The sequence below is a fragment of the Lepus europaeus genome, chromosome 13 (genome assembly GCF_033115175.1).
Source record: "Lepus europaeus isolate LE1 chromosome 13, mLepTim1.pri, whole genome shotgun sequence".
Classification (NCBI taxonomy): Eukaryota; Metazoa; Chordata; class Mammalia; order Lagomorpha; family Leporidae; genus Lepus; species Lepus europaeus.
The window spans coordinates 88,065,003-88,308,024 of record NC_084839.1 but is presented as its reverse complement, the minus strand read 5'-3'; the positions used below and the strand labels follow the sequence as shown (position 1 = coordinate 88,308,024).

The 243,022-nt window shown below is 41.9% G+C and overlaps 6 protein-coding genes, 1 non-coding gene and 1 pseudogene across 19 annotated transcripts; 3 read left to right on the top strand and 5 right to left on the bottom strand.

Moving 5' to 3' along the window:
• Positions 1–11,478: 11,478 nt before the first annotated feature.
• LOC133772426 (large ribosomal subunit protein uL18-like) lies at positions 11,479–12,991 on the bottom strand (annotated as a pseudogene).
• A 44-nt stretch (positions 12,992–13,035) lies between these two features.
• Positions 13,036–18,972, top strand: LYG2 (lysozyme g2). The gene is made up of 5 exons (XM_062208885.1): positions 13,036–13,222; positions 14,842–14,982; positions 15,673–15,869; positions 17,486–17,624; positions 18,854–18,972. The coding sequence occupies exons 1-5, from the start codon at positions 13,036–13,038 to the stop codon at positions 18,970–18,972; spliced, it is 783 nt and encodes a 260-aa protein (XP_062064869.1).
• Positions 18,973–29,796: 10,824 nt separating this feature from the next.
• On the bottom strand, positions 29,797–40,853 carry MRPL30 (mitochondrial ribosomal protein L30). 2 transcript variants are annotated; one of them, XM_062209945.1, is made up of 6 exons: positions 40,715–40,853; positions 38,464–38,540; positions 36,866–36,946; positions 30,454–30,600; positions 30,110–30,183; positions 29,797–30,029 (listed from the first exon to the last, which is right to left on the bottom strand). In XM_062209945.1, exons 1-6 carry the CDS (start codon positions 40,719–40,721, stop codon positions 29,897–29,899), a joined length of 519 nt encoding a protein of 172 aa, XP_062065929.1. In that variant the 5' UTR covers positions 40,722–40,853; the 3' UTR covers positions 29,797–29,896. The 2 variants fall into 2 exon arrangements, with proteins under 2 accessions (XP_062065929.1, XP_062065930.1); XM_062209946.1 differs by having other exon boundaries at positions 40,603–40,848.
• Positions 40,854–40,929: 76 nt separating this feature from the next.
• On the top strand, positions 40,930–51,490 carry MITD1 (microtubule interacting and trafficking domain containing 1). Its single transcript, XM_062209943.1, has 7 exons — positions 40,930–41,137; positions 46,148–46,249; positions 47,593–47,729; positions 48,085–48,171; positions 49,524–49,639; positions 50,816–50,876; positions 50,962–51,490. Exons 1-7 carry the CDS (start codon positions 40,984–40,986, stop codon positions 51,055–51,057), a joined length of 753 nt encoding a protein of 250 aa, XP_062065927.1. The 5' UTR covers positions 40,930–40,983; the 3' UTR covers positions 51,058–51,490.
• A 3,728-nt stretch (positions 51,491–55,218) lies between these two features.
• Positions 55,219–61,459, bottom strand: LIPT1 (lipoyltransferase 1). 7 transcript variants are annotated; one of them, XM_062209936.1, is made up of 3 exons: positions 61,351–61,459; positions 57,178–57,247; positions 55,219–57,088 (listed from the first exon to the last, which is right to left on the bottom strand). In XM_062209936.1, exon 3 carries the CDS (start codon positions 57,083–57,085, stop codon positions 55,964–55,966), a length of 1,122 nt encoding a protein of 373 aa, XP_062065920.1. In that variant the 5' UTR covers positions 57,086–57,088; positions 57,178–57,247; positions 61,351–61,459; the 3' UTR covers positions 55,219–55,963. The 7 variants fall into 7 exon arrangements, with proteins under 7 accessions (XP_062065920.1, XP_062065924.1, XP_062065922.1 ...); XM_062209940.1 differs by lacking the exon at positions 61,351–61,459 and adding an exon at positions 61,285–61,325; XM_062209938.1 differs by lacking the exon at positions 61,351–61,459 and adding an exon at positions 61,158–61,176.
• Positions 61,460–64,703: 3,244 nt separating this feature from the next.
• Positions 64,704–75,240, bottom strand: C13H2orf15 (chromosome 13 C2orf15 homolog). Of its 3 annotated transcripts, none has more exons than XM_062208776.1 (3): positions 75,110–75,240; positions 74,313–74,416; positions 64,704–65,750 (listed from the first exon to the last, which is right to left on the bottom strand). In XM_062208776.1, exons 2-3 carry the CDS (start codon positions 74,358–74,360, stop codon positions 65,436–65,438), a joined length of 363 nt encoding a protein of 120 aa, XP_062064760.1. In that variant the 5' UTR covers positions 74,361–74,416; positions 75,110–75,240; the 3' UTR covers positions 64,704–65,435. The 3 variants fall into 3 exon arrangements, with proteins under 3 accessions (XP_062064760.1, XP_062064759.1, XP_062064761.1); XM_062208775.1 differs by lacking the exon at positions 75,110–75,240 and adding an exon at positions 74,920–75,095; XM_062208777.1 differs by lacking the exon at positions 75,110–75,240 and having other exon boundaries at positions 64,704–65,787; positions 74,313–74,400.
• Positions 75,241–75,301: 61 nt separating this feature from the next.
• Positions 75,302–207,614, top strand: TSGA10 (testis specific 10). 4 transcript variants are annotated; one of them, XM_062208772.1, is made up of 20 exons: positions 75,302–75,370; positions 85,826–85,954; positions 103,516–103,731; positions 109,814–109,879; positions 112,246–112,413; positions 112,795–112,953; positions 114,176–114,346; positions 114,436–114,513; positions 115,726–115,877; positions 145,415–145,530; positions 149,195–149,349; positions 153,632–153,687; positions 155,448–155,616; positions 155,973–156,083; positions 162,509–162,694; positions 185,033–185,242; positions 198,727–198,929; positions 200,682–200,786; positions 200,963–201,112; positions 207,111–207,614. In XM_062208772.1, the coding sequence occupies exons 5-20, from the start codon at positions 112,363–112,365 to the stop codon at positions 207,133–207,135; spliced, it is 2,097 nt and encodes a 698-aa protein (XP_062064756.1). In that variant the 5' UTR covers positions 75,302–75,370; positions 85,826–85,954; positions 103,516–103,731; positions 109,814–109,879; positions 112,246–112,362; the 3' UTR covers positions 207,136–207,614. The 4 variants fall into 4 exon arrangements, with proteins under 4 accessions (XP_062064756.1, XP_062064755.1, XP_062064754.1 ...); XM_062208771.1 differs by lacking the exon at positions 75,302–75,370 and adding an exon at positions 75,396–75,454; XM_062208770.1 differs by lacking the exon at positions 75,302–75,370 and adding an exon at positions 75,664–75,719.
• LOC133773086 (small nucleolar RNA SNORA70) lies at positions 142,273–142,411 on the bottom strand. The gene has a single exon (XR_009867872.1). It is a non-coding gene; the product is annotated as a small nucleolar RNA SNORA70 (small nucleolar RNA).
• Positions 207,615–243,022: the final 35,408 nt, after the last annotated feature.

The window sequence follows — 243,022 nt, the reverse complement described above, 5'->3', positions numbered from 1 at the left end:
GTGAACCAGTGGATGGAAGACCTCTCTCTCTCTCTCTCTCTGCCTCTCCTTATCTCTCTGTGTAATTCTGACTTTCAAATAAATAAATCAACCTTAAAAAAAAAAAAAGAAATCCATGCATATGAGTAGGCCGATGTTCTAGCCAAGCTGTTAGCTCGGCCCAAGTCAGCACCTTCCTTCACGCACCCTTCTCAGAGGCAGACAGTGCAATGCTGCTCTGTGTTGTTAGCAGAGTGCCATGACCCACAGGACCATTTCCCACGGAATACTGCAGGCAGTCCTCTGATCCCAGGGAGATGCTGGGGAACAGGCCTGAGGCACTCCTACCCTGTGCCAGCCTCAAGACAACCCGCTGAGGTTGGACGGTATCTGGATCGGCCAGCTCTTCCTTTCTACAGTGAAATCCTGCGACAAGCTACTTGAGAAGGAAAGCAGTTGATTTTGGCTTACGGTTTTGTGGGTTCAAGTCCAAGACCTGGTGGGTCCCATGGGTTCAGCAAACGGTGATGATGTTATGGCCGGCAGAGTCCAGAGACAGGGCAGGGCATTGCATGGCACAAGGGAGCACGTATGACTGTGTCTAATCTCTCCTTATAACATCAGTGATTTGATCAAGGGCCCCACAACAACCTGATCCAATCTAATCACTTCCCAAAGGTCCTACCTCTGAGCAAGATAATTGGATTCAGTCCTCATCCTCTTAATACCATTAACGGAAGACTGGTGACAAAGCCTTTAAGCCATGAGCCTATGGGAGACAACCAAACTAATACGCAAACCATAGCACTGACGGCCATGATTCCCGAGACAGCCTCTCTCCATTGCTTGCTGCCTGGCTGGGCCCTTGAGGGGCCAGTGCTTCCTTGGCTCCTTCTGTCACTGTCCACATCTGGAACTGTAACCCCGAGTCTAGCCCTTCGACCCTGGAGCTGAGCCAGAAGCGTGAACAACCCTAAACGGCCCCTGACTGCCCCACGGTCCCAGCCATCTGGAAGGCGCCCTTGCTGTCCTCATAAAATCCCAGGGGCCCAGGGAAGCCCTACACAACAGCTACCATGAGATCAGACTTGGCTGCACTTTAGAGAGCCCTGAAGAGTTTCAAAACAGCGTTCCTTTCTGACAACTGAATTGATAGGAGTTCCCTGCAGAGCACTTGACAATTATTGAGAGTTACTGTGATTACACCCCCATGGGTAATTTAATCTTTTGTGTCATGCAACTCCTTTTTTTCTTTTTTCTCTTTCTTCTTTGCATGTGATTAGACCAGGATCCAGATTGGGTTAGTATGTTAGGATTCCTATTTTTTAAAAAAAGTTAGAGAAAGACAAACGTTCCAGTGAAAAGTGATCAAAAGATAAAAGCAAGCAGTTCAGAATGGCAAGAAAAGGTGCCCAACCTCAGTCAGAAAACTGACACTTTTTCCATCCACTTTAAGTCTGGTAACAGCGACTTTGATGGAGATGAGGAACGCGCTCCCACCTTGTGCCAGAGGTGAATGAGCACAGAACTCTGAAGAACACTTTTTTAAAAATTTTTTATTTTTTTGACAGGCAGAGTTAGTGAGAGAGAGAGAGACAGAGAGAAAGGTCTTCCTTCCATTGGTTCACCCCCTAAATGGCTGCCACGGCCTGCGCGCTGTGCTGATCTGAAGCCCGGAGCCAGGTGGCTGGCCTGGAAGAGGGACAACCGGGACAGAATCCGGCACCCCGACCGGGACTAGAATCCGGTGTGCCGGCGCCGCAAGGTGGAGGATTAGCCTATTGAGCCGCGGCGCCGGCCTGATTTCTTTTTTTTTAAAAAAAGATTTATTTATTTATTTGAAAGCCAGAGTTACAGAGGGGTCTTCCATCCGCTGGTCCACTCCCCAATTGGCTGCAACGACCAGAGCTGCGCCAATCCGAAGCCAGGAGCTTCTTCTGGGTCTCTCATGTGGGTGCAGGGGCCCAAGGACTTGCGCCATCTTCTACTGATTTCCCAGGCCAGAGCAGAGAGCTGATCGGAAGTGGAGCAGCTGGGACTCGAACCGGCACCCATATAGAATGCCGGCACTGCAGGCGCCAACTTTACCCGCTACACCACAGCGCTGGCCCCATGATTTACATTTTAAAAAGGGGATTTGAGAATTATGAAAGCATGATAGAACACTTCATAGGCCACTTTACACAATCATGTAGGCAATAATTTTTTAAGGATAAACACTCAGTCATGATATTAACACTCATGTATTTCCCTAATTTCTAATGAAGTTTAGCAATATTTTTGTGAGCTTTGTTGTCCATTTTTTAATCTTTTCTGAAATTTTGGTCAAATATATGACCCTGGGAGACCAGTGATGTAACCACATCAAATGTTTTTTTTTTAACCTATCAAGTGGTGTTTTACCTATCATATAGTAGATTAAACCCAAGACAAGAAAAGCACTCATCCTTCAAGTCTGGCATTGAAGTGTTTGGGGATTGAGGACAGTAGGTTAAGTTGCTGCCTGAAATACCAGCATCCCACATGGGCACAGCTGCTCCACACTGGATCCAGCCCCCTTCTAATATGCCTGGGGAAGCTGGCCCAAATGTTTGGGTCCCTGCCATCCATGTGGGAGACACGGATGGAGTTCCAGACTCCTGGCTTCAGCCTGGCCCAGCCTCAGCTGTTGCAGCTCGTTGGGCAGTGAATTAGTGGAGGCAATCTCTCTCTCTCTCTCTCTTTCCCTGTAACTCTGCCTTTCAAATACGTACATTTTTTAGAAGTACTCGGGGATTGCATTGCACTTCTAGTGTAACCTGTGGCAGGGCCTCCTGCTGCCTGTGCTGTCATTCCCAGGCATTCCCTTCCTCCTTCTTCTTCTTCTTTTTTTTTTTTTGACAGGCAGAGTGGACAGTGAGAGAGAGAGACAGAGAGAAAGGTCTTCCTTTTGCCGTTGGTTCACCCTCCAATGGCCGCCGGCGCACCGCGCTGATCTGATGGCAGGAGCCAGGTGCTTCTCCTGGTCTCCCATGGGGTGCAGGGCCCAAGCACTTGGGCCATCCTCCACTGCACTCCCTGGCCACAGCAGAGAGCTGGCCTGGAAGAGGGGTAACCGGGACAGGATCGGTGCCCCGACCGGGACTAGAACCCGGTGTGCCAGCGCCGCAAGGCGGAGGATTAGCCTGTTGAGCCACGGCGCCGGCCATTCCCTTCCTTCTACAGGCTTCTAAGCTGTGCAGCAAGTGCTTGGGCTGTAGCGTCTTGCAAGGCTATTTCTGATGTTGTCTTCCCTTCAGTCCCACGGGCAGGCTGCTGAGTCCCAGCAGGAGTCCTTACTTGTCCTACCACTTCTGTTGAGGCTCCGTGCCTGCCTCCTGCCCTATATATAAAGCAACACTTACATTATTTTTTCTGAGCCCATGGATAAACAAACAAAGACGCGAGACCAAACAAGGACGCGAGTACAGCCACATCGTGATAATCACTTGGATCTATCTTAAGCATTGCGGCGTATGACCAGTCTGCACATAATAAGTGTAATTTATTTTTATCTTTGAAACAATGTGGGGCATTATTATTATCTCCATTTTACAGGTAAGGAAAATAAAGGCTCAGGGGTTGGATGAGCTGCCTATGGTCACCCTCCCTCAGCTGCTCTTCCTGAGCAAGGGGAGCTGTGGCTCAGATTCACAAGCGACAACATGGTGGAGACCACCCGGTCTCTATCGTCACAGACTGGTGGATGGGGATGAAGGAGAGGAGGCCAAGGAAGCTTGAGAAGCTTTGCTCCTCTGACTCCCGAGGGTGCTGGCCAAAGCTAGCTCAGAGGACGGGGGCAGTTTGTTCTGTGCTATAATTTGAGGAGGCCCTCAGAGAACTCCCACCAAAATCTTACTTCTTGGGCATGCACAGTGCCTCCGCCTGCACTGTCACTCATTGCCTCCTAATTAGGGAAGTGCTCCTAGAACCTTTCAGTCGCAGCTCTCCGAAGGCAGAGGCACACAAAGGCCTCTCCAGGGGATCAGAAGTGGAGCCTGCAAGAGGGAACTAGGAGAGATTTTTTAAAAAGATGTCTTTATTCAGGGACTGGTGTTGTGGTGCCGTGGGTTAAGCCATGCCTGCAAGGTCAGCATCCCATATGAACACCAATTCATGTCCCGGTTGCTCCCTGCTAATGCACGTGGGAAGGCAGTGGAAGATGGCCTGAGTGCTTGGGCCCCTGCACCCATGTGGGAGACCCGGATGAAGCTCCCGGCTTCTGGCTTTGGCCTGGCTCAGCCCCAGCACTTGAAGCTATTTGGTGAGTGAGCCAGTGGATGCAAAAGAATCTCTTTTTCTCTGTCTCCCTCTCTGTAACTCTGCCTTTCAAATAAATAAAAATAAATCTTATAACAAAAGCAAGCCTGGCTCCTCCCCACCATGTGATCTTGCTTCTCTCACCATGTGATCTCATGATGTGATACCATTCACCATATATTATATATATACTTTTATATAAAAACATAAGATTGATTTGTTTGTTTGAAAGGCAGAGTTACAGAGAGAGAGGGAGGGAGAGAGAGGTCTTCCATTCTCAGGCTCACTCCTCAAATTCCCATAACAGCCATGGCTGGGCCAGGCTGAAGTCAGGAGCCTGGAATACATCCGGGTCTCCCACAAGAGTGTTAGGGGTCTAAGCAATGGACCATCTTCCGCTGCTTTCTCAGGAGCATTAGCAAGGAGCTGGATTGGAAGCAGAGTAGCTGGGACCTGCACAGGCCCGCATGCAGGATCCCAGCAGGGCAGAGGCTCACCCTGCTGCACAACAATCCCAGCCCCAACCCCTCACCATGTTTTGAGGCAACCAGAAAGCCCTTCCCAAAGGCCACCAAGATGGGTCCAGCCTTGACCTTCCAGCCTCCAAAACTGTGAGTTCAATGAATTTCTTTACTTTATAAAGTATCCAGCTTCGGATAGTCTGTCATAGCAACAACAAAATGAACTAAGACATCCATATTGCTGGTATCTCTGATATAATGGGAGGGCATAGATTTTGGGATCTTAGGTACCTGGGTTCAAATCCCGTCTCTGCTAAGTGTGCCATCTTTGTTAAGAAGCGTATGTTCTCTCAGGCTCATTGTCGTATCTCCACTTCTCAGGGCTGTTGGGAAATGGAGTAACAGAATGTCCACAGGGACCTGACATACGGCGGGGGTCAAATAAATGCTCATCTGTTTTCTCACAGTTTGGGTAAGGCAGAATGGCCAGCATGTGTGGAAACAATTAGGATCCTCATACCAGGAGGGACATGTGGCCCCACCAGCTGAGAGCAGGGAGAGAAATATCCTTGCCATTCAATGATCTTACCAGTTTTCCTCCCCAGGAGCATCTAGTCATAGCGTCAGCCTCTACCCACTAGGTTTTACGTAATCTTTACTTCTTCCCCTCTCACCTTTTGCAAACTTTCTCATCGTACTTAGCCTGGAAGCCTCATGTAAATCATTCAATTCAGCCTGGGCTTGGCCACGAGCTCAGCCTCAATGCGATGCTGCCGGCGATGGCCTGTTTCTAAGGCAACCTCAGGGCACCCTGGGAAACCCCTCATTAAAAAGTGGCCCTGACTGTAGTGTCGATGGTAGCAGAGGAGCAGGCCCTGCATGAGTCATCTTCGTGAGCGTCGAAGCAGGACTCACCCTCACGCACTGGCTCAGGATGCCCTTGCCTGTCTTCTGTTCTACAGCAGGAAGGCAACAGGACAGAAGTGAGTGCCATGACGTGGTGCAGAGATGCGCTTTGATGGGGCCCTGTTCTCCTGGCTGTGCTTTCTTTAGTTGTTGCTCGACTCGGGGCTTTGGTCTGCTGTTTTCTACTCAGCTCTTCACTCCGTGGGTGTGTGGGAGGCCTGCGTGCAATCCAAGAAACTTCTCACGCATGAGGGAGGATCCAGGCCACACTTCTTCCCTCTCTGGGAGATGAGCCTATTTCTAGCATGTTCCAGGGGCCGGCGCCACGGCTCACTAGGCTAATCCTCTTGCTGCAGTGCTGGCACCCCGGGTTCTAGTCCTTGTTGCTCCTCTTCCAGGCCAGCTCTCTGCTGTGGCCTGGGAAGGCAGTGGAGGATGGCCCAAGTGCTTGGGCCCTGCACCCGCATGGGAGACCAGGAGGAAACAACTGGCTCCTGGCTTCAGATTAGCGCAGTGCACTGGCCGTAGCGCGCTGCTGGAGCGGCCACTGGGGGGTGAACCAACAGCAAAGGAAGACCTTTCTCTCTGTCTCTCTCTCTCACTGTCCACTCTGCTTGTCAAAAAAAAAAAAAAAAAAAAAATGTTCCAGGGCACTGGTTCACATCTCAGCTGCTGCACTTTCAACCCAGCTCCTTGCTTATGGCCTGGGAAAGCAGCAGAGGATGGTCCAAGTGTTTGGGCCCCTGCTACCATATGGGAGACCCGGAAGAAGTTCCTGGCTCCTGTCTCAGTCTAGCCCAGAAATGGCCATTGTGTCCATCTGGGGAGTGAATCAGAAGATGGAAGATCTCTCTCTGCCTATCCCTCTCTTTGTGTAACTCTTTCAAAACAAGTAAATAAATCTTTAAAAAAAGAGTCCCTTCCATTTTCCATTTCTGAGACTGACAATAGGCACAAGCATAAAGAAGCATACTGTATCCTTGAAGACATTTTTATCCCTGGCCAGATCTGTTTTACCCAAATCCTGAGAAAATGTCAGCCCTAAGCAGCCATGTTGTGACTCCCTGGCTTTGTTCTGATCTCCCAGAGCAGGCAGCCTCTCTTGCACTTGTTTGTCTGAAGTGGCATTGGAGCAAGGATCCAAGTTCACCTATCATGGTCATGTGACATAGTGGAATGAGATCATATGATATATGGCATGGGGATCACGGATTGTGTGACATTGGAATGGGGAACTCAGCCTTGCAGGTAAACAACTAATCCAGGAATGAGAGCTGTTTGTACTTCCTGCTTATTTATCTTTTTATCTCTTCCTATTCTCAAATTTAGAAGCTATTTACCTCGCACAATTTTAGATATCCAGAAGCAATCCATAAAATAGATGCCTCCAGTATAATCTGGGGGATTCATTAGCTTTATTAATTAATAGTGGATAGGAAACACTTTGAAGTCCTTTTATTAAAGAGGCTACCCACACACAAAGTACTATTATAATTGGGCCTAATGAGGTCAGTGGTTTAAAATGTGGGGTTTAAAACCATCTATAAAGCTCCTCTACCAATCGTTGGTACAGGGTGAAGGAAAAAAGAGGCAGGGGAGTCTCCATGCTGGCTTTTAAAAGCTTCCTCCACGGCAGCAGAGCCACACTGAGGTCTGCTCAGGTGAGAGCAGAGGTGCGGGGGTCCTCTGACCATTGGATTCTCCAATTGTTGAACCTATGCTATAGGACAAAGAGCACGGCTTTGTAAAAGCTTCACCCACAGCTTGCTGCTAAGTACAGAAGACCTCAGAGAGGGGGAGATTTTCTCTGTGAGGTTGCAAAACCAGGTTAGTGCTGAGCATCTTGTATCTTACGAAACTTACGAGCTGTGTTTTGAATGAAACCTAGGAAAGAGTTGATAGAGAAATAAATGGAGCACAGAAAAATCTTTTCCAAGTCATGTTCTCTGATGCCATAATTAATCTACTGTTTTGTTTCCCCTAGGGAGACTGTAGTACAAGAACAGAGCTTGTAGGGATGAAAGTGGGTGTGGGGTAACATAGACACAATGGGCATGGGACCCTTTTCAACGTGAAGTTGGGTTGGGATGAGTTGGGTCATTATGTTTAGGAAAAAATGATCCGATGAAGCATACTGAGACTATGAGAATACTATCTTGAACTGGAAAATGTGTATTGAATTGGAAATGAGTCTAAATTTTTTTTAAGCAAAGCAAATTTCCTTTAAGATATTCAAGTTTTAAAATTAACTCATTTCTATTTCAAATTAGAACAGGTCCATGCTGACCCCTGTCATCCTTTTGGGATTTATTGCCCTCATTGGTAAGTCATTGATTGACATCTACCATTGTTTGCAGGGTTTCCATGAAAACATCTAGTGCTGTCATGAATTAGAAAGAATAATGACTGCAAGTAATGGAAGAGTGGGCACTCCTTCTGATTAGCTTGACCACTAGCCAACTGCTTTTTTACATAATGTGTATTTGGTTTGCCAAGAAGTCGATATCAGTGGAAATTTTAAATAATCAAGTATCAATTGGTTTGCTTACTTCCTGTCTGACAATGCACCTACCAAGCTTGATATCTTACTGAGAGGTATACGAAGAGTGCTTTGGGAGGCTAGACACATAAAGAGAAAATTATCCATGCCAAGCAGTAGATAAAAGTTAAATGAGTGTAAATAGAATAAAACCACTGTGCTGGAAGGAGTTTGGAAGGAAGAGCTCATATCAAGCCTGGAGGCTCACATCTGAAAGGCTGCAGTTGTGGTAGACATAGTTGAAGTTCAGTGATTTAATAAGAGGAGGGAAGAGCCTGCTGGATGGGAAGAATGACTCCAGCCAAAGAAATGCAGGAAATACATTTTGGATCTAGCAGGCAAGTCCTTGTGGCAGAACAGACGAGCAGACTTCTAAGGGGAAGGCTAGAAAGGTAGGCTGGTGAGATGGTAAGGGACCTGGAATAAGAGATCGAAACTTAAGTCTAAGAAAAACAAGGAGCCATTGTAAGCAGTGTTCAAGTGTCTTTATTTGTAGGGTGATGATTGAAAAGAAACTGTTTCTCAAATGTTTAATTTTAAATTTGGAAAAGGGAGGTTACTCAAAGGCAACGATTTCCTGTTGCTTATGGTCAAAGATGAGGAAACATATTTTTACTTGTTTACTCCTTTTTAAATTGCTGCATAGAAGCAGGGTCAGAGAGCCAGTAGATTAATTACGAGTTACCATGTAGTTGTGTATAACTGACATGTGACTATAATAAAAAATGGACCTTGGTATTTAGTACAGGGACCAGGGTCATATTCCAGTTCCCTTAATGCAGTGCTTCTCAAGCTTTATGTAGAGAAGTCAACTGGGATAGTTGGTTAAACTGGACTGTCTGACCTGATACCTAGATTCTGGTATTAGGTGCCCAGTGATCTGTATTTTTAATAAGCAGCCCAGATCACTTTGATGACTGTGGTCTGCAGGTCACAGAGTGAACATGGCAAAGGCACCCCAGTAAAAGGACATTGAACCTGTCAATGGATTGACACAATCCAGATAGTTTAGATAACCCCCTCTTTTCCCTTCCTTCATCCATGAAGTTATTCACCGAACAAATGTCTATTGAGTGTCTCCTTTGTGTCAGGAATTGTTCCAGGTGCAGAGGAGGGTACAGCCAAGAAAAGCATGGAGTCCTTGCCCTATGGAGTAAGAGAGAGAGAGAAGTGGGTGGGAGTTAAGGGGGATGGAAGGAAGTTAGGAAGGAAGGAAGGAAGGAAGGAAGGAAGGAAGGAAGGAAGGAAGGAGGGACGGAAGGAGAGTAAAGTGGCGATAAGTGGTGTGAATACAATAACGTAAGACCATGGGGATAAGGAATGAGATATGAATGTTTGTCTTTTTAATATGGGTGTACAAGAAAGTCTCTCAGATAAAGTAACTTTAAAGATGCTTTCTATTATAGAAATTTTTCACATATGCAAAACACAGAGACATATATTCTCCCACATAAGGAAGATTCAAAAGGTTCATAGAAAAGGAATTAATGGCCAAGTTTATTTTGGTGCAAAAAAGTTTTTGAAATCCATACATAGTTTATAATACACATTTTCCATGAACTTTTTGAACTCTCATGTACCCACAACCAACTTCTACAATGTTCAACGTTTGCCATTGTTATTTTATCCAATCTTTATCCCTACTCTGTGTGTGTGTTTGTGTGTGTGTGTGTGTGTATAATATCAAACCATTTCACCTGGAATGGGTGTTTGGCCTAGTGGTTGAGACGCAGGTTGGGGGACTTGTATCCATATCAGAGTGCCAGGTTCAAGTCCTGGCTCCGATCCCTAATTGCAGCTTCCTGCTAATGTGCATTCTGGGAGGCAGCAGGTGATGGCTCAAGTAGTGGGTCCCTATCATCCATGAGAGGGGCCTTGATTTTATAGGCTCCTGGCTTCAGCCAGGCCCAGTCCTGGCCATTGTGGGTATTTGAGGAATGAGTAAGTGGATGGGAGCCCTGTCTATCCATCACTCTCTCTGTCTGTCTGCCACTATATAAATAATTCTGTAACCTTAAATAAAAAAAAATATTTTAAATATTCACCTATAAATTATTTTGTGTGTGCCTAACATATAAGCTGCAGCTCTGGTGCAAGAAGATGGTCCTGGCTCATCTTGAGCATTTCCTGGTTCAGACGAGGAACTGGCCATTTTCCTGAGGAGCACTGGCTCCTCTTAGCTGGTCATGGTATTTAGAGATCACAGTTTGGATACTAGGGGTGCTCCACTGCCCTGGGGTTGCAAATCCTTCTAGTTAAAGGAAAAATAATTATGCATTCATACAGATATCTCACATTCATATTTCAGAACACAAGGGCTTTATATTTGCATCTACTATTTTATAGTAAAGATCTTAATTCTAATTGGATTAACATTACTTATTTATATAAAATAGCATCAAAATAATTATGACAGTATTATTGACCAACAAGACAGTGAACATAGTTTATGATTTTCTTGTTTGTTTTATTTTTAACTTTTACTGGATGGACAGAGGGGAGAGAGAGAGCGAGCGAGTGCTCACTGTCTGGTTCACTCCCTAAATACCCACCAAGCCAGGGCTTGTCCAAGGTTGAAGTTGGGATCCTAAACTCAATCCACGTCTCCCAATGGGTGGCAGGAACCTCGTTACTTGAGCAGTCATTTGCTGCCTCTCAGCATGTGTATTAGCAGGAAGTTGGAATCTGGCACACAGCCAGGACTTGAACCCAGGCACTCCAATATGGGATGTGGGTGTCCCGACCAGCTTCTTAACCATTAGGTCAAATGCCACCTATCATTCCTTAGGTTTTTAGGATGTAGTCTACTAATTGTTGACATGTTTAGTCACATGCAATAATTCTCCTCTGTGTTAATTAACTTTGTTTTTCTTTTTTGTTGTTGTTGTTACTTTTTTTTTTTTTTTTTGGCTGGGTCAATATGTTTATTGTCTTTATCAGAGAAATCTTCACAGAAAATTGTCTGCTCCTGAGCTCTGAGGAAGCTTTCTTTCTTTTCTTTCTTTCTTTCTTTCTTTCTTTTTTTTTTTTTTTTTTTTTGACAGAGTGGACAGTGAGAGAGAAAAGTCTTCCTTTTGCCGTTGGTTCACCCTCCAATGGCTGCTGCGGCCGGCGCATCGTGCTGATCTGAAGCCAGGAGCCAGGTGCTTCTCCTGGTCTCCCATGGGGTGCAGGGCCCAAGCACTTGGGCCATCCTCCACTGCACTCCCGGGCCACAGCAGAGAGCTGGACTGGAAAAGGAGCAACCGGGACAGGATCCAGTGCCCCGACCGGGAATAGAACCCGGGGTGCCGGCGGCGCAGGCGGAGGATTAGCCTAGTGAGCCACAGCGTCAGCCCTGCTTGCTTTCTTTTGAGCTACCCGATCTTTCTTCTGGGCAAGGGACATTTTGGGATATTTTGTACCTTTTCTTTTTGACTTCTCTCTTACGCATCTTCTCATAGACTGGATTCTCTCGTGTAGTTGCATAGGCTTTCTTAGACATCTCCTCCATCCTGTCTGGAGCCACACTGTTTTCTATGTATTGAGAGAACTGTTTCTTGTAAGCATCTTCATCTTTGTCCACTAGGGTAATGCATATAATCTGCAGTGTTTTGACTCATGGTGTGCTTCCAGTGTTCTTCTGCATTAAACTTCTTGCTTTCAGAATCATAAATAGGAAATCGTTTGGCACTGTAAGGGATAGAGAAGTCTCTATCCACATCCAAAAACGTAACTGCCAGTAGTAGTCCTGGCACGACTTGCATCCAAATAGCGGGTGGGGGCACCAGGCTGACCGTCAATGCTTTCTACATTGTATTCATCTTCAGGCACCTCATTTGGCCTGCACAGATTTTGTCCATGCCAAACCTACTGAGAAGCCTGTGATCCAGCAGCAGGCCAGTACAATGTGCTGCAGCATCGTCCGTCAGACCCACTTTCACACTGTGTTTTGGTAGTTTGCGTGCATAAGCTGCCCACTATCATATCCCCTTCAATATGGGCACAAACAATCTCACAAATGATCTCTCTGTTACATGAACTATCATCCTGTATTTGGGTGTGTTGTGCTTATTTTTATCCTGGATTTCCAAGCGCTTCTGGGCATAGTAATCAGCATACTCTCTTATCACCTTCTAATTTTCACTTGGTATCTACTCAAGTAGGCTTGCTCTTGACATCTTTAACAACCCCCATGCTGTGGCCCAGAGACTCATGACCGTGGCTCAACACAGACCTGTTTTCATGATTCATTTCTTTCCTATTCAATTTTTGTATTTATGATAACAACCACATGGCTCCAAAATAAAAATCATATAAGGAATACTTAGAGACGTCTGGCCTCTAGCCCTGTACCCTCCTCAATCCTTTCCCTATAAAGAACCATTTTTATTAGTTTATGGCTCATTCTTGTATTGTTTTTTAAATAAGCAAATTACACACATACACACATTTTCTTCTTTCTTACACAAACAGAATACCTCTATAAATACTATTCTGTGCGTGGAGACAATTTTATAGAAGTATATGTAGATCTTCTTTCCTCTTTATAGCTCATAATACATGCTGTAGCTTGCATGATTCAATCAGTCCCCACACAGGTGGCATTTGCATTGTTTTCAGTCCTTTGCTGTTATGAAACTGCTATTTGCAAAACTTCCTTCCACAGCAATGTGGGAGATTGCCTATTTCTTCATAACCCCACTCACCCTCGTGAACTTGTGTGTTGAAGAGTTGAAAATGTTCTTAGTGATGCTTTAGGACGGCTTTCTCTTCTTTGAGTGTGACTGAGGACCTGCCCATATGTGTATGGATCATTGCCACTTTTTCTTGTCAACTGTCTATTCATATCTTCTGCTGATTTAGTGATATTTGAACAGAGATCTGAAGGCAATGGGGCAGAAAATCACATTGACACTTGGAGGGATAGAATTCCAGGCAACAGGAACTGCCGGTGTAAAGGCCCTGAGGCAAAAACCTGCCCAGCAAGTCCAAGACTGGAGCAGGGAGGTGGGTCAGGAGGCAGTCACAACGATTCAGATGAGCCGCGAGGCCAATGTGGCCCACGGTGGCAGCAAAGGTGGGACGGGTGGTTAGGTCTTGGGTGGTTAGGTCCTGAAGACACTCCCAACAGCAGGCCTCAATCTTACATGTGATCTCTGTGAGGGAACCTGCCGCTCATCCACTCACACACACACTGTAGGTGAGAGGTACTAACCGCGCACCTGGGAGAGTGCTGACCTCATGGCTCCTCCCCTCTGGATCGGACGGAAATCCACTCTTCTTACAGAGCTTCATGGTTTGCTGGTGTCTGCTGCTCTCATCCTCTAGGTTTTCTCGGTTCTCCAAGTTCATGTCACAGTATCACTGCCTAATTTTCTGGTCCATTCACAATTCCTTTTGTGCTTGTTTGTGGTGGGAGAGAGTGAGTTGTGACTGTATTTTTGTTGGTTTGGTGTGTTTTGCTTTTTAAAAGATTACATATTTAAATTAATCTTTAGAGTTGCCTGGTTTTCTTTGCAAAATAAATATGCACATATGCCTAATTCTAAGTAAATATCCAGTCTCTTTACACTGTTATGTTAATCAGAACTATACCTAGCGTGGGTATATCAAATCTGCCTTCCTATTAAAAAGCATTATTTACATAAGTGAGACAACATATCTTTTTACATCAAACATTTTAATGAAAGACAGTTCTTTTCCTTTTTAAAAATTAATTTATATGAAAGGCAGAGTTACAGAGAGAGAGGGAAGGAGGGAGGGAAAGAGGGAGGGAGGGAGGGAGAGACAGACCTTCTATCCACTGATTTACTCTCCAAATGGTGGCAACTGCCAGGGCTGGGCCAGGCCGAAGCCAGGAACCCGGAACTCAATCCAAGTCTCCTATGTGGGTAGCAGTGGCACAAGCACTTTGGCCATCTTCCACTGCTCTCCCAGGTGTATTAGAGGGGTGCTGGACCAGAAGTGGGACAGCCAGGACTCAAACCGGCGCTCATATGAGAGGCCAGGGTTGCAGCAGGGGCAGCTTAAGCTGCTGTGCCAGGACACTGGACCCCAAAGGTAGCCTCTTAGAACAGATATTTGTAGTCTTATTGTATAAGCCAACAATTCTTGGGACTATTAGAACAAACCTGTCTACGTTATAGAAAATAGACTTGTCTCTATAGTGGCAGAATAAAAAATAAGAATAGGTCTAACTTAAAATTTTATGGTAAATTGAAATTTTATTTCTTATTAGAGTTAGAAACTCAACTTCCCAGCAACATGATAAAAATAATATATTTCACATGTGGCAGTATCTTTATTTTTACCTTGCTAAATAAAGGTAAATTGCTAGTGTGGATGTTTACATCTCCAGAAGCATTTGTGTCCCAGCATTATAAAGTTTCTGTCAAAGTTCCTGATTAAAACTCCTGTGGTAATTTTAATTCTGATCAAGACTGCATCTGAGGCCTATGAAAACTGATTTTCACAATATTTTGCCTGATGCTTTAGAACTGAGTGCTGTATTAAAAAGGAAAAAAAAAAAAAAAAAGATTGGAGCAGAGTAGGAAAGGGGAGCCCCTGTTTTGTCTGATGAGCCAAGGATGGCAAACAAGACTTGGGGAAGACTCGGCCTGTGGCCTTGGTGGTTAGCTTAGTACTGTTCTTATAGCAAGTCACCGGCTTCATGTGAACTACTATTCTGCCCCCCAGGCACTTCCAGGGGCTCGTCTCCCTTCCTGCACTCAATAAACCCTCACCTGCATCCTCGCCTGTACCACGGCTGCTATGGGGACATCATGACCATGGAGACCTCCGGGGCGCTCTGTAACATAAAGAGTTTGCTTCACTGCGGTAAGTGGAGAGCAAAGCACATCCCGGCATGCCCCCTTTCCCTGTTTTCAGATTCTTTTTTAAGAATTAATCTTGAAAAGATGGAATCATTATTATAACATGGAATATCAAAATTACAATTTAGAAAAAATACCAGAATGCTGACCAACCTAACAAACCATTTTACTTCCCCCAGGCCTGGCCCCATTCGTTCCAAACCTTGGCCATATACATTTGCTTTTACCTATTGAAACTATTCCTTAAGTCAACTTTCTAGATCCTGCCTTTGTTGCTATGCTTACCCGCGTGACAGCATGAGCGTTTTAAGAAGGCCTCTTGTTCTTTGTGTGTGCTCTCCTTTGTCATCCTGGTGTCAGAGCTGTGACTGCAAGGTCACCTCTAACCCTACCCTGTTAATGTACAGAAGTGAGCCCCGAGCCTCAGTAGAAAAACTCTTCAAGGCTCAGAGCTAGGTGGTAGCCAGATTAGAACTCAGATTGGCTGACTCCTAGTCAGAATGAGAAGACATGAAGGAGAAGGACAAACAGAGCAGAAGTGGCCCTGTTAGGGGGTGTGGGACTGTCTGGTTTTCTATGGATCCAAGGGGTGGCTTAGAATGGGCAGTAGTCAGAGACATGGCCAACTTAGTAAACTTGGAAAAGGCTTCCCTTATGGAATGGAGGAAACGCAGTTTCTCTTCTGTTTACTTAGGAATACGTGGTTCAGAAATGTTTGCTGAGATGGATTTGAGGACCTTGAAGCCCTACCAGACTCTGATCAAAGAAGTGGGACAGAGGCATTGCGTAGACCCTGCTCTCGTCGCAGCCATCATCTCCAGAGAAAGCCATGGAGGAGCTGTTCTGCAAAACGGCTGGGACCATAGAGGCCTTAAATTCGGCTTGATGCAGGTATTCAACTAGAAACTTTCCATCAGCCCTACTTCTGTAAAAACTTTCTTTGCACAAACTAGAAATCTGTCTGCGATGCTTACAGGCCCCGAATCACTCGGGCATCTGGCCATACTTTGTTCTGAGATCTGTGTAACACATCTCTAGTAACAAGATTTATCATTTATTGGGTATCTTCAGAGAAATGTTTTATAAGTTTTATAACTATACTTTTTTAAAAGATTTATTTATTTATTTATTTGGAAAGTCAGAGTCACACAGAGCGAAGGAGAAGCAGAGAGAAAGAGAGAGGTCTTCCATCTGCTGGTTCACTCCCCAACTCGCTGCAATGGCCAAAGCTGCGCCAATCTGAAGCCAGGAGACAGGAACTTCTTCCGGGTCTCCCACGTGGGTGCAGGAGCCCAAGGACTTGGGCCATTCCCCACTCCCACTGCTTTCCCAGGCCATAGCAGAGACCTGGATCCGAAGTGGAGCAGCCAGGACTCCAACCGGAGGCCATATGGGATGCCGGCACTGCAGGCAGTGGCTTTAACCGCTACGCCACAGCACAGGCCCCTATAGTTTTATAATAAATAATACGCCCTCTGTTTTAACTGAGAACATACTCTAAAGAACACTATTATTGTAAGTATCCTCTTGGGGTTCATGAAGTAGCACAGTTCATCCATGGTGATAAAAACACTTTAAGCCCTTCTTGAACCAACTTGTTCCTTTGGGTAAATTGGAGAAAGGGATCCAAATTATTGGAATATTTGCTTCCAGGCTCCATTTTAAATAGTTTGTAGAGGGGCTGGCAATGCAGTATAGCAGGTAAAGCCACCGCCTGTGACATCGGCATCCCATATGAGTCCCAAGTGCTCCTCTTCCAATCTAGCTTCCTACAAATGGCCTGGGAAAGGCAGCAAAAGATGGCCCAAGTGCTTGGGCCTCTGCCACCCACATTGGAGACCCAGAAGCAGCTCTGAGCTCCTGACTTTGGCCTGGCCCAGCCCCAGCCATTGCAGCCATCTGGGGAGTGAACCAGCAGATGGAAGACCTCTCTTTCTCTGTAACTCTGACTTTCAAATAAATAAATAAATCTTTAAAAAAAATAAATTAAGAAACCTAGACTTCAGTTGGAAGGGTGGGTATGGTGGGAAGAATCAGTATATTCCTAAAGTTGTACTTATGAAATGTATGAAGTTTGTATCCCTTAAATAAAAGGTTTCTTTGGAAAAAAAAAAAAAGAGAGAGAGAGAGAGAGAGAGACACTTAGACTTCTAGCCTTTCTGGTTAGAAACAAATTTTTATCTTAATTAGCTGGATAATAATTTATTACTATAAGTGTCCAGACTTTGTGTGCTAACTGTATGCTTTAAAACAACATTCTTTTTGTTATTATACTTTTGGTTATTTTACAATGCTTAGCTAAAAGTATGCCACATCCACTTGCCCCAAACCTTTCTTTGTTTCACTGACACTATATTAAAGAAAGGACAACAGAATTGATTCCTTGGGATAAAGGAAACATGTCAAGACCAGTGTCTTTGAACTTGAACATAAAGAAGAGAAATTAGGAACCACAAAAAAATGTGTCGCCTCATTCAGATGCTGATATTATGACTTTAATTTTCTAGCTTGATAAACAGATTTGCCACCCTATTGGTGCCTGGGACAGCAAAGAACACCTCTTACAGGGTGTTGAGATACTAGCAGACAGAATTAAGGCAATCCAGAAAAAATTCCCCACATGGAATACGGCTCAACATCTCAAAGGTAGGCCCTATAAACAGTGCTGTGTGAATGAGCAGGGAATGAGACCTGAGGGTCAGATGCACCCTTGGCCTCCCTTGTTGGGTCAGCAGTGCGTCTGGGAGCTGTGAAGGCTGAGCTAGCATTTTGTGAATTGTTGAGTTACTTCTTCCACAGACTCCTTTCCCCTCTCTAAGATGCTGGGCTTCTTACGGCATCTCTCATCTGGACCGAACCACTGAGTAATGCCCTAAGAGTCAACGTGATGGCTTCAAAGAATGTTTGCCTTCTTCTCATAGCATCTCTTGTGATGCAAGATACTGTTAACCACTTTCCAGGTTGTTTGGATAAACTTTGACTCTGCAAGCATTCTCAGGGTTTCAGGTACCCTGAGAAGCCCAAGTAGAGATCTCCAATTGACAGACCACAGACCCCCTCAAATTCAGTACTGCCCAGACAGAATGAACACACTGGACTCCCACCATAAATCTACTCATCTTCTGCATTTCATGTGTCCTTGGATGGACCATCATATAGCCAGGAATCGCAGCCAGAAAGCCAGACTGTTTTTGTAAGCCCTCTGGTCCCTTCTCTTATCACATCCAACCACATCAATTCCTATAGATCCCCAGTATATGTATAGCCTCTCCTCTTCTACTCTTGATAGTCTTAATTCAGAAAAGTTTCTCTGTTTCAAGATTATTAAAGGCAAGGAGTCTTTTACTCTTGAGATCAAAGCAGAGTACAATTATGTTAAATCCACAAATAATTACTGAAGATAAAATGGTAGGGTAGAATAGCACATGCATGTAGGTGCGCACACACACACACACATCCTATGAAGAAATGAATGCCTTGGGTACCTTGAATTCAGTGTGGCACCTCTCCTGGCACACAGTAGGTATTCAGAAACATTTATTGAATAATGAGTTCAGTGAGTGACTAAATGAGTAAGTTGTCAAATAAAGCTTTCTCAGAATGAAGATTTGTGGGGATTTAGTTCTTCCAGGCCTAGACTACACAAAGATCAAGCATGATGCTTGCAGCAAGAAAAACAAGAGAGAAAACCAAATGGGGATTTTTCCTAGTGAGTCTTGGGTAGTGCAGCCTTTCAGGGAGGGGTGAAGGACATGGAGGGTTTGGGCCTACCTGCTTTATAAGATTTGCCCAGACGGCCAGCATCCTAGGAATGCTCATATTTTATTTTTGTTGACAGTTAATATGTGAATTTAAGCCTCTGTGTTTCATTTCAGGTGGACTCTCAGCCTTTAAGTCAGGAATCGAAGGCATTGACACGACTGCAGACATAGATGATGACTTCGTCAATGATGTTATTGCCAGAGCTAAATTCTATAGACGTCAAGGTTACTAGGCAAAGCTCTGCAATTGGGTCAGGTTGGCAGGGTACCAGGTGGCCTCTTTTTGAAACTTTGATATGAATGTGTTGCACTCAACACTGACAAAGAAATGGTACAAATTATAAAAGAAAATTCATTTGCCAATTTCCTTAATAAAAATAATAAGCAGTTAAAAAAACAAAAAACAAAAAACAAAAACAGCCCACCTAGGGGTATGTGTTGGCCACACCAGTTAAGACGCCTGCATTTGATGCCTGCTCCAGCTCCTGACTATGACTTCCTGCTAATGTGGACCCAGGGAGGCAGCAGTGATGGCTCCAGTACTTGAGTTCCTGTCACTCACACAGGAAACCTGGATTGAGTTCCTGGCTCCCTGGCCATTGTGTGTATTTGGGGAGTGAACCAGCAAAAGACAACTCTCTCTCTTTGTTGTTGTGACTCAAACAGACAGGAAAGAAAGAAAAGAAAATCCACTTTGTTCACAATATGATTCCCAAGAAATGTACAAAGAGTCTTCAAAAGGTTCATGGAAAATGTGTATTACAAGAAACTTTGTGTGAATTAAAAATGTTTTGTACCAAAAAACTTAAGTCTTTTAATTCCACTTCCAAAAAACTTTTTGAAGTACCCTTGTACATATAATGGCTTTGTAGTCACTGTGAATATCATGACAGGTGACATCTACATGCTCCTGTGAGGTCTCATATAACCCATGATTTTAATGTCCACCTACTCCTCGTCTACCAGAATTGCTAACGAGAAGTGAAGTGAGTCTGATATGAGCCTCTGCCTTTCCTCATTATCTTCCCAAACCACTGTGGCTTTGCTTATGAGACCACTCAGTCAGCTCATGGGACAAGGGAGAAGTTAGGGGTGGAGCTGTAGCTTAATAGGCAACAAAGAGCTGACCAAGACAGAGCTGATCCTCAAGTCATACACATCTTATACCTCAGTCATACCAACCTCCATGTCTTCTTGTTTTTTTTTTTAAAGATTTATTTATTTATTTGAATGTCAGAGAGAGAGAGAGAGAGAGAGAGAGAGAGAGAGAGAGAGTTAGTTGAGTCTTCCATCCGCTGGTTCACTCCCCAAATGGCTGCAACAGCCGGGCCTGAGCCCATTGGAAACCAGAAGCCAGAAGCTTCTTCTGGGTCTCCCACGTGGTGCAGGGGCCCAAGGACTTGGGCCATCTTCTACTGCTTTCCCAGGCCATCGCAGAGAGCTGGATCGGAAGCGGAGCAGCTGGGACTTGAACTGGCATCCATAATGGATGCCAACACTGCAGGTGGCGGCTTTACCTGCTACGCCACAACGGTGGCCCCTTCTTCTCTTGTTTTCAAAAGATCCAGGGACTGATTCCCCTTGGTTACTTTGTTCTTTGGTTTTGCTCAACCTATCCAAAATTTTCCTTCTTTTTGAAGGAAACCAGGTGCTATTTGTAGCCTTTACTTTCACAATCAAGAGAGGATACAAACAATTGTATGCTGGAGTGGAAAAGTCACAGCATCCTTGCTGACGTGGCTGGGCTTTTAAGTTCAATGAATGTTTCTACCCATCACTACTCTCAGAAGCAACCAAAATCATACTCACCTACCTCTGAGCCACTTTGGGGAATGCCAGGTAAACCCTTTCCTGCCCAATGACTTCTCAACCTACCCTGAAGATCTGAACCAGGCAGAATGAGAAATAACTGTTCCCCTAGGAAGAGCCAACAGTCAGTGTGGCAGCGATACAGTGTACAGTCCTACACCTCTTGTGATAGTTTGAGGTCCACATTGTCACAGCTGCTGAATATTCTGAACACCATCCTGGCAAGTGAGCAATCCAGATGTCTACTTCGATTAAGAATGACTGCTTCGGGGCCAGCGCTGTGGTGTAGCAGGTAAGGCCGCCGCCTGCAGTGCCAGCATCCCTTATGGCCGCTAGTTCAAGTCCTGGCTGCTCCACTTCAGATCCAGCTCTCTGCTATGGCCTGGGAAAGCAGTGGAAGATGGCCCAGGTCTTTAGGCCCCTGCCCCCACGTGGGAGACCACAAAGAAGCTGCTGGCTCCTGGATTCGGATGGGCTCAGCTCCAGCCGTTGCGGCTATCTGGGGAGTGACCCAGCAGATGGAAGACCTCTCTCCCTGCCTCTTCTCCCGCTGTGTAACTCTGACTTTCAAATAAATAAATAAATCTTTAAAAAAAATGCTTCTTGGCTTTTCCTCACAAGCATGCATTTCACTTCATTAATAGCACCCGCAAAATCACTATACAGTGATAATGCTGGGGAGTGGTGCTAATCCCCTGCTACTCCGAGCTGACAAGCAAGCACGCAGCACACGTCACTGCATTTCTAAGGAAAAGAGGCTGCAGGGATAGAAAGGCAGGCACTGCAGTTGGAAGTCAACTGGAATTCTGAAGGGTTCAGGAATATGGGAGGCACTGATGACATCTCCATCACAAGGGCGAGGTACACCTGGAGGTCTGGACTATCCCTCCAACATGGTTTGCCTTCATCTATTACTTAACAACTTGCTAAGAATAATCTGGGAGTAACACAAAAGCCTCATTATGCCTTATGATTTCCATGGCAAGCTTCTCCACAATCTGTTGACATAATAGAACTGCCTGCTTCATCCTCTTCCCCATCTCCAGCTTAACAGCTGGCCTCCATGATTTACCGAGAACAGTGTCAAAGCCGTGGGACTTCCATGGCACCACCAAATATTCCTGTGTCTTCAGAAACCCTCAACTTCTTTATATTGTTTGCTTGTGATCCTTTCATGGATTATGAATTATTTCTTTTTTTTTTTTTTTACTTTTTTTTTTTTCTTTTTTGACAGGCAGAGTGGACAGTGAGAGAGAGAGAGAGAGAGAAAGGTCTTCCTTTTGCTGTTGGTTCACCCTCCAATGGCCGCCGCAGCCAGTGCACTGCGGCCGGCGCACCGCGCTGATCTGAAGGCAGGATCCAGGTGCTTCCTCTTGGTCTCTCATGGGGTGCAGGGCCCAAGCACTTGGGCCATCCTCCACTGCACTCCCTGGCCACAGCAGAGAGCTGGCCTTGAAGAGGGGCAACTGGGACAGAATCCGGCGCCCCGACCGGGACTAGAACCCAGTGTGCCAGCACCGCTAGGCGGAGGATTAGCCTAGTGAGCTGCGGAGCTGGTCTGAATTATTTCATATCTGCATACTACTGCATAAAACATCCCTTCTTCCAGTGGTTCAAATACTAGGCTTACATTAGGAGATGAATAAAGATTGTCTTCTAGTTTTCAAAACAAAAATCTGAAAACATTTCCCTCGTGGATCTTTCATGATTACATTCTTACCCCCCCCCCCCCCTTTTTTTTTTTGGCCATCAATGCCTCACATCCTAAAACTGAGATGTAAGAGGAAATATGTATTTGGTCTCCAGCACTGTGCAGAGGAGGCAAGGGAATGAAGTTTCAGCTTCAGCATCTGTTATTTCTAATATGTGTAATGTTCTCAACATTGATATTTAAAGCCCAGGGATAAATAGAGAGATGATCAAAGCACACAAAGTCTTAATCAGGACAAATTAGGTTTTGTGTTTTTAATTAATTAAATTATTTGAAAGGCAAAGTTACAGAGAAAGAAGGACAGAGAGAGATCTCTGGTTCACTCTCCAAGTGAACCAATGGTCAGGGGTGGGCTAGGCCAAAGCCAGGAGCTTCTTCCAGGTCTCCCACATGGGTAGAGGGGCATAAGTACTTGGGCCATCCACTGCCTTCCCAGGCACATTAGCAGGGAGCAGGATTGGAAGTGGAGCAACTAGGACTTGAACCAATGCCCATATGTGATGGTGCTACTGCAGACAGCGGCTTAACCTGCTGCGCCACAGTACCAGCCCCCAAATAAGGTGGATTTTTTTTAGCTCTATTGCGTAGGATGTTGTCTATGGTTAATAACAGCTAACTGAACATTTCAAAATCACTGAGTATAAATTTCAAATGTTCTTACTCCCCAAAATAGTACTTAATATGTTAATTAGCTTTAGTTTACATTGCATTCATAAATAAGAATGTAAATTAGATTTCTGATGAATGAAAAGATTATAAATCTCAATAAAGAAATAGAAATGATAAAACAACTAAATGGTAATTCCAGGACAGAAAATAATGTCTGTAATAAGATATTTCCAAAACCATAAAAGCTTTCTTCACGCCTCTTTCTAGTCAATATATCCCTTCCCTAAGAGGTTCTGACTTATACTAAGGTAATTTGAACAAAAAGTTTATAACAATACAGACTTAAAATCAGTTTATTTTGGCACAAAAAATTTTGAAATCAATGCATATATGAGGCTTTTTAAAAGTTCATGGAAGGAGGCCGGCGCCGCGGCTCACTAGGCTAATCCTCCGCCTTGCGGCACCAGCACACCGGGTTCTAAGTCCCGGACGGGGCACCGATCCTGTCCCAGTTGCCCCTCTTCCAGGCCAGCTCCTTGCTGTGGCCACGGAGTGCAGTGGAGGATGGCCCAAGTGCTTGGGGCCTGCACCCCATGGGAGACCAGGAGAAGCACTTGGCTCCTGCCATGGGATCAGCGCGGTGCGCCGGCTGCAGCGCGCCTACCGCGGCGGCCATTGGAGGGTGAACCAACGGCAAAAGGAAGACCTTTCTCTCTGTCTCTCTCTCACTGTCCACTCTGCCTGTCAAAAAAAAAAAAAAAAAAAGTTCATGGAAGGGGTGTTGTGGTGCAGTGGGCTGAGCTGCTGCCTGCAATGCCAGCATCCCACGTAGGTGTCTGTTCAAATCAAGGCTGATCCACTACTTATCCAGTTCCTGTTACTGCACCTAGGAAAGCTGCACAAGATGGCCCATGCTTGAGCCCCTGCACCTATGTGGGAGACCTGGTTGGAGTTCCTGGCTCCTGGCTTTGGCCTGGCTGAACACCAGCCATTGAGGCCATTTGAGAAGTGAACTAGGGAGAAAAGATCTGTTTCTCTCTCTGTGTGGAAGTCTTTCAAATAAATAAATCTTTTTTAAAAAGTTAATAGAAAATGTAGATTATGAAAAATTATGTGGCTGGCGCGGTGGCTTAACAGGCTAATTCTCCGCCTTGCAGCGCCGGCACACCGGGTTCTAGTCCCGGTTGGGGTGCCGGATTCTATCCCGGTTGCCCCTCTTCCAGGCCAGCTCTCTGCTATGGCCCGGGAAGGCAGTGGAGGATGGCCCAGGTGCTTGGGCCCTGCACCCGAATGGGAGACCAGGATAAGCACCTGGCTCCTGGCTTCGGATCGGCGAGATGCGCCGGCCGCAGCAGCCATTGGAGGGTGAACCAACAGCAAAAAGGAAGACCTTTCTCTCTGTCTCTCTCACTATCCACTCTGCCTCTCAAAAAAAAAAAAAAAAAGAAAAATTATGTAAGGATTGCTAAATTTTTGTGTCAAAATAAATTCATCTTAAAATTCCATTTCCATGAACTTTTTTGAAGTACGCTCATAATACTATAGAGTAGCTTTGCCTGTTATATGAATAGAATCATACAGTTCGTACTGTTTTGTGCCTGACTTCTTTTGTTCAACATAATTTAGCCTTTGAGGGGCGACCATCTGGAATAGCAGTTAAGACCCTGACTGAAACCCTCCACACCCCGTATCAGAGTACCTGTATTACTGTCAGTCTTTATGCTTGTTATACTGATGGCTACAGAGTGATAATGTATGTTATTCTGATTTGCACTTATCTAGCGGCTAATGATGGAATCTTGCCACATGCTTATTGGCCATTTGACTATCCCCTCTTGCCTTGTGCTTTTTTTCCCTAAAGATTTCTTTATTTTACTTGAAAGTCACAGTTATACAGAGAGGAAAGGCAGACAGAGAGAGAGAGAGAAAGAGACATCTTCCATCTGTTGGTTCACTCCCCAGTTGGCTGCAAGGGCTGGAGCTGCACCAATCCAGAGCCAGGAGCCAGGAGCTTCTTCCAGGTCTCCCACGTGGGTGTAGGGGCCCAAGCACTTGGGCCATCTTCCACTGCTTTCCCAGGCCATAGCAGAGAGCTGGATCAGAAGTGGAGCAGCTGGGTCTCGAACCAGCGCCCATGTAGGATGCTGGCACTGTAGGCGGCAGTTTTACCCGCTACACCACAGCACTGGCCCTCCCTTGTGCTTTTAAAGTCTTTCATCAAGTGTTGGTGGGATTTTTGGTCTTTTTCTAACTGCTTTTTAAGGATTATTTTATAAATTCTAGATATGAAAAAAATATATATATATCTTGTAACTCTTTTTCTAGTTTGGGCTCTGCATTTTATCAGTCTTCATGGAATCTTTTGAAGAACAGAGTGGCTAATTTGAATGAAGTTTTATTTCAACACTTCCTTTTACTTTCTTATGTCCTATTTAAGAAATCTTTGCATATTCTAAAATTGGGCCGGCGCCGCGGCTCAATAGGCTAATCCTCCGCCTTGCGGCGCCGGCACACCGGGTTCTAGTCCCGGTTGGGGTGCCGGATTCTGTCCCGGTTGTCCCTCTTCCAGGCCAGCTCTCTGCTGTGGCCAGGGAGTGCAGTGGAGGATGGCCCAAGTGCTTGGGCCCTGCACCCCATGGGAGACCAGGAGAAGCACCTGGCTCCTGCCATCGGATCAGCGCGGTGTGCCAGCCGCAGCGCGCCAGCCGCGGCGGCCATTGGAGGGTGAACCAACGGCAAAGGAAGACCTTTCTCTCTGTCTCTCTCTCTCTCTCACTGTCTACTCTGCCTGTCAAAAAATAAATAAAGAGGCCGGCGCCGGGGCTCAATAGGCTAATTCTCCGCCTTGCGGCGCCGGCACACCGGGTTCTAGTCCCAGTTGGGGTGCCGGATTTTGTCCCGGTTGTCCCTCTTCCAGGCCAGCTCTCTGCTGTGGCCAGGGAGTGCAGAGGAGGATGGCCCAAGTCCTTCGGCCCTGCACCCCATGGGAGACCAGGATAAGCACCTGGCTCCTGCCATCGGATCAGCACGGTGTGCCAGCCACAGCGCGCCAGCCGCGGCGGCCACTGGAGGGTGAACCAACGGCAAAAGGAAGACCTTTCTCTCTGTCTCTCTCTCTCACTGTCCACTCTGCCTGTCAAAAAAAAAAAAATTAAAAAATAAAATAAAAAAAGAAAAAAAAGAAATCTTTGCATATTCTAAGACATGAAGATGACAACTTGATGTTTTTATTTTCTTAAAGTTTTGGTGGTTTATCTTTAACATTTAAGTCTCATAATTCATTTTGACTTAATTTGGCATCAGAGTCAAGGTTCTGGTTTTCTCATTCTCATATGACCATTAAGTTATGTAGCATCACTTATTACAAAAACTACTATAGCATAGCCTCTCCCTTCACCTGGCTGCAAAAGCTTATCTTTCTCTTAGGGCAGTTCCTGAATCTAAGAAACTTCTTGATGCTCCTACCCAACTAATTCTAGGCTCCTTGCTTGTTCTCACAGTTCCTCTTAGAGTTCAGACTTTGCTATTGAGAACCTGCAATACCTTCCAGCCAATTAACCTTGGGAGATTTTGTAGTAACAAAGTGTAAGTCTCCCACTTACACTGCTACTATTTACTGCAGCAAATGAATCCCGCCAGGCTCCTGCCCCTGGGGGATGACCGACAATGTCATCGTTATCTTACCTCACTTGGGGGACTTGCTGTACTGTCACTGAGCCCCTTTACTTAATCTGATCATACCTGACTTGGAGGACTATCAAGCCATGTCATCCCTAACTGAAACTCTCCTTTATAATACAAGTATACTTCAAAAAGTTCCTGGAAAAACAGAATTAAGGTAAGCTTATCTTGGTACAGTTTTTTTGGAATTCATGTATAGTGTTTTCATAGTATGCATATTCCACAAACTGACTGACAATCCTTCATATGGTCCTCTGAGGGACAGTCAACCCAGAGAACAGAACTTCTGGTACTTATTAGTTCACATCAACTAGACACAGACCGGAAAATAAGCATGTGTACAGACAGCAGGTATGCTTCTGGAGTAGCAATGCCCTGGAACCAAGGTGTTTCTTATCTCTGCTGGAATTCCCATAAAAAGTAGACAGGTTAGGGAATTGTTAAAGGTACTCTCCTTTCCTAGAACGGTGGCTATTATCTATGCTGAGACTGACAGAAAAAATGATGATATGAAAGCAAAAGGAAATACTCTATTAGATCATTATACCAAACAGACGAAAGCCTCAAAAGAGATATTGCTAGAGGAATCCAAAGAGGTCATTATAAAATACAAATGCTTAATTCTGAAGGGTCTTGTCAGTTTGGGCAATGGGCTCTAAGGAGGCCACCATTATCCCTGTCTCCTGGTAGTCATGCCTTTGGGTAGCTTTCTTCTTCCTTGAGCATGGGCAGGACCTGGCTTGCTTCTAACCAACGGAAGGCAACAAGAAGTGATGGGAAACACACAACTGTATTATGTAGGTGTACAGGGCCCATCTTGTTTGAGTCTGCCCAATGCTGGTTTTGAAGAAGCAACTTGCCATGAAATCTACAGCCATCAGGAAATCGGTTCTGCCAGCCTGAGAGCTTGGAAGCAGATCTCCCAGTCAAGGCTCTATCTAGAACCCAGCCTTAGAAAACACCTCTTTTGACCTGTGAGACTGGAAGGACACTACCTAGCTAAGCCATGCCCACTTTTTTTTTTAAATTATTATTAATTTATTTATGTGAAAGGCAGTTAGAGAGAGAAGAGACAGCATCTGTGCTTCATCCCCTAAATGGCCACAATAGCCAGAAATGAGCCAAGCAGAAGCCAGGAGCCAGAAGCTTCTGGGTCTCCCACAAGGGTACAGGGAACCAAGCACTTGGGTCATCTTCTGCAGCTTTCCCAGGCACATTAGCAGGTAGATGGATTGGAAGTGGAGCAGCACCCATATGGGATGTCGGCACTGTAGGCTGGGGCTTTAACCTACTGAGCCACAGCGCTGGCCCCAGGCCCACATTTTTGACCCACAGATACTGAGAGACAATGGTGTGTGTGTTATTTTACGGCAAATTTGTGGTAACTTGCTACCTGGCAACAGAAGACTAACAAACTGGCCTAATCTTACACGGTCTCCTCCTGGGTGGCAGGGGCTGAACCATATTGGCCACTTTCCACTTCCTTCCCAGGTGTACCAGCAGGAAATTGGATCAGAAGTAGAGGAGCCAGGCCTACCAGCACTCTGATATGGACAGGGCAGATATTAAGAAAAAAACAATAAGTTTTTTTGTGTTGTTGTTGCTTATGTGTTGTTGCTGCCTAAGCAGAATTTTACAAGGACCAAAGGAAAATAATGGCTAACTAGGATGCAGTGGTTCTTCACCATCGTCTTCAGTTAGCCACCACAGGCGTCCCCAGTGGGGGGCCTTCCCTAAAAGTCTGACTTCTGCTTGCCCCTCCAGGTCAAAAATAGAAAAAAGAGAAATAAAATAACCTCTCTCAAAAGATTTCTCCACCCTTTCTCTTATTTCAAATAGCAACCTTATCTGTTATCAGAGGTTCCTTAGGAATTTGAAAAAGATTAATTTTGAAGCTGAAAATAGTCTGTTTCTGAATAAATCCTAAAATGCTTTCATTTCATATCCTTGTTCCATGAGGAAAAAACTTACACAGGGCTGAATACACTTTGTCCAGAGTGAAATAATAAAGTTTAGGTCTAATTAGACAATTAGGAAACAAATAGTACTTTTGGTATGAAATTTCAGGATAAAATGAACCCATGCCCGTGGCTGTATTTACAGTCAAGCACGGGGCAGCCACTCCAGCTGCATGCAGAGTTGCAGGAATTGGGCTGTATCTCCGTTCTCAGCAGAACAGACTGGAAGCAAGCTCCTGTTTTGGTCAGCTTTGGATTCTTCCAACACAGAGCAGTGTTCACTCAAAGAGCCTACTATAGTTTACATATGATATGGTTTGTTCCCCTCCATTCTCCCCTACCCCCATCCAAGGTTCATGTGCTGGAGGCTTGATCCCCCATGCAATGGTGCTGAGAAGTGGTAGGACTTTGAACAAGCGGGGCTAGGGTAAGGTGATTAGGTCACAAAAATGCTACTTTTGGAAGGGACTGCTGCCGCTCTCCTGAGAGCAGTTATTACGAAGCGACTCTGACGTCTTAGCTAGCTGTCTTGCTACCTCTCTCACCATGGGATCTCTCGCACACAAGTTCCTATCATGATGCTATCTGCCACAACGGGACACGGCATGATCCCATGGCCAGATGTGGCTGCCGGAGGTTGGACTTCACAGCCGCCAAAACCGTGAACCCAAATAAACCTTTCTTCCTTACAAAGTGCCTAGTGTTTTGCTACACAAAATGGACTAAAGACAGCCATTCAGAATTTGCTGAATTCAATTAAATGAGAAAACAACTTTTACAAAAAGTTAATGACAGGGCCGGTGCTGTGTAGTAGTTGGCTAAGCTTCCACTTGTGGTGCCAGCATCCCATATGGGCGCTGGTTCTAGTCCTGGCTGCTCCACTTCGGAACCAGCTCTCTGCTATGGCCTGGGAAAGCAGTAGAAGATGGCCCCAGTCCTTGGGCCCCTGCACCAGCATGGGAAACCCGGGAGAAGCTCCTGGTTACTGGCTTCGGATCCACACAGATCCAGCTGTTGCAGCCAGTTGGGGAGTGAACCAGTGGATGAAAGACCTTTTTCTCTGTCTCTCCCTCTCTCTTGGTAACTCTACCTCTCAAAACAAAGAAACAATACAAAGTTAATGACAATTGCTAACTATGGTGGCAGTGGACCTGAAACTACTGTTTGAACAGTGCTATCCTTACTCATTTTGGAATCAAACTATCAGGGGAAAAGGGAGAGCATTAAACCAAATAATAGCAGAAGACCCTCCAAGTCTTTAGGATAAGGAAGAATCACAGGGAGGTCAGTCAGTGAAAATGACTGGGATTTAATACATTGTAGGGAACACACTTTCTCCCCACCATTAAGTAGAAGCGGTTTGCACTGTTAACCTGCGCTGCTCTGGTGTCAGGACTTCTCTGTGCCCTGCTCCACAGGTTTTAGGTGCCACTGCACGACCAGTTCCCCGGTGCTCTTGAGGCACGTGCTGGACATGTTCTCCTCTGTTGGAAGGCCTTGTGGCAACTTCAGGGGCTGGATTCTGGGACATAAGAAAACGTGTTTAGGATTGCACTAGGTGACACATCTTTTAAAAAACTGCTGAGATAGTAAACAACAAACCTTATCAAATGTTTAACCACTTTCAGTTTGGCATTCACCGAAGGGATATTCTTGTGAACCTGAGGGGTGTGTGCCTATGAATAAAAGAAAGAATGCTTGGGTCAGTTGAAAAAGCAGATGGCACCAAGTTTCAGTCAAATGTTAAATGGGGGGCTCACTCAAACTTACAAACCTAGAGATAAATGCAAATAAATTGCATTTACAAACAAGCATACTAGTAACACATTTAAACTAAGAAATAATAAATGTACACCTTAACAATAAATGTATGCATTAAGGTTTAAAAAGTATAAAATTTAGAGCAGATTTAAACAACATTAACAACAACTAAAACAGCTACATACTTTTCCTAATCCAAGCATCTTTATTATATTTTTTTCCCAATACGGACGTCGTTTTGTACTTTTTATCCTGGTAACAACATGCAGTTTGTGAGGGTGCTGTGGATCCCCACCGTATTTTTCATGATCCGCAGGTGAGGGCTGAAATACCTGCAACGGCAGAAGCACAAAAGGCACATTTTCAACTTACGCTTAGTTATTATGCATCTCCATTTCTTCTTAAGTGCGCACACAAACACACACAACTACACAACAGTCTCATTTCTAATCTTCAACCTCAAGGTAAACATTTCTACCATTCAGATTATTCAAACAGAGTCTAAGAATTTCATGTCTTAAGAAACATCACACAGGTGGCTGGCGCCGTGGCTCAATAGACTAATCCTCCGCCTGCGGTGCCGGCACACTGGGTTCTAGTCCCGGTCGGGGCGCCGGATTCTGTCCAGGTTGCCCCCCTTCAAGGCCAGCTCTCTGCTGTGGCCCGGGAGTGCAGTGCAGGATGGCCCAAGTGCTTGGGCCCTGCACCCCATGGGAGACCAGGAGAAGCACCTGGCTCCTGCCTTCGGATCAGCGCGATGCGCTGGCCACAGCGCGCCAGCCGTGGCGGCCATTGAAGGGTGAACCAACGGCAAAGAAAGACCTTTCTCTCTGCTTCTCTTTCTCACTGTCCACTCTGCCTGTAAAAAAAAACAAAAAAACAAACAAAAAAAAAAACACACCAAAAAACAAAAAACCACACATCACACAGGCAAGGATTTTTTTTTTTAAGATTTATTTATTTATCTGAAAGGCAGAGTTACAGAGAGGCAGAGGCACAGAGAGAGGTCTTCCATCCGCTGGTCCACTCCTCAGATGGCCACAACAGCCAGAGCTGAGCCTATCTGAAGCCAGGATCAGGAACTTCTTCCCAGTCTCCTGCGTGGGTGCAGGGCCCAAGGACTTGGGCCATCTTCTACTGTTCTCCCAGGCCATAGCAGAGAGCCAGATCGGAAGTGGAGCAGCCAGGACTCGAACCAGTGCCCATATGGTATGCAGGCACTGCAGGCGGTGGCTTTACCCACTACTCCACAGTGCTGGTCCCAGGTAAGACCTTTTTTTTTTTTTTTTTTTTATAGATTTATTTATTTATTTGAAAGAGTTACAGAGGGGCAGAGGCAGAGAGGGAGGGAGAGAGAGGTCTTCTACCTCTGGTTCACTCCCCACAATGGCCACAATGGCCGCAGCTGAGCTGATCTGAAGCCAGGAGCCAGGAGCTTCTTCTGGGTCTCCCATGCAGGTGCAGGGGCCCAAGGACTTGGGTCATCTTCTACTGCTTTTCCAGGCCATAAAAGAGAGCTGGACTGGAAGTGGAGTAGCCGGGACTAGAATCGGCACCCATATGGGATGCGGTACTGCAGCCAGCGGCTTTACCCACTATGCCACAGTGCAGGCCACTTTTTTTGTTTTGTAACCTGTGGAACAAAGCAGGAGCATGCAGATGACACTAAAGAATGCAAATGTCTAGAGGACACATTAGTACCACTGTGAGCTGGGCACTGGGCTGCACCCTCTCCCTGTTCTTCAGCTAGGTGTTGACTGTCAAATGGGAGAACGTGTAAATTAGAAATGAAAACAGGGGCTGGCGTGGTGGCACAGCAGGTGAAGCCTCTCTCTGAGACGCTGGCATCCCACATGGGCACTGGTTAGAGTCCCTGCTGCTCCACTTCTGATCCAAATCCCTGCTAGTGTGCTTGGCAAAACAGCAGAGGATAGACCCAGTGCTTGGGCCCCTGCACCCACATGGAGATCTGAAAGGCTCCTGGCTCCTGGCTTCAGCCTGGTCCAGCCTGATTGTTGTGGCCATTTAGGGAGAGCAACAGAGGATCGAAGATGAAGATCTCTCTCTCTCTCTCTCTCTCTCTCTCTAATTATGACTTTCAAACAAAATAAATAAAACTTAAAAAATAATAAAAGAAAGGGGCTGGCACTGTGGCATAGCAAGTAAAACTGCCTGCCTGTAGTGCCAGCATCCCATATGGGCACCAGTTTGAGTCCTGGCCACCCCACTTCTGATCTAGCTCCCTGCTAATGTGACTAGGAAAGCAGCTGATGATGCCCAGGTGCTTGGGGCCCTGCACCCACATGGGAGACCTGGAAGAAGCTCCTGGCTCCTGGCTTTGGACCTGTCTAGCTCTGGCTGTTGCAGCCATTTGGGGGAGTGAACCAGTGGACAGAAGGTCTCTTTTTCTGTCTGTCTCTCCCCACCCCAACACCTCTCTGTAACTCTGCCTTTCAAATAAATAAATCAATCTTAAAAAAAAAAAAAAAAAGAGAGAGAAAGGAAACACAAGTTACAAAGAGTATGTACAAAGTACCACTCATGAGAGTATAGCAAGTGACTGATAAGGCTGCTGGTGCAGGCTGAGAAACAAGCTCTACAGAGCTGACATCTCAACTGTTTCTCTGAGTCGAAGGTCCCAGGAAGCTACTACATAGAAACCCTCCATTGAATACACTACTCTACTGAACAGAGATGTATAACACCATTTGTACTCCCACTGCAACATCTGAAGGCAACACAGATTGTTCCTCAATAGAATACAGTTCAGCTATTCCAAATAAAACTGAATATGACACAAATCATAAACTCTGATGCATTCTACAGGATACAATGCTGTCATAAGCATGACTAAGGTCTACTATCTTTGCAAGTACAGACACTGAAGGATGGCCAGAACACAAGTATTCCTGAGTCTAGCCATAAAACAAAACAGATTTCCACACCACTATACCTGGCAGACAATGGTATTTGTATCTTCTGTACCAAGTGCACGACTGCCTATGTTTTTAGGAATCATGTAAGATGTATAAAGGTCTCAAAGACAGATGATCAAGAGACATCTCTTGGAGAATATGGTCACAAAAGGCTTCCATAGCCTTGGCAGGCCCTGGCAAGAGCCTCGGGTGATCACTGATGTCATTAATAAGAGTGTCAATTGTTAAATCAACAACAGAAGTCACTGTGCACTTACTCCCTGTGTAGGACCTCCATCCTTAATGAGCTGTACTATGAGAATCTACTGCAAATCCTGTTCTCAAACTGTACTCTATATGTTGTGTGTGTGTGGGTACAAACTGTTGAAATCTATGCTTAACAGGGAGTTGGTCCTCTGTATACCAAATCAAACTAAAAATGAAATGGGAGAGGGAGATGGAGGTGGGATGGGAACTGGGGTGGGAGGGTGGGTATGGGGGAAAGAACCGCTATATTACTGAAGTGTATCTATGAAAAAATGTATTCATTAAATAGAAACTTTTAAAAAAAAAAAAAGGAGACATCTCTGTGAGTAGACCAACAAATTTTTCTTTTTTTACAAAAAACAGTATTGGGGCCGGTGCTGTGGTGCAGTGGGTTAAAGCCCTGGCTTGCAGCACCAGCATCCCATGTCGGCTCCAGTTCAATTCAGCTCCACTTCCAATTCAGCTCTCTGCTATGGCCTGGAAAAGCAGTGGAAGATGGCCCAAGTGTTTAGGCCCCTGCACTCACGTGGGAGACCCGGAAGAAGCTCCTGGCTTCAGATCAACTCAGCTCTGCCGTTGTGGTCACTTGGGGAGTGAACTAGGGGATGGAAGATTCTCTCTCTCTCTCTCTCTCTCTCTCTGCTTCTGCCTCTCTCTGTAACTCTTTCAAATAAATAAAATAAATCTTTAAAAAAAACAATATTATTCAATGATTACAAATAGTTTTATAGAAACTTATCCACTGAGAGGTTCACATTATGTTGCTAAGCAGAAATCAGCTAGGAAAACATATAGATGACTCACAGGTTTATAAACATACAGTCATAAAGGATACTGAAGGAGTTGACAGAACTGTCTCTGGATAGGTGAGATTAAGGGTATTTTCTGGCTCTTTTTGCTTATATTTTTCTCTGGACTTTGAAGAAATGTAGGGTGAGAAGAATGGTAGAAATCAGAAAATGGGGCAGATGCATGAAAGAAAAGGAGAAACTATAAAAAAAGTCTCAAAGGACATGAAACACTTGGGGAAAGCAAGCAGTTCATTGTGGCTAATGCAGAACAAAGCACGAAGAGGGTGAAGTTAAACTATGCTCAGCTGTGCTCAGCCTTTAGCAAGTGCCAGCAGGAATACAGAGCAACTGAAGACTTGAAGCAGTGTGACCTATTTCAAAAAAAGCTTCAAAAAGAAAACTCTTACAAGAGGATAAAACGAACTGAGGCTGAGACTGGAAGAAGGAAACGCAGTTAGGGAGTATGTATAGCCATGACTTAAAAGGCTGAGCTACAGTCATTCCAATAGAAAAGGGCTGAATCTGGGGACATACAGCAGTAAACGGATGGCTCTGTAGTGAGTGGGTAAAGGAGACGGAGCTTGAGCTCGACTCAGATGTCTCTAGTCTGGGAAGCCAGGGAGAGGACGGCAGCGTGAACTGACCTAAGTAGCATGGGGGAGCACTTTCCTTGTTCAGTTGTCTGGAGGGAAAGCAAGAGGAGTTTGATTTTGGATATGTTTAACTTGAAATACCCATGAATTATCTAAGCGGCAATGTCCAGAAACCCAGTGAAGAATACAAGAGTAAGTTCAGAAAATAGGCAGGGGCTGAAGGTATGCACCTCAGGGTCATTTCTATGAAGTTTTAAAGTCTTCATGCTTACCACAGTTCATGATTGAAATCACTGCCCTGCACAAATTTAAAATGAATGCTAACATTTGTATCTATCCTTAACTTCTAACAATGCGAAGTAAGAAACACGGAACAATGTAAGACAAAGGAATGGAAAGACCATGACTTGAAATACAAAGAGATTTGTGACAAAAGCATATCAAGTACATTAATGGTATCAAAGTAGTCAATAGTAGTACTATTTCACCTTTTTTTATTTTTTTTTTATTTTTGACAGGCAGAGTGGACAGTGAGAAAGAGACAGAGAGAAAGGTCTTCCTTTCGCCGTTGGTTCACCCTCCAATGGCCGCCGTGGTTGGCGCGCTGCGGCCAGCACACCGCGCTGATCCGATGGCAGGAGCCAGGTGCTTCTCCTGGTCTCCCATGGGGTGCAGGGCCCAAGGACTTGGGCCATCCTCCACTGCACTCCCTAGCCACAGCAGAGAGCTGGCCTGGAAGAGGGGCAACCGGGACAGGATCTGTGCCCCGACCGGGACTAGAACCCGGTGTGCCAGCGCCGCATGGCGGAGGATTAGCCTAGTGAGCCGCGGCGCCGGCCACTATTTTACCTTTTAAAAAGAGCAATGGAGAATGGTGGTGGAGAGGCTAGAGATGGAGGAAAGGCGACCTAGTGTTTCATGAGTGTAAAGTTTCAGCTCTGCAAGATGAAAGGCTTTCTGGAGATGGATTACAGTGATGGATGTACAACAACGTGAATGTATTTAATGCTACTGAACAGTTCACTAAAAAATGATTAAGACAGTATATTTTATATTATGTGATTTTTATTACAATAAAAAATTAGAAAACCAAACAAAACCCAGGCCTAACCAAGCTAAACGTAATCTTTACCATACAATCCAGGGATGGTCCTAGGCATTTACCCAATGAATGCAAAACTTAATCTACCTGGGGTCAGCACTGTGGCAGAGTCGGTAAAGCTACCACCTGCAGTGCCAGCATCCCATGTGGATGCCAGTTTGTCTCGGCTGCTCCACTTCCGATTCAGCTCTCTGCTATGGCCTGGGAGAGCAGTAGAAGATGGCCCAAGTCCTTGGGCCCCTGCACCTGCGTGGGAGACCCAGAAGAAGCTCCTGGCTCCTGGCTTTGGATCCACCCAGCTCCAGCCATTGTGGCCATTTGGGAAGTGAACTGGCAGATGGAAGATCTTTCTCTCTCTTTGCCTCTGCCTCCCTGTAACTCTGCCTTTCAAATAAATAAATAAATCTTAAAAAAAAAAATACATATCTACAAAAAAGCCTATACATGAATAAAAGCAGCTTTTTTATTATTGCCCCAAATTGGAAGCAACCAAGATGTCCTTCAATAGGCAAATTTACAAAGAAACAATATTCATCCACTCCACGGGATATTCAGTAATGAAAGAAATAAACTATTAGGCCACAACACATGCAGGAACCTTAAATGGATGCTGCTAAATGAAAAAAGCTAGTCTAAAAGGACTGGCCCCAGTCCAGCCCCGGCCATTGCAGGCGTCTGGGGAATGAACTCTCTGTCTCTCAAATAAATAAAAAAATAATAATTTTTTAAAAGGTGAGACCTATTGTAAACATATACCACTGGCATATGTAACAGAGCATTCTTTATTTTTAATAATCATTTTACAAATCCTACTGTTTTAGCCTCTCAACTACTACCTATATCCACATAAAATTTAACATATGTTTTCAATATTATAAAAATAGGTATCATTTAAATATAATATGTAAAATTTAAAAAATTATTCTTACTTTATCTGGGATTCTTGATTTGGTAAATTTGTGACGAATCCAATCTGTACAAATGAGAGACTCCACACCTTTTGTCACAGTCTAAAATATGATATAAAATATTCATTTTTTAGAACTCTGTATTGTGCAGAAATCCATACTCACCAATCTCTAGGTTATGAAAATCTGTTCTGAGCCAACATATAATTTTTAAAGGTTTATTTCAGCTCCCAAGATGAATACATCCTATCTCACCATGAACACATAATAAATCCGAAAGTACATAAATATAGACTTCCAGGGCAAGGGTTGGTGACATTTTTCTGGAAAGGACTAGATAAGTACTTCCAGCTCTGGAGCTATACAGGCTCCACTGTCAAGACTCAACTCTGCCATTACCAGGTGAAAGCCAGCATGGACAACAGGTAAATTAATGGGCATTGCTATGTTTCAATAAAACTTTATTTACAAAAATAGGTGGAGGCTGTATTAGTTTACCAACTCTTGGTCTAAACTAGAATATAAAATAATTCACCTTCAACAAACAACGTAGAAGAAACCCAAAATGAGTTTCGGTTTTCTTTCTAGTCCTAAAAACGCCATCATTCCTAGTTCCTATCTCTTGTTTGAGTTTTGCATTCGTCCAATCCCATTTTTCTCAGGCTGCTGAAGAAAAATATTCACCGGGAATGGCACTGTGGTGCAGCAGGTGAAGCTGCTGCTTATGATGCTGTCATCCCATATCAAAGGGCCAGTTCCAGTCCCAGCTCCTCTGTTGCCTATCCAGCCTCCTGCTAATGCACCTGGGAAAGCAGTGCAACACAGCCCAGGTGCTTGGGCCCCTGCCGCCCGTGTGAGAGACGAGGATGGAGTTCCTGGCTCCTGGTTTTAGCCTGTGTCAGACTTGGCTGAAGATGGCATAAACATGCAGAGAATGGGCAGGAAGGAGTGGACGTGGGAAAGGAAGAACAGGGGCTTTTACACAACAAGAACACTGGGCTCTAACTCTGTTCTGCTGCCTGCCAGCTCTGAGACACGCAATATCCTCTCAAAGTCAGCTTCCTCAGTTTTAGAAAGGACTTAATACTGCCCTCATAGGATTAACCTACGGGTAAGATAATGTATGTAAAACCCTGACATTATCATCATCTGCACCTAGTAGCAGGTGCATATCTAGACGGGCCCAAGCAGATTAGGCTGCACCATCACACTTTCTAAAACAAAGACCAGAGGAAATAGATAAAAACACCAACATTAATGGTTTCTGGAAGGCTGCTTCTCTTCTTTCTGTTTTCCTATATTTTTCTAATTTTCTATGATTGAAAATGTACTCCTTTCATAATTGAGGGGGGAAAAACCCTAAAACTTTAAGAAGATTAAGACAGACCAAGTGGGAATCAACAGTACATTTTTTTTACTGACAGGTTTTTCAGGAAAAGAACATCTGTGATTCCAAATCTTTAGGGATGAAACAGATGAAGCTGTAATAAATAAAATCAACCCCAACACTAAAAAATATAAAAGGAATGTGTAAACAAATCAAATATACTTGTATAAGAAAGAAAAAATTCCTAAGGATTAGGGAACAAAAAGATTATTTTTTGCGAAGAAACTCTTACCTGCAGTCTGCTCGGGTGCCTCTGAACTAGCAAGCACAAAATGCCTGCCATGGTGTGATGACTGTTCTCTCGAGAGGCTGTAAGGACCAGAACACAGATCCATCGGTCAGTTAAATCTTGGAAACAGACAGGCGCCACATTCTCTATATTAAAAAAGTAAGCAAAGGGTGGGCATTGTGGCAAAGAGGTTTAAGCTGCTTCTTAGGACACCCACAACCCCTATGGCAGTGCCTGGATGATGTCCTGGTGACGCTCCGCTTGAGGTTCTGGCTTCCTGCTAATGCGCCTGAGAGGCAGCGGATGATGGTCCTGATACTTGGGTTTCTGCCACCCTTGTCAGAGAGTCAGACAGAGTTCCTGACTCCTGGTTTCATCCAGGCCAAGCCCTGGCTGTTGTGAGCATTTGGGGAATGAACAAGTGGATGAAAAGTCTCTCTCTTGCTCCTTTCTGTCTGCTTTCAAATAAATAAATCAAGGGTCAGGGCTGTGGATTAGCAGGCAAAGCTACCACCTGTGGTGCCGACAGCCCATATGGGCACTGGTTCATGGTGCTCCAATTCCGATCCAGCTCCCTGCTGACACACCTGGGAAAGCAGCAGAAGGCCCAAATACTTGGACCCCTGCATCCATGTGGGAGACCTGGAGGAAGCTCCTGGCTCCTGGCTTCAGATGGGCCCAGCTCTGGCCATTGTGGCCATTTGGGGAGTAAACCAGTGGATAGAAGACCTCTCTATCTCTCTTTCTCTAACTTTGCCTTTCAAATAAATAAATAAATAAATCTCATTTTAAAAAGCAGCAAATTAATTATAAACTTAGTTGAAGTTTAACAGTAAAGTCTTGGTTATTTTAATATAGTAAGGGTATAAATTAATTTATAATAAATGTTTTATTCAGAGTTCTGCAAAACTCCAGGTAGTAACTACAGTATACAGTAACCCCATCTCATTTTCACCCAGTGAATTAGCACCAAGGGTGACTCCATAAAACCAGGAAATGGGAATTTACCATTATTTTAAAAGTCTTCTTCAACAATGAGGGCAGATTAAAAAGATACTTGGCACAGAATCACAGAAAATTAAAGAGCTAGAAGGGACTGAAAAAATCCCAACTCCTACAATTAGAAATCAACTACTCCTAATTTACTGGTGAGGAAAACGCATGCCAGAAAGTTTACCCACGCATCCAAGGCCAGCTATCAAGAGGGTATGCAGCATGGAACCCCCTTCTCCCAAGTCCTGGTCTAGAGTACTTTCACTAAATTGTAACACTTTACTGCTAAAAAAGGAAAAGGATTCTTGCTTAATTTTTAAACTATTTTCTAACATACAGGTAAAGCTTCTATAATCTAAAAAGGTCATGTTTATTTGGTAAGGCACAAAACAATTATAGCTTAATATACTGAAAACAGAAAGATTAGGTTTATGAACCATATGTGTACATATATACATATATATATACATATGTACACATTAGGTTTATGAACCATATATACACACACACACAAACCTTGGGCAGGTGGCCTTATGCTTTTCAATTTCCCCCCCCAAGAAAAGAAAGAAAATTCTTGTCTCGTAAATGAATTACTCTACCTGAAACAGTACCCGGTACACAAGAAGTCCTCAATAAATGGCAGTTCTTATTATAATGAAATTATTACATGATCACAAAGCTAATAATACTCTGAGACATAAACAGGCTAAGCGCTGTACTTCAGTGTCCACAGATTCTAGCTCAGTGAGGCTCTGCAGGATTTTCCTGTGATGTGGACAAAACAATGGAGTTGTGGGACTCAATGCAAGGTGTCTCCTGAAAAAGAGACCTCAGAGAAATCCCTCAGCAACTGCAACAATTTAGCGCTGAATTATTTCACCGTACCTCTTCCTTCCAAGCTAAGCATTTTTATATTGATGCAACTCATTTAGCTTCTCTGATCACTTTGATTTCAACAAAGCACCCTACCAATCAATATTTCTGAAAGGCAACAAATAATTCATTTTTAAAAGGTGTAGCAAAACTACTCTCGGTGTGCGCCATGCTTAATGACCTGCTCCCAGAGTACAGACGGAAAATTGGAAGAAGTAACTTTATGGTAGAGAAATCTGACAAACGACCGGGGATGGGACTGGGAAGCAGACCTACCTGGGCGGCCGCGAACCGCAACGCAGAATGAAATACGGAAGATCAAGCTGCTTTGGAAAGAGTTCCCAGATTCAGACTGCTGGCGGAAAATGCAGTATTTTCAGTCACTCACCCGCCATTCATCAACGCTGGACGACCACCCACTGTGAACCTTCCCACCAAGGGGAAGATGAGGGGAGGAAGGACGACCAGGTCCGACACTCAAACCTTCCGTCGCAGCGACAGCTGAACTGGGACACTTCAGTTCCGGCGCAGTTCCTTCCACTCAAGTCCCAAAGGAAAAGAGCGCAGGCGCATGGATGTCACGTGACCACTCCGGAAGTGCAGTTGGGCTTCCCAGAACTTCAGTCAGAGTTGAGCCCGGGAGCAGTGCTCGCGATTATGGCGAAGTCCGGGATGGGACGCCAAGCGGACAGCGCGGCTGCGGCAGTCACTGTGCTGACTCGGGCGGTGGAACTAGATTCGGAGTCCCAGTACCAGCCCGCTCTGGTGTGTTACCAAGAGGGGATTGACCTGCTCCTGCAGGTTCTGAGAGGTGAGCAGTGAGCGGCGGAGGGGAGGAGCCGGGCAAAGGAGCTGCTGGTGTCGGGGTTGCCATTCTTCCACACCGCCAGGAAGCCGAAACTGAAAGTGGCATATTCTGCTGGACGGCTGGGCTGGTTTCTTTCCTTTAGTAGTCTGTTGGTGAAATCCAAAGAGGGTGTAAAGATTTAAAAAGATGTAAGAGACCTAACGAGCCTTAAAAAGACACTTTTGGATCAATTTGGGCAGTCGCAATATGAATAGGGTGACAAAATTAACCTTGTTATTGCGATGTTTTTCGAAAACTACCCTTAATTTTTAGAGATGAAGGCGTGTTTGGGAAAGAAATGTCATGATGTCTGTAACTTTACATTAAAAAGTTGAAGCAATTATGGCAAAAATGCCAAGCATTTTAAAATCTGGATAATGGGTAATAAGGATGTTCATTACTTTGCCCTCTTCAGTTGAAACATTTTCATTAAAAGTAAGTAAAAATCATGGTGATAGAAAAGGTTGTTTTATTAAATGGATGTACTGAAATTCCTTGTGAGAAATCGCAAGATTGTAGATGGGGGATACAGGTTTTTCATATTACCTAGTTATTCAATGTTGAGCAGTACCGAAGTATCAAAACCCCTGGCTCATCGAAGACGCTTAGTAACTGTGTGTATAATTGATTATAACCGGGTCTGGCATTGTGGCCTCATGGGTTAAGCTGGCATCCCATATGGAATCCCTGCGGCTCCACTTCCGATCCAGCTCCCTGCTGATGTGCATGGGAGAGCAGTGGAAGACGGCCCAAGTGTTTGGGCTCCTGCACCCACCTGGGAGACCAGGAAGGGGCTCCTGGCTCCTGGCTTTGGCCTGGCACAGCCCTGTCTGTTGTGGCCATTTGGGGAGTGAACCAGCTGACGGAAGACCTCTCTGTCACTCTGCCTTTCAAAGAAATAAATCTTAAAAAAAGAAAAAGAAAATTATAAAAAAAAAAAAATTGATCCCTGCTCCTTCACCCCAGCAAGGCCTAGATCTGGCTCTCTCTGTGCTTTCTAGTTTGTTATAGTTTAAGTGTTACAGAGATTTTGAGAGAGCAGAAGGCATCCTCCAAGGTTTGGTGCTTTTCTCAGAACTGTAAACTCCACCGTGGGCAGGGCCCTTTTGGTGATGATGAAGATGAAGAAGATGATGATGAGGATGGTGATGATAGTGATGATGACCAAATCAACAACAAATGTAGCTACGTCATCTGAGTGCTGAGAGTCTGGCACTGTGCAGCACACATTAAAAGCACCATCTGGTTTCATCCTTACAATTGCCCTGTGACAGAGAAGTGTTCCTAGGTCTGCAACTAGGTGGTGGTGACAGAGCCGTGAGTGGAGCCCCAGGCCTCAATGACTGTTACACTGAATTCTAGAAAGAGACCGTGTACAGTGTTGTCAGGTGGAGCAGTGCTCAAGTCCTGGCTGCTCTCGAATGTGAAGTAGGACAGTCACAGGAATTCTCCTCTGGTGTGCTTCAATGATCACACGGGGGTTACAGAGACACTGACATGACAGAGACAGGTTAAGACCCAAAACGCGAGTGACTAATACCGGGAGTAAGTACCGGAGAGGGATGTGGACAAGTGCTGTGAGGATTTAACAGTCAGAGGTCATTTGGGGATGCAAAGGGAGAGGTCTGATTTGATAGGGGTTTTGGAGAAAAAGCTAGAATCTTAGAAGTCAGAAATTCAGCAAAGAATATTCAGATTCTGTGCTTTTTTTTTTTTGAAGATTTATTTATTTATTTGAAAGTCAGTGTTACAAAGGCAGAGAGACAGACAGAGAGAGGTCTTCCATCCACTGGTTCACTCCCTAAATGGCCACAATGGCCGGAGCTGGGCCAATCCGAAGCCAGGAGCCAGGAGCCTGGAGCTTCTTCTAGATCCCCCACACGGGTGCAGGGGCCCTCGGACTCAGGCCATTTGCTGCTTTCCCAGGCCATAGCAGAGAGCTGGACTGGAAGGGGAGCAGCCAGGTCTCAAACTAGCGCCCAGATGGGATACTGGCAGTGCAGGTGGAAGCTCTACCCACTGCGCCACAGTGCTGGCCCCTGTCTGTGCTGTTGTAATAAGTAAGAGGTTCAGTTTGTTCCAGCATATGTGTAAGGAAGAGTGACAAGTTATTATAGATTGGGACTTGGATCACACTGTGGTTTGCCTTGGCTGCCAAAAGATTTTAACCCTTCCTCAGATAAAGACGTACTACTTAAGGATCTTACAGAAGAGTGACATAGTTACAGGTGCACTTCAGGGTTTGCCTCTCTTAGGAGTATGCCCTCCTCTCCCTCCTTTTCTTTACACAAATACCACCCATTGGGAGCCTTCCCTCACCTCTAGTATAAAATTACAACCCTACCCGTAACACTCCCTCTTCTCTTTCCTTGCTTTATTCTCTTTTAATGGCACTCCACACAGTCTAATGTACATGTGTTGTCAGCTTATTTTTATGGTGGGGGTGGGTCTACAGTGTCATACACTGCCAACTATTGACCAAGGGTGGTGACTTAGAAAGGACTACTCTGGGACCAGCACTGTGGCACAGTGGGTTAACGCCCTGGCCTGGAGCACCGGCATCCCATATGGGCGCGTTTGAGACCTGGCTGCTCTACTTCTGATCCAGCTCTCTGCTATGGCCTGGGAAAGCAGTGGAAGATGGCCCAAGTCTTTGGGCTCCTGCACCCATGTGGGAGACCTGGAAGAAGCTCCTGGCTCCTGGCTTCGGATTGGTGCAGCTCTGCCCGTTGCGGCCAGCTGGGGAATGAACCATCAGATGGAAAACCTCTCTCTCAGCCTGTCCTCTCTCTGTGTAACTCTGACTTTCAAATAAATAAATAAACCTTTAAAAGAAAAAAGAAAGGACTATACCATCTATAGAGCAGAGGTCATTAATGACCTCAGCTTTTAGAAGCATTTTGTTTCTATAGACCAAATGGCAAGTTGTTAAATGGAGTGGGCAAATGCAGTCTACTTTTCTAAGGATTCAGTAAAAGATAACAGAAAGAAACTCAAACTTTTTCTTTTGAGATTTATTTATTTATTTGAAAGGCAGTTACAGAGAGAGAAAAGGAGAGACAGAGAAAGAGGTCTTCCATCCACTGGTTCACTTCCCAAATGGGAATGGCCCCTGCACCTACGTAGGAGACGCAGAAGAAGCTCCTGGCTCCTGGCTTCAGATCATCCCAGCTCCAGCTGTTGGGGCCATTTGGGGAGTGAACCAGCAAATGGAAGACTTTTCTCTCTCTCTCTCTCTCTCTGCCTCTACCTCTGTAACTCTGCCTTTCAAAAAATAACTAAATCTTTTTTTAAAAAAAGGAGCAAATAGAAAATTTGCATTTTACAAACATCACAGTCACAGTTGTTGCAGGGAAAGGCCATCAATGTGTGTTATAATCATTGGGAGAAAGAAGGATGAGAAACAGGATGTCTTCCCATAAGATTTGTACTAATTACCAAGGTGAAAATAACGATTAACTGAAGAAATCTGTGAGCAACACTTCAGCCAAGGAATCAAAGCTAATATCAGTAATGAGACACAAACCTCAAGTACCCAGAGGGAATGGCATGTCATTTCTGTGATTTCGATAGAAATGGATAAACTCATGTGTAGTCATGAGAAAACATCAGACAGCCCACGACAAGAGATACTCTACAAGATGACCAATACTCTTCCTCAACATCAAGGACATAAAAGGTGAAGGAAGAACTGGCTCTGGTTATTGTGCTTTGGTTTTGTAATATGTTAATACCAGAGGAGTCTGGGTGAAAAGAACTCTACCATCTTTGCAACTCTTCTATAAATATAAAATTAACTCAAAATAAAATATAAGTAATAGGAGACTAAAAATGAAATTATGGAAAATAAAAGTAGTAATGGAAGGAAGGATTCAGGGAGGAGAGGAAATGTAAGACCCCTTAAGCAGGCGTCCCACAAATTGACCGGACCCCAGAAACACAGACTCCACTCCAACCAATGCAATAGCAAGAGTAAGTTTATTTCATTTGCAAATGGGCCGTCTCAATAGCACCCTCTAGTGTAGTGCAGAGAGAGAGAGCGGCCCCGAACATCAGCTTTACAGAGTATTTAAAGCTAAAAACCACAGCATTAGCATACTTAATTGTGTTACAATCCTATTGGGCAAGCTACAGGTTACTAGCATTCTATTGGGTAAGTTAATGGTTGCTAGGTAAGGGGCTTGGGATGGGGGTCGAGGGCAGTTTCTTCTTATCAGCTAAAGCAAGCAGGGCAGGGGTGGTACGGGCTGTCCGTGCTTTGCGGTTTTTCTTCTTTCCTTATCAGCTTAAGCAAGCAAGGACGAGGATGGCGGTAAAACAGTAAAACCTTGGTATGTCACAACAGGATGAGGGTTGGGGAGTTTCCGTCCTTTCTTATTCTAAAGATATTGCATGCAAGCTTAGCCAACTCGTACAGAAGCAAGAAAAATGCGGTTAGCCTTAGTTCCTCCATTTTGTCCCTCAGTTAGCCCTTACAGGAGGAGCACTGATTTGGTAACTGATTTGCAGGGGAAGGGAGATTGGGATAAGATGCTATGGATAATACACATTCAAAAATAACTGTTTTTTTGGCTGGTTGGGAAAAGGAGAATTAACCATAATGGAGAAGTCTTGAGGAGAAGCATTTTTGTGGAGAACAGGTATTCTTTACTGTCTTTTGATTATGGTAAAATTTCAAACTTGCGGATAATTAGGGTGAGTGAGTGCTCAGATTTAACATGAAATAAGCCACCCTTCTCCTTCGCAGTTTCAGAGTCCTCCGTCCTGTACAAAGCTGCTTCGGATGCTCAGGGTTAACATGAGGGTCCTGGATAATTGAGCCCAAGCCCATCATCTTGAGAATTTTGGGACTGAGGTAGACTGTGCTAGAAGATAGGGAATCTGTGGAAAACCTTAGACACTGGAAGTAATACCTGAACTAAATAGAAAAAAACTGTTTTGAAACTTGAGAACCTATTTCTTTTAAATTTATAGGCACCAAAGATCCTGCTACGAGATGCAGTCTCAGAGAAAAAATTTCTCGCTATATGGACAGAGCAGAAAACATCAAGAAATACTTGGATCAAGTAAAAGAAGGTAAAGAGGCTGTCTTTGAAAGCTGCCCATAGCCCCTGTGGTCCAGCCCATTCACCAGGGATTTCTGGCTCTGCCCTTTGGAGCTGTGTGTGGCCTTGACTTCTAGTCCGTGAAGCTGACAGATTTATACAAGAATTATTCTTAACTTTTTTTTTTAAGTAAGCTGGGTAGGGTTGGGGTCAGACTCCTCTTTGAGCATCTGATGGGAGCTGCGTACACTGCAGGACTTTGTGTGCTGTTTTTAAGGAATTCACAGATCCCTATGAAGCTTATGTGTACACTGCATTATAAGAACTGTAGAGAAATACTGACTGCAAATCTTGCATTCTGTTTCTATTTCCCTTTATGAATTGACCAAAATCATTAAAGTAGCTAAAGAAACTCCTATGACTCCTCAGATTTTCTTGTGAATCAAACACTTCAGAGTTAAGCATTGCTAATGATTAGGGATGAGGCAGGTATTGTTCCCTGTTATTAGTTCACAGTGCCTAAGAATCTGGATGACAATAAAAAAAAAAAAAATCTGGTTGACAAAGATCAGTGTAATTGGCCCTTGCCACCCTTACATGAAATGCACAGTACTGCTGCTTTCTATGGCCAAAGATACTACACCTGAGAAGCCAGGGCATTCAGGCCTGCGCTGCCCTTCCTTTCTGTTAGTACAACCCTCTTCCCACCTCTTCCTACAGTTCTGTTATCAGCCCATACCCTGAGGACCCTCCTCCCCCACTGAGCTCTGTGGATTAGTAATAAAATTGTGTCTCCTTCTCCCCACGTTGAAATCTAGCCTGTGGATACTGTAACATCCCAGTCTTTAGCTTGTGTTATTAAGAAGCACTGTAAAATTTCTGCTTAAAATACTCAGTAACTGCTGAGAACAATGTCTGAACTCCCCATATGGCATTACAGTTATGTTTAAAATCACTTTAGCTGTTGACTTTCAAGACATAGAAGGTCAAGTCTGAAGAGGAGGACCAGATAGCCACTGAGTTATAACTTGTGGTTCTACTCATGGGGACAGGAAGTTGTCAAGTACACGAAGCCCTCCCTTGAATAAACTGCCAGTCTATAGGATCCAGCTCAGGAACCTCACAAGAAACCTCGGAAGTTTTCCCCTTGCCTAGCCGCTGTGAAGGCAGAAATCATTTATGGAGCAATTGGCCTTATTTACCTCTGTATATGTAGTTTTCTGCAAAGTGCATGGTATATGGTAGGCATTTGATAAATATTTGCTGAGTAAGTTCAGAAATGTATAGCTGATTCTGGTTAATCAGCCTACTTAAAATATAAAATGTACTTTTAAAATGGTCACTGGTTATATAATGAAAACTTGTGTCTTGTAGATGGAAAATACCACAAGCAAATTAAAATAGAAGAGAATGCAACAGGTTTCAGTTATGAGTCACTTTTTCAAGAATACCTTAATGAGACAGTTACAGAAGTTTGGATAGAAGATCCTTATATTAGACAGACACATCAGGTAAGTGAAATGTTCTGAAATATTATTATTTTTTAAATACTTATTTATTTATTTGAAAGGCAGAATTACATAGACAGAGGGAGATCTTCTAGGCCAAGCCAAAATCTAGGAGCCTGGAACTCCATCCAGGTCTACCATGTGGATGACAGGGGCCCAAGTACTTGGGTCATCCTTGCTACTTTTCACAGGTTATTAGCAGAGAACTGGACTGAAAGTGGAGCAGCCAGGACATGAACAAGTGCCCACGTGGGATGCCCACGTTTCAGAGGGCCTCAGAAGTCGCTGTGCCACAACGCTGGCCCCTGAAATATTTTAAATATACGAGTTACTGATAATCCATCTTAATATTTTTCAGCTATATAACTTCCTTCGATTTTGTGAGATGCTTATTAAAAGACCATGTAAAGTAAAAACTATTCATCTTCTCACCTCTCTGAATGAGGTAAGCATCTAAAAACACTTACACTGTCTTAACTTATTACCTTTGTTCAGTTACAAGATGCAATCTGGCCTAGGAAAACCTGGGTACAGTGTTCTAGCTTGATCTCATCTATTTCTTGGGAGTTTATTTTGGGACTTAATTTATTATTTTTTAAATATTGATTGATTTATTTGAAAGGCAGAGTTACAGGGAGGCAGAGGCAGAGAGAGAGGTCTTCCATCTGCTAGTTCAGTCCCAAACTGGCTACAAGGGCCAGAGCTGGGCTGATCTGAAGCTGGGAGCCAGGAGCTTCTTCTGGGTCTCCCATGTGGGTGCAGGGTCCCAAGCTTTTGGGCCATCTTCTACTGCTTTCCCAGGCCACAGCAGAGAGCTGGATTGCAAGTAGAGCAGCTGGGACTCACAGCGGCACCCATATGGGATGTCGGCACTGCAGGCAGTGGCTTTACCTGCTGCACCACAGCGCTGGCCCCTTATTTTATTATCTAACGATAGGCATAACACATTTTGAAAAAAAAAAAAGTACTGAATTTTAAGATGTTTATCTTATATATGGTCACTTTGCTAAACTCTCTTATTAGTTCAAATAGTTTACCAATTTACTCTGTTGGATTTTCTAGGAGGTGATCACTCTGCACTGACAATTTTGTCTCTCTTTTTTAAAAGATTTATTTGAAAGGCAGACTGACAGAGAGGGAGACAGAGAGAGATCTTCTTTCTACTGGTTCACTCTCCAAATAGCCACAACAACCGTGTCTGGGCTAGGCTGAAGCCAAGAGCCAAGAACATTCCCATCTTCCACATGGGTGGCAGGGACCCATGTACTTGGGCAGTCTTCTGTTGCCTTCCCTGGAGCATTAGCAGGGAGCTGAACTGGAAGTGGAGTAACAAGGACTCAAGATGGTGCTCAGATGTGGGATGCCGGCATCACAAGTGGGTTAACACGCTGCGCCACAATACTGGCCCCAGCAACTTTGTCTGTTTTCCAGTTTTATATATGGGTGATAGTAGCATAACAGGCATCTCGACTTTAACTTATATAGAACTGAATCTAAGTAATTATGGTTTCTAGGATTAATTCAAGATATAGGCAGCCCCACGTGGATGACTAGATATCAGCACTAAAATACATGTCAAGAGACAGGAGAGTTATGTTTACATTAGAAGAGAGCAATTATTTTCATTAAAACAGTTGTTCTTTAAGCTGCTTCACATTCCTTCATTGCTTTTTTGAGTTAATAGACATTAAAACTGGTATAGAAACTTTCCATTGTAAACTGCATATGATATACACAGTATAGCTTTAGAAATACAGTAATAATTCAGGCAGAAAATTTAACTCTCGCTTTTAACAGGGCATTGGGAACATGCAGCAAAGTAGTGGCCTAAAAGAAATAAAAGAGTCACTCAGGAACCATGGAGTATTGTTGGAAGTAGAATATTCTTCTTCAATACATGACCGAGAAATTAGGTTGGTGTGCAACATTTTAATTTTTATTTAGTTGAAATATACTATGTAAATTTCTGTTAATGTTTTATGATTGCATCTTACTGTTTTTAAATATTACAAATTTGAATAATGTAATTGGAGTAACTTCTTGAGGAGAAAATACTTGAATAACTGTTCTTTGTGTGCATTTAATATTTCCTAATAGAATAAAATTTACATGTCTTGTGTCATGTGAGAAAGATGAGTAGTTTCTTGTCTATTCAACTATCTATGTAATGTTATGATGTTGGAATAATTAATTTTCTAGTGAAATTAATATTTACTCAATGTGGTTTTACTTCTTCTTGGATATTAAATATCCTGGTAGTTTGTGGGTCTGTAAGAAAATAGCATATGCAGTCATTTTGCAGGGTTTTCATATGTTTATGGCAATATCATCCTTGGTTTTAATGAAAACTTGTTTAAAAATTATTCATTTTGGAGGCAGAGAGAGTCAGAGTAACTCTCATCCTCTGGTTCACTCCCCAGTGCCTGAAACAGGCAGAGGAGTTACTGAAGCAAGTAGCCAGGAACTCAAAGCGGGTCTCCCATGTGGGTGGCAGGGCTCAACGACTTGATCCATTACTGCCTTCTCCCAGGTTCACATTAGCAGGAAGCTGGACTCAGGAGCTAGAGGCTTGCATTAAACATAGGTACTCTAATGAGGGACACTGGCATCCTAACCTGCATCTTAACCACGAGGCCAAATGCCCACCCGTGAAAACTTAAGCAGACCCTAAGTATACAAAGCAGATGCAAGTGCAGCTGCTTGCTTAAGTGGAGGTCAAGGTCTAGGACTCTTCCTCACCTCCCCCAGATCCAAGTAGGAGAGCCTCTGAAGCACCACCAGTAGTCCCCCTAAACACACTTTGCACTTGTCAGCAGGACAGGGAAACTTTTATCAACAAGCTAAATTCAAGAGTCAGTTTTGATTTAATTGTTAAATTTTTTTACCAGTTAATCAGACCAAGTGATTGTTTCTACAGGATGGCCGTTTTGTTTCATTCTATGCAGAGGCCCTGATTAACTCCAGATTTGATGCAATTCCTGCCACTGGAGGAAACAGTGGGACATTTTGCTGAGAGTTAATACACTATAGCTTGAATAATTGTCTGATTTAAATGTCTTCAGTGTAATGCTATATACTAATTTCCATAGGTTCAACAATGGATGGATGATTAAGATTGGAAGGGGACTTGATTATTTTAAGAGACCACAGGTAGGATATAATCTTATGAGTATATATATATATAGTGTTGTTTTCGTATCATTTTTAACAGTATCTTTTTTTTTTCTCTTGTTAGGGTCGTTTTTCCCTTGGATATTGTGATTTTGATTTAAGACCATGTCATGAAACAACAGTGGATATTTTTCATACCAAGCACACAAAAAAAATATGATGGGTAGCAGCCTTATATGTTTCTACTCTAAGTGATGTCTTAGTCTGTTTTCTGTTGCTACAACTGAATACCACAGACTGGGTAATTTATAAAGAATCGAGGTTTATTTAGCTCATGATTCTGGAGGCTGCAAAGTCCAAGAGCATGGTGCCGGCATTTGATGGAGGCCTCCTTCCTGCATATTAACATGGCCGTGCATCTCTAGCCAGAGAGAGCTTGCTACAACACACCACACCAGCAACAGCCCATAACCCATTATCACAAAGGAGCCTCTACAACCCAATCATCTCCCAGCACTGCTGCAGTGGGGACCAGATTTCCAGTACCTGAACTTCTGGGTCGAAGCTTAGCCAGTGATTATTGGAATTTATTTTTTTATATGAACACCTGACTTTTATAATGTATAAATGTAACAATAAACTCTATTTCTAGTAATTTATGGATCCATTGTTCACCTGAAGGAACTCCTGAGTACTTTTATGAATATTATTCTCAATAGATTCATAGAGCAGTGTTTCTTTTCAAGTCACACAGCCAATTTAAACATCTCACCAGTTTTTCTCTTACTTGTTGGCAAATAATTCCACAAACAGTAAGTGGGTATCAAAAAGATATTAATCTTGACCCTGAAAAGGGAAAATTATCCTGGATTATCCTGCTCTTAAGAGACAGATGGGAGGCAGATGTTGTGGCTTAGTGGGTTAAACCATTGCTTGGACGTCCATATCCCACACCAGAGTGGCAGCCCGAGTCCTAGCTGCTCTGCTTCCCATCCATCCTGCTAATCATCCTGGGAGGCAGCAGGTGATAGCCCAAGTACTTAGGTTCCTGCCACCCATGTAGGAAACTCCTGTGGAGTTATAGGCTCCTGGCTTTGGCTTCGCCCAGCCATGGCGGTTGAAAGCATTTGGAGAGTTAAACCAGTAGGTGGAAGATCCCTCTCTATTTTTTCTCTCTCTCGTGCCTGTTCAAGTAGATAAAAAAATAAACATTTTTAAAAGATGGACATTGGGAGTCCAATAACCAGATCAAAACACCCCAATGTTAATTTTATGATTAAAATAACTCGTTGGCAGAATCACCAGCGTTCAGTTGTCCGATATGGACGACTCCATTCAATTTGAACCTGACTCTAGACAGGCACATGGACTCACTTAGTTATGCAGATGCATTTTGCCCCTCATTCCCTTTGGCAAACCCTTGAAGCTCAGAATCCACTGGATTAATCCATCCAGATGCTGGTAGAGCCATTGGGGACCAAGATTAGCATTCATGGAAGAGGCAAAGCCTCCTGGGGGTAGCTTAAAGAACAAAGTCAAAGTCCCTAAGGGAAAGCTGAAGTACTAGTTTTGCAGAGAGTATTCAACAGTGTGGTGGACCAAAGCCAGGTAAAGGCCACTGGAATGAGGTTAGACAGGGGTCCTGGGCAGCCTGGGACACTAGGTTTATGTTTAGCCTTTGTGTCCAACAGGTATTTGAGTGGGCATTCAAAGACAGGAAGGACTTCCAGGAAATTTCCTGATGTTTCTTTGTTATTTTGAAGTTCAGTTGCTGATAAGGCTGAATCTGAAAAACAGACCTAACTAGTTCTGCTAAGATTATCTGGAAATTAAGGGTGTCTGGAGAACTCTTGGATAAGTTTTTTATTTTGTTTTGTTTTGTTTTTTTGGTTGCTTTAAGATTTATTTATTTTATTTGAAAGAGTTAAAGTGAGAGAAGGGAAGACTGAGAGAGAAGAGAGATCTTCCATCTGCTGGTTCACTCCCCAGATGGCCGTAACAACCAGGGCTGGACCAGGCTGAAGCCAGGAGACCCACTGGGTCTCCCACGTGGGTGCAGGGGTCCAAGCAGAGGGCCATCCTCTGCTGCTTTCCCAGGTACATTAGCAGGGAGCTGTATCGCAGTGGAGCAGCTGGGACTCAGACTGACACCCATATGGGATGCTGGCTCTGCAGATGGCGGCTTAACCTGCTGCCCTATGGCTCCAGCCCCAGTTGGACAAGTGTTTAACTCCATCAAAAGTTCCCTTCTGCACAGTACCCCAGCCTATCTTGCCAGTACCCATTGCCAGGTGGAGTGGCTTTTCATTCAGGGGACAACATGTGGTAAACCTCTTTATCTTTTTCCTGTTAAAAATAACAATTCTGGGCTGGCGCCGTGGCTTAACAGGCTAATCCTCCACCTTGCGGCGCCGGCACACCTGGTTCTAGTCCCGGTTGGGGCGCCGGACTCTATCCCGGTTGCCCCTCTTCCAGGCCAGCTCTCTGCTGTGGCCAGGGAGTGCAGTGGAGGATGGCCCAAGTCCTTGGGCCCTGCACCCGCATGGGAGACCAGGAGAAGCACCTGGTTCCTGGCTTTGGATCAGCGAGATGCGCCGTCCGCAGCGGCCATTGGAGGGTGAACCAACGGCAAAAAGGAAGACCTTCCTCTCTGTCTCTATCCACTCTGCCTGTCAAAAAAAAAAAAAAAATCTGATTTATAAGCTATTTGAATCTGTCACTATAGAGAGTAATTCACAGCCCTGTGAAATTAACTTTTATCCAACTTCTTCAAAAATCCTAGCTAAGAGATAATGGCATTTAAGAAAGTGAGTCTGTGTACTATCCATTATTTTAGATATTTGGAATTCTATCTACAGATCAAATTAAAATACCAGAAGGCTACCAGGTACAAGTTTAAATATATCAAGAGATGTGCAAGAATTATGTGGCTATTTAAAAGCGTTATGAAAAGATGTGAAGGCAAACTAGAGCAACTGGAAAGACAAATTATATCCTGGAAAGGGAAAAGTTACTTTCAGTTCTCCCTAAATTAATTTACAAATCAGATGACAAAGGACACCTAACACTAGACTTACCTGACCCACTATAAAGAAAAAGCTATGATACACACACACACACTCATGAACATCTAGTGACTAGTGCAGTAATTGGCACATAGGAGCCACTCTGAAATAAACATAATGAATGAATGACCTGTAAGGACAGGAAATGGTCAAGAGTGATATTATTTTTTTATTTATTTGCAAGATAGAGAGCTGCTGCCTACTGGTTCAATACCCAAATGTCCACAACAGCTATCCACTGGGGCCAAAGCCAAATTGAGAACTCAATCCAGGTCTCCTACAAGGTGGCAGGGACCCAACTACCTGAGCCATCCCAGGATGCGCAGAGCGGGAAGGTGAAATTGGGAGCAGAGCTGGAACTTGAACCCAGATACTCTAGTAAAGGATGCGGGCGTCTTCATCACTAAGTTCTGAGACCAAGATGTATGTTCACTAACTATGGTTAATGATGCAGTAAAAAGGAACAGAGGGGAAAATGTGATACACAAAATACAAATTGATAGTGCCAAGTCCAAACACAAGCAGGAGAGAACAGAATCCAGCGTACAATTAGAGAGGACAGCAGTAAGGAAAGAAGGTACTTCCTTCTCTGAGACTGCATGAAATGTTGAAGTAGAAAGCATGGAGGCCACAGGGACTCTTACTGCATGCAACTCTCAAATTAGGAATGAAAGTTTAGGACAAGGTGAGATTCGTGGAATTCTGAGTGGGAGAATGGTGGAAACAATAATCCCTCTTAAGAAAGAGAGGGAGTGAACCAGAGACAAACCGAAGGACACTAACAGCAAGAAGATATGAAATTGGACTAACGTGTGATTACATAATCCCCACGACCCCCAGCATTGCTTGACATTTAGGTACAGGGGTTTGGATTCAGCAAATGTGGCTGTGAGTAGGAGGTGAAGGGAGAGAAGTAAAAGAATACAGGTAAGAAAGTACAGTATTCTTGCAGTAATTCTGGTTGGAATATGAAGGGAAGTGAAGCAAGAATTAGGGCTCTTCTTTAATCTTACAGAGCAGTAGGTTTCGTTTAGTGGGAGAACGAAGACAAGGAAACCTAGTTAGTCCCCCATATTTGCAGATTCAGGCAACCAAGGATCAAAAGTATTGGGGGGAGGGGAATTGCATCCCTACTGAACTTGTCTAGGCGTTTGTCCTTGTCATTATGCTCTAAACAATAGAGTATAACAGCTATCTACATAGCTTTTACATTGCATCAGGTATAAGAGATCTAGAGATGATTTACAATATATGGGAAGATACGCATAAAGGATATGTGCCATCACCATGCCATTTCTTTTTTTTTTTTAATTTTTATTTGACAGGTAAAGTTACAGACAGAGATAGACAGAAAGGTCTTCCTTCCGTTGGTTCACTCCCCAGATAACTGCTATGGCCAGTGCTGCGCCGGTCCAAAGCCAGAAGCCAGGTGCTTCTTCCTGGTCTCCCATGCGGGTGCAGGGGCCCAAGCACTTGGGCCATCCTCCACTGCCCTCCCGGGCCACAGTAGAGAGCTGGACTGGAAGAGGAGCAGCCAGGACTAGAACCTGGCGCCCATATGGGATGCTGGTGCCGCAGGCAGAGGATTAACCAAGTGAGCCATGGCGCCGGCCCCACCATGCCATTTCTTTAAGGAACTCAGTCATCCACAAATTTTGGTATTCTTAAGGTGTGCTGGAACCAATCCTTCATGGATACTGAGGGTCAACTGTGTAACTAAAAGGGAGAATTTTAGAGTTTAAGAAAAATAGAAGCCTGGGTTATAATCCTTAGAAGTAAAAAAGCAAAAAACAAATTCAGAGTTCAGAGTGTCTAACATGGTTCCCATCCCGAGGTCAATAAATGAGGAAGGAGCCGGAATATAAATATGTGCCAGGTATTAAATCAGTGAAGAAAGAAAGAGTATTCTAGAAGATGGTAGGAAACACGGACAAGGATTGGTGATCATTTCAAATGGGAGTTACTGGGAGAGTAAGCCCTCTCTCGTTTTTCAAAGCAGACACAAAACATGCATTAGAAATTTTTATTTTCTCATTGAAATGGTACTAAGAAATGTAGGAATCACATTATTCCTTTAATTTTTTCACAGAGCATATTCCATTTACTGTGCAGTTCATGGTCTTCTGGACATGTTCTAAGTAATATATTTGTTAGCATGGTAGCTTCAACTGGGCAAAACTTGCTGCCAATAAAACTTGAATTTAATTTGTCACATATTTCCAGTGGCAACCAATGATCAGGTGCTTCAATACTGCAGATTTCAATTCTGCCATTCTTTATGTCTATGAATACTTTAATTTCTAGGTATGAGTGTTTATACAACACATTAAAGGAAGTGTTTATACTAAACTTTGGAGTTTTGCCATATATCCATTCCCAAGTTTGTAGCTCTTCGGCTTTGCTACTTATTCCAGGAAACAGTGTCTCATCTGCTGGGTTTATCAGGGTAATGTGACTATCAAGTTGATGGTAAGCAGCATACTCTGTAGCAATGGCATTCATCACCACTTCACAGGTCAGAGTTGGATCTTTTTCAAAAAGATTCTTTACCACGGAAGGTATGCTAGTGGTGGCATTGGTCTTGATCCCTTGGTAAGGGCTCTTCAGCAAAGAAGATAAGGCGGTCCTATCAGTACAACATAATAAAGTGCAATGGTGATAGGCAGTCGCCCGGCCAATCTTAGAGGCTGTTCCTGAGATTTTAAACTGTCCATCGAGTAAAAGGTCAAACCTTTTGGTAGCCTGCACATCTAGCTGGGGTTGAACGGCATTCAGAGCTCTCACAACCAATTTCAGATTTTTCATTCTATCATATCTGTTTTTGGTTGTAAAGAAAGTCAAATTGATATTACCCATATCATGGTAGACTGCTCCTCCTCCACTTCTTCTCCGAGCCAGTTTTACACCTCCTTCTCTCATCAGATTCAGATTACATTCCTGCCAAGGATTCTGATGCCTACCAATTACAATAGAGGGAGAATTTCTCCAAAAGAAAAGAATTGGCTTGCCTTCTGGATTCACATGGTCATGGATCCAGTCTTCCACAGCCAGATTTTGATAAACGTCATTGGAAACTGACTGTAAAATGAGTCCACTTTTTACTGTGGTTTTAAAGCCAGCTACTGGGACCTTGTGGTTACAAAGTAACTGGAGACAATTCTTCATTGAATATGGAGTCCGCATGCTCTGAAAAATAGAATACAGACCAGTTAATGCAAGGAAAATTAAATTCTCTTTTCTCATTATCAATTATTGGTTATTTACTCCAAACATACCTAATTCTCTGAAGTATCCAGTTCAGTTGCTTCTCTTGCCTTTTAGCTTTATTCCTAGTCCTCTGCAACTCTATAACACAGTACTCAGAGTAAATAGACAAACTCCAAATAATTTCAGTTGACGTAGTTTCCAAGCAATAAGTCTACAGAATATACATTATACACTAAATCTCAGAGCTGAGAAAATTTATTATTATTACTTTTGAGAGGCACAGAGAGAGAGAGAAAGAGAGTGAGTTTCCATTCACTAGTTCATTTTCCAAATGCCTATGATGGCTGAAGCCAGAGCTGGGTACCATAACTCAATTCTTGAGCCAACATTTTTGCCTCTCAGGGTGCACATTAGCAGGAAGCGGGAGTCAGGAGTGGGAGCCAGGTGTCGAACCCAGATAGTCTGATGTGAGCCGTAGCATCTCGGCTGGCATCTTAACTACTAGGCCAAATGCCTGCTCCAAATCATTTTAAAGTATTTCTTTATGCGAGAGGTAGAGCAGGGGTTGGGGGACGGCTAGCTCCCATTTGCTGGTTCACTCTCCAAGTGCCTGCATAGGCTAAGGCTGGGCCGGGGCCAAAACTGAATGCAACCTAGGTCTCCTATGGGGGTGACAGCAACCTCATTACTTGAGGCATCACCACTGCCTCCCAGGAGGCAGGACTGCACTGGCAGGAAGCTGGAGCCAGGAGTCAAACCCAGATACTCTGATGTGGGATACAAGCATCGTGACCACTAGACTAAATGCCCACTCTATCAAACCTAAGCAAATTATTTTGAATTCACAAGTAATACAAGTTCATTGAGAAAAATGAGAAGATACTGATAAGTAAAATAAAGAAAATAAAAGAATCCATAATCCCACCACCTGGAGAGGATCAAAATTTAACATTTTAGTATACACCCACTTTATTTCAGGCCACATGTGTATATATATGCATGCACTCATGTACACACACACACACAGTTATTCCAGGCAAAGGCAAAGAGTCATCCAATAGTAAGGTATCTTCTAGGGGCTCCTCCCTAAGGGACAGAGTAATATTATCAGTTTTCTAACTCCACTGAAGCCCCTGCCTACACCATCCCAGGAAGTCCCTGCATCCAGATTGCATTTCTTTGGGAAGTCTCATTATTCTTGGTTCTATTTGAATTCCTCCAACAAATATTTATGGAATGCCTACTAGGCACGAAGCAGGAAGGGGACAGAGGGGAGGACAAGAAAAGTTTTTCTTCTTCTTTTTTTTTTTTTTTGACAGGCAGAGTTAGACTGTGAGAGAGAGAGAACAGAGAAAGGTCTTCCTTTTCCATTGGTTCACCCCCCAAATGGCCGCTATGGCCGGCGCGCTGCTCCGATCCGAAGCCAGGAGCCAGGTGCTTCCTCCTGGTCTCCCATGCAGGTGCTGGGCCCAAGCACTTGGGCCATCCTCCACTGCCTTCCCGGGCCACAGCAGAGAGCTGGACTGGAGGAGGAGCAACCAGGACAGAATCCGGGGTGCTGGTGCCACAGGCAGAGTATTAGCCAAGCAAGCCGCGGTGCCGGCCAAGAAAAGTTCTTCTAATCTACAACATATGGACTGAACAGTAGCTATGACCTTCACAAGTGTTTTAAGCAGGAAAGTGTTAAGTTGGCCATTAAATAAGACTGCTGCTGCAAACTGACAACATATTAGAGAAAGGATAGACTGGAGGTAGGGAAAGCAGCTAAAGATAACAAGGCTGAAGATAACAAGGATCTGAACCAGGATGAGGGAGGAGAGAGAGAGGGAGGGAAAGAAGGGAATGGTGTTTGGCACAATAGTCAAGTCCCCACTTGGGATGGGCACATCTCATTGGAGTGTCTAGTTGGAGTCCTGGCTACTCCACTTCTGATCCAGCATCTGCTGATATCCACCCTGGGAGACAGCAGGTGATGGTTCAAGACTTGGGTTTCTGCTACCCACAGGGGTGATCCAGAGTTCTGGGCTCCAATCTTCAGCTTGGCCACCCTGGCTGTCACTGGCATTTGGGAGTGGACCAGAAAATAGAAGAGTTCTATCTCTGTCTCTGCCTTTTAAATAAAATGAAAATAAATAAAAATTAAATATTACAAGAAAGAGGGATCAAAGTACCTTCAAAAACTTTTACTATCTCCTCTATCTAGTTGTAGACACTAGAAAGCAAGTGAGGTGATAATAAACATACAGTGTCATAAGTGCTGTGATAGCTCTAAGTACATTAGAGGACCATCTAACCCTCTAATCAGTGTAAGTGCCATTAAAAGTGCCCACTTCAGCAGCACATATACTCAAAATTGGGACATTACAGATGAAACGTAAAAGGGGTAAGGAAAAATATTTCAACCATGTGCAGCAGCTTTGTAGAAAAAGAGATAGAACTCATGCAAAGAATTTGATTCCAGTCGCTCTAGTATATATGAGTACAAGAATGGGGAGTTGCAAGGGATAAAGAGATAGGAGAAGAGGTCAGATTAAGATAAGCCTTAACATCCTTGTAGAAAAAATAATCCTTGAGAAATACTTGAACTTCACCCTCAGAAGCATGAGGGAGGCATATGGGACTGTGGAAGCTTCAAGGAAACAAGATGGGCAACAGTGCCAAATGCTGAAAACAGATCAAATACGATAAGGAGTGGAAAGATCTATTAGCAGGAACAGCTTCAAGGTTATTTGTGATCTTGGCCAAAACCAGATGTGCTGTGGCAAATGGGAAGCCCACAGTGGAGAGTGAGTATTCTAGCTGTGAGGTGGGAAATCTAGGGCAGTAGTCAGCAGTGGTATGTGCAGTTAGGAGGGGACTTACGACATAAGAGACCCGAGTATGTTTAGATCCCGGTAGGAGACACGGAAGATGAGAGGACAACCTTGGTGGAGGCAGGTCTCTGAAAAAATGATGGTGTTGGAATCCAAAGTGCAGGTAGGGAGGCAGCCTCTGCTGGCACTAAGGATTCTTTCACTGGGATCCAAGGGAGCAACAGTAACAAAGAGGGGTGGTGGATGCTACTAAGCTGGGTGGGGTTTGTAATGGAGATCCTCAAAGACCTTGTGTACATCCTTCCCTAAGGCCAAGGCTCTCACACTAGTCTGGAATGCAGGATAGCAAATTAGTGAAGAGCTTACAATTTCAATCCCGGCTCTGCCACTTAGCACTAAATATCCCTAGGCAAGTGATTAACTCCTACTTGCTTTAAATGCCTCAGACTTCACAGAATGCTTGAGAGAATTAAATGTGATAAAATGCAGAGTTGGCTGGAGCTGTGGCACAGCAGGTTAACGCCCTGGCCTGAAGCGCCAGCATCCCATATGGGCACCGGTTCGAGTCCCGGCTGCTCCACTTCCCATCCAGCTCTCTGCTATGGTCTGGGAAAGCAGTGGAAGATGGCCCACGTCCTTGGGCCCGTGCACCCGCGTGGGAGACCCTGATGCTGGCGCCGAACGGGGAATGGATCCCAGGTACCCCAGTTTACAGACGTGGGGGTCTTACAGGCCATGGCACGGCACCTTAATCGCTAGGCCAAACGCCCGACCCCCTAGGAAGGCATTCTGATTGCTGTGTTCTTGGGGACACTTCGCTACCGCTTCGCACTGCCAAACACGCTTCTCTATCACCAAACAGCAAAGCACAGTGCTATCTACGTTTCTAGGCAGGCCAAGCTGCTTCACAAAGACCCCATGATGTTGCTACGTCTCGGAGAATACACAACCTATCCGGCATCTCATCCCGGGAGTGTGCCTGTTTTGCTGGGCCTCTAGGCTCTCTGCGGGCGTGCACGCAGCTAGCAGCTAGCAGGTTTTACGCTGTAGACCCTTCCTAACTGGGTTTAGGATCAACCATTCCTAACAGGGAAAATCAGGTCGTTCCGAGCGCAGAGGGCAAACCGCAGACCCCTGAGCACCAGCTGCGGCGGGCCTCCGGCGGCCAGCACGCGGAACCCACCCTCAAGGTCCCCGGGTCCGCGCCTCCGGCGGGAGGAAACCCGCGCACGCACCCGGGGTCCAGGTCTCCCGCAGACCCCTGAGCACCAGCGGCGGCGGGCCTCCGGCGGCCAGCACGCGGGACCCACCCTCAAGGTCCCCGGGTCCGCGCCTCCGGCGGGAAGAAGCCCGCGCACGCACCCGGGGTCCAGGTCTCCCGCCAAAGCCCGCGGCGTGCCCGGGAGATCTGCTTCCGGTTTCACTCACCGGCTGCTTCCGGTCGCGTCCCGGGCTTCTTGCGTGTTCGCACGAGTTCGTGCGGGACGAGGACGCGTCTGACTGCGAACTCCCGGCGTCCCGGTCGGGCCCGGCCTGGGTCTCCTATAGGCTCCGCCCAGGGGCGGAGTCGGGTCTGGACCCGCCCCCCCCCCGAGGGCCCGCCCCCCGCTCGCGCGGCCTGACTGCCGGAAGTGCCGGGCGGAAGTGGGGCTGTCCCCGGAGCGCGCCCGGACTCCCTCTGGTTTTCCGGGGTCGCGGGGCCCGGGGCTCTCGTAGGGCTTCCAAGGGCACTGTGGGAGGGCCAAGCCCACCCAGGGACGCAGGATACATGGGAATAAAATACGGAAGTCACAAATCCCCAGTTCAGATGAGAGTTCCCTGCGTGACCGCTCGGAGTTAACCGCCAGCCGGGGGCGAAGGTGGGAGAAGCCGGTGTGGTGTGGTGGGGCGAGTTCAGGGGGAGCCGTCGGGCAGGGGTCTCACCCCATCCCGAGCACTGACCCTGAAGGTATCGCCCTGGTCTTTCCGTATCGCCTCCCCACTGTCCAGACGGCAGGTTAACTCCCCTTGACAGGCGAAGAAGCTCACTCATATCGGCTTGGAAAGAAATTGCATTTGGAGGAATACACGTAGGCATTCGCAATATAGAGATGGCAATAAGTAGGATGGAGTGGAGCGGAAAACGCACCCCGAGGCTAGTGATTTTTTGCTTAAGGTTTATTTTATTTATTTGACAGATGGAGTTAGAGGTAAACAGAATGAATCTTCCATCCGCTGGTTCACTTCTCAAATGGCCATAACGGCTGGAGCTGTGCTGATCCGAAGCCAGGAGCCAGGAGCTTCTTCCAAGTCTCCCACGCGGATGCAGGGGCCCAAGGACTTGAGCTGAGCAGGATGGGAAGTGCAGCAGCCGGGACTCGAACCCACGCCCACATGGGGCGCCAGCACTGCAGGGCGGCGGCTTTAACCCACTGCGCCACAGCGCCATCCCCTAGCGCTCTTTGTTTAGGGTGTCCCTCATAGCATTTGACAAGAAATCCCCCCAGCTACTAAGGTAGCAAGGTCATAGTTTCAACTCACTATTGCATGCCTTAACAAACTGCCACCAACATTAGTGGCTTACAAGGAATTATGATCTCTAGCAATCATGTGGCAGGTTGGGTGATTCCGCTGCTGGAATCAGCAGAGCTTCTCCCCTGGCTTCCCTCGGCCAGGGCTGGCTACGCTGGGCTGGTTAGGCAGAGCCTTAGCAGCAGCCCTGAACCAAAGCAACAACAAAGCCAGCCCAGAGGTAAGGGGTCCGGTGATGGGCCCCACCTCTCGACTAGAGGAGCCTATAGAGTTTAGTAAATCGTCTTTTTCAGTGACGGTGGAAGACAAGTCTTGCCTCTTGGAGTAAGAAGTGGTCAAGGTTCACCATTTGGTGGTGCCGATACTGCATCTGACCAGGGTGTCATGTAGAGTTACGGTGAAGACCCAGTGACCCCTCATTTATCATTACACCTGTGAACAGTCACCCAGAGTCGGTCTTGTATTATGCACATGGGATTAGTGTTCAGAATTTAATTCCCATAGGCATTTTCCTATTTGAAATAACCACGTAATATTGTTACTCTGCTTATATCCCTGCTAAATCCCATTTCTCTGGAAATCAAGATGGCTCTTCCCCCGCCCCGTACCCGGCCCCTGTTGTCTTCTGAGGTGGTGTTAAGGGTCCCCTGCCTTTCTCCCTGCTCTAAGGCTTCTGTCCCTTGGTTATTCTTACTCCCTCTCCTACTTCGCTTCTCTGTGGCACTCAGACACGCGTACCCTGTCTCATCTCAACAGTCCTCCTTCTTCCACCTTCATCCTTCCACTCCCTTCAAAGCAGAGCTGCTTCTACTTCGCCATTTCCAAATCTACTCTAAAATGGCTTTTGCCTCACTGTCCCAGCGGAAGTGCTTCTGACCCAGGTCACTGGTGACATGCGTGTTGGCAGATCCAGCAGACTTTCACTGTTTTTCATCTAACCTCTCGGCTCACTGCCTCTACCTGGCAAGACTCCCGGGGGTGAACTTGACGTTAACCTGCCCCTGTCTTTGTCCAGCCCCATAGCCAAATCCTCAGCGCCCAGCTGTTTCTGCTCTCATCAGCCACTAACTGTTGCGGTTTTTATCTCACACTGTATGTTCTTCTTAAACAATCTCCCTCATTCCTATGGCTTTATAAATACCACATCTGAATACAACTTCAAAAAAAATTTTTTTTTTATTTGACAGGCAGAGTTAGACAGTGAGAGAGACAGAAAGGTCCTCCTTCCGTTGGTTCACCCCCTAAATGGCTACCACGGCCGGTGCTGCGCCGATCCGAAGCCAGGAGCCAGGTGCTTCCTCCTGGCCTCCCATGTGGGTGCAGGGCCCAAGCACTTGGGCCATCCTTCACTGCCTTCCTGGGCCACAGCAGAGAGCTGGACTGGAAGAGGAGCAACTAGGACTAGAACCTGGTGCCCATATGGGATGCCAGCACTGCAGGTGGAGGATTAACCAAGTGAGCCACTGCGCAGGCCCCCCCCCCCAATTTTTTTTTTTAGTTCCATATACATAACTACTTTAGAAACCTGGGATTTCCGAAATCCGTGCTCCTGAATTCTCTCTTCCTCTCAGGGGATTTTCATGTGTTGCTCTTTCCTGCTAAAAACCGTTTCTTCTTCCTCACTTTCCACTTCCCAACCATCACCACATCCGCCAAGCTTCTCCTGAACTCTTGTCATCACCTACTTGGACAAGCATGTCAATGCAAAAACTATAAATGTCATGTCCTCAGAGACGCCTTCCTAGTTCTCACAATTAAAATCGAGTTAATGTGTTGTGCCTCTTATTCTCTCTCTCTAAATGCTTCAGTTTTTCTCCCAGGCACGTCAGTTTTTATTTTCTAGTTAGTCTATAATGTTTTTGTCTTCTCTGGTGGACAGTGCTGTGAAGGCGTGGCTGCTGTACTCACTGCTGTATCTCCAGCACAAAGCACAGTGCCAGGGCAGATGCACAAATGACAGACTTCTATGTTTTTCTATTTTTCTCTTCCAAAAAATGATGTTCTGTAAACGACACAAAGCATTGTCTTATTGGCTTGTGTTCCATTCAACATTTTTTTCCTCCTCTAGGCCCACAACTACCTACAAATATATTTCCTCAGTATTTTTCTGATTTATAAAATACTGATTCCCCCAAAAGAAGATGTCTTTTCCTCTTTGTTTGACTATTAAGGAGGTTACACAGTTCAGCATCATTAAAGTACAGGAAGATGTTCAAAACATATATAACACAATACAGGCCATAGTCAGAACAGTTAAAAATGGCTTTAATTTCATCTAACAATATTGCTGTTCCACACAAGACATTTTAATAACCAATATATACAGCAGGTTTTTTTTTAAACACTATGTTTTTTAAATTAAATATTGGTGGTATACAATGGTAACATCTGCAAGATAAACCATTACAATTGGAAAGAGTATTTTCTAACTGAAATTATTTCAATGTGAGGAAAATAATAGCTTTAAAAGGAAAGTGTTAAATGTGATACGCTTCTTTCTGAAGATACACAATTAGCCTGTCTTTTGCAGAGTTCATCTGCAGTGATCTAATAGAGAATAGAAATGGAAAATGTAGGAAGGTAAAGTTCCTCAATGCAAAATCCCATGGAAATGTCACATATAGAACTGGTCTATCAAACAGCATGTGAAATACTGAAGTCAAATTGCTTGCACACTTTAAAAAAATAACACTTGCTAAAGAAATACAGTGAATGTTGATGCCATTCAAATATTCTTACTGAAAAACTCTGGTTTTTTTAACAAGGATAGAATATACTACCAGAGAAACCTGTTTTAAATTTTGGAAGGTTTTTTCTCCTTAAAGCAACTACCTTTTGAATACATATCATCAAAAAATGCAGTCTAAGATGGCTCATAAATAGTGAAAAATAAATATTCTTCCTTCATTTTGTCAACTTTTCTGAATAAAGTTCAGTTCTCATTCAACACCTCCTCTTTCAAAAGCACTTTTTGGTTTCTGTGTTAGTATGCAGAAATTACTTCATTCCACATCTGTCATTTCTATTCCATCACTTTCTTTAACATATACCACTGAACTCAAGGCTTTCTCTGAAAGATATCCTGTGCCAGTCCCTTCGATCCTGGGAAAGTTGGCTTGGCTTGTGTCTTCAAACCTTATTTTCTTGGTGTTCTGAAATAACTGAGTCACAGGTTCCAACTTCGTTTTCTCAGTCCCCTGTATTAAGTGGTCATCCATTTTTGAATCAGTGTGCATAGCAGTTACCTGAGTGACAGATTTACTAAGTGAAAATCCCATTGGGACAGCCGGACAGATATCACAATGGTTCGCAGGTACCTTTTAAAGTTGTGGAAATGTTTCTTCAACTTTATTACTGAAAAAAAAAAAAAAAATACAGGAAACAAGTGAATACAACAGGAATTTCAATCAATTTTATGTTAATGTTTAGATAAAATGTCATGGATTACAAAAACATTCACAGAATAAAATTGCCTTCCACCCTTCAGTGTTTACATATTCTTTGAGGGAGTGTTTGCAGGTCCTATACATTCTCACTGAAAGTCTTTTTAAAAGGAGATTTGCCCAATTTTATGTTTGGTTGCCTTTCTAAAAATAGAACTTATAATTGTCCTTCAATCTTGTTAGTAAAAACGTGTAATTAATTATTACTAGGTTATAGAAATAGTTACCACAGGCCCTGGTAGGTATTCTGCAAAAAAAAAAAAAAAAAAAAAAAAAGTCCAATAAAGTTATGGCATTTGGTATTAAGAATGCCCTATTTATTAATAGCAGAGAGCAGGCAACATTGCGCAACACCTTGAAAAGGTTCCCAAAGGAGTGGGGGCCTAGGTCAGGGTTCAGTTTTGAAAGGCAGGCAGGAATTTTCTAGGAAGAGTTGACCAAGATGGCAGAAGGGGAAGGATTCCTGGCACAATAGACTTGAGAAAGCCCAATTCTTTTTCTTTCTTTAATAGGATTTATTTTTATTTATTTGAAAGGCAGGGTTACAGAGAGAGGGAGATCTTCCATCTTCTCGTTCACTCCCTAAAGGGCTGCAATAGCTAAGGCTGTGTCAAGCAGAATCCAGGACCCAGGAGCTTCACCTGGATCTCTGGCGTGGGTACAGGGGCCCAAGCACTTGGGCCATCCTCTGCTGCCTTCCCAGGCACGTTAGTAGGCAGTCAAGACTTGAATTGGCATCCAAATGGAATGCTGGCACTGCAGAAGGCGGCTTTACCAGATATGCCACAATGCTGGCCCCAAGAAAGCCCAGTTCTTATTGCAGAATACTAACCTACCAAAGGTGCTGAGATCTGGAGCACACTCCACAGCTATGAATGAAGGCATTCACCTACTTGCTAGAATATGTTCTTTAATAGTTAGCTACTATAATGTTTTAAAAATTTTTTTGAGATTTTTATTTATTTGAAAGGCAGCGTTACAGAGAGGCAGAGGCAGAGGCAGAGAGAGAGAGAGAGAGAGAGAAAGTCTTCCATCCGCTGGTTCACTCCCCAGATGGCCGCAATGGCCGCAGTTGCATCAATCAGAAACCAGGAGCCAGCAGTTTCTTCCAGGTCTCCCACATGGGTGCAGGGGCCCAAACACTTGGACCATCTTCTACTGCTTTCCCAGGCCATAGCAGAGAGCTGGATCAGAAGTGGAGCATCCAGGACTTGAACTGGTGCCCATATGGGATGCCGGCACTGCAGGAGGCAGCTTTACCTGCTGTGACGCAGTGCTGGCCCCTATAATGTTTTTTTTTTTTTTTAAAGATGTAAATTTTATTTCTCTCTATTTTTTAAACTTTTATTTAATAAATATAAATTTTGAAAGTTCAACTTTTAGATTATAGTGGCTTTTCCCCCCCATAACCTCCCTCCCACCCACAAGCATCCCATCTCCCACTCCTTCTCCCATCCCATTCTTCATCAAGATTCATTTTCAATTATCTTTATATACAGAAGATCAACTTGGTATATACTAAGTAAAGATTTCAACAGTTTGCACCCACACAGATACACAAAATATAAAGTACTATTACTGTTTGAGTAGTAGTTTTACCATTAATTCGCATAGTTTACAATTCCATACACTTCAAGCCCTAATTATCTTGAAATCCTGTTTATCCATACCTATAATGGAATATCAATGTTTAATCTAGCCTATTGTAGTATTCCAAATACTGTAGTTGTACAAATGTTAACAATTAGATAAATAGTAATGATTTGGCTTTGTGGGAATCAAATATAATTTCACTAATTTTGTAGATGTCTCTGATGAAATTCTAAAATGTAGGTACACTTGTTTCTTAGATTTGTAATGATCAGATGGATTTTTCTTCCTCACCAAAGAAATATCCAGTACTATCTTCAAATTAATAAAACTGGCTTTATTCTATTCTATGGTTTTTCTTCTTTAATTACAAAGAAAACGTCCTGTCAAAAATGCATAATCTGAATCTACTCATGAAGAAACAAAGAAACCCAAATTGACAGTCTATTAAACAAAATGCCTGTATCTTGTTTTATAGTATCAATGACATGAAAGTAAGAAAAGCAGAGGAACTGTTTCAGACTCAAGGATAATAAAAATGCAGGATTTCCAAATGCAATGGGCAATCCTGAATTGAGGGTGGTGGTGAAGAATGTTCTATAAAGTCATTGCTTGAATAATTTCAGAATTTAGATATGGAGGGTTTCTTAGATAATAATGTTGAGATGTGACCACTCTATTCACATTCCGGTGAATGTCCTTGGTCTTAGGAAATACATGCTGAAATAAGGGTGAAGGATCAGATCTGCACTTGTTTTCAAATGGTTTAGCAATAGACAGGTTGATAGGAAGATAAATACAGAGAGAAAGTAAAATATGCCAAATATTAACAATTGTTGAATCTAGGAAGTAAAGAGTAAAAAATTAAGCATATTATTCTTGTTACATTTCTGTAAGTTTAAAGCCTTTCAAAATGTCAAAATTGGAAAACAGTTTGAAAAAACACTAACAAATTCTATAGTCATACTGTGTTTGAAAGCAACAAATGTAAACTAATAACATATAATTATCAGTTGGTACATTAAACTTCAATCTAATAGTGTGATTGAAGAGGAACCAAATAGGTTAGATTTGGCTCTGTGAATTATCTCACGTTACCTCCCCCAGAATCCTGAGGACTTGCAGGAAGAAAAAGTCTATTGGGGCTTCTTTGGCCTGCTATTTGGGTTGCCATTCAAGAAGTCTTAAATGTACATGGAAGAATAAAAGTATATAGGACGCTAAATCAGGGTTGGCATTGTACTATAGTGGTTACTTCTGGTCCAGCTGCCTGCTAATGTGCCTGGGAAAGCAGTCAAGATGGCTCACGTAGTTGGGCGCCTGTACCCACATGGGAGACCTGGAAGAAGCTCCTGGATCCTGGCTTCTAGCTTCATATTGGCCCAACTCTGGCTGTTGTGGCCATTTGGGGAGTGAACCAGTAGATGGAAGATCTCTTTCTCTCTCTGTCTCCCCTCACTCTGCCCAGAACTCTGCCTTTCAGATAAATAATCTTCTTTTCTTTTTTTTAATAAAAAGGCTACATCAATTTGGACAAAAAGAACAAAGAAATTTGCCTTAACAGATATGTTACAAACCCAAAGTAACACAACCAGTCAGGTGCAGTTAAACCCATAAAACAGGACAGAACTGCAACTTGAACTTGGGTATGTTCAGGAACTTCACATATGACATAGGTGGCACTCTTAGGCAAAGGAGAGAGAACAGACTTAGTATGATAATGTTATGACCACTGGCTCACTATGTGGACAAAAGTAAAGCAAAGATCCCTGTCATATATACATATATATAAAAGTGGAGTCCAAGTGCATTAAATATCTAAATATGAAAGGCAGGATTATAAATGCAATAGAAGAAAATGTAGGACAATTTATTTGTCACCTTCAGGTGAGGGATTTCTTGAACAAGACCTAAATATAAAAAAGAACTCCTTAAAGTCAACAAGGAAAAAAGAAAAGCTAGTAGAAAACTGGGTGAAGAATATAAAGACATAATTCACTGGGTAGGGAACTCCAAGTAGATAATGAGCATATTAAAGAGATATTCCTGGCGGGGCCAGTTGTGCAATGGATAACGCGTCTGACTACGGATCAGAAGAGATCTTCCTATTTAGCAGAAATCACTCCAATGCAAATGTACTGCCACCAGAATGGTGGACTTTACAAGGGTAAACAGTATCAAGTATTCAGAAGACTACAGGAGGACAGGAAACACTGGACACTGCTGAAGGAGTCATTCCAATCCTGTCTTTGAGTTCCATGCCCAATTTGCCAATGAATCTTCTTTTCTCTTTCTTTTTTCCTCCCTCCCCCCACTTTTTTTTTTTTTTTTCCTTAAGATTTATTTATTTGTAAAGGCAGAGTAACAGGGAGCAACAAAAGCAGAGAAAAGAGATCTTCCATCTGGTGGCTAACTCCCCAAATGGCTGCAACAAGCCAGGGCTGGGCCAGGCTGAAGCCAGGGGCCTGGAATTCCGTCCAGGACTCCCACGTGGGTGGCAGGAACCCAAGTCCTTGGGCCATCTCGCACTGCTTTCCCAGACACATTATCTGGGAGCCGGGTCAGAAGTGGAGCAGCCAGGGCTCCTGCCAGCACTCGGATATGAAATGCTGGCACTGCACGCACTGGCTTATTCTGCTGTGCCACAATGCCAGCCCAATGGATCCTCTTTCTGTTTTCACCCCTGTCCATCCTCCCTGCTGTACATTCTTCAAAGACTTTCAAAACGTAAGACAAATCCCATCAATCCTCTGCTCAACAGTGCTAGTCGCTTCTCATCTCAGAGCAAAAGCCAGATGCCTTACATACCTAGACCCCAGCTGGGACAGGAACAGCAGTGGTCTCCAATGATGTGTATGTCTACTCTCCAAAACCTATGAATTCCTTGTGTTACACGGAAAGGGGGAATTGAGGCTGCTAGTCCGTTGACCCTGAAGTGGGAAGATTATCCTGGATTAATTTGGTGGTGCCTTTACAAGTGAAACAGGGTGGCCGGAATGTTGGTGGAAATGGGAGCAGCACTTGACTGGCCATTGTTGGCTGTGAGGGCAGACATGAGCCAAGGAATGTGGGTAGCCCGTGGAAGCTGGAAAGGCCAGGGAACAGATTTTCCCCTAGTTTCCAGCATGAATGCAGCCTTGCCAACATCTCAGTGTTAGCCTACTGAGACCTTTTTGGACTTCCAACCTCCAGAACTCCGTTCTAATAAATTTGTGTCACTTAAGGCCACCATATCTGTGGTAAATTGTTATGACATCAATAGTGTATATATATATATGTATATGTATGTATATATATGTATATATATATATTTGGCAGGCAGAGTGGATAGTGAGAGAGACAGAGAGAAAGGTCTTCCTTTTTGCCGTTGGTTCACCCTCCAATGGCTGCTGCGGCCGGTGCATCTCGCTGATCCGAAGCCAGGAGCCAGGTGCTTCTCCTGGTCTCCCATGGGGTGCAGGGCCCAAGCACTTGGGCCATCCTCCACTGCACTCCCGGGCCATAGCAGAGAGCTGGACTGGAAGAGGGGCAACCGGGACAGAATCCGGTGCCCCAACTGGGACTAGAACCCGGTGTGCCGGCGCCGCAAGGCGGAGGATTAGCCTGTTAAGCCACGGCGCTGGCCGACATCAATAGTATATTAAAGAGACATTCTTGTCTAACACACAACACTGTCATCTCTCTCTCCCTTAATCTGCCTCTGCCCTATGACCTCATTGCTGTTCCTCAACTGTGTGCTGTGCCAAACCCTCTCCTGCTTCAAGGTCTTTGTGCTTGGTTTCCTCAGCCGGAAACAATTTTTGCATTGCAAACACTTCTGCTGGGGATAACTAGTGACATGGGACCTGCGACTATAAATGGGGGAAGACGTCTGCGTCCATCCATAGTGGAGGGATGGGGACCAGATTTATCCTCACGCTTTAAACATCTTAAAAAGAGCAACAACAAACAGACAAAACACATGGAACAATGATCTTCCGATGTTGATGTAGGCAGCAGCTCAGTAAAAAGGCCAAATTCACCCCAGACATTATACTGGAGTTGATAAACCTTAAAAGCGAGACTCTAAATAGCACTATGCAATAGAGCTTTCTCTAGTGAGGGAAATATTCTGTATCTACAGCATTCCATATGGTAGCCAGCTGCCAAATGTGGCTTTGGAATTTGAAATATAGATAGTACATCTGAGGAAATGAATTTAAAAACTTTATTTCATTACTATATATTCAGACAACCACATGTAGCTAGTGGCTTCCATTTGGGGTAGTACAGATCTAAGTCTGCCAAATAAACTTACTGCATCTCAGAAGCAAGCCATTTTTTAAAAAAAATCATTTATTTGAAAGGCAGAGTTACAGAGAGGAAGAGGCAGAAGAGAGAGAGAGAGAGAGAGAGAGAGAGAGAGAGAGAGAGAGAGAGAGAGGTCTTTTATTTGCTGGTTCACTCCCCAGATGACTGTAATGGTTGGAGCTGGGCTGATTCAAAGCCAGGAGCCAGGAGCTTCTTCTGGGTCTCCCACACTGGTGCAGGGGTCCAAGGACTTGGGACATCTTCTACTGCTTTCCCAGGCCACAGCAGAGAGCTAGATCGGAGGTGGAGCAGCCAGGGTTCAAACCAGTGCCCATATGGGATGCCGGCACTGCAGGCTGGGCTTTAACCTGCTGCGTCACAGCACCGGCCCCAGAAAGCCAAATATTTATTTATTTTTTTTTTTTCCTTTTTAAAAAATATATATGTTTATTTGAAAGGCTACAGAGAGACAGAGGCAGAGAGAAAGAAAGGTGTTCTATCTGCTGGTTCACTCCCCAGATGGCCACAACAGCTGGAGCTAAGCAGATCCAAAGCCAGGAGCCAGGAGCTTCTTCTGGGCCTCCCACATGGGTGCAGGGGCCCAAGGACTTGGGCCATCTTCTGCTGAAAGCCAAATATTTTTAAAGGAAAAAACAAAAATAACCCTATAACATCCAAAAGTGCAAAATCTTCAGTCTTTCGAAATCAATCAAAACTTAGAAGGCATGAAAAGCAGCATGAAAGTACAACCTGCAGGGCTGGCGCTGTGGTGTAGCAGGTAAAGCTGCCGCCTGCAGTGCTGGCATCCCATATGGGCACCGGTTTGAGTCCCGGCTTCTGCACTTCCAATCCAGCTCCCTGCTAAAGTGCCTGGGAAAGCAGTGGAAGACAGCTGGAGTTCCAGGCTCCTGGCTTCGGCCTGGCCAAGCCCCAGGCATTGCAGCCATTTAGGGAGTGAACCAGCAGATAGAAGTTCTTTCTTTCTCTTTCTAACTCTGCCTTTCAAATAAGCAAATGAATCTATTAAAAAAACAAACAAACAAACAAAATTTTTAAAAATGAACAGAGCGGGGCCAGCGCTGTGGCGTAGTGGGTAAAGCCGCCGCATGCAGTGCTGACATCCCATATGGGTGCCAGTTTGAGTCCTGGCTGCTCTGCTTCCTATCCCACTCTCTGCTATGGTCTGGGAAAGCAGTAGAAGATGGCCCAAGTCCTTGGGCCCCTGCACCCACGTGGGAGACCCGGAGCTCCTGGCTCTTGGCTTTGGATTGGCACAGCTCCAGCCATTGAGGCCAACTGGGAAGTGAACCAGCAGATGGAAGACATCTCTCTCTCTCTTCCTCTCCTTCTCTCTGTGTAACTTTCAAAAAACAAAATAAATAAATCTTTAAAAAATGAACAGAGCATCAGTGGGCTGTGGAACAACTTAAGTAGTTTCACACATGTATAAATGGAATCCTAGTTTTCTTCTTCTTCTTTTGGAAGGGACCAGGAAAAAACAAAAAAGGCAAATAGCTGATTTTTAGTGAAGCTTATGAAATGATGCAGAAACTAAGGCACCAGAAAACCCAAAACTTAGAATGAGACAGAAGGTGTCTGAAGCAAGGGATAGCAAGGATACTAAATAAGGTTTAGTGTCCTGGGGGAGGGTGGAGCACTCACCACTCTTTGGGATTCTATAGAAGGAAGGGATTTCCCTCTCAGGTTAGGGAAGTGTAGAGCCCTCTACAGAAAAACAAAGGAAAATCCTAATGCTCTCTTTTGACATTAAAATGATCTTTTTCCTACATTCTTTCCAAAGAACTTTCAGAAACATATACGTGGCATACTTCATTGCCTAACCTTTTGTCACTCATTTCATAATGGAATTACTTTCCTACCTACTTTATTAATAATCCTCTCCTCTCCACATTTTTAATTCTATACAGTACATTTTTCTTATTAGTTTTCAATAAAGCTAGGTCATAAGATTCCTATATTCAAAATAATTTCAGTTATCTGAAGAGGCCATGAGATTATCCATTTATTCCCAGAACATAACTTTTCAGGATGATCTCTGAGAATGCATTGCTTGTCACTTATTTTATCAATTATGTATAACTAGATTTCAGGACAAATGTGTTCCTTGGGTCTTCTGAGATGTTTAATTGAAAATAAAAGGCAGCAGTTGGCAATTGTCTCATGGGTAGCTGGGATACTCATGTCTCATTTCAGACTGGGTTCCTGGCCACCAGCTTGTCCCCAGCGGCTGTGGGCATTAGGGGAATAAATGAGCAGACAGAAGCCCTCTATCTCCCTTATTTCCTCTCAAATGAAGATTTTAAAAAACAATAAGAGAGACACTCAGTTTAACTTTCTAGTGTCTAGTTATACTTAAAAATGGTATCTGAAAATAAAATACAACATATGAAACTATGGCACGAACACCCTATGAAAGCAACAAGAAGCTGGAAAAATAAGGCTTTTATGAAGATATCTGTTTGAACCTAAAAATTGCTTATCCTTTTTATGTTTTTTTTTTTTGTGTGTGTGTGTGATGGGGGGAAGAGTACTCACCAGGAACTGTCTCCTTAAACAGATCTTACTTTCAAAACGCACAGGCATATATTACATCTAGGGCACCAGAGGACGGCTGTAAAAACCGAGTATCTGTAATTCAACTGTAGAAAAACGCAAGGGGATGAAGTCAGCGCTGAGGTTCCCAAGTTCTTGGGTTGTTTAAGATGACATACTAAATAGTAAGAAATATTCCTATTCAGGCTGGGCCCTTAAAAAACTGGCAGAATCACGCCAGTCTCGTTCTTCACTAAAAATCTAATTTACCAACCTCAAGGTCACGTTCATCTTCACGCACTTGGATGGCCAAAAAGACGACAAAAGGTTAAGTTACTGAGCGTGCTCCGACCAGAGGCTCCCGGATAAAAAAGTTTAAATAGTATTAAACAGAAAGCGATCCAGTATTAAATATGAAGTGAGACTGTACATCTTTTCGTTTTCTGGAATCGGGGTCTGGCGAAGCACCAGCATGTGCAGAAGAAATACTGGGCAGGAACCAGGGTTTCCACTGCCTGTTCGGCCACTTCCCAAGTCAACCCAGCCTGGGCGGAGCAGCGCTGACCGAGGCCGGGTCGCCTCACTCCCCGAGGCCGAAGAAGAACCCCACCTGGTAGGCTCCCTGGACACGAACCCCGTCGGCTGCGGCAGCGGCTGCGCCAACAGCAGCTCTGAGGAGTAACGGGCTCGCCGAACTCAGGTCCCGCACGATTCCGGCTCCCGGGGCAAACCGGCACAAAGACACCGCCGCGAAGCAGCAGGTGTCCCAGAGCGAGCGGAGGCGCAGCGGCCAGACACACCTGCGCATGCGCGTTCCCGCCAGGTGCGACCGGCCCGGGCCGCGGGTAGGGAAAGAAGTCTCGCGGCTGGTTACTAGGAGACGGGACGCTCGGGCCGGGAGCTGGGCGCTGCGTGGGCGTGCGCCTGCGCGGCGCGGATGGGCCAGGAAGACGCCTCTCCTCGGCGCCCTGTACGGCGGACAGGTGGATGTACGCGACGCTACGTGCGTAGGTGCGCGCGCGCACGGCTTGTAGTCCTGTCGAGAGGGCGGGTCGAGCCAGGTACGCGTGCGCACGGGGACCGGAGGCGCGTGGGACGGAAGCGGAGCCAAGGCGCCGCTGAGGTGGAAGACGAGCCCGCCTCAGGTACAGAGCGTGAGGGCGGGGCCGAGGGCGGCTCCGGCCGGCGCTAACCGCCCCCGCCCGCTCGCCGCCGGGTCCCCTCCCTCCTCCGACTCCGCCGGGGCGGGGCCAGGTCGATTGGGGGCGTGGGAAGGGCGGAGAGAGGGGCGGAGGATGGAGGCGGGGAGGGCCCCGGCTCGCCGGCGGAGGCCGAAGCCCGGCAGTCGCCGGGATGCGCTCCGCGGAGGACGCGGGGCCGAGGAGCCCGAGGAGGGACGCGGAGCGCCAGGTAGAAGCACGGAGGATGCGCCGGGGCGGCGGGGTGGGCTCTCCTGGGCTCGAACCCTCGGCCGCAGGAGGGCGGGAGTGGTCGGCGTGGGGGCTGAGGGCGGCCTGAGGAGGGTCCTCGCTGCCCGAGCCGCGGTGAGGGGCGGCAGCGGCGGCGTCCTTGTCCGGCCAGGGGAGCTTAGTCCCTATGGTGACCGCCCCGCCTCCTGTCGCTGTCCGCCCGGTTGTTGGGGACGCGGTTTTGTTTAGGAACGCTGTAGGAGCTGAGGAGGGCGAGAGATTGGGGGGGGCTCAGCCTGGCTCTCCGTCTCTCTTCAGAGTCTCCATAGACTTAGGGAATCGAGGCCGTAGCAGGCATTTGCATGAAATCCCCGTATAATTTCAGGAGAAACCGTACGGCGAAGGCAGGGTAGCAGGGTTGTGTTTGGAAAAGATCCTTGATCCTGGTTGATCAGGGGCCTGACACCTGAAATGCACAGGAATACAGTTGTGTGGGGGCTTTTTGCCCCTCAGGTAAAGTCAAGGATTGCGGCGTTAGGAAGTTTTGCATATAGGACAGTGTTCCAGCTTTTTCCTAATTCCGTTCTAGCGCTTGTACACCACGACATCCGATGCTTTAAACTTCCTCTGCTGATCGCCAGCATTTTAAGTACACCGGTCTCCACGTAAGGAAACAGAGTAACAGACCGTAAATAGAACACATAGTTAAGTTACACATACAGAAGGAAGTTGTCAGGTTCAGTTCTGCCTCCAGGATAAAGCTGATTTTTGTTTGTATTTTAAGTAATCTGTAACCCAATCCGTGAGTCCTAATCAGTGGGAAATTTACTTTATTAGTTTATTATTAAATTTACATTAAACCCTTTGGCAATACTTAATGGTGGCTTTCAAAATATATCACAGCTGTTAACTTTCAGAAAAAAGAAAAAAGAAAGTCACTGCTTGTTGTTTGAGTATAAGCAGGTATGGAGACTGGTTGGGCTCTCCTTTCTTTTTCAGTTGTTTGAAGCAGTTTGCTTTAGGATGCTTGGTTTTTAAAGTCTCCGTATGCAAAGGTAATCGGAGCAGGTGTTACTGTTCATCCTCTTCAGATCATCCATCCTTTTCTCTCCCCACAGGTAGTGACTCTCTCAACTTCTAATAGATTTTTCCTTACAGTTTGAAACTATATATGTGAACATGGGAGTTTAGTTTGCCTTTTTTTTTTTTTTTACTTTATATAAATAGAAGTGTATTTAGGTATTCTTTTGAGCCTTCTTTACTAAACATGTTTTTCCAACTTGCTGTTGCTTGTGGTTGGTAGTGTTTTCTGTTCTGTTGTAAGGGTGTATTACAGTGTAAATACTGCACTGTCGGTGGACATTAAGGTTTTTACAGATTTTGGCAATGATGAACGACACTGCCATGGACTTTTCATACAGGTATTTCAGGATAACCTTTCAAAGTGAGCTCATTAGCAAAGTAATTATTTTTGTTAAGCATTTAACATCAGTCTTTTATGTTAATAGATTCTTGTAGCCCAGAAAAGCTTCTTGGAAAACAACTGCGTAATCCCTGATGGAGCAAGGACAAAAAGCCTTGGATCCATGTTGACGTCTCACCTACATAACAGCAAGCAAGCCCCGTCTCTGCCCTGCTAATACAGCCCCACCCTGCCTGGACTGCTGGACACACCACTGTCTGAAGAGTCCAGCTACAGGCTGAGCTCGCCCCACTCCTCCCAAGCTCTCTCCCTTCCCCTCAGTTCATCAGCCCAGCCTCAGCCCAGACCCCTCCCAGTTCACACCGTAATCTCTCAGGACCTTTAGAACTAGCTCAGGCTCTCCCTGTATCTCAGACCCCAAGCCCCTCTTTGCCACTTTGTACTATATAAACCACTAGTCTGTAAGGGAAGGGGCTCTCTCTGCTGTGTGGTCACCTGGGAGTGAGCCCCTCCCTGGCTTTATTCTTCTGAATAAGCCTGGGCTGGCTGTGGCTTCATACTCTTTCTCTTTCCTGGTAATTCCTTTTTGTATTTCCAAGAGGTCTTGATAAACATTATTTCTCCTGTGGCCATTTTTTATGCTTCTTTGAAAAGACAAGTTATTTACACTCTAGTGTGGATTGTGGAAAAGAGAGGAGCTTGGGTTTGGATGGAATGACCAGGGAGGTTCTTCTTCTTAAGGATTGAACAGTGGGGCTTTACTGTTTTGTCTGATGTGAATTCCCAAAACATTTATTCAATTATGTTTATTGTAAATAAAAGAAGTCAAAATTATACATAAAAATTCTGTGTGGTTTTCCACATCTTTCTGTTAGTAAGGCTATTTCTACTTCAAAGTGTGTATAAGTCTAAAAACTTCTGGAGATCATTTAAAAAAAAAAGATTTATTTATTTATTTAAAAGAATGATTTAGTGAGAGAGAGAGACCTTCCATCCAGTGGTTCACTCCCCAGATGGCCCCAACAGCCAGGGCTGAGCCAAGAGCTTCATCCTGGTCTCCCATGTAAATGCAGGGGTCCAAACACTTTGGCCATCTAACGCTGCTTACCCAGACCATTAGCAGGGAGCTGGATTATAAATGGAGCAGCTGGGACACAAACTGATGTCCATTTGGGATGCCAGTGTTGCAGCTGGCAGCTTTACCTGGTACTCCACAACGCCAACCTCTGGAAAGAATTTTTAAAAAAGAAAACAAATTCAATCCTAGTTGAGCTTTTGTGGAATACGATTGAAGAATCCCATGTGAAAGTACTCTGGTAGTCTCTGTTAGCTTGTCAGAATATTCAGTAGACATTGTTGGACCCATATGTGCCTCATGTTTTGCTCAACGTTGATGGTATTTTTTAGTACCTCTTATCTCACTGAAAAACTGAAATTCTGCCAGATAGGAACTTCGTCAGATTTCTGTCCCTTTTTTAAATTGTCACTTATACTTGCTTTTCTCTCTCTCTTTTTTAATCTCAAAGGACAGTACACACTCTTTACCTGGATCTCCTCAGCTGTCTTTCTTTGTCACTTAACACTACCCATGTTAATTAGGCTATTAACCAGCTGTCTTTCTGTCAGTTAACATTAACTGTGTCTTAGGAATCTTTTTTTTTTTAATACTCTAGGGCTGGGGCGGTGTTGTGGTATAATAGGTAAAGGCACCGTCTGTGATGCCAGCATCCCATATGGGTGCTGGTTCATGTTCCAGCTGCTCCACTTCTGATCCAGCTCCTAGCTAATGGCCTGGTAAAAGCAGTGAAAGATGGCCCAACTGTTTGGACAGCTGCCATTCATGTTAGACACCCAGATAAAGCTCCTGGCTTCAGTCTGTCTCAGCTCTGGCCATTATGGCAATTTGGGGAGTGAACCAGCAGATGGAATATCTCTCTGTTTCTCCCTCTCCCTCTCTGTAACTCTTTCAAGTAAATAAGTAAAATCTTCAGAAAAAAAAAAATACTGTAGGGTTTCATTACCTGAGGTCATCAGGTTATCAAGGACCTAAGGGAGTTCTAGAATTGTCCCCACCTTTTCCAAATTGTAAAGTTTTGTGTGCACAATATGCATTTTCCTGGGGACTGGACTCAGGGCTTTTATTTGATTCTGAAAGGGGTCCTTGATATAAAGAGAATTAAGAAATGAGTGTGTCTCCTCTTGAAAGGACCTGGCACAGCGTTCGTCTGTCTCCAATTTTTTCTCTACTTTTCTTGCTCCTACAGGCATGCTTCCTGAAAGAAGTATATGTTCCCTATGTCCCCTGTTTCCTTTTCTTTACAGTTCTTTTATTCATTAATCCTCTTCAAAGCTGCTTCTAACCCACACCTATCACTGAAACGGATTTGCTTGAATCAAAGTGTGTGGTCTTGAAAGTGTTTTATTAAGTCCCAAGTTCATACTGGGCAGTTTTCAGGCTTTAAGGATGTAACCAGAAAAGAGCCTTCATCTCCCAAGTTTATGTTCTGGTTGGGGGAGACAGACAATAAAGAAATGAGCTAGTAAATAATATCAGGTAGTGGTAAGTGCAGATAGCCTGATGAGCCAGTGACTGGGAGAAAGGCTACTTTAGGTAAGAAGTGCAGGAAGACCCTCTGACATTGCAGCTTAAGAGCTGAGGATGAGAAGGGGCCAGCCAGAAGGAGCTAGAGGAGAGAGTCCTCCTGGCCTAGGGAAAGCAAAGCAGAGGCCTTGAAGTGAATGAGATTGGCACTTGTCTCTGTTTGGGCTGCTTTATCAAATTGGGGTGGCTTATAAAGGGCAGTAATTTAATTCTCATTCTGGAGGCTGGGAAGTTGGGGTTATGGCATGAGCAGGTCTGGTGTATAGTGAGGGGCCCATTTCTTGGTTATGTATGGTGCCTTGGTTACATATGGTGCCTTAAGGCTGTGCCCTCAGTGTGTTGGAAAGTGTGAGGGAGCTTTCTTTGGCCCCTTTTAGAGGGCAACTAATTATGTTCCCAAAGGTTGCACCTCTTGATATGCGTTGGGATTTCAATATATGAATTTGTGGGGGATGCAAACATTTAGACTTTTGCAGCACATTAGAAGAACAAAAAGAAAATTTAAGAAGCATGTGAGTGAACAAAAGAATAGTACTAGATCTTTTTTTTTTTTTTTTCAAGATTTATTTATTTATTTGAGAAGCAGAGTTACAGACAGACCAGTCTGCTGGTTCATGCACCAAATGTCCGGAACGGCTGGAGCTGAGCTGATACGAAGCCAGGAGCCAGAAGCTTCCTCCGGGTCTCCCACGTGGGTACAGGGACCCAAGCACTTGGGCCATTTTCTGCTGCTTTCCCAGTAAACAGAGCTGGATTGGAAGAGGAGCAGCTGGGAAACGAACTGGCACCCATATGGGATGCCGGTGCCACAGGTGGAGGCTTAACCTAGCATGCCACAGCACCAGCCCCGCCCCATACTAGATCTTTTAAATAAAGATGGGGAATCAAATCATCTAGAGCCTTAAAAAGTTCAGATTTTTTTGGATAATAGCAGTCGGAGACTTGGAATGCTTTTGAATAGAATCTGATTATTTTAAAATGATTGATTTGATTTCAGTATGGAGAATGCATTGTAGGAAGCAACAGAAGCAGCAGAAAGACCAGTAGGAAATTGCTGCAGTAATCTAGGTGGGAGATGGTGGTTCTTGTGCCAGGGAAGTTGTGATAAAAATGTAGAGAGGAGGGTCCGGTGCTGAGGCGCAGTGGGTTAACGCCCTAGCCTGAAGCGCCAGTTCTCCTCTTCCTATCCAGCTCTCTGCTATGGCCTGGGAAAGCAGTAGAAGATGGCCCAAGTCCTTGGGCCCCTGCACCCGCGTGGGAGAAGCAGCAGCTCCTGGCTTCAGACTGGTGCAGTTCCGGCTGTTGCGACAATTGGGGAGTGAACCAGCAGATGGAAGACCTTTCTCTCTCTCTCTCTCTCTCTCTCTGTAACTCTGACTTTCAAATAAATAAATAAATCTTTAAAAAACAAAAAACGTAGAGAGGAGGATATATTTTGGAGGTAGAACCAATGTGGCTTGCTGATGGATTAGATGGAAATCAGGGAAAGAGAAAAAGATTCCTCAGTTTTCACCTTGGTCACCTGCACATGCGTTGGTGCCATTTGACACAGGAAAGGCTGAGAAAGAACGTGGTGGAGGAAGGATTGAGAGCAGCAGAGCAGATGGGGAAGTTAAGAGGTCTGTTACAGATATGTCAAAGTTGCTGTGCTGTGTACATATTCATAAATGCAACATAATGTGTCTTTGACTAGAGAGCGTTCATAAATTTTGGGGAATATATCCTAAGTCTTTTTGGTAGAAGTAGAAGTCAGAAGTACTTTTTTTTTTTTTTTTAAGATTTTTTATTTATTTATTTGACAGGTAGAGTTACAGACAGTGAGAGGGAGAGACAGAGAGAAAGGACTTCCCTCCACTGGTTCATCCCCCAAAATGGCCGCCACGGCCGGAGCTACGCTGATCTGAAGCCAGGAGCCAGGTGCTTCCTCCTGGTCTCCCACATGGGTGCAGGGCCCAAGCACTTGGGCCATCCTCCACTGCCCTCCCAGGCCACAGCAGAGAGCTGGACTGGAAGTGGAGCAACCAGGACTAGAACCCGGGGCCCATATGGGATTCTGGCACCACAGGCGGAGGATTAGCCAAGTGAGCCGCGGCGCCGGCCCCAGAAGTACTTTTTGTAGTCCTTTTCTCTGTGTTCTGTTAGCATACATGCTCCTTACTCTGATGTGACAGTAATCATCAGTACTGTAGTTTATGATTTATTTATTGTAGATTTTCCTAGATGAGATTTGAGATAGTATGTTTTTGTTTTCTTTTTTTTTTTTATTCCCATAGGCTAATTTTCTGGGCACATTCTCATTCTAGCTATTTCTAAGTTTGTTTGATAAGTAAATAAAGGTTATTGATAGCATTAAATAAAACAATAATAGGGATGGAAGAAATACATTTGAGAGTGATTGTAGTGAAAACATTAGTAGGATTTGATCCATTAGATTATGTAAATCAGTGAGAGGAGTTAGTAATAATAATAGTGATAATACATATAATAGATATTATGAGCCAGATACTCATATAAATGCTTTACATATATTAACTCTTTTAATCCTCACTCAGCTCTTATGAGGCAGATACTATTATAACCATCCCTGTTTATCTATTTACTTACTTGACACAGAAGGCTCCCATTTAATGATTTAACTCCCTAGATACGCACAGTGACCAGAGCTAGTCTGTGCAGAAACAGATAACTCAGTCCATGTCCTCCTCATGGTGGCAGGGACCCAAGTACTTGAACTGTCACCTGTGTTCCAGGGTATTTTAACAGGAAACTGGGGTTGAGAGCAGAGCCAGAACTCAAAACCAGGCACTCTGGTATGTAATGATGGTGTCCCAAGTGGAGTCTTTACGGGCAGGAGCAAATGATTTCTTCATCATCCTTATTTTATAGATGAGGAAGCAATAAACTCACCCAAGGTCACATAGCTAAGAAGCAGTAGAGCTAGCATTGTGAACATTAGCAATTAGATGCCAAAATATATGCTGTTAACCACCTGCTATCTGACTTCTTTTTTTTTTTGTGGATAGTGAGAGAGAGACAGAGAGAAGGGTCTTCCTTTTTGCCGTTGGTTCACTCTCCAATGGCCGCTGTGGCCGGCGCATCTCGCTGATCCGAAGCCAGGAGCCAGGTGCTTCTCCTGGCCTCCCATGCGGGTGCAGGGCCCAAGGACTTGGGCCATCCTCCACTGCACTCCCGGGCCATAGCAGAGAGCTGGCCAGGAAGAGAGGCAACCGGGATAGAATCCAGCGCCCCAACCTGGACTAGAACCTGGTGTGCCGGCGCCATAAGGCAGAGGATTAGCCTGTTAAGCCACGGCGCCGGCCCCTGCTATGTGACTTCTTAATGAAGAAGGAAAGTACTTTCATTCGCATTATCTGAGATCTGTACAGGAACACAAACTCCATGCTAATGTATATTAGTGATTGCAGGAGTGTGGAAGACACTCACCTGACCTGAAGTGTGGAAACTGGCAAGTCAGGCATGGGCATTTCAGATATACAGCTCTCTTTCTCCCCCAGCAACATTGCCTCCAGTGTTAGTGGAGAGAATGTGTAAACTCAAGCCTGATTACTCAGAATTGTCAGGTGGACTCTGGGCTTTTTCCTAACTGTATTTCTAGACCTGTCTGATAGATGATTTTGCAGAAAACTCTCTTGGCTGTTCAGCTTACCAAAGGGAAGAAGGAAAATTCATCTACCCTGGAAGGCAGGTGATAGTGTGCTTCAGCATACTGTATTAGCAACCTCCATAAATTTCTATTGACACCTTCCTATTATTTATAAACTTGGCAGGCTAATGGAGATACAGAGAGCTTTTGGATATTCTTGTTTTTAATAGTCAAACAATAGTGTGAAGGATACATACAGAAAAATAGCTATATATTTAGCCAGTATATATAGAAGTCTCAATGGGGACGTAATCATGCCTCAGAGAATACAGAAAAAATCTGGAGAAAGGCAGTCAAGCTGAGTCTTGTAAGTGTCTTTAGTTAAATGGAGAAAGGAGTGAGTGCAAGGCTCGTGAGTAAAAGTTAAAGTGCTTTTGAGTGAATCAAGAATGTGTAGAACAGGGACTGGTGCTGTGGTGTAGCAAGTAAAGCCACTGCCTGCAGTGCCGGCATCTCATGCAGGTGCTAGTTCTAGTCCTGGCTGCTCCACTTTCATCCATCTCGCTGCTGATGGCCTAGGAAAGCAGTAGAAGATGGCCCAAGTCCCTAGGCTCCTGTACCCCGGTGGGAGACCTGGAAGAAGTTCCAGGCTCCTGGCTTCGGATCAGCCCAGCTCCGGCCATTGTGGCCTTCGCAGCCATTTGGGTGAGGAGTGAACCAGAGGAAGAAGACCTCTCCCTATCTCTCTCCCTCTGCCTCTCTGTAACTCTGCCTTTCAAATAAATAAATCTTTTTAAAGTGTGTAGAACAGTATTTAATTACTAGAAGTGTTTTAGGAGGTAGGTGTGGAGAAATGGGAAGGGATCAAATTATGAAGAACTCTGGATGTGTGATAGGTTTAGACTTTAGGGGAATAGATGTTTGCTCTTCAGTGTAGTCCTTGTACAGACGGGGATTGCCCAGCAGTTTTTCAGAAATGCAGAATCTCAGGCCTACAGTGACTAAGGTTCTGCATTTAAGTGAGATTTTCAGGTGATTCGTTTATCCACTAAAATTTGAAAAATACAGTGAAGGAGTCATTCTGTTATTCTAAGTCAAATGTTTACAACTGGAAACACTTTTTCAACAGAAAAAATTTCAATATTTAAGAAATGATAGTAAAGCTTTTTATATAGTCCATAAAAGCCTAAATAATTGATAATTTCAAGTACTGTGTGAAAGCTAATGCTCCAAATGTCTAGTAACTTTGAGAGTGAAGAACAGAAAAGCAAGTTTTTGTCTTGTTAAAAGAAAGGAAAAAAGGGAAGTAAATCTGCCAGCCTGTGTTAAGTGCTGGGTTGCACAGAGTACAAGTTTAGGTCAGTTGCTTGGGAGATCCTGATCCAGTAATTCCCTGAGATCTTGGAGAAAACAGCTGTGTTCAGTGGAAATATATAGGAAGTTCATAACAAACTCTTCTTTCTCAACATAATGGCAACTTTGAGAGAAAGAAGTTATTTTGCTAATATGCAAAATCACTAGGATACACTGTCAGGTAAAAAGCACAACGCAGAGTACTATGTATAATAAAACGTCTTTCCCATTTGTAATGTTGCACATTGGCAATTGGTATCTGTAGGATAAATTCCCAGAAGTGGGATTATTTGGACAGAGGCCATATGTGCATTTGTAATGTTAATAGATTTTTAAAAAGATTTATTTACTTATTTGAAAGGCAGAGTTAGAGAGAGGGGGTGGAAGAAAGAGATAGAGATCTTCCATCTTCTGGTTCATTCCACAAATAACCTCAATAGCCAAAGCTGGACCGGTCCAAAGTCAGGAGCCAGGAGCTTCCTTCACGTCTCCCACGTGGGTGGCAGGGGCCCAAGCATTTGGGCCATCTGCTGCTGCTTTCCCAGATGCATTAACAGGAAACAGGATCGGAGGTGGAGCAACCAGGACTTGAACTGGCGCCCGTACCAGCACTGCAGATGGCAGCTTTACCTGCTATGCCACTGCGCCAGACCCTGTTAGATTTTATACACTTGTTCTCCATAAATATTGTATCCATTCACACTGCCACCAAAGTTAAGAATATTAGTGTTTTTTTATTTATGCGAATTACATATCCTGGAAATCAGCGTTTATGATATGGGTAGCAAACCTTTGTTAAGTATGCAATAGCAACTGCAAATGTATAGCTGATGTCTATTGTACCAGACAACACAAGTCTAGAAAGACTATTTAATTTACCACCAACCTGTGTTTACTTAGAATAGTGATTACAAGGGAGATAGGGCAGGGCATATCTTCTTTGAAAAGCATGTTCAATGTCATAGTTTCATATTTGGAAAACACAAAATTTTAATCCTTCTAGCTGGTAGGAAATGGTTCTAAACATATTTAATAATGTTATTTTCAAAATTTATTGATCTAAAAAAAATCGTAGAACTGTTTTTACCTGAATGCTTGTGCATTGTTTTCCATTCTTTCCACTAGGTTACCACCAAAGAACATGATTTTGGTCTAGGGGCTCCAGTTTCTGAAGCTGAAAAATACCAGAATACTCTGCAGCTAGAACAAGAAGTGAGAAACCAAGACAGATTCATCTCTACACTAAAATTACAGGTTACCTTTAGTTTACCTATGTATTTTTCTGAATCTGAATTGGAGCCTACTTTAAAATAAGATGGACGGGGTGGGCATTTGGCAGAGGTTAAGAAGCCACATGGGGTGCCCACATCTCACATCTCATGCTGGAGTGCCTGAGTCCCCACTCCACTTCCAATCCAGCTTCTTGTTGATGTGCACCCTGGCAGACAGCAGATGATGGCTCAAATACTTGGGTGGCACCTGTGTGGGAGACCTGGATGGAGTTCCAGACTCCTTGCTTTTGCTTGGCCCAGCGGTGGCTGGGCATTTCGGAAGTGAACCGATGGGTGAAGAAGTCTCTTTGTCTCTGTTGCCCTGCCTTTCAAGTAAATAAAAATTAATAAAGATGTTTAAGAATAAAGTAAGATATAAATAATTCACAGCTCATTTAAATCTAAACCATTCAAGTTTTATCTTAACCTTTTGGATAAACAGGTTCAGAGTGGGTAAAAGCAAACTTTGTGTCAACTTGTGAATCAGATGCTTTCAGGAACCTTTTGAAATAGTGATGGTATTTCCATCTATAGACATGAAGCTGAAGTTCCAGTAGGTCAAATAATTGTGATATTCAACTAATGAATGACAGCTAGGATCTCTCTGAACTCCCAGGTTAGCTGAGATTTGGACCTAGTTCTCTAAACTCCCAAGTTCAGTGTTGTTTCTCAGGATGTCTAACGTGGTATAACTGTTAATAAAGCCCGTGAAAGATATTACAACTTTGGAATGGAGTAACTTCTTTCTTTTGCTAAATACACCTAAAAACTCACTCTGAACTTTATATATAAAACAAAAGAGTTCTCTAAAAGTAGAGAGACATTAGGACACATGCTACTGGGTTCCTGGATTTTCTTTATCCCTATATGTCCCAGACAGGGTGCAGGAAAAACTGGCAAGCGGAAATGACAAGGAGTGCAGAAAAAACAGACTTAGAAAAACCATTCTTATCTGGCCAAAGAACCAGGAAATGGGTTGTCTAGCAAGGCAGATGACATTTAGACAGTGTCTAATAACTGCCCTGTCCACACAAAGACCATAGAAAAAACTACAGCCCCATTCCTGCCAGCACAGGACAAGTGGAAAGCCTACGCTTGTACCCTTGTGTTGGGGTCTCAAGCCCTAGGCTGGCCCCTGACCAGCAGGGGCCAGTGCAGACACTCCCCAACAAGGCGAACAGGAGAGGTAATGTCGACAGGTGATGAACACACCACAAGCACCCATGATTTCTGTCGAAGCAGTAACCGCTTTATTGAAGAAGTGTGCAGGCTTATAAAACTTAACGAAGGGCATGCACAGTAGGGGAGCCAATCAGCGAAAAGGTCATGCAGGCATGGGTGGACCACGCACAGGGGCATCTTAAGCAAAATGTAGGGATCATGCACTGTCCAGAACTAAAGCGGACCTATCCCTGCTGGTGATCTGTTCTTACATAGCTTAACCGCAGTAGCGGTTAATGGAGATTTTAGGCAATGCCCAACATTTCCCCCTTTTTGTTTTATATTAAAGAGAGTAAGAGGAACTGAGCAGAGAGTGTGCCTGTCTTAGGTTGTCCCCTGACTGGGATCAGCCTTTTAGGGAGCAGCCCTTTAGGGAGCATGTCTGTCTTAGGTTGTCCCCCTCTGGGGATCTTAGCCGTCTTTGACTACTACTCCAGCTGTTAAGGGCTGCCCCAGGGGATCTTACCCATCATTGGCTACCACCTCAGCAACTCAGGGTATGATGTATTATACCTCTACATCTTGGCAGTGCTCGTGGGCGGATGTATAGGGTTCCCAATCTGGCGCTTAAAAGAGCAGCATAACCCGGTTCTGGAAGAGTGGCATATTGTCAGACCGCCATTAACTGGACCGCAGCGATGCGATCTTAGACAAATTTACAAGGAAGACCAAGGGACCCACAAGGGGGAGGAGATAAGGAAACCATCCCCCAAGGCCCGACCACAGGTAACTAGAGTTTCAAGGTCTTTTTGGAGGGTCTTGATCTTGTCCTGGACGATGCCGGAGCGATTAGCATAAAAGCAGCACTCCTGATGTACCATGATGATCCAGTCACAATGGGGCAGAGAGTCCAATATGGTCTTTTCATCCCTGTAAGAGAAAAGAAAAATCCCTCCTCAGGAGGGGGGTCCTCCTGGGTGATCTTCTTTGGCAAAGGGGGGATATTTAAGGTTTCTCCTAAGTACCCATAGGGGATTGGAATTCCCCTGAGGTAAGACACATCCAAATCCTCTACCAGCACTTATCAGTGAGTCTGGTCCTTGCCAGCATCCCATTAGTGGGTCCTTCCATTTTACCATAACCAAAAGGTAGGGTGCTTGGAGGGACCAATGTTTGTGAAAGGCTGACAAGGGCTAATGCTTTGGAAAATTTAAAATATGACCATGGCCATTCGTAGCTGGTCTTGTGAGGGTATGATTCCCCCTTTTTGTTTTATAAGTTGGTATTTTGTTTTCTGATGATTGTCCTTGTGGGTTGTGAGGAATTTTCATTTTAACCAAGGCTGTGGGCTAGCTCTGATCAGAGTTAGGTAGCCACTCAAACATTAAAGACAGGCAAATCTTATAAAGCGCGAAACCTTCAACACACATGCAAACTCTCATCAGATAAGTTAGCTACAGCAGCACAGAAAAGAGGCGATTATCAGCGTAGGAGCCCATTGCTTAGGACAGGGAAACACATCTCGACTTAAGGTTTCTGATTGGCTTATAGAAACAGAAAAGCATGTCTTTTGTATTCACCTGTGAAGACTTAAGAGGTAGAGGTTTAATCCAGATTTCACGGAGGTCGTCGTGTTTAATAGCACTGGTAAGGTCCCTTTTATTTAAGCTGAAACTGATCTGAAGAGGATCTTCTTATGAATGGCTTGCTTAGGAATTTCTAATGTTAGAGTTTTTGTTAAAAACTCCTTGATTCCTTGGAACACATTTGCAGCTCCCCTGTCCAGCACGGTGTCTGTTTCAGAGGCTTTTAAGCAAACATAAGGTTTAGAATCCAAATCCTGGAATCCATAAAAACTTTTGTAGCTACCCTCTTCAGTACAAAGTCTGCATCAGGGCCTCTTTAAAGCTATACACAAAAGTTTGGAATACAAATCTTGGAATCCAAATTTCATAGAATCCTGTCATCAGTAATTCCCAATATCGGAGCTTTTATTTAGAAGCTCCTTAGTTCTCTGGAGCAACTTTTGCAGCTACCCTTTTCAGTACGGAGACTGCATCAGGGTGTCTTTAAAGCTACACGCAAAAGCTTGGGATCCAAATTTTGGAATCCGAAGTCCACAGAATTTTGCCATTCTCAGAAATCTCCTCGGCTGCCTTCTGACCCTATGTTATGGCCATGCCTGCATGGGTGCAGCAGGCCACGTTGACTGGAATAGAGTGCAGAGAGAGGCTGTGGTCCCCCACTTACAGGGAAGACTGCGCATGCCGGGGCCTAGCAGGACTGACTGTGGGGCTGGGTAGGCACGCTGTTTACAAGATGGCGGCGGGCGCTCCAAGGGAGGAGAATACCCATAAAGGGGGGGCCACATGGGCGGCACTAGGCCGAACTTACCCTCTGTAATTGGAGGGTGTGGGTTGAGGCAGCTCTGGGCCTTCAGGGGTTACTGCCACACCTGAAGGCTCTACCTCAGTTTCAACTGCCTCTGGGGATTTATGAGCCTCCTGACATTCCTCATCAAAGGCCACCCAGCCCATCTGTTTCCTATCAGCCAGCTCAGGTGTGCAAGATTTATTTGTGTGGCTTTAGCCTTGAATCTTTAGTATGTATCTCAGCACTTAGGTGCTGGGTCCTCAAACTTAGCATGAGATTGCCCCATCCTTTCGGGGATACCTTACCTTGAGAGCCTTGATTAGCCATGTCCGCCGGTACTTTCACTTAGGTCATAGTCAGTCCTTCGAATTTAGGGCTCGTTCGAGCCCGTCGTGCCCCACATTGGGTGCCACTTGTCAGGGTCTCAAGCCCTAGGCTGGCCCCTGACCGGCAGGGGCCAGTGCAGACACTCCTCAACAAGGCAAACAGGAGAGGTAAGGTCGACAGGTGATGAACACACCACAAGCACCCATGATTTCTGTTGAAGCAGTAACCGCTTTATTGAATAAATGTGCAGGCTTATAAAGCTTACGAAGAACATGCGCAGTAGGGGAGCCAATCAGCGAAAAGGTCATGCAGGCATGGGTGGACCACGCACAGGGGCATCTTAAGCAAAGTGTAGGGATCATGCACTGTCCATGTGTCTGGAACTAAAGCGGACCTATCCCTGCTGGTGATCTGATCTTACATAGCTTAACCGCAGTAGGTTAACCACAGCAGCCGCAGACACGCCCCTCAAACATCCCCCAGGCGCCATATTGTAATGGAGATTTTAGGCAATACCCAACACCCTTGCCAGGGTCTGACAGAGGTTCCCAAGCCTTCCTGTTTCCTCTCCTCTATGTGGGCTGAGTACTGAAATCCTCAGTAGACGATGCCAGTGGCGACCACATGGGGAGGCAGGACATCTTGCCCTATCCTGTAAGAAGAGGTATCCTCCTTCTTCTTAGGATGGTGTTAGAGGAGACCTGCTGCAGAGTCAGGACACTGACCATCTCAGCAGTAGCAAGGCCACATACTCATGATGTCAGTGAAAGACACATGAGGAGCCCTAAGGAGGAGCCTTTCTTCCTCCAAGCTCTGATGGTAACAACAGAGGCCTAGAGGGAGCCTGATCTCCCACCCCTGTCTAGGAATACCTAGTAGCCTGGCCCTCCTCAGGTGTCAGCTGAGGCTGGGTGGAGAAACTGTACTTGGACCCTTTCCTAGCACTAATGAGGCAGTGTCTCCCTTTTCTAGCTAAAGGAATATTAAAAGAGGCCAACTAAAATAAAAGATCAGAGTCTTACAGTCTCAATAGGTCTCAATTAAAAATTCACTCATCCCAATAGTCAGAAATATGAGAAAAGAAAAATCAGGCAAACACTGAAACGAAACAGATGTTCACAGTTATCTGGTGGTCTGCACTGTGGCGTAGTGGGTAAAGCCACCACCTGCAGTGCCAGCATCTCATAGGGGTGCCGGTTCGAGTCCTGGCTGTTCCACTTCTGATCCAGCTCTCTGCTATGGCCTGGGGTAGCAGCAGAAGATGGCCCAAGTCCTTGGACCCTTCACCCACATGGAAGACCTGGAAGAAGCTCTTGGCTCCTAGCTTCGGATTGGCGCAGCTCTGGCCATTGCAGCCAATTGGGGGAGTGAAACAACAGATGGAAGACCTCCCTCTTTCTCTGCCTGTCCTTCTCTATGTAACTCTTTCAAATAAATCTTTAAAAAAAAGTTATCGGATGAAGATTTTAAAACAGTCATAAAAACGCTTAATGAATAATTATGGGTATGCTTGAAACAAAAGAGCAAAATGAAAAGTCTCAGCCAAGAAATTAAAGTTATAAAGAACCAAATGGGAATTTTAGAACTAAAATGACAACTGGCTCACGTAAAAAATCTTGACACACATGTTTCTAGCAGCCTTATTACAATTGCAAAAACCTGGAAGTAGTCAAGATATCCTTCAATAGTAGGTGAATGAATAAGCAAACTTTGATAACTTTTATACAATGGGATAGTATTCAGCGATAAGAAGAAATCAACTATGAAGCGAAAAAAAGGCACGAAATAACCCTGAAAGCATACTAATAGGTCAAAGAAAATGTGAAAAGCCTTCACACTATGTGATTCCATTTATGTGACATTCCAACAAAACAAAACCATAGAAACTAAAAAGGAGCAGTAGCTTTCCGGGATTTGGGAGACGGAAGGAATGAATACACCAAGTACAGCAATTTTTAGGGCAGTGAAGCTATCAGTATGACACACTGATAGTTAACATGTCATTCCACCTTCATCACAACCCACAAGGTCTACCAAGAGTGAAGCCTCCTGGGAACTGTGAATATTAATAATGTAGCAGTATTTGTTTATTTGTAGTAAAAGGTACAAATAAAAGGGGACACATTATTGTAGCAAATGTAACATAAGATCTAATAGGAGAAACTGTAGGGAAAGAGTTTATGTGGGAACTTGACTTCCTGTCAAGTTTTTCTATAAACTTCTTTTTAAAAAAGTCTATTAAAAATAACATGGCAGAAAATATTTCCAACTCATGTATTTGGTTAGAACTTAATATCCAGGATATAAAAACATCTACTACTCAACCAAAAAACAAAATAGGCAGGTGTTATGGCATGGTGGCTTATGTGCCTCTATCAAGTCCTAGCTAGTCTGTGTTTCTGATTCATCTTCATGCTAATTCATTGGGAGGCAATAGATGATAACCCAAGTACTTGGGATCCTGCCACCCACATGGGAGACCCAGGGGAGTTCTGGGCTCCTGGCTCTTGCTGGGCCTAACCCTGACTGTTGTGGGCATTTGGGGAGTGAACCAGCGGATGGAAGATCTCTCTCTATCTTTCCCTCTTTCTCTGTCACTCTGCCTTTCAAGTAAATCTTTAAAAAAAGGAAACAGTCCAATTCAAAATTGGACTAAGGGTTGAATGGACAACTTCTCCAAAGAAGGTATACAGATGACCACCAAGTACATGAAAAGATACTCAACATCATGTGAATCATAACAATGAGATACCACTTCATACCCATTAGGATGGTTATTATCAATATAATAAAATGAGTGGAGATGAAGGATATAAAGAGACTTCTGTGTTGCTTAAGGGAATGTAAAATAATGCAGCAGTTTTGGTGGTTCCTCAAAATGTTAAAGCTTGAGTAACCAGGAACTGACACTGTGGTGCAGCAGGTTGAAGACCTGGTCTGCAGTGTCGGCGTACCATATGGGTGCCAGTTCAAGTCCTAGCTTCTTCACTTCCAATGCAGCTCTTTGCTATGGCCTGGGAAAGCAGTGGAAGATGGCCAAAGCCCTTGGTCCCCTGCACACCTACATGGGAGACCCAGAAGAAGCTCCTGGCTCCTGGCTTTGAATTGGCGCAGCTCTGGTCATTGCAGCCATCTGGTATGTGAACAAGCGGATGGAAGACCTCTCTCTCTCTGTCCCTCTGTAACTCTTACCTTTCAAATAAATAAATTAAAAAAAAAAAAAGATTGACTAACCATATGATCCAGCTATTTCACTCCTAGATCCCCTAAAGAATTGAAAGCAGGGGCTCAGACACTTACACAGAGATGTTCATAGCAGCATTGTCCACAATAGCCAAAAGGTGAAAACAATCCAAATGTACATTAGTAAATGAATGAGTAAACAAAATGTGGTATATAATACAATGGAATATTAGTCAGCCTTAAGAATAAATGACCTGGGGCTGGTGCTGTGGTATAGAAGGTTAAGCCTCCATCTCTACTGCTGGCATCTTACAATGAGCGCCAGTTTGTGTCCCAGCTGCTCCACTTCCAATCCAACTACCTGCTAATGGCCTGGGAAAGCAGTGGAAGGTGGTCCAAGTGCTTGAGCCCCTGCACCCACCTGTGAGACCCAGAAGAAACTCCTGGTTCCTGGCTTTGGATAGACCCTGCTCGAACCATTGCCGGCATGTGGGAAGGGAACCAGCAGATGGAAGATACTCTCTTTCTCATCCCCGCTTCCCCCGTAACTCTGCCTCTCAAATAAATAATCTTAAAAAAAAAAAGACCTTCTGGTACATGAATAAACCTTGAAAACATGCTTAGTAAAATAAGCTAGACACAAAAGGACAAAAACTGATTCCACTTGTACCTAGAATGGGGAAATTCATACAAAGTTAGTATTAAATAAGTAGAGTTTTTGTTTGTTTGTTTGTTTGTTTTTGGACAGGCAGAGTGGACAGTGAGAGAGAGAGAGACAGAGACAGAGAGAAAGGTCTTCCTTTGCCATTGGTTCACCCTCCAATGGCCGCCGCGGCCGGCGCGCTGCAGCCAGCGCACCGCGCTGATCCAAAGGCAGGAGCCAGGTGCTTCTCCTGGTCTCCCATGGGGTGCAGGGCCCAAGCACTTGGGCCATCCTCCACTGCACTCCCTGGCCACAGCAGAGAGCTGGCCTGGAAGAGGGGCAACCGGGACAGAATCCGGCGCCCCGACTGGGACTAGAACCCGGTGTGCCGGCGCTGCAAGGCAGAGGATTAGCCTAGTGAGCCGCGGCGCCGGCTGAGTTTTTTTTTTTTTTTTTAAGATTTATTTATTTATTTGAGTTACACAGAAAGAGGTCTTCCATCTGCTGGTTCACTCCCCAGTTGGCCACAATGGCTGGAGCTGTGCTGATCCGAAGCTGGAAGCCAGGAGCTTCCTCCAGGTCTGCCACGTTGGTGCAGGGGCCCAAGGATGTGGGCCATCTTCTACTGCTTTCCCAGGCCACAGCAGAAAGCTGGATCAGAAGAGGAGCAGCCAGAACTTGAACCGGCGCCCATATGGGATTGCAGCACTGCAGGCGGCGGCCCAAATAAGTAGAATTTTTTGAGGGGATGATGAAAATTCTGGGAACTGATGGTGGTGACAGTTGCACACACTGAACATACTTAATGCCACTGAACTGTACACTTAATTATGGTTAAGATGGTAAATTTTATATTTTATTGCTAAAAACATTTACAGTAATAAAAACTCAGTGTTCTGAAACAATAGAATGAAAGGTAGAGGAATTGAATCAGTAAACATTAGACTAGGAAAATAGAATTATGTAATCTGAACACCAGAGAGAAAATAGGTTGAAAAAAGTGTGACTGGAGCCTCAGGAACAGCTGGAACTATAACAAGATCTAACATTTGGGGGCTAACATTGTGGTAAAGTGCATTAAGCTCCCACTTGCAATTCTGGATCCTGTATGAGTGCCTGTTTGGGTCCTGGCTGCTCCATTTCTGATCCAGCTCCCTACTGATGCAGTTGGGAACTCAGCGGAAGATGGCTCAAGTGCTTGGGCCCCTACGCCCTGCACCAAGTGCTTGGCCCCCAATAGAGTTCCTGGCTCTTGGCTTCAGCCTGGCCCAGCCCTGGCTATTGCAACCACTTGGGATAGTGAACCCAGCTGATGGAAGATCTCTTTCTGTCTTTCCCTCTCTGTTGCCCTGCCTTTCAAATAAATAAATATCTTTTAAAAAACCCACTCTAGGCTGGCACCGCGGCTCACTTGGCTAATCCTCCGCCTGTGGCGCCGGCACACTGAGTTCTAGTCCCAGTTGGGGCGCCAGATTCTGTCCTGGTTGCTCCTCTTCCAGTCCAGCTCTCTGCTGTGGCCTGGGAAGACAGTGGAGGATGGCCCAAGTGATTGGGCCCTACACCCGCTTGGGAGACCAGGAGAAGCACCTGGCTACTGGCTTCGGATTGGCACAGCGTGCTGGCTGTAGTGACCATTTCGGGGGTGAACCAATGGAAAAGGAAGACCTTTCTCTCTGTCTCTCTCTCTCTCACAGTCTAACTCTGCCTATCAGAAAAAAACAAAACAAAACAAACAAACAACAACAAAAAAAAACAAAACCACTCTAACATCTGAGTCAGTGGAATTCCAGAAAGAAGTGACAGGAACGGGCACTGCGGCATAGCAGGTAAAAGTGTTGCCTTCTGTGCCGGCATCCCATATGGGCACTGATTCAAGTCCTGGCTGCTCCACTTCTGATCCAGCTCTCTGCTATGGTCTGGGAAAGCAGCAGAAGATGGCCCACATCCTTGGGCCCTTGCACCCATGTGGGAGACCCGGAAGAAGCTCCTAGCTCCTGGCTTCAGATCAGCCCAGCTCCGGCCATTGTGGCCAACTGGAGAGTGAATCAGCAGATGGAAGACTTTCTCTCTCTCTCTCTCTCTCTCTCTCTCTCTCTCTCTCTCTCTCTCTACCTCTCCTTCTCTCTGTGTGTGTAACTCTTTCAAATAAATAAATAAATCTTTTAAAAAAAAAGTGACAGAGTGGTCTGAAAAAATATTGGAAGAATTGATAGCTGAAATTCCTCATGTTTGGTACGAAAGATGTAAAAGAAATTTAAAAAGTGAATGAACACCTAACAGGAGTTGTCCAGCGAAATACATCCTGACACTTCATAATCAGATTTCTGAAAACTCAAGACAACAAATCCTGAAAGTAACCAGAGAGAAAGGATACTTTTAAAAACACATAATTTTTCATCTGCAATTGCAGCAATAAGAAGGAAGTGATGCAACATTTTTCAAGTTCTAGGAAAAAAAACTCTCAACCCTGTATTCTATATCCAGAAAAAGAATCTTTGAGGAATGAGAAGAAAATCAAGACATTGTAAAATGGGGAAAACAGAATTTGTTGGTCAGCAGAGCTACTCTAAAAGAAAAAAAAGATTTTGCTGACCATAATAAAAGAAGGAATCTTGGAACACTTCAATAAGGAAGAATGAACAACATATATAATATAAAGAAAATATGGGTAAATGCAAAAAAAATTGTTTTTAGTTTTTAATATGTTTGACCAGAGTGATTCTTAATATATATAGAGGAAATATTTAATATGGTTATTTTATTAATAGAGATGAGTGGAAGCAAGGTTCATACCCTTGAACTGGTAAAACATAGGTTGTGATATGTTATATGTATATCAAGTAGTGCCTAGAGCAGCTATTAAAAAGACACACAAATAGATAACTTAAAACCCCTAAGATAAATCAAAATGAGTTTCTAAAAATTGTTAAATAACCCACAAAAAGGAAAAAGCAGAACAGAAAAGGAAAACAGAGAGAAAAAACATTAAGCCTAAATACGTAAATAATTATATCAAATATAATCAATACAGCCGTTAAAAGACACAGACTGACAGAGTAGATTTAAAAAACATGACCTAGAGACTGGCACTGTGGCGCAGTGGGTTAACACCCTGGCCTGAAGTGCCAGCATCCGATATGGGTGCTGGTTCAAGACCTGGCTGCTCCACTTCCAATCCAGCTGTCTGCTATGGCCTGGGAAAGCAGTGGAAGATGGCCTAAGTCCTTGGGCCCCTGCACCCACGTGGGAGACCGAGAAAAAGCTCCTGGATTCTGGCTTCAGATCGGCACAGCTCCAGCCATTGCGGCCAACTAGGGAGTGAACCATCAGATGGAAGACCTCTCTCTCTCTGCCTCTCCTCTCTCTGTGTAACTCTGACTTTCAAATAAATAAATAAATCTTTAAAAAGTTGGAAAAAGAAAGCAAGTAATATAATTAGAAGCACATTTTAAAAAATGACCTACTTATATGCTTATCAGGAGTTACTTCAAATATGATTATGCAATTTGGTTGAAAGATTGAAAGGCATATAGACCTAAATTGAAGCAGTAAAACTGCCCATTTGCAGATGACATTATTGACTTAAAAATCATACAAAATCTACAATGCAAAAACTAGAATTAATGAGTTCATCAGGATTGCAAGATACAAGATAAACATTGTATTCCTGTGTATTAGATACAAATGGAAATAAAATTTTAAATACAGTATCATTTATTGCTATTCAAATAGAAAATGAAATTCATAGATTTAAATCTAGCAAAACAAATACTAGTGATAGAAACCACAGAAGACCTACACAAATGAAGAGAGAGAATAAGAGTCATGGATTGTAGCATCAACATAGTAGAGATTTTAATTTGAGGTTTGGTGCATTAACCGTCAAAACCCCAGCAAAATGACTTTGAAAAAAAAAAGAATAAAGACTGGTTCTCCCTGATTTCAACTCTTATTGTATTTAACTACAGAAATCAAGAGTCATTGCTACTTGGGAGGGGTGGACATAGATCAGTGGTACAGAACAGAGAATTCAAAGATAGTCTTATACAAGAGCCGGATGCTTTTTTTATCTTGACATAAGCACACTCAATTCATGGGAAAAAAGAGGTCTTAATAAACAGTAATGGAGCAATTGGATATTTTAGCAGCAAAAAATTGAACCTCTACTGCCACCTCATACCTTATACAAAAATTAATTCAAAATGGGTCATTTAAGTATGAAATTGTGCAACTTCTAGAAGGTAACAAAGGAAAAAATTTTCAGGACAGAGTTCTTCACAAGCATGATTCATAAAAGGAAAAATTGATAACTTGAGCTTTTTCAAAATTTATGTTTTGCTCTGCAAAAGTTCCTGATAAAATGATGGAAAAATAAGCTACAAACCATGTGTGCTGAAAAACTTTAAGAATTTTATATGAAGAACTCTTGAAACTCTACAGTAAAAAGAAAACAGTACAATTAGAAAATTAGCAGAAGGCTTGGAGAGGTACTTCACCAAAGGATGTGTGGTTGACATGATAGAGGTTCTCTGCAAACATCAGATAAATGTACATTAAGACCGTGATGAAACAGCAACACAGCTAAATAAGAACAACTAAATAAGAATAACTAAAAATTGGCAAAAATACCAAATACTGGCGAGGCTGTAAAGAAACTGGATTACCTATACATTCCTGCTAGGAATGGTAAATTATACAGCCACTCTGGAAAGTAGTTTGGCAATCGTTTTCATGAGACTAAACATAGATATACCATAAAACACAGTGATTACATTCTTAGGCATTTATTCCAGAGAAAACTGTGCACAGTTTTTTCATAGCAGCTTTGTTTTAGTCCAAAACTGGAATCAACCAAAGTTTTGTCTTTTCTGAGAATAGTTGAAGATAGGAGATATTACTCAGCAATAAAGAGGAATGAACTGTTGGTCCACGTAACAACTTGTGGGGTCTCAAGGGCATTGTGCTAAGTGAGAAAAGGCAATCTCCAAAGATCACATACTTGGCCAGCGCCGAGGCTCAATAGGCTATTCCTCCATCTGTGACACCGGCACACCGGGTTCTAGTCCCGGTCAGGGCGCCTGATTCTGTCCCGGTTGCCCCTCTTCCAGGCCAGCTCTCTGCTGTGGCCAGGGAGTGCAGTGGAGGGTAGCCCAAGTCCTTGGGCCCTGCACCCCATGGGAGACCAGGAGAAGCACCTGGCTCCCAACTTCAGATCAGCGGCCATTGGAGGGTGAACCAACGGTAAAGGAAGACCTTTCTCTCTGTCTTTCTCTTTCTCACTGTCCATTCTGCCTGTCAAAAATTAAAAAAAAAAAAATCACATACTGAAAGGTTTATTTACATATTCTCAAAACGACAAAATTACGCAGATAATGATTATTAAGAGTTGTAATGGGGGCCCAGCGCTTTGGTATAGTAGGCTAACTTTCTGCCTGCAGCACCAGCATCCCATATGGGCACTGGTTTGAATCCTGGCTGCTCCACTTCAGATCCAACTCCATGCCAATGGTCTGGGAAAGTAGTGGAAGATGGCCCAAGTCGTTGGGCCCCTGCACCCAGGTGGGAGACCCAGAAGAAGCTCTTGGCTCCTGGCTTCAGATCGGCACAGCTCCAGCCTTTGCAGCCATCTGGGGAGTAAACCAGCAGATCGAAGACCTTTCTCTTTTTATCCTCTCTCTGTAATTCTGCTTCTCAAATAAATAAATAAATAAATAAATCTTTTTTAAAAAGTTGTAATGGGGAAAGAGGTTGTAATATACAAGGGTGCTAAGAGGATTATCTTTGTGGTGATGGAACAGTTCTGTATCTCCAGGTGGTAGAGCAATCTACACATGTGAGAAAATGATATAGAAAAATATACACACAATTATTGCAATTATAGTGCAATAGATGCTGTACTGTATTTACGATGCAACTATTAATTTGCACGTGAACCTTTAGTTATTTAAAACCTGAAGCTTTTTTCTTAAAAAAAAAAAAACTTAATTTTGAGTACCTGTTACCTGCCAGTAATTTTACTTGAGATTTTATAATCTCTAACTATGACCCTGCAAATTGTAAGTGTTCTCTCCATTTAACAAATGAGACTCAAAAGTCTCCCATTTATTTTTTCTGAAGTCTGATCCATCTCCTAGGATCCAGAAAGTATGGTAAATTGCCCAAGGTTATGTCACTGGTAAAGAGATACAACAGGAGTTAAGCCTAACTGCTAAAATCCAAAGCCCACATCCTTTCTATTACTGTATACAGCCTCATCTAAAGTACTTTTGCCTTGGAGTGGAATAAAAATGGATTTGATGTCAGAGGTGAAGGGAGTGTTCATTTATTGGTTCATTATCTGTTTATGTAACTTGAACATTATGTGTAAGATGTATAATAAGGGATATAGAAATCAGACATACATTGATAGATGAGAAATGTGATCCCTTAAGTTGTTTAGAATTTACTGGAAAGGATAGGGAAAGGAACAAGATATTTTCTAAAAGATTCATTCATTCATTCATTCATTCATTCATATGAAAGGTAGAGTGATGGGGAGAGAGAGAAAGAGATCTGCCATCCACTGGTTCACTCCCCAGATAGTGGCAAAGGCCAGGTCTGGGCCAGGCTGAAGCCAGAGCCAAAAACTCCATCCTGGTCTCCCGCATGGGTGGTAGAGGCCTAAATACAAGGACCGTCATCCACTCCTCTCCCAGGCACATTATCAGGAAACTAGATCAGAAGCAGAGCAGCCAGGACTGGAACTGGCACTCTCATATGGGATGTTGAAGCCACAAACCGTGGCTCAACCCACTGCGCCACAACACTGACCCCTGAACAGATGATTTTTTTTTTTTAATTTATCTCAAAATTGGTCTTCCATCCACTGGTCCAATGGCCCGAGCTGAGCTGATCTGAACCCAGGAGCCAGGAGCCTCCTCTGAGTCTCCCACATGAGTGCAGGGGCCCAAGCAATTGGGTCATCTTTCCCAGGCCATAGCAGAGAGCTGGATCTGAAGAGGAGCAGCTGAGATGCAAACCTGCACCTTCATGGGATGCTGGTGCTGCAGGAAGATGCTTAGCTTATTGTGCCACAGCACTGGCCCCTGAATAAATAATTTTAATATATCTTATAAAATACTCAGATTAAACCGTTTAACAGGCTTTGGGAGTATGTACAAGGGCACTTCAAAGAGTTTATGGTACATGGGATTAAAAGATAAATATATTTTTGTGCAAAAAGTTTTTAAATCCTTGCATAGCTTTTTTTTTTATAATGTGCATTTTCCATGAACTCTTTGAAGACCCCTTGTATGGTAAAGGAGAAGCATTTAACCTTTCCTGGTGTAGTGGAAGGTTAACAACCATTGCTGAGAACTGTAGCATAGTAGAAGCTAAAAACAAAAACAAAAAATGTAGATAGATAAATTGAAATTTATCTGTTCATCCCACATCCTGTAGTTTGTTAGGATAGGGAAAAACAAACTTAGTGGAAGTGTGGGATGAGAATAACAAACAGATCATTGCACACAATTTCTGTACAAGTTACTAGAGTTGGGCTGCAGATTCAGCTATAAAATTAATTCGAGGCAGAGGCCAAAAGGATGTATTAAGTAACACATGGTGATTAGGGTAAAAAATGGGCACGCAAAAGAAGTATTTTCAGGGAAGTGGTTGTGGCACAGCCATCTCTTGGGATGTCTGCACCCTCTGTTGTGCTGGTTCAGAGCCCAGCTGCTGTGCTTCTGATCCAGCTTCCTGCTGAGGCATCCTGGGAGCTAGCAGGGGATGACTGAAGAGCTTGGGCCCCTGCCATCCACGTGGAAGACCCAGGTGGAGTTCTGTGCTCCTGACTTTGCCTCGGTCCAGCCCTGGCCAGGCATTTAGAGTGAACCAGCAGATGGAAGATCACTTTCTCTTTGTCGTCACCTACCATGTAGATGAAGGTAAATATTTAAAAATAAACCAAAAAAAGTATTTTCCTGAAACTGATGTCTGAGCAAAGTTTTTCCATGAGGTGTCTCATAAAGAAGGTTCTGGATATATAGTATATAGCAATTCAATAATTTCCCTAAAATAAATTTTTAAATGAGTTTAGATTGTTTCTTACAGTGTGTCTGGAGCTTAGGTATATATTTGGAACAGTGAGAGGTTAGGCTGAATGGATAAGTAGGCTGGGATTACAAATGACATTTTTAAAAGTCTTCATATGATAATAGACTATGAAGTTAAGGGAGTGACCTCATATTTGCATTTTTGAAAGCTTTTTTAGCCTCATATGGGAGAAGGCCAAAGAGAAGAGAGTAGAAGTATTGTTTTGGTAAGACTCTACTAATGAAATAGGGCATTTATAGTTTCCCTGTTTTAAAAAATTCCTTCAAATTCTTTCTTATTTTCTGGCTTTGATAATTCTCTTCTGAGTTTTGTAAGTAGTGTGCCATACAAAAATGCCAAAGCAAGGATTGGATTAAACTAGTTACTTTTACCATGCTTCTTGGTGTGTATTTATTGGGTAGAGTAAGTCGCATTGTAACATATTTGGTTAAAAACAATTTATGACCTCTAGGGTATTCCTATTATAGTGTCAAATTATAGATAAACTTTATATTTTTAAAGAAAACATGGATTTTGGTAGTTTGGGAGAAAGTATCTTTATGTTATTTGAAAAGGGCAAGAACAGTGTTAGAAACTAGAGATCAAGGGTTTAGGAATTTGAAATGCTTCTTCTAAACAATTTCTCCTGGGTTTTTTGTTTGGTATCTTCTTCAGAATGCCAAACAGTATTTAAATTTTTATTAAATACACAGTGAAAGACGAACACTGTGGAAAAGTATTTTTGCCACCACTTTATCTCATAGCTGTTTGTGTTATTATACATTTGTGTTTCTTTAAGAAAATAAAATTCTCTGAGGGCAGGTACCAAAGCAATCTTTGGAATTTAATATAGTTCCTGATGTAATCGTGTATTTATTATTCATTAGGTCTAATGTGTGTTTTTTTTTTTTTCTTTAAAGGCATTTGAATACCTTCGTAATAGGAAAGGCCCTTTTCTTCATCCGTTGATGGTTTGATAGTGGGCTGGGAAGGAAAGCTGTGGTCCTCCACATTAGTCAGCAAATACTTGATTGATTTGGTATTTAGTTTAGTCAAGTAAGTTATTGATACATTCAAATGGACTTTAAGAGCTAACATATTTTGATAACCAAAATTAGATATGTAATTCTAAGGAATTCTTCGTGATGTTAATCATTAAAATTAAATTTAAGTGCCGAGTTCTAGTCCCAGATGCTCCTCTTCTAGTTCAGCTCCCTGCTGTGGCCTGGGAGGGCAGTGGAGGATGGCCCAAGTGCTTGGGCCCCTGCACCCACATGGGATACCAGGAGGAAGCACCTGGCTCCTGTCTTCGGATTGGCGCAGTGCCAGCTGTAGCGGCCATTTGGGGAGTGAACCAACGAAAGGAAGACCTTCCTCTCTGTCTCTCTCTCTCACTGTCTATAACTCTACCTGACAAATAAATTTAAAAAATTAAATTTAAGATCAAGATATACTTATTGAAGATAAAAGTATTTGGCCATTTTCCTAATAGTTCGTATAGAAATCAATAGTTACTATTGATACTATTGTTACAATCTTATTTTAAAAAATAAATTGTGAATTATATGGGAATATAAAAGTATTAAAATTTAAAATGTTCATTCTTCATGTATTTTATAAATATATTTATATGCTACAAAATTCAGAAGGCACATAAAGGTGTACAGTTAAGTCTCCTTGTCTGGCAAGCAAATCTCCCTGATTCCAATGACCTAGTTGCTGTCATCAGAAGTAAGTTGAGGGAATCTTTTAATGTGATTTTTTTTTCTTTCTGATTACAACAGATTGAAGACCTCACACAGACAAATCATGGCTTGGAAGAATATGTTAGGAAACTCTTGGATAGTAAAGAGGTGGTAAGCAGTCAAGTAGACGACTTAACCAGCCACAATGAGCACCTTTGTAAAGAATTGATTAAAATTGACCAACTAGCACAGCAACTAGAAAAAGAGAAGAATTTTGTGGTGAATATTGCTGACAAGGAACTTGAAGAAGCAAAGGTACTACTGATCAGGATTTTAATTCTGCTTTAAATATCATGTAATTATTAAATATAGCAGAAAAGAAATTCTTAACATCATTTGGAAGCTTTTCAGACGTGACATTTTATTTAAGTGTTCTGAGGGTTAGATTGTGTTATATTTTATTTATTTAAAAATTTTTGGTCAAAAATTCCCAGGGTGGGCCAGATATTTGGTGCAGCACTTAAGGTGCTCCTTGGGGCACCCCCATCTGGTTAGCTCAGTGCCTTAGTTTGGGTCCTACTCTGCTTCATTACCTGAGGCAAGAATTTGACCTAGTGATTGGGTCACCACTTGGGCTGCCTAAGTGGGTGGCTGGTTCCCAAGCACTTGAACCATCATCTGCTGCCTCCCAGCATGCAGATTAGCTGGAAGCTGGGTCAGAAATAGAGGTACCAGGACTCAAACCAAAATTCCAATATGGGGCGCAGGTTTCCCAAGCAGCAGTTTAACACTTTGCCGAATGCCCATCTATTTATTTATTTATTTATTTGTTTTAAAATAATCACCTTGCTTATCTTTTTATTTATTTATTTATTTTTATTTGAAAGGCAGAGTTACACAGAGAGAGAAGGAGAGGCAGAGAGAGAGAGAGAGAGAGAGAGAGAGAGAGAGAGAGAATCCTCCATCTGATGGTTCACTCCCCAATTGGCCGCAACGGCCAAAGCTGTGCTGATCCGAAGCCAGGAGCTAGGAGCTTCTTCCGGCTCTCCCACACGGGTACAGGTCCCAAGCACTTAGGCCATGTTCTACTGCTTTCCCAGGCCATAGCAGAGAGCTAGATTAGAAAAGGAGGAAAAGATCTAACTATGACTTGGTTCCTATTATCCTAATTTCCTCACTATTCCCACCCCAACCCCTTCCCCACCACTGCCACCACCAGCCCCTTACTAGTCACTATTCTGTGTTCAGATTGAAGTTTTTTTTTTTTTTAAGGTTTATTTGATTATTTGAAAGTCAGAGAGAGAGAGAGAGAGAGAGAGATATCTTCTTCCATCCGCTGGTTCACTCCCCAAGTGGCCACAATGTCTGAAGCAGGACAGGTCTGAAGCTAGGAATCAGGAACTTCTTCCTGGTCTCCCATGAGGGTACAGGGACCCAAGCACTTGGGCCATCCTCATCTGCTTTCCCAGGCATGTTAGCAGACAGCTGGATTGGAAGTGCAGCAGGCAGAGCTCAAACTGGTGCCTAATGGGATGCTGGTACTGCAGGGGGCAACTTAACCCACTGTGCCACAGCACTGGCCCCCGGGTTGGAAGTTGTATTTCTAGTTTTAAAAAAACTCTCTATACTGCTTCCCATAGTAGCTGTACTAATTTGGATTCCCACTAACATTGTACAAGAGTTCTCCTTTCTCCATATACTCCACAGCACTTATTACTTTATTTTTTAAAAGATTTATTGCTGGCGCCTCAGCTCAATAAGCTAATCCTCTGCCTGCAGCACCAGCACACCAGGTTCTAGTCTCGGTTGGGGCGCCCGATTCTGTCCCGGTTGCCCCTCTTCCAGGCCAGCTCTCTCCTGTGGCCTGGGAAGGCAGTGGAGGATGGCCCAAGTCCTTGGGCCCTGCACCTGCATGGGAGACCAGGAGAAGCACCTGGCTCCTCCTGGCTTCAGATCGGTGCAGTGCTCCAGCCGCAGCGTGTCAGCCGCGGCGGCCGTTGGAGGGTGAACCAACGGTAAAGGAAGACCTTTCTTTCTGTCTCTCACTGTCCACTCTGCCTGTCAAAAAAAAAAAAAAAAAAAAGATTTATTTATTTATTTGAAAGAGAGAGAGAGCAAGAGACAGAGATATCTGCCATCCACTGGTTCACTCCCAAAATGGCCACAATGACCAAAGCTGGGCCAGGCTAAAGTCAGGAACCAGGAGCTTCATCCAGGTCTCCATATGGGTGGCAGAGGCCCAAATACTTGGGCCATCTTCTGCTGCTTTTCCTAGGCCATTAGCAGAGAGATGGATCAGAAGTGGAGCAGCTGGGACAGGAAATGCCAGTATTGCAGGCGAGGACTTTACCTGCTGTGCCACAATGCCAGTCCTATTACTTTCTTTTTGATAGTAGCTGTTCTAACAGGGATGAGGTGATAGTGCCTTGTGATTTTGATTTGCGTTTTACTATTGGCTGGTGATGCTGAGCATTTTTTCGTATATTTATTAGCCGCTAGTATTTCTTCTTTTGAGAATTATCTATTCAGATCCTTTGCTCATTTCTTAGCTGTATTTTTTGTTGTTGAGTTTTTTGATTTCTGATATATATTCTGTATATTAACCTTTTGTCACCTAAGCAACTTGTAAATATTTTCTCCCCATCTGATGCTGCCTCCCAGGATGCATTAGGATGGAGCTGAATCGGAAGCGGAAGCGCCGGGACTTGAACAAGCACTCAAGTATGGGATGCAAGCATCCCAAGCAGTGACCCACCTGCTATTCCACAATACCCACCCCCTAAATATCATTTCTTAAACATCTTTTTAATGGACCAAGATTCCTGTGGTAGGAGCAGGTGTTTGGCCTAGCAGTAAGACACCTATTAGAACACCTGTGTCCCTTATTAGAGTGCCTGTGTTTGATTTCTAGCTCTGGCCCTTGACTCCAGCTAATGCAGACCCTGGGAAGCAAATGTGAGGACTTAAGTGGTAGGCTGTTGCTGCCCACATGGGAGACCTGGGTTGAGTTTTTCAGATCCTAGCTTCAGTCCCAGCTGGGCTTTTGCAGGCATTTGGAAAGTGAACTAGTGAATGGATGCTCTCTTTCTTTCTGTTTCTCTTTGTCTCTCAGATAAATATATTAATAATAATAGTAATAATAAGCCTGTGGCATTTAATAAAGCATTTAATTCAATAAATGATAGGGCTAAGAACATTTTAATGAAGGCATTACTTGTTAGAGTAAGTTGAAATATAAGAGCCCAGGTGATGAACTCTAGAACATTGTGTTTTTACTCAGTGACCTCACTTATTTACACTCATGAAGGATGAATAAATCTAAATTAGCAAACAAATAATAGAAAGTTTAAATACATGAAGCTTATTGCTTTAAGGATGAGATCTTCTCTAGCAGTATTGGCTTGAAGCGTGTTTAGGAGAACTGCTTTAGTAGTTTGTTTTTCACCTTGTGAATTATTTATCTTTTAATGGTTGTTACTAAATTTTTTTTTTTTATTTGACAGGCAGAGTTAGACAGTGAGAGAGAGAGACAGAGAGACAGAGAGAAAGGTCTTCCTTCTGCTGGTTCACCCCCCAAATAGCCTTTATGGATGGCACTGCGGCGATCGAAGCCAGGAGCTAGGTGCTTCCTCCTGGCCTCCATTATGGGTGCAGGAGCCAAAACACTTTGGCCTTCCCTCCACTGCCCTCCTGGGCCACAGCAGAGAGCCAGACTGGAAGAGGAACAACCAGGACTAGAACCTGGTGCCCATATGGGATGCTGGTGCCGCAGGCGGAGGATTAACCAAGTGAGCCACAGCGCCGGCCCCATTACTAAAATATTTGAAGAACGTTTAGAAGTAGCTTGGATATTGAAAACATTTCTCAATAAATTTTTTGTTTGTATTATTATTGTCTCGAAGAATAGTTATCCTTTATTCATTATTTGTGGAAAATTGAGCTTAGTTTTTGTCTTAATTATAAAAATTACTATATTGAAGAGATTTTTTAATGTCTTATTTTCCTCTTCAAATTAAAAATAATTGAACTCCTTCCTAGACTGAGGGAAGCATAGTTGGCTGAATTCCAGTGAGCTTCTCAGTTCTAAAGGCTTCTTAGGATCTGTCTTCAAGAGAAAGAATGAATGCTACTATATCAGGGTGAATTTTCTGCTGTCAAAAGGAAGAATGTTAGGAATGGAAAACTTCCAAAATATAAGAGCTAGGATTTACCTAAAACTGAATATACTAAATTTGCAGGTGGAAATTCTGCCTGGCTTAGAAAAGAATATTTGTAGGAAATAGATATCCAAATAGAATGTGGAATGTTGGGTGTATTCAATAACTAGAAAGCCATTTGAGGAAGAGGTGGGCAGCAGCTATTTATGAATAGAGATTGTATTTCCAATTCAGGAAAGACATGAGAAACTTAGTAAAGATGAGACAATGGGACTGGCGCCATGGCGTAGTAGGTTGATCTGCCTGTGGCGCCAGCATTCCATATGGGTGCTGGTCCTAGTCCTGGCTGCTCCTCTTTCAGTCCAGCTCTCTGCTATGGCCTAGGAAAGCAGTAAAGATGGTTCAAATGCTTGGACCCCTGCACCCACGTGAGAGACTGGGAAGAAGCTCCTGGCTCCTGGCTTTAGATCGGCGCAGCTCTGGCCTTTGCGGCCATTTGGGGGTGAACCAATGACCTTTCTCTCCGTCTTTGCTTCTCACTGTCTGTTACTCTGCCTCTCAAATAAATAAATAAAATCTTAAAAAAAAAAAAAAAAAAGATGAGACAAAAGAGTACTAGATCCTTTGGGTGGGTAGAATGTCCTGAAATGAAGAAATCACCAACCTCAGATAGGTACATGACCTCTATGCATTTGTGGAATAATTGTCAAATAAATTAAAACACTAGATAGCATGTTTTCACTTGAGCCAGTTATAATTTTATTTTTCAGAGTAAGCGTTATTTTTTATCATGATAAAAATAATACATGTTTAATTATAAAAATTTGCCTACATAAGAAAGTATAATGAAAAATAACATCTATCACAGTCATACCTTGACACCTAGACATAATCTATCTTCTGTTTATTTGTTGTTTTGTCTGTATCTAGGATGCGTATATATACACTTTCATGAGAATGTGTCATACTAGATACTTGTTTTGCCGGGTGAATTTTTATTCTTAATTTATTATGGAAATCTTCACGTGTTATTCAAAATATACCCATGTCTTTTTAGAGTCTACATAGTTAAAACATTGAAAATTATTTGTTTAAAATTATACATTAGCTTATATTCAAACTTTAGAATCCGTTAATGCTTCATGAGCTTATATGTCATTACCAAAGACATCCTAGACAAGAACCTTGATCTAAAAAATAAATGGAGAACAGTAAAACCAGAAAATTCAAATTCAAACTCTAGCAGGCATTATCAGGACAAATTTTATTTTAAAATAATGAGGACATGGTTGGCGAATTTAAAAATACATTTATTAAGTTACTATGCTAATTTTTAGCAAAGAGCTTTACTGTTTTGCATAAAAACTTATCAGCCTTTAGGAACTTACAGTGTAGTCATATTCTAAATATAGGTCTACAGGTAGATACACCTTAAGACTGGGAATGTTCAATGTCATAAAATTGACTCAACCATATTTTCTGGGTTGGATTGAAATAAACTATTTAAAGCAGTTCAGAGGAGAAATTAGTATATTATGATTGAGATAACTTGGGAAAACTTTTATTTCAACCATTCTTTTTTTTTTAAAGATTTATTTTATTTATTTGAAAGTCAGAGTTACACAGAGAGAGGAGAGGCAGAGAGAGAGAAAGGTCTTCTGTCCACTGTTTCACTCCCCAGATGGCCACTACGGCCGGAGCTGTGCCAATCTGAAGCCAGGAGCCAGGACCTTTTTCCGGGTCTCCCATGTGGGTGCAGGGTCCCAAGGACTTGGGCCACCTTCTACTGCTTTCCCAGGCCATAGCAGAGAGCTGGATCAGAAGTGGAGCAGCTGGGTCTCTAACCAGCACCCATATGGGATGCTGGCGCTTTAGGCCAGAGCATTAACCCACTGCACCACAGCGCCAGCCCCATCAACCATTCTTATCACTTCCATATTGCCATCTTTAGAATTATAATTGGTATTAAAATTTTATTGCCATCTGTGGGGCATAGTTTGGAAAAATATAGTCAATTAATATTTTATGCAAAATAGTGCATAATTTAAAGGAATGCTATATTTCATGGTAGATTCTTTTACCATTAAATGTAGGTCAACATAAGAGGTAGGTTATTCTTAAAAATATTCACTACCTTCATGTTTGTAAGTGTCTTGTTTTTTTCATATGCTCTCCTTTCAGTTAAATCAGTTTAAGCATCTTTAATATAAGTAACATGTACTATTTTGCTTGATTTTTAGATTGAACTCATTTGCCAGCAAAATAACATAATAGTATTGGAAGATACTATAAAAAAGCTTAGATCTGTAAGTACATTTTTTCAAAAGTGAATGTTAAAGAATCATTTGTATTTGGTTAGTAAGCTACAAAAATTACATGTATGTTTTGTCTCTCATATCTTTTGTGAACAATCATAAGCTTTTGTTTTTTTTTTTTTTTCTTTTTCTTTTTCTTTTTTTTTTTTTTTTGACAGGCAGAGTGGACAGTGAGAGAGAGAGAGACAGACAGAAAGGTCTTCCTTTTGCCGTTGGTTCACCCTCCAATGGCCGCCGCGGTAGCGCGCTGTGGCCGGCACACCGCGCTGATCCGATGGCAGGAGCCAGGTGCTTCTCCTGGTCTCCCATGGGGTGCAGGGCCCAAGCACTTGGGCCATCCTCCACTGCACTCCCTGGCCACAGCAGAGAGCTGGCCTGGAAGAGGGGCAACCGGGACAGAATCCGGTGCCCCGACTGGGACTAGAACCCGGTGTGCCGGCGCTGCAAGGCAGAGGATTAGCCTAGTGAGCCGCGGCGCTGGCCAGCTTTCTTAAATCAATACTCACAGCTCAGGCTGTCTGTCAGACTGATGCTTTTCATGCTCCATTTCATCACTGCTTTCTTTCCTGGAAGGAAAGAACAATTTTTGTTTGATTTTATTAATGCATTTAGCTGTTTCTTGATTTAAAATAATGACTCTGAAAGAGCTAATTCTCAAAATGTAAGGTGTATTTGCCTACACATGAACTTTCATTGCCCTTAGTAATATTTTAAAGCCATTAATTTTTGTTACTTAATTCCAAGTAATGCATTTTATTTATCCAGCAACTTGAAATGAAAACTGTTGTACTTAAGCATTTCAGTCTTACCATTTAAAATACTTAAAACACTTTTTGAAAGAATCTGTAGTTTTCTTCCATATTGGTAACAGAGTTGTTCAAGAAATGTTTCTAAAGATACCAAATTTGATTGAAATTCATGGGAATGCACTTGAAAGTGCATGTGTAAGTAAGGAATACCCAATATTTCATTCATTCATTCATTCATTGAACAATAATTGAATAGAACTTACACATTTTAATAGATGCTTTAATAATAAATAGCACACAAGTTTTCCTAAAACAAATTAATTCCATTTCTGGGATTTGGAATCTGTTGGCAGATATTTCTGGCCAATGAATTTTTTTTTTTTTTGACAGGCAGAGTGGACAGTGAGAGAGAGAGACAGAAAGGTCTTCCTTTTGCCGTTGGTTCACCCTCCAATGGCCGCCGCGGTTGGCGCGCTGCGGCCGGCGCACCGCGCTGATCCGATGGCAGGAGCCAGGTGCTTCTCCTGGTCTCCCATGGGGTGCAGGGCCCAAGTACTTGGGCCATCCTCCACTGCACTCCCTGGCCACAGCAGAGAGCTGGCCTGGAAGAGGAGCATCCGGGACAGGACCGGTGCCCCGACCGGGATTAGAACCCGGTGTGCCGGCGCCGCAAGGCGGAGGATTAGCCTAGTGAGCCGCGGCGCCGGCCCAATGAATGTTTTTTAACCATTTTTTTCTTCAAAATTATTCAGTGAATTTAGGGATGCTTTCAATTAAATAAAAATATAGCACATCCAGAAATGCTGGAAAGGAAAGGCATCTAACTGCTTTTCAAAAACTAATTATGAGGTACTTTTTAAGTTGGTTCACCCCCAAAGTGGTCGCAATGGCCAGCATGTTGCGACCTGCATGCTGCGCCAATCCGAAGCCAGGAGCCAGGTGCTTCCTCCTGGTCTCCCATGCGGGTGCAGGGCCCAAGCACTTGGGTCATCCTCCACTGTACTCCCGGGCCACAGCAGAGAGCTGGACTGGAAGAGGAGCAACCGGGACAGAACCCGGCACCCCGACCGGAACTATAACCCGGGGTGCCGGTGCTGCAGGCGGAGGATTAGCCTAGTGAGCCGTGGCACCGGCCAAGGTATTTTTAAATTTTTCTATTTTTAAAGTACCAAATTTCATGTATTTTTTAAAGATTTATTTTATTTATCTGAAAAGCAAAGTTACAGAGAGAGAAAGAGGTCTTTCATCCTCTGATCCACTCCCCAAATGCCCACCACAGCTGTGGCTGGACCAAGCCAAAGCCAGGAGCCAAGAGGTTCTTCTGAGTTTCCCATATGGGTGCAGGAGCTCAAGCACTTGGGCCATCCCTTGATGCTTTCCCAGGTACATTAGCAGAGAGCTGGATCAGAGGTGGAGCAGCTGGGACTTGAACCCTCCCCCACATGGGATGTCAGCACTGTAGGCAGCAGCCTAACCAGCTATGCCACAGCACTACCACTCCCAAATTTAATATTTTTAAGGATACCATTAAAAAAAAAGCTTTCATTTAAAAAAGGACACTATAGTTTAGCTTAAAATAATGACCTGATTTTTTTCTTCTTTGGGAAGATAATTTTAGAGACTGAAAAAGCACAAAATCAATCTCCTTCCAGACTTGATTCCTTTGTCAAGACTTTAGAAGCAGACAGAGATTACTACAGGAGTGAAGCACAAAATTTGAGAAAGATGATCAGAAGTAGATCTAAAAGTCCAAGACGCCCATCACCATCTTCCCGGGTAGGTTTTGGAAACTTATACTTTGGAGTTTGTTGTTCACATACTACTCTTATTCTTTGATTTACCTAATCTGGAAATAATTCATTTTAATTTGATATGAGTTGAGGTTTGGAGAGCGAGGTCTCTGATGGCTGTTGTAGACTACCTGTACTTAGTTCTTTACCCTCAGCATAGTTAATAGTTGAGAGGTAAATCAAATAATGGGGAGCAGTTTAGGATGAAGCTGTTTAAAAGAGATGATTTTGCAGCTTTGTCTTTATCACTTCCTTTCCTTATATCATCATGTTTGCTTGGTAGAGATGTGTATTGCTATCAGTAGCACCTTTTTATTAGTGACCTATGTCAAAGAAACATTTCAAATGTCTTATATAATAATTGCAGGGTGCAAATTGTGATGTAGAGCTTTTGAAGTCAACAACAAGAGATCGTGAAGAACTTAAATGCATGCTGGAAAAATATGAGCGTCATTTGGCAGAAATTCAGGGTAATGTCAAAGTTCTTACGTCTGAGAGAGACAAGACCTTCCTTCTTTATGAACAAGTAAGCTTATTTATGAGTAAGCAAATTATATAAGTAATAATCCTAGAGATATGGAATCCTTTTTAAGCTCCATTAGAGTGCTTAAACCTGTCAGTCAAATTAATGTAACATTTGGGGATTGCTTTTGTTCTTAAGATGCTCTTAATGACATGTAATTACAATATAGTGAATGTATGAGTACACACATGTATTTCCATACCTCCACAAAGATCATATACATGTATAAATATAATCTAATTTTCAGAATGACAAATGGGAAAGTGTTAAATGATAGGGCATAGTGATTTCAAGGTGAAACAGTAAGGGTTTGGGAATTAAAAAAACACATACCCGGGCCTGCATTGTGGCGCAGCAGTTTAAGCTGCCACCTGTGGCACTGACATCCCATATGAGCACCTTTTTGACTTCCAGCTGTTGTCATATGAGCACCAATTTGAGTCCCAGCTGTTCCACTTCCAATCCAACTCCATTAGTTGCCAAGACTTGGGAATGACATTTGCATTTTTAATAGAGAAAGATTGAAACACTATGTTTTTTTTTTAAAAGATTTATTTATTTATTTGAAAGAGTTACATGGAGAGAGAAGGAGAGCAGAGAGAGAGAGAGAGGTCTACCATCTGCTGGTTCACTCCTCAAGTGACTTCAGTGGCTGGAGCTGGGCCGATCCGAAGCTAGGAGCCAGGAGCTTCTTCTGAGTCTTCTATGTGGGTGCAGGGGCCCAAGGACTTGGGCCATCTTCTACTGCTTTCCTAGGCCATAGCAGAGAGCTGGGTTGGAAGTGGAGCAGCCAGGACTCGAACCAGCGCCATATGGAATGCTGGCACCGCAGGCAGCGGCTTTACCCACTTACAGCGCCGGCCCCCAAAACATTATGTTGATATTCATTAAAACAATAGTCTCTTTCAATTGTATTGAATTCAAGTTTATGCTTTAAAATATATTAATAGAATATGTTAAATAAATATCTTAGTGAAACATTTTCTGGTGCACTGACTCTGAGTTAATTTTATTTTAAATTTTTGGCCAAGATATTATAAAATGAATTTCTACTTAAATAGATTCATTTTATTTATATAAACTCATTTAAAAATAAAAATACCCTTACTCTTCTGCATGCATATTTACATAAGTTTGCATTTTAACAGGGTAAATATAAGATAGCTATATTTATGTTTGTCTTAAGGCTTGTGAAACTGAATTCTTCTATGTATTTAAATAATAGGCACAGGAGGAAATTGCCCGACTTCGACGAGAAATGATGAAAAGCTGTAAATCTCCTAAATCCACAACAGCACATGCTATTCTACGGCGAGTAGAGACTGAAAGAGATGTAGCCTTCACAGATTTACGAAGAATGACCACAGAACGAGATAGTCTGAGGGAAAGGCTAAAGGTATGAAAGAATCTTACCTGTATTAATATATATGAAGCACAGGTGCACTGTCATTGAAAGGATTTGTTTTGTTTTTGTTTTGTAAACAGATTGCCCAGGAGACAGCATTTAATGAGAAGGCTCACCTGGAACAAAGGATAGAGGAGCTGGAGTGCACAGTTCATAACGTAAAAAAATTGCTCTGACCATAACCTATTTTTTTAAAGATTTTATTTATTTATTTGATAAGTATAGTTACAGAAAATGGTTCACTCCCCAAAATGTAGCATTTTGTTATAATGAAGCAAAAACACTAGAAAAAGAAACATTTTTTTCTTTTCTTTTCTTTTCTTTTGAAAGGCAGTTAGACTGAGAGAGAGAGAGATACAGGGAGAAAGGTCTTCCTTCCGTTGGTTCACCCCCTCAAATGGCCGCTACGGCCAGCGCGCTGTGCCGATCTGAAGCCAGGAGCCAGGTGCTTCCTCCTGGTCTCCCATGCAGGTGCAGGGCCCAAGCACTTGGGCCATCCTCCACTGCCCTCCCGGGCCACAGCAGAGAGCTGGACTGGAAGAGGAGGAACTGGGGACAGAACCCGGCACCCTAACCGGGTCTAGAACCCTGGGGGTGCCGGCACTGCAGGCGGAGGATTAGCCTAGTGAGCCGCGGTGCCGGCCACTTTTCTTTTTTTTAAGATTTATTTTCATTTATTTGAAAGAATTAGAGAGAGACAAAGAGAGAGGGAGGGAGGGAGGGACGGAGTGGGGGGGGTGGCGGGAGAGAGAGGGAGAGAGAGAGAGAGATCTTGCATCCACTTCCATTATTCTCAGATGCTGCAATGGAAGGGGCTGGGCTAGGCAGAAGCCAAGAGCTTCCTCCAGGTCTCCCATGTAGGTGTAGGGTCTAAGCACTTAGACCACATCCTCAGTTCTTTTCCCAGGCTATTAGCAGGGAGCTGGATCAGAAGTGGAACATCCAGGACTGGAACTGGCACCCATGAGGGATGCTGGCATTGTAGGCGCTGGCTTAACCTGCTATACCACAATGCCGGCCCATAATTTTTATTTTCATACTCTCATTTTATATGTTTAGGCTATTAACATTGGACAGCAATTAAGAAATCCTTTTGCAAATAGGACTTGTATGCTATAGTTAAGTTGAACAAGATCGAAAAATACAGACTGATATACTATAATGTGCCTTATAGAAAAGAATTTAAGTGGCTTGTTCTTGTTTCTACTACATAATACCTTGTCCATAAAACCTCCCATTCAGGTCTAACTGATCATCTTACCCTGTAAATCTTGACATAAACCAGTTTGCACAGAGGGAATGTGTCTCTTCAGGAGCATACCTAAGGCATTTTAGTGATGGCAGTAACCTTGTCATTCTACTTCATATAGCTTGATGATGAACGTATGGAGCAAATGTCAAATATGACTTTGATGAAGGAAACCATAACTACTGTGGAAAAAGAAATGAAATCACTAGCAAGAAAGGCAATGGATACTGAAAGTGAACTTGGCAGACAAAAAGCAGAGAATAATTCTTTGAGGTAAACTAAATGACCTTTAAACAACTAACAGTTCACTCTATAGGTAATAGCTCTGATTTTTGTTGTATATTTTATAATGAAAATTAAATTACTGTTGACTTTAACTTCTGAAAGGATTGTTTTGAAGTTGTAGAACCCTCAGCACACATTGAATGATGTCACCAAAATCAGTCAGACTGGTAATGCCACACTTAACTAACTAAAAGTCATACTTCAGTAATTTTAACCTTCCTTTGCAAAAGCCTTGAAGTTTAACCAAAATAATTTTAAAAACCAGACTTATTTATTTGAGTTACAGAGAGTAGGGAGAAACACAGAGAGAGAAGTCTCCCATCTGCTGGTTCACTCCTAAGATGGCCACAAATGGCTAGGGCTGGGCCAGACCAAAGCCAGAATCCACATGGGTAGCAGGGGCCCAAGTACGTGGGCCATCGTTTGCTGCTTTTCCCAGACCATTAGCAGGGAGATTGATTGAAGTGGAGTTGCCGGGACAGGAATTGGCTCCCATATGGGGTGCCAACATTGCAGGTGGAGGCTTTATACACTATGCTACAATGCCAGCCCCCAAAATAACTTTTATGAAGCCCTCTGAGTAAACAGCATATTTGGCTTTGGTATTTGGTTGTTTAATGTACCTTTATAACTTAAATTCTGTTCTGGGATATGAACAGGATAAGAAAGCACAGACTGGACAGTAGCTTAGAAAAAGGGTACGTTAGCTTATAATTAAAAGTCTTAGAGAAAAAGGATGGAGCTTCTGTTAATTGAATGCCAAGTCTTGTTCTTAGCCATTTCTATATACTTGGTATACTAGCAGAAGAAATACCAAAGACGCCTACAGATGATAAGTATGGGAGAATACTTTTTTGAAGATCTCTGCATTCCTGGTTTTACTTTAGATCTGTTAATAAGAGAAATATAGGTTCTAAAGGTTGAGTATATCTGAATTTCAGTGCACTGGTGGATATTGGAAAGAGTTCATATGCTTTAGAAGTATATTATTAAATTTACAGATAATACTTGGTTTGCATACAAACTCTCAAAGTCTCTCTTTGATCTTCTCATAGTACATAGGTTAGAATCAGTTGTCAGGACAGATGGTTACTCAAACTCATTCCCTGCTTATAAGAATGTTTTAAGCCTGGGCAAAATTAATCAAATTATAAAACATATGACAACAAAGAAAACATTGGAAAACAAAAAAAAGTAGGGAGAGAATTTAAATTACTCATGATTCCATAATCTGGGGAGAATTGAGATCACCCTTATATAGTTTTATATTTGGTCAATTTCATTTAATTATTTGCCATAAGCCTTTCTCCATGTCATTACAATCTATTACATTCTAGTAGTCTTTAAAAATATTCTAATGGATAGATATGTTATAATTTAGGGTTTTGTATATAAATTCATCTTAACAGTTTCATTGAAGTATAATCAGTGCACACACAGTACACTGGACATACTTCATGTGTTCAGCTAGTAAGTTTGGGCATATATATGCACCTGTAAAACCATCACCACAATCAATATAGTGAGCATATTCTCTGTTCTCAAAAGTGTCCTTATGTTCCTCTGTTATCTCTCCCCACCCTGTCATTGCCAGACAACTGGTGATTTGCTTTCTGTCAGAGATTTGTGTGGATTTTTAAAATTTTAAGAAAGTGAAAGCATACAGTATGTATGCTTTTGTTGGGCTGTGTACCTTCATCATAATTACTTTGAAATTTTTTCTTGCTGTTGTGTGTAATCAGTATTTCATTCTTTTTGATTACTGACTAGTATTCTATTATATAGATATACCCATAGGCTTTTGGATTGTTTCCCATCTTTGGCCATAACAAATAAAGCTGCTAAGAACATTTCCATACAAGTCTTTGTGTGGACATATGCTTTTATTTCTCTTGGATTAATTCCTAGGAGTATGATGGCTGAGTCATATGATAGATATTTGTGTTTTACTTTTGAAGAAACCATTAAACTACCTTCAAAAGTGTCTGTACACTTTTATTTTACATTTGCACTAGCAGTGTATGAAGTATTTCAGTAGTTATCATCCCCAACATTTGTTATGTAGTGCCTTTTTAATTTTAGCCATTCTAATAGGTATATATTCTTGTTTTGATTTGCCTTTCCCTATTGACTAATAATTTTGTGCACCTTCATTTTCTTATTTGTCATCCATTTATCTCCTTTAGCTACATGTCTGCTCAAATATTTTATGTGATTATATTGAGTTGTTTTTATTGGTAAATTGTGGAAGTTCTTTCTATATTCTGTGTATAAGTCTTTGCCATATGTATGTTTGCAGTATTTTCTCCCGTGAATGACTTGCCTTTTTATTTTCTTAATAGTGTCTTTTAAAGAGAAAATTTTAAAATTATTTGTTTAATTATTTGAAAGAAGAGAAAGGTATCTCTTGTGTACTGATTCACTCCCCAAATGTCTTCAGTAGTGAAAACTGGGTCAAGTTGAAGCCAGAGCTGGGAACTCAATCCAGGTCTCCCATGCGGGTGACCCAACTGCTTGAACCTGCTGCCTCCCAGGGTGTACATTAGCAGGAAGCTGGAATTGGAAGTAGAACTAGGCAGAAAACCCAGGCATTCCAATATGGAACACAGGTGTATTCATCACCTACCCTCTGTGAATTTTTTGAAGACTCCTTGTATCCACTTCTTTATCCATTTATTTCTTGACATTTGTGCTGTTCCCCTGTCTTGGCTATTGTGAATAATGATGCAATGAATTGGGTCTTTGATATAGTAATTTTATTACATTTTTGATATTTATACCCAGAATTGGGTTTGCTAGATCATATAGTAGCTTTAATTTTTTGAGGAGCATGCATACTGTTTTCCATAGTAGCAATACCAAGTTACATTTCTACCAACTGTGCATATGTGTTTTCTTTTCTCTGTATCCTTGTCAACATTTAATTATCTTTTATCTTCTCAATAAGAAAACTGCCATTCTCACAGGTATAAGGATATTTCCCTGATGGTTAGTATTGTTGAGCATCTTTTCATATACTTGTTGGCCACATGTGAGTCTTCCTAGGAAAAATGTCTGTTTAGGTCCTTTGCCCATTTATTAATTGGGTTATTTGTTGTGGTTTTTGTTGTTCTTTTGCTATTAATCTGTATGAATTTTTATATACTTTAGATATTAACTTCTTATCAGATACCCAGTTTAAAAATGTTTTCTCCCATTTTGTAAGTTGCCTTTTCTTTTTATTGATTGTTTCCCTGGCTGTGCAGAAACTTTTTATTTTTATGTGGTGCCATTTTTCTTTTTTTTTAGGTTTTATTTTTATTTGAAAGCCAGAGTGAGAGTGACAGTGACAGTGGGACAAAGGAGAAGGAGGAGGTTGGGAAAAGAGAGAGAGAGAGAGAAATCTTGTATCTGCTGATTTGCTCTCCAAATGCCCACAACAGGAAGGGCTGGACCAGGCTAAACCCAGAAGACTGGAACATCCAGGTCTCCCACATGGGTGGCAGGAGCCCCTAAGTACTTGAGCTATTGCCTACTACTCCAGGGTGTAGTAGCAGGAAGCTGGATTGGAAGCAGAGGTAGAAGTTTGTACCCAGGCACTCCAATATGGGATGTGGGTGTACCAAGCAGTAGCTTTACCACTGTACTACAGCACCCATCCCTGTGGTGCCATTCTTCTATTTTTTGCTTTTGTTGCCTGTGCTTTTGGTGTCATATTTAAAAAAATTGTAGCCAATGTCATGGCACTTTCCCCCTTTTTTCTTCTGTGAGTTTTATAGTTTTAAATCTTATATTTAATTTTAAAAATCATTTTGAGTTGACTTTTTGTGTATGATGTAAGATAAGGATCCAGTTTCTTTCTTCCTTTCCCAGGCCATTAGCAGGGAGCTGGATCAGAAGTGGAGCAGGCAGGACACAAACTAGCACCCATATGGGATGCCATTGTCTTAGTTGGTGGCTTTGCCTGCTACGCCACAATGATAGCCCTTTAAAAATATCTTTAAAAAGCACCCATTTTTGGCCGGCGCTGCGGCTCACAAGGCTAATCCTCCGCCTTGCGGCGCCGGCACACCGGGTTCTAGTCCTGGTAGGGGCACCGATCCTGTCCCGGTTGCCCCTCTTCCAGGCCAGCTCTCTGCTGTGGCCAGGGAGTACAGTGGAGGATGACCCAAGTGCTTGGGCCCTGCACCCCATGGGAGACCAGGAGAAGCACCTGGCTCCTGCCATCGGATCAACGCGGTGCGCTGGCCGCAGCGCGCCAGCCGCGGCGGCCATTGGAGGGTGAACCAACGGCAAAAGGAAGACCTTTCTCTCTGTCTCTCTCTCTCTCACTATCCACTCTGCCTGTAAAAAAAAAAAAAACAAAAACAAAAAACACCCATTTTTGTTCAGTTAGTAATGTCAAAAGACTACATTAACATAGTTAAATTACTAGGACTCTCATTTATTTAGTGACAGACTAAATGGCTGATATCCTTGCTTACAAAATTATCTTGAACTTGATTGAGCTTATGTTGAGAAATAAAGCTTGTTTTTTCACTTTTATCTTTTAATTCCATTTTCAATGAACATGAAGTCCTCTCATTTATTTATTTTTTCCACTGAGTTTTATACTTTAATATGTTTTCGTCTTACTAATTAGCATCCTTTCATTTCAGCTCAAAGAACTCCCTTTAGCATTTCTTGTAAGGCAGGTCTAGTGTGATGAACTCTCTCAGCTTGTGATTGTCTGGGAAAGATTGATCTCTCCATCATTTCTGAAGGACAGTCATGTCAGGTAAAGTATTCTTGGTTAGCAGGTTTTGTTATGCTTTCAGCACTTTGAATGTATTATCCAGTTATCTCCCAGCATGTAAAGTTTTCTGCTAAGAAATCCACTGAGAGCCATATAGAGATTCCCTTTTATGAGAATGTGAGGAAACTACTCTTTGGGCGTTCAAGATTTTCCTTTTGTCTTTGATTTTGTAACAGTTTCATTATATTATGTCTTCAAAAAGTCTTTGATTTGAAACTGATTGGAAGCCTTTGAGCTTCATATACTTGGATGTTTATATTTTTCCCCAGATTTGGGAAGCTTTTATCCATTATTTCTTTAAATACGCTTTCTGCTCCTTTTCCTTATATTCCCATAATATGAATATTGGCTCTCTTGACGATAGCCCATAAGTCCTGTTGGTTTTCTGTTTTCCTCTCTGAATATTTTCAGCTGACATTTTTCTGCTTCATCATTGCATTTTTCTTTTCTTTTCTTTTTTGCTGTGTATAATATTTATTAAAAATTTCAAAGATTGGGATTCACAAAGAATAGGTCATTTAGAATTAAGTCAGTCTCAGGGACTTACTTTCTTTAGAAGGAGAAAAAGAATTCTTGGGATTATTAAACAGTTTTATGGGAGGGTCTCATTTAGACAGACAAGCCCAGAATGGAATTAAAAGGTATGATTTTCAAAAGCAATATTCACAGCAAGCAATAATAAGGTACTGTTTACTGAAGTCCTCAGTGTTCATCATGTAAGAAAAATTTTTTTGAAATTCTAAGAAAAGGTTATGAGATCTTAGGTAATTTACTGTTTTCTTTATGCCAGACTTAAAGTGACCAGTAAGTATAGTATTACACATAGGCTGATGGAATTCAAAATAATCGTTATGCTAAGGTGGCTATTTTGGGATGAAATACTCTTTTTTTTTTTTTTTTTGACAGGCAGAGTGGACAGTGAGAGAGAGAGAGACAGAGAGAAAGGTCTTCCTTTGCCGTTGGTTCACCCTCCAATGGCTGCCGCGGCTGGCGCACCGCGCTGATCTGAAGCCACAGCCAGGTGCTTCTCCTGGTCTCCCATGGGGTGCAGGGCCCAAGGACTTGGGCCATCCTCCACTGCACTCCCTGGCCACAGCAGAGAGCTGGCCTGGAAGAGGGGCAACTGGGACAGAATCCGGTGCCCCGACCGGGACTAGAACCCGGTGTGCCGGGGTGCCGCAAGGCGGAGGATTAGCCTATTGAGCCACGGCGCCGGCCTGGGATGAAATACTCTTGACAGCTTACAAAGTTCAGATGTCTTATAAACAATGAACCTTACACATACAACCAAACATTTTACCAATTTTACCAGTGCAAGTTTGATGGATATTGCAAATGTGACCTTTGGAAACATTGTCAGTGTCAGCACTGACTTCAAGGTTGCTTTTCTCAAACAATGAATCATTGCATTTTTCATTTCATTCATCGTGTTTTTCAACTCCAAAATTTCTGTTTGATTCATTTTTAAAAAATCATTTCTATCTCTCTGTTGAAAATTTTGCATTTTTGTTTTGTGTTGTTTTCCTAATTTTGCTAAATTAGCTATGTTCTCTGTGACTTGGCTCTCTTAAAATTATTATTTCGAGTTCTTTATCCAACAGTCCATAGAATCCATTTCTTTGGGATCAGTTACTGGGAAATTGTTGTTTTCCTTTGGTGGTGTCATATTTTTCTGGCTTTTTTTTTTCTGTTTCTTGTTGCCTTGTGTTAATGTCTGCACTTTTAATGGAATAATCAGTCACTTCTTCCACATGCTTTATGGCCTAGTGTCAGTGGGGAAACAACTACAGGTGAGTGAAAGGGCACTATTTGGATACAGTACGGTGGTTCAGTCTCTAGGGAGAGCACAGCAGCATAGTCGCATACATTTCTTTCAGCTGAGTTTGCAATCAACAGATTGTGATCTTCAAGCAACCAAGTCTGTGGATGTCTGCTCCGGTGCAAAGATTATTGGGGTCTTTGATGGCAAAGACTGTTAGGGTTCTTCTGATCTCTTTTTCTCCTGTGGTGGAAATTTTAACTAAAGATATTTGTTGTGGCATTGATGTCCTGGCACAGACTGTTATGGAATGGCTTCAGTGACAGGATCTCTAGAGCACAGGTATGCTCTAGAGAGGCTACCATTGCTCTGGGGAGGGGCATGGGACATCTGCTGCAGCAGTGGCCCCACTGTCCACAGTGCTGGCATTTGTGGAATGGCTGAGGGATTGGGTTTGGAAAGTAGTCACACATATGATGACAGTGGCTTTGTGGCCTAGGTGCCTTCTAGCTTGCCAGGTTGGTGCCTCCCATGTCTGAAGAATGGATGCACAAGTAGCAGTTGTGGCACCATGGTCCATAGTGCAAGCATACACAGAGTGTCCATGGCTCTGGGCCCTAATATGGGGCAAGACCATAGTCATATGGCTTTGATATTTGATGTATTGGCATGTATGGAGCAGTCACAGCTCCACTGTGTAGGACATGTGCAGGTTTGGGATGGTAGTGGACCTGGTTCCAGGGCAGAACGATACTGAATCCTTGGAGGTAAGGGCAGAGCAACTTCTTCATCTCCGAGGGGCCTGTGGCAAGGGTGACTGTTGGTTACCTTAGTGGTAAAAACTGCCAATGCCCTCTGTAGAACAGCCTGCTAGGGATCACAGTGGCACTCACCATGTGTTTGATACTGATAGCTCCTGTTTTAGTTGTTCCTAGTGATCTCTGGTTGTCTCAAGTGTACTGAGCTCTCCAGCAATCTTTTCTTAGCTGTTCTTTTTTCATTCTTTCCTTCATTCCTTTCTTTCCTCTCCACTCTGTTGCTACACATTTTTTTTTTAAAGATTTATTTATTTATTTTGAACAACAGAGTTACAGAAAGAGAGGAAGGAACAGAGAGAGAATCTTCCATCTACTTGTTCACCCCCCAGGTAGCTGCAATGGTCAGGGCCGAGCCAGGCCAAGGCCAGGAGCCAGGAGCTTCTTCAGAGTCTCCCACCTGAGTGGCAGGGACCCAACCACCTGGGCCATCCTCTGCTGCCCTCCTAGACACATCACCCTAGGGCCCATGGGTTGGAAGTGGAGCAGCCAGCACTCAAACTGGAACCCATTGGGGATGCTGGTGACTTTACTCACTATGCCACTATGCCACTATGCCACAGCACCAGCCCTGCTGCACATTCTTAATTGGCCCCTACACTTTCATTGGAATGTATTTTTTTCATGGATAGCCAGTTGGTTTTGTGTGTGTGGGTGTGTGTTGAGGAATGAAGGCTGGTATTTCTTCTGCCATCTTACTAATGTCACACTTCCTATTTTTAATGTTTTGAGATTTTATACTGTTATCAGTGGCAGCTTTCCCAGCAGTAGCACATAAGGGTTACATTTTTCTCCATATCCTTTTAAACCTTTATTTTCTTATTTTCTGTCTTGATGGGGTTTTGTCTTTTGTTTTTATAATGGCCATTCTAACCAGTTACCTCATTGTGGTTTTGATTTGCATTTCCTTGATAATTAGTGATGTTCAGCATCTTTTCATGTACCTGTTGGTCATTTGTATGAATATGGCTTCTTTGGAGAAATGCCTATTTGAGTCTTTTGCCCATGTTTTGTTTATTATTGAGTTATGTAGATTCTTTATGTATTTTGAGTATTAATCCTTTATTAGATACGTATTTTGTGAATTTTTCTCCAATTATGTAGGTTGCCTTTATTTTTTTAAAAAATTATTTGTTTATTTGAGAGATTTACAGAAAGGGAGAGAGAGAGAGGTCTTCCATCCCCTGGTTCACCCCCGATATGGCCACAACAGCTGGGGTTGCGTCAGGCTAAAGTCAGGAGCTGGGAGTTTTATCCAGGTCTCCCACGTGAGAAGCAGGAGTCCAAGCACTTGGGCCATCTTCCACTGCTTTTACCGGACCATTACTAGGGAACTGGATCGGAAGTGGAGCAGCCAGGACACAAAATGGGGTCCATATAGGATGCAGGCATTGCAGTGGCAGCTTTACCTGCCACATCACAACGCCGGCCCTGTAATTGTCTTTTAAGAGACATTTATTTGAGAGAGAGCTCTCAGCCACTAATTGACTCCTCAAACATCTGTATTGGCCAGCACTGGGGCAGGCCAAAGCTGGAGCTGGGAACTCAGTCCAGCTCTACCACGTAGGTGGAAAGAACTCTTACTTAGTTTGAGCCAACACTGTTGTCTCCCAGGGTCTACGTTAACAGGAAGCATGAGTCAGAATCTGGAGCCAGGTATTGAACCCCAGTACTCCAATATAGCATGCAGCTATCTTAATTACCATTCCAGCCACAAGGCTAAATGCTTGCCCCATGGGTTTTAGTCTGTTGATTGTTTACTTTTTTGTACAGAAAGTTTTGGTTTATGTATTCTCATTTGACTTTTTTCTGCCTGCCAATGCTTTTGGTCTCATATTCAAGAAATCATTGCCAAAACCAATATAATGAAACTTTATCCTTTTCCCCCCCCTAGGAATTTTATAGTTTCAGGTAATATTTTGATTATCCATTTGAGTAGATTTTTGTGTATAGCATAATACAAAGGTACAGTTTAATTTTTTTGTGAGTAAATTCCCAGCACCATTTATTGAAGTGACTCTCCTTATCCTGTTATGTAGTTTTGATACCGTGTTGAAAATCATTTGAGGCTGGTGCCACGGCTCAATAGACTAATCCTCCGCCTGCGGCGCTGGCACACGGGGTTCTAGTCCCAGTCGGGGTGCCAGATTCTGTCCCGGTTGCCCCTCTTCCAGGCCAGCTCTCTGCTATGGCCTGGGAGTGCAGTGGAGGATGGCCCAAGTGCTTGGACCCTTCACCCCATGGGAGACCAGGAGGAAGCACCTGGCTCCTGGCTTCGTGCCACCGCAGTGGCCATTGGAGGGTGAACCAACGGCAAAAGGAAGACCTTTCTCTCTGTCTCTCTCTCTCTCACTGTCCACTCTTCCTGTCAAAAAAAAAAAAAAAAAAAGAAAAGAAAAAAAAAAAGAAAATCATTTGACCAGATATGTGTGGTTTATTTTAGCACTCTCTTTTCCATTCCATTGGTCCATATGGTTTTTTGTCCATACTAGACTGTTGCATCATTGTAGCTGTGTAAGATGCTTTGAAATCAGGAACTGCCAAGGCCTGTAGATTAGCTTTTCTTTCATAGGATAATTGTTTCTCAATCTAGGAAAAGGCTTGCCAGTTTTGTTGATCTCTATGGGCATATTTCTTGATTGATCTATTTTATTCTATGAATCTGTTTATGTATTTTGAGTCTTTACAATCTTAATTACCATAGTTTTTTTAGAATCTTATTATATAGTGTTAATCTTTCATCTTTTTTTCTAGTTTTTTTAAGTTGTTTTGGCTAATCCAGTTCTTTTGCTTTTTGTTAAATTTTAGAATCAAAAAATCAGGATACTAAAAAAAAAAAAAAAACCTGAGAATTTGATATTGTGGAGAAATGGTAACAAAATTGTCTTCCATCTCTCCATGTAGTTAGACCTTTAATTTGCCTTAGTAGTGTTTTGTAGTCTTTAGGGTACAGATCTTGTACATCTTTTGTCAGATTTATCCCTATGTGTTTCATATTCTTTGATGCTGTTGTAATGGAGTTTTATGTTTCAATTTCTGAGTGGTTATTCTTAGCATATAAAAATTCAATTAAAAAAACTATCTTAGAACAGTTTTAGGTGTACATAAATAGTGTGAAGATTGTATAGAGTTCATGCACACCTCACATCTAATTTCCTCTAGCATTAGCATCTTACATTAGTATGGTACCTTTATTATAATTAGTGAATCTATACTAATACATTATTATTGACAGAAGTCCTTGCTTATGCAGATTTCCTTAGTTTTTTCCTAATGTCCTTTTTCTGTTCCAGGGTCCCATCCAGGATACCACATTATATTTAGTTGTCATGTCTCCTTAGGCTTCTCTTGGCTATGACAGTCTCAGACTTTCCTTGTTTTTGATGACCTTGACAATTGTGAAGAGTACTGATCAGGTATTTTGTAGAACGTCTCTCAATTGGGGTTTATCTGATGTTTTTCTCATGATTAGATTGCAGTAATATGTTTCTAGGAGAAGTTCGCAGAGATAAACTGCCATTTTAGGGTACATATGTATCAAGAGTACATATGATCAATATGATTTATTACTGTTGGTTTTTATATTGATCACCTTGCCGAGGTAGTGTTTGCCTTTTCCAAAATGTTATATACTTGGAATCATCTATTAAGTAGACTTTTCGTATTTGCTTCTTTTACTAAGCAGTGTGTATCTAAGGTTCATCCGTGTCTTTTGTACCTTGATAACTCATTTCCTCTTATCACTGGATAGTAGTTCACTGTATAGATATATTACATTTTGTTTATCCTTTACTTATTGAAGGATATCTTGTTTGACTCCATGTTTTTGGTGATTATGAATAAAGACACTATGAACTTTCACATGCAGGTTTTTGTGTGGACATAAATTTTCAAATCAGTTCATTAACTACCTGGACCACAATTGCAGGATCATATACAAATAGTAATACTATATTTAATTTTATAAGAGACTGCTAAACTCTTTCCAAAGTGACCAGACCATTTTGCATCCCTGCTCACAAGCTCCACATCCTTTCTAAGATTTCATATCTTCAGATTTTATTTTTTTAGCTATTATAATAAATGTGAACTGATGCATTGTTATGATTACAACTCCCAAATAACACATAATGTGAAGCATTTTTTCAAATACTTATTTTCCATTTGGACAAGGGGTCTTCAGAAAATTTGTGGACAATGTATATTCCAAAAAAAGAGATATGTGCATTTCAAATTTTTGCAATAAAGTACACTTATTTTAAACTCCATGGTTCCACGAACTTTTTGAAGTTCCTTTGCATATCTTCCTTGGTAAGCTTTTATTTAAATCTTTTGTTTATTTTAATTATTTATTTATAAGTACTTATTGTTTAAGAATTCTTTGTATATTTTTGATACATTTTCTTATCAGACATCTATTCTGTAAATATATCTTCCCAATGTATGCCTTGTCTTTGCATTCTTTTTACTGTGTGTTTTACAGAGCAGAAATCTGTCATTTTAATAAAGCCCAACTTGTCAATTTTTTCTTCCATGGATTGTGCTTTTGATGTTGTACTTGAAAACATATCACTAAACCCAAAGGCATAGATATTTTTCTCTTTTGTTTTCTTCTAAAAGTGAAATAGTTTCACATTTTCCATCTAAGATCAGTGATTCAGTCTGACTTAATTTTTGTAAAGTTGTGAAGTCTATGTTCACTAATTAGTATATGAGCAGCCTCAAATTGTTCCCTCACCATTTGCTGAAGGGCTATTCTTTCTGCATTGAATTGCCTTTGCTCCTTTATCAAAGATCACTTATCTATACATGTTTGGATCTCTTTCTCAGCTCTCTATTCTGCTCCATTTGTCTGTTTTTCTTTTGCCAAATCATGCTGTCTTGATTACTGTAACTTCATAGAAAGTCTTGAAAGCAGGGGTGGGCATTTGGCCTAGAGGTTATGATGCCATTTAAGATGCCTGCTTTCCTGGGTTTGGGTCCCAGCTCTGGCTTTGATTCTAGCTTCTTGGTAATGCTGGAAGACAGCAGGTGATGGCTCAAGTGGTTGGATTCCTGCCATCTTCATGATATACCTAGATTGAGTTTCCTGGTTTACAGCTTCAGTCCACCCCAGTTCTGTTAGGCAGTGAACTAGTAGATGGGTGCTCTGTCTCTGTCTTTGTCTCTCGAACAACAACAACAAAATCTTCTGAGTCTTGAAACCAGGTAATGTGATGAGTCCCCTAACATTGTTTTCTTTGTTAATACATTGTTGTCCATTCTGAGTCTTTTGCCTTCTCATATACTTTAGAATTACTTTGTCAATGTCTGCAAAATAGCTTGGCAGGATTTTAGTTGAGATTACCTTACAAATAGATCTTGGCTGTGACCATCTGTACTTGCCTTTATTTTCAGATTTTGGGGTGGCAGTTTGCTCTGAAACTCAGTTCCCTGGTGTGTCCAAGAAAATCTTTTGATTTTCAGTTTGTTCACCTTTGTTTTGAATGAGAATGATGGATTGCAAGCTCTTTACACGTTTGGGATAAAACAGGAACTCCTACAATTGATTTTTTTTAAATATATTCATTGTATATATTGATTTATATATATTGATCTGTTCTATGATCTTGCTAAGTTTACTTTTTACTTCTTGTAGACTTTTTATAGATTCATTGACTTTTCTACATAGACAATTATGTCATCTGAAAATAAATAAGGACAATTTTATTTATTTAGTCTGGATGCCTTTTTCCCCCCCTTTTCTTGCTTTTTTTTTTTTTAAGATATTTTATGTGAGGGGCAGAGTTACAGAGAGAGAGGAAGAAGGAAAAGGAGAGAGAGAGAAAGAGAGAGAGATCTTCCTTTGCTGGCTCACTCCCCAAATGACCGCAGTGGCCATGGCTGGGCCAGGCTGAAGCCAAGAGCTAGCAGCTTCATCTGTATCTCCCATGTGGTAGCAGGGCCCTAAGCACTTGCGCCATCTCCCGCTGCTTTCCCAGCCACATTAGTAGGGAGCTGGACTGGAAATAAAGCAGCCAGGATTCAAACTGGCACCCATACAGGTTACTGGCATCTCAGGTACCACCTTAACCAGCTATACCATAATGCTGGCCTGCTTTTCTTTCTTATCCTGGGTAGAATATCTAGTACAGTGTTGAATAGGGATAGTGAAGAAGTGGACAGGCTTGTCTTATTCTAGATCTTAACATGGAAGCATTCATACTGTGAACACACAGTATGATGTTAGTTATAGATTTTTTATGGATGTCTTCTATTAAGTTGAAAAAAATTACCTTCTGTTTCTAGTTTACTTAGAGATTGTTTTTAGGATTGGATGTTGTACTTTGTCAAATTCTCTTTCTGTGCTTACTGAGGTGGGCATATAACTTTTTTACTTTAGTTAACTGAACTGTAATTTTTATCTGAACCATTCTGTTGTTAGATGAATAGATAATTGTTGCTTTTTCTGTTCTACTTATTTTTCTTAGTATTGATTCCTAAAAGTAGAGGTGTACTTAAAAAACTTTACATCCTTTATTTTTGTATTACTTTTCAAGAAATATTTATCAATTTTTAAAAAAATTTTGAATAAGAAGGCAAGTTTTGTTAGGTCTTTAGGAGCATTAATATTAACCTTTTAAATAAAGGTGGGTGTTTGGTGCAGTCATTAAATCACCATTTAGGATGCCCACGTCTCATATTGGAGTGTTTGATTCAAGTCTGGGCTACTTCTGGGAAGCAGCAGGTAATGACTCAAATGCTTATTTCCCTGCCAACCACATGGAGGCTCAGGTGGAATTCCAGGCTCATAGCTTGCCTTGTCTGGTGCAGGTATCTGGGGAGTGAACCAGAGATTGATCAGAGACCTCTGTCTCTCTGCCTTTCAAATGAAATTTAAAAAATAAAAAATAAATATAAAAAACTTTCTAATTTAGCTTTTAAAAATTTATTTATTTATTTGAAAGGCAGAGTTACAGAGAGAGACAGAGAAACAAAGAAAGAGATCTTCTGTCTGCTGGTTCACTCCCCAGATGGCTGCAATGACCAGCACTGGGCCAGGGTGAAGACAGGAGCCATGGTGCTTGGGCCATCTTCTGCTGCTTTCCTAAGAGCATTAGCAGGGAGGTGGATTGGAAGTACAGCAGAAAGGATGCAAACCTGCACCCTTATGGGATGCCAGCACTGCAGGAGGTGGCTTAATCTGCTGTGCCACAGTGCCTGCCCTGGAAAATCTCATTTTAAATTACTTTAATTATGAAATTGAGGGTGATGAGCTTTGTGGCATAACGGGTAAAGCTGCTACCTGCAATGATGGCATCCCAGATGGGCACAGGTTTGCATCCTTTCTGCTGTACTTCCAGTCTAGCTCCCTGCTAATGGCCTGGGAAAGGCAGTGGAAGAAGGCCCAAGTGTGTGGGACCATGCCGTCCACATGGGAGACCTGGATGGAACTCTTGGCTCCTGGCTTTGGCCTGGCCCAGAACTGGCTTTTGCGGCCATCTGGAGAGTGAGCCAGTGGATGGAAGATCTCTGTCTCTCTGCCTCTTCCTCTCTGTAATGTTGACTTTCAAAATAAATAAACTTTAAAAAAATGAAATTGAAGATTTTAAAAAATGTATTAATTTTTCATTTATGTAGTTATTGAAATTTTTTTCTGGTAGATAATTGATATTTAAATGAATTTGAGTGTATTTTTAGAGAAGATGTATTGAAAATGGTTAAATTTTATCATATTTGTGATAACTATTTTAAGTTTTCTCTTTTATTACATCTTTTAATATATAAATACTCCTTATTTTTAAATTTCTATTTTCCTTGGTGATTTATTTCACTGCTTTTATGAAAATAGTTTTGTTAACACACATACACACAGTGGAGACGATAATTGTATACCTGAATACCTTAATGAATTATTATAATGTGAAATCCCTTTTCCTGTCAGTTCCAGAAATGCAGTGGTTTAGTCACTTTATAAGTCCCTTATGCCTGCACTTAATCACATGATACTTAATATCCACAGAAGTAATCACCATTCTGACTTCTATGACTACCTCTCCCTTCCTTTCCTTTATAATTTTGCCACCCACGTATGCAGGCCAAATGGTTTGGTTTATGGTTTGTGATTGCTGATCAGGTTGAGCACCTTTCGGTATATGATTCACCATGTGGATGTATTGTTTTGTAAAAGTGCTCATTCACATTCTTTCTCTACATACCTATCTTTTTGAAATTGTAGAAGGTGAAGACAGTGTGCTTTATGTTCTATGGTAATTTATATATTCTAGATACTTGCCTTTGTTGATTGTAACTTCTCTCTCTCTCCTTGACTTGTCTGTTTTGCTCTCTTTAAAGTGTTTCTCGGGGATGGTGTTTGGAGCAGTGGTTAAGATGCTGGTTGGGATGCCCACATCCCATACTGAAGTGCCTGCTTAGAGTCCCAACTCTGCTTCCAATTCCAGCTTCCTGTTAATGCACACCCTAGGTGACAGCATGTCCAAGTATCTGGGTTCCTGCCACCCACATAGGAGACCTGGATTCAGTTCAGGCTCTTGGCTCCAGCTTGGCCCAACCCCGCTATTATGGCCATTTGGAGAATGAACCAACAGATGGAAGATTTCTATCTTTGTCTCTCTGCCTTTCAAATTAACAGTAAATTAAAAAAATTGAAAGTCTTTTGATTAACAGAAGTTACTTGTATAATCAGCTTTATCAGGCTTTCCCATTTAGTTTATGGTTTTTTGTTTGTATTTTACTTAGGAAATATTTTTGTACCTTAATGTCATGAAGGTATTTTCCTGCATTATCTTCATATTTATATCTGAAATTCCCCAGAATTACTTTTGTATATACTGTGAGGCAGTGGTCACATACTGTTTTATTTTTGTATATATGGCTACTCAGTTTTTCCAGCAGTGTATTGTGAGAAGATTATCCTTTTCTCTACTGCTCTGCAAAGCCATTTTTCTTACTCATTAGTGTTCCTGTTGCTAGACTCAATAATCTGATTTGTATTTTACAGAATTCTTCTAATTACTCTAAGTGTGTAGTAAGTGGTGTATTTATTAAAACAAGTCCACATTGTCCGTCCTTCCTTCCTTCCTTCCTTCCTTCACAGGCAGAGTTAGACAGTGAGAGAGAGACACAGACAGAGAGAAAGGTCTTCCTTTTTCCATTGGTTCACCCCCCAAGTGGCCACTACGGCTGGCGTGTTGTGGCCTGCACGAAGCCAGGAGCCAGGTGCTTCCCCCTGGTCTCCCATGCTGGTGAGGGCCCAAGGACCTGAGCCATCCTCCACTGCCCTCCCAGGCCACAGCAGAGAGCTGGACTGGAAGAGGAGCAACCGGGACAGAATCCAGCACCCCAACTGGGACTACAACTCCGGGTGCCAGTGCCACAGCAGAGGATTAGACTAGTGAGCCGTGGCACCAGCCCACATTGTTCTTCAATAAGAAAATCTTAGCTGTTGTTGGCCCTTTGCATTTCCAATTTCCATATGAGCTTTAGAGTGAATTAGTCAAACTCCACAGGGGAGGGAGTAGAAAAAACTCTTAGGAAGATTTGATTGTCATTGAGTTAAATCCACAAGTGAACTTTGGAAGAATTTATATTTTTATACTCTTTGAGTCTTCTAGATCATAAACATTGTATATCTCTTCTTATATTTATATATCCTTTAATTTCTTTCAATAATGTTCCTAGTTTTTTTGTGTAGCAGTCTTGCTTTCATTTTATTAGGTTCAAAGGTACTCAGTATTTTGACACTATTTTAATTTTTTTTTGTTTGTGACTGTTATATAAAATTGGTTTTTGTATTTTGGTTTGGTATCCAATAGTCATTAAATTTTTGATAATTTCAATAACTTACCTCAGTGATTTCAATAACTTATCTATAGATGATTCTTCATTTATGCTCCATATATTCATGCCATCTGCAAATAGTATTCATTTTTTTCTGTCTTTCTAGTCCTTTGTACATTTTACTTCTTTTTCTTGTTTTGTTACATTGGATTTGGCTTAGTAGTATACCAAAATGTTGTTAGTGGGCATTTTCATTTTGTTCTGTATTCCAAAGAGTTTCAACCTTTTAAATATATTTGTTGTATATTTTTTGGTAAACATCTGTATTTCTTCTATTCCTAGTTTGCCCTGATGTTAAAAATTATACATATTTACAATGATCATATGATCTATTTTTGTTTATATTTTGAAATGGTAGCTTTATTTTTCTCTTATTCTATTAAAATGTAGGATTATAGTAACTATTTTTGATACTAAACCAACCTTACAGTTTAGAGTAAATACAAATTTGTCAAGGCATATTATACCTGTTATTTATTATTGAGCCAAATTAACTAATAATTTGTTAAGGATATTTTCATCTCTTTTTATAATTATGACTTATAATTTGCCTTGTGGCTTCTTTATCAGATTTTCTTATAAAGGTAATGTAACCTTCTTTCTGATTCATTCCTCTTCATTTTGTCTTTTGTTACTTGAAAGAGTTTGTATAAGCCAAAAGTTGTAGAACTTACAAGTGAACTCCTGGTCTCTATTTTCTTTCTTTCTTTTTTTTTTTTTTTAAGAACTGAGCTTTCATTAGAAATTAAAATACTTCTTTTAAAGCATTTGTGAGGCAGAGAGAGAATATGAGAATGAAAAAGGGAGAGAGAAGGACAAGCGACATGGAGATGGCACTCTGAAACCGGAAGTGTAATCCAGATCTCCTAACTGCTTGACACATCACCTACTGCTTCCCAGGGTGTGCATTAGCAGGAAGAAGGAATTGGGAGCAGAGCTGGGACTCAAAGCCAGGTGCTGCAGTATCGGATGTGGACTGAATGGCTAGGTCAAACGCTTGCACCTCTCTTCTTTTTAAGGAAAGTTTTTATTTTACAAAATAGAACAGTTAGAATCTTCTTATGCCATTTGTTTTGTCTAAAAAATTTTTAAATGTTTAGCATAATACTATTTGTAGTATTCTGTGAAAATCTTAATGTCCACCGAATCTCTAATAATTTCCTATTTTTCTAGTCTGGAATTGGTGATTATTATTAGTCATTTCAAGGTACTAAATGTTTACTTTTTTTGGTTGTTGCTACAACTTGTTTTATTATTTCACTAACTTTTATTCTTATTTTTGTTATTTTCTTTCTTTTATTTTCCTTAGATTTCTTTTTTTCCCTAATGTCTTCTTTTCTGAATATAACCATGTAAAGCCATAAATTTTCCTCAAAATACTTATTTTTGTATTTACAAGCTTTGAAATATACTAATTTCTTTATAAAACATTTCTAATTTCTGTTACGATTTCTTATTTGGAACATTATTTACATGTGTGATTTTTAAATGTTCAAAGCCACAATAAATTTCCAATTACTATTTGTGATTGATTCTTAATACATTGTTTTTGAAAAATATACTGTTAGAAATTTCATATTTCTGACATTTGTTGACCTATACTTTATGGCCAGTTTCTGGCAATGTTTTTTTTTCTTTTCTTTTTTTTGCCAGGCAGAGTTAGACAGTGAGAGAGAGACAGAGAGAAAGGTCTTCCTTTTTCCGTTGGTTCACCCCCGAAGTGGCCACTACAGCTGGCGCGTTGCGCCGATCTGAAGCCAGGAGCCAGGTGCTTCCTCCTGGTCTCCCATGCGGGTACAGGGCCCAAGGACCTGGGCCATCCTCCACTGCCCTCCCGGGGCCACAGCAGAGAGCTGGACTGAAAGAGGAGCAACCGGGACAGAATCCGGTGCCCCGACTGGGACTAGAACCCTGGGTGCCCATGCCGCAGGTGGAGGATTAGCCAAGTGAGCTGCGGCGCCGGCCCTGGCAATGTTTTATGTAACTTACAGAAACTGTATGTTCTGAAATAGTTGGATGTGGTGTTTTATATTGTGAGATCAGTTTTGTAATTATCTTATTCAGATTTTCTACATTTTCTATATGCTTTATATGTACATATCATTATAAATGTACAACATAGGTATGTTGAATTTTTCCACTGTGATTGTTATTTTACTATCCTTGTATGGTCCATTTTTTCTTTCTGTTTTTTGAGAGTGCACATAAATTACTATGTATATGTAAATTTAGATATTTATTTGAAAGTCAGAGTTAGAGAGGGGAAGATAAAAGAGAGAGTTCTTTCATCCACTGGTTCATTCTCTAGATGGTCGCCATGGCCAGCATTGGGCCAGGCCTAAGCCAGGAGCCAGGAGCTTCTTCCAGGTCTCCTAGCAGGGAAGCAGGGGCGCAAGCACTTGGGCCATCTTCTGCTGCTTTTACCAAGCCATTAGCAGGGAGCTGGATCAGAAGTAGAGCAGTTAGGAAACGAACCTGTGCCCATATGGGATGCTGGCATTGCAAGCAACAGCTTAACCTGCCACCCCATTACACCAGCCCCTAGAATTTTTATATTACTAAGTGACTAAGCATGTTTTTACATTCTCCTTTACCTGATATCAACATAGCTTTATCAGATTACTTTTGGTAATGGTATCCCTGAAAAATGTTTACTGTTTCTCTGTTGTCATCCCTTTTGGTATCTTTATACTTTAGATTTCATTCAAAAATAGTATATGGATAAGTTTTTTTTTTATGATTTTATTTATTTGAAAGAGTTACAGAGAGAGAGAGAGAGAGAGAGAGAGAGAGAGAGAGGTCTTTCATCCACTGGTTCACTCCCCAATTAGCTGCAATGGCCAGAGCTGAGCAAATCTGAAGCCAGGAGCCAGGAGCTTCTTCCAGGTCTCCCACATGGGCGCAGGGGCCCAAGGACTTGGGCCATCTTGTACTGCTTTACCAGGCCATAGCAGAGAGCTGGATATGAAGTGGAGCAGCTGGGACTTGAACCAGCACCCATATTAATGCTGGCACTGCAGGTGGCAGCTTTACCTGCTACACCACAGCCGGCCTGTGGCTAAGTATTTTTAACCCAATTTGACCCCTCTGATTTTAACTCGATCATTTGCTCCATCTATATTCATTTTATTTTGTGATTTTTATAGTTTAACAATATATGCTTCTTCTTATTACTCTTTATTATATGATTCTTTATTCCCCCTTCCTTGCCTTCTTTAAGACTGATAGGGTTTTTAAAAAATCATTCATTTTCTTTCTTTTTTTCTTTTTAAGTTTTATTTATTTATTTGAAAGGTAGAGTTACAGTGAGGCAGAGGCAGAGAGAGAGAGAGAGAGAGAGAGAGAGAGATCGATCTTCCATCCACTGGTTCACTCCCCAAATGGCCACAAAGGCTGGAGCTGGGCCCATACAAAACCAGGAGCCAGGAGCTTCTTCCAGGTCCTCAATGTGGGTGCAGGGGCCTAAGCATATGGGCCATCTTCTGCTTTCCCAGGCTATAGCAAAGAGATGGATTGGAGCTGCTGGGTCTTGAACCAGTGCCCATATGGGATGGCGGCACTGCAGATGGCAGCTTTATCTGCTATACCACAGCACCAACCCCCACTCAGTTGCTTTCTGTCAGCTTAAAAATCAGCGTAAAATTATAAACTTTTTTATTATTATTTTAGCAATTACCTGAGAGATTACAAATACCTTAGATTGTGAACTCTATTTAACTCCTTCTCAACCACCATTGTCCTCTATTTTAATAAGGCAGATGTTTGCCTATGTATGTCTAAATGTATGCATATAAACTTAAGATTCTGTTATTGTTGTTTGCTTGGTCAATATTTGTTTAGGTTTACTTAATACGTTCATCTTTTGCATCCCTTTATCTCATCACCTTTCAGTGACCCTGAGGTTTTTTTTTTTTCCAATCAGAATACTTTACAGAATTTCTGTTATAATTTTTTCTGTTTTACTTTTTAAATTCTATTATATATTTTAGATTAAGAATATACAATAAAATGTGATCAATTTGATGAGTCAGATAGTTCTATGTATCTGTAACCACCACTTGAGAGAAAACATTTCCTTTCCTCCAAATGGTTACCTTATTTTCCTTTCCCCTTTATCGTCAGTTCCTTTCCTTTCCATTCCCTAACACTTATGATTGATTAATTTTGCCTCTATTTGGATTGCATTTAAGGCAGTCCTCACTTTTCATGACTTCTCTATGCATGAATTTGGTTAACAGGGTTTAGGTAAACTAAATCAGTTTCACCATCCATACAGTTCAAATTTTGTTTACCACAGTAAAACTGAGTAACTAAATGAAGTACAAACTTAACCTCTAGTTTTTCAGACCATAAATCACTAATTGAGTAACAGCTGTAGATCATGAACAATGACTGATCACATCATTTCTTTCAAAATATTTTGGTGATTGTTCAGTGACACGTGTTATTCAATTCATGTACAGACAGCAAAGCATGTTGTTATAGTGCCTCTTAGTCTCCCAATGATAAACAGGCACTACATTTTAAAAATGTATAATTGAAAGAGGGAATTGGTCATCAATGATGAAAATATAATAAACAAAAAGTCATAATACTGGAAGTAAAATTTGAATCAGTAAATGTATTATGGAAGAAATATCTGACCATGGGATTGTAGACTCTGCTGCCAGTGAAGAGATTCTAGATATGCAGTCAGGGGAACTTAGTAAAGGCAACCTTATCAACATAAATGAATAAAGTGATTGTAACACACAGGATGAAGGTGGTCTAGAGCAGGGGTAGGGAACCTTTTTTGTTCCGAGGGCCACTTAGATATTTATAACATCATTCACAGGCCATGTAAAATTATCAGTTTGAAAATTAGCCTGCTATAGATTGATTGAATTTTGAGTGTCCCCTGCAGTTGCCTTGGGAGGCTAGACCAATGTGATTTTATGGGCCTATGTGCCCCCAGGCCACACATCCCCCACCCTTGGTCTAGAGCAAGTGACACTGGCAAAACATCGAAATAAAAGAACTCTCATGGATATATATATATATATATATATATATATATTTTTTTTTTTTTTAACAGGCAGAGTGGATAGTGAGAGAGAGAGACAGGTCTTCCTTTTTGCCGTTGGTTCACCCTCCAATGGCCGCTGCGGTCGGCGCATCTTGCTGATCCGAAGCCAGGAGCCAGGTGCTTCTCCTGGTCTCCCATGCGGGTGCAGGGCTCAAGGACTTGGGCCATCCTCCACTGCCTTCCCGGGCCATAGCAGAGAGCTTGCCTGGAAGAGGGGCAACCGGGACAGAATCCGGCGCCCCAACCGGGACTAGAACCTGGTGTGCTGGCGCTGCAAGGCGGAGGATTAGCCTGTTAAGCCACGGCGCCGGCCAGAACTCTCATGGATATTTAATGATGTGGAAAGCATAAGGGATATAACATGGAAGCTGATCCAAACTTAGAAAAGCATATAAAAGTTGGCCAAGGTGTAGAAAAGATGCTTACTTGCCCTGTTTTGACAATAATTTTATTTTTAACTTAAGTTTTTTTACTTATTTGAGAGAGAAACAGAGAGAGAGTTCTCACCTGCTGGTTCACTCTCCAGATGCCTGACAACACTGGGGCTTGGCTGGGCTGGGCTGTGCCAGGCTGAAGTTGGGAGTTGGGAACTCCATCCAGGTCTCCCCCATGAGTGACAAGGACCCAGCTATTTGCTATCACCACTGCCTCCCAGGGTTTACATCAGGAGGAAGCTGGAATCAGAAGCTGGAGCTGGGCATTGAACCCAGGTACTCCAATATAGGATATGGGTACTTTATTTTTTCTAAGATTTATTTATTTATTTGAAAGAATTACAGAGAGAGAGAGAGAGAGAGAGAGAGATCTTCCATCTGCTGGTTCCCTCCCTATATGACTGCAACAGCCAGGACTGGGCCAGGCCAAAACTTCATCCACATCTCCACATGGGTGCAGGGGCCCACACACTTGGGTCATCTTTCACTGCTCTCCCAGGCACATAAGCAGGGAGCTGGATCAGAAGTGGAGCAGCTGGGATCAACCATCATCCATATGGGATGCTGGCACTGCAGGCGGCAGCTTAAACCACTATGCCACAGCACTAGCCCCAGGATATGGCTACATTTATACAGTGTCTTAACCACTAGGCCAAATGCCTGCCCCTTGACAATAATTTGTAAAGGTGATGTAAAAACAGTTTTCCCCATTGTTGATTAATCGTTTTGCATGCTCAGCTTCTGTAGCCACTTTTGTGGTCCTATACAGCTGTGAAACCAGGACTTAGTATATGGATGATGCAATGTACTTTTTTAGGCTGGCTTTTTTTTTTTTTTTAACCACTACATGGTATATTTTGGAGTCATCTATATCATTACTTATACAAGTTTCAATCTTTTTTTAATTTCTAAAACATATCCCATAGTATAGATATACCTTACCTGTGTATTCATTCTCCTGTTGATGGATATTTGGGTTAATTACCCATTTTGGTTATAAGGATTAAGACCACTGTAAAGTTTTTGTACTTTTTTGTAGTTATATATTTCTATTCTGTTAATCAGAGTGGAAATGCTGGGTTACATAATAAGTACATGTTTAGCTTCATAAGAAATGACCGGGGGGCCGGCGCCATGGCTCATTTGGTTAATCCTCTGCTTGCGGCGCTGGCATCCCATATGGTCACTGGGTTCTAGTCCTGGTTGCTCCTCTTCCAGTCCAGCTATCTGCTGTGGCCCTGGGAGGGCAGTGGAGGATGGCCCAAGTGTTTGGGCCCCTGCACCCGCTTGGGAGACCAGAAGGAAGCACCTGGCTCCTGGCTTTGGATCAGTGTAGTGCCGGCCATAGTGGCCATTTGGGGAATGAACCAATGGAAAAAGGAAGACCTTTCTCTCTCTCTCTCTCTCTCTCTCTCTCTCTCTCACTGTCTATATAACTCTACCTGTCAAAAAAAAAAAAATGACCAAAATGTTTCCCATGGTGATTGTATGATTTTACAGTCCCAATAAAAGTGTATAATGCAGCCCTTCATAGTAGGAACTCAGAGAGCCTAATCCACTAAAGTATCCATTGTCTGTAATAAATTACCATCTCTCTGTGATTCAAGATTTCTTGTACTAGCTTTGTATTCTTCTTAAGGGAACTGAGAAAATGGTCTCTCACTTACTATATATATATATTTAATTAATTAATTTATTTGAAAGCCAAGTTACACAGAAAGAAAAGGAGAGAGACAGAGAAAGAGAGAGAGAGAGAGGTCTTCCATCCGCTGGTTCACTCCCCAGTTGGCTGCAATGGCCAGAGCTGTACTGATCTAGAGCCAGGATCCAGGAGCTTCTTCCAGGTCTTCCATGTGGGTGCAGAGGCCCAGGACTTGGGCCATCTTCCACTGCTTTCCCAGGCCATAGCAGAGAGCTGGATCAGAAGTGAAGTGGAGCAGCTGGGGCTCAAACCGGCTCCCATAAGGGATGCCGGCACTGCAGGCGGCGGCTTTACCCGCTACACCACAGCACCGGCCCCCACATACTATATATTATCTAGTTCTTAAGGCTGTTACAGAACCCAACTTGAGATAGGTTGTGTGTTTCATTTGCTCCACATCCTTGTCAACATTAGCTGTTGTCATTCTCTGATTCTACCCATTCTATTGAACATCAAGTGTTATTTCTTTGTGGTTTTAATCTGTATTTTATTAATTGCAAATGATGTTTGGTGCATTTTGGTGTGCCATTTGTATGTCTTTTGTGAACTTTATGTTCAGTTCTTCTGTGCATTTTTTGTTTGCTTATCTTTTATTTGTAGAAATTATTGTAGATAGGAGCCCTTTTTCTTAAACATGTGTTATCAGTTTTTTCCCAGTCTGTGGCTTGCTTTATGTTTTTGATTGGCTTGTTTTTTTAATGAGAAGTTTTTAGTTCTGATAAGTTGTTTTTAATATCTTTTTAAATAGTTTGTAATTTTTACTATCTTGGAAAGTCTTTGCTGATGCTGTTTTTGAAATATTACATATTTTCCAGAGGCTTAAAATTTCTAGAGGCTACTGTAGGTTATTGATACTTCTTGAATTATTTTTAATTTGAGGTATGATAGGGGCCATGGTTCATTTTTTTCTGTATGAATATTTAGTTTTTCTATGAACATTTATTTAAAAGATTTTCTTTTCCCTATTGAATGGATACCTTTCACACCTTTCTTGAAAATGAATAAATTTAATAAGTTTGATTTTATTTATAGAGCCTGTTTCTATTGAGCTATTTCTCTGTTTTTATACAGTACCACAATATATCTTGATTACTGTAGCTTTATAATGAATCTTGCACTTATTTTATCTTCATTATCTTTAACCAGCTTTATTGGTGTGTGATTTACACACCATTTAAAAGAATAGTGCAGTGATTTCTGACAAATGTTTACACCCAAGTAACTACTGCCACAATTAAGATAGAACATTTCCAGTGCTCCAGAGGGCTCCCTAGTGCCCTTTTGCTGATTGGCATTCCCTAGTTCCAAGCAACTACTGATCTGCTTTCTGTAGTGACAAACACCTGCTACCCAGGCTACACAGAGATGCTGGTTGTAAGCCCAAACATGAGCATGGAAAAGAGCTTCCCCTTTGGGATTTGGTAAAAGCAATTTATAAATACATCTGGGAGGATGTTTTACATCTGTTTTCTGACATTTGAGTTGCAAGTTTCTGCAAGAGAAGCTACCAGAAACTATTTCTAAAGTTTCTCTTTCTTGAATGCCTGTTTTAGGATTTAGTTACTGATTTTTGGACAGGAAGCAGAATTTATTGAGTGACATGGTTAAGGAGGGACAGCACAGTGTAAGCCCTTATCAGTGCAGAAGCCACAACTTGCCAAAGGGACCATGATTGAGGATGTATTTGAACCTGCAGCCATCCGGGAGCCATTTTTCAGCCACAGAGTCTCCAAATCCACCCTAATTAATGTTGGTAAAGCCCCACTTCCTTGAGATGTCGATCTTCTGGTAGCCTGGACACTTGAACTTGCTCCTGCACAAGGCTTCAGTTGTACGTTCCTTGATCTGCAATTTAGTTTGGATGAACATAATGACTTAGCCGATGTGAACTCTGGCCACCATGCCCTGGGGCTTTCTAAAAGCTCCCCACAAACCTATGTAGAGCCTAGATTGGAGGCAGCACAAGGCAAGACTCATGAAGGTTCATTGAAAGGGGCTGTCTCCAAGAGTTCTAAACTTAGGGTAACAAGTACAAGCAACAGGCCGCATACACTTCGACAAGGTTGCTCTTTACAGCCACTGCACACTGCGCCTCTGCATGGAAAGGAGCCTGTTCCGCTTCCTTGGCTGCAGAAGTTATTGTTTAGATCAATGATTTAATGATCTGATTTGATGACTTATGAATGCATATAGTTTTGCATTTTCTTTTTTTCTTATTAAGTGGTTCTGCAGTGTTCTGCAGGGATCTTATTGTTGTTTTGGAAAACATTGGTAATGCAGTTTAACAGCGCAAGAGTAGCCACAGTGTATACCGAAAGGTTTTGCCAACGTATGTGGATAGAACAGTCCTGAGAAGGCAGTGACCCAGATGCCATAAAACCACAATGACTTTTACGTCATGTAACACCTTCTCTGTTACAAGTGTTTCACCTTTTGCCCTCCTAGGTGAAGAGATGTTAGGGGCCGGCGCTATGGCTTAACAGGCTAATCCTCCGCCTTGCGGCGCCAGCACACCAGGTTCTAGTCCCAGTTGGGGCGCCGGATTCTGTCCCGGTTGCCCCTCTTCCAGGCCAGCTCTCTGCTATGGCCCGGGAAGGCAGTGGAGGATGGCCCAAGTGCTTGGGCCCTGCACCCGCATGGGAGACCAGGAGAAGCACCTGGCTCCTGGCTTCGGATCAGCGAGATGCGCTGGCCGCAGCGGCCATTGGAGGGTGAACCAGCGGTAAAAAGGAAGACCTTTCTCTCTGTCTCTCTCACTATCCACTCTGCCTGTCCAAAAAAAAAAAAAAAAAAAAGAGAGAGAGAGAGAGATGTTAGGTGGCATACCTTAACAACTTTGGCTGCAAAATGGAATCAAACAAGGAGCTTAAAAAAAAAAACGCTGATGCCTAATTCCTGCTCCTAGATAATTTTATTTAATTGGCTTAGTTGTACATGGATCTAAAAAAATTTTTTTAAATGATTATTTATTTGAAAAGCAGAGTGACAGAGGGAGAGACAGAGAAGTTACTTTCCATCCTCTGGTTCACTCCCCAGATAGCCAAAGCCAGGAGCCAGGAATTCCACCTGGGTCTCACCTGTGCAGGGTCAGGAAACCAAGTACTTGGGCTCTATCTGCTGCCTCCCAGGAACATGAGCAGGTAGCTGGATCTGAAGTGCAGAATAGCTGGGACTAAAACCAGGCACTCTGATTTGGCCGGCGCCGCGGCTTAACAGGTTAATCCTCCACCTTGCGGCGCCGGCACCCCGGGTTCTAGTCCCGGTTGGGGCGCCGGATTCTATCCCGGTTGCCCCTCTTCCAGGCCAGCTCTCTGCTATGGCCCGGGAAGGCAGTGGAGGATGGCCCAAGTCCTTGGGCCCTGCACCCGCATGGGAGACCAGAAGTACCTGGCTCCTGGCTTCGGATTGGCGCGATGCACCGGCTGCAGCGGCCATTGGAGGGTGAACCAACGGCAAAAAGGAAGACCTTTCTCTCTGTCTCTCTCTCACTATCCACTCTGCCTGTCAAAATAAATAAAAATTAAATAAATAAATAAAACCAGGCACTCTGATTTGGATTTGGGCATCCCACACAGCTGCTTAACCTGCTGCACAACAAGACCTGTCTCAGATTTGGAAATCTGTTTTCAGTACTGTAAATTATTTGCTAAGTCATAGGAAGTCACAGAAGTATGCAAAGAAATCCATGTACCTTTTACCCCAGGTAGTAGGTGGTATCATTTCTTAGTGTGTTTTGTAATTTTGAATTGTGACATCATTTTTTTTTTTTTAACAGGCAGAGTGGATAGTGAGAGAGAGAGGGACAGAGAGAAAGGTCTTCCTTTTTACCGCCGGTTCACCCTCCAATGGCCGCTGCAGCCAGCGCATCTCGCTGATCCAGAGCCAGGAGCCAGGTGCTTCTCCTGGTCTCCCATGCAGGTGCAGGGCCCAAGCACTTGAGCCATCCTCCACTGCCTTCCCGGGCCATAGCAGAGAGCTGGCCTGGAAGAGGGGCAACCGGGATAGAATCCGGCGCCCCAACCGGGACTAGAACCTGGTATGCTGGCGCTGCAAGGCGGAGGATTAGCCTGTTAAGCCACGGTGCTGGCCGAACTGTGACATCATTTTTAAAGGCATTTATCTGGGATTTAGTCCTGTGCCTGGGTTGAGTGCAGGTCAAGTGTTTTAAATTATGTGAACAACCTGGAACCAAATTTTATTTTGATTTTTTTTACTTAAGTTTAGTGATTCTGGGGAAGTGCTTTTTATTTCTCTGAGGCTAGCAACAATTTAAAAGGTCTGGCCTTTCCACTAACAGTGTAGCCCTCAGTCATTTTATGTGTGACATTTTATTTCTATTCCTTGTGCTGCAAGGCCTCACATTCTGTTTCTGAGTGAAAGCATAAAAAACCTAGGTTACTGAGACAGACAGACCCCCATCCTAGTTATTTAACATCAGTTCACAGTCTTAGTCTGATTTGTAAGGGGATTTATGTGCAAATCCATACAAGTTTTGCTGTACATTTAGAAGGATGATTATGTTTTTACTCAATATGGCTTTTATGGTGAGAGAATGTTCAGATTGTTTAGTCTTCTTCTATGTTTCCAGAAATTAAATTCTGTTTACTTGTCTTAACAATGAACTCCATGAGTGTGGTGCCAATACCAACCTGGTTCACCACAGCTTCCTCAACACCTAGTGCTAGGTACATACTAGCCACTTAATAAGCATTTGTGGAATTAATGGAATTCTGTTAATTATAGAGATTAATAAAAGTGAAAAAGTAAAATGAACCCTGAATATCTAATAATAGGGGGTTAAATGGTTACATCTGCTTAAAAGTAGATTGCTCTCACTCATGTCATGTTACTAATACTAAAATATTAATGATGAAATGAAGGTTAAAAATGTAAATTTATAGTACGTTAACTTTAAAATGTGTATAGCAAAAAAACTGCTAGAAGTAACTGATATTGGAGTGGTAGATTAAGGATCTCTTTTAAACATTTGTTTTCCAAATTTCCTATTGTCTGATTTTAAAATGAAAACATTAAAAAGAGGGAAAGGTATATTAATATCCTTGGAAGTTTTTATATTTAAATACACTAAAAGTTAACATAAAAATTTCAGAATTAGCTTTATTAAAATATTCGCAGACTTTTATATGAGAACACAGAAAAAGATCTTTCTGATACTCAGCGACACCTTGCTAAGAAAAAATATGAGCTACAACTTACTCAGGAGAAAATTATGTGCTTGGATGAAAAAATTGGTGAGTTTTTTTCCTTCTTATGTTACATTTATTTTTTTCTTAAGACTAGTATGAAAATACATTTTCTTTTCTTCAGTTATAATATAAATAAAGTTGGAAACAAGTACTTCACTTGAAAGTTTATGAATAAATTTTTTGTAATATAATTTTTTTACTTAGATTTAGGACCACAGATACTTGTTAATGATTTAAAATTTATCAGTAAAGAAATAGCTAGACAAAGGGGCAACACTGTAAAATTATAATGATTACTTTTAAATTTATAATTTTTGAATGATATTACAGCTTGTTCATAGCTATTGTAGTAAAACACAGTGCATCTATATTAGTTCTAGTGAAAAGTATACATATGTTTGGCTGTGTCTCTGATATTGGGTTTATAGAGAAAATTACTTTTATGAAGTCTCTTAGTTAGGTTTCTTACCATTGATCTAATAAAATTTGGTCATAATCTTCCTTTAAGGTAAAATTTTGTCAGGGCTATAAAAGAACCTATTTTAGAGCACAGGAAGTATTTTTAACATCTGCTATTATTTAAGTTCAAAAATGTCTGACACAAACCATTAGGTAGATGGAATTGCTATTTATGAATACAGGAAATATTTTAAAAGAAATGTGAAAGTAATATCAAAGGAGAATTCTTTTTTTTATATTTTAAATTTAAGTAAAAATGTAAGGTAAGCAATTGAATATATAAGTTTGTGCTTCAGAAAATAAGTCTACACCAAAGATATCTCTTTGGGACACATAAGCATATAAATGAATTTTTTTGCAGAAAATTTATATATTTGAAAGGCAGAAATACAGAGAGAGAAGGAGAGAGAGAGAGAGAGAGAGAGAGAGAGAGAAATCTTCCATCCACTGGTTCACTCCCCAAATGGCCACAATAGCCAGGGGCTAGGCCAGGCCAAATCCAGGACTCAGGAACCTCATCTGGGTTTCCCACGTGGGTACAGGAGTCCAAGCACTTGGGCCACCTTCTGCTGCTCTCCTAGGAGCATTAGCAGGGAGCTGGATCGGAAGTGGAGCAGCCGGGAAACAAACTGGTGCCAATATAGGATGCCAGCACTGCAGGTGGAGGCTTAACCTTCTACACCACAACTCCGGCCCCTATATTTGATATTTTAAAACCATGAAATCACCTTGAGAAAATATAGAGAATGAGAAGAGGATCCAGAACTGGGTAAGAAGAGACCAAAGACGTAGGAAGAAAACCCAGAAGTGAGTGTTTTGGAAGGCAAGGAAGTATTTTACAGAGATCAATTGTCAGACACTTTTGAGAATGAAATAAGATGAGGGTACAGAAATATGGATTGTATTTAGCACATTGGAAGTTTTGATAACAAACAAAAAGTTTGAATGGAGGGTTGGCTGTGGAAGATAGAGTGGATTGAGGAATGAATGGGAAATGAAATGGATACTGAAAGGAAGTTTGTCTGTTAAAGGGTTGCAAGAAAATAGAGTGGTAGCTTGAGTGGAATGTGAGGTGGATTTTGTTTTTAAATTGCCACTGCTAAGCTATTTTAGTGATTGATTGCTAACAGGAATGAATTCAGATATAAGAACATCTGAAGCATATATTTTACAATGAGGGCAGTATTGCCTGCAAAAAAGAGATACGATGCACTGTCAAGTACTATTTAGAACCTACTGTTGGCATTATGATTGTGATATTACTTCTTTAAGAGCTACAGCTAGATGCCTTTGGCGGGGATTAACCTAGAAGTATGGGCCTTCTTACAGTGCTCTAGGCCAGTGGTCCTTAAACTTTGGTGTGTGTCAGAATTACCTGGACAGCTAACAAGGATCCCCGGAGCCAGAGTCGTGAAGTAGGATGGGGCCAGACTTTTTTATCTTTACCAATTTCCCTGGGTAATTCTGATACCTTAGTGCCTCTGGTCTAGACCACTGATTCTTTAAAAAAAAAGTTTTTTTTTATTTGACAGACAGAGTTATAGAGAGAGGTAGAGACAGAGAGAGAGGTCTTTCATCCACTGGTTCACTCCCCAGATGACTGCAATGGCCGCAGCTGCGCCGATCAGGAGCCAGGAGCTTTTTCTGGGTCTCCCATGCGGGTGCAGGGGCCCAAGAACTTGGGCCATCTTCTACTGCTTTCCCAGGCCACAGCAGAGAGCTGGATTGGAAGAGGAGCAGCTGGGACTAGAACCGGTGCCCATATGGGATGCCAGCGCTTCAGGCCAGGGCGTTAACCCGCTGTGCCACAGCACCAGCCCCAAGACCACTGATTCTTAAGCCTTATTGTCCATTAGAATCACTGTTGGGGAGGGAGTTCAAAATAAATTGCTGTGCATCCCCTCAAGAATTTCTGATTCAGTGAGTCTGGGGTAGGTGCCTAAGGATTTGCCTTCCCAGGTGATGTTGATATTTGTTTAAAAACCACAGTTTGAAAACCACTGTTCTTTACCAAACATTTAGACCTCAGTATGGACATAGGCTTGCCAGAGTACTCACGAGTTGATTCAGGTTTCCTGGATGGTTTTTTAATAGAATTTTTTGTAATGTTACTTTAGAAAAATCAGACTGTTAGAAGACATTTGACTCTGAAGATTACTTGCTTGAATATTAAATTCTGTTATTGACTAACTTTACATACAATAGTCATTCTAGGCTAGAGGGAGCAAAGAGGAAATTAGGGTGGTAAAGCCCACAGGTCATTTTGATATTCTACCTACTTCATCTGCCCATTTTCCCCCTGCCACACATGTAAATCTACTTTGAGAACTTGTGATTAAGAGTTTTCATTTGCTATCATAATTCATAAATATAAAGTGTGCTTTAACATTTATGAATCATTTAGAACTTTATGACTCATTGTAGCTTTTTTAATCACAAAAAAGCCACCTTTTTCTTTTTAAAGGTAGAATTTTAAAAATTATTTATCTATTTGAGAGACAGAGAGGGAGAGAGCTCCCAATCACTGTTTCGCTCCACAAATGGCAGCAACAGCTCTTGGCTCAGACCAAAGCTGGAAACTGGGAACCCAAACCAGGTCTCCCACATGGATGGCAGGGGCAGGAACTCGCTTTCTTTCTTTCTTTCTTTTTTTTTTTTTTTTAGGATTCTATTTATTTGAGAGGTAGAGTTACAGATAGTGAGAGGGAGAGACAGAGAGAAAGCTCTTCCTTCCGTTGATTCACTCCCCAGAGCTGTGCTGATCTGAAGCCAGGAGTCAGGTGATTCTTCCTGATCTCCCATGTGAGTGCAGGGGCCCAAGGAGTTGGGCCATCTTCTACTGCTTTCCCAGGCCACAGCAGAGAGCTGGATTTTGGAAGAGGGGCAGCCGGGACTAGAACTGGCACCCATATGGGATGCCGGCACCACAGGCAGAGGATTAACCTACTGCGCTGCGGAGCTGGCCCCAGGAACTCACTTTCTTGAGCCATTATGGCTGCCTCCCGCAATCTGCATCAGCAGGAAGCTCGAGTCGGGAGTAGGGCCAAGTGTTGACTCCAGGTACTCCAGCTTATCACATGGGAACCCCAACCACTGTCCTCTAAAGCCATTATTCAGAATATAGTATTGTTGTTTTTAACTGTTGAGTATAACATGGGAGAATCCATTTGGAAAAGTATTTAAATCTGCTTGCACTGGAAAAAAAAGTTTTGTCTTGATTAAAACTACATCTTTATGATTACATATTTAGATAATTTTACGAGGCAAAGTATTGCACAACGAGAAGAAATCAGCATTCTTGGTGCAACTCTCAATGATATGGCTAAAGAAAAGGAATGCCTGCAAGCATGTTTGGATAAAAAATCTGAGAATATTGCATCCCTTGGAGAAAGTTTGGCAATGAAAGTATGTTCTGAGACCTGTGGTTTATAAGAAATGTTTAAGTGAAATATTTAAATGTTTATAAACTGGTCTAAAAGAGCTCAAATCTAAATAAAACAGTAGGATTTTCTCAGTCTTTTCTAGAGAGCTAAAAATTTTAAATCTTACTTAAGAGTATTTTAAGGCATTCTTAGAAATATGTGTGCCAATCCACTAGGCAACATTTTCTGTGATGAATCTTTGACTACCATTCACTGATAATTACCAGTTCTAATATCAAAATGTAAAGCATGACAATAAAGTAGGAAGAGTGATTACTTCTTAAAAACGTTTTCATGTAGTCAACTTGGAAGGCAATATGTTTATTCCATTGAAACTGCCTTTCTGATTGTATTCAGAACTAGAAACACATTCTACATTATCCTCTGCTTTTGAGAATATATCACATGGATTCTCTTCCTCCCTCCCTCCCTCCCTCTCCCTCCCTCTCTCTCTCTCTCTCTCTCTCTCTCTCTCTCTCTCTTTCTTTCTCTTGCTTGTAAAAGAAAGGGTGTTTCTAACAGGGTGTTTCTTTTCCAGTTCATACACTGATTCTGAAGGCAATTCCAAACCTGTTTTTCACAAATCTCTTGGCAAAGGCAGCATCATTGGAATAAAATCTTTATCCACTCTGTGGGAACCAATTATTAATTTCCATCCATTTATGAGCATCTTTTGACATGCTTTAGATATTATATTACAAACTGAGGGTGAGTGGACCTATGGTATAACGGGGAGAGATAAATGAAGATGCTGCTGTGATAGACATGTGCACAGTGTGTTGTTAGGGCTTGGCAGAAACACACCTGAACAGGATCAGCCCTAGAACGAATCAGGAGAGGAGGAAGATTTGGGAAGCCTTCCAGAAAGTAATGCCCTGGAAAATGACTACAGGTTAACCAGGAAAAGTTTTAGGGGGAGAGGACAGTGAGAAATGTGATCCAGACAGGTCAAGCAGCTAACATAAGAGCCCAGTGGCTTTCATGAAAGAATTCAGCAACACTACCTGATAGTTTAGTATGGCCAGAGATTAGATTGCAAAGAGAGAGGTACAGAAGAACAAAAGAGATGAGATAGAAAAACATCATAATAATACATGTGATGTGGAGTGTGGACTTTATTATGAATATAGAGGAGGGTCTTTGAAATAATGCAAATTAAATGTTAACATCAGATTTTTATTATAGATCAAATATATTGTACTTGTAAATCCACCTAAAGATGGCTGATAGGTAAATGAAAATAGTGACAATGACACCAGTTAAGAGAACAGTGGTGAGACATGTATCAGAAAGGTGGCAGAATCAGAGAAAGAAAGAAATAGATCTATTAAAGAAGTAAAATTGACAAGATGTATTTTCTTTAGGAAACTACATGGATAGTTTCTAAACATAGGAAAACAGGTATAGCAAGGAAGATTATTGGCATGCTAAGTCTGAACTGTCTTTGGTACATACAGGTAAAATATTCATAGGATTTTGACTTTTAGATTTGGAGAGGAAATTAAACTGAGGCTAGTAGATTTGGTATCATGGGCCTAACTGAAGGTCATCAAAGGTATGAGATAGTAAATACTAGCTAACTTGTTAATAAGGCTCATTGATTATTTTTGAAATTTTATGATTTTTAGGTAGAATTTTGCTTCTCCTTATCTTAAAAACATTTTTGAATTCAGCATGATTTCTGTTTAAAACACTAGCACTAGGTGATTCTTCACATCTTTTTGAATCTCACTTCCCTCTGCCATATCTGGTACGTGAATGCTGCCTTCGTTCTGCTGCTGTACCAACAGTGTCTTTCTTGCAGCAGGAATACTGTTTCAGTCCAGCTCACAAAGAATTTGCATAAATGAACACATCCACCCTCTGATGGGAAAACAACTTTTAAAACAGTGTTAGAAAGTCAAATATCTTCTGTAATATCTCAGAGCTGAACTAACAAATGCCCTTCAGTGAAAAGTAGTACTACTTTACAATTGATTATAGAGAGTATAGAAATAAATTGGTATGGCAAGTGGTATGGTGTGATAAGGTATAGTGAATGAGGTGAAATTTTTCTGCTCACCAAAGCTTTGGAATATGTTTTACTGCTTGCTATCAATTACAATTAGAAAACTCAGCAGCATGTCCATAGAATTTTGAGGAAGATGAGCCAGAATTATTTGTGTAAAATTTCAGTTAATTTTTTCTGAATACATTTATGACCATCCTGTCCAGGCTGAATTTTAACAGTTAACTTGAATATATATCCCCAGTTGGACAAGCATTCTGAGGTTGTATGGGAATGTTTCATGATGGTAAATTTGAGAAATGGTACCAGGGTCATATTAAGAGAAAAATAGACTAGGAAGATATATTATTGAATTCTGTCCATTAATTTTGTTGTCCTGGATACTTTGCAATCTTCCTAGAGAGTCTTTCTTTTTTTTTTTTTTTATAAATTTTATTTTATTTTTTTGACAGGGAGAGTGGATAGTGAGAGAGAGAGAGAGATAGAAAGGTCTTCCTTTTTGCCGTTGGTTCACCCTCCAATGGCCGCTGCGGCCAGCGCATCTCGCTGATCCAGAGCCAGGAGCCAGGTGCTTCTCCTGGTCTCCCATGCGGGTGCAGGGCTCAAGGAGTTGGGCCATCCTCCACTGCCTTCCCGGGCCATAGCAGAGAGCTGGCCTGGAAGAGGGGCAACCGGGATAGAATCCGGCGCCCCGACCAGGACTAGAACCCGGTGTGCTGGCGCCGCAAGGTGGAGGATTAGCCTACTGAGCCGCGGTGCCGGCCAAGAGTCTTACTTTCAAGGTGCACTTTTATTGATAAAGAAAAAATTACTTTTAGACATTCAAAGTATATTTTAAGCTTAATCAGGTAATACATTTTTAGAGCCACTAAAAATTCACTTCATCCTTCAGAATTTGTTTAAAAATATATTAATTTACATTTCACTTCAATATGTAAACATTCTGCTTTATGAGATATTTTGGTTTTGGGTTTTTCCTCCACTGGCTTGTCCTTAAAGGAGTGTAACTGGTTTTGTAAGTGGGTATTTTAGCTATACTCCAATATCCATTACTACCAGGTGTGGAATTTCCACCACCCTATCAGAAAACACAGGGAGAAAGAATAGCTAAAAATACCCTGGAAAGAAATACATGGATAAAGGAAGGTAGTGGGCACACACAAAAAACAAATTCTGTCTGTAAAAAGACAGAAGCAGAACTGAGAAATATAATTTTGATTTTTCATCTTTTTACCTGGTTATTCAGGATTTGAAAATTCAAAGGGCAGGGTAAAATCTAGTCATTATTTAGTGAAAAAATGATTTCTATACTATGTTTTTTAGGCTTAAGGTTAGCTCTAAATGTTTGCTTATGGTTTAGACTAATTCAGGCTCAGTTCAAGTTTTAAAAGGTGATATGACAATGGTAGTGAAGATACTAAGATATCCAAACTCTTCAACATTGACCGACCCCACTAATTCTACTCCCTCACAAGATCTTGGCTAAAGGAGAATGTAAATGGTTTACTGCTTTATACCTTTTTTTCTACACCAAATTTTATCTCCCTATTAACTCACACTTGAAAATATTAATAGTATACTGTGTGTGAGTGCTTCCATGGAGCAGCTGTTTGAAGATGTTATTGCTGACTAATATAAAGAATATAACTGATGAAAGTTATTTTTAAGAGCTAACTTTAGTTATGCATCATTCACTTCTCTAGCTTTTTAACGTGAAGAGGGTAAGGAAGCACATCTGTCCTGTTACCAGGATAGGACACTCTAGTACCAATCTGTCAATTTGCCTAAAAACGGAGTGGCTTATGGGGTTCTTGTGTTGTTGGATGATTCACAAAACATCCTTTTTTTTTTTTTTTTTTTTTACTTATTTGCACCCGTTTCATAAATACAACTCCAGGAACATAGTAATTCTTCCCACGGTACCTGCCCTCCCACCTACTTTCTCACCCCTCTTCCTGTTTCCTTTCCTGTTCCCTGTCCCAACAAAACATCTTTTATCAAAATATTTGATACACTGATCTTATATCAGTACATCTGAGTGAAGGCTTCGTGTCCATGAGCATAACCTATTGTTTTTACCACATGCAAATATTCATACTTACATGCTAAATTTAAAGTATAGAAAAGAAAAATAGGACAATAAATGCTTAAAATCAGATTGAAATCAAAAGTGGAGGAGAATTTTTTTATTCATCCAGTTTTTAAAAAAATAAGTTTAAGATAAATTTTTAATGTAATACTTATATTACTTTTCAAGGAAAAGACCATTTCAGGCATGAAGAATATCATTGCTGAGATGGAGCAAGCATCAAGGTAAATCATTCATTCAACAAATATTTGAGAATTTACTGGAGGCAGAATACTATATTAGGTACAAAGATAGTAAAGAAACAAGACATATAGTGTTAGGTATAAAGCAATAATGCTCTAATATTAAAAAAAAATCCTCAATCTATAAATAAATAAAGCATAAAAAAAGAAAAAGAAAACCTAAATCTATCTAGGGACATAAAAGACTGAAGAATTTCAAAGTAGAAAGAAAGGCAAAGAACCACAGAGAACTACAGATTTGTTCAAGAGCCTCTTGAACTACAAGGGAGGAGAGGCTAAGCAGACAGTCGGAGGCCTGTGTTACAGAAAAATGAGTCTTGATTTTATCCTTTGGACAATAAAAAATCATTAAAGAATTCTGAAGAGACTGCCCAGACAGAAGAGCTGTTGGTAAATTGGGGTTTAGGGATGAGAAAGGTCTTAATGTGGGAGAGACTCTAGGACAATGTCGTGTTTCTGAATGGGGGTGAATACTGAACACGACAGAAACATAATGAGAAAGATAGTTTTTTTTTTTTTACAGGCAGAGTTAGACAGTGAGAGAGAGACAGAGAGAAAGGTCTTCCTTCCGTTGGTTCACCCCCCAAATGGCCGCTACGGCTGGCGCACTGCGCCGAACCGAAGCCAGGAGCCAGGTGCTTCCTCCTGGTCTCCCATGCGGGTGCAGGGCCCAAGCATTTGGGCCATCCTCCACTGCCTTCCTGGGCCACAGCAGAGAGCTGGACTGGAAGAGGAACAACCAGGACAGAATCCAGCGCCCTAACCGGGACTAGAACCCCGGGGTGCCGGTGCCGCTGGCGGAGGATTAGCCTAGCGAGCCATGGTGCCAGCCGAGAAAGATAGTTTTACCTCTGAATTTGAGGAGCCTTTGACACTTGCTGAAAACCTGCCAAGTAAGCAGTTAAATCTGAGTCTGGAGTCTAACAGAGGGGCTAAGGCTGCAGAAAATGACATCGGAGTCATCTGGGTATAGATGGGGTTAGGAACTATGAACATGAATGGAATCTGATCAGAGAAGAGCCAGAGTGAGAACCAGGAGGCTAAGATTTGAGTTCTGAAAAATGTAGATTTTTTTTTTTTTTTGCCAGGCAGCCTTAGACAGAGAGAGAGAGACAGAGAGTTATAGACAGAGAGAGAGAGAGAGAGAGAGGTCTTCCTTCTGTTGGTTCACTCCCCTAATGGCCGCTACAGCCGGCGCTGCACTGATCCGACGCCAGGGGCCGGGTACTTCCTCCCAGTCTCCTATGCGGGTGCAGGGCCCAAGCACCGGGGCCATCCTCCACTGCCTTCCTGGGCCACAGCAGAGAGCTGGACTGGAAGAGGAGCAACCGGGACTAGAACCTGGGGTGCCGGCGCCGCAGGCAGAGGATTAGCCAAGTGAGCCATGGCGCCGGCCAAAAATGTTGATTTTTAAGAGACAGAGGAAGAGGACTCTGTAAAGGAAACGGAGCCATTCCATCTAGAGGTGGGATGAAGGCCTTCCTATACTTGAGTGTCAAAAGTTTTGAACTGCATAGCAAGTTGTTGAGTGCTATGTATATTTAGTATCCTCTTCATAGTGGGATGATGGTAACATAGATTGGAATGTACTATATCAGCAGAATTTATTCCTGTGCACTTACATATATTAAAAACCTCCTCAAATGTTTTCATGCTAACTGTCCATCTTCTGCCTTGTGAGAATTTGTTATTCTGTTTCAGTAAAATGTCTCTTCTTATGTGCTATTTGATTTGTGGAATAGACAGTCTACTGAAGCCCTAATTATGTGTGAACAAGACATTTCCAGAATGCGCCGACAATTGGATGAAACAAATGATGAGCTGGCCCAAATTGCCAGGGAAAGAGATATCTTGGCTCATGACAATGACAATCTCCAAGAACAGTTTGCTAAAGCTAAACAAGAAAACCAGGTACACATGTTCCTAGGGTCTCTGTCTCCAAGAATGCAGTTACTTCTCAGGCACAGCCCTCATTTTATTTTATAGGAAAACCTAGATGCAATTTCTAAGTGAAATTCTCAGACCTAAGTATTAAATATTAAAAGAAGGAATGGAGACATAAAAGATTTGTTCTAGACATTTAAAAAGTACTTCCTTACTGAGGGGCCAGTATTTAAATAAATCAACAAGTGATGATAAAAACTTTTAGAACCTTAAAAAAGTGTTATACTTGTAGCATATATTTTAAAAATATTTATGATATGTTTAACATATAGGAATTTTTAAATATTTTATAGTCAAATCTAGCTGTCTTTTTTTCACCATAGGCACTGTCTAAAAAATTGAATGATACTCACAATGAGCTTAATGACATAAAGCAGAAGGTCCAAGATACTAATTTGGAGGTTAACAAGCTGAAGAATATATTAAAGTCTGAAGTATGTATACATTTTTTTCTCTTTGCTCATGATACCCAAGAGATTTCATAAGAGTTAATTTAGTAATCAATTATACTCATTAAGACAGTTGAATCAGGTTTTCTTTTAATACATATCTTATTTTTGTTTTGACAATGGTGTATTAACTGTGTATTTAGAATGTCCCCAGTGTCCAGAAATACTTAACGAATGTGGGTCAAGCATTTGATGCAGTGGATAAGATGACAAGGATGTCTGCAATCCCATTTCAGAGTGCCTGGTTCCAGTCCCAGCTCTTCCACACTTATGACTCCAGCTTCCTGCTAATGCACACCTTAGGAGGCAGCAGGTGATTATTCAAGTAATTGGGTCTCTGCCACCTACATGAGAGACCTGAATTGGGTTCCCAGCTGCTGACTTCTGCCTGACCCAGCCCCAGAGTATTTGAGGAATGAAGCAGTGGATGGAAGATCTCTGTATTTCTGTCTCTGTCTCTTTTTGTCTGCTTTCAAATAAATAAAAATTAAAATAAAGAAGAATATTCCCCTTTTACTTTGCTACTCAGCCAAACTAGACAATCAAAATCTTCCAAACTGATTGAAAGACAAAGGATCAGAATTAACTTGCCTCACTTATATTTGAAAATGGAGTTTTCTATTACAGATCTCTAACAGAAGAGACTCTGCCTGATTGTGTAGAAGATCAGGACTGGTCACCCTGTTAGGGAGCCATCTGTTTCTTAGGACCATAGGGCAGATGGCTCTTCTCTGCAATTGTCTGTTAGTGAACATTGACCAGACTTATGTATGTGACATCAGATGATTCCAAATAAGTGTGGGTGCGTGTGTGGCAACCCTGGAAGAAACAACCTGGCAAAGAATATTAGATGTGTTCATTACATAAAATATCTAAAATAGTACAGGTGGATTTTTATGATAGGTATGGTATTACCTGCATACAACTTCAACCATTAATGGGAATAGTTTCCTTCCAAACTGTTTATTGTTTAATGTATCATGTAGTATCAATTCCCAAACATATCTTTTTAAAATTTTTTAAAATTTTTATTTGGAAGAGAGAGACACCTTCTGTCTACTGATTTGCTTCCCAAATCCCTGCGACAGCTGAGGCAGGGCCAGGCTGAAGCCAGAGGCCTGAAACTCAGTCCAGATTTCCCATGTTGGTGGCAGGGACCCAAGTTCTTGAGTCATCAACTGCTTCCATCCAGGGTAGGAAGAAAACTAGAATCAGAGGTGGAAAAGCCAAGACTTGAATCCAAGTATTCCAATATGGGTTGCAAATACCCCAAGAAGTGTCTTAACCGCTGCATTAAATGCCTGTCCTTACAAACATTTTAAACATTTATTGATAGTATACATACGACTGTTAAGGGCTTTCAGGAATAAGAGATTGTAAGGACTTCAAAATTACAGTCTGTACTTTGAGGCAGTAAGGCAGAAGAGTTATGCAGGCAAAGCAGGTTGCTTCATACACTTCTTGATTTTAAGATGCCTCAGTGTAATATGTAAAAGGATGGAGCCCTGGGATTCAGACAGACATGTTCCTCTGCTCACTGATGACGTGGACTTACCTGGGCTATGCAATTTCTGAGTCTCCATTTCCCATGTGTAACTGGGAAGAACATCCAAGTAAATGAGATACGGTATTCAAATAATTTTTAAAATTTCATTTTTTAAAAGATTTATTTATTTATTTGAAAAACAGAGTTACAGAGAGAGATAGAGTCAGAGAGAGAGGTCTTCCATCCTCTGGCTCACTCCCCAACTGGCCGCCAACAGCCGAGCTGCACCAATCCGAAGCCAGAAGCCAGGAGCTTCCTCCAGGTCTCCCACGCAGGTGCAGGGGCCCAAGGACTTAGGCCATCTTCTACTGCTCTCCCAGGCCATAGCAGAATGCCGGATTGGAAGAAGAGCAGCCAGGACTAGAACCAGTGCCTACATGGGATGCTGGCGCTTCAGGCCAGGGCTTTAACTTGATGCGCCACAGCGCCAGCCCCAAGAGATACAGTATGTAAAAGACTGAGCACAGAGAACCATCTAAATCTATTCTGAATTAGGTCAGAAATAAATAAGTGAATATCTGAAACAACATAAGCTTTCAGCCTGTATTAGACAATTCCCTTGTCTCTCTAGTCTGTCAGAGAGGAATTGGAGCTTTTAGAAGCTAGAATTATATTTTTAGACATTACACATCAAGCTTCTCTAATGTATCTGGCATGAATTTGTTTTTGAGATTGGACTTTACAACACTTGATGAGTTTAGACACCCACCTGGAGAGAATGAATCACAGATCCATTTTGATAGGGAAAGGCCATCAAGTAGTGTGGGGTACTTCATTCACTCACACTGCAGTATGCTAGGTGCTGAGGTGCCAGAAATGAAGAGCGGTGGAAACAGAGTGGCTCCTCAAGCAGTGGGAATAGCATGATCGAAGATGTGAGGGGTAGAGAGGGGAGTACAGTTCCTGTAGCTACAGTGGAGTGTGTGGGTGGGTGGTAAGAGAGAAATAAGAAGGGCCTTCTTAGAACTCCGTTTTTCATTAAAGTGAAAGCTTTCATTAAACTTAAGCAGTGGGCCAGCGCCGCGGCTCACTAGGCTAATCCTCTGCCTTGCGGCGCCAGCACCCCAGGTTCTAGTCCCGGTCGGGGCGCCGGATTCTATCCCTGTTGCCCCTCTTCCAGGCCAGCTCTCTGCTATGGCCCGGGAAGGCAGTGGAGGATGGCCCAAGTGCTTGGGCCCTGCACCCCATGGGAGACCAGGAGAAGCACCTGGCTCCTGGCTTCGGATCAGTGAGATGCGCCGGCCACAGCGGCCATTGGAGGGTGAACCAACGGCAAAAGGAAGACCTTTCTCTCTGTCTGTCTCACTGTCCACTCTGCCTGTCAAAAAACAAACAAACAAACAAACAAACAAAAAACTTAAGCACTGAAGTTATTTGAGAATTGCCTTTTAGAAAAAAAAATAGTTATAAAGATTATGCTGGAAATGTTAGGGAGAATAAGTCAGAAGGGTAACAAGGAGAATGAGGGGGAGCAGTTAGGGAGGCTGTAACACTAATTGAAGCAAAAAGTGCAAAGGACTCTAATTGAGAGAGGTAGAGTGTTTGTAGTGAGCTTGTGGACAGCCAGAGGAGGCCTTGTAAAGGATGGGATTGGCACCATACAGTGAAGAGATTCTGAAAAACAGCACAGAGAATACCCAAGAATTCTTTCATGTTCTTTATGATGTTATCTGCACTGTCCTAGCCTCAAGGGGAAAATTCAGAAGGGAAGTAATATGGGCTCTGGTTGCCAAGAGAGAGGCACCGAGTAGTTGAAGGACATGAGCTATTTTGTGGTAATCTTTTTTTGCTTTGAGCCACATGTTACCTGGTCACAAAACTAAATGCTAATAGTGGTTCCTATCCTCATGAAATACATGGTGTTATTGAGGAGACAGGACCTCCATACCACACTACATAAAGCTGAAATGAAAGGCAGTTCAAAGAGAGTAACATAGACAATAAGAACAACAGAGTTAAAAAAGAGAAAGGTTGATGAGAGTAAAATTCAGCTAATGTATGTTGTACCACAAACTCCCAAGTACACACTCTGTAACCAACTGTTTTAGTACAGTCAGGGAAACCATACATCATATTCCTGCTGGAACATTTGGGCTATCTGAATCTTAGAAGCTAGTAAAGTAGTTTAGTATATAAATTTGACAGACTTGGCAAAGCTCTTTCACATTAGAGGCCACAAGGTGGCAATATTCACTGAATTTCTTCTTTTTTTTAAGATTATTTTATTTGAAAGTCAGAGTTACACAGAGAGAGGAAAGGCAGAGAGAAAGAGAGATCTTCCACCCAATGGTTCACTCGCCAGTTGGCCGCAACGGCTGGAGCTGCACCTATCCGAAGCCAGGAGCCAGGAGCTTCTTCCAGGTCTCCCACGTGGGTGCAGGGGTCCAAGGACTTGCGCCATTCTCTGCTGCTTTCCCAGGCCATAGCAGAGAGCTGGATTGGAAGTGGAGCAGCCCAGTCTTGAACTGGCTCCCATATGGGATGCTGGTGCTTTAGGCCAGGGCATTAACCTGTTGCGCCACAGCGCCAGCCCCAATATTCACTGAATTTCAACCAGTCTCTTACTAATCATAATCGTAAGACTATAAAACATTTTTTTTAAACGATTCATTTATGAGAGAGAGAGAGAGAAAGAGGTACCGATCTTCCATCCACTAATTTACTCCTACATCAGCCAGGCTAAGGCAGGCTGAAACTGGGAGCCAGGAACTCCATCCAGTTCTTCTAAGAGGGTGACAGGAGCCCACATACTTGGACCATAATTTGTTTGCCTCCCAGGTATGTTAGCAGGAAGCTAGATTGGAAGCACAAAGTAGCTGGGACTCAAACCAGGCACTTGGATATGGAACATCAGTGTCTTAATCACCAGATTGAACATCCACGCCTATTAGGATATATATATATATATATTTTTTTTTTTTGACAGGCAGAGTGGACAGTGAGAGAGAGAGACAGAGAGAAAGGTCTTCCTTTTGCCGTTGGTTCACCCTCCAATGGTCGCTGTGGCCAGCGCATCGTTCTGATCCAAAGCCAGGAGCCAGGTGCTTCTCCTGGTCTCCCTTGCAGGTGCAGGGCCCAAGGACTTGGGCCATCCTCCACTGCACTCCCAGGCCATAGCAGAGAGCTGGCCTGGAAGAGGGGCAACTGGGACAGAATCCGGTGCCCCAACTGGGACTAGAACCCTGTGTGCCGGCGCTGCAAGGTGGAGGATTAGCCTATTGAGCCACGGCGCCAGCCTAGGCTATATTTTTTTAAAAGCATATTTTAGTATTATGATATATGGCCAACTTGCAAGAGAGCTCTTTCTATTTTATCTATTAATAAATAGAACATTTCCCTGTCAGAAAAACTGGGCTAAATGAAATGACCAAATTGCAGTAAATAATGTATCACCCCATAAGCCTTCTGAATCAGGTTAGTGGTATGGCAGATTAAGCTGCCATTTGGGATGACTGCGTCCCTTACCAGAATGCTGTTCAGGGCCCTGGCTCAGGCCTCTAACTCCAGCCTCCTGCTAACACAGACTGTAGGGCAGAGCAGTGATGATTCAGATAGTTGAGTCCATGCCTCCAGTTTGGGAGACCCGGATGTAGTTCCTGACTCCTGCCTTCAGCCTGGCTCAGTCCCAGCTACTGTGGGCATTTGGGGAATGATGGGAGATCTCTTCTATTTTTCTTTCTTCTTCTCTTTTCTTCTTTCTTCTCCTCTAAAATAAATAAGTAAATATTTTAAAAAGCATAATGCATATAACTCAGTAGAGTATATTGTTTGTAGAGTTGAATTTTTCCCTGTAGAAATATGATCCTGCTTTAGTCAGTCTACTTATAATAGAACTTAGAAAGTTTTAAAAATCTGATTCTGTATTGTATGCCCAGTTTATACATGAATGTATATTTGTGGTTTGTGCGTACTGTTTATTGACTAGTGGGGTATTTTGCATCTGAACAATTTCAGGTAAGTTACTAGAAGAGCAGGAAAAGTGAATCATGCAACAGTACATGATAAAGAAAATTAAGACTGGAGCTATGATTGAAAGACAGAAATGACACAGGGAATGTGCCAAGCCAGGAGAATTATCAGAAATTGACATGAAAGATGCACAAAAATGTAGTGGGCATTTAGCCTAGAAGTTAGGTTACTGATTGGAACATTGATGGCCCACGTTGGAGTTCCTAGCTCCAACTCCTGACTCTTGCTTCCTCTGATGTGGACAGTAGGGGCAGTGCTGATGGCTCAAGAAGTTTGATCCCTGCCTCCCATATGGGAGACCTATATGGATTTTCTGGCTCCCTGCTTTAGACCAAGCTCAATCCCAGCCATTGCAGGTATTTGGGGGAGTAAACCACTGGATAACACACACACACTCTCTCTCTCTTTCTCTCTCTCTCTCTCAAAAATAAATAAATAAATAAGAAAATAAGTAAATTTGTAAAAGATATGCAAGCAGTGGTAAGGTCTGGAGCCAGTACAACCCAATGAAGTGGTCTGGAACTAGGGAATACTAGTCTGGTGTAGAAACCAGACTAGCAAGTAGTAAACAGACTTATGGGAAATGAAAGCAATGAAAAATTTAGTTTGAACAGAGAAAATATAAGAATATATTCATTCAAGTCCTAAAGAGAAGAGTAATTTATTAGCAGGGTGAATGTGACTCAGGAACCAGGGAAGGTCCTGGTCTCATTCCCTTTTGTAAATAGCAGGATAACCAGTTTTCTGAACTTAGAGTAAGGATTGGTTTCCACAAGTTTATATTATAAACGCTGCACATGGCAGGTGATTCCCAGTTACCTGGAAAATGTTTGATTTATGTCATATATTGAACATTTTAAAAGTTTTAAAGTAACACCTAAAGTTTACTTTTTAGGAATCTGAGAATCGGCAAATGATGGACCAACTTCGAAAAGCCAATGAAGATGCTGAAAACTGGGAAAATAAGTCCCGTCAATTAGAGGCGGACAACAATACCCTCAAATTGGAACTTATCACTGCTGAGGCAGAGGGTAACAGATTAAAAGAAAAAGTAGATTCCCTCAACAGAGAAGTTGAGCAAGTAAGTCTGGGAAAATATATGTATAATACATCCTGTATCATATTAAGAAGAGTTTTGTTGGTCTTCCAAAAATGAAATATATAAACAGGCAATTAAATTATTTAAATATACTGTGATTTATAGCCTAATAATCATTCTTTTTTAAACTTTTATTTAATAAGTATAAATTTCCAAAGTAGTGTTTATGGATTACAATGGCTTTTCTCCCCCATAACTTCTCTCCCACTCACAACCCTCCCATCTCCTGCTCCCTCTCCCATTCCATTCGCATCAAGATTCATTTTCAATTATCTTTATATACAGAAGATCAATTTAGCATATATTAAGTAAAACTTTCAACAGTTTGCACCCACACAGAAACACAAAGTATAAAATACTGTTTGAGTACTACTTATAGCATTAAATCACAATGCACAGCTCATTAAGGACAGAGATCCTACATGAGGAGTAAATGCACAGTGACTCCTGTTGCTGACTTAACAAATTGACACTCTTGTTTATGGCGTCAGTAATCACCCTAAGCTCCTGTCATGAGTTACCAAGGCTATGGAAGCCTTTTGAGTGCACCGATTCTGATCTTATTTAGACAAGGTCATAGTCTAAGTGGAAGTTCTCTCCTCCCTTCAGAGAAAGGTACCTCCTTCTTTGATGGCCCCTTTCTTTCCACTGGGATCTCACTCGCAGAGATCTTTCATTTAGGGTTTTTTTTTTTTTTTTTTTTTTTTTTTTTTTTTTGACAGGCAGAGTGGATAGTGAGAGAGAGAGAGATAGAGAGAAAGGTCTTCCTTTTGCCGTTGGTTCACCCTCCAATGGCCGCCGCGGTAGCGCGCTGCGGCCGGCGCACCGCGCTGATCCGAAGCCAGGAGCCAGGTGCTTCTCCTGGTCTCCCATGGGGTGCATGGCCCAAGGACTTGGGCCATCCTCCACTGCACTCCCTGGCCACGCAGAGAGCTGGCCTGGAAGAGGGGCAACCGGGACAGGATCGGTGCCCCGACCAGGACTAGAACCCGGTGTGCCAGCGCCGCAAGGCGGAGGATTAGCCTAGTGAGCCGCGGCACAGGCCGGTTTTTTTTTTTTTTTTTTTTTCGCCAGAGTGTCTTGGCTTTCCATGCCTAAAATACTCTCATGGGCTCTTCAGCCAGATCTGAATGCCTTAATGGCTGATTCTGAGGCCAGAGTGCTGTTTAGGACATCTGCCATTCTATGTCTGCTATGTATCCCACTTCCCATGTTGGATCATTCTCTCCTTCTTAATTTTATCAGTTAGTATTAGGAGACACTCATCTTATTTATGTGATCCCTTTTACTCTTAGACCTATCAGTATGATCAATTGTGAACTGAAATTGATCACTTGGAATAGTGAGATGGCATTGGTACATGCCACCTTGATGGGATTGAATTGGAATCCCCTGGCACGTTTCTAACTCTACCATTTGGGGCAAGTCATATTGAGCATGTCCCAAATTGTATATCTCCTCCCTCTCTTATTCCCACTCTTATACTTAACAGAGATCACTTTTCACTTAAATTAAAACACCTAAGCATAATTGTGTGTTAATTACAGAGCTAAACCAATAGTATTAAGTAGAACAAAAAATACTAAAAGGGATAAAGTATTAAGTTGTTCATCAACAGTCAGGACAAGGGCTGATCAAGTCACTGTTTCTCATAGTGTCCATTTCACTTCAACAGGTTTCCTTTTTGGTGCTCAGTTAGTTGTCACCAATCAGGGAGAACATATGATATTTGTCCCTTGGGAATGGCTTATTTCACTCAGCATGATGTGTTCCAGATTCCTCCATTTTGTTGTAAATGACAGGATTTCATTGTTTTTTACTGCTGTATAGTATTCTATAGAGTACATGTCCCATAATTTCTTTATCCAGTCTACTGTTGATGGGCATTTAGGTTGATTCCAGGTCTTCTGTATAGTATTCTATAGAGTACATGTCCCATAATTTCTTTATCCAGTCTACTGTTGATGGGCATTTAGGTTGATTCCAGGTCTTAGCTATTGTGAATTGAGCTGCAATAAACATTAAGGTGCAGACAGCTTTTTTGTTTGGGTAAATTCCAAGGAGTGGGATTGCTGGGTTGTATGGTAGGGTTATATTCAGGTTTCTGAGGAATCTCCAGACTGACTTCCATAGTGGCTTAACCAGTTTGCATTCCCACCAACAGTGGGTTAGTGTCCCTTTTCCCCCACATCCTCTCCAGCATCTATTGTTGGTAGATTTCTGTATGTGAGCCATTCTAACAGGGGTGAGGTGAAACCTCATTGTGGTTTTGATTTGCATTTCCCTGATGGCTAGTGATCTTGAACATTTTTCCATGTGTCAGTTGGCCATTTGGATTTCCTCTTTTGAAAAATGTCTGTTGAGGCCCGTGGCCCATCTCTTAAGTGGGTTGTTTGTTTTGATGTTGTGGATTTTCTTGATTTCTTTGTAGATTCTGGTTATTGATCCTTTATCAGTTGCATAGTTTGCAAATATTTTTCCCATTCTCTCAGTTGCCTCTTCACTTTCCTGACTGTTTCTTTTGCAGTACCGAAACTTCTCAATTTGATGCAATCCCAATTGCTAATTTTGGTTTTGACTGCCTGTGCTTCTGGGGTCTTTTCTAAGAAGTCTTTGCCGGTACCTATATCTTGCAGGGTTTCTCTAATGTTCTCTAATAATTTGATGGTGTCGGGTTGTAGATTTAGATCTTTAATCCATGTTGAGTGCATTTTTGTGTTAGGTGTAAGGTAGGGGTCTTGCTTCATGCTTCTGCACATGGAAATCCAGTTTTCCCAATACCATTTATTGAATAGACTGTCCTTACTCCAGGGATTGGTTTTAGATCCTTTATCAAATATAAGTTGGCTGTAGATGTTTGGATTGATTTTTGGTGTTCCTATTCTGTTCCATTGGTCTATCCATCTGTTTCTGTACCAGTACCATGCTGTTTTGATTACAACTGCCCTGTGGTATGTCATGAAATCTGGTATTGTGATGCCTCCGGCTTTGTTTTTGTTGTACAAAATTGCTTTAGCTATTCGAGGTCTCCTGTGTCTCAATATGAACTTCAGCATCATTTTTTTCCAGATCTGAGAAGAATGTCTTTGATATTTTGATTGGCATCGCATTGAATCTATAAATTGCTTTTGGGAGAATGGACATTTTGATGATATTGATTCTTCCAATCCATGAGCATGGGAGATTTTTCCATTTTTTGAAATCCTCTTCTACTTCTTCCTTTAAGATTTTGTAATTCTCATCATAGAGATCTTTAACGTCCTTGGTTAAGTTTATTCCAAAGTATTTGATTGTTTTTGTGGCTATTGTGAATGGGATTGATCTTAGAAGTTCTTTCTCAGCCATGGCATTGTCTGTGTATACAAAGGCTGTTGATTTTTGTGCATTGATTTTATATCCTGCTACTTTGCCAAACTCTTCTATGAGTTCCAGTAATCTCTTAGTAGAGTTCTTTGGATCCCCTAAATAAGGTATCATATCATCTGCAAAGAGGGATAGTTTGACTTCTTCCTTTCCAATTTGTATCCCTTTAATTTCTTTTTCTTGCCTAATGGCTCTGGCTAAAACTTCCAGTACTGTGTTGAATAGCAGTGGTGAGAGTGGTCATCCCTGTCTGGTACCAGATCTCAGTGGAAATGCTTCCAACTTTTCCCCATTCAATAGGATGCTGGCTGTGGGTTTTTCATATATTGCTTTGATTGCATTGAGGAATGTTCCTTCTGTACCCAATTTGCTTAGAGTTTTCATCATGAAAGGGTGTTGTATTTTATCAAATGCCTTCTCTGCGTCTATTGAGATAATCATATGGTTTTTCTTCTGCAGTTTATTAATGTGGTGTATCACATTGATTGATTTGCGAACATTGAACCATCCCTGCATACCAGGGATAAATCCCACTTGGCCTGGGTGGATGATCTTTCTGATGTGATGTTGCATTCTATTGGCCAGAATTTTATTGAGGATTTTTGCGTCTATGTTCATCAGGGATATTGGTCTGTAATTCTCTTTCAATGCTGCATCTTTCTTCGGCTTAGGGATTAAGGTGATGCTGGCTTCATAGAAAGAATTTGGGAGGATTCCCTCTCTTTTGACTGTTCTGAATAGTTTGAGAAGAATTGGAGTTAGTTCTTCTTTAAATGTCTGGTAGAATTCAGCAGTGAATCCATCTGGTCCTGGGCTTTTTCTTTGTTGGGAGGGCCTTTATTACTGTTTCAATGTCTGTCTCAGTTATGGGTCTGTTTAGGTTTTCTGTGTCTTCATGGTTCAATTTAGGTAGGTTGCATGTGTCCAGGAATCTATCCATTTCTGATAGATTTCCCTGTTTGCTGGCTTACAACTCCTTGTAGTAATTTCTGATGATTCTTTTTATTTCTGTGGTGTGTGTTGTTATGTTTCCTTTTTCATCTCTGATTTTATTGATTTGGGTCTTGTCTTTTCTTTTTTTAGTGAGTTGAGTCAATGGTGTGTCAATTTTGTTTATTTTTTCAAAAAACCAGCTCTTTGTTTGGCTGATTTTTTGTAAATTTTTTTTGGATTCAATCCTGTTGATTTCTCCTCTGATTTTTTAAATTTTTTTTTTTAATTTTTGACAGGCAGAGTGGACAGTGAGAGAGAGAGAGACAGAGAGAAAGGTCTTCCTTTGCCGTTGATTCACCCTCCAATGGCCACCGCAGCTGGCGCATTGTGGCCGGTGCACCACGCTGATCCAAAGCCAGGAGCCAGGTGCTTCTCCTGGTCTCCCATGAGAGTGCAGGGCCCAAGCACTTGGGCCATCCTCCACTGCACTCCCGGGCCATAGCAAAGAGCTGGCCTGGCAGAGGGGCAACCGGGACAGAATCTGGGGCCCCGACCGGAACTAGAACCTGGTGTGCCGGCGCCGCTAGGCGGAGGATTAGCCTGTTGAGCCATGGCGCCGGCCTCTCCTCTGATTTTAATTATTTCTCTTCTCCTACTAGATTTGGGTCTGGTTTGCTGCAGTTTTTCTAGAACCTTGAGATGCATTGAAAGCTCATTTATTTGGTGCCTTTCCAATTTCTTTTTTTTTTTCTTTTTTTTTTTTTTTTCTTTTTGACAGGCAGAGTGGACAGTGAGAGAGAGAGACAGAGAGAAAGGTCTTCCTTTTTGCCGTTGGTTCACCCTCCAATGGCCGCCGCGGTAGCGCGCTGCGGCCGGCGCACCACGCTGATCCGATGGCAGGAGCCAGGTGCTTCTCCTGGTCTCCCATGCGGGTGCAGGGCCCAAGCACTTGGGCCATCCTCCACTGCACTCCCTGGCCACAGCAGAGAGCTGGCCTGGAAGAGGGGCAACCGGGACAGGATCAGTGCCCCGACCGGGACTAGAACCCAGTGTGCCGGCACCGCAAGGCGGAGGATTAGCCTAGTGAGCCGCGGCGCCGGCTCCAATTTCTTGATGTAGGCACCTATTGCTATAAACTTTCCTCTTAACACTGCTTTTACTGTATCCCATAAGTTTTGATATGTTGTGTTGTTATCCTCATTTACTTCCAGAAAGTTTTTGATTTCTCTTTTAACTTCTTCTATGACTCAGTGTTCATTCAGGAGCATGTTGTTCAGTCTTCATGTGTTTGCATATGCTCTAGGGATTCCTGAGTTGCTAATTTCCAGCTTCATTCCACTGTGGACTGAGAAGCTGCATGGTATGATTCTAATTCTTTTGAATTTGCTGAGACTTGCTTTATGGCCTAGTATGTGGTCAATCCTAGAGAAGGTTCCATGTACTGCTGAGAAGAATGTAAAATCTTTAGATGTAGGATTGAAAGTTCTGTAGATATCTGTTAGATCCATTTGGGCTATAGTGTTGATTAAATCTGCTGTTTCCTTGTTGATCTTCTGTCCTGTTGATCTGTCTATTTCTGAGAGTGGAGTATTGAATTCCCCCAATACTGTTGTATTGGAGTCTAAGTTTCCCTTTAAGTCCCTTAACATAGCTTTTAAATAAACCAGTGCCCTGCAATTAGGTGCATATACATTTATAATAGTTACAACTTCCTGTTGAATTGATCCCTTAATCATTTTATAGTGCCCCTCTTTGTCTCTCTTTTTTTTTGTGTGTGTTAAAGTTTATTTTGTCTGATATTAATATGGCTATGCCAGCTTTTTTTTGGTTTCTGTTGGCATGGAATATCTTTTTCCAACCTTTCACTTTCAGTCTGCATGCATGTTTGTTGGAAAGATGTGTTTCTTGTAAGCAGCAAATAGATGGGTATTGTCCCTTAGTCCATTCAGCCAGTCTGTGTCTTTTAACTGGAGAGTTGAGTCCATTAATGTTCAGTGTGACTATTGATAAGTTGTAACTTTGCCCTGCCATTTTCCCAAAGGTATTTTCTAATATATGCTTTGAACTTCCTGTGATCTTTTACTGTGAGGTTTTCTTCCTTTACCTTCTTTCATATTGATGGCCGTGTTTCTGTGTGTAATACATCTTTAAGCATCTTTTGCAGGACTGGACAAGTGGTGACAAATTCTTTCAATTTCTGTTTGCTATGAAAGGTCTTTATTTCACCTTCATTCACAAATGAGAGCTTTGCAGGATATAATATTCTGGGCTGGCAGTTTTTCTCTCTTAGTACCTGGGTTATATCTTGCCATTCCCTCCTAGCCTGTAGGGTTTCTGATGAGAAGTGTGCTGTTGAGTCTCATTGGCGATCATCTGAGAGTAATCTGACGTTTCTCTCTTGCACATTTTAGAATCTTTTCTTTATGTTTCACTGTGGTGAGTTTGATTACAACATGTCATGGTGAGGATCTCTTTTGGTCATGTTTATTAGGGGTTCTATGAACTTCCTGTACTAGGATGTCTCTATCTTTCTCCAAACCCGGGAAGTTTTCTGCTAGTATCTCACTAAAAAGGCCTTCTAATCCTTTCTCTCTCTCCATGTCTTCAGGACCTCCTAGAACCCGAATGTTGGGTTTTTTAATAGTATCCTGTAGATTCCTGACAATATTTTTTAGATTTCTAATTTCCTCTTCTTTTCTTTGGTTTGACTCTATACTTTCCTGTGCTCTGTCTTCTAAGTCCGATATTCTCTCTTCTGCTTCACTCATTCTGTTTTTAAGGCTCTCTAATGCATTTGTCATTTGATCTGTTGAATTCTTCATTTCATTTTGATTTCTCTTCACTATCACAATTTCATGTTCTACTAGTTTCTTCATTTCATTTTGATTCCTCCTTAAGATTTTATTTTCATGAGGGAGATTTTCTATCCTGTCCAGTAAGGCTTTCTGTAGTTCAAGAATTTGTTTTTGATAACTTCTAGATGTTCTTATCATAAATTTTTTGAAATTTGTATCTTGCATTTCTTCTGTCTCATCATCTTCATAATCTTGAATTGGGGGGTCTTGTTCATTTGGGGGCATCATAATGTCTTCCTTGTTCTTGTTTTCTCAGTTTCTGTGTTTGTTGCTTGGCACTGTGGAGGTATTCTTTGGTTTCTTTGCTGTAGTGGTTTTCTCGTTATACTATGACCCTAGATTAAGTGGACTGTCTGCTTTTGATGGATCCTTAGAGGCTTGTGATGGGTGTGGCCAGCAAGCTCTGTTCGGTTCTTCAGGGTTAAGGGTGTGCCAAAGGTGACACACCGGGTTAGGCAAGGTAAATCTTCTCTCTCTCTATTTCTCTCTTGCTCTCTCTCTCTCTCTCTCTTTTTTTTAATTCGGAAGGGAAGTAAATCCGCACAGCTGAGCGGAGTTGAAGGCAGTCAGTGTGTGAGCTCTGGCCGCTGTGGGTATAATATTCTTCTGCTCTGTCCCGAGGACCACATAAAGGATTTGTGCAGTCTTCAGTGTAAGCTCAAATTCCCCTGCAATCTCCCACCGGGTTGCCAAGGTTACCAAGATTGTGGTGTCTCCAGAGAGTACTCACATCTCCGGTACTCTGTGAGTCCTCTCACACACTCTCAATTTTTTTTTTTTCACAGTCTCAGTTCATTAGCTCCACACATTCACTAGGTCCTAACCTCTTGTTATTTCTCCCCACCAGAGTCAGGTTTTTCTGCTTGGCTGATGGCGGGCGCAGCTTTTACATATGTCCAAAATGGCGCCTGCTCTTTATCTTGCTCGCCTTTGTAAGGTGAGTGGAGAGAGAGAAACGTGTCCATACCAGTCCCTTTTATTTATTTATTTTTTTCTCTCCTCTAGTTAGGCTGGTGAACTTTCCCCCATGGGGCTTCAAGCCTCGTTCCCTCTAGACTCTTCCTTCCACTTTCCTGCCAGTGTCTTGGGCTGCTGAGGTTTCGCCTCACCTCCCTTTCCAGCGCTGGTGCATAGATTTGGTGGCTGGGGTCCCAAGCCATGGGCGCCCATGCCCTCCAGGTAGGTCCACCATGTCCCACTAGTTCTGGAAGAGTTTCCTCTGTTGTTTTTTCCCTAACTCTTTCCTGAACCTATAGTATCTCCACTTTTATTAAACTGTCTTTTCCAGGACTATCAGTGTGCTCCCTCCCTATTCCACCATCTTGGAGCTCCACTGCCTATTTTTCTAATCATTCTTCTTATATCTATTTTGTTCTTCTGTAATCTCTTATCTATGCTACAACCAGAATAATCTTTATTACTTTCATTTTATTAAATAAAATATTTAATAGGAAAAAATTTAACAATGATAAAAGATACAATTTGATAGTGATGAAATGTATTGAAATCTGTAATGCAAAGGGTGTTTAAAGCACCATGAGAAATCATCAATAACACAATGTTGTACAAAATGTTGCTAGATCTATTAGATTCCTTTGGGCTTTCACATATAAAGTAGACAAAGGATTGAGTTAATATGGATATATAGAATTTGATCATTATCATAAGATTAGTATTAGTTTCAAACTTTATAGGCTACAAATACAGGAGGACCTATGAGAATTTCCAGTTGCTTCCCAGGGGCCTTGACAGATCCAGATGTTCAGGAAAAGGCTGCTTAGCTCCCCCTTGAGATCATGACCAGTCAGGTAGGGTGGCTTGTCTCATTTCCTGGGCCTATGTAGGCTGAGCTGCTCAGGACTGGTTGCCTGGTTGCTTCCCAGGGCCGTGGGTACCTTGTGTCCTCTTAAGAATCATAGAAAATTTAAAAATCAATTTCAAATTCACTGGTCAAATTCTCCAACCACTCAGTTTTAAGGAAAATTCATTTGGAAAGTGTGAAAGAAGCAATTTTCTGTATAACTGCTGAATTAAAAGGCAGATGAAAGCTATTATTATGGACTATTAAAGATATTAATGTATATAAAACTTCAGGTTATGACCACATCTAAACCTACAGATATCTCTCTAATGCTGTCATGATCAAGTAAGAAAAAATGAAAATGGATGTAGAAACATTAAACAAAAAAATCTGTCCAATTGCTTCCTGGGATGAAGGGTGGGTTGGAGGGGCCAAGCACCTGCTTCTCAGGGCCTCAGTATGGCAATCATCTGTGAATAGGACTGCCCAGCTGCTTCTTGGGGACCTCAGCAGGCCAAACCATTCAGAAAAGGCTACAGACCATTTCCAAGGGTCGTGGATGGGTGAGCAGAGTGGCTTGTAGGCTATTCTGGGCCTCTGTGAGCTAGCCATTCAAGACTGGTTGCCTGGTTGTTTTCTAGAGCCAAGTGTTCATAGACCAGGCTATCTGACTGATTCCAGGGCAGCAGTAGATCAGGGTTGCCTGACTGTTCCCTGGAACCAAGAGTGGGGGTGTGGGGCTGCCTGATTGTTTTCTGGGAGTCTTTGCAGGCTAAACCATTCAGGATATGCAGCTCCTGTTCTTCCCAGGGCTGTGAGGGTAGTGGGTGGGCAAGGAATCAAGATGGCTCTGTGTAGCAAGAACCCTAGAGCCTCAGAAGTGAAGAGGGTACAATACGTAGTCTGGAATTTCTCTATGACAATGCAGTGGTTTGATAACTCAGTGCCTCCTCAGATTGGTCTCAGAGTTTGCAAGGGTGCAGGGTTCTCCAGTGGTCAGTGCCTTCCTCGGTTATCTGTGGTGTGAGCTTGGACTGTTGAGGGCATTTAGATCTTTAATCCACTTTAGATTGATGTCTGCAATTTAAAGTGGAGATATAATTTTTCTTTTTGTCGATGGATATCCATCATCTTTTTTTCACTTACCAGTTTCTGGATCATAAAAATAAATGTCCATACATCATGCACTCTTGTAGCTTCTACATTTTTATATTAACTCCTTTTATCTGAGATAATTAATGATCTCCAAAATTATTTTGATTGTGCTTGATCCTTACTAAATTCTCTCAAATGAATTTTAGAATAAATTCATCACATTACATGATTTTCTTTCTTTTTTTATGTGCTTTTAAGGCTGGAAATTTCTATCTATTTATTTGTCTGCAGTCCACAAGTTTTGATGTAATGCTTTTGTCTCATTGCTTTGTTTTTTAAAGATTTGCTTATTTATTTGACAGGCAGTTACCAAAATAGAGAGAGGGAGAGAAAGAGAGAGAGAGAATTAATGAATGAATTTTTCATCCACTGGTTCACTTGCCAAATGGCCAGGGCTGGGCCAAGTCCAAGCCAAGAACTCCGTTCTGGTCTCTCATGTGTGTGGTAGGGACCAGTCTTTTACTGCTTTCCTAGGCATATTATCAAAGAACTGGATCGGAAGCAGAGCAGCTGGGCATTAACATTGTGGCATAGAGGGTGACTGCCGCACCAACATGCCAAAATGGCACTGGTTTGAGTCCTGGCTGCTCCACTTCTGGTCTAGCTTCCTGCTGATGCATCTGGGAAGGCAGTGAAGGATGGCCCAAGTGTTTGGCCCCGGCACCCACGTGGGAGACCTGGAGGAAGCTCCTGGTTCCTGGCCCCTGGTTTCAGCCTGGCCCAGTTCTGACTATTGTGGCCTTTTGTGGGAATAAACTAGCAAATGGAGGACCTGTCTCTCTGTGTCTCTCCTTCTCTCTCTGTAACTCTGCCTTTCAAATAAATAAAGTGAAAACAAGGAAGTAGCAGAGCAACTAGGTGTTGAACCCATGCTCTGATACTGGATGCTAGTGTCTCAGTTAGCAACTTAATCTGCTGTGCCACAATACCAGCCCTTTCAGTCAGTTTTAAATATCACTTAAGTTCATAATGACATTTTAAAAATAAAATTTATTGTATTTATTTGAAAGGCAGAGTGACAGAAGGAAAGAGGGAAAGACAGAGAGAGAGCTCTTTCATCCACTGTTTCACTCCCCAAATTGCCACAACAACTAAGGCTGGGCCAGGCTGAAGGCAGGGGCCAGAGGCTTCTTCACGGTCCCTCCACATGGCTGCAGGGGCCCAAGCGCTTGGACCATCCTCTGCTGCTTTCCTAGGCCATAGCAGGGATCTGGAATGGAAGTAGAGCAGCCAGGATTTGAACTGGCATCCAAATGAGATGCTGTCAAAACACAGACTGATGCTTTAAATGATAATAATAATAATAATAAATTTTCTGATAGTTTTGGAGGCTGGAATTCCATGATCACAGTGCCAACATGTTTGATTTCTGCTGAGGCCTGGTACCTTAATCCACAAATGACTGCCTTTTCCTGTGTCCTTTACTCTGATGCATGTGAATCCTTGCCTCTTCTTACAAAGAAATAAATCAGATTAGCCCCTACCCTGGTGACTCCATTTAACCTTAGTTATCTCTTAAATCATCCTGTCTCCAAATATAGCCACACTGGGGTGTAGGGCTTCAACATATTAATTTGAGATTGTTGGGAGGAGAGGGCACAATTTAGCCCATAACAAGTCGTTTCTAGTTTTTGGCTATTAGGAATAAATTTTCTGTGAACATTGTATTGAAGTCTTAATGTGCACATACAGTTTCATCTTTCTTGAATAACTAGAAGTGGAATTGTTAGATTGTACGGTTAAGTATACTTTGAAAGAAACTGACAAATTGTTTTCTGAAGTTGTACCACTGTTCACTTTCATTTGGCATTATTTGATAGTTCTAGTTGTTCCATATCTTCTCCAGTGCTTGGCATTGTTAATAAGTATGTAAGCTTATGGCATTGTTGTTTTAGTTTGCATATCCCTCACGACTACTGATGTTGAGCGCGCTTATTGGTCACTATTCTATGCTTTTTGGTGAAGTGTCCATTCAGATCTGTTGCCCATATTTTTATTGGGATGTTTGTTGTCTAGTTCCTAAGTTGTAGGAATTTTTTTTTTTTGACAGGCAGAGTGGACAGTGAGAGAGAGAGACAGAGAGAAAGGTCTTCCTTTGCTGTTGGTTCACCCTCCAATGGCCGCTGCAGCCGGCGCGCTGCGACCGGCGCACTGCGCTGATCCGATGGCAGAAGCCAGGTGCTTCTCCTGGTCTCCCATGGGGTGCAGGGCCCAAGCACTTGGGCCATCCTCCACTGCACTCCCTGGCCACAGCAGAGAGCTGGCCTGGAAGAGGGGCAACCGGGACAGAATCCTGCGCCCTGACCAGGACTAGAACCCTGTGTGCTAGCGCCGCAAGGCGGAGGATTAGCCTAGTGAGCCGCGGCGCCGGCTCCTAAGTTGTAGGAATTTTTAAAAATACAATGAATATTTATTTGTCAGGTATTTGTATTTTGTATATTTTCTTCCAGTCATTGGTTCGCCTTTTTATTTTTAGTTTTTCTAAGAGAAATTTTAAATTTGGTAAAGTCAAATTTATTCATTATTTTATATTTATCAATTTTTTAAAGATTTATTTTATTTATTTGAAAGGCAGAGTTACACAGAGGCAGAGGCAGAGAGAGAGAGAGACAGAGAGAGAGGTCCTCCATCCAGTGGTTCACTCCCCAGATGGCTGCAATGACTGAAACTGCACTGAACTGAAGCCAGGAGCCAGGAGTTTCCTCTGGGTCTCCTACATGGGTGCAGGGGCCCAAGGACCTGGACCATCCTCCGTTGGTTTTCCAGGCCATAGCAGAGTTGGATGGGAAATGGAGCAGCCGGGACTCAAACTGGTGCCTGCATGGGATGCCGGCACTGCAAGCGGCAGCTTCACCCGCTACACACAGAGTGAGCCCCAATTTATTTTATACTTTGTACTTGTATGTCCTGTCTCATAAATCTTTGAATACAAAGATACATAGACTTTATTTTAGGAATTTTATACTTAGATTGTCATACATTTTGAATTAATATTTGTGTGTATATAAGGGTCAAAGTTCACTTTTTCCCATGTGGATATCAAGTTGTCTGGTAAAATTTGTTTAAAAAATCACCCTCCTACCAGTAAATTATCTAATAACCTTTGGCAAAAATAAAATGATTATATACAAGAGGTCTTCAGAAGTTCATGGAAAGGGTGTGCTTTTAATTCTGCATTTCCGTGAACCTTTGGAGACCTCTTACATATGTAGGTCTACTTCTGCATTCTCTTCTATTCTGTGGATGTATTATATGTCTATACTTAGCCAGTACCAATATCTTGATTAATATATCTTTATAGCAAGTCTTGAAATGAATTAATATTGTTATGGGGGTGATCCCTGGGTGAGCTTGGTCCATATTCTTCTCTCTGTCCCAAGAAGGAATTCAAGGAAGAGATATAGACAAAAGTGAGAAGAAGTACTGCTTTTATACTGTCAGCAGGTGTAGAGGTATGGAGATGGTAGGAGATTCTTAAAGCAGTGGCTATCTGTTGAGTTATTTTAGAGACAAAGGAGGAGCTGTTATCATATCAGAAGGACTTCTGGTGCCCAACACATGGGATTTTTTTCTTTTAGTAGGACTTTGGATACTTCTTGTGTTTTTTCTGTTCAAGTAGTAAAAAAAGGATGTCTTCTATCTGGCAAACCAGAAGCACATTTTCGAAAGTGGGCCTTACCATCAACTTTTGTGATTACACAGCTCTTTGGGGATGGGGCTCCATGTGGAAATTTAGAAAAGAGTAAGTGGTTCCCATATTCATTAGAAAATTGGTATTGTTACCTGCGACATACAAGATCAGCTGGGGCTCCAGGAGTGTGATCTTTAAATGGGTTGTGGAAGCCCCTCAGTTCTCAGCCTGGTCAGTCTTCAGATAAGGACATGAGGGGCCTGGGAGACCTCCTCTCCTTTCAGAGCTGAGGGTGATTCCTTTTTCATAGCCCTTTACCTTGAGGGTAGGTTCCACGCAAGCTTTTCAGGTGGGAACATTCCTTGCAAATATTCCAGTTTCCCACACCCAAAACATTCTCTCATGAGCCTTTCAGACACGGTAGGACACATCTGATTTGGAGTGGTAAATAGAAAGGGAGGTTTTGATGGTGCAGAGAAAGGAGTTGGGCAGTTAGTGCTTTGGAAAGGGGATTTGGATAGAGTAGGCCTGGCTATCTATACTGCAAACTATGAGTTGGCTGGGGCTGCTGCATGAGCTGGGCAAAGCTGTTGTAGCTACACCACAATAGTGCCATCAAATCTCAACTCCTCTTTGCTAGCTACCTACTTGCCCCTGTCAGCATGAGTCCTCTAGATATGTTCTTCCTCAATATGCTTGGCTATTACTGATTCTCTGTATTTCAATATAAATTTAGAATGAGCCTACCATTTTCTTCCTCCTAGTCTCCCATGCGGTCCCCTTGGGCAGGGACCCAAGCACTTGGGCCATCCTCCACTGCCCTCCCGGGCCACAGCAGAGAGCTAGACTGGAAGAGGAGCAACCGGGACTCTGACTTTCCAAATAAATCTTAAAAACAAACAAACAAACAAAAAAACACCAAACAGAGGGGCAGGCATTGTGGCGTAGTGGGTCAAGCTACTGCTTGGGATGCCAGCATCACATATGGGCACCAGTTCAAGTTCCAGCTGCTCAGCTTCCTATCCAGCTCCCTGCTAATGCACCTGGGAAGGCAGAGGAAATCAGCCCATGTGCTTGGGTCTTACCACCCACATGAGAAACCTGGATGGAGTTTCTTGCTTCAGCATGGCTCAGGGCTGGCTGTTGTACCCATCTGGGGAGTGAATCAGCAAAGATCTCAGTCTGTCTTTCCCTCTCTCTAGCCACTCTACCTTTCAAATAAATCTTTTAAATAAGTGTTACTGTAAAAAAAAAAAAAAAAAAAAGAGTGTGGTGGGAGCAGTGCTGTGGTGCAGCAGGTTGAAGCCTGCAGTACCAGTATCCCAAATGGTCGCCCATTCAAGTTCCAGCTGCACCATTTCTGATTCGGCTACCTGCTGATGGCCTGGGAAAGCAGTAGAAGATGGCCCACGTCCTTGTGTCCCTGTACCACAAGAAGCTCCTGGCTTCAGATCCACTCAGCTCCAACTGTTGAGGCCATTTGGAGAGTGAACCAGTGGGTGGAAGACTCTTTCCATCTCTGCCTCTCTTTGTAACTCTTTCCAATAAATACAATAAATCTCTAAAAATATTCCCTTCTCATTCAAGATTTTCATGGGACTTTTATCATGAATGGAGATAGAATTTTATCAAATGCTTTTTCTGTTGCTATTGTGCTGATAATTTTCTTTTAGTCTATCAACTTGGTTAATACATTGATATTTAAAATGTACCCCTCAGATAAACCCTAGTGGGTCACAATATAAGAATATTGTCTTTTAAAGAAATAATTATTAGACTGCTAATATTTTGTTGAAAATTTTTAAAGATTTATTTATTTATTGGAAAATTAGAGTTACACAGAAAAAGGGAGAGAGAAAGAGAGAGAGAGAGAGAGATCTACTGGTTCACAACTGAGCCAGGAGCTTCTTCCAGGTCTTCCATGTGGGTTCCGGGGCCCAAACACTTGGGCCATCTTTCACTGTTTTTCCCAGGCCATTAGCAGGGAGCTGGATCAGAAGTAGAGCAGCCAGGACTCAAACTAGTGCCCATATGGATGTCACCATTGAAGATGGCAGCTTAATCCATTATGCCACAATACCGGCCCCTTGTTGAAGATTTTTACATTTGTATTTACGAGTGTCTTTTAAGATCATCAGTATGTGTTTTTGTAAAGATTTATTTTTTATTTGAAAGAGTCACCTTTGATAGGGAGGACAGATAGACCATTTGCTGGTTCACTCCTGTGATGGCTGCAACAGCCATCACTGGGCCAACCAGAAGCCTGGAGCCAGGAGCTTTATCTGGATCTCTCATGTAGATGGCAGGGCCCCAAACACTTAGGTCATTATCCATCTTCCTCTGTTCTTCCCAGGCCATTAGAAGGGAGATGGATCTGAAATAGAGCAGCCGGAAGATGAACCAGCATCCATATGGGAAGATGGCATTACAGGTGGTGGCTTTCCCCACTACGCCTGACTCCAGCCCCTTCTTTATTTTTTTGCATTTTTAAATTGCTTGTTTTCATCTATTTGTAAGAGAGAGAGAGAAAGAGAGACTCTCCAAATGCCCACAACATCCAGGCTCTGGGCAAGCTGAATCCAGGAACTTGGAACTCCCAGATAGAGTTTAATAGACCTATAATTTAATAGACCTATACCAACAAAGAAATTAATTAGCAATTTTAAGACTTCTCATGAAGAAAAGACCAAGTCAAGATGGATTTACTGGTTAATTCTACTGAACATTAAAGAAGAATTAACACTAATCTCAAACCAAAATATCATTACCAAAAAAATGGGGCCAGCAGAGTGGTGTAGCCTGTAAAGCCACCACCTGGGACATCAGGTTTCCATATGGGCACTAATTCACATCCCAGCTGCTCTACTTCTGATCCAGCCCCCTGCTAATGGCCTTGGGAGACCTGGATGAAGCTCCTTGCTCCTGGCTTCAACCTTGCCCAGTGCTGGCTGTTATAACCCTTTGGGGAGTGAACCAGTGAATAGTAGATCTTTCCCTCTCTTTGTAACTCTTTTAAAATAGATGAATATATCTTTTTTTAAAAAAAAAGTCTAAAATAAATAAATAGTTTAAATTTTTTTTTAAATTAAAAAAAAAAACCCAAAACCAAAAATTCCTTTTGGATCTTTTTAGTATTTTTTACCACTCATTTTTATTTTTCTCTTTAAATCCTTGGACATACTGAGTATATTTATAATAATTATTTTAATCCTGTTTGCTAATTCCATCATATCTGCCATGTCTGATTCTAAATCTATTGACTTTTTTCCTCAATTATAAGTTTTATATTTCTTTTTTTTTTAAAGATTTATTTATTTTAAAGACATAGTTACAGAGAGAGGTAGAGACAGAAAGAGAGAGAGAGAGAGGTCATCTATCCACTGGTTCACTTCCCAGATGGCCGCAATGGTTGGAGCTGCACTGATCCGAAGCCAGGAGCCAGGAGCTTCCTCCAGGTCTCCCACGTGAGTGCAGGGGTCCAAGGACTTAGGCCATCTTCTACTGCTTACCCAGACCATAGCAGACAGCGCTGGATTGGAAGTGGAGCAGCCTGAACTAGAACTGGCGCCCATATGGGATGCCAGTGCTGCAGGCCAGGGCTTTAACCCACTGCACCACAGGGCCAGCCCCGAGTCTGATATTTCTATATTTGAGCCCATCTACTAGTTTCAGGTGGGGTTTTAGATGTTGTTAGTTTTACATTATTGAGTGCTAGATTTTATTATTATTATTATTATTATTATTATTATTATTTTGACAGGCAGAGTGGACAGTGAGAGAGAGAGACAGAGAGAAAGGTCTTCCTTTTCCATTGGTTCACCCCTCAATGGCTGCTGTGGCTGGCGTGCCTCGGCCAGCGCACCGCGCTGATCCGAAGCCAGGAGCCAGGTGCTTCTCCTGGTCTCCCATGTGGGTGCAGGGCCCAAGCACCTGGACTATCCTCTGCTGCACTCCCGGGCAACAGCAGAGAGCTGGACTGGAAGAGGAGCAACCGGGACAGAATCTGTGCCCCAACAGGAACTAGAACCCGGGTTGCCGGTGCCGCAGGCAGAGGATTAGCCTACTGAGCCGCGGCGCCAGCTAAGTGCTAGATTTTTAAAATATTAGGTTTTATCTTGACCAAACTGTTAAGTTGCTTACAGGCCATTTAATACTTTGGAGGAATGTTTTACAACTCTGGGATTGTTTTTTAGTTCTCTTTTCTAGGGCTAATGTATCCCAGCTAGTGAAGTCTGATGTTTCCTATGTCTCTTTTGAATGCCTTGTGTGTTCAGTGCAGTGTCTCCTTATTGTGGCTGAAGGGATCTTCAGTAGTTCCTGGGCCTGTATCAAATGTGGGAATTGTTTGGCTTACAGGTTTTGTTGTTTTGTTTGTTTGTTTTGTTTTTGATAACTGTTCTTAGAAAGTTGTTTTTGTTGGCCTCATAGAGTTTCACCTATATGTGTGCAGATTTCTGTTACTCTTTCTCTGCATAGCTTCTACCTCTCTTCAATTTTTGCTCCACAAATTCTAGCCACTTCACCTTCCCTAAATTCTGCTCTGCTCTTTTTCTTTTTTTCTTTTTTAAGATTTATTTATTTTATTTAAAGGCAGAGTTACAGAGAGGCAGAGGCAGAGAGGAGGAGGAGGAGGAAGAGAGAGAGAGAGAGAGAGAAAGTCTTCCATCTTCTGGTTCATTTCTCAAATAGCTGCAATGGCCAGAGCTGGGCGGATCTGAATCCAGGAGCCAGGAGCTTCTTCCTGGTCTCCCACGTGGGTATAGGAGCCCAAGCACTTGTGCTATCTTCTACTGCTGTCCCAGGCCATAGCAGAGAGCTGGATCAGAAGTGGAGCAGCCAGGACTTGAACCAGGGCCCATATGGGAGGCCGGCACTGTAGATGGCGCCTTTACCCATTACACCACAGTGCCGGGCCCTGCTCTTTTCTTTTAAACTTAGTGAGATCTTTGGCTTGATTTTGGTTTATTGTCCCTTCTTCATGATCTAGAATTTGTGTCTAGGCAAGATGCTGTGGCAGCCAGGAGTTCCCTTGCTGGTTTTCCTTCACTCAGGTATCATAGTTCTGTACCATCTGCTACCCACCATTTGAAAACAGACTTTTCCTTCTATTTTTCATCCATTTTTAGTTATTTATAGAAACAAGGTAATTTATTTGATTTCAGAAACCTTTAACTTCCTTTTATCTAGATAATAGCTGTTTTGAAACTCTCTCTGCTCATGCCGTCATTTGTCATTTTTTTATACCTGTTTACTGTTGGCTGATTTTTATTCTAGTTGTAGATGCAGTTTCCTAAGTTCCTTTGCATGCCTGTTGTTTTGTAGGCGCTGACCTATAGATGGCAACATTAAATCTTCCCAGGGTTGGGTTTTACCAGCCTGACATTGAACTCTAAGACACGCTCCTGTGCTACTCCTCACTAGCTGGAGTCTTGCTCTTCGTTGTCTGTCCAAGGTTGGGTGAGGGTTGCCACCAGGGTATAGGTCTTCATCTTATGCTGGGCTAGTACAGAGGCTCCTTCTGAGAGGGCGTGGGTGCTGGAGGCAGTGCTTGGCTGCCTAGACTGATACTACAGTGTGATACCTGGATCTTGCCATCACCAGGCCCTGAGCAGTCTTGGAAGTACATGTCAGGCCTGCACAAAACTGTGGTACAGGCTCAAACCAGTCCCTCTCACCTGAGTGCAGGTCTCTAGCTGATGCTGGGCAGATCTAGAATCTTCATTTGTAAGCACTGTCCTGGGGATACAGGCCTTTGAGCTTTAGATAGTGCTGAGTCTCATTGCAGCAGGACTGGCACTGAGGTTCAAGGCAGTGTCCTGCACTCACTTTCTGCTGAACTCACAGCAGGCAGAGTCTTGCTCTGCTGTCTGCTGGAAGTTGGAGGAAAGGGGTGGTTACTGTGGTCTCTTGTCCACCTGCTGAAAGAGGGTTCAGAGACTTAGTCTGTGTACTCCTTGGAGCTGATACAGGAGTGACACATGTAACTCTTTCTTCCTTCTTTCTTCAGTATGTCTTTGCTTATTATTATAACAAACTGTGGTTTCTAGCCCTTGTCTCTGTGAAAGTAGCTCAGTGTGTGAATAGTGTCTTCTTCAACGGCTATCTTGCACCACTTGTTCTGTCTCTCTTTCTCTCTCTCTCTCTCTCTCTCTCTCTCTCTCTCTCTCCTGAAACCAGTTTTCCAGTTATTTCCAGTGAGATGATACATTCTGTCCCAGTTACCCTCTCATGACCTGAAGCAGAAGTATGATGTATCTTTTAAAAAATGCTTTTTATTGTCAACTGTTTATCCCTAATGATAAATGTCATATGGATTTATCTAAAAAATTTAAATGTCCTTCTATTAACTGCTAAGTTTAATCTGCTTGTATTTATTTATATTACTATCATATTTAGACTTATTATTACCCAGTCACTTAGTGTTTTCTATTTACCGTGATATTATGCTTCTTTCTATTCTGTCCTATGTGCTTTTTTTCTTTATACATTTTCTGCTCCAATGCTCACTGACTTTGAAGTTCTTATTCCTTATTATTTTAGAAGTTAAAATTTTAATAAGCATATTTGTAGCAAATTCTACTGCTGATATCTCCAACACTCTTTCTAAATAATACAGGGACCAAGACTATTTGAATAACGAGCACAGCACTCTGTTGTATGCTGTTTTAGTTCTACTTTGTTTTTTTATGTCCCCCACAAATGCATCCTAATGTGTTCCAGTCAGTGCTGATCTGTATCCATATGTTTATACAGTCTTTGCTCGTCATTGCTTCCGGCATTCTGTTTCTTCCCTCTAATTTCACTTTCCTTTCCTCAAATTACTTCCTTTTAGCAAAGATCTGTGAATTAATATTCTCAATCTCTCTCTGAAAATCAGTTTATTTAACCTCTTAAAATGAGTTTACTTATGGTTTTGCTGAGTAAAGAACTCTAGGTTAGAAGTTAATTTTTTGCGGCCAGCGCCGCGGCTCACTAGGCTAATCCTCCGCCTTGCGGCGCCGGCACACCGGTTCTAGTCCCGGTCGGGGCACCGATCCTGTCCCGGTTGCCCCTCTTCCAGGCCAACTCTCTGCTGTGGCCAGGGAGTGCAGTGCAGAAAACGTACAGGCAGAGGATTAGCCTATTGAGCCACGGTGCCGGCCTAGAGTAATCGTTTCAAAACACAAACATCATCAAGTCACTTCCCTATTTAAAATCTTTTAGTGGGTGTTCATGGAAAATCCAACAAAATAAAGATCAAAATTTTAACATGCGTTACTAGGCTTTGTCCTGTACGTTTTCTGCATCTTTGCAACTGTATATCATATCATTTTTTTTCTTCACATTCTAAGCTCCAGACACACTAGCCTTCTCTCTGATTAAAGCATGTGGTTCTTCTTGTTGCCACAGTGCCTTTGTGTGTAGTATTCTTCCCACATGAAAAGCTCCCTCCTCAGCACAGTTCATCTCTACTATACTGTTCACTTCTTGGTTCAAGTATGCTTTACTCAAGAAAGTCTTTCCTGACTTCCTGGACTCTCTCAGTCTAGGTCAATTTCCATTTTTATATACTCTTCCTCCAAAAATATTTTCTTAGTATTTGTTTATGTTCATCTGCCTCTTGATTTGATTGACGCATGACTTCCCCAGTAGTCTGGAGATTTCATGAGATCAGAGACCATTTTGCTTACCATTAAATGTATGTTGAGGCACAGAGACTAGAACATAGAATATATGCAAGAAATATTGGACAGGTGGGTAGATGGATGGGTGGATGGATGGTTAGAAGGTTGGTATAGTAAAAAGATGAGTGAGGAAGGAAGAGAAGGAAAGGCAGAGAAAGGTAGGACTGAATTGTCGCCACATAATTTCCACTAATAGCAATTTTTGGTGCTTTACACTTGTAAAAGCACATAAATGTCTTTGTCTCTCCGTTCTGTTATCTTCACATTATAGCAAACAAATACTTCTCTGTAGGTGGCAGTGCGCTTACATATGACATTTTTCTTGAAAAGGGGAGGAGTGGAGTCACCTTGAACATTTGAAAACATTTATGTAGCTTGAATCTCATGGTTTTTTAAAATGCTTATATTTCTCATGACTGTATGCGTGTCTAATTTATACTTGTTCAGAGTTTTTTCTCTATTAACGTATTAATGAAGTGCTAGAGAATTTATGGATCTCATCTTATGATATTATGATTGATGTCAATATACCAATCAAAAATTGAAAAAGAGATGTTGTGAACAAAACAATGGCTAACATTTTCTCTTTAGCAACAATAGCAACATTTGTATTATAGAATCATTGAAATTGTAGCAAGTATAGATAGAATTTTAAATTAAACGTATTTGAAATAGAAAAGGTTTTTTCCTACATACATTTAAAAGAATTATCATTTGACTACCTTACTACTCATGAATTTTATTGAAATAAATTTGAGGCTGGAATGTATCTTTCCCAGAGTGTTTTGAGCCACCTGTACCATCTAAAGCTTCTTATAGTCTAAGTATATTCTCATTAAGATTTACCCTACTTTTTTTTCCATGTTGTGGTTTATTTCAAGTTTTTAAATACATGTCCATAAAATCTTGTCCTTGCAGCACCTAAATGCCGAAAGATCTTACAAGTCCCAGATTTCAACCTTACATAAGTCAGTTGTAAAGATGGAAGAGGAGCTTCAGAAAGTTCAGTTTGAAAAAGTATCTGCCCTGGCAGATTTGTCTTCCACAAGGGAACTCTGTATTAAACTTGACTCTAGCAAAGAACTTCTTAATCGACAGCTGGTTGCTAAAGACCAAGAAATAGAAATGGTATGTAAAATATTTTTAAAAAGTCTTTTAAAATGGCTATTTCTATAAAGTTACTATAATTTTAGAGAAAAGTTCCTTTTTAAAATAAAATATTGCATCAAGTCATGTATTTCAACTTTAGATTTTATTTTTTAAGTCCAAAAATTAATTTATGACAGCTATCTTGCAAGCAATCCAAAAATATAACAGGAAGTTTTCCTCTGAACATGTAATTCTTACATTTACTTTCAGCCAGAATAATTACAGGAAACATTGACATCACAATCAGCAAAGAACCATGAAGTTGAGGTTAATTCAGCTGAATTATAACCTTAGTGATATTCTTTTTTTTGTAAGATTTATATTTTGTTTCATTTGAAAGGTAGAGTTAGAGAGAGAGAGAAAGAGAGTAAGTCTTCATCTGCTGTTTCACTCCCTAAATGACCACAAAGGCCAAGGCTGGGCCAGGCTGAAGTAGGAGCCAAGCTAAAACAGGAGCTGGGAGATTCTTCCAGGTCTTCCACGTGGGTGCAGGGGACCAATCACTTGGGCCGTCCTCTCTGCTTTCCCAGGTACATTAGCAGGGAGCTGGATCAGAAGTGAAGCAGCTGAGACTCAAACCAGCGCCCATATGGAAGACTGTGCTACAAGTGGCAGTGTATCCCGCTATGCCACAGCATAGCCCCATTTTTAATGTGAAAGCGTTACAGAGAGAGGTAGAGCCAGAGAGAGAGAGGTCTTCTATCTGTTGGTTCACTCCTCAAGTGACTGCAACAGCCAGAGCTAAGCCGATCCAAAGCCAGGAGCCTAGAGCTTCTTCTGGGTCTCCCACGTGGGTGCGGGGGCCCAAGGATTTCTGCCATCTTCCACTGGCTTCCCAGGCCACAGCAGAGCTGAATCAGAAGTGGGGCATCTGGGACTAGAACCAATGCCTATATGGGATGCTGGCACTGCAGGCCAGGGCTTTAACCCATTGTGCCACAGAGCCAGCCCCTGGTATTCTTTTAAAAGCTAGCTTTATTTACTAACTGGCTGAGTTCTTTTCAGCTGTAATTCAATTGATCATATCTACTTTGTGCCTGACTTAGTATTCACAAAAATACAGACTGCTGTCCTCAAGGATCTCTCAGCATTGACATACAACTATTTAGAGATGAATGTTCTACTAACAAGAGATACTTAAGGTTTTATAGAAGAAATTCCTGTTCAGTTTAGGGGTATCAGGGAGAAGGTCTCAAAGAGGTACTACTGAACTCTAGGCATGAGGCATCCTATTCAAGGGGAACAACAATTTAGGCAAACATGGATATGTATGTTTGTTCTTGAGTGAATGATAAGTAATTTATAACGGCAACTGTGGCATGCATGGGAGAACATGGCTAGAGAGGTGGATATACATACAGTGTAATTAAAATATCAGCAAATTTTGATATTATTTAGTTTTCTGTTGTTACCAAACCTTATCAGATTTCTAATTTTGTTAGTCTATTGTTTGATGATGCATTTGAGAATAACATGTCTGGTTTGTTTCTGTAAGATTCCATGATTAATGTTTTAATGAAGTGGTATATGCCAAATTTCTCAGATCCTTCCTTGAATTATTTTTTATTTCAGTAAGAATGTTTTAGTGATGTAAGTGACTCATTAAAATGTTCACTCTAAAAACCAAACAATATTTCCTTGTTTTTTACTTGATGTTTTCAAATTAGTAAAGTATCACATGTTGTTATAATAACTAAAGCAATATAAAGGTGTAATACCAGAAGCTATCATACCAAAGCTGGTACAGACAATACACCATGACCAGGTAGGGTATATTCTAATATTCTTAAGGTTTTAAAGTCATTGTCTTTAACATAACTATATATAAAGCTTGACAATTTATACTAATTTTAAAAGTGTTTGAAATTTTTTTAATCCATGTTTCATAGTTTATTTATTTCCATAGTACTTCAAAATATTCCTTATATTAATCCTTTCTTGTCTTGGAATTTAGTTATTTGTGTATATGTTTTTATGTCCTCAATTAGCTGCAATCTTAGGTGCTAGAACCATCCTATTTACTTTTCTGTTTCTTTAGCTTTACTATATGCGTATGGGAAGCACTAATTTTTTTTCTGAATTAAACTTTTGACTTCAAGGTAATGGTAGATTTGCATCCTATTTAAGAAATAAAACAGATACATCTTGTGTAGCCTTTACTTGGTTCCCACTGATGGTGATACAGTCTAACACCAAAACCAGGATAGGAACATTGATGCGAGTAAGATGTAGAACATCATTAATCTGTTCTCCAATTCTGTAATTTTGTCAGTTCAAGGATGTTATATAAATGGAATCATACAATATGTAACCCTTTGGGATTGGATTTTTTTTTCACTCAGCATAATTCTCTAGAGATTCATCCAGGTTTTTTTTCTGACATAGTCCATTCCTTTTTATTGCTGAGTAGTACTCCATGCTATTTGTATAATACAGTTTGTTTAACCATTCACCCTTTGAAGAACATCTGTGGCTTTTTTTTTTTTCAGTTTTGTAGCATAACCAATAAGGGTACTGCTAACACTTGTGTACAGGTTTTTGTATGAGTGTAGGTCTTCAGTTCTCTGTAGATGGCTAGGAGCATGGTTTTGGTATCATGTGTTTCATGATTAGTTTTTCTAGGAAGTACATAACTGTTTTCCTGAGTGTCTATACCAATTTGCATCCCCACCAACAGTGTGTAAGTAATCAAGTTTTTCGAGATCCTTGTCAGCATTTGGTATTCTGTTTTTTTTTTTTTCATTTTAACCATTCTGATATGTATATAGTACTAATCATGATGGTTTTAATATACATTTTCCTAATGACTATTGATGCTGAAATTATTTTTTTTGTGGTTTTTACCAATTGTCAATCTTTGGTGAAATGTCTCCTTATGTATTTTGTTCATGTTCTCATTGGATTGTTTGCTTCTTTAACGTTTTCACTATAGAGTTCTTTATTCTAGATACCAGTCCTTTATTAGATTTGTGGTTTGAAAATATATCTTCTCACTTTTGTAGCTTATAGCTTCTATTCTTTTAACAAGATCTTTCTCAGATCAGAAGTTTCAAATTTTGATTAATTCTAATATATTAATTTTCCTTTTATGGATCATACTTTTAGCTGCAATTCTGTTTTTTAAGATATTTATTTACTTATTTATATGAAAGGCAAAGTTAGAGAGAGAGAGAGAGTCACAGAGAGAGAGAGAGAGAGTTACAGAGTTACAGAATTACAGAGTTAAAGAGAGAGAGAGAGATCTTTCATCTACTGGTTCACTCCCCAAATGGCCACAGTGGCCAGAGCTGGGCCAGGCCAAAGCCAGGAGCCAGGAACTTTATTCCGGTCTCTCACATGGATGCAGGAGGCCAAGCACTGGGCAGTCTTCCAGTGCTTTTCCCAAGTTCCTGAGCCCAGAGCTGGATGGGAAGTGACGGCTCCGGAAAACTAATTGGCACCGTATGGGATGCTGGCATTGTGGGTAGTAGCTTTATCTGCTGTGTCACAATGCTGGCCCCTATAGTTCTATTTTTATTCCATCATTCCTTTTGAGTTAATTTCTTCATAAGGAGTGAGGTTTAGGCCAAAGTTCATTTTTTTTTTTTTTTTTTTGCCTTTGGTTATCCATTTGCTCAGATACCACTTGTTGAAAAAGCTGTCTTTCCGTCTTTAAATTGATTTTGTACCTTTGTGAAAAATAAGTTCAGCAAATTCTTATGATACTGTTTCTTGGTTTCCTGTTCTTTTATATTGACCTGTGTGTCTGTCTTCCCACCAATACCACACAGTCTTGATTATTGTAGTTTTAGAATAAATCTTTAATTCCAGTCTAATCACTTCATTCTTCTCTTTCAGAATTGTTTTAGCTATTCTAATTTCTATCCCTGTCCACACTTAAATTTTAGAAAGAAAAAATACACACACACACACAGATTTTCTACAGAAAATCTTGCTGAGGTTTTTAAAATAAGAATTGCATTAAACCTTTGAAACAATGTGGAGAGACTTGACATATTTACCATGCTGAGGTTTCTAATCCATGAATAAGTTATATTTTATTTAGATTTTCATTTTCTTTTTTTAAAAAAGATCTATTCATTCATTTGAAAGGCAGAGTTACAGAGAGGAAGAGGCAGAGAGAGAAAGAGATTTTCCACCCTCTGATTCACTCCCCAAATGGCTGCAGTAGCTGGAGCTGGGCCAATCTGAAGCCAGGAGCCAGGAGCTTCTTCCAGGTCTCCCACATGGGTGCAGGGGCCCAAGGACTTGGACCGTCTTCTGCTGCTTTCCCAGGCCATAGCAGAGAGCTGGATAAGAAATGGAACAGCCAGGTCTCAACCCAGTGCCCATATGGGATGCCAGCACTGCAAGTGGTGGCTTTACCTGCAGTGTTAGAGCACCAGCCCCTTATTTAGATGTTCTTTGAGTTCTTATATTTTAGGTGTTTTTTGTTTATTTTTTTTTTGTTTATTTTTTTTTTTTGACAGGCAGAGTTAGACAGTGAGAGAGAGAGATAGACAGAGAGAGAAAGGTCTTCCTTCTGTTGGTTCACCCCCCAAATGGCCGCTACAGCTGGTGCGCTGCGCTGATCCAAAGCCAGGAGCCAGGTGCTTCCTCCTGGTCTCCCATGCGGGTGCAGGGCCCAAGCACTTGGGCCATCCTCCACTGCCCTTGGGCCACAGCAGAGAGCTGGACTGGAAGAGGAGCAACCGGGACAGAACCGGCGCCTCAACCGGGACTAGAATCCGGAGTGCTGGTGTCGCAGATGGAGGATTAGCCTAGTGAGTCACGGTGCCAGCCAAGTTCTTGTAATAACCTTGTATAACTTTCAGCATGCTGGTTCTGTACTTGTTTTATGAAATTTACACCAACAAAATGAAATGTATTTCTTCTTTTTTGAGTTATTTTAAATGGTATTCTAGCTTTAATCCTACTGTCAGTGTGTTCATTGCCAGAATATAGAAATACTATCAAATTTTGAATGTTTATATTATATCCTGTGATCTTGCCAAACTCACTAGATCTACAAGTTTTATGCAGATTTCTTGGGTTTTTTTCTCTGTAGACAACCCTGTTATTCTGTTCCAATCTATATGCTTGTTATTTTTTTTTCAAAGATTTAATTATTTATTTGAGATATAAAGTTACAGACAGAGAGAGAGAGAGAGAGAGGTTTTCCATCCGCTGATTCACTCCCCAAATGGCCACAATGGCTGGAGCTGGGCCGATCCAAAGTCAGGAGCCTGGAGCTTCTTCCAGGTCTCTCACATGGGTGCAGGGAGCCAAGGACTTGGGCCATCTTCTACTGCTTTCCCAGGCCATAGCAGAGAGCTAGATTGGAAGTGGAGCACCAGGGACTTGAACCGGCACTCAAATGGGATGCTGGCACTGAAGGCAGCAGCTTTACCCGCTGTGCCACAGTGCCAGTCCCTGTTTGCTTGTTCTTATCTTTGTATGCTGTTGAGTGTTTTAGTACTAGGTTGAATAATAGTGGTTAAAAAAAAAAAAAGTGAACCTGTTGCCTTCTTTCCAGTATAAGGGGACAATTTTCAGTGTCATTTAATTAGTATACTCATGTCTGTAGTGATGTGTAGTTGCTTTTTATCAAGTTGAGGGTGTTCTTCTCTATCCCTGTATTTCTTAAAGATTTTATCATTGATGGCTTTTGAATTTTTGTTAAGTACTTTTTCTACACATATTGACATGATCATATGATTTTTCTTCTTTAGCATGTTGATATGATAGGTTACATCGATTGATTTTTGAACATGGGTCCAGCTTTTCATCCCTGGAACCACTCCAATAATTCTAATTGAGAAAGGAAAAATTAAGGACAAAAGATCTAAATTTCTGTCTTCATTCATAATGATTTAATACAATAACATAAGGAACTCTAGAAATGTTTTTAGTCATAACTGTTTGATTTTCTTTTTAAAAATATATTTATTGGGATGTAATATACATGCAAGTTCAAAATTCACCCATGTGTTAGTTTTCTATCTTTAAAATCATAAATATAATTCATATGCTTAATTAACTAACTCTCCTCAAGAGAATTTTGACATCATGAGTTCCAAATATTCTTCCTTTAACATCCTTTAATTAACACTTACCACTGATTTCCTTATGAAAATTTGAAAAATGCTTTGGAGACATACATGTATTTTTTGAATGAAGCAAAGGATTTTAAAAATTATAATCATCATCTTAGGTTACAGGAGATTTCAGAACCTAAAACTAGAATGAGGGTCTTTCTATTGCTGTAGGCATTTTGTTACATTTCTTGCTCTTTTCTTTCCCTGTGCAGATTTTTTTAATTTTATTGCATGTTTGCAATAATAGTATATTAGTACTGATTGTCCTACTTTTTGCCATTTTTGCATAAATGTTTTCATGCTTCTTATTTGTACATAAAACAAGATGGAAAATATTTTGTTGCATAAAGCTTGTATCACATTTTGTATTATATTCATAGGAGTCCCATAAATGAAAATTTTAGCATAGACATAGAATTTTCAGAAAGTAGTACTTAAGAGGAAACTAGTAGGTTTGTGATAATAAGAAATGAAACAATAAACCTCTTATAAGTTTAATAGAGAACTGCAGACAGAGACAGCTGAGAGGAGCCCTCTTAGGGACAGAGCAAGACAAAGAGATTTGTCTCAAAACTATGCCTGCTAGCATAAGTTTTTCAGAGAGTAGAATGGTGGTGACCAGGGTCTGTAGGATAGAAGAAGAGAGAAAGTAGTGGTCACAAGGTACCGACTTTGGATTATAAGATGAATTGATGTATATCTGCTATGCCAGAGTGCTGTTCCCCTGCCTTTTATTTTTAATTAAAAGTAATTGTGATCTTAAAATACTTATATATTTTATTTGAAAAGGAGAAGTGGGGGAGAGAAAGATTTCTTGTCTACTGGTTCACTTTCCAAATGTACACAACAACCAGGGCAAGGACAGGCTGAAGTCAGAGCCAGGAACTCAATTTGGGTCTCCAGTAAGGATGATTACGTGTGCTGCCTCCCAGGGTGTGCATCAGCAGGAAGCTGGAATCAGGAGTGGAGCTGGGACTCAAATCTAGGCACTTTCCTATGGAATGTGGAAGTACCATGTGGCATCTTTTTAAAGAGAGAGAGATCTTCCACCTGCTGGTTCCTTCCCCAAATGCTTGCAACAGTCAGGGCTGTGCCAAGCTGAAGCCAGGCTCCAGGTACTCTATCCAGGTCTCCAGCTTGGGAAGCAGGGATTCAAATACTCATCATCTGCTGCCTCCTAGGCCCAATTAGCAGAAACTGGATCAGAAAACAGAGGTGGGACTCAGTCCTAGACACTCAGTATGGAATGCACATGTTCCAAATGATGGCTTCATCCGGTGCATCACAATGCCCACTCCACACGTGGCTTGGTTTTTTTTTTTTTTTTTTTAAAGATTTGTTTATTTGGCCAGCGCCGTGGCTCAACAGGCTAATCCTCCGCCTAGCGGCGCCAGCACACCAGGTTCTAGTGCCAGTCGGGGCACCGGATTCTGTCCTGGTTGCCCCTCTTCCAAGCCAGCTCTCTGCTATGGCCAGGGAGTGCAGTGGAGGATGGCCCAAGTGCTTGGGCCCTGCACCCCATGGGAGACCAGGAGAAGCACCTGGCCCCTGCCTTCAGATCAGCACGGTGCGCCGGCCGCGGCGGCCATTGGAGGATGAACCAACAGCAAAAAGGAAGACCTTTCTCTCTGTCTCTCTCTCTCTCTCACTGTCCACTCTGCCTGTCAAAAAAAAAAAAAAAGATTTGTTTATTTATCTGAGAAGCAGAGTGGCAGAGAGAGGGAGAGACCTCAAAAAGATTTTTCCATCCACTGATTTACTCCTCAAATGCCCACAACTACCAGGACTTGGCAGAGCCAAAGCCAGGAGCCAAGAACTCTTAATTTGATTTCCCACATACATGAGAGGGACTCAAATACTTGGGCCATCTTTTACTGCCTTCCCAAATACATTAGTAGGAAGCTGAATTGGAAGCGGCATAGCCGGGACTTGAACAAGCACTCTGATATGGGATGCCGGCATCATAAACAGGGTCTTAACCTGCTGCACCACCATCCCCTGCCAGTGTGGCATCTTAACTGCCATGCTAGATGCCTGCCCTGTAATACTTTGATTTATGTTTACATTGTGAATAGATTCTGTCAAGTTAATTAACTAATCCATCCACACCAGCTTAACAAATCTGTAAAGCACTCTGCCAGTAAGTAGAACAATCTTCTCAATTGTATATGGAAGATACTCCAGAAAAGACGATAAAACAAGCCTCAATAGATTCAAAAGGATTGAAATCTAAGTATTTTCTTCCACCACAGTGCAATTGTTAGAAATTAGTAGAAAGAAAACTTGGGAAATTCACAAGTATATGGAAATTGCACAACACATTCAATTAGAATACATTCACAGAAGAAGGAAAAATCCAAACAGCCTTTGAACCAGGGTCTTGAATTACAATTCCATCCAGTTGATGAAGAAAGCTATCAAATAGAATTGCACCAAACAGGGTAGCGTCAGAAGAGGACAACATACTTAGGAATAAACATAACAAAATAAGTACAAAACTTACAGAAACTACAAAATATTGTCAAAAGAAATTAAAGAACACCCATATGCAGGTACTTCAAAAAGTTCATAAAAAATGGAATGAAAGGCCGGCGCCGCGGCTCAATAGGCTAATCCTCCGCCTTGTGGCGCCGGCACACGGGGTTCTAGTCCCGGTCGGGACACCGATCCTGTCCCGGTTGCCCCTCTTCCAAGCCAGCTCTCTGCTGTGGCCAGGGAGTGCAGTGGAGGATGGCCCAAGTGCTTGGGCCCTGCACCCCATGGGAGACCAGGAGAAGCACCTGGCTCCTGCCTTCAGATCAGCACGGTGCGCCGGCCGCGGCGGCCATTGGAGGGTGAACCAACAGCAAAAAGGAAGACCTTTCTCTCTGTCTCTCTCTCTCTTTCACTGTCCACTCTGCCTGTCAAAAAAAAAAAAAAATGGAATGAAAAATATGAATATATTTTGGCAAATAAGAATTTTTGCAATCAATGCTTAATTTTTTATAATACACATCTTAACCATTTTCTACATATTATGAAAAGCTTTTTGTAAAGATTTTATTTGAGAGGGAGAGATAGAAAGAAAGGTCTTCCATCTTTTGGTTCACTCCCCTAATGTCCACAGTGGTTGGAGCCAGGGCAATCCAAAGCCAGGAACCAGGAGCTTCTTCTGGGTGTCCCATGCAGGTACAGGGGTCCAAGCACTTGAGCCATCTTCTACTGATTTCCCAGGCTACTAGCAGAGAGCTAGATTGCAAGTGGAGCAGCTGGGACACGAACCAGCACCCATATGGGATGTCAGCACTGCAGGCGGAGGCTTAGCCTACTATGCCACAGTGCCAGCTCCCATGCAAAACTTTTGTACACTAAAATAAACCTGTACTTTAAAAGAAAATTATTTCTTGAGGTAGAGAGAAACATTGAACTCCTATTTGCTGGTTTACCCCTCAAATTCCCACAAGAGCTGGGGGCAGGGGACAAATGCAAGTAGAATTCAACTAGTTGAGCCATCACTACTTCTTCCCAGGAGCTAGTTTAGTAGAAAGCTAGAATCAGGAGCCAGAGCCAGAGATTTGATCCGGGTTCTCCTATGTCAGACACGGATGTCCTAACTGATGGCTTACCTGCTAAACCAAATGCCTACCCCTTCATATTTTTTAAAGATTTATTTATTTTATTTGGAAAGAGTTAGAGAGAGAGGGAGAGACAGAGAGATCCTCCATCCACTGGTTCACTGCACGATGGCCACAATGGCCACAGCTGGAGCAGTCCGAAGCCAGGAGCCAGGAGCTTCTTCTGGGTCTCTGTGGGTACAGGGGCCCAAGCACTTGGGCCATTTTCCACTGCTTTCCCAGGCATATTGGCAGTGAGCTGGATCAGAAGTGGAGTAACTGGGACTTGAACCAGCACCCATATGGGATGCTGGTGGTGGCTTAACCCACTACACCATAACACCACCTCCCCTTCATATTTTTAATTCCATTTTTTCATGAATGTGTTAAAGGACCCTCATATAAATGGAAAGATATCCTATGTTAATGTGTCAGAACAATTTTCATGATTAAGATGACAATACTCCCCAGATTCATCTACAAATTTAATAAAATGCCTCTCAGAGTCCACTGTTGTGAAATTGATAAGGTGGTCTAAAATTCATATGGAAATGCAAATGACCCAGAATACCAAAACAATCTTTAAAAAGAAGCACAAAGTCAGGAGACTCACATTTCCTGATTTCAAACCTGGCTGCAAAATTATGCTAACCAAGATAGCATAAGGAAAGACATAGAAGATAGCAGAGGCCGGCGCCGCGGCTCACTAGGCTAATCCTCCACCTGCGTCGCCGGTACACTGGGTTCTAGTCCTGGTCGGGGCACCGGATTCTGTCCCGGTTGCTCCTCTTCCAGTCCAGCTCTCTGCTGTGGCCCGGGAAGGCAGTGGAGGATGGCCCAGGTCCTTGGGCCCTGCACCCGCATGGGAGACCAGGAGGAAGCACCTGGCTCCTGGCTTCAGGTGGGTGCAGCGCCGGCTGTAGCGGCCTTTTGGGAGGTGAACCACATGGAAGGAAGACCTTTCTCTCTCTCTCTCTCTCTCTCTCACTGTCTAACTCTGCCTGTCCAAAAAAAAAAAAAAAAAAAGAAGAATATAGCAGAACAGAATGGTTCTTTTACATTTATGAACAAATGACTTCACAAAGCTGGTGCTATGACAGTTCATTAGGAAAGGGTAGTATTGCCAACAAATGGTGCAGGGATAACTATATATCTATATGGAAACTAATTAAGTTGGATCCCTACCTCATACCATAGCAATGATTAACTTGAAATGAAGCATAGGCCTGCAAGTAAGAACCAGTAAATCTTAGTGACTTTGGGTTAGACAGTACTTTCCCAGATACATATCATAATCTCAAGCAAGAGAAGAAAAATTGAATGTACTTCATCTAAATGAATTTTTTAATAAAACCCTTTTTGTGCTGCAAAAGAAACCATCCAGACTGAAAATACAATGCACAGAATGGGAGAGAACATGTGCAAATCATACATCAGATTAGAGATTTGTATCCAAAGTTTATTCAGAACTCCTACAACTTAATATTTCTCTATAGACACATAAATAAACAATAAGGACATGTAAAGCTGTTCAGTGTCATTAATGTTAAGAGAAATACAGATCAAAACCATACCATTTCACAAAAACTAGTGTTCTGTAGTCAGAAAGTCATGATAAAAAGTACTGAGATGGAGAGAAAGTGGACCCCTCATTCATTGCTGGTAGGAATATAAAATAGTGAAATCACTTTGGAAAACGTTTTTGGCAGTTCCTCAGAATGTTAAAAATCGGATTACTATGGACCCCGGAAAGTCCACTCATATTTTTCTAAGAGAAATGAAAACTTGACACTTGTATATGGGGATGGATATTGTGGCACAGCAAGTTAAGCTGCTGCTAGGGATGCCTGGATCCCATATTGGAGTGCTGATTTGAGTCCAAGTTCCTGTGCTTCCAGATCCAGTTTGCTGCTAAGTGCCTGGGAAAGCAGTGGATGATGGCCCAAACACTTTGTTTCCTGCCACCCACATGGCTCCTAGCTTCAGACTCTTGTGGACATTTGTGGAGTGAGCCAGCAGATGGAGGATCTTGCTTTTTTTGCTACCATTCTGCCTTTCAAATTAATGGAAAAAAAAATGTTAAAAAAGAAAAACTTGTACACAAGTGTTCATGGCAGAACTATTTATAATACTCTAAAAGTATAAAATGTTCCTGTCTCATGAATGAATATCTGGTACATCTGTGCAGTGGGATATTATTAGATGATAAAAGTGACAAAGCTAAACATTGATATCTGCTAAAACATTGATGACTGTTGAAACCATTATGCTAAATGAGGAAAACCAGCCACAAAAAGATCACACAAACAGTATTTGATTCCATTTGTTTGAAACTTGCAGAATAAGACAAGTCACAGAGAGAAAAAGTAAGTTAGGGATTGCCTCGGACCAGGGAGGGTAGGGCAAAGTAGCTGCTAATGGGTGCTAAGTTTTTTGGGTGGATGATGAAAAAGTTCTTAACATTAGATAGTTATAATGATTACACAACTCTTTCAATATGTTAAAAAAACATTGAGTTATTATGAAACTGTTACCAAAAAAAGTCATGCTCCATTTTGTACCGCTGCTAGAAAAGATGGCATCGCCATTGCACCTCTTAGTGTTCGTCAACACAAGCTAAACATATTTGCCAGTTTGATAGATTAGGAAAGTGTCATTGGTTCAACCATGGAGTATTTTTGCTTCCCAGTAGATATTTAGCGATGTCTTGATACATTTTTGATTGTCCTGACTAGGATGGGGAATCCTAGTGGAATCAAGAGGGAAGAAACTAGGAATAATAGCCAACTATCCTATCATGCATAAGGCAGTCCCTCACACCAAGTAATTACCCAACCCAAAATGTCAGTAGTTACTAAGGAAGAAACTCTGTACAAGAAATAGCTTCTTGTTTTAATTTGTATTTTTTGTATTACTAGTAAGGATCATTTTTTTTCCATTTCATTGTATTTCATAAATTTTTGATCATATAATTAGTTGATATTTCTCATCAACTTGTCTGTATTCTTCATATTAGTAAAGATATTAACTGTGTACTGTTTATTTTTATAGCGATTTTCTTTCAAATTTTGGTCGTGTTTCTATTGAATATTAAAATATTTGATCAAATTTTTAAGATTTTTGTGTTGTATCTTAGTTCTACTATATACCTATCCACTCCCACCTCCTGTAATTTCATTTTTACTCATTTTCTTTACTGGAATTTTAAGCCTTTCACATTTAACTTCTTTATGCATATAGAATTTATTATAATATATATTTCGAGGTACAGAATAACTTTTTCCAAATGATAATGACTGGTCTTTCTCCATTTGAAGAAACATGTGGCTTACAGAGTATAATTTAGACTCAAAATAACCTTCAGAAAGGAAGCTCTCCACAGGTTTACACAAGAGAGCAAATGTGCCATTCCTCTTTATATTCCTTAACTTAGAGTGCAGTGACACTCCTTAAGATAGGTGTTTGGAACTCACCGAGCTCAGGGCAAAGTCACAGAGATCACCATGTCAGCCTTGTAGAAACAACATAAATATAGAAGCTAGGAATGGAAATTGGTTACAGTTGGGATTAATATGCCTTTACGTAATGAATTTTGTGATAGGAGCTGAGAGATGGAGAAAGTGATATTATACATATATGTGTGGTGTGTGTATTTGGTAAGAAGACAGATACAATTTCATTAAGTGATTTATCAGTTTATAACATGATACAACAATTTTTATGAATTCCTGATAATATACCAGTTACATGAATGAATGGGGATAAGTATAGATGTCTTCATATTGTTATACAGATGGAGAATGAGTTAGATTCTGCTCGTTCTGAAATAGAACTCCTCAGGAGTCAAATGACAAATGAGAGGATCTCCATGCAGAATCTAGAAGCTTTGCTGGTGGCCAACCGAGACAAAGAGTATCAGTCTCAGATAGCACTGCAAGAAAAAGAATCTGAAATTCAGCTTCTTAAGGAACACCTTTGTTTGGCAGAAAATAAAATGTGAGTTGTTTAGCAATATAATAACAGAAAGTCGTATTTTTAATTTTCTGGTGCATTTATCGATTACAATTCTAAAGCTACAATGTAGAGAATATCATTCTCATGATTTGCCATTAGTTAACTTGAGGTTCAGAAATACTATGATTTGCCTAAGACCTAGTATTCATTTTTATTTTGTTTTATATAAATTTGAGTTTAGCAGTCTCTATTCATTGTTTCCATCAGAGTTTTGGATATCATAGAATGTCAGATCTAAAATACTGCCTTTAAAAATATAATCAGATTAGAAAAGCAATTAAGCACTCTGAAACCAGCAGAGTTTTACATGTCTGGACCCTTCTGCCATTGCTATCTAGTCTTTCCATTTTTCACCTAGTATTTCTTTATGTTCCTGAGGCTCTTGGAAGAACTACACTCACTTCCCCAGAACATGATTTGGGGTTGTTTTTTTAATCCCTAGCTTCACTAGTACTTTATTAGAAGACCCCTGGCTGAGGAATGAGTGGAAATGCCTATTTGATTATAAGCATTTTATGATTAAACTGGGTCACCTCACAGAAACTGAAAATAGGTCTTTGTAAAAATTAAGAACGGGAATGGGAGAGGGAGGAGAAAGAAGGGTTGGAACGTTGGCAGGAGGGAGGAGAGTGTGGGGATTATCTATGTGTTCCTAAATCTGTACATATGAAATACATGAAACTTGTATTAAGTAAAATTTTTTAAAAAGAAAAAAAAAACTGATGCAGACTCTTAGCTTCTGTTCTTATTTGTCCCATCCATAATACTTTTTTGCTCTGCCCCCACGTCCATGCCTGAGACCTTGCAAAGCACAGAGATCGTGACCTCAGACCCCAGTCACTCCTAGAAGCCCCTGATTAAGCAAAGGCTGCAGACTCAGGACCAGTTTCCTTCTGAAACTGCTTTCAGGTCAAGGTAGCCATGACTGAGCCACTCCTTTCAGTTCCTGGAGCTGGGCTGTTGTGGTACTTTCAGCTGGTTCTGCGGGATCACTTTCTCAAGCTGGTAGGTAGAAATGCACTTTTGTGAAGGATGCCAAAACTCCCACGCTAGGAGGGACACTCTGTACCTGGCTGATGAGTGCTGTCACTGAGAGATGTCAGCACGATGAACTTGTGCTCTCAGTCTCTGAGTTAACATTTCAGCAGTCTGTGCTGCTGTCCTGATAGCAGGCCCAGAGGACAGAATGTTCCGTGCCAGCAGCCTTCATCTCTCATCAGTCTCCTTATGAAGTTGTACCTTATTACAGGGTTTTGAGGCCTCATTTAGCCTTAAGGAAGATCCTGTTAAGTTGAAGAGTTTTTGTTCCTAACTGTATGTATATAAAATTTCATTCTATATATAAGTACATATAAGGCAGGCCATATTATTGTGCTTATGAATCCCGGTGTTAGCTGTTTGATCATGCTACTAAACACTTATATAACATTTCCAAGTACTTTTATAAAAATAATTTGTAGTAAATAGATAATATATATATTATCCTATCTATATATAGGAAAATAGAGAAGGTTTAACCAATTGAGTGGTTAGGCTGGAATGGCTTAGGCTTTTCAAATAGGCAACTTTGTATGTTCTGAATATCTGAAATCGGCAAATTTTAGAAGTACTAATAAAATCTCTCTGTAAAAATCAGTGTGACATTAACTCAAACTGAGAAACCATTCCTATGACTAGGGGTCATAGCCTTATCTTGAGTTTAATCAACAACCACTCCTATCTTGTTTTGCACAGGGCCATCCAGAGTAGAGACGTGGCCCAGTTCAGAAATGTCGTAACCCAATTGGAAGCTGATTTAGACATTACCAAAAGACAATTAGGGACAGAGCGATTTGAAAGGTAAGTTTATTTCTATGGCCATTTTCAGTCTGGGAAACATTGTTTCTTGGGTACAACAGTAGGTTGAACTTCTTTCCTGAGGGTTTGAATTTAAGGTATGAATTGAGTTACGGTTTTATGAGCCTTGATAATGGTCACTGGATATTACAATTACAAGCACCATTATTTTGCTTTAGGGAAAGGGCTGTACAAGAACTTCGCCGCCAGAATTACTCAAGTAATGCTTATCATCTGAGTTCTACAATGAAGCCAAACGCAAAATGTCATTCACCAGAACGTGTTCACCATCGATCTCCTGACCGAGGCCTGGATCGATCATTAGAAGAGTAAGTTAGTGTAAGAGTCGATCCTCCTGGAACCATATAGCAATATTTTCAGGGAGTATTTGAGAGTAAGGGAACTCAATATTAATATTGGAACAGTCCAGTATTAATAGTGGTACTTAAACATGGTTACCAAGATATGGTGACATAAAAATAGTTTTATGGTAATGATAAGCACATGTATTTTTAAAATTTTTCTTTTGTTATGCAAAAGTAGCATATTTTAGATGCTACTGCTTTTTTAAAGATTTAATTATTTGCTTTAAAAGTCAGAGTTATAGGGAGAGAGAGAGATAGAAAGAGAGATCTTCCATCTGCTGCTTCATGGCCACAACAGCCAGGGTTGGGGCCAGGCCGAAACCAGGAGCCAGGAGCTTCCTCTGTGTCTCTCACATGGGTAGATGGTAGATGGTAGATGTCTCACATGGGTATTTGGGCCACCCTCTACTGCTTTTTCCAGGCACATCAGCAAGGAGCTGGATTGGAAGTGGAACAGCTGGGTCTCAAACCAGCATCACAGGTGGTGGCTTTACTCACTGCCACAACGCTGGCCAGCCCCCTATAGATGCTTATTTGCACTATGTTTTTCCTGCTTAATATATCCTATAAGTTATTCTATAATGATTCATAGATATTCTCTTTATTCCTTTTGACATCAGCCTGTTCCACTGTGTGGATGTACCATAGTTATTTAACCACTCTCCTAAGTAGTTTATAACAATTTGCGATTATAAAGACTGTAATCAATAATCTTCATATAGTTGTAGAAATATTGTCAGAATAAATTCCTAGAAGTAGAATTGCTAGGTCAAGGGGTAAACCCATGTATAGTTTCGTTAGATAGTGCCAAATGCCTCTCTATTTTGCATTTCCTCCAGCAATATGCGAGAGTGCCTGTTTCCCCACAACCTTACCAGCAGAATGTACTCTTAAACTTTTGAATTTGTGCCAGTATGGAAGGTGAGGAATAGTATTTCAGTGTACTTTTAATTTCAATTTCTCTTATTATGAGTGAAGCTGAATGTCTTTATAGGTTTAAGGGCTATTTTTGTGTCTTTTTAAAAAATTATCTGTTCATTTCTTCTTTATTATTTTTCTAATAGTTTTGATCCTTTTGTTAAAAAATTTTAGAATAAAATTGAAATATTCAGCAGTGATACAGGCCACAGATATTTTTTCCCATTTTTGTCACTTCTATTTTAACTTTACCTGTACTGTTTTTTCCATGTTATTTTTATGTAATCAAATTTTAAAATCTTTTCCTTTAATACATATAGATTTCTATTCATAGTTAGAAAATCTCTGTATCTAAATAATTAAGGAATTCACTGTTTTCTTTCAGTATTTATACAGTTTTCCTGTTTTACACATGTGTATTTATTTATTTGTATTTTGTTTGAAAGGCAGAGAGACACATGGAGAGAGACTTTTTAAAAAAGATTTATTTATTTGAAAGGAAGAGTTGCAGAGAGGCAGAGGCAGAGAGAGGGAGGGAGAGAGAGAGAGGTCTTCCATCTGCTGGTTCACTTCTCAAATGGCTGCAACGGCCGGAGCTGTGCCGATCTGAAGCCAGGAGCCAGGAGCTTCTTCCAGGTGTCCCATGCGGGTACACGGGCCCAAGGACCATCTTTCACTGCTTTCCCAGGCCATGGCAGAGAGCTGGATTAGAAGTGAAACAACTAGGACTCGAATTGGCGCCCATATGGGACACTGGTTCTGCAGGCAGCAGCTTTACCCACTATGCCACAGCACCAGCCCCCAGAGAGAACTTTTTATATTCTGGTTTCTGATCCATTTGGAGTTTATGTACGGTTTGAGGAATATATCTAAATTTATCTTTTTCCAAATGATTATCCAGTTGTCCCAGGACCATTCATTACAAGCTCTTTGATCTGGTGATTCAAGTGTCTTTCTGGACTTTCTGTTCCATTGATCTGCCTAGTCATGTGCCAGCCCTATGCCAGTTAGATTATGGAAGCTTCATGGTAGGTTTTTGTTGTTTCGTTTCTTTTTGCAGGGCTAGTCCAGAGGTGCACTGGTAAACAAGTGCTTCAATGGGGAGGAGGGCAAAGCTCTGATCTGTAGCACCTGCCATTTTCTGTGGTGTAAATACTCCCACTCTGGCCAGTTTCAAGCCATCAATGATTTAACACTAGGTCCCAAAATCCTTAAATATTTACCATCAGTGGTAAGCCAACTCCAGCACAGCAATGGGCTAGTTCACTTTAACAGTTCTTCTTTTCAAGTGTTTATATTTTCCTGGGAGTTAAATTTTTCATATGAACTTTAGAATCAACTTGTCTAGCTCTGTTTTTAAAAATCCTATTGGAATTTTTATTAGGATCACACTAAGCTTATAAGTTAACTTGGGGAGAACTGACATCTTGATTATGTTGAGATGTTCTAATCAATTTGTTTAAATTAACTTTTGTGTCTTTTCAGGAATTTCTTGTAGTTTTCTTTACATTGGTTTTGAACATTTTTTATTAAGTTTATACCTAAATATTTTTATCTTATATGTTGCTATTATAGATGTCTTTTTCATTTGTTATATCTTCAGAAAATGCTATTTTTTCAAGATTTATTTATTTATTTGAAAGGTAGAGTTACAGAGAGGCAGAGGCAGAGAGAGAGAAAAGTCTTCCATCTTCTATCTGATGGTTCGCTCTCCAAATGGCCGCAATGGCTGGAGCTGAGCAATCCAAAGCCAGGAGCCAGGAGTTTCTTCCAGGTCTCCCATGCAGGTGCAGGGGCCAAAGCACTTGGCCATCTTCTACTGCTTTCCCAGGCCATAGCAGAGAGCTGGATCAGAAGAGGAGCAGCTGGCGCCCATATGCGATGCTGGCACTGCAAGCAGTGGCTTTACCTGCTGTGCCACAGCGCCAGCCCCACTATTTATTTTTGTATGTTAATTTTTCATCATGCTACCTCACTAAATTCTTTTATTGTCTCATTAAGTTTTGTCTTTGACTCTCTAGATTTTTCTAAGTATGTTATCTGCAAAAAGAGATGGCTTTCTGTCTTTTCCTGTTTCTGTGTCTTGAATTGTGTTCTTTATCCTTTAAAACAATTTGCATTGCTTTGAAGCTATCTGGTTTCTGAAGATTTAGTTGAACTCATGTATGAAACTGAGTAGCCTTGTTTCATTTTTTGGAGTGCCTTCCTTGGTAACTTGATTTTTCTTCTTTAGAAACTGATCTCTTAAAGCTTTCTGTCTGTATAGACTTAAAGAATTATTTATTGTTTCTAGGTTTTCAAATTTATTTGCACGAGAGTCACCAATGTAGTATTTGTGAATTTTTAAATTTCCTCTTTATCAACAGTTACATTCCTGTTACCATTTCTTATTTGTGTATTTGTGTTCTACCTTCTGCTTTTTTTTTTTTTTTTAAAGATTTGTGTTATTTACTTGAAAGGCAGAGTTACAGAAAGACAGAGGCAGAGAGAGAAAGGTCTCAAATCTGCTGGCTCAGTCCCTAAATGGCTGCAACAGCCAGAGCTGGGCTGATCCAAAACCAGGCCTGGAGCTTCTTCCAGATCTCCATGTGCCACCCTCTACTTTTTTTTCCCTATTATATTAGTTAGTTCTTTGCTTACTTTGTTCATTGCATCAAAGAACCAGGATTTTTTTTAAAAATCTTTTTTTAAAGAAAGCTTTTATTTAATAAATATAAATTTCGTAGGTACAACTTTTGGAATATAGGGGTTCTTCCCCCCATACCCACCCTTCCACCCCAACTCCTGTCCCACCTCCTACTCCCTCTCCCATCCCATTCTTCACTAAGATTCATTTTTAATTATCTTTATATACAGAAGATCAACTCTATACTAAGTAAAGATAAAAATCCTTCAAAAAATGTATTTGAGAGGCAGAAAGAAACACAGAGACCGAGAAAGAGAGCTCCCAAATGCCTGCAACAGCCGTAGCTGGGGGTGAAGCTGGGACTGTGGGACTCAATCCAGGTCTCCCGAGTGATTGACAGGAATCCAATTACTTGAGCCATCTTCACTGCTTCCCAGGATCTGTGTTAGCAGGAAGCTGCAATCAAGAGTAAAGCTGACTATGGAACCAAGGCACTCTGATATGAGACCTATCTAAACTGGCAACTTAGTTGTTAGGCCAGATGCCTACCGGAGAACCAGGATTTTGATTTGGTCACCTGTTTCTCTGTCTTACTAATTTTTAAAAATTATTTCCTCCCTTGTCCTCTCTTCTAATTTGTTGTGTTTTTCCTGGCTTTTTCAGTTGGAGAATTTAATTAATTCTTTGCTCTTCTTTTATTTTATTGATATAAGTGTTTAGATCTATGAATTTTCCTCTGACTGCTTTAAATAGATGCCAAAGGTCTGGATACATAATACTTTTCTTCTCTTTCTTTACAGATTCTGTAATTTCTATTTATAGTTTCACTTTTACCTGAGTTATTTGATAGAAAATATTTAATTTGCATTTTGAAGGGCTTTTTGTTTTGTTTTATTAGTTTCACTGTTAATTTGTAGTCTTACTACATGTGACTAAGGAATATTATCTATTGTGTTTCTGTTTTGTGGAACCTACTCATATTTTCTTTATGCTTTGTGTAAAGCTCACATACATTTAAGAAGGTGTGCTCTTTCTTATTGGAGTAGTATCCAATATATTTCCAAAAGATTTACCTTTTTGATTTTCTGTAGATCTATTAGATCATTGCTTAATTTTTATACACTTGGCCTGTTTTAAGCTAAGAGTATTTTAAAGTCTCCAGTTATTTGTAGGTTTTTATTTCTTCTGCTTTGTTGAAAAATATTTATTTGTTAATTTGAAAGGCAGAATGATAGAGAGAGAAAGATAGAGAGAGATCTTCCATTCACTAGTTCACTTCTCAAATGACAGTAACTGGGACTGGGCCGGACTGAAGCCAGGGATCCAGAACTCCATCCAGGTCTCCCATGGGAGGTGTAGAGGCCCACATATGTGGGCAATCTTCAGCTCCTTTCCCGGGAGCATCAGCAGGGAGCTGGATCAGAAGCAGTGCAGCCAGGACTGGAACTGGCACTTCAATACAGGATGCCAACATCACAAGCAGCAGCTTAACTTGCTATGCCACAATGCCATTTGTATCTCTAATTTTGTTTTCTATAGGTGGTTTGCTGTTTTATTTGTTGCATAGGTATTTTGAACTGCATTCTTCATTGTGGAACATAGATTTTGTACTGTATCCTTTTCTTAATGCATTTAAATTTGGAGGGCAGAGGGACTGGTACTACATTGGAGTTGCAACTCCTGTTTCCCCTTTTCTCCATTTGCCTGGTAAATATCTTTATTTTTAGCTGTTTTGTTTTAAGCCTATCTCTTTTATATGAAGTATAAATTTGGAATTTACTTTGAGACATTTTGAAATGCTCTTTTTAAGGTAGATAAGTTAAAATCCTTCACATTATTTATGTGACTATTATGTCTGGTTGCAACTCTGTTACTATTATTGCGTGTAACGTGATATTTGGTTAATTCTCTCTTTTTAAACAAAACTTCTTATGGTATTTATGGAGGTTTGTATCTTATTGAATTTTTCCATCGACAGCAAAGAACTCACTCCCTCCTGAAACCCCTTGGTAGACTATATCCCTTGCAGCCCTCTGCTCCTCAATCCCTTGGCAAACTCTAAATTTATTCTCTCTTTATTTTGGTCATCTTGAGAATGTTATGTGAATGGACTCCTGTAGTGTATGTAACATTTTAGGATTGGCTCTTTTCATTTCTCATAATGAGATCCATCCCAAGTTGTATATAGTAGTAGTTCATTCCTTTTATTGGTGAATAGCACTCCATAGTATGCATGTACCACAGTCTGAAAACTGAGTAGAAAAAAATACATCATACCCTTCACAGAAGCTAGAGGGAAATCTTAAATGTTGTGAAAGTAATGTTAGAGTGTATATTTTTATACATGCTGAAACAGTTAAATTAAATTGTTAATGTTAAATTAAAAGTATTAATCTGCATAATTTTTCTCTCTCACAGGAATCTTTGCTACAGAGATTTCTGACACGCGAAAAGATTCTTCACATCCTTGGAAGAGTCAAAGTTACAAACTGATTTTTTTGCTATATGATTGCATTTATCTTTTGAACGCGTGATGGTGTTAAATGTTTTTATTAACTTTGTGCCTCTGAATCTGTTCTCATGTGCCATACCGCAGTGATCTGAGATGACTTATAAAACAAAAGTGTATGGCTCTTTCTATCCATACAGTAATAGTGAGTGTAAAATCTGCTTACTTCACTATTGAACACTGTTTTGTTAACTATCCAGAGTAAATAAAGAAACTTAAAAAAAAGAGGGAAAAGTGTTTTTACAAAACTGATGTCCTTTCCTTTCTTAGTATCTCAAATAATTGGTTGGTTAGATTTTTTTTTTTCATTGTGATTTATGCTTTCATGGCTGAAAAAGTTGTGCCAAAATGGGACAGTTTACTGATACTGGCCTGGGACCAACCTGATATAAATGCCATGCCATAACCTGACTTCAAAGCAGCAGAAAGTAGGAGTGTGTCAGGGTTTTAAATCCATACTGTTGTACCACTCAAAGACTAATAAACATACATTTTCTACATTGTGTTTACTCCTGCTATTTTTAGAAAGGTAGGTGATGATACATCTGTCAAGAATGGAAGACTTTCAAAAATCTGTATCTTGAATAAGTTTTCTTTAAAACAGTAAAGTACTACAATCAACTTAATTGCCATTTAATTATATTTTTTGCCTGTGGCAGCTGTCTGTAATCTGGAATAACAAGTTCAGTGATGTTTCCCTTTTTTCCCTCTTAAAATTTCCTAAATTGCTTATCTGTCCATAGGCTTTTATTTAATGTTGATATTAGAGCCTGAATGCTACTGTATTTTACTGATATAAGCTATTTGTATTCTTGCCATTTTAATAAAAGAAACAAATTCTGTTATGAATAGTATTCATATGATGTAGATAATTTCTCATTTTATCTAGTCACTTTTCAGTATGACCATAGTGTGTAGGACAGTGCCCTGCTTTAAGTCATATTTAATCATTTACACACTGATGCTTTACTGTAAGTTCATGCTGCAGATTCACTTTAGTTTCATTTTTGAAAACCTTCAGGTTTACTCATCTAGTTTAATATAGTCCCTTACAGATTGGTTAAAAATGAAAAGTTTAAAATAAGATACCCTTTTACATGTATTTTAAGGACAAGATGCCAAAATGTTGTTCTTGCTAATATTAAATGATATATTGATATATATACAAAATTAACCTTTTCTGGGGACCTCCATATTCTTAGCAGTAGGTCATCACAACATTGATTTTAGTCTGTCCATGTGGAAGAGCTGACCAAGAGCTGAGTGTCGCTTGTCATTTGCACTTAACACATGTGTAGAGGGCAGTATGTAAGGAGAGCAGCATGAGAGGAACAGATGTATGTAAGAAAATATTTTCATGTTTGATTAAAAATATGCTATACTTGTGCTATCAATTACAGACTATTTAAAAAGAAAAGTATGTGGTAAATATGGCCAATATTATCCAAAGGCCAAGGAAACTTCAGATCTCTTCTATGTTAAAACTTCAAAGCAAATATTGCTTGTAATAATATTCAAGAACATTTTTTGTTTTAAATAAAAGTCTAATCACATAATTATAAATAGTCAGTAGCCCATTGATGTAGTAGAGACTACTTAATGCAAACTCAATATAAAAGCTATAACAAGCATAGTCTTTCTTAGATGACAAATCACCTGAAAAAGAGCTTTCAGCTTCCAGGTGTCATGTCAGTACAAAACATACACTCCTGTTGAAGCAACAGTGTGTGACAGAAAATTGTTAAATCCAGGACCCCTGGTATAAACATGCTATTCTGAAGTTCAAGCAGCACTAAGATTGCGTTAGTCTTGTTTTTGGCTTATCTGAACTGCCATCCAACTTTCTGTTGAGAGCAGAAGCAAAGCATTTGCATGGCGTGCCATTTTGAAATTCATAAGCTAAAATTTCAAAAAGAACACGTGTTACAGTTTTGCTCTTTAGATTATGACAGTTAGGGTTCATTCCTCTTATAATTTAGCAACAACAGGCATAATGAGTTAACTAAGTGTATGTTCTGGTAGTATTAGCTACTAAAAACTTAGATGGAATCAACTAAAAATGTTAATAATGTAATGTTAATAATGTAAAAATGTTAATAATGTAAAGAAAATGTAAGAATACTGGCCACTGTGGTTATAAATGACTCACCCTGAAGATGCAGAAGAAAAAAGAATATGAATGGAGGCCTTTGGGTTTCTCATCACTTTTAAATGCTTCAAAACTTATTTGAAATTATGCATCCAGGTATTTACTAAAATACATTTCAAAAATCAGTCTCATAAAATCTGCTATTTCCGCCTTCTCTACATATTTCCTCATAAGTCCTTGCTGTGCCCTGTTACAGAATCTTCTTAGCTCCCCAGATTCTTTTCTTAAGTTTTATTCTAAAGGCAGAGAGATGGAGAGATGTCTTTCACCTACTAGTTCACTCTCCCAAATGCCCAAAACACCTAGAGCTGGGCCAGGCCAAGGCCAAGAGCCCAGAGCTCAATCCAGGTCTCCCTTGTGGATGGCAGCAACTCAAGAGCTTGAACCATAATCTGCTGCCTTCCCACAAGGCACATTAGCAGGAAGCTGGATCAGAAGCAAAGTAGCCAGGGCTTGCACCAGACACATTGATAAGGGAGGCATGCATCCCAGTCAGCGACTTAACCAATGTACCAAATGCCCACCCCGGCACCCCAAATTCTGTGTTCATAGATGCATTCCTAACATAATCAGAAATAGTTTGCAACTCAGTTTTCTAGCCCCATTCACTTTCAGTCAGGTAGAATGAGAACTACCACATGAGAAAAGAATCTCTAAAACTCATGCATTTGTAGTCTTCTCCAGAACCACTATCACAGCAAATCATAGGTTACTTAGTGGCATAAACTATAATTCAAAAGCCAAATCATAAAGTACCAGAATATAACTTTATAGATTTTTGTTATCTCTGAACTTTTCAAGTAAAGAAAAAATTCTAGCCTTATACTATAAATAAATAAATAAAAAGGTCAAGATAATTAGACCACCTATTTAAGCCCTGTCATATATTTTTTGCACCTTAGAATACATTTATACAACCAGAATGAGTTAGACTAATAACCTTTAAGTTTTCAAATAATTTCCCAATTAAATTTAAGAACATTTAATATGTTTTATGAGGAAGATTTATATTAAATAAATTTTTAAAATCTCAAGATTTTATGATCACAAGATACTCAATCTTACTGTCATTATCAGCATTTTTTTTGAATATTTATTTATTTGAGAGGTAGAGTTACAGACAGAGAAGGAGAGGCATAGAGAAAGGTCTTGCACCCATTGATTCACTCCCAACACGGCCATCACAATGGCCAGAGCTGGGCTCTTCCTAAGCCAGGAACCAGGAGCTTCTTCCAGGTCTCCCACACAGGTGCAGGGACTCAAGCACTTAGGCCATCTTCTGCTTTCCTAGGCCATAGCGGAGAACTGGATCAGAAGAGGAGCATCTGGGACTTGAACTGGCACCCATATGGGATGCTGGCACCACATGTGGAGACTTAGCCCACTACGCCACAGCACCAGCGCCAGTTTCTTGAATTAACACCATCCAGCCTTCTGATGTGAAGGTACTTAAAGAAGTTCATGAAAAATGGAATTGAAAGATGCTTATTTTGATGTAAAACAATTTTTAAAATGTATGCATAGTTTTTCAAAATATGTATTTTTGATGAACTTTTTAAAGACCACTTACAAGTGGCATGATTTTCAGTATTTTTGCACCAGAATAAAACTTTAATTATATTTTCTACAGATTTTTTGAGGTACTTTTGTATTACAAAATATGAAGTGTATCAACTTCTTTCTTTCAGTAAATTTTCTTTTTTTTTTTTTTAACTTTTATTTAATGAATATAAATTTCCAGTGTACAGCTTATGGATTACAATGGCTCCCCCCCCCCCATAACTTCCCTCCCACCCGCAACCCTCCCCTCTCCCGCTCCTTCTCCCCTTCCATTTGCATCAAGATTCATTTTCAATTCTCTTTATATACAGAAGATCAATTTAGTATAAAGATTTCAACAGTTTGCACCCACATAGAAACACAAAGTGAAACATACTGTTTGAGTACTAGTTATAGCATTAAATCACAATGTACAGCACATTAAGGACAGAGATCCCACATCAGGAGCAAGTGCACAGTGGCTCCTGTTGTTGACCCAACAAATTGACACTCTAGTTTATGGCGCCAGTAACCATCCTAGGCTGTTGTCATGAGTTGCCAAGGCTATGGAAGCCTTCCAAGTTTGCCGACTCTGATCATATTTAGACAAGGTCATAAAAGACAGAGTGAGGATAGTAACCAATGATCCTAAGAGTGGCATTTACCAGGTTTGAACAATTATACAGCATTAAGTGGGGAAGAGGACCATCAGTACACACATGTTGGGAGTAGAGCCATTGGTGGTAGAGTAGAGGTTATGATTACAAAGGAATGAGGCCCAAGTACACTAGACAGGGCCTAGAACAAAGGACAGAGTCATTATTAGAGGAGCTAAGAAAGGTGCTGTCTAAGCTACAATTAAGTTTTCTGATTGAGAGGCAAATAGAACCTGATAGAAGGGGCTTGATAATAATCTGGTGGGCTTTAGGCCTTGTGAATTCAGAGGCCCAGACCTATCTATCTCTTCACATGGGGTATATCCTAAGGGAGGTGTGAACCTCCTAGGGGAAGGCACTCTGTTGACTTTCATTACTTGGCTGGCCTGGGAGGAGAACTGGCCAGGTAAAGGCAGGGGGCATCTCTAACAAGAAATTTACAGTTCTGCCTGCAATGTTGCTGACCCTACTTGACCATCCCCTCAGCTGCAGTGGTCCCTTTGGAAGTTGGGCTGAGTGAAGGGCTTTTCAGCTTAGAGCCAATAAGATCTGTGGCTCTGACCTGGGCATCCTTCGACTCCAGGGCAGGTCCATTTCCAGTGATCCAACTCTTGGCAGAGCTGCCAGGGCTCTTCACAAGCTGACTTCTGCTGAAGCCCAGGCTTACCACATTGAAAGCCACTGCAGTGGACTGGCCTGTTGGGTCTCCTTGAGGGCAGATCACTGTACAGATCAGCCATTAATAGGCCTGCCACCCATTGCTTCTGATGCCGAGCTTTCTTTTCCTCCTGGTTTGTGTTAAAGCAGACCAGAGGATGCAAGTCAAGGGAGTGCCCGTTTCCCATCTCTAATCTTCGGTGGCCTGAACTACAAGTCTATAGTCACAGGCATGTTCTGTAGTAGTTTTTCTAAGGTAGACAATGCCCATGAGGAAAATTATATTCTCACTTGAAAACTTTCTTTCCCTTTGGTCTGAAAGGGAGGTTTTTTCTACTTACTGTATACTTCGCTGATGGCAAAGTGAATCTAGCTATGAGATTATTATTTAAGTTCTTATTTTGGCTATGCTATTACAGAAAAATGTTAGCCATCTCTTTTATAAGGTCTAAAGATTAAATTGTGCATCCTACAGATTCCTTCATAATAGAATTAGTTTCCTACCTTGAAGAGAATAGAGAAATGAAAGAACAAGTTGGGCTTAGAATAGAGAAGTGAGGGAGCAAGTCCTAGATCGCTTGCTGACAATAGCAATATCACATGAATACTTAGCAAACAGTTTCAACCATTAGATAACAACTTAAGAAAACATTTACCAGAAGGTCCAATGCCTTCTATAAATTTTAAGAATCATGTATTTGAAAACACCTCTTAAATATCTAACAAGGTGTAGTTTGTTTAGCCAGTAAACTTAAGCACAACCATCTAAAATGTTTTTAGTTTCTTTCTACCAACAAGTCTAAAACATATGATACACAGATTCAGGTCCCACAAATTAAAATGTATCTTTGATTGATTTTAGCAGCTTAAATTTATGGACAATCTTATCTATAAGCCATTTAAAATAAAACTCTTAATAAAATTTCCCCATGTGGACATACAATATGTACACACATATAATATAGCATAATAGACCAATATAGCAATTTTAATAATAGCTTTTAAAATCTTTAACTCTTTTTGTAGATTGCCAATTGATTTGAATTGCTTTTTCTTTTTAGTAACCTCAGTTAACCATACTTTCTCTCAGTTGGTACTGTTAATACATTATTGGCTTCATCTGTTTACAGAGCCATCCCAAAGTACTGAATACAATAAAAGTGGCTGGAAAAAGTCCATAGGAACCTATAGGAGGACAGCTAAACACAGAACCAACAACGCTTTAGTTTTATGAGCAGCAGATCATATATAACTGTGGATGACAAAAGACTTTAAGTCGCCATGTTTAAAATTATAAACTCATCAACCAACAAGAGGCACTTGCTTACTTCACAGTATTTTTGAAAGCACCTGTAGGATTTTAAAAGTATTTAACCCTTTAAGCCTCTGGGGCTTTCTCATTAAGATAACTATCATGTCTAGTAACACAAGATCATTAGACTTTTTAATTCTCAAACATTTGTATTAATAGCATTTTCCATTATAGAACTTAAAGTCTGGTAACAGACATCAAGAGAACATAATAGATTACTTTAACACATTGCTTTAACAGAGCATCAGAGTTTAATTCTATGTCAAAGAGAAATTGAGCTTCCTGTGATCTTTTGCTGTGAGGTTTCCTTCCTTTACCTTCTTTCATATTGGTGACCATGTTTCTGTGTTTCTGTGTGTAAGACATCTTTAAGCATCTTTTGCAGGGCAGGATGAGTGGCAACAAATTCTTTCAGTTTCTGTTTGCTATGAAAAGTCTTAATTTCACCTTCATTCACAAATGAGAGCTTTGCAGGATATAGTATTCTGGGCTGGCAGTTTTTCTCTCTTAGTACCTGGGCTATGTCTCGCCATTCCCTTCTAGCTTGTAGGGTTTCTGATGAGAAGTCTGCTGTGAGTCTAATTGGAGATCCTCTAAGAGTAATCTGACGTTTCTCTCTTGCACCTTTTAGGATCTTTTCTTTGTGTTTCACTGTGGTGAGTTTGATTACAACATGTCGTGGTGAGGATCTCTTTTGGTCATGTTTATTAGGGGTTCTATAAGCTTCCTGTACTAAGATGCCTCTGTCCTTCTCCAAACCTGGGAAATTTTCTGCTAGTATCTCACTGAAAATGCCTTCTAATCCTTTCTCCCTCTCCATGCCTTCAGGAACTCCTAGAACCCGAATGTTGGGTTTTTTAATAGTATCCTGTAGATTCCTGACAATATTTTTTAGATTTCTAATTTCTTCTTCTTTTCTTTGGTTTGCCTGTTTCCTTTCCTGTTCTCTGTCTTCTAAGTCTGATATTCTCTCTTCTGCTTCGCCCATTCTGTTTTTAAGGCTCTCTAATGTGTTTGTCATTTGATCTATTGAACTCTTCATTTCATTATGATTTCTAGTCACTATCAGAGTTTCTTGTTGCAGTAGTTGTTTCATTTCATTTTGATTTCTCCTTAATATTTCACTTTCACGAGAGAGATTTTCTATCTTGTCCATGAAGGATTTCTGTAGTTCAAGAATTTGTTTTTGAGAACTTCTTAATGTTCTTACCAATTTTTTGAGACCTGCTTCTTGCATTTCTTCAATCTCATCATCTTCATAATCTTGAATTGGGGTGTCTTTTTCATTTGGGGGCGTCATAGTGTCTTCCTTGTTCTTGTTAGCTTGGTTTTTGCGTTTGTTGTTTGGCATGTTGGAGATATTTGGTTTCTTCACTGTGGTGTTTTTTCTTGTTACACTATGGCTCTATATTAAGTGGACTGTCTACTTTCAGTGGAGCCTTAGAGGCTTGAGATGAGTGTGGACTGAGAGTTGTGTTTGGTTCCTCAGGGTTGAGGGTGTGTCAAAGATGACACTCCCAGGTTAGGTGTGGTAAATCTTTCTTTTTTTGATTTAAAAGGGAAGTAATTCCGCACAGCTGAACGTAATTGGAGGTAGTTAGCAGGCAAATGATATACCCACAGGAGCCAGAGATCGGAAGCTCTTTCCCAAGGACCACACAGGGAATCTCTGCTGCCCTCAGTGTGGGCTCCAATTCTCCTGCAGTCTCCCACTGGGTTGCCAAGATAGATGCTAATCTCCTGTTATTTCACCCCTCCCCACAGAGTCAGGTTTTTCTGCTAGGCTCAGGGCTGGTGCAGACCTGAGGTCGCCCTGCTTATGACGTATGTCCAAAATGGCGCCTGCTCTGTCTTGCTCGTCTTTGAGAGGTGAGCGGAGAGAGAGAAACTTGTGTCCGTATCAGTCACTTTTTTTATTTTTTTTCTCTCTCTTCTAGTTAGCCTGGTGAACTTTTCCCCACGGAGTTTCAAGCCTCGTTCCCTCTAGCTTCCTCTTTCCGCTTGCCCGCTGGTGTCTCGGGCTATGGAGGTTCGGCTCACCTCGCGTTCCAGCGCTGGTGCGTTGAGTCTGCCGCTGGTGTCCCGAACTTGGGCTCCCAAGCTCTCCACGCAGGTCCACTGTGAATCACTAGTTCCGGAAGAGTTTCCGCTGCTGTTTCTTCCCCTACTCTTCCTTGACCCTGCAGTATCTCCACTTATATTAAACTTTCTTTCCCCTCGGACTAAGTGTCCTCCCTGCCTATTCCGCCATCTTGCCGATCTCCTCTTTCAGTAAATTTTCTAGTAGAAATAGTATTCCTTAATTTTATGAGGAATACACATGTTTTATAGTTTGGAAAAAGGATATCTATGCAATTATAGGATTTAAAAAGCAGAATATATATATATATTTTTTTTTGACAGGCAGAGTGGACAGTGAGAGAGAGAGACAGAGAGAAAGGTCTTCCTTTTACCGTTGGTTCACCCTCCAATGGCCACTGCGGCCAGCACACCGTGCTGATCCGAAGGCAGGAGCCAGGTGCTTCTCCTGGTCTCCCATGGGGTGCAGGGCCCAAGCACTTGGGCCATCCTCCACTGCACTCCCTGGCCACAGCAGAGAGCTGGCCTGGAAGAGGGGCAACCGGGACAGGATCGGTGTCCCGACCGGGACTAGAACCCCGTGTGCCAGCACCGCTAGGCGGAGGATTAGCCTGTTGAGCCATGGTGCCGGCCAAAAAAGAATATATTTTATAAACAGCATCAGACCAGTTTGTTTAGGTGCTACTTAATGTTTCAGTTTTAACAGTTTGTAGAAATAAGCAACCTTTAGAATTGTCTGATAAACATGCAGTTAAAATATTTAAGTATAAATAAGTAATAATTGTGCAGTTCCTATAAAATAAAAATTATGCAAGGTGTTCTTCAATAGCAGACCTTATTCCAAATAATCTTGTGATTCGTGGATTGAGTTAATGTTGGAATAACGTAACATCTGCAGGCAGGAAGATAATCACAATATTGTCACATGTTAAATCTGCTTCCTTACGGTGCAGATTGAAATGTGAGGCAAGCAATAAGGAAAACAACGTTTGTTAATTGTCTCATTGCTTCAGTAATTCCTAATCCTAGCTTCACTTTATAGTGACTTGTGAATCTTTAAAAAAAAATACAGTGAACTTAATGACCTAGGGGCTGTAATGTGCCTAAAGCAGGAAATATCCTTATGACTCAATTCCAGGGAATCTATTCTTTCTGAATTTTTTGGACTTAAGTTATAACAGTATTTGATCAAATTACTTTTACTTGTCCCTTTTAAATTGTATTTAAAATGTTTCTTGTTTTTCTTCCTCATTTGATTCTCTAGGATTATAGAATGATTTCTCTAATATCAATTTTTTTTCTGTACAGTTTCTGTATTCTTTTTTAATTAATTAATTTATTTTTAAGGAATACAAATTTCATATGTACAACTTTAGGAATATAGTTATTCTTCCCCTCATACTCGCCCTTCTACCCACATTCCCACCCCTCCTCCTCCTCCTCTCTCTCCCCTTCCCAGTCCCATTCTTAATTAAGATTCATTTTCAATTAACTTCGTACACAGAAGATCAACTCTATAATAAGTAAAGATTTCAACAATTTGCACACACACGCACACACAAAAAAAAACTGCTTGAGAACAAGTATCACATTGAACTCTCATAATACAACTCATTGAGGACAGAGGTTGTGCATGGGGAGTCAGTGCACAGTGACTCAGGTTATAGAGATTCCAAGATGGTGGAGTAGGGAGGGAGCTTACTGCTCTGGTCTGGGAGAGGATAGCTTAAAAAAAAAGTGGAGAGTGCAGTCTTAGAGAAGAGTTAGGGAGAAAACAGCAGAGGAAACACTAAGCAAATTAGAGGGACACTGTGGACCTACATGGAGGGTGTGGACACCCACGGCTCAGGACTCCAGCGGCCGAGAACTTCCGCACCAGCGTGGGAGAGGAGGTGAGACCGGACTGCAGCAGCCCCAGCCACTGGCGATAGAGCTGCAGGAAGAGCCTAGAGGGAAGCCGCCTTGGAGCCTCTTGGGGGACAGTGTGCCTCTAATACCTCTTTTTTGGCTTTTTAGCTTATTAATTAGCATTTTGTCTGTTACAATAAATGGCCTTTTCTAGCCTATGTCACTGAAATGAATAATGTACCTTTGTGTGCTATAGTGGTAACCTCAGAAACAACTTTAATGAGTGAGACTTGTTTGCTGTGTTACATATATGCGCTTTAAAGAAACACAGTGCTGTCCTCAGAGGATGTTACTGAATGGAGGAGGGCAAAACTTATGCCTCCTTGAGCATTCTATTGATTGCTATGCCTTTATATAGCCTCATGATGTCTGTGAGGTTTATGAAAGGGCTGCTCGGATGTTATTTATCATGAACTTATGGGGTCCATGTCATCACCCGTCATCGCTGATTTATTTTTGTTAGAACCTCTTGTCACACCTTTTATACTTTACACTGTCTTTCTTAAAACTTTCTTCTTTAATAATAGATTTAATTATTCTTAGTCTGTCACATAAATATATTCAGTTCCCCAAACAGCCAGTGATGTAGCCATGATTTTCTCCTATCTTAGGGGAGTAAGGAGAACATTCAATCTCAGACAGGTTTTATAACTATCTTTTATACAAGCTACAAAACAACTAAGTATTTGAGTGAAGGTCTTTCTTCTTTTTATTCATTTAAATTTATTCTAAAGGGAGAGAGAGAGAGAGTGAGAGAGAGAGAGAGAGAATTTCCATCTGCTGGTTCACTCCCCAAATGCCTGAAACAGCTGGTGCTGGGCTAACTGAAGCCAAGAGCCAGGAACTCCATCTGGGTCTCCCATGTGGGTGTCAGGGGCCCAAGTACTTGAGCCATCATCTGCTGCTTTCCCAGGGTACACATTAGCAAGAAGCTGGATCAGAAGTGGAGGCGGACTTGATCCCAGGGACCTCCCATATGAGACCTCCCATATGGGATGCAGGGTCCTGGGGTGGTTTAGCCCACTGCCACACACTTGCCCCTGAGTCAAGGTCTCTGTGTGTAAGTCTGTGTGTTACCTGCTTGCTCTTCTGCCTCCTCACTGCACAGGGATTTGTGTGGCCATTGTCTGACAGGCGTGGTGATTTCACTAATTGGTGAACTTACCTATGACACAATTTTGTCATCTCTTTGTTCCTCTTGCAGAACTTACATTTTGAAGCTTCTTGGATTTTCCACAATTTTCTTGAATTAAGGGTGTGATTCTGCAGAGTAATGGGTACTCAGTGTTAACACAGTATTATCTGTTATTTATGAAGCCATTTTCCATTAAAATCTGTTTATTTCCATAGAGATGACAATTCAGAAAACATTGTTGCCTACTCTTTTTACATTAATAAACTTTTTGAATAGGAACTAAACATGCAAATACTTTACCTATGACTTTTACTCTGAACACTTCATACAATTTTGGTCTTTTCATTTTTTAAATTAAATATTTATTTATTTATTTGAAAGGCAGAGTTAGAGAGGGGGAGAGTGAGAGGGAGAGAGAGAGAGAGATTGATTAATTGATTTTCCCTCTGCTGGTTCACTTCCCTCATGGCCACAATGGGCCAGACTGAAGCCAGGAGCCAGGAGCTTCTTCCAGGTCTCCCATGTGGGTGCAGGGGCCCAAAGACTTGTGCCACCTTCTGCTGCTTTCCCAGGCCATTATCAGGGAGCTGGATTGTAACTGGAGCAGCAGGGACACAAACCGTGCCCATATGGGATGCCAGTGTCACAGGTGGTGGTTTAACCCACTAGACCACAACACCGGTTCCATTTCACTTTTTTATTTTACTCAGAAATAGGTGTTAAATATGAAAATTTTAGGCCGGCGCCGTGGCTTAACAGGCTAATCCTCCGCCTTGCGGCGCCGGCACACCGGGTTCTAGCCCCGATTGGGGCACCGGATTCTATCCCGGTTGCCCCTCTTCCAGGCCAGCTCTCTGCTATGGCCCGGGAAGGCAGTGGAGGATGGCCCAAGTGCTTGGGCCCTGCACCCGCATGGGAGACCAGGAAAAAGCACCTGGCTCCTGGCTTCAGATCAGCGCGATGCGCCAGCTGCAGCGGCCATTGGAGGGTGAACCAGCGGCAAAAAGGAAGACCTTTCTCTCTGTCTCTCTCTCTCACTATCCACTCTGCCTGTCAAAAAAATTAAAAAAAAAAAAAAAGAAAAAAAAAAGAAAATTTTAGATTAAAGCAATATGTATTTCCTTGATTAGCTGAAAGTGGATCTTTGTGAATGGTGTGGTCATCGCAACAGAGCATTTATTGTAACAAAAGCATCTGAGCATGGGATGCTCAACCCTCATGTACTCAGGCTGGTTTTTCTCAATTAAGTCTTAAAGTCAGTGGTTAGTCTGATTCTGTAGCATCATAATTCCTTCTTGATAAGAGTATAGTTATTGCAAAAATAAAATACAGCCCTTTGAAGATGGGCGATAGCAATTTGTATTCTATAATAGCAAAAGTTTCTTTTAATGTACTGTTGATTGATCATTTGAGAAGGAAAGAATTTTATTTGAAGTTACTTGAACTTGTTTTTGCATTGCTGTTTCATGAGGCCCTGTGAACTTTCTCTTTGACACATTTGTTTATTCCTGTGTGACATAGTGCTGCCTGAAATCTTTACTCCCAGCCAATTGAAATAGCCTCAAAATGAAGCTGCGTTGTGATACATATTGTCACACCCTAGCTTTCTTTCCAAGAATAGACTCACTTCGACATTTTGCATTTCAGTAGAGTATTAAGTGGTTTGGAAGGCCTCGCTTTCCTGTAAAGAAGGAACATATCGCAAGTTTTAGGATCCTAACAGAAGAGTTGTAAGTGACTCTCTTTCACCAAGGATATCTGATATTTGATGTTAACACAGACTAAGTCTTCTGAATCATTTTTTTTTCAGCGAATAGTTCACAGATGTAATTATTTACAAATCTTCTTATGCACCCAAGCCAATTTGAAATACACCTGCCTAACTTGCATAATCGATGTATCAGGCTATGCATGCTTTTAATTACTGTTGAAAATTTAATTAATTTATGTAATGTTTTAAATTTTTTTGCAAGAAAAAATTTTGTAGCTTCTAAATTCCAGAGCTTAGAGTCGTGCCAAGCACATAATAAGTTTTTAATAGATGTTAACCATTGTTACAGTACCTCCCTTACTTATCCCATAAAGAAATTGGAAAGGACCTAGAGAAGACCCATGCTCCCTTTCTCTAGTGTTGGCTGATGTTAAATACAAACACGTAAAAGAATGAATTTAAGAAACTTACAAGTGTGAATTTGCCAACATTACCTCCCACAGCAGGGCTGCGAATCACCACTGCTAAGAATTCTAGGATGTCATAAATAGTAGATTTTAAACAGATTTAAGTTTTATATGTGCTAAAATATGATAAATGTCTTCTCTTTATTTTCAGCAGAGAAATGAACACCAGCTAAAAACACCCCAGATCTCTCACAATAGAAAAACCAATGATTGTCAGTAAAGCTGCTCACGTGAGGAGTCTTCAGAAAAGTTATAGAAAATGGGCATTAATAAAACAAGACATGGATTTCAGAATAAACTTGTTTATAAATTCCATTTCTCCCACCAATTTTTGATGTCACCTGTACATGATCTCTCTGCCATGCAGTTCCTGGATTCTGGCCTCCGTACACAGCATCTCTCTAGCAAGGGAGGTTTGGCCAGACTAATGCCTATTAAGGCGGGGTGTGAATATTGTCCAGAGGTGACACCATCAGCAAACGGCACGGTGCTGAGACTCCGTGTGCTGAGAGGGACTGCAGAATCCGATAGTGCTGTTTTGATGTAGGACACCTTCCATGGGGCCACACTTTTTTAAATTTTTTTTTATTTTTTGCCAGGCAGAGTTAGACAGTGAGAGAGAGACCGAGAGAAAGGTCTTCCTTCCATTGGTTCACCCCCTAATGGCCGTTATGGCTGGCGCTGCACCGATCCAAAGCCAGGAGCCGGGTACTTCCTCCCGGTCTCCCATGTGGGTGCAGGGCCCAAGCACTTGGGCCATCCTCCACTGCCCTCCCGGGCCACAGCAGAGAGCTGGCCTGGAAGAGGAGCTACTGGGACAGAATCCGGCGCCCTAACCGGGAATAGAACCCAGTGTACCGACGCCGCAGGCAGAGGATTAGCCTAGTGAGCTGTAGCGCTGGCCAAGGAGCCACACATTTTCAATAGTCTGCTTGTTATTTCCCTTAATGCATTTTCTCATGGTGAAACAGTTTGGTTGTTATTACTGAATTGGTACTTACTCTCCTATGTAAATTAAATAAAACACTAAATTATACCATGAAACTAATGTACTCCTTCAAAACCAGCACCATATTTTCTCCAAAGAAGCATTTGATCTATAGTGAACATTTTCAATATATAAGCCAGGGATTAGGAGGCCAGCTGAGAAGCAAAAGAGCGGTCTGTGTCAACTGGAGCTGGAATTCTTTGTTTTATATGAATGTGAAGAGTGTAGGGCAACTGCTTAAGGGAAACTGAGGAGCTACATCTTCCATAAATATGAAATTAAGAATTTTTAAATATCTCCACATAGCCAACCTTTTGGAGGGCTTGAAATAACTTATAATGACAGCTGATAGCAGAAATGTACACATCAGAGGCAGGCCTACTAGTTAAGCTTCCAGTTGAGATGCCACATCCCATACCGCAAAGCCTGGGTTCAAATCCTGGTTCCACTCCCAAATCCAGCTTCCTCATGATGTGTGGGCAGTGTTGATGGCTCAAGTACCTGGGTCCTTCCCACACGTGTGGAAGACCCAGGGAGTTCCTGGCTCCCAGTTTTGGCTTGATCCTGTCCCAGTTGCAGGCATTTGGGGAGTGAACCTGTAGGCAGAAGGAAACTTGTGTGTTTCTCTCTCTGCCTCTCAAATGAAAAATAAAAATAAACCCATTATTACTGTGTGTATATATACACAAACATGCATATATAAAATTCATTTGTGTTTTAAGTAAAGGCATTTAAACTTAACTTTTGTGTAAACATTGGCTGATCCTCCAGAATTAAGCAGAGGTAACCATCAAGTGAAAAAAATCATCCACACACTCAATTTTACTACAAGTTAATATAAGCCAATAAAAATGTGCCTTAAAAGTTAACACCAGTAATAAAGTTAATGCTGTGGCTTATTAAAGAAGGAAAACGCTCAGTTCAAGAGTGGTGTGTCTGCTCTGACCACTTAATTTCAGCAGAGACAAAGCGTGGAGAAGTGTTAACCAGTGCTTGAGATTGGCAGGGTGGGAAAAGTGGGAGAAAAGGAGTCAGGGTGCTAGTGATGTCCACTGCTGGACAGTGTAGACTTGCGGATCCCACTGGAGTAAGTCCTCACCCTCCCAGTAAGTAACACCGTTGCCACCATTAGATTGTAAGATTCACAAGGGCAAGGCCATGTCGTAAGTCACTATTCTAGCCCCACACCTAGGTCAGCACACTTTCTAGCTCTCACTCAATATTTATTGACAGCATCCATGTGTGAATCTAGAATCCAATGTCTTTACGTGACGTGACCGTACAAATTTTATTCTCCAGCCCAACTGAGAAGGAGGAAGGAGGAGACCTGCATTGCAAGAGAACAGACCAATGTGGAAAAAGGTGCCAAGGTCTGAAGGAGCTCAACAGCCTGGGGATTGCAGGTGATTCATTGAAGGTGGAGCACAGAATGTGAGTCTCTGCTGGCTGACAGACTGCTGGGTAAGGAAGGGATGAGGTCATAAGGAGCTTCATATGCTGTACTAAGGGGTTTCAGCGTTGTCCAGAAAGCCTTTAAGGAAATTTCAGGGTACCAGTAACTAGGGGAATGAGCTATTCAGCTTTTCCTTTTAGAAGAATTACTCTAGGCATGGGATGGGAGTGGGGACAGACCAGTTAGAGGCCACTGCTATGAATCGTAAAACTAAGGTAGTGGGGGCAGGGGGGATGGGGAGCGGTGCTGTGGCTCACTAGGTTAATCCTCCACCTACAGCGCTGGCATCCCATATGGGCGCTGGGTTCTAGTCCTGGTTGCTCCTCTTCCAGTCCAGCTCTCTGCTGTGGCCTGGGAGGGCAGTGGAGGATGGCCCAAGTGCTTGGGCCCCTGCACCCGCATGGGAGACCAGGAGGAGGCTCCTGGCTCCTGGCTTCGGATTGGCGTAACTCCAGCCGTGGCGGCCATTTGGGGAGTGAACCAACGGAAGGAAGACCTTTCTCTCTGTCTTTCTCACTGTCTGTAACTTACCTGTCAAATAAATAAATAAAAATCTTTGAAAAAATTTTTAAAAAAACCCTAAGGTAGTGGGAATGGAGAAGTGGAAATTTCAGAAATATTGAACAGTTAGGACTTGGTAAGCAACTGAATAAATGAGTTGAAGGAGAGAGATGTTTAGGATTTACTTGCAAGGTTTCCAGCCTAGGAAATTGCAAGAGAAGGTGTTGTTTGGGTTCTCAAAGGAAATCCAGCGCTGTCTGCTTGGCCTCTGTGATGCCATTTGCTCGTGGTTTTCCTCCTGCCTCTCTGGGCTTTCATTCTCCCTTATAGATGGCCTCTGCCTTCAAAGGATAGTTTCCTCAGTGCTCCACTGTAGACCGCTTTAAAAATTATCCCGGAGATCTCATCTAGTTCCTTGGTTTTAATTATTATCTGTATGCTTTTTAATTTATCTTTCCAGCTCTGATCATTCTCTTGAAAACCATATCCCACTAGTTGCCTAGTGAATATCTAAATAGCTCATAAGCACTCAATTTCAATATAGCTAAGCAAAATTCAACGTCTCCTCCCTGAATCCTTTGTTCTTGTTCCCCACGGCTCCACCAGCCACTGTGTCAGATGTCTGATCCCTGAGCCCACCCGTCATCCTATCACTCCCTACCTTTCCCACTCCCCACATTCAGTTAGCCTAAATGTCACTGTCTACTATAAAATACTGCTGCAGAAATTTTAAGATTTAAGCAAATGGAAAGACATTATGTGTTTATGAATTGGAGGGCTTAACTTGCTGAGATGACAATATTCCCAAGGCCATCTACAAACTAAGTGTAATCCTTATCAAAATACCAAATTGTTTATTTTTCATTCTAAATATGTACATTTTTCTTCATGTTTTTGGGACTCGGTTGTTAAGTTTATAATTATTTGACTGTTATAATCAAACATTTCTATAATTGTTATGTTATAATTGTTTGGTCTTTCTGATGTATTGACCCATTTGTAGTTATAAAATCTTTCTTTACTTCTCATAGCAGTTTTGTTTAAAGTCTACTTTGATATTTAAAGTCATTCTAATTTTCTTATGTTTGCTGTTTACATTAAGTCTTTAACATCCTTTTACTTTAAATTTTTGCTTTTATTTCTGTCGTATCTTTGGATCTTAAGTTTGTATTATAAAAAATACATATTTGAATTTTTAAAAAATTAGTCTATCTTTGGCTTTTGGTTGAATTGTTTGCATTCATGGCCATGCTCTTTTTGACTGTGGTTAGATTTACCTTTGCCACTTACTGTTTTGTTCTCTATATATCGCCTGTCTGGTTTTCCTTCTTGTGCCTTTTTTGTCTTCTTTTCTATTAAGTCGCTGTTTTCTAATTAACATTTTGATTCTCTTAATGGCTTTTAGCTATATACTGCTAGTTGTTTCCCCAGTGATTGCTCTAGGATTTTCAGTGTACATCATAACTTATTAGAATCTACTTGGCATTTTTTAGTAACTTAATTCCAGTGATATGTATTGTATGTTACAACCCTTTATTATAATTTTATGTTTCTTAAAGAAGTTCAGAGAAGAAAGGAGAGCACAACTGTTATAGACTTTTGAGACAAATTAACCTTCTTGTATCCCAATTTAGTTTTTTTCACTTCTTCCTGTGAAGTCACCAACTGGTGTGATTTCTTCATCCCAATATAGTTCTGTTCCCACACACCTCCTTTGTGATGTTGTCAAATATATGACATTTCCTATATGCTATAGACCCCAAAATACAATTACATGCATATGGTTTTATGTAATTATTTTTAAAATATGAGAAGAAAAGAGAACTATGCAATTACACTGTCACCTACATAATTACTTTAACTGGAGTTCTTTGTTTGTTGTGTGTAGATTTGAATTACCCTCTCTTGTCACTTCCTTTCAACCTAAAGAACTTCCTTTAGTATTTCTTGTAAAAGCTGGTTTACCATGAACAAATTCTCCCCATTTTTGGGTAGCTAGAGTGTGTTTATGTCTCCTTTTTGAGAGAGAGAGTTTTCTTGGCTACGGGAATCTAGACTGACAATGTTTTTCTTTCAGCACTTCAAATATGTCATCCCACTGCCTTCTGGCCCCCATTGTTCCTGATGAGAAATAGCTGGTGGTCTTTTGGGTTCTCCTGTAACAACTGACAAGTGAATAGTTAATCTTACTGGGGTAGTTAATGAGTCAATTTTCTCTTGGTGCTTTCAAGGTTTTCTTTTTGTCTTTGGTTTCAAAACTTTGGCCATGATGTATTTATGTGTCAGCCTCTGTGTTTATCCTATATACAACTGGTTGAGCTGATTAGATGTGTAGATTAATGTTTTACATAAATGTTGTGACTGTTTAGCTATTATTTCTTCAAATATATTTTCTGCCTCTCTTTTCTCTCCTACCCGCTGATATTCCCTGACACATGTAAGGGTACTTCAAAAAGTTTGTGGAAAATGGAAATTTAAAAAGTTTATTTGGGAGCAAAAAAATTTTTTTAATAAAGATTTTTATTTGAAAGGCAGAGTTACAGAGAGAGATGGGAGAAAAGACACAAGATTTTCCATCTGCTGGTTGGTTCATTCCCCAAATGGTCGTAACAACCAGAGCTGGGCTAGGCTGAAGCCAGGTGCTTCTTCTGGGTCTCCCATGTGGTTGCAGGGGCCCAAGCCCTTGAGCCATCCTCCACTGCTTTCCCAGGTGCATTAGCAGGGAACTGGATTGGAAGTGGAGCAGCTGGGACTCTAACTGGCACCAATATGGGATGCTGGCACTGTAGGCAGCAGCTTTACCTGCTACACCACACCCTCAGCCCTGTAAAAATTTATTTCTGATTATTTTATTTATTATTTTTGAGGTAACATTTGTAATTTATAGTATAGTCAAAGGCTTAATGAATCCACTAAATAAAGAATTCAACAAGCAAAAAATAAAAAGACCATGGTCAACAGGAAAATAGGCAAGGGCTATACACAGAAATCAAATGAAAAGATGCTCAACTTCACTCATATAAATTAAATTTTCAAACAGCTACAAAAACATTAAACTTATAGTAGTATATAATTCCTATCAATCTGTTTGACAAAGATTTGAAAGAAAGCTTGGGCCAGCGCCATGGCTCAATAGGCTAATCCTTCGCCTGCAGCGCTGGCACACTGGGTTCTAGTACGGGTTGGGGCACCAGATTCTGTCCAGGTTGCTCCTCTTCCAGGCCAGCTCTCTGCTGTGGCCTGGGAAGGCAGTGGAGGATGGCCCAAGTGCTTGGGCCCTGCACCCGCATGGGAGACCAGGAGAAGCACCTGGCTCCTGGCTTCAGATCAGCGAGATGCGCCGGCTGCGGCGGCCATTGGAGGGTGAACCAACGGTAAAGGAAGACCTTTTTCTCTGTCTCTCTCTCTCACTGTCTACTCTGCCTGTCAAAAAATAAAAAAATAAAAAAAGAAAGCTTGATAAAACATTGTAAATGCTAAATGGGGGCAGATGAAGCTGTTGCTTGGGACACCCATATGCCTTATTGGAGTGCCAGTTTTAGTCCTGTCACCTCTGTTTCTGAGCAGGATTCCTGCTAATGCTTCCTGGAAGGCAGCAGATGATGGCTCTTGTCCTTGAGTCCCTATTACATGGGAGACCCAAACTGAATTCCTAGCTCTTGGATTTGGCCTGCCCCAGCCCTGGTTGTTGTGGTTCGAAGAACTTTCTCTCTTTTCTCTCTTTCTCTCTCTCTCTCTCTCTTTCCCTCTCCCTCTCCCTCTTCCTCTCTCTCTCTCTCTCCTGCTCTCTTGCTGTGTGTGTGTCTCACTCTGCCTTTGAAGTAGATGAAAATAAATACATGAGCATTTAAAAAGTTGTATAAATTTGGAGAGCGGCAAGATGGCGGAATAGGCAGGGAGCACACTATTAGTCCGGGGGAGAGACAGTTTAATATAAGTGGAGATACTGCAGGGTCAAGGAAGAGTAGGGGATGAAACAGCAGAGGAAACTCTACCGTAACTAGTGATTCACAGTGTACCTGCATGGAGAGCATGGGAGCCCAAGTTCGGGACACCAGCGGCAGACTCAACACACCAGCACTGGAACACGAGGTGAGCCAAACCTCAATAGCCCGAGACACCAGGGGGCAAGCGGAAAGAGGAGGCTAGAGGGAACGAGGCTTGAAACTCCGTGGGGAAAAGTTCACCAGGCTAACTAGAAGAGAGAGAGGGAAAAAAAAAAAGTGACCGATACGGACACATGTTTCTCTCTCTCCGCTCACCTCTCAAAGGCGAGCAAGACAGAGCAGGCGCCATTTTGGACATACGTCATAAGCAGGGCGACCTCAGGTCTGCACCGGCCCTGAGCCTAGCAGAAACACCTGACTCTGGAGGGAGGGGTGAAATAACAGATTAGCATCTAACTTGGCAACCCAGTGGGAGACTGCAGGAGAATTGGAGCCCACACTGAGGGCAGCAGAGATTCCCTGTGTGGTCCTTGGGAAAGAGCTTCCGATCTCTGGCTCCTGTGGGTATATCATTCGCCTGCTAACCACCTCCAATTACGTTCAGCTGTGCGGAATTACTTCCCTTTTGAATCAAAAAAAGAAAGAGAGATTTACCACACCTAACCTGGGAGTGTCATCTTTGACATACCCTCAACCCTGAGGAACCAAACACAGCTCTCAGTCCACACTCATCTCAAGCCTCTAAGGCTCCACTGAAAGCAGACAGTCCACTTAATATAGAGCCATAGTGTAACAAGAAAAAACACCACAGTGAAGAAACCAAATATCTCCAACATGCCAAACAACAAATGCAAAAACCAAGCTAACAAGAACAAGGAAGACACTATGACGCCCCCAAATGAAAAAGACACCCCAATTCAAGATTATGAAGATGATGAGATTGAAGAAATGCAAGAAGCAGATCTCAAAAAATTGATAAGAACATTAAGAAGTTCTCAGAAACAAATTCTTGAACTACAGAAATCCTTAATGGATAAGATAGAAAATCTCTCTCGTGAAAATGAAATATTAAGGAGGAATCAAAATGAAATGAAACAACTAGTGGAACAAGAAACGGTGATAGTGACGAGAAATCATAATGAAATGAAGAATTCAATAGATCAAATGACAAGCACATTAGAGAGCCTTAAAAACAGAATGGGCGAAACAGAAGAGAGAATATCAGACTTAGAAGACAGAGAACAGGAAAGGAAACAGGCAAACCAAAGAAAAGAAGAAGAAATTAGAAATCTAAAAAATATTGTCGGGAATCTACAGGATACTATTAAAAAACCCAACATTCGGGTTCTAGGAGTTCCTGAAGGCATGGAGAGGGAGAAAGGATTAGAAGGCATTTTCAGTGACATACTAGCAGAAAATTTCCCAGGTTTGGAGAAGGACAGAGGCATCTTAGTACAGGAAGCTTATAGAACCCCTAATAAACATGACCAAAAGAGATCCTCACCACGACATGTTGTAATCAAACTCACCACAGTGAAACATAAAGAAAAGATCCTAAAATGTGCAAGAGAGAAACGTCAGATTACTCTCAGAGGATCTCCAATTAGACTCACAGCTGACTTCTCATCAGAAACCCTACAAGCTAGAAGGGAATGGCGAGATATAGCCCAGGTACTAAGAGAGAAAAACTGCCAGCCCAGAATACTATATCCTGCAAAGCTCTCATTTGTGAATGAAGGTGAAATTAAGACTTTTCATAGCAAACAGAAACTGAAAGAATTTGTTGCCACTCATCCTACCCTGTAAAAGATGCTTAAAGATGTGTTACACACAGAAACACAGAAACATGGTCATCAATATGAAAGAAGTTTGTGAGATCCAACATGCAAGAGGAGCTGGACAAAGCCCAGAACAAACCATCAGCATTCCAGGTGCTCCGTGCACCCAAGCTGTGCCTGAGAGTCTGCTGCCTTGGCTTTGTGAGACTGGGAGTCACTGTGCCATTGATGGGCCTGATACTCAACCTACAGGAGCTGGGGAGCAGTATCTTCATGTTCCAGGTCGTCTTTGGAGCAGTCACATTCATATCCAGATATTCTGCTTATTTGATGATGAAACACATGGGTCGTCAAATCAGTCAGTCCCTGTTTTTGTTCCTGGTAGGACTATTCATTGTGGTCAACACCTTTTTGCCCAGAGGTAAGAGGCAGGAATTTTGGGGGAGCAAATGGTTTTTCCCAGTCCTTGGGAATTACATAGGACTTACATGCCTGATGCCAAAAAGTGCCATTGACACTGAAAACTGAAAGGTGGCCTGAAATTAATAAGAGGGCTTGAAACTGACTCTGATAAGAAGTTGTTAGCAGGGCTTAGGCTCCAAATGAGCCGATATCAGCAAGGGGTGGTTCCGAAACATAGGTGTCTTCATGACATTCAGGATGAACCTGGACACCAGGTCCAACTACACAGAACAGGTTCTCTAGTGGTTATGGTACATGCCTAGGGCTAATCACACTAAAATGCTCTTGGAGAGGGTAGGCCTTGAAGTTGTGGTTATATCCAGATGGGCACACAGTCCTCTCACTTCCTCTGTCTGGGACTCCTTCCAAGATTTAATGCCTTCCTGATTTGTCCTCTCTCTCCCCTTTTCATATTCACTTTTTCTGAGACTGGCATTTGAGTCACTATAAGTGCAGCCCTTTTAGAAGAAGCCTTGTGACTATTGTGAAATAAAAATCCCTGGTTCAGTCAGAGAAGTGTTCATAGTAACAAAGGGAGTATCTGATCATATTGTATCTTTTAGCCTGTTTTGGAATCTGTATCTAAACAAGGAAGAGATTAATAAATTTGCCCAGATTCTCATAGAATCAATTAAAAAAAAGTTGTATAAATTCATGCATAGTTTTTTTGTAATACGTATTTTGATAAAAAATTTTTTAAAAATTATTTTATTTGTTTGAAAGGCAAAGTTACAGAAAGAGGAAGAGACAGAGAGATCTTTCATTTGCTGGTTCACTCCCCCAGTGGCCGCAATGACAAAGGCTAGGCCAGACCAAAGCCAGGAGCTTCATCTGGGTTTCCCAGGTGGTGGCAGGGACATAAACACTTGGGCCATCTTCCTCTGCTTTCCCAGGTGCATCAGCAGAGAGCCAGATCAGAAGTGGAGCAGCTGGGATTGACCTGGTGCCTGTCCAGCATACAGGTGTCACAGAAAGCAGCTATACCCATTACACCACAACACCAGCCCCTTGATCAAGTTTTTGAAGACCCTTGCATGTGTGGCTGAGCTTAACGGTGCCCCATGTTTCCTAATGAATGTCCAGTTTTCTTCATTCTGTTTTCCCTCTGTCCTTCAGATCACATGTGCTCCATTGATCTGTCTACGTCTGCTGATCCACTCTTCTGTCATCTCACATCTATAACTGAGTCCCACTAGCAATTTTTTTCACTTTGGTCGTACTTTTCAATATTTTCAACCATTTTCAGATGGTTCTTTTTAAAATATTTTTTCAAAGATTTCATCTATTTATTTAGGAGGCAGAGAGAGAGGTCTTCCATCCTCTGGTTCATTCCCCAAACAGCTGCAGTGGCTAGAGCTGAGCCAATCCAAAGCCAGGAACCAGGAGCTTCCTTCAGGTCTCTCAAGCAGGTGCAGGGGCCCAAGGACTTGGGCCATCTTCCACTGCTTTCCCAGGCCATAGCAGAGAGCTGGACTGGAAGAGGAGCAGCCAGGACATGAACCAGTGCCTACATGTGATGCCGGCGCTGCAGGCAGAGGCTCAGCCCACCATGCCACAGTGCTGGCCCCTAAAATAAATTTTTTATTGTTGATATTATTTGTCTTATGAGACATTGTCACCACACCTTATTTTATTTCTTTAAACATGTTTTCCAATAGTTCTTTGAACATATTTATTAATAGCTGAGACATTGTCAGCTAAGTCTAAACATCTGGGGACCCTCGAAGGCAGTTCTGTTGGCTGCTTTTCCCCTATCCTACTTGGGAATGGTCACACCCTCACACCACCATCCTTTTTTAAAAAAGAAACTTTTTTTTTCCTGAAAGAACTGATGAAAACAGAGGAATGTAATAAACTCTTGAGGAAAGAAAAGGATTGGATCTTAGAAAAAGTACATGCACTTGATGGTCACAGAGAGAAAAGACCCAAATTTACGAATTCTAGGAGCTCGTTTCTTTGGGCTGTGGCTGGAGAATGTACCTTCATTACTTTCAGGTGAGGTGGACAGAGATGAGAACAAACCAGGGACCAGTGAAACTGAGTAGAACAATACTAGAGGCAGCTGATGGGTGAGAGGGGACTCTCCATCTAAGAAAGCCCAGGTGTTCAGCTGATGAATGCCCACTCTTTATCTTTTTTTTTTTTTTTTTTTTTTTTGACAGGCAGAGTTACACAGTGAGAGAGAGACAGAGAGAAAGGTCTTCCTTCCATTGGTTCACCCCCCAAATGGCCGCTACGGCCGGCGCTGCACCGATCCGAAGCCAAGAGCCAGGTGCTTCCTCCTGGTCTCCCATGATCTGGGCCATCCTCCACTGCCTTCCCGGGCCACAGCAGAAAGCTGGCCTGGAAGAGGAGCAACCGGGACAGAATCAGCGCCCCAACCGGGACTTGAACCCTGGGTGCTGGCGCTGCAGGTGGAGGATTAGCCTAGTGAGCCGCGGCACCGGCCCACTCATTATCTTTCCTGACACCTTTCCTTTCAAGTGTCTCTGATTTAGTACTGGAGAGAAACCCACTCCCCTTCGTGTTTTAAATTTCTTGTTTCTCTACTTACAGAAAAATTTGTTCCTTACACCTACCTATTTAGTAAAATGAAGACCAAACCTCATAAAGCTTCAACAAAAACAAAATGACAAAATAAATATATGAAGACCCCAATTTTATCCCTCAGGAAATGAAAAATTACTTTAAATTCATTTTGCTTTTGGAGGTAGTGTTGTATATATGTGTGGTAACATTGAACTGGTATCCATTCAAGCAAGACAAATAGGCTATTATGTTTTTAGGAGTTAAGGGAAAGAAATTATCTTCTGTTTGCTCCCTACTTGTATGTTTTGTTTGACTCAGACCAGTTTTATCTCAACAGAACAGAGAGATTTTATATTAATCGTTAACGCATCTGTGTCATCTCTTAGGCTATAGCATCTGTGTAATAGAGGTGGCCTTTTGCAATGTTCTCAACTGGAAGACTTTTAGACTCCTCTGTGTGAGAGAGTTCCCTTTCGTTCTGTCAGTTTTCCTAATGGCTGTGTAATTTTAGGGATTGCATTAAAGGGTCAGTTTCTCTAATGAGATTTCCATCAAAATTGGTCCGACTGGAAGCAAGCCTGGCTCAAGGGCAGCTAATTAACTGCATCTGTGATAACAGCCTGGAGCAAACAGGCCCAAGGAGTAATGGAGAAACTCAGGAACACGTCTCCTGGTTGCCTTGTTTCCGACTTGATGTTCAAAGGAAATAGGCTTCATCTGTATTTAAGCATAGGCTTAAACTGACCTTTACTCTCATAGAATTCTTCCTATTTTTGTTTAAAGATTCTAACAGTATTTTTCACTAATGCAACCTAAAGTATCAAAAATTTTCAGATAGTAGCTGTTTAGTAAATATTTGTTGAATGAACAAATGAGTGAAATTTGTTTTTAATTTTTAAAAATTTTCTAAAGTTTATTTGAAAGGCAGAGAGACAGAGCTCTCACGTCTGTTCACGCCCCAAGTGCCTGAAACAGCCAGGGCTGGGACAGTTTGAAAGTAGAAGCCAGGAACTCCATCGACTGCCACATGGGTGGCAGGGACCCAAGTACCTGAGCTGTCCCCTGCTGCTTCCTAGGGCGCACATTAACAGGAAGCTGGAATTAGAAGTAGAGCAAACACTCATATGGGACGTGGGTATCCCAAGTGGCATCTTTAGTTTTATTTTGTTTATTTGAAAGGCAAAGTTAGAGGGCAGGGGGGGAGAAAGAAATCTTCAATCCACTGGTTTACTCCCCAGATGGCTGCAATGGCAAGGGCTGGGCCAGGCCAAAGTCAGGAGCCAGGAGCTTCATCTGGGTCTCCCAAGTGGGTGGCAGGAGTCCAAGCACTTGGGCCATCTTCTGCTGCTTTTCCCAGGCCATTATCAGGGAGCTGGATTGGAAGTGGAGCAGCCAGGACTCAAATAGGCACCCATGTGGAATGCTGGCCTTGTAGGCAGCAGTTTAACCATTACACCACAACACCAGTGCTCCCAAGCTGCATTTTAACTGTTATGTTAAATGCCAGCCTCTCAATATTTTTATGAGATTTACCCACGTTGATGAATCTAGCTATGATTTCAGCTTGCTAATTTTCACTGTTGCATATTGTTCCATTACACAAACATAACACTATTCATTCTACTGGCAATGGGCCTTTGAGTTGTTTCCTGGTGACTCATAAGGACAATGTTGCTATGAACTTTCATGCAGACGTTTCTTAGTGTGCATGTGCATGTGTTTTTGTTGGGTGTTCACCTAGAGGCAGAAGTACTTTTGTGCTCATCTTAATAGATAATCCAAATTGTTTCCCCGAGTAATTGTACTAATTTACACACCCACCAGCTGTCTAAGGGAGTTCATGTAGCTCCACAAGCTTGGTATTGTCAATGGTTTTAACTCCTGCCATTCTGGTGTGTGTGAAGTACTGTTTCACTGCAGTTATCACGGGCATTTCCCTAATAACTAAGAAAATCCAACACTTTTTTAGATGCCTATGTTCCAATTGGTGTATGTATTTGTGAAGTTTCTATTCAAGTCTTTTACCCAGTTTTGGATTGGGTTTTCTATCTTTTGAAGTTGTAGTTCCCAGATCCTGGATATAAGCCCACTGTCAGTAATATGTGTTGGCAGTAACCTTCCATTGTGGCTTGCTTTTCATTACTTATTTAATGATGTCTTGTAATAAACTTAAGTTAATAATTTTAATATACATTGATTAATAACTTTATTGATCTGCATTTTTAATATGTATTTATTTTGAAAGAGTTACAGAGAGAGAGGGAGAGACAGAGAGACAGGGAGAGATCCTCCATCTGTTGGCTCACTCCCCAGATGGCCACAATGGCCAGGGGTGAGCCAGGTGGAACCAGGAGCCTGGAACTTCATCTGGGTCTCCTACATGGGTAGAGGGGCCCAAGCACTTGGGCTATCTTCTGTTGCTTTTTGCAGGCCATTAGTAGGGAGCTGGATTGGAAATAGAGCAGCCAGGACATGAACTGGTGCCAATATGGGATGCCAGCATTGCAGGCGGCAGCTCTACCTGCTATGCCACAATGCCAGCCCCTGGATATGTCTTTTTTTTCTGTTATAAGAAATCTTTCCCAATCTTAAGGTCATAATCATTTTCCATATTATCTTCTATGGACTTTATTGTTTTGCTTGTCAATTTTAAGGCTGCAGTCCATCGAGAATTGATTTTTATGAATGGTATGGGGCCATTTGATAATTTTTAAAATTTTACATACACTTTACATTAACTCAGCACCAGTTATTGAAAAAACTTTTTCCCACTGTCATGCATTGCCACTTTAATTCTGTTCAGTTCCTCATTTTAGGAGAAAACACTCAGTCTGGCTATAGGCTTATCTTAGATGCTCTTTATTAAGTTGAAGCAATTTCCTCTTTATTTCTACTTTATTAAGTGCTTTAAAAAAAAAGATTTATTTATTTGTTTGAAAGTCAGAGTTACACAGAGAGAGAGAGAGGTCTTCCATCCGCTGTTTCACTCCCCAATTGGCCACGATGGCCAGAGCTGCGCTGATCCGAAGCCAGGAGCTTCTTCCAGGTCTCCACGAAGGTGCAGGGGCCCAAGGACTTGGGCCATCTTCCACTGCTTTCCCAGGCCATAGCAGAGAGCTGGATCGGAAGTGCAGCAGCTGGGACTCGAACGGGAGCCCATATGGGATGCTGGCACTGCAGGTGGCAGCTTTATCTGCTATGCCACAGTACCAGCCCCATTAAGTGTTCTTGTCATGGGAAAATGTTGAATTTTTGTTAAATGCTTTTTGGAATTTCTGCATCTAATGAGATGTTCATGTGGTATTTGTCTTTTATTCTGTTAATATGCTTTATTGCATTGATTGAATTTGGCTTGCATTTCTGGATAAATCCCACTTGGTAATAATGCATAATAATAATATAATGTAATACATAATCCTTTTATATGTATTTGTCAGGTCTCAGTTAATTTTGCTAGTATTTTATTGGGAATTTTATATTCTTATTCATAAGAAATATTGGTTGGTGGTTTTCTTGTGATGTCTTTCTTTGTTTAGATATCAAAGAAATATTAACCTCATAGCATGAGCCTGGGAAGTGTCTCTCTAGGAACTTTCCAGTTAATGTGGGCATTTGATTTGTTGCCATACAGTTTGTATTGTCTTATACTCTTTTTATTTCTGTGGGTTGATAATGATGCCCCTTTTTTCATTCCTGAATTTGATTATTTGATTTTTTTCTGCCTTTACCCTTTAGTTACTGTAAACTAGAGTTTTTTCAATTTTGTTGACATTTTGTAAGAAATGCCTTTTGGTTTATAATTCGCATCAAAGCTGGAAATTTTGTGTCTATTATTCCTTCAGCTATTTTTCTTTTCTTTTCTTATTTATTTTTCTCTTTACTTTCAGTCTGGGGCTTTAATACCACTATATTAGAACATTTCCTATGGGCCTGTAGGTCCCTGAAGCTCTAGTCCATTTTTCCCTCTGATTTATTTATGCTTTATTTTGGGTTAATTCCGTTGCTTTGTCTTTGACTTCACTCATTATTTTTCTTCTAGAGTCTTTGTTCTGCTGTTAAAACCATCCAATGAATTTTTAATTTTATAAATAGTTTTTCCACTTCTAGAAGTTCCAATATACACACATCCCCACATTTAACAAATGAACAGGTGGGAAAGATAGAAAGCAAAACTTTGTTATGTTCATGTTTTTCTTTAAATGCCCGAACACAGTTACAGCAGTTGCTTTCCTTGCTTGTCTGTTGGTCCTGTAACCTCTGTAAAGTCTGCCTCTGTTTCTGTTGCCCGGGATTTTTCTTCTGGGTGCAGGTGACCATTTCCTTGGAGTAATTAACCTTTTATTGGATGCTACAGTGTGTACATGTTGGGTCATGGAGGGTCTTGATTTTGTTTGTCTTCCTTTTAACAGGGTTGCTCTTTGTTTTGAAAAGCAAAAACAGGCTTTCAAAAGAACATGATTTTATCTTTTCGTATGCATGGACCTATTACATTTAGTATCCTCTCATTTAACTGACAAGGAAATGAAAGTTCAGGAAGCTTTTGAAACTTCCGCATAGGTGAGCAAGCCGCTCAGAGCTGAGGCAGCTCCAGGACCAGGGCACTTGTCACTCACATGAATGCCCCTTGCTCTGACTGTGCCCCTACAGTTCTGGCCACTCCTTCTCACGCTCCTTGATTTTGTTTCTTACACTGCACCCCTCGTCCTAGGCGGCTGGCATCTCTCCCTGCTTTGGTTCGGGGGAGAGTCTTGAACCCTTGTTTCTCAGAATGCCCATCCTGCCTTGTCACGCCACTGCTAACGGGGTCGGTGGTGGTTTTATTCTTCAGGGGGCATGGAGCTGGTAAAGGATCTCTTCAATGGGTCTCACTTTGAGAAGGAATGGCATGGGAGGGCTCAGCGTGCTGTTTTTAAAGTGAGTCAGAGTATGAAGCATAAAACCGTTTCGCCTCTGAGATTTTTCTTTCCAATGATTTTCCTTTTATAAAGATATTATCTGTAGCTAAGGACATTGGAACTTCAAAAAGTTCATGGAAAATGGAGATGCCAAGTAAGTTTATTTTGGTGCAAAAAGTTTTAGAAATCCATGCATGGGCCGGTGCCGCGGCTCACTAGGCTAATCCTTTGCCTGCGGCGCCGGCACCCCAGGTTCTAGTCCCGGTTGGGGCACCGGATTCTGTCCCGGTTGCTCCTCTTCCATTCCAGCTCTCTGCTATGGCCCGGGAAGGCAGTGGAGGATGGCACAAGTGCTTGGGCCCTGCACCCATATGGGAGACCAGGAGGAAGCACCTGGCTCCTGGCTTTGGATCAGCGCAGCGCCGGCCGTAGCGGCCATTTGGGGGGTGAACCAACGGAAGGAAGACCTTTCTCTCTGTCTCTCTCTCTCACTGTCTAACTCTGCCTGTCAAAAAAAAAAAAAAAAAAAAAAAAAGAAGAAGAAGAAGAAGAAGGAAGAAAGGAAAGAAAGAAATCCATGCATTGTTTTCCACAATGCATATTTTCCATGCGCTTTTTGAAGACTCATATATGCACAGATTAGGAAAGATAAGAGTGATCATGTGAGGAGAGAACCAGCCAGAAATTCAGAACAACTCATTAGACATTAAAAATTAAAACTTTGGGATGGGATGGGATGGAAGATAATAAGTTCTTTTCACACAGCTGTTCCATACAGTGCAACTGTCTGCAAAAATAGGAATAGATCACACAGCAATTCAACTACAAGCTAAAGCCATAGTCTTGCTTGGGTTTATAACTTTTGAAGTCTTTAAAACTGGACTAATCATCAAAGACCTTTTTGTGAATAGGCCAAGGAAGGAAAGCCTAATTTGGTTTTAAGTGCTTTAAACTACTGTGTGGCCTGCAGGTGGTAGATAGGCTGTGTGGGAGTACACCCCCAGTAGTTTGCAGTCCATCTTAACAGGTGAGCCCACTGGAGAGAGAAGACACTAGATTTGCCTTGGTTTCCTGTTGCTCGCATAGATTCCCAGATCACTTAGTTTAACTACTGGGTAAAGATGTGGTTAAAGTACCACTCCCGAAGGAGAAACCATGGCAAGTTTGTCTGCAAGTCCCCTTTGAGACTTACAAAAAAGTTCAGCCTCTCCTCTGCCACTCTTTCACAGGGGTCTCGTTCAGAGAGACTTGCTCTTCTAAAGTTTCTATTTTGCTCAAATTCTCAAGTGGGTATTTGACATTCAGAGTCTAGTTGAGGTAGTGCAGGTACAACTGGTCTGGCCAGGCACAGCCTGTGGAGGCTTGCAGAGTGTCCCACCCCCTGCCTCCCCCACTGACCACACCCGCCCCGCCTCCTTTTGAGTCGTGTGTATTCATTTTCTAAGGATGTCATAACGAAGTACGACCACAAGCAAGTGTTTTCAAACCACAGAAACGTGCCATCTCACGGTTCTGGAGGCTGCAGGTCCAAGGTCAAGGTGTTGGTAGGTCTGGCAGCTTCTGAGGGCTGTGAGGGAGATGTGTGGGTTTGCTGGCGATCTTCAGCATTCCCCGCCTCCTAAATCCATCACCCAGACCTCCGCCTTCACGCTCACAGTGCATTGTCCTTCTGGGCGGGACTGTGTTCAAATATCCCCTTTTTACGAAGACACCAGTCACATGGGATTAGAGGCCTACTCTACTCCAGTATGACCTAATCCTAACTAATTGTATCTGCAGTAATCCCTCTTCAAATAAGGTCAACTTGGAGGAAGTGGCAGTTAGGGCTTCAGCAAACAAACTTTGTAGGGGAGGGGGACAAATTCATCCTTGGCTAGGGTGGGGGTAGAGGATGCGTAATCCAGGAAAAGCTTAGGCCCGCTGCGAAGGTGTGACCCTTCGTGGATCTCCCCTGAGCGAGCTGTGTGATCCCCACACAACTCTCCCTTGGCCCAGAGCTTGAGCGGCCGCTATCAGCGTGAGCCCTGGGGTAGTTCAGCATCCAAGTCCTTGGTCATCCGTTGTTTGGCCTTGTGGACTTTCTTCCTGGGCAAGGCAACCTCACACTCAGCAGAGCATAGATTCCTAGAGTTCTTTCCCCCAGGGCTCTCTCCTTTCCAGAACTCTGCCCCGCACATTCCAGCCCCTTCAGCCTCCCTGAATTCTCATCTCCATTTCCTTAACTCAGCGAGACTCCAGACTCTGGATTCCTTCTGCCTGCCCACGCAGTCTAGAAATCACCCTCAGGCAGGAAGCCAAGGTGAGCTTGGGATCCAGCTTCAGCTGTTTCTTGTTTTCCTCAGGGCCCACAGCCCGCTGCTGCCGTAGCCCAAGGTCCCTAATCATTGCATATCGTTTTCTCCAGTGTTCTAACTGTTCAGCCCTTCTTATACCATTGTACCCAAAGGCAGAAGTTCGGAAGACAGTATTAAAAATCTCTTCTGTTTTACTTAATCGATTTAAAAGGCAGACCTACAGAGATGCTGAGAGATTTCGATATATCCATTTGTTCATTCCTCAAATGCCTACAATAGTCAGGGCTGGGCCAGACCAAAACCAGGAGCTGAAACTCAAGCTCGGTCTCCCATGTGGGTAGCAGGGACCCATCACCTGCTGCCACCCAGGCGTGCATTTGCAGGAAGCTGGAATCAGAAGCAGAGGCAGACTGGAACCCAGGCACTCCAATATATGATGCTGGCATCCCTAATGGCGACATAACCGCTGCACCAAACGCCCACCCTCTTCTATTTTTAAAACAGCTACACAGTCACCTGAGTTGGTATAAATTCTGCAGCTTTAATTGTCTTCAGCATGTCGAAAGCTGAGCTGTGCTACGGGTGCTCCGCCTCTTAGCTAAAAGGACTGCAGAGCCCTCTTCCCACGGAGGACAAGCGAGTGGCATCCCAAAGCTTCAGGCCATCCTAGAAAAAATGTAGGAGTTGGCTCCGCCGTTTGAAGCGCACGTTGCTCACTGGCTTTGTTGTTATGCCCCACAGGCTAAAAAGAAATATATTCCCATTCCTACCATACCTTTGAGTTCAGAACTATCAAACTATCTTACTTAACTCAAGGATCAGAGGAGAGGCAACTTCTGAGAGGCTGCGGGTGAGGCTTCCCAGCCGGGTCTCAGCCCCTTGACCTTTGGCAAGAGTGCTCTGAGGTTCCTAATTCCTGGAATGGAGATAATATTTATCTCAGAGGTGCCTGTGGGTGTTTCGCGGGAGCACGTGTCTGCTTGCAGCTGGTTCATGGAAAGGCAGCTGGGCTTGTTTCAATAAGCAGTCTCAGGGAAACACTAACAGCCCACCCAGCATCTCCTCCTCCAGTGCCCTGTGCTAGGCTGTTTCCCAACAGGCATGCATTATCAAGGGCCTTTTTAACAGGATTTTACAAAGTTTTACATGTCTATTGAAGATAGAGTCTGGAGAACATCAAGCCAGAATATGTCATTTACCCTTTTGAAAAGGATTGGTTTACAAGCATGGTGGCTGACTAGTGGATGGGCATATATGAATGAAGGCTGGGGGTGGGCAAAAAAATGGGGTCTTCCTTCCAAAAAGAGGGCCTAGCACACCTGCAATACCGTCTTTGAGCTGCAAGTGCACTCAAAATGAACTTCACCTCCATCACAGTCACCATGCCCTGTGCAATTGAGCATAGAATCAACACTAATCGGACAATAAGCAACCAGGGACAGATACACAGGTATTGAGAGCTTTCACGCATACGGGAAGTAGGCCAAGACTCCTAGGCATTTAGAATGGGAGGCGCTAACAGTGGTGAAACGATCGCCAGTTGTCTTGCGGTCTGTCAGCGGTGCCATCCCATTTCTTTTCAGCAAGTCTCCGAGTCTGCCTAAGGCCTCGTAGGCACAGGCAGACAGCGCCTGTGACATTGCTCCTATTTTTCCATGGAAACAATGAAGAAATTATTCCACTTCCTACATTCACTCCAAACCCTATTTTTAGTGTTACCATTTGCTATAGAAACATTTGCTGCCTTCTTTCACCTTCATGTCCTAGCATTTCACTGCCAGCGACGAGGAGCTGCTCCAGTGAGAGCATGTGTGCTTTGGGTACACAAAACAACTGCTTTCTGTACCTGCTCATAACTCAGCCACAAATAAGGAGCTGCCTAAATATTGACCGTTACAAAATCTTTGTGATAAAAAAAAAAAATCTCTACATTTCTCTTTTAAATTTACAATCTGCTTCCCCGGCCAATGAATAAGACTGTCACTAATGTGTCCTCCTAAGAAGATAAGTTGTCTGTCAAAATGTTGCTGGGGCTGCCAAGGCTCAGGGAGCTGTCCAGTCAGACTGAAGTGGGCTGCTGTGTGTGGGGGACTAATGCCCCCTCCCCTGGGTGCAGTGGTGAGGTGCAGCTCGGCCATGGACCCGTAGCCCTGAGCCAGTCGCTCTCCCACCCTGAACGTGAGACCAAAGAACAAGATCTCTTAGATCCTGGGCAGCTTCCAAGTCTGCATTCCAGTCACGTAGCACATCCTGCTGAGGAGGCCCATCTAAATGAAAATGAACGGCATTGGGTACCCTGCAACTCAGCGGAGCGCTCATTGGCAGAGATGATCACTCTTGTTCACTGCCTTACATTTCTACTCCCACATTTGTTCTCCTTGCTTCTAAATTAGTCAGTGTAAAGACTTTTACAAGATTAGCTGGTTTAAAGCCACATTTGCAGAAGGAGCTATGTGGGCCAGCACATAAATCAGATAGCAGGCTGCTTCTCTCTCCCTGCCCGAAAGAAAAGCAGTGGTTTAGACTTTTTCTTTATAGCCATAATTAAAGTCCTCATTCCTCTTATTTAAAGTATTATGCCATATAAACTCAAAATAGGCCTCTTAGGGCACTGTTCCAAAGTAATCTTTCAGATTCATCCACAGTCCATGGTACTGACTCCGTCCTTGGACGAGCAAGTCACAAGTAGCATCAGAGGAAATGAAGGGTTATGCATGAAAGTGCAGAACATTCTGGAAAATGATATTATTACTGTTAAAGACCAACAGAACTCTGATTTTTAGGTCACCTAACTTTTCTAAAGTTTTTGTTTCTTTGTTTAATTGAAAGCAAAGTGACAGAGAGAGAGAGAGAGAGAGAGAGAGAGAGATCTTGTATCTGTTTGTTTGCTCCCCAAATGGCTACTATAGCCAAGTCTGGGCCAGGCTAAAGCCAGGAGCCAGAAACTCCATATGGGTCTCCCACGTGAGTGATGTGAACCCAGGTACTTGAATCATCACTGTGTTACCCAGGTGCAGCAACAGGAAGGTGGATCACAAGCAGAGGTGGGACTGGATCCTAGGCACTCCCATATGGGATGCAGGCATACTAAGTGGTGGCTTAGCCTGCTGCACCATAACGCCTATCCCAGAACATGATTTTTACAGATCAGGGAAGAATTAATTTAAAAAGTCTTATAAAATATGGGCAGATTGAAGCCAAGAATGTTTTTCTTTTACCAAAGGATGTAATTGATTGACATTATTGGAGGTTTTATAAACTGTGGAAAAATATTTAAATGACTGAACAGGCCCTAAAGTCTCAGACTGTCAGTGTTTTTTATTTATTAATAAAGGGCGAAATCTCTATGAGCCTTAGGTGA

Coding starts and splice junctions, on each gene's coding strand:
- LYG2 (XM_062208885.1), top strand. CDS start 13,036: ATGGGGCAGAAAATCACATTGACACTTGGAGGGATAGAATTCCAGGCA. Junction 15,870..17,485: donor TTAAATTCGGCTTGATGCAG/GTATTCAACTAG, acceptor TTAATTTTCTAG/CTTGATAAACAGATTTGCCA. Junction 17,625..18,853: donor TACGGCTCAACATCTCAAAG/GTAGGCCCTATA, acceptor GTTTCATTTCAG/GTGGACTCTCAGCCTTTAAG.
- MRPL30 (XM_062209945.1), bottom strand. Junction 30,601..36,865: donor AATCAAGAATCCCAGATAAA/GTAAGAATAATT, acceptor CTGCCGTTGCAG/GTATTTCAGCCCTCACCTGC. Junction 30,184..30,453: donor AGATGCTTGGATTAGGAAAA/GTATGTAGCTGT, acceptor TTTTATTCATAG/GCACACACCCCTCAGGTTCA.
- MITD1 (XM_062209943.1), top strand. CDS start 40,984: ATGGCGAAGTCCGGGATGGGACGCCAAGCGGACAGCGCGGCTGCGGCA. Junction 41,138..46,147: donor GCTCCTGCAGGTTCTGAGAG/GTGAGCAGTGAG, acceptor TTAAATTTATAG/GCACCAAAGATCCTGCTACG. Junction 48,172..49,523: donor TTCTCACCTCTCTGAATGAG/GTAAGCATCTAA, acceptor CGCTTTTAACAG/GGCATTGGGAACATGCAGCA.
- LIPT1 (XM_062209936.1), bottom strand. CDS start 57,085: ATGCGGACTCCATATTCAATGAAGAATTGTCTCCAGTTACTTTGTAAC.
- C13H2orf15 (XM_062208776.1), bottom strand. CDS start 74,360: ATGCCTGTGCGTTTTGAAAGTAAGATCTGTTTAAGGAGACAGTTCCTG. Junction 65,751..74,312: donor GTTTAAGGAGACAGTTCCTG/GTGAGTACTCTT, acceptor CAACTTTAAAAG/GTACCTGCGAACCATTGTGA.
- TSGA10 (XM_062208772.1), top strand. CDS start 112,363: ATGATCAGAAGTAGATCTAAAAGTCCAAGACGCCCATCACCATCTTCC. Junction 114,514..115,725: donor TGGAGTGCACAGTTCATAAC/GTAAAAAAATTG, acceptor TACTTCATATAG/CTTGATGATGAACGTATGGA. Junction 156,084..162,508: donor AGAATATATTAAAGTCTGAA/GTATGTATACAT, acceptor TTTACTTTTTAG/GAATCTGAGAATCGGCAAAT.